General features: G+C 37.9%; 33 protein-coding genes, 3 non-coding genes and 2 pseudogenes across 45 annotated transcripts; 22 read left to right on the top strand and 16 right to left on the bottom strand.

Moving 5' to 3' along the window:
• The first annotated feature begins 10,124 nt into the window (after positions 1 to 10,124).
• Positions 10,125 to 13,249, top strand: LOC126783528 (protein NPGR1). Its single transcript, XM_050509011.1, has 6 exons — positions 10,125 to 10,245; positions 10,497 to 10,827; positions 10,902 to 11,163; positions 11,287 to 12,518; positions 12,592 to 12,739; positions 12,826 to 13,249. Exons 2-6 carry the CDS (start codon positions 10,627 to 10,629, stop codon positions 13,134 to 13,136), a joined length of 2,154 nt encoding a protein of 717 aa, XP_050364968.1. The 5' UTR covers positions 10,125 to 10,245; positions 10,497 to 10,626; the 3' UTR covers positions 13,137 to 13,249.
• A 240-nt stretch (positions 13,250 to 13,489) lies between these two features.
• Positions 13,490 to 15,158, bottom strand: LOC126782554 (uncharacterized). 3 transcript variants are annotated; one of them, XR_007670771.1, is made up of 4 exons: positions 15,016 to 15,158; positions 14,187 to 14,292; positions 13,865 to 13,939; positions 13,490 to 13,744 (listed from the first exon to the last, which is right to left on the bottom strand). XR_007670771.1 is itself a non-coding variant. In XM_050507817.1 (4 exons), the coding sequence occupies exons 1-3, from the start codon at positions 15,126 to 15,128 to the stop codon at positions 13,925 to 13,927; spliced, it is 234 nt and encodes a 77-aa protein (XP_050363774.1). In that variant the 5' UTR covers positions 15,129 to 15,158; the 3' UTR covers positions 13,490 to 13,744; positions 13,890 to 13,924. The 3 variants fall into 3 exon arrangements, 1 of the variants encoding a protein (XP_050363774.1); XR_007670772.1 differs by having other exon boundaries at positions 13,869 to 13,939; XM_050507817.1 differs by having other exon boundaries at positions 13,890 to 13,939.
• Positions 15,159 to 15,277: 119 nt separating this feature from the next.
• On the top strand, positions 15,278 to 17,401 carry LOC126782553 (uncharacterized). 2 transcript variants are annotated; one of them, XM_050507815.1, is made up of 5 exons: positions 15,279 to 15,904; positions 15,991 to 16,117; positions 16,434 to 16,605; positions 16,805 to 16,972; positions 17,157 to 17,401. In XM_050507815.1, exons 1-5 carry the CDS (start codon positions 15,382 to 15,384, stop codon positions 17,160 to 17,162), a joined length of 996 nt encoding a protein of 331 aa, XP_050363772.1. In that variant the 5' UTR covers positions 15,279 to 15,381; the 3' UTR covers positions 17,163 to 17,401. The 2 variants fall into 2 exon arrangements, with proteins under 2 accessions (XP_050363773.1, XP_050363772.1); XM_050507816.1 differs by lacking the exon at positions 17,157 to 17,401 and having other exon boundaries at positions 15,278 to 15,904; positions 16,434 to 16,674; positions 16,793 to 16,976.
• An 813-nt stretch (positions 17,402 to 18,214) lies between these two features.
• LOC126784398 (uncharacterized) lies at positions 18,215 to 19,251 on the bottom strand. Its single transcript, XM_050509864.1, has one exon. The coding sequence runs from the start codon at positions 19,196 to 19,198 to the stop codon at positions 18,410 to 18,412; it is 789 nt and encodes a 262-aa protein (XP_050365821.1). The 5' UTR covers positions 19,199 to 19,251; the 3' UTR covers positions 18,215 to 18,409.
• A 3,694-nt stretch (positions 19,252 to 22,945) lies between these two features.
• LOC126782860 (GPN-loop GTPase QQT1) lies at positions 22,946 to 26,576 on the bottom strand. 3 transcript variants are annotated; one of them, XM_050508192.1, is made up of 12 exons: positions 26,460 to 26,576; positions 25,805 to 25,941; positions 25,671 to 25,715; positions 25,502 to 25,581; positions 25,136 to 25,210; positions 24,559 to 24,662; positions 24,302 to 24,458; positions 24,101 to 24,188; positions 23,937 to 24,009; positions 23,724 to 23,854; positions 23,297 to 23,399; positions 22,946 to 23,171 (listed from the first exon to the last, which is right to left on the bottom strand). In XM_050508192.1, exons 2-11 carry the CDS (start codon positions 25,894 to 25,896, stop codon positions 23,339 to 23,341), a joined length of 906 nt encoding a protein of 301 aa, XP_050364149.1. In that variant the 5' UTR covers positions 25,897 to 25,941; positions 26,460 to 26,576; the 3' UTR covers positions 22,946 to 23,171; positions 23,297 to 23,338. The 3 variants fall into 3 exon arrangements, with proteins under 3 accessions (XP_050364149.1, XP_050364147.1, XP_050364146.1); XM_050508190.1 differs by having other exon boundaries at positions 25,805 to 25,935; positions 26,460 to 26,529; XM_050508189.1 differs by lacking the exon at positions 26,460 to 26,576 and having other exon boundaries at positions 25,805 to 26,412.
• Positions 26,577 to 26,820: 244 nt separating this feature from the next.
• On the top strand, positions 26,821 to 28,477 carry LOC126784262 (nucleosome assembly protein 1;4-like). The gene is made up of 8 exons (XM_050509740.1): positions 26,821 to 26,916; positions 26,980 to 27,034; positions 27,216 to 27,272; positions 27,391 to 27,507; positions 27,602 to 27,651; positions 27,757 to 27,941; positions 28,088 to 28,196; positions 28,397 to 28,477. The coding sequence occupies exons 1-8, from the start codon at positions 26,821 to 26,823 to the stop codon at positions 28,475 to 28,477; spliced, it is 750 nt and encodes a 249-aa protein (XP_050365697.1).
• A 196-nt stretch (positions 28,478 to 28,673) lies between these two features.
• On the bottom strand, positions 28,674 to 28,745 carry TRNAP-UGG (transfer RNA proline (anticodon UGG)). The gene has a single exon. It is a non-coding gene; the product is annotated as a tRNA-Pro (tRNA).
• A 1,308-nt stretch (positions 28,746 to 30,053) lies between these two features.
• LOC126805528 (LIM domain-containing protein WLIM1) lies at positions 30,054 to 32,025 on the top strand. Its single transcript, XM_050532312.1, has 5 exons — positions 30,054 to 30,300; positions 30,966 to 31,062; positions 31,160 to 31,200; positions 31,347 to 31,436; positions 31,534 to 32,025. The coding sequence occupies exons 1-5, from the start codon at positions 30,166 to 30,168 to the stop codon at positions 31,741 to 31,743; spliced, it is 573 nt and encodes a 190-aa protein (XP_050388269.1). The 5' UTR covers positions 30,054 to 30,165; the 3' UTR covers positions 31,744 to 32,025.
• A 203-nt stretch (positions 32,026 to 32,228) lies between these two features.
• Positions 32,229 to 34,384, bottom strand: LOC126783057 (F-box protein At3g12350). 2 transcript variants are annotated; one of them, XM_050508439.1, is made up of 2 exons: positions 33,368 to 34,383; positions 32,229 to 32,867 (listed from the first exon to the last, which is right to left on the bottom strand). In XM_050508439.1, exons 1-2 carry the CDS (start codon positions 34,205 to 34,207, stop codon positions 32,400 to 32,402), a joined length of 1,308 nt encoding a protein of 435 aa, XP_050364396.1. In that variant the 5' UTR covers positions 34,208 to 34,383; the 3' UTR covers positions 32,229 to 32,399. The 2 variants fall into 2 exon arrangements, with proteins under 2 accessions (XP_050364396.1, XP_050364397.1); XM_050508440.1 differs by having other exon boundaries at positions 32,778 to 32,918; positions 33,368 to 34,384.
• A 1,320-nt stretch (positions 34,385 to 35,704) lies between these two features.
• On the top strand, positions 35,705 to 37,040 carry LOC126783164 (NADH dehydrogenase [ubiquinone] iron-sulfur protein 4, mitochondrial-like). Of its 2 annotated transcripts, none has more exons than XM_050508577.1 (5): positions 35,705 to 35,894; positions 35,973 to 36,061; positions 36,364 to 36,493; positions 36,666 to 36,695; positions 36,850 to 37,040. In XM_050508577.1, exons 1-5 carry the CDS (start codon positions 35,739 to 35,741, stop codon positions 36,907 to 36,909), a joined length of 465 nt encoding a protein of 154 aa, XP_050364534.1. In that variant the 5' UTR covers positions 35,705 to 35,738; the 3' UTR covers positions 36,910 to 37,040. The 2 variants fall into 2 exon arrangements, with proteins under 2 accessions (XP_050364534.1, XP_050364535.1); XM_050508578.1 differs by having other exon boundaries at positions 36,364 to 36,515; positions 36,850 to 36,956.
• A 147-nt stretch (positions 37,041 to 37,187) lies between these two features.
• LOC126783163 (uncharacterized) lies at positions 37,188 to 38,775 on the bottom strand. Its single transcript, XM_050508576.1, has one exon. It carries the CDS (start codon positions 38,316 to 38,318, stop codon positions 37,188 to 37,190), a length of 1,131 nt encoding a protein of 376 aa, XP_050364533.1. The 5' UTR covers positions 38,319 to 38,775.
• A 4,128-nt stretch (positions 38,776 to 42,903) lies between these two features.
• LOC126784261 (uncharacterized) lies at positions 42,904 to 45,483 on the top strand. The gene is made up of 2 exons (XM_050509739.1): positions 42,904 to 44,467; positions 45,187 to 45,483. Exons 1-2 carry the CDS (start codon positions 43,063 to 43,065, stop codon positions 45,213 to 45,215), a joined length of 1,434 nt encoding a protein of 477 aa, XP_050365696.1. The 5' UTR covers positions 42,904 to 43,062; the 3' UTR covers positions 45,216 to 45,483.
• A 739-nt stretch (positions 45,484 to 46,222) lies between these two features.
• LOC126785264 (putative nucleobase-ascorbate transporter 10) lies at positions 46,223 to 49,278 on the top strand. The gene is made up of 14 exons (XM_050510892.1): positions 46,223 to 46,319; positions 46,405 to 46,502; positions 46,584 to 46,760; positions 46,858 to 46,958; positions 47,032 to 47,107; positions 47,340 to 47,399; positions 47,479 to 47,663; positions 47,773 to 47,869; positions 48,069 to 48,155; positions 48,242 to 48,300; positions 48,458 to 48,549; positions 48,655 to 48,732; positions 48,824 to 48,972; positions 49,060 to 49,278. The coding sequence occupies exons 1-14, from the start codon at positions 46,238 to 46,240 to the stop codon at positions 49,276 to 49,278; spliced, it is 1,560 nt and encodes a 519-aa protein (XP_050366849.1). The 5' UTR covers positions 46,223 to 46,237.
• A 5,004-nt stretch (positions 49,279 to 54,282) lies between these two features.
• LOC126784500 (protein SOB FIVE-LIKE 5-like) lies at positions 54,283 to 55,672 on the top strand (annotated as a pseudogene).
• Positions 55,673 to 57,528: 1,856 nt separating this feature from the next.
• Positions 57,529 to 62,745, bottom strand: LOC126782213 (WD repeat-containing protein PCN). Its single transcript, XM_050507422.1, has 11 exons — positions 62,442 to 62,745; positions 62,178 to 62,321; positions 61,737 to 62,013; positions 61,561 to 61,624; positions 61,357 to 61,470; positions 61,065 to 61,227; positions 60,298 to 60,448; positions 59,561 to 60,183; positions 58,871 to 59,052; positions 58,500 to 58,760; positions 57,529 to 58,059 (listed from the first exon to the last, which is right to left on the bottom strand). Exons 1-11 carry the CDS (start codon positions 62,601 to 62,603, stop codon positions 57,753 to 57,755), a joined length of 2,448 nt encoding a protein of 815 aa, XP_050363379.1. The 5' UTR covers positions 62,604 to 62,745; the 3' UTR covers positions 57,529 to 57,752.
• Positions 62,746 to 65,274: 2,529 nt separating this feature from the next.
• LOC126785049 (calcium-transporting ATPase 3, endoplasmic reticulum-type) lies at positions 65,275 to 78,146 on the top strand. Its single transcript, XM_050510627.1, has 34 exons — positions 65,275 to 65,397; positions 65,525 to 65,575; positions 65,676 to 65,709; positions 66,000 to 66,017; positions 66,411 to 66,547; positions 66,725 to 66,799; positions 67,194 to 67,239; positions 67,385 to 67,444; positions 67,559 to 67,639; positions 67,772 to 67,857; positions 68,011 to 68,112; positions 68,460 to 68,513; positions 68,793 to 68,894; positions 69,291 to 69,349; positions 69,990 to 70,134; positions 70,809 to 70,916; positions 71,280 to 71,432; positions 71,529 to 71,633; positions 72,144 to 72,340; positions 72,584 to 72,695; positions 72,859 to 72,957; positions 73,050 to 73,195; positions 73,334 to 73,391; positions 73,793 to 73,885; positions 74,426 to 74,476; positions 74,583 to 74,714; positions 74,838 to 74,939; positions 75,131 to 75,185; positions 75,799 to 75,884; positions 76,217 to 76,365; positions 76,713 to 76,818; positions 76,919 to 76,972; positions 77,510 to 77,558; positions 77,692 to 78,146. The coding sequence occupies exons 1-34, from the start codon at positions 65,365 to 65,367 to the stop codon at positions 77,757 to 77,759; spliced, it is 3,006 nt and encodes a 1,001-aa protein (XP_050366584.1). The 5' UTR covers positions 65,275 to 65,364; the 3' UTR covers positions 77,760 to 78,146.
• A 188-nt stretch (positions 78,147 to 78,334) lies between these two features.
• On the bottom strand, positions 78,335 to 80,924 carry LOC126784260 (serine carboxypeptidase-like 7). The gene is given in 16 exon segments (XM_050509738.1): positions 78,335 to 78,450; positions 78,508 to 78,521; positions 78,621 to 78,732; positions 78,794 to 78,834; positions 78,836 to 78,924; positions 78,983 to 79,054; positions 79,166 to 79,324; positions 79,421 to 79,513; positions 79,600 to 79,701; positions 79,798 to 79,835; positions 79,924 to 80,026; positions 80,114 to 80,239; positions 80,335 to 80,415; positions 80,519 to 80,583; positions 80,586 to 80,647; positions 80,791 to 80,924. Coding segments are annotated over 16 exon segments (1,407 nt in total).
• A 330-nt stretch (positions 80,925 to 81,254) lies between these two features.
• LOC126785050 (peptidyl-prolyl cis-trans isomerase FKBP62-like) lies at positions 81,255 to 84,725 on the bottom strand (annotated as a pseudogene).
• A 1,874-nt stretch (positions 84,726 to 86,599) lies between these two features.
• Positions 86,600 to 87,342, bottom strand: LOC126784232 (uncharacterized). Its single transcript, XM_050509713.1, has one exon. The coding sequence runs from the start codon at positions 87,252 to 87,254 to the stop codon at positions 86,754 to 86,756; it is 501 nt and encodes a 166-aa protein (XP_050365670.1). The 5' UTR covers positions 87,255 to 87,342; the 3' UTR covers positions 86,600 to 86,753.
• Positions 87,343 to 89,214: 1,872 nt separating this feature from the next.
• LOC126784630 (lecithin-cholesterol acyltransferase-like 1) lies at positions 89,215 to 90,869 on the top strand. The gene is made up of 2 exons (XM_050510108.1): positions 89,215 to 89,660; positions 89,860 to 90,869. The coding sequence occupies exons 1-2, from the start codon at positions 89,281 to 89,283 to the stop codon at positions 90,773 to 90,775; spliced, it is 1,296 nt and encodes a 431-aa protein (XP_050366065.1). The 5' UTR covers positions 89,215 to 89,280; the 3' UTR covers positions 90,776 to 90,869.
• A 17,516-nt stretch (positions 90,870 to 108,385) lies between these two features.
• Positions 108,386 to 110,804, top strand: LOC126782894 (U-box domain-containing protein 30-like). Its single transcript, XM_050508240.1, has one exon. The coding sequence runs from the start codon at positions 108,926 to 108,928 to the stop codon at positions 110,279 to 110,281; it is 1,356 nt and encodes a 451-aa protein (XP_050364197.1). The 5' UTR covers positions 108,386 to 108,925; the 3' UTR covers positions 110,282 to 110,804.
• A 2,192-nt stretch (positions 110,805 to 112,996) lies between these two features.
• LOC126783479 (uncharacterized) lies at positions 112,997 to 115,548 on the top strand. The gene is made up of 3 exons (XM_050508954.1): positions 112,997 to 113,548; positions 113,843 to 114,030; positions 114,637 to 115,548. The coding sequence occupies exons 1-3, from the start codon at positions 113,044 to 113,046 to the stop codon at positions 115,168 to 115,170; spliced, it is 1,227 nt and encodes a 408-aa protein (XP_050364911.1). The 5' UTR covers positions 112,997 to 113,043; the 3' UTR covers positions 115,171 to 115,548.
• Positions 115,549 to 118,398: 2,850 nt separating this feature from the next.
• On the top strand, positions 118,399 to 119,960 carry LOC126783504 (protein PHLOEM PROTEIN 2-LIKE A10-like). Its single transcript, XM_050508982.1, has one exon. It carries the CDS (start codon positions 118,610 to 118,612, stop codon positions 119,831 to 119,833), a length of 1,224 nt encoding a protein of 407 aa, XP_050364939.1. The 5' UTR covers positions 118,399 to 118,609; the 3' UTR covers positions 119,834 to 119,960.
• A 1,987-nt stretch (positions 119,961 to 121,947) lies between these two features.
• On the bottom strand, positions 121,948 to 122,538 carry LOC126784715 (phytosulfokines 3-like). Its single transcript, XM_050510204.1, has 2 exons — positions 122,381 to 122,538; positions 121,948 to 122,256 (listed from the first exon to the last, which is right to left on the bottom strand). The coding sequence occupies exons 1-2, from the start codon at positions 122,504 to 122,506 to the stop codon at positions 122,119 to 122,121; spliced, it is 264 nt and encodes an 87-aa protein (XP_050366161.1). The 5' UTR covers positions 122,507 to 122,538; the 3' UTR covers positions 121,948 to 122,118.
• Positions 122,539 to 132,466: 9,928 nt separating this feature from the next.
• TRNAD-GUC (transfer RNA aspartic acid (anticodon GUC)) lies at positions 132,467 to 132,538 on the bottom strand. Its single transcript has one exon. It is a non-coding gene; the product is annotated as a tRNA-Asp (tRNA).
• A 69-nt stretch (positions 132,539 to 132,607) lies between these two features.
• LOC126782970 (uncharacterized) lies at positions 132,608 to 137,630 on the top strand. The gene is made up of 12 exons (XM_050508335.1): positions 132,608 to 132,831; positions 132,921 to 133,101; positions 133,187 to 133,246; positions 133,352 to 133,458; positions 133,789 to 133,849; positions 134,129 to 134,188; positions 134,280 to 134,354; positions 134,663 to 134,815; positions 134,940 to 134,994; positions 136,434 to 136,556; positions 136,699 to 136,928; positions 137,165 to 137,630. The coding sequence occupies exons 1-12, from the start codon at positions 132,800 to 132,802 to the stop codon at positions 137,186 to 137,188; spliced, it is 1,161 nt and encodes a 386-aa protein (XP_050364292.1). The 5' UTR covers positions 132,608 to 132,799; the 3' UTR covers positions 137,189 to 137,630.
• Positions 137,631 to 140,070: 2,440 nt separating this feature from the next.
• On the top strand, positions 140,071 to 140,883 carry LOC126784491 (basic leucine zipper 4-like). The gene has a single exon (XM_050509955.1). It carries the CDS (start codon positions 140,104 to 140,106, stop codon positions 140,566 to 140,568), a length of 465 nt encoding a protein of 154 aa, XP_050365912.1. The 5' UTR covers positions 140,071 to 140,103; the 3' UTR covers positions 140,569 to 140,883.
• Positions 140,884 to 146,144: 5,261 nt separating this feature from the next.
• Positions 146,145 to 151,556, top strand: LOC126782349 (kinesin-like protein KIN-7N). Its single transcript, XM_050507575.1, has 18 exons — positions 146,145 to 146,334; positions 146,432 to 146,521; positions 146,614 to 146,732; positions 146,823 to 146,936; positions 147,019 to 147,100; positions 147,209 to 147,276; positions 147,369 to 147,431; positions 147,539 to 147,681; positions 147,757 to 147,859; positions 147,939 to 148,019; positions 148,105 to 148,173; positions 148,259 to 148,318; positions 148,407 to 148,520; positions 148,644 to 148,937; positions 149,492 to 149,578; positions 149,862 to 150,041; positions 150,109 to 150,339; positions 150,923 to 151,556. The coding sequence occupies exons 1-18, from the start codon at positions 146,190 to 146,192 to the stop codon at positions 151,358 to 151,360; spliced, it is 2,481 nt and encodes an 826-aa protein (XP_050363532.1). The 5' UTR covers positions 146,145 to 146,189; the 3' UTR covers positions 151,361 to 151,556.
• Positions 151,557 to 152,636: 1,080 nt separating this feature from the next.
• LOC126781977 (uncharacterized) lies at positions 152,637 to 154,258 on the top strand. 2 transcript variants are annotated; one of them, XR_007670720.1, is made up of 3 exons: positions 152,637 to 153,361; positions 153,481 to 153,594; positions 153,692 to 154,258. XR_007670720.1 is itself a non-coding variant. In XM_050507115.1 (3 exons), exons 1-3 carry the CDS (start codon positions 152,843 to 152,845, stop codon positions 154,159 to 154,161), a joined length of 1,086 nt encoding a protein of 361 aa, XP_050363072.1. In that variant the 5' UTR covers positions 152,637 to 152,842; the 3' UTR covers positions 154,162 to 154,258. The 2 variants fall into 2 exon arrangements, 1 of the variants encoding a protein (XP_050363072.1); XM_050507115.1 differs by having other exon boundaries at positions 153,498 to 153,594.
• A 225-nt stretch (positions 154,259 to 154,483) lies between these two features.
• LOC126781976 (pre-mRNA-processing protein 40A) lies at positions 154,484 to 164,614 on the bottom strand. Of its 2 annotated transcripts, none has more exons than XM_050507112.1 (28): positions 164,474 to 164,614; positions 164,139 to 164,198; positions 163,462 to 163,743; positions 163,146 to 163,343; positions 162,361 to 162,434; positions 162,070 to 162,139; positions 161,087 to 161,139; positions 160,848 to 160,905; positions 160,397 to 160,767; positions 160,225 to 160,294; positions 159,949 to 160,047; positions 159,789 to 159,857; positions 159,633 to 159,710; positions 159,359 to 159,445; positions 159,237 to 159,271; positions 159,016 to 159,121; positions 158,419 to 158,499; positions 158,235 to 158,327; positions 158,098 to 158,151; positions 157,908 to 158,024; positions 157,705 to 157,803; positions 157,054 to 157,101; positions 156,891 to 156,983; positions 156,248 to 156,355; positions 156,098 to 156,162; positions 155,874 to 155,976; positions 155,038 to 155,319; positions 154,484 to 154,947 (listed from the first exon to the last, which is right to left on the bottom strand). In XM_050507112.1, exons 2-28 carry the CDS (start codon positions 164,169 to 164,171, stop codon positions 154,810 to 154,812), a joined length of 2,964 nt encoding a protein of 987 aa, XP_050363069.1. In that variant the 5' UTR covers positions 164,172 to 164,198; positions 164,474 to 164,614; the 3' UTR covers positions 154,484 to 154,809. The 2 variants fall into 2 exon arrangements, with proteins under 2 accessions (XP_050363069.1, XP_050363071.1); XM_050507114.1 differs by having other exon boundaries at positions 163,146 to 163,292.
• Positions 164,615 to 184,627: 20,013 nt separating this feature from the next.
• Positions 184,628 to 184,717, top strand: LOC126785533 (small nucleolar RNA snoR8a). Its single transcript, XR_007671065.1, has one exon. It is a non-coding gene; the product is annotated as a small nucleolar RNA snoR8a (small nucleolar RNA).
• A 783-nt stretch (positions 184,718 to 185,500) lies between these two features.
• Positions 185,501 to 189,071, bottom strand: LOC126782783 (growth-regulating factor 6-like). The gene is made up of 4 exons (XM_050508096.1): positions 188,342 to 189,071; positions 187,412 to 187,636; positions 186,778 to 187,117; positions 185,501 to 186,437 (listed from the first exon to the last, which is right to left on the bottom strand). The coding sequence occupies exons 1-4, from the start codon at positions 188,706 to 188,708 to the stop codon at positions 185,621 to 185,623; spliced, it is 1,749 nt and encodes a 582-aa protein (XP_050364053.1). The 5' UTR covers positions 188,709 to 189,071; the 3' UTR covers positions 185,501 to 185,620.
• A 16,637-nt stretch (positions 189,072 to 205,708) lies between these two features.
• Positions 205,709 to 209,539, bottom strand: LOC126782784 (growth-regulating factor 6-like). Its single transcript, XM_050508097.1, has 4 exons — positions 208,988 to 209,539; positions 208,097 to 208,318; positions 207,462 to 207,801; positions 205,709 to 207,116 (listed from the first exon to the last, which is right to left on the bottom strand). Exons 1-4 carry the CDS (start codon positions 209,355 to 209,357, stop codon positions 206,300 to 206,302), a joined length of 1,749 nt encoding a protein of 582 aa, XP_050364054.1. The 5' UTR covers positions 209,358 to 209,539; the 3' UTR covers positions 205,709 to 206,299.
• Positions 209,540 to 225,315: 15,776 nt separating this feature from the next.
• On the top strand, positions 225,316 to 226,998 carry LOC126783762 (heterogeneous nuclear ribonucleoprotein 1-like). The gene is made up of 2 exons (XM_050509290.1): positions 225,316 to 225,652; positions 225,837 to 226,998. Exons 1-2 carry the CDS (start codon positions 225,431 to 225,433, stop codon positions 226,614 to 226,616), a joined length of 1,002 nt encoding a protein of 333 aa, XP_050365247.1. The 5' UTR covers positions 225,316 to 225,430; the 3' UTR covers positions 226,617 to 226,998.
• Positions 226,999 to 227,850: 852 nt separating this feature from the next.
• Positions 227,851 to 229,789, top strand: LOC126784467 (uncharacterized). Its single transcript, XM_050509928.1, has 5 exons — positions 227,851 to 228,247; positions 228,337 to 228,464; positions 228,554 to 228,666; positions 228,783 to 228,968; positions 229,478 to 229,789. The coding sequence occupies exons 1-5, from the start codon at positions 227,877 to 227,879 to the stop codon at positions 229,505 to 229,507; spliced, it is 828 nt and encodes a 275-aa protein (XP_050365885.1). The 5' UTR covers positions 227,851 to 227,876; the 3' UTR covers positions 229,508 to 229,789.
• A 6,372-nt stretch (positions 229,790 to 236,161) lies between these two features.
• Positions 236,162 to 239,886, top strand: LOC126782360 (AP2-like ethylene-responsive transcription factor ANT). Its single transcript, XM_050507589.1, has 9 exons — positions 236,162 to 236,730; positions 236,817 to 237,411; positions 237,552 to 237,634; positions 237,818 to 237,826; positions 237,913 to 238,001; positions 238,095 to 238,168; positions 238,260 to 238,310; positions 238,404 to 238,480; positions 238,801 to 239,886. Exons 1-9 carry the CDS (start codon positions 236,409 to 236,411, stop codon positions 239,481 to 239,483), a joined length of 1,983 nt encoding a protein of 660 aa, XP_050363546.1. The 5' UTR covers positions 236,162 to 236,408; the 3' UTR covers positions 239,484 to 239,886.
• Positions 239,887 to 248,715: 8,829 nt separating this feature from the next.
• On the top strand, positions 248,716 to 252,495 carry LOC126784373 (transcription factor bHLH74). The gene is made up of 8 exons (XM_050509834.1): positions 248,716 to 250,641; positions 250,773 to 251,006; positions 251,091 to 251,156; positions 251,237 to 251,305; positions 251,504 to 251,575; positions 251,693 to 251,836; positions 251,922 to 252,003; positions 252,089 to 252,495. The coding sequence occupies exons 1-8, from the start codon at positions 250,039 to 250,041 to the stop codon at positions 252,112 to 252,114; spliced, it is 1,296 nt and encodes a 431-aa protein (XP_050365791.1). The 5' UTR covers positions 248,716 to 250,038; the 3' UTR covers positions 252,115 to 252,495.
• A 707-nt stretch (positions 252,496 to 253,202) lies between these two features.
• LOC126784369 (probable xyloglucan glycosyltransferase 12) lies at positions 253,203 to 257,140 on the bottom strand. Its single transcript, XM_050509830.1, has 5 exons — positions 255,639 to 257,140; positions 255,213 to 255,521; positions 254,751 to 255,041; positions 254,533 to 254,646; positions 253,203 to 254,408 (listed from the first exon to the last, which is right to left on the bottom strand). Exons 1-5 carry the CDS (start codon positions 256,425 to 256,427, stop codon positions 253,785 to 253,787), a joined length of 2,127 nt encoding a protein of 708 aa, XP_050365787.1. The 5' UTR covers positions 256,428 to 257,140; the 3' UTR covers positions 253,203 to 253,784.
• Positions 257,141 to 267,307: the final 10,167 nt, after the last annotated feature.

Genomic DNA, 267,307 nt, shown 5'->3' with positions numbered 1-267,307 from the left:
TGGAGATCGGTGGCGTCAAGGAGAAGAACTTGCTGACGCCGGGGAGTACATCTCGGATTCTCAGGGAGTGGAGCTTTGCGGCAGTGCAGCGTCGGGGAGGGGAGCCAGGGATAGTGGAGATCAGGCAGGAGACTCAGCTTGAGAGCGATGGAGGCTGAGAGACTTTAGAGGCTAGCTAAAGACCCTTCCTTTCAGTTCTCCAGATCTGACCTCAAGAAAGTCCTCCGGATTTTAGAACCAACCCAAGTCCAGAAACCTGGATGTTTTTCCTTGGAGGGTGACAAAATTGAAGCTGTAGAACACATGAAAGTAACGCCCCTTCTACCTTTGTTCCGTCCTTATCCGGAAACCAGAGAGAAAGATAGATGATTAAGCGAGGCCCGGACACCGCGCCTTGGAATTCTCCAGATCTATTTTGACCGGTTAGAGATGGTCAGAGTTGTGTCTGCTCATTTTGAGTATGAACTATTTTGCTTGTATTAATTTAACAAGACATGTAACAAGATTTATAGATTATGTGGGGAAAGAGCAACTTGTAAAGCGAGCAGTGATGGAGAAATTCACTCTTGGATCCTCAGTTCCCATGATTTGAACGATCAAAGTTATATACCATAGATATAAAGAACCAAACGCAAGTTTGAAAGTCTTGTTATAAACCTTTTAACTATGAAACAAGAGGAAATGAGGATAAGGTTTATTGGCACTTCAAAGTTCAAAATAGTTCCCATGCTGCAATGATGCATGGATCATTCATCATTCACTAATAGCCTGCTAGGCCTCATCAAATAGCCCTTGGGTCCTATCCTGCCCTACCCGGTAGAGCCGAAACTCGGTCAGACCTTCCATTAGGGCGGGCCGGCCTGAGCCTCTTTCGAGTAGGGTATGGGAATGGTCGAGCAAATGAAACCCAGCTCTACTCTTCAGCCCGGGCCTATTGAGCCCTATAGGGCCAAGCCCGCCCCCCCTAAAAACCCGCCTTATTCAGCCCTTATAGGGCCTTTAAATAATCAAGTTTTAAAATATATTTATCAATATTATATACAATACACCTTATCATCTTTTGTAATTGATTTTACAAGCTTTATTCTTTTATGTCTTTTTGTTGTGAGAAATAGTATTTGATTTTAAGTGATTTAGAGAGTTAATATATAAATATAACCAATTAAACTTACATTTATAAAAGTAAAAAGTTGAATTTAATGTATGTATATATATATATATATGTGAAAAATATATGTAGACATTAAATTCAGGATAATGTCTTTCATTTAGATGATGCTTTGTTAGAGGAGACTCATGCTATTATTCAATATGTTCTCTATGAGGATAAGTGTGTTGGTGATTATGCAGCAAAACATCTAGGTTATATGCCCCCCCCCCCCCCCCGGTTGCAAAACTTTATTTCAATAAATCGAACCGGGCGTGAGGATGAGCCTCCCAGCTAGGCTGGGTTTCAAACCCCTTATGCAAAATATAAATAAAGAAAAGTCTTGTATTACATGTTTAAAAGTATAAACTAAATTATGAGGTACAAATCATATTAAAAATTTTTTGTCAAACAAAATAAGGCCATGCTCAACCTTTTTTTTGGCCTTATTAAGCCCTATTCGGAGGGCCGGTCTGACCCGCCCTTTTACCTCAATTGGAATGAGCTTTTAGGGCGGGTAAGAGTTTGTATATTAACTCGGCCCAATCCTACTCGACCCTAAAATTGGTTGATCAAAGTCAAATTCAACCTGACCCTACCCTAAACTCTAAAATTAGGGGCTAGGCCGGCCCGGGCCTGGTCCATGATGACCCCTATAGCCTGCATATCATCTCAGAATCAAGCATAAAATATATATATCAATATCTTAGATAACTTCAACCTCACAAGTCTTTGAACACTTGTGAAATGTTGAAATTTCTTCGTGTAATGCCTTAGCTTGCTCTCGTGTCAGTTGTACATAAGTCGAAATAGTAAATTTACTGAGAACTTCACCGTGCATAAGCAAATACTTCATCGCGTTCCACTCCTCCTCGTCTGCCATGAAAGTACTCCATGAAATAGTCTTGAGGTGTGACAACAAGCAATCAAGCACTATATGTGGTGGGATTGAACCGCGAAAATCCTTGAACATATACCCCATTAAGAAATCCTTGCATATAATCTGCATCCATCCATTTGGGTGACTAGTATCCAAGACAAGATACTCTAGATTAGGAGATTTCCTTAGAAACTCAGTCAACCAAACAAGGCTACTAAGATGAAACAGCTTCAGTTGCTTCAAATTTTCAAAATCAGGAAGACATCGTGCAACAAGATCACAAGGAACTGAAAAGACAGACATTGAGCACCTGGAATACTACTCATCAATGAACTTCCCTGGGGCTCAAATAATCTGCAAAAGGGAGATCAATGTCGGCTTTCACCAACGATGTTACATTCTACAAACATAGTTTGGCAAGTTTGTAGTTGGGCCCTGAATGACAAGGTTTTTGAGATTTGGAGCATCGACATAAATGGTGGATGGTTTCTCATCATCTCAGATGAATATTTATGTGGACAACATCTTCGATCAATTTAGGCATAGTCCGCATAGAGGATAGTTCATAGAAAAGATGTTCGCCAAAACTGCCATCTATATTCATGTGTTGTTCAAGTGCTGTAGAATTGAGGAATCTGAGTTCAAGATATACCATCAAGTGAGTGAGGGACTTGAGATCGACTATCAGGGAAACAGGCTGGAGCAAGATTGCATTTTGAAACCAAGTCTCGCACATGGCTTGTTTTATGGAAAAAGGTCTTCTGAGACAATATCAAATCTACTTTCCAACTAGGATGATTGGCAACAATGCAAAGGTCAAGTTCAAATACATCGCTCAGACCGATTGTATAGGGATCCAAAAGACAAAGAACCTTGTCTTCAGATCCAAAATAACAACACAAGAGATGGAATTTATCAATGTATGATGACTTGTGTATTGAAAGCACGCGATCTACAAATAGTTAAATTAATACAAGTTGAATTGTATATATTGCTATGTTTATTCATACACAGTTTGGCTCTATATATAATCTAACAACCACAAATTACTCATGTGATTCACGCTAACACTCCCCCTCAAGTTGGCGCATACACATCAACCATCCCAACTTGCTAAGTGAGTCATTAAAGGCCTTTTTAGACACTCATTTTGTGAGCATATCGGCAAGTTGCTCTTCTATATGAACAAAATAAAAACTAATGATCTTCGCGTCTAGCTTCTCTTTTATAAAGTGACAATCAACCTCCACATGTTTTGTACGATCATGTTGCACATGATTATGTGAAATATCAATAGCTGCCTTGTTATCACAGTACAGTTGCATAACACACTTAGGCTTAATACCCAAATCTTGTAGCAAATTTCTAAGCCATAACAATTCGCACACTCCCTGAACCATACCTCTGTATTCTGCTTTAACACTAGATCGAGCTATCAATTTTTGTTTCTTACTCTTCCATGTAACAAGATTACCCCCAACAAAGGTAAAGTACCATGATGTGGATCTCTGATATGTAATATTTCCAGCCCAGTCTGCATCTGTGAAGCCACAAACCTCAAGGATATTATTGTGATTAGAGAACATTACTCCTCTTCCTGGAGCTGACTTCAAGTACCTCAAAATCCTTACAACAACATCCATCTGGTCCACACTGGGATTATGCATGAACTGACTCACTACACTTACTGCATACGCAACATCTGGTCTGGTATGTGATAAATAAATTAGGTGCCCAACTAGCCTCTCATAACGAGGTTTTTCAGTTGGCGTTTGATCTGGATACTCTGCTAACCGATGGTTCTGCTCAATAGGAGTATCAATGGGAGTGCAATCCAACATACATGTCTCTGTTAGTAGATCAAGGATGTACTTCCTCTGACACAGATACATACCATCACTTTCCCGGGCTACCTCAATGCCCAATAAGTACTTGAGTGTACCTAGGTCCTTCATCTCAAACTATGTGGCTAGCTATTTCTGTAATCTATCCACCTCAACAGTATCATTTTTAGTAACTACTATATCATCAACATATATAATTAGGGTTGTTACCTTCCCTTGTTAATGTTTGAGAAATAATATGTGGTCTGAATTACTATGTCTGTAACCAATTTTCCTCATGAATTGTGAGAATCTTCCAAACCAAGCACAAGGTGATTATTTAAGACCATACAAAGACTTTCTCAATCTACATACAAAGTTACTTGGAGAAGCGGCCACATATTCAGGCGGAAGATCCATGTACACTTCCTCTGTAAGTTCTCCATGAAGGAATGCATTTTTAACATCAAACTGTTTAAGTGGCCAGTTTAAGCTAGCAGCAAAAAAGAATAATAACTGAATAGTGTTTATCTTTGCAACATGTGCAAATGTCTCATCATAGTCTATGTCATATGTCTGGGTGAACCCTTTTGCTACTAGGCGTGCTTTATACTGGCTCACTGACCCATCTGGATTATGTTTCACTGTAAACACCCAACGACATCCTACAGTCTTCTTGCCATATGGTGGAGATACAAACTCCCAAGTATTGTTCTTTTGTAATGCTTTCATATTTTCCTCCATTACTTTTCTCCATTTTGGATCTCCCAATGCATCATGCACTTTGTTAGGTACTGATACAGTAGATATTTGATTCACAAATGATTCATATGACTTAGACAATCTTTTGGTAGATATAAAATTTGCCACATGATACTTAGCTTTTGCTTGAAATGTATGTTCATATTTTTTGTTGGCTGACTCCGAGTAGACCTATTTGGCAAGACATATTGTATACTATTAGCCTCACTAGTATTAGCCCCAATAGAATGACTAACCTCATATGAGTGATCTTCCGTACCAGGAGAGCATTTGTCAGGTGTAGAAACAGTTGTACGGGAGACATGAGGGGCAGTTGTGTTGTCATCTTCTGGTACCTGAATCTCTGGAGTGACTACACCGGAATCATCCGATGGTGCATGTGTAGCTGACACATTGATAATCTCAATTGAGCCTGTCACCATATCTACTGGCTTACTTGTCTCCCCTTTCCATGATACAACTCTTCAAAATATGAATTCTCCCCCTGAAGAGCAGTATCAGAAGAGGGAAAATAGCTTATGTCCTCAAAGAAAGTAACATTCATAGTGACATAGTACTTCCTGGTAGGTGGATGATAGCACCGGTACCCTTTCTGATGTCAGTCATACTCAACAAACACATATTTAACTGCCCGGGCATCCAACTTAGACCTTTGATATGTTGGAAGATGGATAAAAGCAACACAACCGAAAACACGGGCAAGAAGATTATGAAAAGAGGGTAATGCGACATGAGATGCAAACACCTCATATGAAACTTTTCCCTGAAGGACACGAGAGGGAAGACGATTAATGAGGTGGGCGGAAGTTATGACAGCATCACCCCAAATGTACTTAGGCATATGGGTACTAAAAAGAATACACCGAGCCATATCAAGTGAATGATGATTTTTCCTTTCAGAAACTTCATTATGCTCAGGTGTGTAAGGACATGTTGTTTGATGAACAATTTCGTGTGTGTTAAAGAACTCCTGAAAGACATGATTCACATATTCCCCCCCATTATCAGAACGAATAACTATAATTGTGACATTATATTGTGTTTGGACAGTGGTATAGAAAGCTTGAAAAGCCGGAAAAACCTTATCTTTAGTTTTGAGGAGAACAATCCACGAAAGATGGGTGCAATCATCAATAAATGACACATAATACCGCATTACTGACACATTAGACTATTTGGAGGGTCCCCAAACATCAGAATGTGAATTAATTCAAAAGGAAGAATACGTTTATTAGAAGTACTAGGGGAATAAGTAGATCGATGACTCTATTGTGGGAGTAATACGAATTGACCATTTCCCTAATACGGGGAAGGCCTCACCATAAGCATTAGTAACATAGGGTACTAGTCGAGGAGACAATATGGTAAAATAAGATTTGTCATAAGTCATATGATCAGACGCACTAGAATCAATAATCGATGTATCAAAACCAACAAAGTTATAAATATTTAAAGCCATACTAATTTTACCACGACCAGCTATGGATGCGGTATGTATTACTCCTCATGCTGTATGATGATCATGTCTAATCACACCATAGATGTCTGGTTCTTGGACGAATTGAAAAGCTACTTTCGCCTTGGGACGATAATTAGGCCGCTTAGGCCTAATGTGTGGATATAGCTTCCAACAGGTTTCCCTAACATGGTTAGTATCATGACAATAAGAGCAAGGAGGGCGGGGCTGAATCATGAAGCCTAGTGGCGGTCCTCGCGGATTAAGTGGAGCTGAAGTTGCATGCTGAAGGGGTGGTGCCAGAGAGGTAGCACGAACAATAAGGCTGGAAACTTCAATTTGTGTCTGATGAAGACTCTCCTATTGAGATTCATCCTTATGGATATATTTGAAAGCTGTAATTAGACTAGGGGGTTCGGACTTTCGGAGCAATTCTCCTTTCGCACTGTTATGCTTTGCATCAAGACCTTTCAGGAAATGGTGAACTCGCTTAAGCTCCTTTTCTTGTTGGTACCAAATAATATTCCCCTGATTCTTTATCATGCAAGGACGTTACACATCAATCTCAGCCCAAATATTTTTTAGTTTGGTGAAATATTGCGCCACCGGTTGCCCATCATGTTGCATCGTCAAAGCTATGCACATTAACTCATGAACATGTATGAAATCAGAGTCATTAGTATATAAGCCTTCCAGTGTCTTCCATACTACATGCCTCCACCAGATCAACTATCTCGTCATTCATAGCTTTCCACAAGACTAACATTACACGACCATCATCGTCGTCCCACTTAGTGTAGGCACCAATATCATCGACACTAGGAGCCTTAGTTACTCCGGTTACATGCCTCATTTTGTTCATTCCTCGAAGATGAGCTGCTATAATTCTCTTCCATTTACGGAAATTGGTCCCATTGAGTTTGGTGCCCCCAAAGGAACCACTGTCAGAACTCTTAATAGATACTTCAAATGTCGGAACATCATTGATCTGAGAACTCTCAACTCCGTCTCCAGAACCCATTGAAAAACAAATTAAAAATCAGGAATTATACAACAGAAACACAAAAAAATGGATATGAACTTGTCTTGGGTGCACGTGCATTGTCGGTGAACTTGCACTGACAACCAAGACTATCAAATCTGGTCTGGGTCGGGTCGGGTTAAAGCTGGGTCGGGTCGGGTGAAGCTGGTTCAGGTCGGGTCGGGTCGGGTCGTGTCGAATTTGGAGCCCGAATTTGGGCCGGGGAGGTCGGGTCGGGAGAGTACCTGAAAGAACGGGAAAACGGGTCAGGAGAGTACCCGAAGATCTCTCAGCGCCGTTTCCAGTAGATGACGGCGACGTCAGAGGAGGGATGGCGACGTCGGAGGGCAGTGGTGACATTGGAGGAGTGCTACGGCGACTTCGGAGGGCAGCGGCAATGCGGAGGAGTGACGCCGACTTCGGAGGGCAGGTGGTGATGTCGAGGTTGCAGGAAGACCAGTGGAGGGCAGCGGCGATGTCGACACGCAAAACCGGAAAGCGGAGGGTAGCGGCGATGTAAATGTGGACGTCGGAAGACAACGGCAATCGTCAGAGGAGTGACGGCGACACGAAGACCGTCAGAGGGTAGCGGTGACTTAGATGCGCAGACCGGAGCCGGACGGGAGGAGACGGAGGGCAGCGGCGACCGACTATGAAGAAAAAAAAGGGAAACCTAGGAAAAACAGAGCAAGAAAGAAAGAGAGAAAAAATGGCTCTGATGCCAAATTAAATTAATACAAGTTTAATTGTATATATTGCTATGTTTATTCATACACTGATTGACTCTGTATATAATCTAACAACCACAAATTATTCCCGTGATTCATTCCTTGAATCACGCCCGTGATTTATTCCTTGAATCACGCCCATGATTCACGCTAACACAAATGTCCTAAATGCACGCCATCCTTGGTGTCCAGGAAAATCTGCTCGATCAAAGTTTAAGCTTGGAACAGAAATCCATAAGTTGCTCCATCTCATAGACAAAACAGCGGTACGTACCGCACATAAAGTTGGAAGGAACGAAAGTATATGACTATCAGATCCGGCAATTCACTTATCCTATCTTCTTCAAATCCCTCGACCTTCAAATCGCTCTTCTTTCTTCTCCATCTTGTTCTATGCTCTCGTCAAAAACTTGAGCAGGAATTGTTTTAGGGTTTCAATAGCCAATAGGAAGCTCCGAAGCTCAAAGCCTCAAACTGTAGTTATTATTAATTGGTTCCTAGATTAAATCGGAAAGGCCCAAGAAGCATTGGAGCCAGTGGTGTTCTTGTTTAAATGTTCAGCCTCTCTCTGTTTTTTTTTTCAGCCTCAGGAAAAAAAAACAAGAAGAAGAACCAAACTTAGAAGTTAGAACCATCAACCATGGCACCGTGCATTATGTTGATGATGATGATAGATTGATTAAATTCACTGAAACGCAGCTAACTACTTTTTTGTTTTTTGAAAGGACGCATCTAAGTGATCTAACTACATTAACAAAAATAGAAGATGCTGCTATCTGATTTGGAGGCCAAGGGAGCTGTTGGATCACTTGGATGGATTAATTATCAAGTCAACTATCAAGATTCAACAGCAGTTTACTATTTTGTTTAATACCTAACAAACCAGAATTAGGGTTGAAAAAGGACTCTCTTCAGCCTTGGGTTAACGATGGTGGTGTGACTGGTGTCAGAGGCCCATCTGCACAAAGAAACAAAACGACAAGCACAATTTCTCAGAACACCAGAATCTCTGGTGACATATGAGAGAAAAAGAAGAAGACCCTTCACGTGTTTCTCTTATGAAAAACAAACACAGGTAAAATTTGGTGAGTGGTAATTTGACTAATTTCTACAAGAAAAAAGTGGTCAGATTTTGATTTTGTATATAAGCAAATCTCGTAGCATGGAGTTCCCTGTAGAATATTGGGGGCATATAAACATTGGGGTCTGCTCGTTCTTCTTGAGCAACGTGCTTGTTTTGATGCTAAAGGATGATTTGAAACAAGAAGACAAGAAAGTATGTAATAATATAATTAGTCTAAGATACAGTTTTATCTCATCTGTAATCAATAAACTATTGATGATACCAAATGTAATCAGTAAACTATTGATGATACCATCACGTACTGTTTTTTTTTTAAATGAAAAAAAAAACAGTACCCCCATCAATAGTTATATACTAGGATTCCTATATACTAATCCATTCAAGTTCAAAATTGGCTGAGTATAGTAGTACATTTTCAAAGTTCCCATCTTGGGTAGTGGAATTGTGGTACGCCCACAAGCAGCTAGCAATGACTTATTTGAAATTTCAAACCAAATGACCTTATACACAAAAAGGAAAAGGTAAAAGTTACTGCAAAGCAACCCAGGTAAAAAAGAGGAAAAGAAAACCAATGCTGAAAACACCAACTCGTGTACTGAATTTTGTGATCAAATGATTCAAGTCATTCCATGTACTCATGGCCTTGGACATGTATCATCATTTCATGTGATGATAATTGAATAGGGAAGTAAATGAAAAGAAAAAAAAAACCAACCAGCCAAGACAAGTCAGCAAGCTTCAACTACTGAACATGAATTTTGCAGAAGCCAGCAGCCTATAACCCCTAGCCAGCTCCTTTGAAATCAAATTGTTTCCTACATTATAGTGATATGGGCACCTGTATTATTTCCCATTACTAATTCCTTTCTAATTTGGACACAGAGAGAAGAAAAACTAGCCTAAATATTTGAATTTTCAACCTAAAGCTATGTTCTTTACTTTATGCTGTTGCCCAAGGTTCCAAAATTAATCACAAATCTAACACCATTGCCATTCTATGAGTGCTCAATAAACATGACCATAACTGTCTAACCAACCCACCTATGACCTAAATGTGTCTTCAATCAGCTTTGCCTAGATTAGTAAAACTTTCTGTACCACCAGAAAGTCAGAAGATGAAAGTAAAAACTAAAGAGAAATACAAGCCCACATCATATTACTCTACTTGTTTTCCCACAATCATCACACACATACTTGGCATTGGGTCAGAACCTTGCAAAACCCCAAAGATTCCAAATTTCTGAAAACTCAAGGAAACCCCCCAGGCTAAAAAGACCAGAGAGATGAGTAGCTTTCACTCTTTCTTCATGTAGCTACAAATCAGTCTTGGTTTTTGTTTCTCGGGTAAGTTCAAACTCTCTCTGTTCGTCTCGCCCTTTTCAAATTTTCATTGTGTCTTTCTCTCTTTATAAAGACTTGGTCTTTTCATACAAATCTCCCAGCTTTAATTTTCAGCGTCTTTATGTGCGTTGTTTAGTCCTTATGACTTTGTTGGGTTGCTTTTAATATTGGCATTTCTCTTGTTCGTTACGGCCTATGCAGCTCACATTGTGGATCTTACATACTTGGGTTTGTGTGTTTTTTTTTTCTCATAGTAGAATCCGTACATTGCTAGCTTCAATGGCAGAGACGTGTTTGGCATGAAGCAAATCACTGAGACGTGAGTTTTGTTGGGTCATTTCTTGTGAAGTATTGGACTTGGGTGAGCTCTGTTTTTGGGAGAAGATGTTGTGTGCTTGTTCAGGAGAGCAGTTCAAATTTGAAGAGCCGCCGCAGTCGCCGGAGTCACTGGCCACCAGGGACTTCTCGGCGAGTGGCCTTTCTTCGAGGAACACTAGAGACTGGGACTTGGCCTCTAAATTTGAAGACATTCAAGTTGATGAGGCTGAGTCCACTCTCAAAGAAGCTCTCTCTTTGAATTATGAGGTGGGTTTCTACTTTTGTTATGTTTTACTGGAGAATGTAACTGAGTTTTGTTAATTGGTTTGTTGTGAATGCAGGAAGCTAGGGCCTTGTTGGGGCGGCTTGAGTTCCAGAGGGGGAATTATGATGCTGCTCTTCAGGTGTTTCAGGGTATTGATATAAGGAACTTGACCCCAAGAATGGCCAAGGCCATTGTTGAGAGAATTAGGCACCGAAAATCGCGTGCGAAAGGCGATAGCTATGTGATTCTCAATGTCATGTCCTTGCATTCTGTGAGCTTGTTGACTGAGGCAATATTGCTCAAGGCAAGATCATTGGGGGAGCTGGGAAGGTTCAGAGGTATTGTCTACTTCTCATTGTTAATGTGTTTGTTTTCGTAATTAATAGATATTATTTTCTTTAACAAGTGTGAGATTGGTTGGAACTGAGTAGTGAATGTTAATTTACTTGTGTAATCAACAGAGGCTGCAAAGGAGTGCAAGGTTATTCTTGATACAGTTGAACTGGCATTGCCTAATGGAATGCCTGAAGCAATAGGTGAGGACTGTAAATTGCAAGAGATGTTTCACAAAGCACTTGAGTTGCTCCCTATATTGTGGACCAAGGCAGGATATCTTGAAGATGCAATAACTGCATATCGTCGGGCTCTGATCAAGCCATGGAATTTGGACCCCGAGAGGTTGGCTGGTGTGCAGAAAAGTTTAGCTTGCACTTTACTCTATGGTGGTGTTGAAGCAAGCCTTCCACCTCAGTTGCAAGTATGGGGTCCAACTACACCCAGGAACAATACAGAAGAAGCAATCCTGTTATTGTTGATACTCATGAAAAAGGTGGCATCGAATCAAATAAAGTGGGATCCAGAAGTTATGGATCATCTGAGTTATGCACTTTCTGTTACTGGACAGTTTGAATTATTAGCTAATCATTTCGAGCAGGCCTTTCCAGGGTTGTATCGTAGAGCTGAGAGATGGTACTTGCTTGCACTTTGTTACAGTGCCTGTGGGAAAAATGAAGAAGCACTCAACCTCTTGGAAAAGGTTGCAGGCTTTTCCGAAGCAAAGAACAAGCCCCATTTCCTTTCTTTTCTCTTGGGAGCAAAGCTATGTTCCCTAGCTACGGTTCATGCTCATGAAGGGATAGAATTTTCGCGTAAAGCTATTGATTTGGTCAGTGATCAGTGCGAGCATTTCATGGGTCAAGCATACAAGTTTCTTGGTATTTGCTATAGCGGTGCTGCAAGAGCGTCTATATCTGAGTCTGAAAGAACGATGTTCCAGAGAGAGTCGTTGAACTCTCTAAATTATGCTGCTCTTAATGGGAAGGAGGATCCTGAAATAATGTTTAGTCTTGGCCTTGAAAATGCCTTGCAAAGGAATCTCGATGCAGCTTCCAGTCAAGCAATGAACTATTCAGATATGGTGGCTGGCAGCTCAGCACAGGGCTGGAAGCTATTAGCCCTCGTAGTTTCTGCAGAACAACGATTCAACGATGCTGAAGCCATTGTGGATTATGCTTTGGACGAAGCAGGAAGAAGTGATCAGTTAGAACTGCTCAGGCTTAAAGCGGTGCTTCAAGTTGCCCAGGAACATCCCAAGCAAGCAATAGAAACGTACAGAATGTTGCTAGCTTTTGTTCAAGCACAAAGGAATGCAGAGGCAAATAACTTCGAGGAAGGAAAGACCTTTGATTCTGAGGTTTGTATTCTTTAATTTCTCTGGTTCTGATTATACTTCATCTGTGTTAAGGTCTTCCTTGTTTGTTCTGCAGGCAATTTTGGAAAGAAATTTGGAAAAGGAAGCCTGGAGGGACTTGGCAGCCATTTACACAACACTAAATTTGTGGCCTGATGCAGAAATATGTATCAACAAAGCAAAAATGATTGAATTTTATTCTCCCCAAAGTTGGCATACAACAGGTACATTGGAACTCTCTTATCATCTTGTTGCTTATGTTGAGATGAAAAAAAGTTAATGTGGTCTAATCCAATATACACATTCGCAGGTATGATATTTGAAGGTCAATCCAAGCACAAGGAAGCCCTCATTTCGTTCTCAGTATCACTGTCAATAGAGCCAGATTATGTTCCAAGCATCGTTTCAACTGCAGAAGTATTGATGAAATTCGGTACTGGATCACTCCCTATTGCTAGAAGCTTTTTAATGGATGCTCTGCGATTAGAACCCACAAACCACGATGCCTGGTTGAACCTCGGTCTGCTGTCAAAAATGGAAGGCTCTTTGCAGCAAGCAGCAGAATTTTTCCAGGCTGCATACGAGCTTCAGCTGTCTGCTCCGGTTCAGAGCTTTGTGTAAACATTGGTTTCACAATTAGTCTTAAGCATACCACTTCCAGGGTAATAGACTTATTACGCATATCCTAAGTATTATAAATGTACAGCAACCTTGCTACTTTAGTCCATCTTATCAAAATCAAACGTAACTTACGATCAGTACATCTTAATGATTGTTTTAGTTCTTGTAATCGCCCGAGTAACTGCTTTACAAGTCTTGGGAAATATCAATGAATCGTTTGCTCTGTTCATTTTTTGGAGTATAAGTATCCAAGGATGGCCAAAAGAAACTCAAATAATTTAGAAATCTATAATTATGAGGTAGCACGGGATCCCTGTGTCTCTAGAATCCCATGATTTATCTGATAGTCAAAATTCAAAATGATGAGCGTAGCTGCAAATATTTCTAAAGATTACACAACAAATTGTTGCACAGTTTTCCGTGGCCAAAGCAAGATGCTGAAAAAGAGTATGCAACTCTAATTGTGTTCCTCAACATTCCATTTACAATAAACAAGCAAATTACAATGAACATTGAGGCGATTGAGCTATGGAGATATGGGATGTCCTATGCTGGCAGAAGAGAAATCGACAATCCACAGAATAAAGATGAATCTTCTATAATACAAACTGCAGCAAACAAACAGAAATAATTTGTGAGAAAGAATGAATTAATAGAAGATTTGGGGAGAAATTTTGATTAATTTTGCCAACAATTAGGTTTAGAGAATGACTGTAGAGATTACTGACTAACAACAGCCATTTGGTGACTCACAAAAACGCTAGTTGTTGGAGAGAGAGAAGGCTCCCTCATCCCATTGACCACTGCATCAGAGAAACCAACAAATCAGTCAAAAATATGAACTATCTGATTTCAGCAGAGTTGCACTATATAGAAATACAATGGTGAGTACAACATAAGAACAGGACATAATGACATCATTGTTGCTAGTATCTCCTCTGCACGATCTTAAAATATAACAGAAGCAAGAACGATTGGCCTTGTAATGTAACTTAAAAGTGAGGCTCACTCTAGCATCCATCTTTCAAGAATAATTCTGGAATACAGTACCTTTAACACTGGTTCGCCTTTGTTGGAGTTGGCAGCTTGCTTTGCAATCGCCTGTTGCTGTGCACGTGCAGCTCTACCAGCTGCAGACTTTTCGAATTCCTCTTGCCTGCAATAAACATACAGGGTAAGTAATTTTTTAACTACCAAACCATTTCCATCCCTGAAAAAAGGATTGCTTTCCGCTGATCAAAGTGTAACTATATATAACCCCTGAGAAGACTCGGAAGAGTCAAAATCTGCACCCTCGCGCGTTGTAATTATGGACCTATTAATAAGCAGCTGTTCATTCTGCATGCGTCTAATCTTATTTTACGTTACCAACAAACCAGGTTTCACTTCGATTCAACACACGTTGCTGACAGTTGGCTTCATATAGCAAATACTTGGATCAAAAAAGCGATGAGGCCGATAAATAAGATGATCATAATGCACATGATCAGCTACCAGGACACTAGGAAAAAGTTCCAAAACATGACATTACTTATCATTACATCAGAACGTCCGCGCAATCTATTCACATAGCAAACAAACAGAAACCAGGGCTCTACCAGCTATCAGGTTCCTGATTCACTCGACAAGCAGCTCTATTTTTCTGTACATAATTCCATAACTACGTCTGATCATGATATTTATTCACTAAATTTCTCCAAGCCATTTTCACAAAGTTTTGATTCTTTTTTCAATTTCCAGCCTTCACTATTTCATCCCCCACGCTCAAATCAAACACCAAGACAAACAGAAACCAGTAACAACAACACTATTTAAACCACTTTCAATCTCTAATCAATTCCAACATGATCCATCAGATAGACAAACAAAAAAAGCGAACCTTCGTTGGGCAGCTTCAGCCGCTTTGGCAACAACCTCGGCCGACGCCATCCTCTCTTGTTCCTTCTTCTGCTGAGCGCTATGGCCTCCATCGAAACAGCACATCAACCCCATTCCTCTCTCTCTCTCTCTCGTCTCTATCGCTTTCTCATTTGACTTCTCCTTCCAGACTCCTATTTATACTTTCCATTTTAACGCGTGCCACGTCATTAAATAACTATCATCCTCGTCATCTTAGTTGTCCCCCTACCAAAACGACGTCGTCCGCATCATAATTTAGATTTCAATCCTCTTCTCTCTTCTGAGCTTCTTCTTCTTCTCTCTACTCTGTCACTGTTCGATTCAGAACTCCAAACCCTAATTTGAGATGACCACGCTGAAGCTGGACTCGCTTTCGCCGACTGAAACCGTGGAGATAGAGAACGGACTATCGCTAACGCCGCGGATGAGGCTGAATATGACGGTGTATCCGTCGAGCCAAGTCGTGAGCAAGCCGATTGACGAGTGGAAGATGAAGCAAACCCTAATTGACTTCCTCAAAACCTCGCTTTCCGATCCGATCACAGTTCAGGAGGAGGACCTGAAGATTCGAAGAGTGAAGGACCTCAAGAAGCGGAAGAGGGACGACCCTGTGGCTTCTGGAACCATCTTCATCCGCGACCTAGGGTTTCTGAGGAAGAAGAGCAGGAAAGATGAGAAGGATGAGAGGAGCGTTGAGGAGGTGGAGAAGAAGTTTGGGGATTGGAGGAGGTACATTGTGGACAAGATGGATGGGATTGAGCTCAATTTGGAAGGGGTTCAGTTTAAGCTAAACGTCGCCGTTTTGGAGTCGGATGATTTCATTGTGATGAGGAAAGGCTGGGAGGAGTTTCAGGCTTTCGGAAATCGAGGTTTGAGGGTGAAAGTTTTGATTTTTTTTTATTTGAGATTTTTGAGTGTGGATTTGGTTAGAAGTGTCGGTGTGTGTTTTTGGCAGGGAAGCAAGAGACTGATACTATAATACTGAGGGGAGTTCCTTCAAGGTGGTTCGCAGAGCCGCGAGTTTCGTCAAAGCCTTCAATGCTGGTCACACATACCATTTTTTCTACATTTGGGAAGATAAGGCATGTCAAATGTGTTTGTTATCTTCTGTTTCTGTTGTTATGTCTTAGAAAAGCTGCCGAGGAAGTAATATGTGTTCTAATCTAGTGTAATGTGTTCAACTAGTTCTGAATGCCTGCTTTACTGCTTAAACCGGTATGGATAAGAGAAGAACTTGGAAAATGTAGTACTTTGACAGAATTATTATAAGTTTTGATTGCTTTTTTGGGAATAACTCGTGTGTCTTCTTGTTCGTGTCGGTGCTCCATAGTCTAAAGACATTAGCTAATCGTGCATAATTCTTGTTGCTGCTCCTTTTTTTTTATCTACAATCATTAGGAATCTTAATGTTGCTGAGGACGATGATCCAGGTAAGGATGCGAATGAGGATGGTGAGGAGTTGGTATCAGGTCTGCATTGTAAGATTGTGGTTCAGTTTGAAAAACATAAGGACTTCTACAATTGTTTCAAGGCGTTTTGTGGCCGCTCATTGCAGAAGCTAGGCAGTTTGGTTTTCTTCACTAGAGTTTAAGAGTGATAGTAGCAGTATCTTCAGTCATTATGTCAATAAGTCAATATGGTAGGTTCTTGATAGCTGGTGCTGTGGATACTTTTATTGAATTTTATATTGGATCATTGATTGGCCACTTTTTCTTGTTGGTTGTAAGTTTGTAACTAAATGTAGCACTATGTTGCAGGAAGGATCTCAGTTGAAGGCTGATTATGAGGTTGCATGGGACAAGGATGGATTTTTTCAAGATTTGAGAAATCAAATACAGCAAAACGGTAGTAGGACACGAGAAACTACAACATATCCGAGGCAACAGCAACACTTTTCTCGTTTTAGTGACAATGAAGCTCCCAGAAAGAGATTTAAGGTTTGAAACTCAATAACCAACTACAGAATTTGATGCTTAAACGGCTTACTGTTATAATATGTCTGCCAAAATTCAATCATGGTTTCCCTTTTTGCTTGAAGACATCTCAATCAGCTAGCACATGTTATATTCATGTGATAGTACCTCTGCTCTCTGCACAATAAATGCTTTTGTTCGAGTGCAGGATTAGAAAAGGCAGGGTCTGAGAATTCCTTGTAGAGCTGGGAGTTGAAGCTCATACAAGCCACTGTATGACAGGAAAGTGCTAAAGATTAGTCTTCATGCTAGATCAAATATGAAAGATTAGCCTTTCGTAAATGTAACGAGTACCATTAAGCCCCCAAATTTGTACCAACAATTTATATATGCGTTTTGTTGGGGATCAGTGATTAAACATTTAAACATTAACAGTTATGCTTCTTCATCCAATTCTCACTCCTCTGCATGCACTATTATATTCGATGCAGCTAATTCTAGTGTTTTAGTTCAGTGCAATACCCAATGTTGCTTAAATTGTTGTAAATGCCTACTATTATTGCGTTGTAGTCTGACCAACAGGCATGGTTGACCAATCATCCCTGCGTTGTGGCAAGACCTTTACCCTAAAAAACCAAGTCCTGAGAATGAGACTTTCTATTGGAATTTGGTGCTGAAGTATGGAGTCTTTTATTAAGATTAAGATGGAAGTCTTCTTATCTCCTTCTTCACTTAACGAATCTAGCGCCTTGGTCTATATTCTATAACAAAAACATGCTGAACCCCATTGTTAGGGTCACTGTATTCCATCCCCGTTATTACAAAACAAATGAAAATAAAAGAACATGGTTGGTTGTGGATCTTAAGAATTGCTGATAAAACTGTTTTTTTTTTTAAGAAGACGACCACCAAGTGTACCACATATATAACTACATGATCTTGTTCGATTTGAGCTATACTTGGTTCTCCTTATTAATAATGAACGTGTTGGGCAGCTAGTTAGGCAGAGGATGTGTATGCACATCAGAAGCCTCTAAAAATCGATAATTTAGAAGATAAACGTGAGTAAACGGGAAGATTAAAAAGCTAATTATGACTGTTTCAACTTTCAAGAGAGTCGGACGCCATTATATTTAAAATAGCTTCATCAAGATTACTTCTAGTTTTCTAGTCTACAAATATAAATCTCACAACTTTCAGTGTGGATGATAATTAAATCCCATATTATAATGGAATGGATTCTTCACGATGCATTTTCTGAAGGAATCAAATCGGAACACCATCATCCGGTTACTCGTAATTTACATTTATCAACATGTGGAAGACAGTTTGAAGCTAGGAACTTGTAACACAAATATTTGTACATGCACAGCTGCAAATTCTTGACCCAAAGAAAATAGGGAAAAGAAATAAAAATGAAAGAAGGAAGAAATGCAAGTCGATCAACAGCTTCATCATGCATCACCAACTTTTCCGGTGATCATGTTTCCGGGGATGGGGAGAGGAATTGCCTTCACTTTTCGGAGAAGACAATTCACTAGTACTAATTTTATTCTGGCTCGACCTTTTCACAAGTTTTTTTGGCTTAGAAGCTCTTCTTCTTCTCGCAGCAGTTTGTGAGCTCTGTTCTTTCAGTGTTGGAATCGCATACCAACCGATAGAGGTACACAAAATGGCCACCGACCGCCCAAACACGGCCAACAACACCAAAATCAACACCACAACCACCGGAAGATAAAACGACGGTCTCCTGAAGTTGATGTTCGACAAGAAGTCAAACATGTTGGTCTTAGGTTGTTGCTCGAGTACTACTTCTTTGGCGGGCACAACGGAGGGCTTAACGGTCAATTTATCTAACGCTTCTGCATGCTTTTCCTGATGATGAGGCTTCTTCTTCTGCTCTTCTTGCTTCTTGTCCTTCAACTTGAGCACAATCGGAACAGGAACGTTGTCGTTTGAGTCCTTGTACACGAATCGAACAAAGGTATCGTCCTCAGAGCCGGTTTGAGCATAGATCTGTTTACGTTTCTCTTCAAGATCAGCCATAAGTGCAGAGAACTTGTCTAGGCCTCGAGTCGAATAAGGGTTCTTGTTATCCTTGTTGCTGTGATGGATTCTATGGATGAGACCACCACTTCTTCTACATGATGATCTTCTTGGAGTGGAACAAGGACTGTCTGTGATGATGGATTCGTCGAACTCATCAGATGTTTCTGGATGGAAGAAGGCACAGCTAAAAGGGCTCAACATAGTTTGGGGTTTCAGATTGCTAAGGATTTTTAAGTGCGGTTTGATTAGGAAAGAAGATAGAGCTAGCCACATATATAAGTGGAAGTTTGAAATGCAATGGCGGATTTGAAACGCAAAGGGCTTAGTCAAGACTAAAGGTTTGAAAGGGAAAATCCAAACAGAAGGTTCTGCCCACATGGGATTGGTATTTGACTTCGTTGGGAAAGTACTGCTGCATCAATTATTCATTTGCAAACTAACTATATATTGATCTAGAAGAAAGTGTTGAACAAGTAGATGATGCTCATTATGCTTGGTGAAGGGGATTGAATTGGTCCAGGGTTCATACTTGAAATTGAAAACTAACATATGTTTCTTGGTGGGTAACGCGCATATCTTTATCAATGTCATAGACTAGCTAGTGAGTGTAACGTCATCTAGAAGGGGCATTTGGACAACGAGCGATTAAAAAGGCTGCCGATATTATTTGTAATAATCATAGATTAAAAAAATGAAGGCTGAATTTCAGTAATACGGCGTCCAGTAACTAACCTAATATTGATCTAACTAGAATGATATAGGGACTTGAAAATGACTGGCGAATATGATATATTTACGACATGACATAGATTATATTTATTATTCCTCTAAGGCTAATCCAATTTCATGAGTTCTTTCAGCTTATTCCATCCATTACCTGACTTGGTCTATTTTCACTGTAGTCTACCCCAAACCAGTCTATAGTCTCTACCAAACTAAAATCTAGAAGTCCTGGAACTATATAGTTCAATAATACAAGGGTAGTGAAATTTGCACACCCAAAATTACAATCCACACACCCCTACCTCACTTTTTACTAGTGAAATGTCAAAATTGTCCTCATATGAATAATTTGAAGAGAAAAAAATAAGAATAGTTTTAAAATTTCACTAGTAAAAAATGGAATAAGGTGTGTGAATTGTAATTTTGGGTGTGCAAATTTCACTACAAGGGTAACACTGTTCTCTTGAGAAGAAGGGGAAAAAGAAAACATGTAGTTTTTCCCAAGGTTCAAAATATCGGTATCGGGGGATATATCGTTTTTTTGAAAAAATGAGATATCGGATGTATCGGAGATATATCGGGGATATTGGAAAAAAAATATCGTTCCTCTTCCGAAATTATTTATTTATTTATTATTGAATTACATACAAACAAATACAATTATTAATTTTATCTAGTACTAGAAAGAAGCTCTAGGTGCTTGAAAAAATGCACGTTGGTCAACAAAACTACAATACTTTGCCCAAGACATACGAGTCATATAGTACGAATTGTAATGGTTAACATGATAGTTATATATCTCTTTTGAGCTACTAATAGTTTCTCCGAGAATGGGGTAGTAAGGATGAACCCAACTCGATAATTGATCATAAACGTCTTCAAACTGACCATAATTGTAAATATGATGACCATATTGATAGTTGACTTCATGTGATTCGTTTGACATCACACTGTGCTATGTGCCTAAACTGATAGAATCAAAACTTAAGGCAACTGAACTAACATCAGATGAAATATTTTGATCATCAATGACTCCTCTTGTCCTCTTTCTGCACCTATTTTTCTGTTGCGCACCATGACCGCCTGCTCTAGATCCATGATTCTCATCTTGGGTAGCATGATCAAAATTATTTTCACAAGTAAACTGCTCAAATTATCCACCTACATAAAATTGTCCATATTCAAATCTTGTATTTCTACCACCTTGTCGACTTGCACCACTACCATCACCATTACCACCATTACTACCACTACCATCGTCATCATCACTATCTGAACTATCTGGAGTTGCTACACCGCCCCACACACTAACATTATCAGAATCATCTCCCGGGTCTCCAACTTCATCAGATAATACCTTGTTTACATCAATTCCAAAATCAGTTGCCTTTTCTACGACATGTGGAGGAGGGTTGTCATTTTCATCATCGAGGTGTGCATGCATAATCCAATCATGAAGAGGATCAATGTCATTCTGAAGTGGTTCATAGCAACATGAAGTAAATCGATATAATTGTTTTCATTGATCACATTATCCTTTGCTCGTTTATCACGTAGTCGTAACTTTGTGTTATAGTAGTAGTATACGAATTTTTCCGACTTTTGATATGCAAGACGGTTCCATTTCTTTGTATGAATAAGAGCAAAAGTATTCAACTTTCTTTCACAAGCAAAAGAGGAAGCCGTTTGTGCTAAAATACGCATGTCAAATTTCAGTATTATCATCCTTCCATGATGGGTTCACAGGTTGCTAGCAATCTATGAAGGTATGAGGGAACTTCTAGGAGACAATGACTACAATGTGACTCATATTTTCTTACTTTCCCCAATAGTGCTCAAGGAGAACACTCCTTATCTAGATATCATTTGAGAGGACGTCAAGGAGATAAAGATTACTACTCTTCTATATTCCTCGAGGAGAACATTTGTTACAAAAATTCTGGATATTCTCTTATGATCGTCATGAGAGTGTGAGACTATGTTGTGACCCTTTATTTTGGATTCTCTCAAGGTCAATGAGAGCACTGGTCACTGATATAGCTTGACTTTTAAGAGTTAAGACTTGAACTTTCACTCCTATTCTCGATATCTTTTACGAAAAATTGAAAATTAGCCGATTGAAGGACTACTCTTATTTTTATATCCCTCGAGGTGATTAATTAATAAAAAAATCCAAGTCAAGGAGAGTCTGAGACATCCTCAAATTGAATTAAATTTTTTAAGTGAAAATTTTCAAATATTTCTCTAAAATATCGAAGATATATCGGATATATCGTAAATATCGGAGAAATATTAGAGATATTTTATGTTATCAGAGAAATATCGCAGATACAGGAAAAAATAAGATATTTACCCCTAAAATATATCGTTTTTTTTTTAATGGAGATATCGGAAATATCGGGGAGATTTTGTTCCTTGGTTTTTCCCATCATCATAATGTTGAACAAAACCCCGCCTCATCTTACATGTCCGTCAGTAGCGGTCCACTTCTATAAGATCGACACTATCAGAAGAAGAAAAAAATGGAACTTTCTAAAAGCCAAACTTCTTGCGGAGCACGCATACAGTACGTCTTATTAATCTCACATGTTGTGTAATTGCGTAACAAATTAAATGGTTGGACTTTGTTTCCCTTCCAGCAAGGAATGACGTCCCAGGGAGACGTTGTATCTAACACAATATCTAATGATAATGTTGGTTAAGCATTAATTTTGGATAACCAAATGTTGCATCAGGTCATATGTCATCGTGCAGTTCAATTACGTTGCACATTTACTCGTAGATAATATAGTGTCTACATGACATAGTCCTACTGCATACTTCACATGGTGGCGCACTCTTTTTTGCTTCTTATTTCTTAATTGACCATTAATTTTCTACAGGAGGATTTTAATATGGATGTTCACAACTACACTAGCTAAACTAAACTACTCGCTCCTTGTAATCTTCTTCGATCCCCTCTATAATTGTCAACGCAAACGACCTTGTACCAGTTCCATGCGGTTTATTCAGATTAAACATATCCAATGGAAGCAAAAGCAATCCATAATCTAACTAGTAAGATACAAAAAAAACCCCGACAGCTAAAATCAAGGACCGGTTGGAGTCATCTCCCTGGGACGTCATTTCTCAACAAGCATAAGCCCAGAAGAAGATTTCTACATCTTGATTACTGTATTAGAGTGAACGAATAGGAATGATTAAATGATTTAAATCTCTTACATTAATCAGCATCCATAACCCTCGCAGTCAAAACTCAAATCATTCTGCAAAACCTCTTCTAAACAGTTCATATGTGCAAGCTACATTTTCGTATACATGCATGACCAGAGCCTATTATACAACCTGATTATCTGAACACAAAACCCCTTACATATGGAACGCGTTTAAACTAACATGATAGTGGAGGGGAGAAACTGGTGAGTTATCCAGAATTCAGTTGATGAGATTCCTGGGAAAACATGGGACGGTAGGCACTAAAACTGTGAGCTTCTAGACTATGAATAAACAAATTTGCTCAAACACACAGATGGACGAATAGAATTACAGATAGAATTAAGATGGGAGTTTACTTACCAGTATCATCTTCTTCCATGACAAAGGCCATAAAGTTGCAAGCTATTCATTGTCATCAAAGTCTTCGTCAAACTTAATGTACTTCTCTTGCACTTCTCCAACTGTAAGCTATTTCGTTAAGCAAAATTTAAACATGGAATTTTTGGTTCAAATGTATTTTAGCCCAAATACAAAATACTTCTTTAGGAACCCATAACCGCCAGACCCAGTTCTTGGAACCCGGCCTCAAAACTCAGGTCTGACAGTCCTCACAAAATCTAACAAAAAAAACTATGATGGCACCAAGAAAGTTTGAAGTCCATACCAGATGGGAACAATTTTTTAATGTGGATAAAAGCCGGTGCCAAATATTTCATAAGCTTATGAGTATATCTACAGAAGGAAGGTAGATGAACAAAACTATTCGGGAATATAAAATAAAGGATATCTGTGGTAATCCCAATCAACGGGACCAATTGCAATTTTGCTGAATTCTACCGCACTTGTCTCAATGCTAGCAAAAATGTACCCATTGGTCTTGTCTATCAGCTTAACTAGTTTTCCCACGCTCTCTTTATCCTGAAAAATTATCTGACTGAGAATACATAGTATAAACAATGCATGACGTCAGTCAGGAGTAAATTGAAGAGGGGTGGCATGCCTGAATATCTAAGGTTGTAAAGCTGACAAGACTGTAGTCTTCTATGACTCCACAGAGCTCCTTGGTAAGCTTTCTACAATATTAACCACCAAAAAATTACTGTTAAAGTACACAGCTCCTCATAAGTTTGCTCTATAACCCTGAATTCCTAATATTAATCAGACCTGAATTTAGCTGAGCGAGGATCCTGATCAAGACTGTTCTGAAGATAAGATAAATCCTCAACATCAGTATAGAAATCAAGGTTGAAAGCTGCACAAATTAAGAAAATGCTAACTGTTAGAAAGGATGAGTGTCAGATAATTAGCATCAATGCAAGTCAAGTGTAAGAGAAGTAGATAAAGGAAAGGAAGTGCAGCCATTACCTAGCTCTCCGTAGTTCTGTATCAAATCAATCTTAGACAGGACATTTATGTGTGGGAGTTCCATATGTATCATGGTTGACAAAGAGAGAAGCAATGCACTGATATACTTTGCAGGGTCACTGCAAAGATGGGCGTCAACTAAATGCACTGCAACCAACTGCAGAAATGAAGAGAAGGCAAATCTATTATTTGTAGTCATGTGGTCAACACAACAAGGAAAAAAAAACAATACCAAAAGAAGAAGAACATGATCATACCCTGAGGTTCAACTTCTTAATGAGTTTCATAATAATATTCTTGGCGTTGGAATAAAGAAAGAAGAGTTCCACTTGGCCAGGAAAATCAAAGAGAAGATAGTGATCTGCAGTAACATTGATAGGGAGCAGAACGCAATTGTCAACTGTACCACTACAAATAATAAACTAGAAGATTGCTGACATTTCATGTCGTTTTCATAACTTTAAAATAAGCCTAATATATATGCCGGCATAATTTCTGAAAGCTTCATTAAAACATTGAATTTAAGAATTAATCGTTGAATCAGTAAAATTTTGAGCTACCATATGAAAGGCTCCAATTTGTACCCCTTCTTCATATTACAATGAAAATATCACATACTAGCCGATTAACAAATTTTCAGGGAAGCTGCAGAGTATATCCCTATCAGCCTATTATTAAGGAAAGAAAAGAAAGAACAAATAAAACTATTGCAACACTTAGTAGTCATGATGTATCATACGTCAACTACATATACAAATAACTTGAGGGAAGAAGATATTAATAAGGATAACAGAGTCTGATTATCATAAAAATGAAAAGCAAGGCAAAAGATACCTTTAAGAAGAGGTTTCAACTTAGCCTCCAACCAGTCAATATTTTTCTCTAGAAAATCCATGCAATATACAAGACCTGGATGAACATGACAACAGAAAGTTCAGAAGCTGCAGAATAAGATGTTTCATACTTCACAAGTATGTGTAGCACCAAATACATCAACAAAGCTTCAAGAGGACAGTTAAGCATCTTCCACTACATTTTAGATTACTCCAGAAAATAGATGAAGAGCTTTTAGCTCACAAGTGAGGGACGATAAGATCAGTCAATAATATGAACTGTACAATTTGCCTTCTTGTTTACAAATCCTAGGGGATGAATAAACTTTGTGTTAATGTGAGAAAAAGAGGGATGGTAGGCTCTGACCTCCATTTGGACCAAGAGTATGTTCCGCCATGACATCATTTAGTTTGATAAGATCAGCTATGTTCACAGCACATTCATACCTACACTTAAGTCAAGGTTTCACATACTAGAAACAAATGCAACACTGCAAATACATGAACTATAATGCTAAATAAATTGAAGAGGATACGGTAATGAATCGTTAGCCGGATCCAAATTGATCACTGCAACTTTCCTGCAGAAAAAAAAACGACATGACAGTATATACATCACACACTTTGAAGTATAATTCATCCCAAAACACAGAATCAAGAGAGCATTCACCTTCCAATGAGTTCGAGAAACTGTGACATGCCATTACAATAAGTGGACTTCCCTGAGCCAGGTGGACCAATTACAACTTGCCCGAACACCATCTTCACTTTCGTCAGTCACTCTTCTTGCTCCACTTGATCTTAGTTCTTATTTCGTATCAGAACCCAATTTTATTTACTTCTAACAATTAAGAAACTAGTAAAAAATAATAACACGTACATAAAGATTCACAACAAATAGAAAACAATAACATAGTGTTAGATACCCAAAGCAAACAACTCTGCACTGCAGTAACTGGAGCAACAAATCTTCCTATGTACGAAAATGTTCTCCATATTTGATATCAGAGAGTTTTGCAATTGATTAAACTAAATAGTGAACATGAGAATCAAATCGAACCTAAAACAAAAATGGCTTAGAATGTCATAGTCTACTATAAGCTCACAAATAAACCAATAATCGAAATCAGTAAGGAAGAACTCAAATCACAGCCCAAAATGATAACAACCCAGAAAGCATATGTTAATTTCTGACTAGTAAATTCAACGAAGGAAACAGACCCAGTTCAGAAATAAAAAAGAAACTGATGAATCCCAATCAAACCCAATTAAAGTTACAGGGAGAAAACAGCAAAGAAAGTAAATTTGCGGGTGGAGAAATTCACCTAATATTTCTTGCGCTTGTTCTTTTTGTTCTTGTTCCTGTTCCAAAGAAAGAGGCTGACCACCTGAAAGGGTTGGAATATTGGGTTGGTTCCGATTTAGGGGTTTAATTAGGGTTTAAAATTTAGGCGCGGTACTGTGTCTCGACTGGTCTAGTTCTCTCCTTGTATATGTTCGTGGTTAGTTGTTTTCTTTGAAGCCTGGCCGTTGATGTCTTGATGAGCATGAGCATCCTGCGGCTATGATATCGCAATATGAAATTGACATTAAGCTTGTTTCAATGTGGTATGAACTTTGGTATTGCTCGACGGTTTTAATCTTGTTTACGTAGGTCGACTATTCGGTTCTTTTCTTACAGGGTTTATGGGGGAGGCTCCGCAGACGACCCAAATATCTGCACATCCCTCCACTTTCCTCGAGAATGTCAGGGAGTGTGTTGAAAGTCTAAGATCGATCCAGGTACTATTGTCGTCTTAGATTTGTATTTGTTTTAGTTTCTTTATGGGATATTGTATTATTCAGTTTGATAGAGTTCCATACTCTTACAGTTGTGCTTTGATATGTGCATTCAGAATTGGTATGTTATGTTCTTTTGTTTATGGCAAATCCATCTACAGCTTTGTTCCATATTATATATACTTCTTGTGGTGTGCTTATTGCGGCTTCTTGATCATTTACCCTGATATTATTACATGATCGTTTGATATTATTACATGCAATTTAAAATACCTTGATGGTTTTTTTTTATCAACTTGAAGGAAAATATGAAGCTCTGAAATCAGAGTTTGACAAGGATAGAGCAGCAATTTATGCATGTAAAATTTTATGACTCTTGTCAAACATTGTATATGAACAGGTATATAGATCGTTTATACAATGTATCAATTTTTGTGTCATCTCTATCTCTATCTCTATCTTCTTTTAGTTTTAAAGATAAAGTTAATTCTCCACAGATATACAATATTGTAAATGGTGATGAAGCAGATGAAGATAGTCCTGAACCAGATGGAGTTAATAGTGACTCTGAAGAGGAAGCAACATTTGTCAATGGTAAACTTTTGATAGTTAGATGTATATCCATGAACTTTCTAGTAATTTGTTATTATTTCATGACTGTAACAAAAAATGTTATTTCTTCTGGCAGAGAAAGGGGTCCCTAACTTCTGGCTCTATGCATTGCAAAATAATGATGAGGTGGGTGTTGGTCATGCATAATGTTTCTCATTAATAATGTTTACATAGTTTTTTTTTTTTTGATACAATAATGTTTACATAGTTGTAACCATCTTCCGAAACTAGATTTGTTATCGTGATGAACAAGCTCTCGAGTATCTGAAAGACATCAGGTGGTCTCCCATAGATTACTACAAAGGCTTCAAACTTGAGTTCTTGTTTAAAACCAATCCTTTCTTTGCAAACTCTGTCTTGACCAAGACATATTTCATGGGTGATGAGGATAGATCCATTGTGAAAGATATTACCGGGTAAGTTAGGTCCCAACCTTCTAGCTGCTAAGGTCTCTGCAGTTGACTACTGACTAGTTGTTTGTACATATTGACAATAATTTGAAGGGCACCTGGGATTTTGTAGGACTGAGATTATATGGTATCCGACAAGATGCTTGACACAGATGCCCAAGGAAGAAAGCAAATTCGAGATCAAAGTATGCCAAGGCAATCGATACAACTGAAGCTTGTGACAGTTTCTTCAAATTTTTCAATGCACTTGAAGTAGATGATGTAAGCTGGTTATTCAACTTTTTTCTGGCGTCATATATGCTTCTCTTTCATAACAGAGTTATATACGTGCAATTCAGATGGACCATGATTTCTATATGGGGTGAGTTCATTATCTTGTTATTAGGATGATCGTTCGGTTTTTCGTTCTCAATTCCGCTATTGATTGTTGGTGCCTGAAAAATCTCTGTACTTAAATGTAGGTCAATTTATTCGGAATCAAATTATCCCCCATGCTGTTTCATGGTTTACCGGGGAGGCTGTTGAGAGAGATGAGTCGTTAGACAGCTAAAATTTCTGGAGTTGGACTAGTAAATCTGTTGGCTCCATATTTTGGAAAAAGTCTAAATCAAAACAGCTTATTGCTCATGTACAATCCCAAATTGATCTCATACAGATTACCATGAAAGACTAAAAACCTGTTGGAAGATAGGATTCAGTTGAGACTATATTGAGAAACATCTTACGACATCAAAAAAGGGGGCATTCCGAGAATCGAACTCGGGACCTCTCGCACCCAAAGCGAGAATCATACCACTAGACCAAATGCCCAGTTTGTTAACTTTCTTCATAATAATATTCATAATTGGTTAAGCTAGATCCTGTCTCTGATAAAAATTATGGAAGCAAAAGTCCAATGTGTGACAATACAATTATGCATCCTCCATGGAATCGAGCTGTCATGTCATGATCATGGAGTGTGGTCGAAGAATTGACGCCAGAGAATAAGAGATCACATTGCCACATGACATATTGCCAGACCTTCAAAAAATGAGCCATGACATTTGCATTTGCTGCAAACCGGTTCTTCTTAAATACAATTTTGTAATATATATTGTTTGCGCCTTATGTCTAATCTGATGCTAAATTTTGTTCAGGATTAAACATTTTGGGTAAGAGGATTATCAAATTATACTCTCTTTTTTTGACAAACAAATTATACTCTAAAATGCTGTTATTTGTTTTTTGAATTAAAAATTGTTTTAGATATGAGAATATGCAGAATTGTGGAATGAACCTTTCATTTAGAAAATTAGAATTAGATTACTTCTACTTTTTAGCTGTGAACTAATAATGGAATCCTAGGAGAAAGATATCTTTCATCTTTTAGAGTAGAAGCATGCAGAGCCAGGTAGATGAAATGCTGGCATTTGAACGACATGCAGCATCAAACTAAAGGGAGAAGAAAAAAAGAAATGATTGTTGCAATTCCTTCAAGCTCAATTTTACTAAAAGGTCTCTTTGATCAGATGTGTTACCCATTATTGCCACTCCTCATACAACATGTATCCCACTAATTACTGTTACACACCTAATTAACCATGAAATTTAATCAATAAAGCAATGGAATTATAAATAGCCATATTCTTTCTGAACAAACCTCATTTATACAACTATTGAACTAATTATTGAATGGGACATCTATAATATATATATATATATATATATATTAAATTCATGATGGGAGATCTAAATATTATTTTCATGATGAGGTGTTAATTTTCCAGCTAACACCTCATACGCTCATAATGCACAATGAAGGCAAATGCAAGGCTTTTTATGTATTTAGAGGACTGGGGAATTAAGGTTGAGACGGCAATTAGCTAGCTTTATGAAAATTTGCCTAACCTAATCCGTTACTTGATTTATGAAATGAAAAATGGTTTATTGTATGCAGTTATATACTTGTTTGATCAATCTTCACACTATTAAGCACATATATTTGCTGAAAATGAGCTTGTGGACAAAGGTTGAAGTTGTAGAAAAATATCTAACAGACTGTTAGGTGAGTGCTTAAAAATTGGGACCCCATGATTGTTTACAGCACCCTACTTTAATCTGTCTACACCCTTGTTGCTTTTGGTCCCAGCAAGTGAGCAAACCCCCATATTCTCTACTCTCTATCATTCATTTTCCTCAGCTCAATTAGAGTAGTAGTCAGTCTGAACAAGAAGAAGAAGAAGAAAAAAAAATGGCATTTGCAGGAACAACCCAGAAGTGCATGGCTTGTGACAAAACCGTGTATCTGGTGGATAAGCTCACAGCTGATAACAGAATCTTCCACAAAGCCTGCTTCAGATGCCACCACTGCAAAGGAACCCTCAAGGTAAATGTTTCTCAATATATATTAGTTTCAATGCAAAAGCAACTTCTACAATCATTGAAATGAGCTAGTATTATGTTTTTGTATTACATCAATCATCACAGTGATTTTGATATCAGAATAGGTTTCGTATGGCTTGTACTAGGCAGTAGAGTGATATTTTTGTTCAGTAAGACTATATTTCTTCAGATTTCCAGTTGTATGAATCAGCTGCTTGACTTGCTTGCTTCTTTCTGGTTTTGAACAGACCTCTGTTTATGTTGCTTGTCTTGAATACATGTTCTTTAAGCATTGAAGCTCTAAAGTTGTCAACTGCATCTTGATGTTATAGATTCATAGATCAGACCCCAAAGCTCAATCCCAAGAACTGAATAACATAAGAGATTTGTCAGACTTATCTATAAGTCTTGGTGAACAATTATTCACAAATTTGACACAATTTTCAATTCTAGATTTTTTTTCTGGACTTATCTATAACTCTGTGTGATCCCTATCACTATTTTAGAAACTGTTTCTGTTTTAGATCGTCTCCATCCGTTGGATGCTTCCAACTATTGGACTAACTTGCTAAATTGTATCTTAAATATTAGAAGTTAGAACAAACAGCCAATTACAACTTGCACAGCATAGAATTTGTAGTTTTCTTATGCTGCTCCATCAAATTGCAGCTCAGCAACTACAACTCTTTTGAGGGAGTACTTTACTGCAGGCCACACTTTGACCAAATCTTCAAAAGAACCGGCAGTCTTGACAAAAGCTTTGAAGGTTTTTCACATAGCATTTGCCCAAGTAACTAATATTTTATTTCTCTTAAGTGACTTACTTGGATCACTTTCCTATTGTACTTTGTTTTCCTTCTCAGGCACACCAAAAATTGTAAAACCAGAGAGACCTGATAATGAGGTATGTACTCCCCTGAAGTCAAGTGCTAGACTGCTAGCGTATGCATTATACTGAACTCCATAGTATCTATCCTTGTCGGAAAAACAAACTTCTTAGTATTTTTTCAGCATTGATCTTGAGTTCTTGACAGAGACTTGTTTTAACAGAAACCTGGCGCGGCTAAAGCTTCAAGTATGTTTGGAGGAACCAGAGAGAAATGCTTTGGTTGCAAGAATACTGTTTATCCAACAGAAAAGGTAACGCCAACTTCTAGCTGTAACTAATTACAATCATGTCATACAGTTTCAAGCAAGAATTACACTGACATTTCTTCAAAATTTGATCTATTAAAAGGTCTCGGTGAATGGTACTCCCTACCACAAGATGTGCTTCAAATGCACACATGGAGGGTGTACAATCAGCCCATCCAACTACATTGCGCACGAGGGCCGCCTCTACTGCAAGCACCACCACATTCAACTGATCAGGGAGAAAGGAAACTTGAGCCAGCTCGAGGGTGGTGGTGACCATGAGAAGGCCACACAAGTTGCTGCTGAAATATGAATCGAAACAAAGAATGGATGATAAACAGTAGTGATCCCTTTTTTCTCTGCCCTCTATCATGGAGATGTCCCTCATACTTTACCATTTCTTTGCAATCTAAATTGGTGGAATCCTATATAGAATTCAAGCGTGCTGTTCATTTATTGTTTTTGGGTTTTGCTGTGAGGTTATGAAGCATTTTCTCAGATGAGATGCAGAATGAGGCTTATTTGTACTCTCTATATTGTTCCTACTGAAATTCAATATATGTTGAGAGCTCCGGACACAGGAGCATTTCATAAATGACCCCACTTATTAACCAGTTAGTTTTTAGATAGAAGAAGCTTGGAACATAAATTCTACAAAGCTGAAACTGCAAGTCCAGTAGCGAGCTATATAGGCTGTTTTTCATGAGAAGAACCGAAAACTGAAGTACCAACCGGATATGAAGCTAGCCAATTTTCAAAATAATGAACTTGGAATAGAAATTCAATTGAGACAAGAGGTAATTGGAAAGATCACTGAATCGGTGATGCCAGAATTCTTATTATTGTGTCAACAAATATTGTACTGTGCCACCGAGCAGAGTGGCACACAGCTAAAGTTGGTGTCTGTACAAAAAAAATAACACCTTTCACAAAGTAGTGTGCATCAATAACACTACTACAATCTAAAGGCTACATAATATCAAGAAGATTACCATTCTTGGTGATATGCTTCAAGTCCCTGATAAAACTGTCTTGAAGAGACCCAAATCCAAATGTTCCATCCCCATACTGCCAAACCCTTCCCTGTGCATTCACTGGGTTTGAGGTAGTCCTTATCATGTATGGAATGGCCAGATCATAACTTAAGTTAATGCAAAGAATGCGAGAGACCACTTCAATTCCTGTGAGCTGGTGAATGTGATCTGCTGTGGCATTTGGTCGAAGATGTATACGACTATTGTATAAATTTTCTTCCTCTGGGAGAAATGGAGACTCGGAATAAGTAAGATCTGTTGTCCAAAAGACTGGGTGCTTACTCATAACCCGAACTCCCGTGCACACGTGACCAGACGAGTCGCAAACCTTTTGGCAGGAGATGCCCCCAATGTCATCATATGCAACAAGATAAAACCCCAAGTTCATATCATCATATATCCCCTGTAGACAGAGAAAATTGACCGGGATTCAATTGAGTCACACTTGACATCTCTTTTGAATCCACCATCGGTAATAAGAAATCAAGGGAAGCAAGAACTATAAAATACTTCAAGCACTAAATAAGTTTGGCTGATTATGTTCCTTGAAAATATTAATCCAAACTTTCCTAACAGACACTGGAATTTTACTGAAATAAGTCTCAGAAGGATAAGCATCAAATGTAAAACTCCGAGCACTATAAAAACTGAGGTAATGACTACGAAATTGTGGTCATGATATTGAAATAGATTACAGCCAATGTATGTAATCACCATTTAACTAGCAGATTTCATCTATTCTTCAAACAAGCAAACAAAACAGTTAGTCTAAGCAACCAATTTACCAAAGCTAAAATAACTAAATGAGGATCGAAAAGTTAACATGCTTATCTCTAACTAAACTGAAACGTCCAAAACTCCAAATTCAGCGGCAAAAATCAAGTCAGAGAGAGAAAAGGGAACCTTCCAGAGGCCCTGCAGAGGCCGAGCCGGCGTGGGCGAGCAATCCACAATCTTAACAAAATGCTGAGACTCCAACTTCCTCCTCAGCTGCTTCTCCTTCTCTCTCCTCCTCTGCCTCCTCGTCGCCCTCTCTCCCCCGGGGCTCGTCCGGTTCGCAAAGTACTGATATATCTCCGACGGCGACCCCGGCGACGTCCCGGGGGACCCACTATCATATCCAATCAAGTCCTCACCAATCGCACCTTCAATGATCACCGCACTCGAACCCGGCCGAGCTCCGGCCACATCCTCCTCCACTACAAAATGCGTGCTCCCCATCAGGCTCAGGCTCACCGGCACCAAATCCTTGTCGGAAAACTTGGTCTCCGGGTCGAGATAGTTGACAACTTCGCCCTCCGGCGAGAGGCTCATCCACAAGAAGGGCGCCTTCACGACGCCGTAGCTGCCGTCCTTGGCCGGAGAGACCCTGGACCCGGCGAGGAACGAGGGGCCCCACTCGAAGAAGATCAACGGCAGAGAAGTGGCCTGGCCGCCCTGGCGCCAGAATCCGATGAGGCTCTCCCACCGGCTGAGGGTCTGGTAGAGATTCCGGTAGGTGATATTGCCGTCACCCCATTTCTTGATCCGAGTCTTGGAGCCCCAGCGGCGGTCGCACATGGAGAACCAGAGCTTGGCGTCGTTCTTGCAGAGCGAGACGAAGCGTTTGGAGGTGGAGGCGAAGCTGGAGAGCTCCGGTGGGGTCAGGAAGGAGAGGATGCAGAGCTGGACGTCCTCAGGGAAATCGGAGAACGAAACGGCGCCGTTTGATTCCTCAATGTTGTTGAGTTTTGGGTCTTCCATGATTGCAATTTGAGGCTTTCTATTTTTCTTTTTCACGGCGGAGATTAAAGCTGGGTGGGAGATTTGGGAGGAGGGAGAGTTGTATAAGGAAGAGGTTCAGTGGTGGATTGAGCCTTTGGTAGATTCTTGGAGAAGAACGAATGATTCTTCGATGCGGTGAGGAATGATTCCTCGATGCGGTGAGAGCATAGAGCTAAGAACACAGTAAGGAAGTAAATGCAGGGAATCGCTAGGGGTACAAGTGTCATTCAGCAGAATGTGACTTATGGTAACTCAAATTTCTGGCCGCGATGTAAGGTGGATTCTACGGCACAAATTATGTAATGGTAATTTTATCCGCCAGATAATATTACAGTGTATATGGTTATTGTATTTGACACATTTTTCCATCTAAATTCTAATTTATGCCACAAAATTAGGTATATGGTAAGATATATTACATGGTCATTGTATTTGACACATATTCTTCCATCTAAATTCCACTTTAGTCTATAGATAATAAATTGTTATGTTGTAGGCAAATTGAATTCTTAATTTAATTTGACTATATTCTCATCTCAATTCGAACAAGTTAGTTGTTTGAGGTTCTTGAGAGTTTCGCAAAAACTTAAATCACTCTAGGGTATTAGGAAAATAAATTTAATGCCCTTTCGATTGCACATTCATTAACGCGGTTGTTGCACGAGAGTTATGGTGGGTCAGTTAGTGCCCTAGCATGGGAATTGTTGGTAGTGGATCGAGAGGGGATGGTGGTTCTATTTGCGGTAGGAGATGTCGTTCAAGTTCCGGTTTGCAAAGGTCATTTTCGGCACCGATGTTATGGTGTCGCTTTTGACTTGTTGGTCCGGTTTTCGTCAGGGGTATAGCCTCGAGTCTTTGGCATTTTGTTGCATGCCTCAAGTCTCTATTAAAAAGACCCAGGCTGCTGATTTGTGTTTATAACGAAATGTTATGTACATTAAAATAATTTTGAGAGGCTAAAGATATGTTACATACTAAGTCAACAAAAGTAAATCATCATCTTTTTCATTAGGAATTGTTGTATGCACCGCATGATTCAATTCTAATCGTCAATATAACTTGAGGACCAAGCATCTATTATCAATTTTAACAATTTCTATTAGATTGCTATATTCACTTGCCGTGCACTCAAAACTCTTTACATTTTTCGTCACGATTTGTTTATGAAATTGATTGACCGGTGGGCTTGATAAATTAGAATACCCGGACTTCTGAGTTCTGACGTTGTTTTTTTACCCGCCACCTGACTTATTAATTTAATATTATTGGTCTATATTTTTACTGTAATTAGTTTTAATTGGTTCATATAAATAAATTTTTGTGATCGCGTATATATTAATTATATCATGACGTAATATGTTTAGATAAATACACAAAATAACAGTGACACGTGCCGTGCGAATAGAGAGAATAATTACTTCATTCTCGGCCTTCTGGTGCGTCATCTACTGATTCCCGATTTTGCTTCGTTTAAACCAAAATCGTAGAAGTTGCCCCTCTCTAACCAAAAATGGCGAGCTCTCTACGACACGGGTTCACCAAATTCCGATCACCACTTTTCTCCGGGACCAGATTGATCTCGTCGGAATCTCACACGGTGGTGGAGACCACGATTCCCGATATCGGCATCGTCTCTGGAATCCCCGAACAGCATCTCAAAAGAAGGGTAACGCTCTTTTTATGATTAATCTTGGTTATTGTTAGAGTAATTTAATTTGAAGTATTTCAATTTGGGCATGCCCAGGTCGTAATATACTCTCCTGCTCGAACAGCATCACAACAAGGTTCTGGGAAAGTTGGGAAATGGAAAATTAATTTCCTTTCTACACAGAAGTACGTATGTTTTTTATTCCTAACAATTTTTGCAGGAAGATTTGGATTGATGGATCAGATTCTTCTATAGATTTTACAGTAGTATTTTTAGTTCATGAGCATTAGCCCCCAAATTGTTCTATCCCATTTCAGTTATCTGCTGCAATACATTTACATATGCTCTATTAGTGTTCAAGTACTTTAATTATTGGAGTATATGTAAGTTTGCTTCAAACTTCATTAGCTGCATTTGGCAATCTTCAATTTCATCACTGTGCATAGCATATACTAATTCATATTGTTTCTGGTTGACATTTTGACAGATGGGAAAATCCATTGATGGGTTGGACATCCACAGGTGATCCCTATGCCAATGTGGGTGATGCAGGACTGAGTTTTGAAAGTGAACAAGCTGCAAAGGAATTTGCTGAGAAACATGGCTGGGATTATACGGTTCGTTCGTACTCGAATTCTAGTGAATTTTGTAACCTAGATCATTTTTATTCCAGTTTTGTTGTGAGATGGTGTAGAACATAATTCACACAATGTACAATCTTTGTTGGCGTTTGATTTTAGTTCTTGCGGAATACATAGCTTAAGGATTCAATTTTTGACTGCTGTGCAGGTTAAGAAGCGTCACACTCCACTTCTAAGGGTACGAATCTTCTTGTACACACACTTGCACAGATGAATATATGGATTTTCCTTATAAATTTTCCTTTTAAGCTTCTGTTGATTATGTATGTGTAGTATGTGATTTGTTTTCAATGTCGTTCTATATTAACGTCACATATTCTGATCATGTTCAGGTCAAGACTTATGCAGACAACTTCAAGTGGAAGGGGCTACCAAAGAGCGAGGAGAAGTGAATTGTGTAATTATCAGATCCCAAAGCTCTGAGGCCTGTGGGTGATGAGCTTGATTTCTTGTTCCAATTTGGTTTTCCTAGACTCGTTTATATCTTGGTATGTTGTTGTCTATGATTTATCTGAAAATAACAATGCAATGAACAAGGTTATACCAAGTGCAATAACACATTTTAGATCCTACATGAAAGCCTGCTTACTATGTATATATTTCCTCTTAATATATGAGTACTAGATATATACTGCTCAGCTTCTACTAAGCTACATTACCTAGACTACATTTAGTTACAAGATGCAATTTCATTAGAACTGGACTGAGAAGCTTCTCTGCTGTGGGTGTGGAACCTCCAAGTGAAGAGGTAGTCCTTGGACTCGCAGGCTAGTTTCATCACATCACAGAAAGCATTGACAGCATGCTTGTCCATTTCATTTCCCCACTCAATCCTCACCCAGCATGAAAACCCATTTGATGAAGTTGGCACCCTTGTATCCGAAAGCTGTAGTGCAACCTCCCCACCGATCCTTTTGCACGAGGTCGCCACCATCGAATCGAGCCAGGAACACTCTGGCTGACCAACCATCTCCTTGTAAGCTGCATTTGCCATCCTCACCTTGTTGTGTGAATCTGAAATGATCGCCGGCAGTGCCTCCAACTCCACCTCCGACTCTACATCCTCTGGCTTCTTAGGAGCTTGCACAGCTTGGGCTAAGTTTGAGTCTGTGTTGATGCAGCCGACACTAATGCTCGAGCCCACAGGTCGAATTGGCTGAGGTGATATGACACTGGGGGTGGTAGGAGTAGTAGGGGATGGGATTCCTTGCAGTTGCTTCAGCAGATCCTTCTCCTCTGGAATTTCAGCTTCAGAGTTCAAATCTATGAGCTTCTCATCTCCTCCAGAAGGTCTCGGTAAATTGAGTTCAGCCGGCGGGGCTGCTTGGTTGGTCACCACAGCTTGGTTAGGGACAATGGAGAGTGAAGATGGGTAAGATAGAAGAGGCAGAGTCACCAGACTGGTGCTTTCTAGGCAGGTGCTGGCTGATCCAAGCTGGTTCGGCAATGCAAGCTGTGTGAGAGGATGAGTAAAACCATCCAAGGTTAGAGTTTTGACAGGGGAGGTGACATGGCAAGCAGGAGAGAGCCCAAAGACATGGTTTGTTCTCTGCCTTTTCAGGGTTGGTGGCGAAATTGCAGCTCGCCCTCTCTTCCTGGTTCTTGTGGGTCTTGCCTGCAATTGAGGCCAGAGGTTCCTAAGGTAAGGGGAGTCCCTGATCTTCTGGGACAGGGCAGGGCTCTCACCTGTGGGGGTGATCGGACTAGTCTCAGGCCTCGGTGCTATAGGCCTGTACCTGGACATAATCTCAGCGGTTTTTGCCGTGTTGGTGGAGTTGTAAGGATTCAGTGTCTTGATCATGGTTGCGAAATTCTCGAATCTCAGCTAGCTGCACAAAGCTCAAGTTCTGCAATGGCAAAAGCCTTAGAACGAGGAATGTAGAAGGCAGAGAGCTGTGAGGGATGGCAAGGGCAGAGGAAGATGGTAAGTGCTTTTGTGAAAGGGATGATGAAACGGTTGTTTTAAGGGAGGGAGGTGGCCTATAGGAGAAGGGCAGCATGGAGCAGAGAGGAAGGAGAGGGGGACACTTGGAATTGTAGAAACACGTACCCATTGTGGAACTAGCAATTACCACATGTGGGGTTTTACTCTGTAAGTGACTGTAATAGTGGGCCATTTCATTTTTTACTGTTTACATTAGCTCTCGACACCCAATCAAAAACCTGGCTTGCATGCCTCTCTCAGTTCGGAAGGGCCTCATCATAACGCGTGTGAGTGAGGCACATGCGTGTATACACCTATCACGATTGGTTTGGCCGTTTTTGTACCCCTAGTATGAATTTACGACACTGCCCCTGGGCCTCATGTCGGTCGCATTTGGACCTGTTCGACGTGTCGTCGCCGCGGCTTCCGGGGCATGCAAAGGATGAGGGAGAATGTGATTGGAGGGTGAGGCCTCGGGAGGTGGGAAATGTTTAATCTGACAGGCAGAGGGAGGGGAATGGGGTTAACACGTGGCCTGTGGCGGCGGAGGTGGTGGAGTTTGTGAGTCGGGGTAGGATAAAGCGACGCTTTTGCTCCTCCTAATTAGCGCGCCGTTGCGGTGGCTTGGCGGGTTGCCAAGTCACAAAGAGGTGGAGGGTTGCGTGGGAGGTGTGAAAGGAAACAGCCGATGTCGAGCTTGGACTGTTCCATTGGAGCGTTCACTGAGCCATGGGGCGGACTTGTTAGTCTTCTTCGACTGTGACGTCGTTTTGCCAACTGTTGGGTCATCTTCTCTTCTTTTCTTGGGTAATACCATTATACCTTGATTGATTAAGGAACAAGAGAAGAGGTTCATCTCTCCTTCTGAAATATGAAATATGGGGCATCTTCTATGTGGTTTGAAATTAGCTCATGCATAGTTCTTATTAGTTAGTTTTCTCATTATAAGTTTAATCACATTTATTGTGAGATCAACCAAATTATTGATCTGCTTGCTAAATTATGAATGGATACTCGAGGTTAGAGCGCATGTAACAGAGGTTGTTGGATAACTTACGTGAAATTATTAGATGTATATAGTTTCGAGAATGTAATATTATTTCTGTGTTTTGAGTGGTTTTGATTCTCATTATCCAAAATAAAAGGAATGTACTCATCTTCCTATACGATCTCAAGAATCAAAATAAGTGCCCGGAAGTATTTAGGATGGTCATGGAAGCCTTTAGAAGGGTCATAAATGTACGTGGGAGGTTATGAAAGTCTCCGAAAAGATTATGAAGTCTATAGATAACTCTAAGAGACTCAAGGTGGCTATGAACTCTTAAATATGTATAGAATTCTATATAATTATCTATACTTAAATATCTACAATTCTTTAGAAAACATAGATAAAATGAGGAGACAATGATAAATAGAGTGGTACCCCTCTCATTTGAGTCATCAAATGAGAAATCATTCAAACTAAAAATTTAATTTCTTCAACTTATTAGAGCAACTTCAACCATAATGTCAAATCAATATGACATTATTAACAGATAAAATAATTCTCATATCTACTTTACTTTCTTGCTTTCACACTCATAATTGGGAGACCAACGCTGGCATGGATTTTCAAAGGTCTGGAAAGGTTGAGCTGATGTTTGCTAAGGCTAACAACAAGTACAAGGCGTTTCTGGCCCAGATGAGGAAGCTATGAGAAATGTTATATAAAGTAAGGTGTATTGGTGAAATCACATGATGCTAGATAGAGTAGATTATATCGTCATCAGTGTATGTAATAAGAGCTAAGATTAAAATATTAGACGCTTTATGTGATTTCTCAGATCTGAAATGGATTGTACCCCTTTTTGCTATTATAATGAAAATACTGTTATAGAATTGTTTGGTTATATTATGATCGCGTTTGGCGGGACTTATAAGCTCCTTAGCTTATATTAATGTTACTTGAAGTCAATAAGAAAATAAAAGTTAAAATACTAATAAGGGGAAGTGATAGAAAAAAGAGAAAATTAAAAAGTTATATTGTATTTGCAAAGAAACAAGAGAGAAAATATATTCTTGGAAAAAAAAAACTTGAAATCATTTGATGTCTAAAATTGTCATTATACGAATACAAAGCATAAGTCAGCTTAAGTTTACCAAACACTATGGAAAGCTTATGTCACTAAATGTCACTAAAAGTCACTTATATTAAATCAGTTTACCAAACAGTCAGCTACTTAACTTATCAGTAACTTATTCTCATAAATAAATATAAGTCAGCTTATCTTATAAGTCACAGCTGCGTCAAACACAACCTATGTCGATATTACAAACCCACCGGTTCTCAAAAGTGGAGCTATGTTTATTGGAGTAGAAATTTGTCAAAAATGACAAAGACACCTCACATGTCGGTGACAATATCAAATGACCATTTATTAAGACATTTCTGCTCCTAATAGAAAGAAAAAAACACAAACAATACACCAAATCTTCCAACATAAAGAATATTCTCATATCATATGTTTACAAAACATATGTACATAAAGAAAAAAACACAAACAATACACCAAATCTTCCAACATAAATAATATTCTCATATCCTATGTTTACAAAACATATGTACATAATCTCTGTTCAAATGGCTTTAAGAGAAATCTAAGTTTCACACCTCAGGTCTAGTTACAACAAGCACAAATGCAAAAACATAAGCCATGGTGTGCACAAAAACATGTTTGATTACCTTGACATTTAGAAGTAACATAAGTCATTACAAAGAAACACTAACTAAAATCATACTTTTACCGAGAGGATATGTTGATTACCTTGATATTTAGAAGTAACAGAAGTCATTACAAAGAAGCACTAACTAAAACCATACTTTTACCAAGAGGACATGATCATCTCATTAATGTCTTACTGCTACTTTCGGAACACTGATCTTCTAGCACTCTTATATGCAAAGTCATATATTAAACTATCATGATCAAGAGGGGAATAGATTATAAATTGAGTGTTTTTTTTTTGGAAGAAAAGGTGAGGGATGAACAATTAAACAAAAATTGAGGGAAAAAAGTGAGTAAGGTGATTTGACTCTAATCACGTGGTTTTGGAAGACATGTGTTTTAACCAACTGACTCTTAGAGAATTTATTTTTGAGGCCCTCACATATTTGAGGCCTTGTGTTGTTGCACAATTTGCACAACCCATGGGCCGCTCATGGTTGGAGTTGCTTTAAGTTATTTTTTAATTTTTTTTCTCTTGTTATTCATTTAATCAAGCCAAAAAAATTTCGTGAGTAAGATTGACTTAGCATGAGAGAAGACTGCAACGAGTGACATATGAAAAAAATTAAGTTTGTGAGAATTTGCTCTCATGAGTCATGATACTGTTAACGAGTGACACCGCGATTACTTAATGTCACAAAGCATGAAGTCATAATTGTTCATTTATTGCCACAATAGTGGCACCGCATTTTTATTTCTAGATATGTACGTAACATCTTATCATCATTACAATATATACATGGACGACTTAGAACATCTCTAACGGATATGTCAAATTTCATCAAATTTTATCCGAATTTAATTAAATGACAATCTAAAACTCACTAATTTTGTTTCATATTATCCGCTCCTCTATACCAATTTGCCATGTCAACAGGATACAACAAATTCAAGTGAAAAATTCCTAGACCTAATTCCTAGTTCTCCCCGCAAGAAATGCAAAAGGTGAAAAGAAAACTTAGTCTCAACAACACATTTTCCTCTGGAATAACATTATGTGAGATTGTGAGATGTAGGGGTGGGCACGGGACAGGATGGGACGGGACGGGGCTCATCTCACGTCCCGTCCCACTCTTTTGAATCGAGACGGGATCGGGACGGGACGAGGGTTTTTAAGAATGCATCCCATTCGGGATTTATCATGGTTGGGACGGAACGGGATCGGGACGGGACGGGACAAATCCCACCTTCTTATAAAGTTAAATAAAAACCTATATTTTTACTTTTTCATTAACAAAATAACATTTAATAATGAAAATTTTAACCAAAAAATACATATTATGTTCAAAATATTATAATTTACCATTATTATTTGAATTGATATAATTTTGGAGTTATTAATAACATAAATTAGTTTCATTTTAATACAAATATATAAGAATTTTTAAGTTTTCATTAAAGGTGGAACGAGACGAAGCGGGATAGAAATTATTCGTCCCACGTCTCATCCCACTATTAGGAAATGGGACGGGACGAACGTTTTTAAATCTCCGTCCCGTTCCGTCCCTACAAATTTCGGGACAGGATCGAGATTTTCGTTTTTTATGCCCACCCCTAGTGAGATGTGAGAAACTTTTTCACCGACGATTTTCGTCTCTACGTGAAGTGGGCTTAGGATTGTAGTGGTTGGTGATGTTGCATCCACTCCCACATAGGCCCAGTTGTTTCCTGGGCATTAGTTGCGTCGTAAACTCACCTACTCATCACTCCTCGTCGTCGTTGAACACCCAATCACAGTGGTGCGATTGAAATCGTCCAGTACCAAATTAGGTCAGTCAAATTTTCAATCACCAGTCACGAGCTGCGAGCGCCTCTAAATCTCCTGTTCACTGATAATTAGTGACGCTTCGGTTCCAATGGAGGCTCTGCCTTCAAATTACGTCACTCTGCTCCAGCTGAAGGAGCGATACCTGAAAGAGAAGGAGGAGCAAGAGCAGAGGAAGAGGGAGGAGGAGGAGCGAGAACGAGAACGAGCGGAGAAGGAGAAGGAGAAGGAAGAGGAGCTCCCGCTGCAGCAGCTCAAAGAAGAGGAGGCGAAATTGCCTTCAAATTACGTCACTCTGCTCCAGCTGAAGGAGCGATACCTGAAGGAGAAGGAAGAGCGAGAGCAGAAGGAGGAGCAGGAGCGAGTGCAGAAGGAGGAGCAGGAGAAGGAAGAGGAGCTACGGCTGCAGAAGTTCAAAGAAGAAGAGGCGAAATTGCGGAAGCCGGCTGGCGTCGTTGTGGCGAAGAGTAGGGGGAGGATTAGTCGGCCGGTGGTTGACCGGAAAGAGTATCGGCTGGTGGTTGAACTGAAAGAGGTTGGGGCGGTGGCTGACCGGAGTGTTTCGGAGTGCGAGGGCGGGGAGGGAGAGGGGAAGAGCGAGGTGGTGGAGGAGGAGAAGAGATGGAAGAAGAAGGAGAAGAAGAAGAAGAAGAAGGAGAAGGAGAAGGAGAAGGAAGGTGAAGAGAGTAGCGAGAAGGCAAGTAATGGTTTGAGACGAAATGGAGGAGGGAAGAGGAGAGGTGGCGGTGAATTTAGGGTTAAGAGCAAAAATAGCAGCACTGTGGGTGCGAACGATGAGATTGAGCCGAAAGTTAGGGATTTAGAGAGGAATGGTGAGATGGAGAGAAGGAATGATAGGCAGAGGAGGCCGTATAGGAGGAATGTGGGAGACAAGGAAGAGATTGAGCCCAGAGGCAGGGAGTTTGAGACGCATGGTGAGACTGAAAGAGGGAGTGATAGGCGGAGTAGGCCAAATCACAGGAGTGGGGGTTCTAGAGAGGAGATTGAGCCAAAAGTAAGGGACAAAAGAGTGAGGAATGGTGAGACTGAAGGAGGGAGTGATAGGCTGATGGGGCACAAGAGTGAGGAGAGTGAGCCAAAAGTTAAGGATGCGTCGGAGAATGGTGAGACTGAAAGAGGTGATAGACTGAGGACGGCTAATAGCAAAGAGGAGAGTGAACCAAAAGCTACGGAATTGCCAATGACTGGTGAGAGTGAAGGAGGGAAAGGTAGATTGTGCAGGCCGAAGGGCAATAATGTGGATGGGAAGGATGAGAGTGGGAAGAAAGTTATGGACTCATCGGTGAAGGCAGATAGTAAAAGAGGACATAAAATGTTGAGGAGGCCAAGTAGGTTTGATTACCGTGGTAATGGAAAAGGTTGGGGTTACAAGAATGAGAAACCGAGACAGTCAGCTGGCCTGGCTTGGGTTAAGAAGGGAGAGGTTTCTGATGGCAATGTTGCTGGAGTTCACAGCTTGGAGCATTCTATTTCTGGTAAGAGTTCACTCCTAAACAATGTCTTGTTTCCTTATTAGTGTGTTTACTGTTTAGCTATGGATGTTGTAAAGATATGGATATATGAATACAGATTGTGCAATTAGGTAACAATTTTTATAAATGTAGCACATGGACTGTGAAGTGCAGTTTACTCGTATCAATATAAAAAACAATGAAACTCACAATGTAGACATTCCAAGTATTTAGGGCAATCTGAAACAAAATGTTAGATTTCGTATTCAGTAATATTAGAAACAATAGATATTGATCATATTGGTAGTCTGGAAGTGAATTTCCTATACAGAAGGTAATGTAATGTTTTGCGACAAATTTAGCTACTCTGATTATATTTGGTGACAGTGTTGTTTGTATAAGTTACCTTTAATCTATCCTGTCGGTCCAGAATGGCTGTTGTGATTTCATCAAGTGGTTATTTTTCACACTTAATCTCCTATAATGGTAACCAATTTAGGAGGACTGAGATGGTAATCATAATCTCATAATTGACTAAGTAGGATATGAGTTACTGCTGGAAAAATCTTAGACTAAAGATATTACACTTTTCTGTGCTAAAATCAACAAAATGTAATAATGACTAAAGAAGAAAATTGTACACTCTGTAGTCAAGTAGATTGTGCCCCTGCATTTGTAAGATTGGAGAATTCCTATCCTGTATTGGCAACAATAAAATTTGCTTTCCAACTTTCGGTTTACAGGTTCAACTAGAGAGTCTCTGAATGCATAATCGGCTGGCTCAAGGAGAGTGATTCAATAGAGGGAAGTGAAACGATTGCCGACTGATATTGTTGTGGTAATGCAGTGTTTATAGTTGAGTACTTGTAAATCCAGCGAAAAGAATTTCTGCTTTATGCTGGATGTAATCACTATTCCGGTACTTCTCAAAAAACAAAAAAATCTCTATTCAGGTACTTTTACTTGATGTAGTGAAGATGGACATGTACAAACGATGTTGATGCTCTAATATAGGCAACTCAATTCACATGGAGTGATATGCCCACATTGATACATCAGCTGAAACATCATCTGGCTAGATCTATTGTGTATCATTTGGATAGATAGTTTTTAACATTAGATACTATATGATTTGAGAATGGTTCTTCTTTTCTCACCAAATGCTTTCATGACACCTCTTTACCGCAGTATTTTTATCTCATCATTGTAAACTAGTCATTTAGAACGTGTTCCAATTACGGAATATAGAGATCTCTACAGAATCCTGTGACAAATTTTCAAAGAAAGAAAAATCCTAAAAAAATCTGTTCAAGATTTCAAATACTTAAAGTCATATATGTTCTACAGATACTGAATTCATGGCACATTTGAATTTCCAATGACCGCATGCAAATTTTGAATCTAAAATTTAATTTCCTGGCCTTGAAACAAAGGAACAGAATCGAACTGCGGCTATCAATGTTTGATTACCTAACAGAAATTACAAATCTTCAATTAATATGCGATTATTCAAATTACATAACGCTTCAGGGAAAACATTGAGGAAATAGTAACGGTCGACTTGCAAGTTACTTCCCGCGTACGCACAGAGCTAGTGTGCAATATGGGAGTCCTTACTTACTCTATTTCTTTCTCCTTCCTCTGTCAACCTCCCTGAGCTAAGAAGACATGGCTCACTGCTGTGGCGGCAACAACGACAAGAATAATGGCGGTGGCGATTGCGACAGTCACAAGAGTAACAACAAGGGTGGCAGTGGGAAAAATAAGAACAATGGGGATTGCAGCGGCGACAAAATGGCCGAGGAGTTGCTGCCGCATCCATTAAAAGAGCAGCTACCGGGCGTTCAGTACTGTGTTAACAGTCCTCCTCCTTGGAGTTTGTATTTTCACCATCTTTTTTCGGCTTTTAAACTCTTTATATATAACTGGAATTTATTTTATTTGAATCCATTGTTATGCAGTTGAAGCTATAGCGTTGGGCTTCCAGCACTACCTTTTAAATCTTGGTATCACTGTCTTAATTCCCAACATAATTGTCCCTCAAATGGGCGGAGGTGATGTGAGGACTTATTCTCTAAGTTGTCAATTTTTTTTTTATAGTTCCATGTAGTGTTGGACTAAATGTTGTACGCTTCCACAGGTTGAGAAGGCTAGGGTGGTACAAACCATGCTGTTTCTTTCAGGGATGAACACAATGTTGCAATCTCTATTTGGGACCAGACTCCCCTCAGTGGTCGTCGGATCATATGCTTATGTGCTCCCCACAACTTCAATAATCCTAGCTAACAGATACAAGGCATTCACAGATCCTCATGAGGTGACCAACTAGAAGCTTAGTTTATTTGTTTATATCAGTTATGGAATTAGTTTCCTAGATCTGCAACTCCATGATATTTGTGGATTTATCTTTCCAGAGGTTTTTACAAAGTATGAGAGGCATACAAGGAGCTCTAATTATCGCTGCCAGTTTTCAGATGATTGTGGGCTTCCTAGGCTTGTGGAGAAATGTCGTAAGGTAAAAGTTGAAGTACTAATACAATTAACTGTATATTGTAATGTGACCTGAATGTCTTAATTTTTGGATTTAGGTTTCTTAGCCCTCTTTCTATAGTGCCATACATAACCTTTGCTGGACTTGGTCTCTATCATCTTGGGTTCCCTATGGTATATACCTCTCTCTATCTTTCATTCTTTGCTCTTGGATTCATTTTAAGCATTAGCACTATTAATGTATCATAATGTGAGTATATTGTTTTCCCAAATTTTACTGTGTTCCTTGTCATTTTGAAAATCTGCAAGAATTTATGCAGAAGTAGTTTGATATCATTATGTTTATAGACAGCGTGTGTAATATGCACTATTAAACTCGTTTGTTCTCCTCTTCTTTTGCTTCTAGTTGGCAAGCTGTGTTGAACTTGGTCTTCCTGAGCTGATCATCGTGGTATTCATCTCACAGGTTAGTTTTGATCAGTCACTACTTGCCTGCATATTACTCTTCTCTTCTCTCCAAACTGACATAATTTCATGTCTTGCAGTATCTATCTCGTTTTATAAATACCAAGTGGCAGATATTTGACAGATTCGCAGTCATGTTTTCTGTTGGAATTGTATGGTTATTGGCACAACTTCTTACCTCAAGTGGTGTTTATGACAACAAACCTGCAAGCACTCAGATCAGTTGTCGCACTGACCGTTCTGGCCTTCTTGCTGCATCTCCTTGGTAAGACAGGTGTACGCACACTGTGATAGTAAATTCTTTGATACTGTATCTTGAATATATTTTACACTAGTTGATCTCCTTGTCTTTTGGTGCTGTCATAAACATGCAGGATATATATCCCATATCCTTTTCAATGGGGAAGCCCCACTTTTAATGCAGGAGAAGCTTTTGCGATGGTTGCTGCCTCTTTAGTTTCTCTCATAGAGGTGAATATTATACCCTTTTATATGTGATATGATTCAAAATGAGTCGATGATGGTAGCACATAATGTATCATATAATTGTAGCTGAATGCAATCCAATCTATGGACCTTTTTCTACTGGATTGAGAAATATTTTTCTAAAAATATCAATAAAATTAGTATACTCTCTATTTCAATTGATGATTCTCCTCCAATTCTGCAGTCATCTGGTACATTTTATGCAACAGCGAGATACGCGAGTGCCACACCTGTACCTCCTTCTGTTGTTGGTCGCGGTGTTGGCTGGCTAGTATGATGTCTTGGACTGATGTCTATATTTAAGTCATGAATCTTATTGTTCCGTTGCCAATTTGATTTTCTTATCTTAAATCTCAGGGTCTTGGAGTTTTTCTGAATGGGATGTTCGGTTCTCTTACTGGCACTACTGCATCCGTGTAAGGAACTTGAACTCATCATTTTTGTGTTCGAAATCTTTTCTTAAATATGTGTGACTTCTTTCAGATAGTATGTTCTTATTAACATGAAAAATGCGCAAGTTTCATTTTTACCAGATTTTTGCTTCTTATTACACTGCTTATTTTTGCTGCCTAGTGAAAATGCTGGTCTATTAGCATTGACAAGAGTTGGAAGCCGTAGAGTTATCCAAATTTCAGCTGGTTTCATGATTTTCTTCTCCATATTTGGTATGCCCCCAAATTCTCAGCAGAATTTCACATAAATCTCCATACTTGTCTGTTCATATTCTACATGCTATCTCAAAGTGCTGCCTAAAAAATCTTTTTTACCAGGAAAATTTGGAGCCCTTTTTGCATCTATTCCAATGCCAATCATTGCAGCTCTTCACTGCATCCTATATGGCTATGTTTGTATGTTTCTCCACCTCATTTTCATGACTGATCTTTTTTGTGTGGTGTTTGTATACATATCACACTAGTGTTTAATTGATGTCTCTCACAGCATCTGCTGGACTTGGGTTTCTGCAGTTCTGTAACTTAAACAGTTTCAGAACAAAATTTATACTGGGGTTCTCTTTCTTCATGGGAATTTCAGTACCACAATACTTCAGAGAATATAGGCTGGGGCATATTCACTATGGTCCTAGATGGGTGAGAGCATTAATTTGTGTCAAACAAAGCTTCTTTTTCAACTTTACACCCTTATTAGCCTGACTTAACTTGTTCATTGCTTTTCAGTTTAATGATGTTGTGACGGTGATCTTCATGTCTCACACATTAGTAGCTTCGCTGGTTGCTTTAATATTGGACTGCTCGCTTTCCCGAGAAGATGATGCATCTAGAAAAGACAGCGGCTTGAATTGGTGGGCGAAGTTCGGGGTATATGGTTCTGATGTTAGAAATGATGAGTTCTATGCATTACCATGCAATCTGGACAAGCTTTTCCCAGCTCATTAAATATCTGAAAGAAAATAAAGGGCATTGAAATATCTGCTCAATTAGTTTTTTAATATGCTTGTACACTTGTATTCATTCTTTGGATTCTCTAATGCAGTCTGGTACTACCATTCCATCTCTTCATTAAATATCCAGACAGACTTTTCTACATTTTCTCTCATATCTGTAATGTCCTATCGTGTTTGGATTGTGTTTGGAAATAATCAGTCTTTTCCTCTTAACTTATATGCACTTTGGGTAATATCTTTCATTCGCATTACCTTGCTTTTCTTGTGATTGATTGCAATGCCTCTATATTACACCACACATATCATATCACATTGTTAATGGCTAGATCCTCAGAGAACCTATGAAGGCTACAGCTCTGGACTAATTCTGACCACTGCAAACTACTTAAGAAGTAGATATTGAGTAGGGAATTGCATTCATATGACAGTTGTGTCCCCAGTACCTCTCCACTGATCATATTATGGTCCCTTGAAACATGGTTTTTGTTTTCTGGAAAATAATTTGGCTCACATTATTATTATTATTATTATTATTATTATTTTCAGTACTTCCCAACAGGATTTTGCTTCTCTTTAGTGGCCATTACAGCCTCATAAGTAGTAGTAGTGGTGGTGTGATCCCATGTGCCCTTAATATGTGGGATGTGACAAGTTTTCATCATATAGTTCCAAGTAGTTTTCATTCTGAGTAAAACAGCAAATAGAAGATCTTATTTATAATCAGCAAACTGAGCTCAAATGCTTGATCAGTGAGGCACCCATTAAGGCTAAAACACCCAAGAGATGGGTGATTTTTAACTTTTGGTTACCAAAGTGATATTGGAGACTCACTGTGGTGATGGGGACTTGAGACATAGTATAAGCCATGCAAGTTTCGACTTTGGAAGTAAATGCTCTAGCTTAGACTATCAATCTTGTTGTTGATCCCAATAACCAAACCTACTTCGGACCTATGATGCACGTATACGTTATAAAAGAGGAATGTATGTATCGTACCCGTATCAGATATGGGTACGGGCCTGATACGCTACATACATGTATTTCTGGCTGAAAATACGTACCCAAACTATGTAGTGAATAGTCAACTCTGCGGATATTGTCAGAGTACGTTTTGGATACGTATTGTGGATTAATTTTCAAGGATTCGTAGTGAGTTTAATTCAGAAATGGAATAGAGGTTACCGAAATTACCAAAGGGAAAGAGATTGGATCACCGGAGCTCCAGGAACACGCCAAGAAGCTCGCCGGCATTGTTGTCTTGATTCGATCTCGTCGGAACGTGGCTCGAATCCGACATGTAAGGACTGGGTTGTGTAGAGCTCGTCGAGAGAGATAGAATGGCGGTGGTGGCATGCCCTGACTTGGCCGGACGGCGGCGGCGCAGCCGGTCAAAGACTGCAAATGTGTTGCTGCGTCGGGATGAGAGAAGAGAAGCAGAAGGAAGAAGAAGAAGAGAAGAAAAAAGAAAAGAAGGAGAAGAAAAAAAATGAGAGAGGAAAAGGCTTGGATCATGGGTTTCTATGCCTAAAGATTAAAAACCAAAACTGAAAATTATTGTATATATATATTAAAAATTATTTTATAAAACATATCAAAAACACTATATTTTAGAAAAACACGTATCTCGTATCATGTCGTATATGTATCCCGTGTCATGTACCTGTACTTGTGCATCATAGCTTCGGACCACTTTATGTAATTCATTCACTTGTTTGACCATGTCCAGCCACACTTCACTTATAAGAGATAACAAGACGCTCGATGAATTGTCTTAGATGAAAAAGCAATACATAATACATATCGCTCTGAGAGTGAAACATTCTTAACTTGTCAATACTGGTTAATGGCTCTTGCTAAGGTCGCTGCATTACACTGATGAAGTAAAACTGAAGTATTTGAGGAAGAGATTACAAGCCATACAGCAAAGCCTGATCTCCAAAATAATATATACAGTTATTGGACATTAAATTGTGGAGGATATAAACTAGGTAAGGTCCACAAGCAATAAAAAGAAGCATGTGCTCATCAAGTTAGACAAAGATACACACATCAGCTCCCGTGATCCTTCTAAAGAGTCACAATCCATAATCATTGAGTTCATGCCACATTGTGGAGGGGTCTCTCTCTTCAAATAATTTCCCAGATTTCCTCAGACCCTAATTTTAACCTCGTAATTAAACTGGCATTGAAGCAGAGATTAACAATTCCAAGAACTTGGTTTTGAGAAGTCACATTTTTCAGGTGAAATATCCTTATAAAAGAAGCCAAAATTTACAGCATGCAGAATCACACCAGACAGACGTTCATGAAATGATGATCTAACCAAAAGTTGATGCCAGAGAGGAAATGGAAGAAGTACGTGGATGACATATCGTTTTCTGTTTTGTTCTGAAAATTTTATTTATTATTTTAAATTTCCTTTACACCTGGTACAAATATACAGAAGCAGTTGAACATTATCTGCATGGACCCAACATAGTATACATTGGAGGTATTCTAGCAGATTTCTGTGGTTTAATGAAAAAAGGGTTTTGGGCACCAAGCATTTTCAGCATATAAAGTCAAATTGGTACTATGCTATTTTGTACTTATTCTCCTGTGTTATTGATCATTGTATATTTTTCCATTTTTTCATCTCTGATTTAACTAGTCTGGCCTTTTCTATTGGTGAGATAATTCTATATATCCTGGAGAATTATTGCCAAGCACACCAGTGTCTTACTTAGTCTAAGAGTCTTTGAAGACCTAGTCTCCAAAAGAATTAATAATATATGTTTTATTGACTATTTGAAGTACCTTTATAAACACCAGGAAATGTCAAGTTTCAATCTCATTTCCTATACTAAATTGTCAAAGAAATGAGGGAGTTTCTTCTCTTAGCTAACTGCACTTTTAACTAAAGCCATTCAGTGACAGATAAAGTCCAGTTTACTTATCTTGTCTGGTATTACAAGCTTGGAAATTTGGAATCACCAACATCAAAATAGAGTTCATAACAACCCAACAAGAATAGTAAAGACCCTCTAACATATATTAAACTCATGAACACTCTTAGTTATTCAACCTCATATACTTGGCCTAAAGCCCTAAACTTAATTAGGACGGAGAAGCTTTAGGGTAAAGGTAGACTTGAGACAAGACCAGGCTTTGCATATCCCAAAATATCACCATCTATTACAGTGTGTTTGTGGAACTTTGGATAGCCTTAAATTCCCTAGAATTTAAATAAAAGTTGGTATTTCAGGATTCATTTCCTCAAGTTTTCTATACGGATCAAAATTCTGTGAAAATTGTAGTTCATGTGGAATATCCTTCTAAATAATCTTAATTTTTGTTATTTTAAAAGTTATACATTATGTAATCTAAACAATGAAATTCTCAATTAATAGAATTCAAATCTATTGAATTCTAATTCTCATGATTTTTTAATTTCTATGGAAACTGATGTGCTCATATAATCATGTATTTCTATGCACAATATCCTTGATATTTATGTTTAGTTCAGGTTGTTTTTGGTTCTTTTATGTTATTTTAGTGTTTTTGTAGGTTTGTGTAAAAGAGAAAAGAAGCTAAAATGAGCTAGCAAAAATTAAAAGACAATTTAATTTCAAATTTCAGAATTTGCTAGTGCATAAGGTCCAATTTTACCGAGCGACTAAGAGAGTTCCAGATCGAATTATACCATTAGAAAGATACAGAAGTCTACTTTATGTAAGACTTTAAGGATCTCAATTTTGATACTTTAAGATAAAGTTATGATCATTTAAGTGAAGAAATGTCACAACAGAAATTCTGCTCGGATTTGCTAACATTCATGGATTTTTCAAGTTATGTGGCACAAGATCATCAAATTCTAATGCTTCAAGGAAGTCGATTCAGATGTGGACTCAATGATGAGCTTATTCTTACTTCTACAAGCGATAATTTAAGGTTTTCTCATTTCATATCAAGAAATGAGTCTAAATCCAAGTCTTAGAAGGAAACTTGAAGTTAAAGATGACCAGGAATCTTGCCTATATAAGGGAGCACGAATTTCATATGAAGGGAGGTCTCCATAACACAATGTAGATGCCTAAGGGAGCAGAGACTGTCTATCTATCCATACATCTTTCCCTTCTATTCTTTTATATTTTTCCTATGTTTTCTTAGCTAGTATTTTTGTTAAGACCATAATGGACCCTTAGCATGATTATTTGATGTTTTTAGTTGAATGATTACTTGATTATTAGAGTGATGTTAAGTCTTTAATTTCTATGAGAATTGTTGCTTTGGTTTTGGTTTAAGCTATCTGATGCAAGAGTAGATAGAAGCCCATACTGAATCTTAAATGCTTCTTGTGATTAAAGACCACAAATTGGTAAAATAGACGTTATGTTTTATTTGGTTTGTGTGAGTCCTTTTGTTCTCATTGAACTTTATCGATCCTTAGAGTATACGTCATACTTCTGAGAGTAATTTGAGTACTATGTTCCGCCATAGGTAATATTCATACTTTGGAGAACTTATGTGTATAAGTACTCCACTGTAAGGCTTATATGACGGATTCTTTGATACCAGTTTGATAGTTAGTAATTAGAAGACTAGGAACCTGAATATGATTGTGACGGTGAAGCTAGAAGCCCTAGTTTTGTCCGTCGTTATTTTACAAACTCTTTCCAAAACTCTTTCTCCGATTTGTATTTAGTTATTTGCTCACTATTTGTGTTTATTTGATCAATAATTAAGTTGATTATCAATCCCTAGTTGGAACGACCTTATACTTGCATAAGCTATACTACGATTGATTCGTGCACTTACAAATTTTAATTAAAATTTCACAACAGAAACTTAAATTACAGTATTCAAACACATTGTTATTGTAATGTTTCCTAAGGGAAAAAGAAGCACTTGAAGAAAATAACACTCGTCCCTTATTATCACCACTATGATGAACTGTTGCCTTCTCTCTCTCTCCCCTCACATTCAAACGCCAACTGGCAATTTTGATTCATCCACAAAGAGATAGAAACAACTATGCCAAAAAGATATAGAGCAAAGGACAAATGTAGTCTAGGATTTGAATGTGATTTGTTTGGTTTTTTCTTTCATCCCTCTTAACTTGTATTATATAGAGAGCAACAACATACATAGAGGGATAGAGCAGAGTAGCTAATTGCAATTGCAGAATAATATTACTGTCACCCTCTTTCACTTCCATCATCAATGTTCGTCTTCTGAACCTAAATAAACACCAACCTTTTCTATACTGTGTAGTTAGGAGAGTTGTGTGGAGATGAACATATCACAATCACAGTACAATAGTGGGTGTGAATCTGGCTGGACACATTACCTAGATCAGTCCTATGTTTCTGGGAGCCATGGGATTCAGAGAAGTGATGATTTGTTCCTACATAAATCAGAATTCGAAGGGGAACAAGGGGAGGAGGATCTATCTATGGTGTCTGATGCTTCTTCTGGGCCTCCATATTACCAAGAATCATATGAAGATGGGTGTTCGTTTTCGGTTAATTCTCCAGCTACCAGATTAGGCAAGAAAAGCAAGAAGAAGAAGAGCAAAGATTGTAGAGGCAAAGAACAACAACACCATCTTGATGACACTGCTAGCTCCAGAGTCTTCAATTACCATTCCAAGGCAAAAATCAAATCTCATACAACATGCATTAATAATTATAAAGATTGGTGAGCATATTTCTAACTGGCCAATGATTAACATAATGCTTATTGTTGTTTTTTTTTGTTTCTCTACAGAAGATGAGTACTATTTCCAAGGATGAACCTTCAATGCAGAATGTACTGGATTACTCTGAGGGTTTCTCTGCAACACATATGAAGGTTAGTTTAGTTCACTCTTTAGCGTCATTCACTTCCATTAAGTATCAAGTCATTAACACAAATATAGTGACAATCTGAGTTCTTACAGGGAAGCTCTGCTTTGCTGCAGCACTTTGGTTACTTGAACTCCTCTCTAGCTTCACAAAAACCTGGTAAAATTCAGTCATCCTTTTTTATTTTTCATATTCAAGTTGTTAACATACAGGTTCAACCCCTTCCTGTGTTACAAAATTAAAGGGTCATGATTTGTTTGGCACAGGTGATTTTTAGGGAGGAAGCTGGGAGTGATGATCATCTATGACTATGATGGGAATGAATGGAACTGTTCCATCTGTTGTTGCAGTTGTGATTTTGTGAAGATAGAGATGTAGGGGGGAACAATGTAAAAGATAAAAGGCAACAGTTAGATCTCAAATAGATCTTGTTCCTCACTTTTTCTTTTTCTTTCTTTCACAATTCTTAGTCTCTTTATTTTTTATTTTTGCTTGTCAAGTGTCAACGCAGTGGGAAACAACCTGAGAGAACAAAAAATATTAATAAAGCTTCAATCCTTGATTTCATTTTGTCATCAACAAACAGTAGTTTGTGGGACTTCTTTCTAGGTCCGTCCTACAGGGGTCAATAAGCCACTGATTACCATCCCTTGTATTCTGCTACATGCCCTTATTATACCAAGCAGCAATCTAACTTCAGCTGCAGATACCCCTAAAAATGGGATAACCAAACACATTGCTTGAAATTGAAACAACTCGGTACAAAATATTGGCTTCTCCTTACTCTAATGTATTCATTGTATTGTATATAAGCATAGTTTTAAAAAGCGCGCCTAAGGTGAGCCTCAAGACGTAAGCTAAAAGGCCTTACCCTTAGTTGTCTAGGCGCTGAGACGCAAAAGGCGCACACTAAGGCACGGAAGGCGTTTTATGTGTATATAATATAAGCTCCAGTCACGCCGCTCTACCTACGCAAGTTTTCTGTCAAAGCTGGTTTTGCGAGCTTGTTCTGCCCATAGATTTGAGTAGCAGCGCTACTGGAGCTAATATACACATCAAGAGTTGTATTGTGGTTCTTTGAAGGGCAGAGAGTCTCTGCATTTGGAATTGATGAGCAGATAACACAACCAAAAGGTATGGAATGATTAAGCATTCCGAGGCCAAAGTGAAAACCAAGAGAGCAATGAATGGGCGGCTTTATTCTACTTGAGCTTGCCAGCGTTGCTTACAACTACTTTAGGTTGGAAAAATTTTGGGAATGAAAGGCAATCAATCTAGCCAAGGCTTGAAAAAAATGACAAGATTTCTTCTGGGAGAGGAAGGAACCAAAAGGTAAGCTTCATTTTCAACTAAAAATCCCCCCACCACCCTTTGATAGCAACACACTAATAAGCCTATCGTTCGTGAATAATATCGGTGTCTCAATTATTAATTTTCGTTTTTGGACACTACCCTTCAAAATCATTTCATTGATAGGTCGCCAATCCACCATCGTCAAATTTAACATATCATATCTTGGAAAGGGACTCCTGCAGCACCACTTGTTCATCAAATACAGATCTCTATTGCAATTATTCATAAACTCTCATAAGATTCATAGACGTCTCATAATGCACGGCAGACAATTGCAGAACATAGTGCGTGTTAGAAAGGTACAGTTTTCCTAGATAGGTCCTCTTCATAGATTCCACACAAATACTAAAGACTACATGTTAGATTCTCAGGTACATTATGTTTTACAAGTCATAAGCTACGAAGCTTCATATGCCAGAAAACGATTTAAACCACAAGCCACCAGTTTTGCACTATTATTGTGCACTATTATTGACCAGTTACTCCAAAAGGAGAATGTTGAGCAATTGAAAGAGATGGGACTTGGGGTTCAGTTAGAAAATAGAAACAGGCTCATGGTCCATACTTTCTCTAGTTTTATTTGTATGGCGTAGCAAAATGCTTTTCCCGTTCATTGATTAATGAAAAGACTTAATAGCCGATCTGCTACCCTAGGATTCACATTAGTGTCAATTTACTACCCTCCCTTTTATTTCTGCCAATTTGCTACTATATGTTTCCATAGTTAGTCAATTTGTTACCCAAAGTATTAATTTTGCCAATTTGCTACCCTATATTTCTAAAATTAACTAATTTTCTATCATTTTGTCATATCAATTTTTTAATTCTCCCTAATAAGTGACTTAATATGAAAATCCAAATAAACAAATTGGTCAATATTGAAAAGTCTATAGTAAATTTTGCTTAGAGTTAACAAATTGACAAATTTAATACTTAAGGTAGCAAATTGACAAGTTATGTAAAGCTAGGGTAGCAAATTGGCAGAAATAAAAACTAGGAGCAAATTGACACTAAGATGATTCCTAGGATAGCAAATTGTCAATTATGCCTAATGAGAAAATGAATATCATACTACCGCGAGGATTCAATTGAAGCACAGAACATACAGAAATATAAGTAGATTTTAGAAAAAATAGAAGACAAAAACTACTTTAAGGTGTTAACAAAATTTTTGAAGAATACAACATACTTCAGCCCTTCAGTGACCAAAGAGAAAAAAAACATGGCAACATAAGGAATTGACTGCCACATCTGATCCCCTCCAAGGCTAAATCTAATGGACATATACTTATGTCCCAAAAGTATGTTTGTCTACAGGTGCAGAGTCGAAATTCCTAACCACTTCCATCCATGGTTTGTATATTTTCAACACGGAACTTTTGGAAAGATGTCCTATAAATAAAACTGGATCTCCAAACGGAATAAATTCGAAATTCTTCCTACCAAAGAGTTTACTCTTAGTTTGACTGTCTGTCCACTTGCGTTTTAGTTTTCCGTTACTTTGCAAATTCATCAATGCTGGTTCCTGACCATTTACCATGTCACTTTCATCGTCTCGATCAACAGGCATCCCAAAGTCAATCAAGCACATGGCCCTATAATATAAATGAACCTAATATTAATATCATAAAATTATAAATAAAGCAAAAACCCATTAATCAACAGCATGTAACACGAGCTACAAAGGGCTTTACCATCATAACCTAACTTCTACACAGCAAAATATCCTTGTATTGGATTTGGCAACAGTAAGGCAGAAGACCTCCCATACCCAACAGAGGCATTTGCCTCAGCTTCCATGGTCTAGTACCTTTACCAAGGCATCCATGCTATAACAGCATGATAGACCACTCCTACAATAACTTATTGCAATACTCATCAAATGTAAAAGCTAGAGGCCCCAGCTGATCCACGTCTATAAGACTCAGCTTGCATTGCATATGACTATACAATTGGATATGGTGGCTATATTTCCCAATTACTTCAAGTCCTCTAAGCTATATAACATAATCCCAAATTATGGTCAGGGAAGTACCTGGCACTATAGACAATAACAGAAGTTGGACTTGGGGAAGGTGGGAAAGAGAGCCCAATAACTTCGCCTGGAAATTCTTGGAATCTCTTTGGGAGAACATATGTATGCTGCCTTGACCAGTCTCCCAATTTTCTCTCCTCGACATCCAATGCATACACCTGATTTGAAGATGTTGTGATTATCAGTACATTATTGTTTCTTGGAGAAAATCCTCCAGCTGTCACAGAGGCATTATCCAGTCTTGAAATGAACCAATGCTGCCTGTTTGCATGATCAGAAACAAAACAATTGCTTTTAGTCTCAGTAGATACATCATAACATAGTACAGATGCCAGTGCAAGATAATTAAAGAATCAGGTACAGTTTCATACCTCTGTATCTCCAGATTAAATACATACACATCTCCAAAGCAGTTAACGGCAGCCAACCACTGCCCATCAGAACTCGTAAACATTTTAGTTATGGGAGGCTCAGTAGGTGGTAATTCTTGATCATGCAAATCACGGCATGGGGAAAAGGTATGCACTAGCTGTGAGCTCTGTACATCCACAACCTGCAGTACAAAAATTATGTTAAGACATCCACATTATATATTCAGTTTATACAAGGGAAGTTTCACTGTCTCCAACTAATCACAACATTCAATCATGTCTTGATAATCTAAGTGATGACGAGAGACTACTTCATCAAGCTATTCAGATTGGTTTTATCTTTGAATTTAGGAAATGATGGTATAAACTCTTTCTTGGTAGAGAAAGAGGCATGTGTGTACACAATTTCTATGTAGCGCATACAGAAACAAGTACCAACATTGAAAACGATGCAAACAATACCGATGCTACCTCCAAAATGAGTTGCAAAAAATTCACATAATGTTCCCATACTCTAGTACAGAAAACAATAACCACAAAAAATTCAAATCATATCAAGAGTTTTTAGTGACCATAAAGATAGATTTATGTGATAAAAGTTATTGGCAACTCACTTGGCAAAAAATTTAGGGAGAAAGTATAAAGTAAAACAAAGGCGACATAGAGCAGCAAAGAAAGAAGGCAGCTTACATATATTTTTCTATCATGCCCTGCTATCATCAAGCGAGAAGAATCAAAAGTAAAAACCATTGAATGTGCAAATGGTAGTTTTCGAGGAAATTCTCTTTTATTAAGAGTCAATTCACTTTCGCCAACTTTACACTTCACTTCTTTTTTTCCCGATCGGATACACTTCTTCAACTCAAACAGACTAATTTTTGCATGGTCCGAATAAGCAAAAAACACCCCTGAGTTAGATATGGTGCTGCAAGTGATCTTTCGAGGTGACTTAATTTGAAACAGGCCATTCGTTGAGGCTAGACCCCCAGTAGGACAGCGACCCATATCAAAAAAGGCTCCTGGTTTTACTCGTACATGCAAGATATCCAATGAATCAGAACCTTGAACAAGAAGCAATGATGTCTGACTAAATTCTGTATTAGGTGCCAATTGAATGGATACTCTCTGAGGCGCGGGGCATATATCATGCGGAGAGAACTGTGTGAACTCCTTAACAGGGTAGGTAAAGAGCTTTGTGTCATCACCAGCAGAGATAAGCATAGGAACACCCAAATGTGCCCATTTAAGATAACTAAAATCAACAGGCTTTTCCTTACGGCGGGCTCTTTTTCTACCTTGATCCGGTAGGGGGTCTGTTAATTACAGAATAACTCCATCAAGAACTAGAAAACAGCTATAAAGGTATAGCGGAAAAACATGCCTACAGTTGGGCAAACCCAAAACAACAATGCAAGATATGGGCATACCTTCTCTGCTAATTGGTACAGCCACTGCTAAAGCCCTAACATCATGTGTATGAGCTCTGGTATAGCCAACATAGATCCATTTCTTCATTACAGTAGGAGCAGACCCAACAATAGATTCCACCGTCTCATTAGAGAGCTTATAAAGAATAACCTGCCAAGAAAATAGTGGCCAATGGAGTTATACGAGGCGGCCCAAAAAAGTTGGATAAGTAACAATTTAATGGTAAACTCAAATGAAAACAAGTGGGATTGGACTAAAACATAACATACACTTGTACATCACCATGAAATTCAATCGAGACAACTGAAACTTGGCTCATTGTGTCTACATGTTTCAAGTCTCTAATGTTCATCCACTTTCATATAATAGTTCAAGATGTTACAATAAAACAAGTACAAATGTTTGTTATTTACTAATTTTAAATGTTTAACCAGCACCAAGTACTAATTCATTACAAAACAATAAAACGAGATAAAGGAGGTCATGAAAGACAAAAGGAACCAGTTTCAGCTATCTGGCTAACCATTAGACACAATAAGATCAAACTTGTATATGAATTGCTGCGAAAAGTAAGGTAAGAACAGAGTTCACATAAGGAAAAGATTTTAAATACTGTAAAAACGTATCTTTCCTTCCATGAACTATTGAGGACAACTGATCTCATTAATTATTTCCTCACATTTTTTTAGCGACTAGCAAATTTTCACTTTCCAAGAACAGTGGCATGGGATAAATGTTTTTCATCTTACTATGAACAATCTTATACCTGACCATCAGAACCAGCAGAGAACACCCGATTATGGCTGGGAGCCGCTGCGAGAGCTTTCACATCCCCCTTGTGATATGAATGCACTTGCAGTAGAGTTCCATGCTGACTGTCCCAAAACTGAACACTTCCAGTACTGTCTGCACTTACTAGGGTCCCGCACCTGGTGTAAACCAATAACTCAATTTTTAGAAAGAGTATTTCGGTGGCTAAACCCCAATTGACACAGACAGAACTGAAAAATCAGTCTCGAAGACAGCAGGAAATTATAAAGAACCCGCCAGATGTTTACCTCAGAGAAAATAAAGCCCACACACAGAGTTCAGATCCGCTACCCAAACCTCCTAGTCCAACTGTAATCCTATGTTTTTCAATGCCTCCTCTGGCATCCCAGATCCTTATCATGCTGTGAAAGGAGATGGAGATTAGAGGCATAGTAAATTGGCATTAGTCTCAGCTCATAACAAGTGCAGCCAATCTACAGTTTCGTACTTACCCATCACTACTCCCTGCATATATAAACTTTGCATCGGGACTCCACGCCACACTCAAAACACGTCCTGAAAAATACAAGACCATGAGCTCTAAACAGAAACTAACATCGTAAGAAAAAAGAATATATCAAGAAAATAAAACATAACTCCAAGTGACAACAAAGAGCAGATATCTTACCACTGACCCTAGGCATCGATTTAGTGTATACAAACTCATCCGCGTCATTAATACTGTAAATTTGTAGAAAACCATCATCACCAGCTAACGCCACACGAGGGTTCACTAGAACTGCTGGTGCATTGTCATCATCTGAGTCGGAATCATCCTCGCTGTCACTGGTATCACTATCACTACTTTCTGGATCGTCCCCGTTATCGTTCACAGTCTCTGTATCATTAACAAAAGGTGCCACGGCCATATTAAAGATTGAGACCCCAACAGATTCCAAAATAGTCTGCATCAAACCAAACTTTAGTTACCAAGTCTAATAATTCATCGCAAACCACAACTACAACAATCAACTGCCAATGTTAACCTATACAGCTATATCAGTGCTGATCATTTTAGCTCGATTTTACTAAAGAACTTCTTACAGTCGGGAAATGTGGAGTAGCTTACCGTCTGCTTCAAATTGAAAAGATCCCAATGCGAAACCGAGCCGTCGAGGCTGGAAGAGAACAACCTACCACACGGCAAACCTTTCGAGCCGGCTCGGCACCAAATGAGCGACGAAACACTAGTGTTAGCGTCTCCATGAATCGTCTAAACATACAAAAGAACACTCAGTTAATCCAATTGATCAAAACTTGAAACCGTGAATCGATTCAAAACCTAGTTAACAGTAGTATCATTGGAAATAGTAAGTGAAATTGCACACAGTACCAGCTGGCAGTGCCATCCGACGGCGCCGGGGGAGACGAGCCAAATCTCGACGGAGCCGTCGGCGCGGGCGGCGGCGACCTGCGCGTCGTCGACGCTGGTGGCTAGGGCGACGACGGGCGACGGCTTCCAGTCGACGGAGCTGTTTCTGTAGACTTCGAGCATGGTCTCTGGTCTCTACTGTGGGATGAGAGAGTAGAGACTTGGGGGAGATGAAGGATTAGGGTTTGGTGCGAGTGAAGATTCTCAGATTCTGAGAGAAGGAAGAGTGGTGGTTGTGTGAGAGCATTGAGGAAAAGGAAAGCGATGTCGACGAGTGTATTAGGTTTTGAGGGTTTAAGCGCGGCTGCTCATAATACATGACGTCATGACCTATTGTTTGAACCGGGGGGGGGATTCTTGTGAACCGGGGACCGGGTTTTGTTCGTGGCCTTGGCAAAGCCCATTGGTGAGTGATCCACTGTGCAATGCACCGGCCCACCACTTTTAGAATTTCCGACCCGGTGACTTTATAAACACGTTTTGTTTCCCTTTTCATGGCAAAAGGAACAAAATCAAACGCGACGTTTTTAGTTCCATTGTTGTCGTGACATGAAAGAGTTGAACAACGAGATAATCATTCATGTTAGTTATTCTGGACACTACTACATTGGTACATTTTATTGAGACCTATACGACTTGTATATTTTATTTCTTGAGTTTAAAGTCATATGAACAATGACTCGTGTATTTAATTGATTTACGTCGCTGCTTATGGAGTAAAATTGTAACGTAGCTTTCAATTGAATTTTGCGAGGGTGAAGTTGTCTCGAGTATGACCAAACACAAGAAAAGAAGACATCGTGGGAGTTGGTATTTGAGAATGGGGATGAAAGGAAATAGAAGGGCTTCGACATCATGAGATATTAATCAGGTGCAGACCCATAAATTCAATATAAGGTGGACTTTTGTTAACAAAAAATTTCTTAATGGTGCAATAGAAAATTTTCCTAGTCAGTAGAGAGAGAGCTAATTCTGTTAGGCTCCCTTGCAAGGAAAAGAGGCAATAATGAGAGAGAGAGAGAGAGAGAGAGAGAGAGAGAGAGAGAGAGAGAGAGAGAGAGAGAGAGAGAGAGAGAGAGAGAGAGAATAGGGTTATTTTTTTTTCTAGTTACATAAAAACTTCTTAGATACTAGATTAAGTGGGTTGAGTTCCATAGATATTAGAAGCATGAATACAATAGCATAATCGATATTTGAGGACCCAAATCAAACGAAGCAATAGAGCACATATGATAGGGAACTAATCTATGCTCTCAAAGCAGTTGGCATGTTGCTTTGAAGCTGTGTTAGCATACATGTGCTGGTGTGCATGGACATTCTTGCTTCTGAAACAACTACTTTCCCTTGAGAAGACCAACATTTATAAGTATATAGTAGTAAGTTTTTCTTTTTCCCCCAAAAAATATGGGTGGACTTGAGTCCACCTTAGAATACATGTAGGTCCACCCTGATATTGATAGCATTGAGTAGGGCTGGCATTTTGTCCCGTAATTCAGATCTCATCCCTAAATTTGTCGGGACGAAACGAGATATGTGTTTTAAAAATGTATATTCCGCCATGTCTCGATTCTATTTTGAAATAACGGAATGAAATCGATATTAGCTTAATAAGACCAATTCAATCTTATCCCATCCCAAATTAATATGAAACTAAAATAACTAATACATAAAATGTGGTTTCATCTTAACTTTTAAATTAATTAAGAAATATTAGGTTAACAATAACTACAACCCCGTAATAATTTATTTTCTTCTATAAGCATTAATAAACCGTTGTTAATTAAGAAATATAGTCATTGATCTAAAGTTAATTAGCATGTAAAATTAAACTTGTAACATAGATATGGTAATTGATTAATTATCTATTTTTATCATGAGAAAATTATTGCATTGTTTGACAAGTCTCGTTTTGGTCATGATCCCGAATGAGATACCGGTGTGGCGGAATCACTTATATAACACACATAATTCTGACCCGTCACTTATTTTAAATTACGGGACGAGACTTGAATTAGGTGAATCCTAGCTCGTCCCGCCCCATGCCCAACCCTAGCATTGAGTTAAACGAGAGATGTTGGATGCAACAAAAGTTGTATGTAGCGGAGGTGAAGGGGTAAGTTATGTGATCCCTGTTTTAGGGGCTACAATGCAAGCTAAGCTTGAGGAAATGTCATGTGCTAGCAGGAGTAGCAGCTATGCAAATTTATCATATTATACTTAGAATATATGCAAGTGATGGTGTATGTTAGTTAATGAATTTGCATAATCTGCCTATATTCGAAAGTCACAGTACTTAGGCATTGACCGTATGTCTATATATCAATCATACCGAGCATGTCATTATTTTTTCATTTCACAAAGCATTGACCACTTTTTATGAACTAAACAAATATCATTAACAACTTAATGCGATAAAAGAAGGTCACTTACATTTACATATTATTGTATAAAAATTTTTTATTTATGATTCTTCCCGTTTAAATTTAGAAAATTAAGCTACCTCTACCAAGAATGATGAGGCAATTGGTAACTCGGTTATTCAATTTCCATTGCAGTTTATGATCAATATTTAGTCTGATTAAATGAGATTCAATAATTCATTACGAAATTAAAGAAGATGCTAGAAAAAGGCCTTTTCGCCCTTAATATTTGGGCCGGACAGAGCGTTACTTCAGCCTAACGTGACCGTGCTTGCTTCCATAGCAGTAATAGTGACTCCGTTTCCTCATTCTCACTTTGATTTAGATCTTAATCCAAAGCGCTCACCAACTTATACATGTATACACACAAAATAGTAGTCTGAAAGGAGCACACAACAAAGAGCGAAGAAGAAGAAGCAGGAGGAGGAGTTCCCCAAGCTCTGATCCAAACCGTTCGTTCCTCAATGGAGGACGCCTACGCCAGATCCGCCTCCGAGGTAAATCCGCGCCTCCTTATCACATTTCCCGCCGGAAAACAGTAATTTGGCCTATCGATTTTTACCGCTCTCCGAATTCGAGCATCTCGTCTGTCGTTGATTCGTTCTTGATCGTTTTGGTGATTAGGTGCTGGATTTCTTTGGCGTGGACCCGAAAAGAGGTCTCACTGATGCTCAGGTATTGCGGAGCTCACTTTTTCTTCAGCTAGTTTCGTCGTCACTTAGTTTAATTTCAGCTACTTATGCTCAGTGTTTGAATCGCTATTTTCTTTGTGCAGGTTTCGGAACATGCTAGACTCTATGGCCAAAACGGTGCGTTTCCACTTCTCAGTGTTCATCATTTTCGTTTATGCATCTGTCAAACACTCAAACTAGCTCGTTTGAGCTACGCTGCATTAATTAGACTTTGATTTTGATGAAATGCTCGTCTTCTTTGACAATTTGGTGCTACTTATAGTTTCGTAATGATCTACATGAAGTGAGATCATTGAGTTTGTTTGCTGATGTAGTGGTGGTGTAGAAATGCGGTGCTATGTTCTTATATTGCTTTAATTCTAATGGCGATTTCCTATTTGGTTGCATGCTTTGATCGCGGTCCGCAGTTCTTCCCGAAGAGAAAAGTAAGTACATCATATGCTTGTTTACCTTTCTGGTTTAATTTATTTAATTCCCACAGAGCAAGTTCGTAGGAAAACTCAGATGTTGATAGCTTTCCTGATACTCCAAATAGCAATGTACCAAGGATAATTGTTTAATACATATCTTTAGAAACCACAAAGACTTCTATTGTTGTCATCTTCGAAGAGATGGATGGATATAGGGGGTTTGATGGGAACTAAAGATTTAATGAGTTGGTCTCCTCGACTAAGGAGTCTGCATTCTAGTTGCTTTGTTGGAAGTCTGGAGCCATCTCTTGTTGTTTGATCCAACATTCTGATAAAACTGTACATTTTGCAATTCAGTACCACTACTTATATATCATATCTACTAATAGAGGTATATTTCATATGCAGGGGCTTCGTTCTGGAAACTGGTCCTGAAACAGTTTGATGATTTGCTTGTTAAGATATTGATCGTTGCAGCAATCATTTCATTTTTTCTGGCTCTAATCAATGGAGATACAGGATTGACAGCATTTTTGGAACCTTCTGTAAGTGGTTTATATGAATATATCTAATATATTGTTGGTTTGGTTATGAAGTCTCTATATTTTCAATGCTGTCTTTTTGTTGAATTTTAATACTCTGTAACCTTTGCAATTTAAGCTCCATGTGCCAATTCTCATGTCACCTATTTTCTATCAGTTTCTGAATCATTGCATTCACAGGTTATCCTAATGATATTGGCTGCAAATGCTGCAGTAGGAGTGATTACAGAAACTAATGCCGAAAAGGCTCTTGAGGTAAATCTTGAATTTATAGTTATTCTGATATCAGATCAACAAGAAAACATCATCAGAGGTTTATCAATACTTTCTTTATCTGTGAATATTTACTTGTGAGGGTAAGATTTGTGGGTCAGTTTTAAAATTTAACTATGGTGGTCTAGAATGGGAAATAACTTATTTTCTCAGATAAAATGCAATTGTTGAAACATTTTCTCCTATCAGCTTTCTGATATTGAGATTACACTTGTCTTTCATCCATAATCACATTGTGGTCTTATTCTTTTGTTTTGAATTGTTAAAGAAAAAATACACGAATTTATACATGTAATTCTCCTGTAGTTGTTGGGAATTTTATAAGTTAATTTAGTTTCAGCTCATTTTGGTTCTTTGTTTTACGTTTGTTATGTAGGAGCTACGTGCATACCAAGCTGATAATGCCACTGTTCTGCGCAATGGTAAAGCATTTTAAGAAGAAAATGCCTATGCTAGAGTTACTTGTATTGTTATACCAATGCCATTTGAACTTCTTTGAAGCTTTTATTTTATCACAGTTATGTTATCTGTAATTAACTCAGACTCATGTAAAAGCAACTCTGGCAGGTTGCTTCTCAATACTTCCAGCAACAGAGCTCGTCCCTGGGGATATAGTTGAAGTGGCTGGTAAGTTGCTCATGTACTTTCCAAATTTAGTTTGGTCATAGACTGCAGCCAGGTTGTTCCTTAGGTGGATCATTGATTCTGACTTGTTTGTTTCATGCCTTGTAATTTGTGTAGTGGGATGCAAAATTCCAGCTGATATGAGAACAATTGAGATGCTCAGTAATCAATTACGTGTTGATCAGGCAATTCTTACAGGTTGCTTGACCTACTGCATATAGTACTTAGTAAATCTGAAATCTGATTTTTATCTCCTTCAGTTTTTTGCATCAAGATTGGGCACCTGGTGGATCAAATTTTTCTGAAATTTTGTTCGTGTGTTGATGTTAGGTGAGAGTTGCTCTGTGGAGAAAGATCTTGAATCCACCATTGCAACAAATGCTGTATATCAAGACAAGACAAATATTCTTTTCTCAGTACGAAATCATGTTGCTCAAAGCCTAATTTAAATCATGGTTTTCTGGTGATCTTCTAGTGTAATGGGAGATGACCCTTTATAGTTAAGTGTTTAATTTCTGCAATTAAGACTTCTAAGAAATGATCAATTTCAAGCATATCTTAATGCCCAGGGTACAGTCGTTGTGGCTGGTAGGGCTAGAGCTGTTGTAGTGGGAGTTGGAAGTCAGACTGCAATGGGTGGCATACGAGACTCAATGTTGCAAACAGAAGATGTAAGCACTGTAAATTCAGATTCCTTTGGTAATTTATCTTAAAAACCTGTGCACAGAAACCTGTTCTCTTGCTTTAAATTTGCCCCTTGTATGTTTTGTATTCTGGCAATCCCTTTGTGTATCTCAAATTCTCAATCGTATTGCTTAAATCTTGAGTTCCTGGATAGTATATTTACGGCTATCCTCACTTCTATTTACAACATTGAGATTCCTATGTTTTTTTTTTTGGTGTGAATTACCCATGATTTTTTTCAGAAATATGACAAGGGGGAAATTCAAATTAAAGAATCTTTCATGTATTTCTGTTGTGTACATGAATTACCAATGTGTATTTGATGGGTTTTCAGGAAGTGACACCATTGAAGAAGAAGCTGGACGAATTTGGTACCTTTTTGGCGAAGGTAAACTTTCTTAGTTTTAAATTTGGACAATAAATTTCTTCTACAAGGTTGTGTTATTGTTAGTATTATGCTTGTGCTTCCAGATATTGCTTTGACAGGGCCCTCATGAACTATCATATCAAGCAGATAATATATTTGACTTCTGCCATTTTTGGTGTATATGTAATTTGTTGCTTTACAAATTAATTTTATATCATTCATCCACATCCATATAGTTACTTGCCACACAGCTAAACTCTTTACTTTATAAGCATTTCTAAACATTTATTGCATTGTTAGGTTATTGCTGGGATATGTGTCCTCGTATGGATTGTGAATATAGGTCACTTTCGTGACCCTGCTCACGGTGGATTCTTACGTGGTGCGATTCATTACTTTAAGGTATTATCACGTTGATATCATAGTGGAGTTTTTACTGGCTTAATGGGAGCAGCATCTATAAACAATGGTCAATGTGTGTGATAGTTCAGAAAATTTTTGTTCAAATTGGGTGGGTATCCTGGATATCAATGTGTTTGTTGTTTAACGTCCCAATTTCATTCCCATGCATTTACCTCCAGTGGATCTGCCTCATTGTTGATAATGTTAGGGTCTTATAAGTATCTTGTGTATGTAGTGTTGTAGTTTAAAGTATGACTAGTTTAGAGACGACATCTTTTGTTTGTTCTATTTATTTCTTTTACTTCACTTGTTGGAACTTGGAACATCTCTGTCTCAATATTTTATTTGCATGGCATATGTGTCACCTATCCTGATTATTTTCTTGTTCGCACCAAGATTGCAGTTGCCCTTGCAGTTGCAGCAATCCCTGAAGGCCTTCCAGCTGTTGTTACAACGTAAGTACTTGAATTTATCACTTGGTGAACAGAAAATGTGACAAGAAGTTATGGTATTGTGAGCTACATAGTTCTTGGAAAAGGCACTAAATTGGAAAACAAATATCTTCAATATGGATTTGATTGTTTCGTTGTCTATAAACAAATAGCGTGGGATAAGTAGCCGGATGAAATATGTTATAGCATAAAATGGTGCACCAATCTGTATGATGAGGATATAATTATGTGTAGAAGGCTCTTGAAACCTTCCCATGATAATATGGTTTTATGCATTTATTGGTGAAGTATAGAAGTAGCTTTTTAACTTATTTAAGATATCATTCATATAAAGTTAGATTGGGGAATGTCTTTGAAGTTGTATTACCATGTATGCGTAAATACCCTTGTAATGATCTTGTATATTGGCCATATACTTGCCGTGTTGGGTTTTGAGGTTGTGTACATTTTGCATGATATACACTATGACACTTGACTTTTCTGCCGTCTATTGAATTTTAAACTACATAACGTTATATTGGATCCCTCCCTGAAGTTTGGTTATGATACTAGTCTCTTATGCTTGTCATCTTTCATATCTAATTTCAATATCTCATAAACTGATGCTTTTCTACACCCTGATTAATTTGTGTTGTTGCTCTAGTTGTTTGGCTCTTGGGACAAGACGAATGGCTCGGTTGAATGCCATTGTAAGGTCATTGCCATCAGTTGAGACCTTAGGCTGCACTACAGTAATTTGTAGTGACAAAACTGGGACTCTGACTACCAATATGATGTCTGCCTCTAAGGTGATTATCACAAACTCATCATATGAAACAATTGCTATTATCGTGAGTTACCTTCCTCAATTTCTTGTACATCCTGATACGTATTCTCTCGGGTTGGGTCCTAAAATGTACTTATAAGACCAGTTCTGGAATGGAAGTCAACAAGCCAAAATTACAAAATTAATTTGCATGTTTGTCATACCTGATTGATTTTGTATGTATAATACTGTAACATTGAGCTTTGAGGTGTCTTTATTTTTCCTGAATAGTCTTCTTTCATATATTATGCATGTATGTGGATTACACACATTCATGTGCTGATCCAAACAGACGAGTAACACACTATACACTCATGCATGCTATATTATTGATTCCATCAAGGACTAGGACTTTAACAGATACATTACATGGACGAGATCCTGGGCTCTCTTGATGCTTGAAGTCATTTGATTTGTGAAATGCTATCTGTTATTACACGTCACTAGTACAATCTTATAAAGTTTCTTTACTTTGCTCTAGGTTTCACAAATATTTATTATGCAATAGCTTGGGCCTAATATTTTGAAACGTTATCTGAGAGTCTGAGACCCTGGATTGTTAATTCCAGAATTTCCCAACAAAACTGACCTTAGTAGTTTGACCAACAGATATTAACATTAAATGAAGTTTCACCCTTGCTACTTTCTTCTCTCTAGGTTTGTGTGCTTCACACTGTACAGCACATTCCTGTTATCTCAGAATACAGTGTCAGCGGTACTACATATGCACCTGAAGGCACTATTTTTGACACTGTTGGCAATCAGGTAGTTGAAGTTGTAAGCTCTGTAAGGCTGAAGCTAGTACATGGAGTATAAATTTTGCTCTCTTTTACTTTCTTTGAATATGGGTAAGCAAAGCATATGGGTTACACATGAGACCATGGCACTCTGAAAACTTTGATTTATACTGAAATTTATTTGATTTCTTGTAAAAATTTACTGGCCGTCTTCTAAAAACATGTGACTGGTGATTGCTGCCTGTAATGAAAAACATATTATTTACTTATGTTTCAATCAGAAAAGTTAATGGACATAATATTTTTTGTTTCTGTAAATGAACTCTAGTTTTAGCACTTTGTTCGGGTTTTTCTATATAGTACCAAATGGTTTGATCGATCCATTTTGCAGCTTGATTTTCCAGCTCAATTGCCTTGTCTTCTCCATATAGCAATGTCTTCTGCCCTTTGCAATGAATCTGTCTTGCAATATAATCCAGACAAGGGGAGCTATGAAAAAATTGGCGAGTCAACTGAAGTAGCTCTCCGTGTCCTTGCAGAGAAGGTCCATTTCTGTACTTGTAATGTTTACTAAAGTCTCTGGAGCAGCTAATGAGTATATCTTTCAATTCAATTGATTAATTTTTGTCCCTTCTTGCAGATTGGTCTTCCTGGCTATGATTCTATGCCATCATCTCTAAATTTGTTAAGCAAGCATGAACGTGCATCATATTGTAACCACTATTGGGAGAATCATTTTAAAAAGGTTTGCCTTTTGACCCCAAATCCTGTCCTAAATGATTTGCCTGCTGAGTTTTCACCTAGCTTAAAAGATTGGAATATTATGTTGCTTCTCCTTGCTGCCTGGATTTCTTCTGCACTACTGGTTTGCTGTATGAAGAATTGACCGTCTTCTGATTGTTAGCTGCTAAACCATTTATTATTTCTATGAGTTTAGCCCTAGAGATTACAAAACAGTGAAGTTTCCACTTTGAGATGGATATTTTTTTATTTGAGAATGACTCAATTCCTTTGATTATTAATATGGGAATGTTCATTCATGGTGAGTGGTCAAATATTGAGATGATTTCATTCCGCCCAAACCAAAAAACATTGAACTAGGTTACTAATTGTGTGAATTTGGGTCAGATCACTGTAGAATTGCTTAAATCTTCTGAAGCAATTGGACTGCTTTACTTGTGAATGTATCCTGACCTGACATTGCTGTTTTTCATTGAAGTTTGGTTTGCTTTGTGATTAATATATACTTTGATAGATTTCTGTTGCAGATTTTACTCGTGATCGAAAAATGATGAGTGTCCTTTGTAGCCGAGATCAATTGCAGATTATATTCTGCAAAGGTGCTCCAGAGAGCATTATTTCTAGATGCACAAATATTCTGTGCAATAATGATGGCTCCACTATACCATTGACTGCTAATATCCGAGCTGAGTTGGAATCAAGGTTTCACAGGTGAGGGTTAATTTTTTCCCATTGTTCATGCCGTACATAATACAATATTGCTGATAACTCTAACTTCTTGGAATCAAGGTTTCGCAGGTGAGGGTTACTTTGATTTCACAATAGTAGTGGTTAGAGCTATAAAGAAGTTTGTTCCTGCATTGAACAAAAAATACGCTGATATCAGTCAAACTAGTCTGATTTTTTCTACTGGCATTTCATGATATAAATATAGGGTTTCTTTCTTTGGGGCAGTTTTGCAGGAAAAGAAACCTTAAGATGCTTGGCTCTTGCTTTCAAGCGGATGCCCATGGATGTACCCACTCTCTCCCACAATGATGAGAATGATCTTACATTCATTGGGTTGGTATGCTTTCTTTTCAAAATAGAATGTCAGAGTTATCTGGTGTCTGTACCAAGTTCTTAACATTGTTCTTAGTAACTGAAATTTTGCAAGATCAGGCAATCCCCCTTTCTGCATGCCACCACCATATATTTATTGATGCTGTATATTCTTGTCTCTTTTGAAGGTCGGAATGCTTGATCCACCAAGAGAGGAAGTGAAAAAAGCTATGCTTTCATGCATGACTGCTGGCATACGGGTTATAGTTGTCACTGGGGATAACAAAGTAAGTCTGTCCTTAAATGCATGGATGTATACTTCCACTTGCAGATGTCTTAGATAGTTAGAATGGCCTTGCTGATCTAAATCCCATTTCAGTCCACGGCCGAATCCCTATGCCGCAAAATAGGTGCTTTTGATCACTTTGTAGATCTTGCTGGGCACTCTTACACCGCAGCTGAGTTTGAAGAGTTACCTGCTTTGCAGAAAACGATAGCATTGCAACGGATGGCATTATTCACCAGGTATTGTGGCCTTGTGGGTACATCTGTTTTGTATCAAGCATTTTCATATAAGTTTAGGACTTTATTTATGTAACATGTGGTTTTTTTAATCTTAATCAGCTTTCCAGCGATATTAACTATGCATGATATCTGTAACAGGGTCGAGCCTTCTCACAAGAGGATGCTGGTTGAGGCGTTACAACACCAGAATGAAGTGGTACACCTGTCTATAACTTTAAACTGGATAGTAAATATTTGTAAGGCCAGGATACATGCCTTTGTCCCTGATATCTTAAACGAAATTGGTCACTTTCAATGAAATCACAGTCCATCGATGTCAGATATCTGACTCCAGAAGTTCACCTCTTTTGACAAAAATAACATGTGTGAAAAAATGGAAAAAGTTTTGTGAGTAGAGTTGTGGAGTGTAGCCAGGGAAAATATACCATATTACGCTTTCGTGGCATTTACAAATAATCATCTATAGATATTTGATGTGACACCAAAGAGGAGTATTCATCTCTATTATTGTGTGCCTACATTGATGTATATTTGTTGTGAATGCTTGTGTTTAGATCTTCTTGAGATTTTAAGCTGCTCAGTGTGTTTCCTTTTTAGGTTGCAATGACTGGTGATGGTGTTAATGATGCACCTGCACTAAAGAAGGCAGATATTGGAATCGCCATGGGTTCAGGAACAGCTGTTGCCAAGGTATGTATGTCTATTACTTTTAACTAATAAATCGGTTTCTTGTTTTGGTAAGAAGCTTATAATTGACGCGATAGATGAGTGCCAACCTAAGATCATGATAATGACCAATGACCAGTCTTTGAACTGTAGCTTCTATGTAATATAATTTACCATCAAATTTGCTGAGTGGCCTCTTGCATATAGTTTAGCTCAATTCCATATCATCTAGGATTAATGATAGCAATTTCAGGACGTAACTTAACATGTTGAAAGAGAAAAAAAGAAAAGAGAAAAAGATGTTTCAGAGTTTAATCCATGCGATGAAAATCCCTTTCCATATAGTACACAAACGGACACGGTTTTATCAATGGGATTCCAAAACCAACCTCATACTCCTTGTTCTAAGCAAGGCTACCCTAATTTTGTGGTCGCTTGTATTCCTAGTGAGCTGATAAAGCACGTATTTCTGAAATGACCGCTTTTGGAATTATGGTATTCTCATTTCTCAACCTTCATGTTGTGTCTGCGCTTTCCTCATCATAGTTATACTTGAATTTTCAGAGTGCTTCTGATATGGTTTTGGCTGATGACAATTTTGCTACAATTGTTGCGGTAAGCATGTCTATTTTATTTTCATTGTAATCTTGGCAAGTATTATTTTTCGAGCACGTTCTTAAGCAATCTTGAAAGGAAAGTTATTTGACTTTATTCAATGCAGGCTGTTGCAGAGGGAAGGGCAATTTACAATAACACAAAACAATTCATCAGATATATGATCTCTTCGAATATTGGTGAAGTTGTTTGTATATTTGTCGCAGCTGTTCTTGGTATACCTGATACACTGGCCCCTGTGAGTTTATTTATCGTACAGATTTTGATGTTCCATTTTCCAACTCTTTCCTGTTTCTTCTACATTTTAGCAGGCGATCTACTTTTGATTTTCATATGTATGAAAACATGAAACATGTTTCAGGTCCAGCTGCTCTGGGTCAACCTAGTTACTGATGGGTTGCCTGCTACAGCTATTGGTTTTAATAAGCAAGATTCTGATGTGATGAAGGCTAAACCTCGTAAGGTATTGCTTTAATTGAGGATCTTATTTTTCTGACACTTGGCATTGCTTTAATTTGGTAATCTTATTTTTCTTGGACTTTAATATTTGATGGATTGGAAAGCATTTAGATAAATTGAATCTTGTTGTTTGTTCCGGTGGGTGTTTTTTTATCTGGTGATATTGTTTAGTCACTTTTAGTATTATTTTGGCAGGTTAGCGAAGCAGTTGTTAGTGGATGGTTGTTTTTTCGTTATTTGGTGATTGGAGGTATGCACAGTAATTACCTGATGCATATGTTGCTTTGTTTTTATTGGATGCCCTTTCAGTATCAATAATTATTTTATGGCTTTTAGAAAGTTTAAAGCAGTATTATATTTCTCTTCTACATTTTGTCACCTAACGGCTAAACATTAACTCACATTTCTCCAAGGTTTTTAACAAATTGTTGAAGAGTACATAGTCTGGGACATTAGAATTCTGCAATTGTCACGTGCATAATTCAACATATTAACAGAAAATTACTATCGGTTACTCAATATATATACTTTCTTTCCCCACATTTCTCACAGTTGAATTGGCTTCTGAATTGATGCAAATTATAACTGGCTTGTGTTTTGGGTCTTGTATTTCATATTTCTTTGGTGCACTGCCCAGATTAAAGGCTAGTAGCTAGGATTTAACACCCAAACATGGCAGTTATAAATTTATCTGCAAGCCATCTTGACTTGAGCTTCTAAATTTCAATTTATTCTCTATGAACTTTTATTAGGATGCTTTTACTTGTTATAGGCTTTTTTTGTTCACTGCATGGTTTCAGTTTACTGTAAATGACATTCATACATCTTGCAATTTAACTAATAACTAATTGTACGCATTGCAGCTTATGTCGGGCTTGCCACAGTTGCGGGGTTTATTTGGTGGTTTCTTTACTCTGATACCGGTCCTAAACTGCCATATACTGAACTGGTAAGATTATAACCCTGTATGACTTGATTGTGTATACTGGTTTCCAGGCTGTCAGTGTTACACTCTGAACATCAGTATTTGGGCTTAGTTTTTTGTGTTCTCATGGAGGGATGAGAAAATAAGCTATGATGCCTCATGCATTGGGCTGAACTAATGTAGATTTTACAGTTTTTCATTTGAAATTTCAATTTTCTCAAAACTAGTGTTGGTCCCTTTACTGAAGAGCAACAGAAAACAGGGAGCTCGTTAGATTGATTACTTGTTTCTTTAGTTTGTATTACTCCACAAGTATATTTACATATTTTGGTCTTCATTTGTGTTTTTTCTATCAGATTAATTTTGACACATGTGGCACAAGGGAGACGACTTATCCGTGCAGTATATTTGATGATCGCCATCCATCAACTGTCTCCATGACTGTTCTTGTGGTTGTTGAAATGTTCAATGCTTTGAATAATCTCAGTGAAAACCAATCGCTTCTGTAAGTATTTAAATTGCTCTGGACCCAAATTGTAAGGTCTTATAATTTGAATTTTTTTAAAAAAATCACCTTCGTAAAAGTCTAAATTATTCTAGTCCTGACTATTTTCTAATGTTAAAAAAATGCGGGAGTTTTGAATTTTGGGATAATTTTTCTTTAGTAGCCTTTTTTTATATCAAAGAGACTTGGCAAAACTTGTTTGCTTTTGGAAATTTCTAAAAAGTTCCTTTTTTTTTTGAATCCAGAACCTTTTGTCTTGCAATCATATATAGTTATATACAAACCAATTGATTTTGTGAATTTGGAAGGTAGATTTGCTTTAGCATCTGACATAATGTGTGTTTCAGTGTTATCCCTCCCTGGAGTAACTTATGGCTTGTTGGTTCAATAATCATTACAATGATCCTTCACGTACTAATATTATACGTGCATCCCCTCTCAGTTCTTTTCTCCGTAAGTTATTTCCCATACCTTTGCATATGACAGACAATTTCTTTTGTCATTTGTTGCAAATAAATATAAATGTATGACCCCATAATATTTTGTGCTGCAGGTAACGCCATTATCTTGGGCCGAGTGGACTGTTGTGCTGTACCTATCATTTCCAGTAAGTAGTTTACTTTTCAGGGGGTCCTATTTTTTGGTTTCTCTTTCCTTTTATGGGTTTGTTATTAACTAGATGACTTGAACTATTAGTTTATAAATCTGGAAAATATCTTTATGCCAGATATTGAGATATCATAGTAACCTTTGATAATGATGGCCTATATCATGCACGCACTATAATTATAGCTCTGCTCCTTGCCATGGTTAACGGAAGCCCAAAGCCCCAAACTAGGTCTGAGAATAGTCGTGTTTTACTAGGAAGACTAATAATTTACTGGTCTTAAGCATATTGAGATTGTATCAAACATGGATTTGGTTTAAAAGGGAAGAAAGGGGGGAATGTGATCCAACTTGTTTTTAAAAGCAGTGAGAGTTTGTCTCTAATTGCACATGAAGCATGATGGAAAATCTGAATGTGTTAATCTTTCTTGTAATGATTCACTAGTTATCTATTCAAGGATTGATGAGTTTTGAGTTGTGACTGTACATAGCAGATGTCTTTATCAGCACTCAAGCCTTCACTTCTTATTTGATGTAGGTTATTATCATCGATGAAGTGCTAAAGTTCTTCTCAAGAAGTTCCGGTGGTAAATAATCATCCATTTTCACTACTCTGTCCTTTTGCAACAATCAAAGTTCACTAGTCTCCCCTTTGTCTCTTTGTCATAACCTATAAACTTCTACCCCGAGTCTTCTTATAAATTTTAATGGTTATTGCAGGTGTGAGGTTAAATTTCCATTTAAGGAGGCGTGATCGACTGCCAAGAAAGGACTTGCATGATAAGTAGATGATGCTTTTTTTGACAAAGTTTTGAGTACACCTTCTATACTGGAAAAATACACCCCAAAAACTTCTTCGACAGATCGAAGGAACCACACAGTTGTCAAGGTGACTCACGTATTCATATGCTTCCCCAATATAAGAAGAGTAACCTTGCACAAGTTATCTGTATCAGATCTTGTATATCATATAAGCACTGACACAGTCACACACACTTGGCACTTCCGAAAGCTATGTTGTAAACCAATGACTGGCCGAAAAGTCATTGGCTGGCAAAAAATAGCCTACTGATCCTCGTGTCTTTACCCCAGGGTAGTTAGTCGTCTAAGATTTATTCAGGAACTCCACATTGTGTAGTTAAAATTGATGAAAAGTAAATTTTGCTGGTATGCTACTCTTCACTGTTGTCACTTGTGTACTTCAGAAATTAGAACCAAAAGATTTGCATATGAGACGTGGATCAACTTTGCCAGGTTCATTTTACAGTGATATCACACTATCACTAAGCTGAGCTCCATGGAGAATGATGTAAAGGCTGTCAGACCAAAACGAGGTTGGTATGGGAGATTTATAGCAGATCCATTACAATGGTTCCCCAAATATCCACCTTGTAAACATATTAAAACACTCTTCTCCCTTGTACTCTGGAGCTGTGTGTCCTGCTCCCTGCGTTCATAAGTAACAAAGATCATTAGAATCTGAATGAAACTGTCGAGAGATGAAACAAAGATTAGCAAATGTCATCCGATTCGCACAAGTCCTTATGTAACTACGTCCCAATGTAAACATCCAGGTCCCATTATTAAAAATTAAGCTCGAACACAAATGTAATTGGAAGCTGAGTATTAAATTTGAGGCAAAAATATACCCTGCAATTTGGTCATGGACAAACCATGGTCTCCAGTCATCAACAATGTTGTAATTCGTAAGTCTTATCCATGCTTGTGTAGCCAAAAATGGCACCAACATATCATTAAGTACTGTAAGAAATAAACGTCATTGCTGACATAGAGGTTAATCAGGTTATGCTGATATAAATGCACCTGTATATCAAAGAAGGATATCCTTTGGTACTGAAGGTTGTTGCCGCGAAGGTCTGCAACATAAGGCATTTCATAGTCGCATCGCTGCCAAACCCCTATGCTTCGCTGCATGACAAATTTTATGTGATCCTCCATCTCTGTCTAAATTCTCCCATTTCCAATCTACTGAACATCAAAGAACTCGTACCTTCCGTATGTTAAGAACTTTGTGGACAAAAGGATCGTTGGCCCAATAGTGAGAAAGCAAATATCCATTAGTCTATGACACAGGAAAGCAAAAGGAAAAACCAAAGGTACTCACTCAGCTACCGGAGTCTAAAAACATATGAATAGCTTATCATAAAACTAACTAGTAGATAGAGGATGGAACGCGACAGCCTAATGCAGGAAGAGGTGATCTGAAATGGTGGTGCATGTCGTTGTTGTCATTGAGAACTCTTCTTTTACCAAGCATGGTTTGCAGCTTTGGGGAGATAAGACCGTCGCAATGGCGTTCCAAAATGTGTGCAAAATTGATTTCTGAAGTACACTGCAGCATGCATGTAGTAGATGAAACATATGAAAACACCTATATTAACTTCAAGAAGTGAGAAGTAAGGACTTAGTGTCAGTCAGGGTTGCCAACCTCATCATAAGCCTGTACATGTTTCACACGTACACACTCAACATTACTAGGATCAACATTTTGATATTCACCTTTGCAACTTCTTGTCAAGGACTGAACAAAAGTGAAGTATAACTAATTAGATTTTGTTCTAATATTCTTGCTTTTAGTTAACTTGAGGGAGTATGATATCATATCACCTGGTACAGTTAATCAGAAATAAGTCCCATTCCATGAGCAAATAATATTTCTGAATTGAGTTCATCTTGTCGCACTGTTACTGGGTTCCCTAGTATGTAGCCCTGTATAGTATGGAAAACCATTCAACTGATCTTTACATAAGGAAAACAAAACAAAAATGTATAGGATATTCTCTAGTAGTGCTTATAGTCTTAAACCTGAAGATTTATTATGGGCCTGACACCTGCTTCATTGCCTGCATTACCAAATGGTGCATAATGAGGAGCCATTTATCATAATTTTGATTTGAACATGTAAAATTTCCCTTTGATATGCATACGAACCATTTGCGATTTGGTCAGCAAGAACAGGGACAGGAATTCCAGAATATGAAGCCCCTCCAATGTAGACAGGATTTGACATAAAACTTGGGTGGTCAACCAGCCACTACAGAGTGCAATGATTCATAAGAAGTGAAATTTATAAAACATAAACTAATGATACAAGCAACTATATGTATGAAAGTTTCCCTACCTTCCTTAAAAACTGAAGGGCATGTTGCACTTGTTCCAAATCCCCTGGCTGAGAAGCAGATGAAGTTGTTCTTGCATACGAAAATCCTGTGCCCACGGGGGTATCTATGAATATTATGCTAGATGCCTATCCTTCAATCAAACACTATCCAAACTTATAATGCTGTTTGAAATGAAACTATACTTGAGTTTGATTTGGCTGAATTTCATTCAGTTCAGTACCGTTGTCCAAGAGTGTGGATTTAGCACTAATGTAGGTAAACTCCCATTGTACTGCTCTACATTAAACTTTAAAGGACCTGCACAACACAGAGAGAGAGAGAGAGAGAGAGAGAGAGAGGTTAATGATTGGTGTGATTTAAGCTCCATTTCCGACATATTAAACATGCAACTCATATGGTTAGGTTTCAAAGAAAAGGGCAGTGACGACAGAGCAACCCGGACCACCAGTAAGCCAAAGCATTAGGGGGTCCTTTTCGATTTGACGAAGTAGTAGAATAACTGAACCTCCTCTGATTCCCCGACTCCAATGTACCTGCAAACACTTGAGCTCGTTGAATGTCGGTATATCTACATCATACTTGTTCGTATACGTCTCAGTCTATGCATGAGAAGTTTAAGAACTTGAAAACTAAAGGGTGGTATGAGATATCAGTTGGCGTATATATATTGACATACCCAGTTTCAAGTACAAAAGGTAGAGGTCCTTCGAGTCCAGGAAGAAACTTAACCAGCTGGGAGCTCTGATCGAGAGTGCAAGCAGCTGTGAAGCAAGTACTAAAACTTGGACTAGGGCCAGCACATGATGGCATATAGAACTTGGCGACTTGGCGTTGCCATTTCTATCTTTGGCACTAGTCATTTGTCTGTTTAAACATTACCTTATACGGCTCTATTCATATTGTTGAATACGGGCTGGACCGCTGGACTAGTAGGGATAAGACGATACGAAGACGAGAAGAAGGGAACATGCGGTCATCTTGTGAATACTTGCGTAAATAAATGCGGATGTGAATGCAATTCCATACATGCAGATGATGATGTTGTTGTCAAACTGTCAAAGAGCTTGACTATTGGCCACATGACATGTTTTGTATTTTTGATGTGTTTGGGAAGATTGTCCAAATGTTTGGGAAGAAAGGTCCAAAATTAACTGTATTGTAAAATACATGAACATAAGCAAGCTAGTCAAGGACCAATTACATTAGTTGGTACGTTGTTTGCCTTCCTATACAAGCGGTGCAATTAAGGAGGTATGTTGTTTGCAATCACTCCACTCATGTGCAGAAATTGATCTACATGTCTAATGACGATGGGATATTTTGACAAGAACCACCATTCACTGAACTTTCCGGAGCAGCCAGAGTATTAGCAGCAGCTATTTCCATCACCACAGCATCGTTTTGTTTCTCGTTCTCCACTTTCTCAACTTTCAATTTCTGCAACCATTCAAGTAAAGCTAAGCTCAGTCAAGATGAATGTTGATGGCCAAGTCACTGGACTGGACTTTTAAGGGACGATGAGATAAAATAAACAAAAACAACCTTTTACCTTTGCAAAGATGTTTGTGTAGAGCTTCGCATCCCTCTCATTGCTTTCAGCTTCAAGTTGTTTCAGTTTCTTCTCAAGCAACTTGATCTCCCTGGAGAATGGCAAACATTATCAAGCATGCTGTGTGTAGAGCTTTAAACAGATTATCAAGAACGCCTTAGAAAGAAAACTGTTAACAAAATTAGCTTTTAACTTACCTGTTCTGGGGATCAATCTCCAGAGCTTTTTTAATGTCTATTTCGGCCGAGAACAAATCTGAAATTTCCATATGTGCTTGTGCCCGTCTGTACAACGCTTTTATATTGTGAAATTCAACGTCTAGAACCTGTAGAATATCACGAGTTAGGTTATATGATGAGGTCTGGCCTATCATCAATCATGAAACCCCATGAACATTAGAACCGGAAACTTCGTTCTGCAGTCATTACCTTTGAACATAGTTGTACTGCTTCCTGAAAGTCATTTAGTTTCTGCACCATTCAACCAGCAAGACACTCTTAATGGTTTAGCTAGCTTTAACTCATCATCCCCAAAGATAACATCTTCACTGACATAATCAGCAGCCTGCGAAAGAGAAATAAATGTGTTGGAAGTTAATCCTCAAATTAGTCTAAAGTTATATTAGTAATATTATTACAATAAGACCTTCTCCAAATCACCTTATCGTATTTCTTTCCTGCACGATGGTACTTCCCCTCTTTAAAGAGGAGGTTGCCTTCCTCTTTCTTCCTTCCTGCTGCCTCAATTTTCTCATGATTGCTCAATTCCCATGGTTCTCTTTCCTGATCATCAAAATAACAGGAAATAATGACACTAAGGTATAAAAGTATCATCATGAATATAAGCAACCACTACAGAAGTATACATAGCATTTGCTTCAATATTACAGATCAGGTAAAACATCTACCGTGAGCTACTACAAATATATAAAAATGCAGAGTTCATACTGTTGGTGTATATTGTTTTTGGTACATCTTATACATACATATGATGTCAAAAAACCGACCTTACCCATCTTCATTTCAAACCCTCAAATTGGCAAATACATGAAAATGTATGTACCTTAATGAAATCTAGCATTTCAACCTCAAAAAGTAAGCTTGAAAATGGTGGAACTACAGCCAGGTCCCTCCTTGCTGCAACACTTCCAAATCCAAAATCAGGGTGTATAGTCACAATTGCCTGCTCTCCCTTTTTCATCGTAGCAGCTGCTCGGTCAAAACCAGCAATCACTTGTTCTACAGACAGTAAAATGCAAAATTAGCAGAACTACTTTTGAGCTTCCTTTTGATGCAAGTAAACATAAGATGATCCATAATAATTTTCGATTAACTGACCTTCATCTGTGATAAACTTCAAAGTCTGCACCCCATCTCTTCCTCTCTTCTCAAATGCAGTTCCATCTTCAAGCCTAGCTATATAACTAACTGCAGCAGTTGAAGAGTATAAATAAAGTAACAAGTAGCATCATGTAATGTCAAGAATTTATTATGTGTTTAAACGTCCAAACTTCCGACTTTGGCATTTTCCAGTTATACAGAATTTCTTTACTCAAACATGTGGTAGTACTGCTAAAAGTATGTATTGCAATCGACTTACCAGTCACAGTTGCACCCTCATGAGCGCTGGTTGTACTCTCCCCTTCTTTCAAAATTTTCTTTAATACCTTGCCGTCACCAGTAACATCAATTACAGGCTTGAAAGACACCAATTCAATATCAATGTTCAGCACAGAAGCTGGAGGGATAGCCTGAAACCCATTGTTTGCATCCCTCCCTTCCCTCCTGAAGGCATCTGCAATTTTATATACAACAATCTGCGTTAGCACATTTGTCTCATTTTTGCTAAGACTGGTAATGCAAAACATGATCAGAATGTGATCACATACATTGTGGTTGAACAATTAACCTGGCCTTCTCTCCCCTTTTCATTGTCCTGATAGATTTTGGCAATGCTGGACAAAAATGACCTGAAGAGCAAGACTTCACATTACTAAATTATCGCATGAGTAGCACAATGCCAATTGAATCATTCTGACTTTCAAACAATAACATACAAAACACCAGATTAAACCAACAGAGGAAAAATACCATCTTTTACGTAGAATTCAATTCCTTCTTCTGGTGTTTCTGCAACAACAGCGCCATCAGCCAACGCTGCGCGATACTTGACTGCATAAAACAACAATAAAATTCTCATACATCAGTTGCTCTACAGTTTAAAACAGCACTTTCGCCATTGCAATTGAGCTTGACAAAACTCACATCTACTAAAAAAATCTAATGCACAAGAAATATCATCAAAATGATTACATAATGAGTCATCAGAGTACCAAGAACTTGATCCAAATCACCAGGACTCTCACTCCTCTTCCCCTTCTCCAAAATCTTCTTCACAATCCCACCATCTTTGCTCAAATCCACCACCCTAATCCACGAAATCAGCTCAACTTCAAACTGCACAGCCGCATTCGGCGGCACATCGCCGCCAAGGCCACCAACACCGTAAGCCAGCTCAGCAGGCACGGTAAACAACGCAATCTCCCCCTTCTTCATAGTAACCAAGCCATGCTCCATCCCCTTCACCACTTCACCCTCACCGATCTTAACCCTCACCGCCTCCTCCCTCTCTCTAGTAGACTCGAACTTGGTTCCATCAATCAGAGCTCCAACATAGTGCACTGAGGATTCAAATTTCCACAGTCAAATCTCACTACTCTAGTAAATTAAACAGTAAAGTGAAATTTACATAGTGAGGTCGTCTAGGTCAGCAATTAGGACTCACCGGTGGCTTCGTCGCCGAACTCGGGGCTTTCCAAGCCGGTACCGGACTTGAGGAGCTTCTTCTTGAGGCCGTAGGTGGCGAATTCTCTCTCCTCGCCGACTTTGAGAGGCGGCGCCGATTCGATCACCTCGCCGGGCTCCTCGTCGAGGTCGTCCTCTCCTTCGATGGCTGACACGTCAGTGGCTTTGTCTTCCACGGCCATCGTGAAACCAAGAGCGGCGGTGGCACGGAGGCTCTGCTTTCTTTTTTGGGTGGTGAGATTATGTGGCGGGACGGGAAAGTTGGTTGGTAGATTCTGATTCCGTTGGCAACTGGAAGGGTGGTTTGGTCATTTCCGGCACCAGGTCGACAGTGGGACCCAAACTTGCGGGTTGAGGCCCATAAATTTCATCCTTTTGTTTTTGGTTGCATGAATTATATGAGTTTATTTTGTCGTGCCCATAGATTTGTATTGGTTTGTTCAAACTTCAAAGTTTGGCACGTGAGGGGTTATTGACTTCAAAAATGGACAGCACAAGAAAGCTCCAGATCGACCATTAATTTTGGTGGGGGACTACGGCCAAACTTCTGCCAAAGTAAGATAAACTATAGCTGGCCCGCTCTTAATTACATAACTAATCTACATGCATTGGAGGCAACACCATTTTGTAGATTCAATTGAACATACAACCAATGTTGTGATATCAAAACTAGTTTAGATACATATCATGGTTATGTTTCACTATCATACTTAAGTAAGGTGCATATATGAATAAATTAGTTTAGATCCCATTTAAAAATTAATTAAAAACTCATTTTTCATATTTCTTATATAAATTATGACATAAGTTAAAATAAAAAAAATTAGTAAAACAAAACTAATTAATTAATTAATGTAAAAATATCCAAAATATCCTTATTTTCGTGAAAATTACCAAATGTCACTCCTAGATTTAATAAATTTCTCTCTCCTCATTTTTTAGTTTTTTTTCCGGCAAATTTAAGTTTTCCGGCCAAAGCACCGGCAATTTAGAAGTGAGCCAATATATAAAGTTATTTTTTATGTCATGGGCTTTCATTTAAGTACCATATTACATATATTTTGAGAAATTTTGAAATTTTGAATTTTACTCGCCTGTTGTAGCAGTTAGTTTCTCAGTCGACAGTAGCAGCAATAGTAACATGTACATTCCAAGTTGACAGTAGCATGTACCTTCTAAGTCGACGGTATCAACTAGTTTTTAACTCGACAGTAGTAGTTAGTTTTTATAGCCGACAGTAGCAGTTAATTTTTATAATCGACAGTAGCAGATAACATTTCTATTGATATTAGCAAATACTATGGGTCAAAGAATGATAAAAAGTAAAATATTTTATGACATGTGACAACTTGACATCATTTGATTTTTATTTATAAATTTTAGTCTATATTTATTTTATTAAATTAAATAGTTAGTTATTTTTAAACTAAATTATTATCCGGTATTTTTGAGTAATTTGTTATTTAATTTTAGCGAGCACTTATGTTTTCTAACACATATCGAACAACGATTTGTGAAAATAAATAATTAATATTGAATCTATTAATCAGTATATATGAGTTTGCATGTTCTTGGATCTGGTTCACTACCAAGTGCTACTAATCATTTCATTTTCAATCTCTAACACTCGAGAGAAAAGCAGCATATATACCAGCATTAGTTAAGTATTCCAAATGAGGCTCATGCTAGCAGTGGGAACTTGAAGATAAATTCATATATTGACAACTAGGGGAACATAACCATGTTTCGGCACCAATTACCTTACGAAGCATATTAGAAATACCACCACCATTCTGTTATCATTTCATTAGGCAGCTGTTCTTATCCTCACCCTTTTAAAATGCTAAGCGTAACAAATTGAAAGATAGAAGAATCCAGTACTCTGTACTCATCCCACAATAAAAATTAACAGACCCAGTTTCATGATAATATATGAAACGTCAACTTCCAAACAGGGTTTTTTAGCCTCCATGATTGAAATCAAAGCCATTAGATTATTAGAATACACATGACATGAATTTATTTGTTTTTTTTTTGTATTCAACATGTACTTTTGCTTGTATCTGCAACAAACTTGTTCATGGTGTTACTAATTTATATAATTAAACTCCCCAGAAAATAAGCGACACCGATAAAAACAAATCACTCCGGCCATGCCATTTCTCAAATATTAGAAACCTTATATGTACAGCACTTTGAAAATTTCAATCACAGAGAACCAATCTAGCTGAACTAATAACAACACTTGCAGAGTTGCAGAGACTAACAGAGTTTTGAAAACGATAACTAAACAAACGCAATGCTTCTCTTTCCGACGGCATAGCTTCTGCTTCTGGGATACAAGTCCTTCTTGACATCACCTTCCTCCTCGAAATCACAAGGAGCATCCTCGTCAATTCTTCCCATGGCCACGCTGCCACACTTGGGCAACACTTGCCTCGACCCCATCGCCGTCGTCGTCGCCGACCTCTTCAGCTGCTCCTGAAGTAACTTGTCCACGTCGATACGAGTCCCGTAGCTCCTGGCCGACGCAGCCCTCACCAGCTCGGAGAAGTCATCGGTGCCCTGGGTGGTCCTCGATGATGATCTCGTGCTAAAGCTTTTGGGTAAACCATTGGAGAATTGCCCGCCGGGGCCGGACATGGTGCTACCTCCGTAGCTGAACTTGTCGCCGACGTCCGTCATGCTTCTGACGTAAAAGTCCTTGGCCTTGCCAAGTGCTCTGATGGGGACTGTGATAATTCTGAGGAATCGGCTCTGGTTGTGCGCCTGCTTGGTGCTTCTCATCTTGGTCTCTCTTTCTTGTTTTGGAAAAATGAATTTGGGTAGTCTTTGGTGAGGAAGAAGAAGAGAAGGCGTGAGGCATTATATATAGTGGCTCTCTCAAATCTCAATGTTCTAAAATGAGAATGCTCATATTTGTCTTCTAAGAATTCTGTTTTGGTCAGACAAGTTTACCATTACTGAAGGTAGGTTCGTGACTAGCTACCGTATGAAATAAGATATCAATTAATTACTAGCTAGAGTTTAATTAGTTTTCTGATTATTTTCGTATTAGTTTCCAAAAAAGTTGTTTGTGTTGTTAATACCTTCTGTATTCTTAATTAAAGAAATTTTAATTGACAGAGTCGTAGGTTCCATCAATTTTCTAAATTGTATGTTTATTATCTTAATGTAGTGTTACCGATTGCGTGATACACTATGTTACACATTTTGGGTAATAAAATAGAAAAAAGACACGCTTAACATAAAGGCGCTAAGAACTGGCTCGGTCATTTATTCAAAGTCACTTAATTATTAAATTTTAATTAACAAATATTCATTCTTATATATGTATCACCCTAATCTCATCAATAAATAAATTCTAACATATATACATGCATGACTAGATAGTTATTAACGTGACAATATATATAATAACATGGGGTCATATCCAACTCCATTAATTTTCACAATGTATATGTATAGTGTCCCAATCACTAATTTATGAAATCAAATATAATAAATCTAAATTAATCAAATTAGTATGTAAGCCTATATAACTGATTGATATAACCTTGATATAATATAGCTCATGAAAATTATGGATTTTGAAACATGTGAGTATAAAATTTTGAATACTATAACTTGTGGGTTTATTTCAAATGTTTATGGCACATGGTTTTGATTATAGGGACCAAGAGACAACATAGTTGAGTAAAGTATGAACAACTTGGTGGCGGATTTAGACTTTTCAAAACCCACAGGATTAAACAAAGGCCGGATGAGATAAGAACATCACCGGGGTCCAGGGGTGAGGTGACTGAGGTCTGAGGGTGTGCTAAAAATCAAGCTTTGATTAAGAATTAATAAAGTAGGCCAAAATTGAAAACACAGTTTAAGCTGACTAACGATAAGTGTGTGAATATTCCACTTATGACCTGAATTTTATTTACCTTCAGTGGCGGTCGATCTCATCCATTTGACGAGTCGTCTGGTGGCTCGTATGGTCAGGGTTCAAATCCAACAACTTCTAGTGCCCTCTTTCTTGTCAAAGGGACTAGCTTGTCATGAGAATCATGTATCTAATCAGATAAAACGAAGGATGAATTCTAATTGAATCTACTCATCAGTCAACTGTAGCAACTGTTAATTTGTTATCACTTGCTGCTGAGTTACTGTTTTTACTAATGGCTTTGACTGATTTAGTAATACAATAATGTGTTAGCAAGTTTAACTATAATGCGTCTAAACTCTAAAGTCCAGACATGTAAAACGAGTTAGATTTTGATCGCTCTTGATCCCCTATCGATCGTTTTCTACTTACACAATAAGTTTACACACATAGAAATAAACTTTTCTCTTGCGTACCTGTACAAGAAATTAATATTTCAGGAAAAGGAAATGATCGAAGGATAGAATCAGACGAGGCTTTGGATATTTGGATGTGTTGAAGATATGCATGAGGCTTTGGCCACGGTAATACGGTATCGTTTTGCGGTTTTTCTTTGCGCCGCCCACCGTAAGCATGACCCCCAAACCAACTTCTACTTGCTCATTAGAGCACTTTCAGGCTTTCAGCAAGAATAGAATGGCCCGAAGAAATGTGGGCTAGGCCTGAATGGTTTCTGCAGTTTTGGGCCCATAAAACTGTCAGTTTATGATAGTATCAAAAGATACGTATTTCGTTCTGCGCCACTCCTTTTCAGCTTGCAAGTCTCTGCAAGTGTACAATCCGATTGAAGAAAAAGAAGAGAAAGATGAGAACTAATGCGGCAGAGACAGCTCATTCAGACAAGCCCAGAACGCCTGCAAAGACGAAGAGGAGGAGCAAATGAAGAAGGAGCTAGGATTAGTACTGGTTACGACGGCCATGATGATATACACGTGCCAAGCAGTTAGCAACCTCCACCCTCTGATCCTAATACCTGGAAATGGCGGGAATCAGTTGGAAGCGAGACTAACCAAAGATTACAAGCCCACTAGTTTGTTATGTAATCGTTGGTACCCGATTGAGAGGAACAAGGAGGGTTGGTTCCGCCTCTGGTTCGACCCGACTGTTCTGTTAGCTCCCTTCACTACTTGTTTTGCTCAGAGGATGACGCTCTATTATGACAAGGATCAGGATGATTACTGCAATGCTCCTGGGGTTGAAACTAGAGTGCCACACTTCGGCTCCACTCAGTCCCTTCTCTTCCTTGACCCCAATCTCAAGTAAGCTTTCATATTATATATAACTGTGACTGGTTGATTTGATTTGAAACGATATATGTTATGTTGTTACATTGATCTATTCCATCGTTTTTAATTTCATTTGTGTACATTACTACAATACAATTGAGAGTAGTGTGATACTAGGCCTTGCTATTCAAAGTGACTTCATACTCTACTGATGGTCGCTACATATATATAGGAAGATCACGACATACATGGCAACCCTAGTGGAATCGTTGGAAAATATTGGCTATGTCGACGGCAAAACCATGTTCGGAGCGCCGTACGATTTTCGATATGGTTTAGCACCCAAAGACCACCCATGCCATGTTGGTTCTAAGTTCCTGAAAGACCTAAAAGATCTAGTGGAAAAGGCCAGCAATTATAATGGAGGAAAGCCGGTGATACTTGTCTCCCACAGCTTAGGAGGCCTCTTTACTCTTCAGCTTTTGAATCGTAACGAGCCCTCTTGGAGGCAAAAGTTCATCAAACACTTTGTTGCACTCTCTGCACCTTGGGGCGGCACTGTGGATGAAATGCTCACCTTTGCTTCAGGGAACACCCTAGGAGTGCCACTAGTGAATCCATTGCTAGTAAGAGAGGAGCAGAGAAGCTCAGAAAGCAATCTATGGCTCATGCCGAATCCTAAGGTGTTCAGGAATGAAAAACCAATAGTGATCACTCCAAATGCTACGTATTCAGCTCATAACATGCTGCAATTCCTCAATGACATTGGATTTCCCGATGGAATTTATCCATACAAAACACGCACGTCGGTCTTGATGGATCAGCTGGAAGCTCCAGGAGTGCCTCTTACTTGTGTTATTGGGACCGGTGTGGATACAGCAGAGACTTTGTACTATGACAGAAGAGGCTTTGATGAACAACCGGAGATTGTGTGTGGGGACGGAGACGGAACTGTTAACATGGTGAGCTTGTTAGGACATGAGTCACTGTGGTCTAATGCGAAGAATCAAACTTTGAAAACGATTAGAATTCCTGGGGTGACTCATACTGATATACTCAAAGATGATGCTGCACTTGGTGAAATAGTTAAAGAAATATCTGGAATTAATTCTCAGTTCTTGTCTGTTGAGAAAGTAAATGTGCAATGAACTAACCAGTGGTACAAAAGCACAAGAGGATGGTAAAGATTTATATCTTAAGCCTTCTCAAATCCAAAGGGCTATTTGTAGCTCATGTGCTACATTGCGGTATGCTAAAAATCGATATTATGCATCGATTTGGCATTAATTATCTCAAACTCAAATGTGTTACAATGTAGCTATTTAATATATTTTAAATGTATTTTTACCTTTTCATTTCTATATTATCATTTAATTACAATATTACTCTAAGAAATTATAAATTTAATAAATGTATTATTGTTCCGGAAGAATTACTATTATATCATTGTGTGTCTTAGCCCTCTTATGTTTCATGTTAGAGATAGATTCGTATCTCTGTAATAGGTTAGGACTCTGAATCATACGAGATTGTGGTTATGTAATGCTTATATATAAGCCCTTATATCATTCAATAAAGACAGTTATTCAACATGCACCACATTATCACGCACTTTGTCCTAAAACCCTGAACTTTTAGAGCCCTAGAAAACCCTTTTTTTTCCCGCCGACCGCCCTTATCTACGGCCTCTGGCACCTTTTCCGTCGAAGCTCCTCATCGGCGACAACCTTGCACGGCCCCGCATCTCCGGCAGCCCCCTGCAATCCCTGCAGACCCCCCACAGCTCCGCAGGGCCTCCTACGCATTCGCCCCGCAAAATCAACTTTTTTCCCTGCAAGACCCTGCATCAAAACATTCAAAATTGCTCATCTGGCATATTCACGTAAGCAACATGAACTTAGCAAGCAACATCTTCGCTTAAGAGAAACTACTCTCGTCTTCTCTACACCTTCAAAGGTAATTTTTAATTAACATTCCCGCTTTTGAATGTTAGATATATTATATCGGGTAATATTCACATTACTTCAATCTCTTTTCGTTCTTATACCGCAGATGAGGCCAAACGAGGGAACTCACCACTCTTCTCTTTGGTCGATGTTTTTTGTGTGACGGTCTTGAGGGAGTTACGATTATTTTGAAATGGAAGTTAATCGATTTCGTGTGGTCGTCTGAGTGCACAGCTGTTTTGGGTGCGATCGTGAGTATCGCCATTTGCATCGATTTTTCTTGTGACCATATACGTCACCCCTTCTAATTCCTGTTATACTTGAATCTAATAGATTTCGTATTTGTAGATGTTGTCGCCATCGCGACCGGAATTTGGCCTTCTTGATCTTGAAGGCAAGGAATACCACTCCTAGGTCTTTTGAGAGCCGAGGGATTCAAGGTATGTTTGCCGACCCTCTTGCTATTTTCCCACCTATGACCAAAACTCAAGCTCTCATATTCATGAGACGTCACATCCATGCAACCGTCAAAAGACAATACTTGAATGAAAAAGATCCTAAAGAATTATAGGACAAACTTCGATGGCAGTATAACAACACTCATGATAACATCTGTCAATTGGACTATAAGAGAGTGGATGACTTCAATCAGGATATGCTATGCTTGCAATCCGACCGTGGCACCGTTGGTGTCATCAAGACCGACCTAGATCTTCTCATTAAGACATTGAACACGTTTCCAATCAACTATGAGGTTCAAGCTCATGCGTATAACACTCATGTAGAGGAAGGGAAGATCCAGACTTTCGCCGACTTAATGACGCTCTTGGAAAATAAGGAGAGACATTCTGAGATCCTCCTCAATAATAACAATAGACTTGTTGGCACTAAAAATATTGATACGCCACAGTCTAACTATGGGAAAACTCCTAAGCAAAAGTATCAATCCATGAACATTCCATACCAGCAACAAAGCAACATTTCTCGTTGTGGGAGGCAATAGACCGTTCTTGGCCCAACACTTGGACATGTGATGGTGGCGGCGCCGCACCCTCAAGGGGAGTTTGTTCTCATCCCAAACCTCAAAGAGGCCTTGTGCCTCCTCATGCCTCCAATTCCGGTAATGACAAGTCTGCATGCATCAAATGTGGCTTCTTCAAGCACTTTAATCGCGATTGTCGAGCTAGTAAGGAGATGATCAAGGCATATTCCGCCTACAAGAAGTTTCTACAACCCGAATCAAACCATGTGGATGAAGAATCTAAGATCGAGACTCACCATATCTCCATGAAGCCCGAGCCCCTTGCTTCTAAGGCTAAGACTCTGGTCCCTATAATGGACACTCCAGACTTTGATTAGTCGTTTTAAGCTTATTCTAGCTTTATGATTTCAAGTATTGTTATGGCCAATCGCCATTGTTATTTTCGTTGAATTTATAATAGTCTTTTGATTTTGTAATTAGAAGTTCGTGTGTGATGTATTAAAAATTGGCATTCAATAAAATTTATCAATTCTTTGTTTACAAGTCGATCTCTTTGAGAGTTTTATTTACCTTACACTTAGCATGATGGTTAACGTTTACAACTCGTTGTGGTTCTTAAATTGATCTTTTTGGGTTACATGGGACCCCAATAGTACTACATTGTGAATTTGACACTTAACATTTGGAAAACGAACATCGGAATGTCAAAATTTTACATCTTTATGATCTCTGTTGTTTCCAGCACGTTTTCGAAACATTTTGCCGACACTTCCGGCCGTTTTGGCCACCTTCTGGCCTATTTCCGGCATTTCCATACCTGTTTCTGCTGGCGATTCCTATCGGATATGAAGTATGGCCTCCTAACCGGCCAGATTCCAGCCGCCAGCAGCGGATTTTTCGGTCATCGGCGCCACATGTTTTCTAACGAGTTTTTCGGCGATTCTTTGCAATTTTCTTGTTGTCTTCTGGCATATTTCCAACATTTTTTGTTGACGCGTTTTCCGGCCAAAATTTCATTTGGTTTTGAGCATATGTTGATGATAGAAGCACTTTGTGCGACGTTCTTAACATGTTTTTACCTCAATTTGTACTTTGCTTAGCCCTTATTGTTGTACTATTGAGTCATTTAGTCGTAGTAAGAGTCTTAGGCGGTATTAGATGCATTTTTGTGCTTACATGAGTTAAAAACGCATAATTGGTCTAGAGTCCTAGTTTGACTAGGAATCCTTGTTAGGTTTCGAAACTAATTATCTTTTACTTATGATTTTATTTTCTTATTTTCAGATTGGATTGAAGAGATAATTAAAGAAAAAGAGATGAAGCTAAGTCATGCAACAATTAAATAAAAGATGATCATTAAAGGCATAAAACATGGCATGATATAGGGCATAAAACATGACATGATTTAGGACATAAAATATGACATGATTTAGGGCATAAAACATGGCATGATTTAAGGAATAAAACATGGCATGATTTAGGAAATAAAACATGACATGATTTAGGGAGATAAAGCATGACATTATTATAGGAAGAAATAGGCAAGTTCAAACCCTCCATCTTTCCTCTATATATACATGGCTTAACCTCTCAAATAAGATGACTTCCCCTTTACATTCAAAAGCCAAACCTTTGCCAAAATACTACCTCAAACATCATTCACCAAAACAGCAAGTCATTCCCCCTCATATACAAGTTCCATCTCCACCTAAATCACCATTGAAGACACACCTCCAAGGTTCTTACAACGTGTGATTCTCGCAATTCTTCTTCATGGGTTTGTTCGTTTTTGATTTTTTACAATACTTTGTCTATGAAGATTGTAATATGATTTTTGTGTGGGATTATTGTTTTGTATTAAGAATCGAAATTTTTAGATTATTTTATTGGATTTTTAGATCTTAGCCGAATTGATGGTTTCCTATAATTATTGAGTTTGTATTTCTATTGTTGTGTTCAAATCATCTTTCTCATACTTTTAGATAATTTTCAGATATGTGCATATGAATTTAGTGGTTGGATGCAGTCCCTAAGATTGTGTTTGAGTACTAGATTCATCGACCATATTGACACAAATCAAATCATGTCCTAAGTAGGTTCGGTTTGTGTTGATTAAAAGTGGTAAAAATTCTGGAAATTTGCATGTGAAACCATGGTGGGTGACATCATACATGAAACATGTCTCCAACAAAGATCTGGTGCTTAAATGTAATCTTGTTTGATTTCTATCCTAAGTGTTGTTAAACTTGATTGTATGCAATTTAGGTGAGGCCCTAAGTCAACCTAAACGTCAATCGAAATCTTGCATGATTAGATGTTCCCATGATGCTCTAATTGTATTAGTGTCTAAAAGTATGTAATCAAATGAATTAGAATGTATGATAGAACCAAACTTGTAATTATGTGGTGCATTGGTGAATTTGGTTTAAGTTTGTTAAAGAGAAGTCGATCATGTAAATAGTAATTTAGGATTTATTTTCATTAGTAGTTAATAATCAATCTCAAACCCCCCATTATTTGTTAACACTAAAAGTTTAGAGTTCCTTTCAATTATCCGGAAAGAACGATCCCTGCTTATTCTATACTTACGATGATGTTTTACAGGGTTTATTATAAACATTTTAATTAACGCTCTATCAGTTGACATGGTTTTCCGGTTATCTTTTTTGGTTTTCTCCAAGTCGTTTCATAGCTCAAACGATTTTACTATTATTGGTGACCATCCACACCAATTGGATGGTTTTAACCACCCTAATTGTTTGGTATTCAACTGCTCTAATACCATGTTTTTCAAACTCTCAAGTGATATATTCGATAGGATTGTACTATTTGTTTTCAATCCTCTTTCTTACAATGTCCTACGGGGTATTGCTTGGAATTGTTCCTCGTGTCGCTGACATTCTGAATTTATTTTTATGATGTCTCACGGTGAAATCGAGTGTCTTGCTGATTTCCTAACCACCCACACTATTCTATGAGACATGTAGTTGTTTTACGGATCATGTGCGGAGATTGTGTTTTATATATTTGTGTCTTGTTAAGTTTTAAAAGGCCATACATGCCAATGATAAATTTCCATCTTGATACTTGTGTTGAGAATTGAAAGGAATATCTTTGTGTTATCTCTGAGAAAGCAGGCTAGCACCGCATCTTAGAGAATATGAAGAGTCTCGGGAATGGTTTAGATCTTACTTCCATTCAAATTTTTGAATCTATGCGATTGAACGCCACTTTTGTGATTCAGGATCTTATATGCTTTGGCATGCCCGTCTTGGGCATCATGGATGTGATATGATGATTAGAATTCTTAAGAATTCACATCGTCATCCATTTTTCAAGTCCCGAAAGCGATTAGAGGACCACCTCACCCGTACTCCACACGGTGAGGCCGTGCCGAGCCTGCCCCTCTCGGTAGCTCCATGACATTTAGGCCGTCGGTGGCGACATCCCCTTCTTCATATGAGCTTATAATGCCTCCCGTGTTTTTTTAATGCCTCCATGACAATCTTTGATATCCATCGCTCGTTTTGCAAAGCTTGTTCTCTTGTTAAATTTCAAGTACGTCCTTCATTTGCTAAGGCTTCAATTGAGAACATTTCATTCTTACAACGTATTTAAGGTGACATTAGTAGACCATATCCAACCGAATGCAGATATTTTTCGGTATTTGTATGGTATAGGATAAGAACATCGACGCGTTGGTCACACGTCGCTTTGTTATCCACCCTCCTCATCCACTCTAATCTTTTTGATTGGATACTGTTGGAGACTTCACCTTCAAGACTTTTGATGATTTTGTTTTGCATGTCTACTGAGATCGTCGTTGAACATATAATTCCTCATGTTCATTCACAGTACGATCCAACAGAGATCGAACTTGATTAAGGGTACTAACCTACCAGTCTTTGCATAGGGATATGTAATGTTGTTGTATGCAACGACACTTATTCGTTTCAGACCCACAACTCACCAAGCGTTTAGTGCGTACTAGATGGTTACTGGATATGACCCAACGTTCTTTTCAATAACGCCTATTTAGTTAAATTGTTTATGTGCCTCTATTATAGTAATCTCAATGTGTCTACTTAAAACGCTTAAGTATTTTAGTTGGTTATAAATCACCAACACTGGTCCGCTATTTCCAATCTACAACTGTGGATCTCTATCCTGCGATATTAGCAGACAGTCACTTTGATGAGACATACGTCTGATCGTTAAGGGGAGATATGAAATGCTCCCATTTCGGTTTTAACGCCAGGAATTGACGTAGTGTGACACTATGTCTCATTAAGATTCCGCACTACTCAAAGTGAGCAAAAGTGTAACGCATTATCGACCTCCAGAAAGTCAAAGATTTGATGCTTAATGACTTTACCAATATTGTGAAAGTGATGAGATCGCACATAAATGATGTGATGTACCGATAAGGTTGGAACTCCTAGAACATGGTATAATTTCATATGACCTAGTCTTAGCACCGTTGGCACCATCCCTAACAGTGGGAAGGAAGTCGGCGATGGCACCATTGTATGTTGTGGTGTTGTCGGCGTCCGTGGTATTGCACCACAAAACAAAGGCGGCAAACATGTTCCCTAAATTTTAATTAAGACTATGAAAACTAAAATTAATTAAAATTAAAATTACATGACAACTTAACTATTTTAAATTTCATAAATTATATTTAATGGTTAACGATACTAGTACTTATGATTATTCAATGTATCAGTCAATATTCGAGTAATAGTCATTTGTATGTATTTTTATTTATACTTATTTTTAGAAACAAAGTTGGAAATTATTCATTCTATTTTAAACGATTATTATTTATCGTTTTTATTTATAATTTAGTTATTAGTTTTAATAAGTGATTTTTTTGTTCATTAAAAATTATTTATTTTATATCGGTAATATTGTACATTTAAGGAGTTATTATATTAAAAAATACCAGTTTAATTCGAGTTTAGTTTTGTGATATATTATTTCAACAAAGAAAATAAAACCGTTTTCTTTTTCAAATAAAGAAATATATATTTACTAAATAATGTTGATATGTATTTATGAAATTATTCACCAAAATAATAATAAATAATAATTTATAAAGTGTGACTCACGTGTGCTAGTGTGTTAGAAATAGTCCAAAATGGTTATTTTTTGTACACTTTTGTAGCACACTAACCCATAGGTTGGAGACTAAGTGTGCCACAATGTGGGAATTATGACACAATAACCCATGGGTTAGAGATGGCCTTACAAACTGTAATTTTTTTATTTCATTTCTTCATTTGGATGAAGGGGTAGATGGAGCTAATTGAACATAATTTATATTCCTTGTCCACTTGGAAAATGTTTTACACACCATGCATTTTCACCGGGCGTACCTTGTAAGGAAAACATTAATAATTAAATTTTGTAAGCTTTTTAGATATATAATTATTCGACCAAAGTCCAAATACATTAGTCAATATCACATTCTCTGCATGTGCAAATTATATGATTTTTTTAAAGTAAAAAAGATAAAAATGTGATTAGTTTTTTTTTAAGGGGAAATATGAAATATGATTGGTTTTGCAGAACAAGTTGGTTATTACATAATGGGAGAGAAAATAGGAGTCATGGATGACTTAACTAAATTTTCATAATTCAAATATACATTACAATTGTCTAAAATGTCCCTATAATTTAATCTATTTACTAAGTTTTTAAGTCTTTCATGGAGTTTTTGGTAAAAGAATTTTATTTGAGTTAGCAAGACTTGTTTGGATTATAAAAGTATAGATGAGCACTCACATGCATTATAAATCGTTTTTTTCCTTCATCAATTAAAAGTAGTGGCAGCGTGATTTTTTACTTTGGAGTTGAGATGTACATTAGAGATGAGATTTTGTAGATGATGATCGATATTCTATTGTTAGGAGAATAGCTCGAGTGATTATATGAATTTTTATTATTTTGATATTATTGTATGAGAATTTCTCTCTGTAATCTTATGGTGTATCTTGTCCTAATTAGTATAAGTTAGTCTAGATAAGGAATGATATATAATCCCTTATACAACGGGATACTCAATATAATGCCTATATATCATGTCTCCTTATCAATGAATAAAGATGATGCTTCTCCATATTTGATGCGTATTACATCTTATTTAACATGTTATCAGCACGTAGTTCTAACCATGAGTTCCTAGGTTTAGAACCCTAATTTCTGGAAAAAAAAAATTACTTCCGTCATATAAACAATTCGACAGGAGAAGACGCGAAATTTCTTCTGTCATGAAACAAATTCGATAGAAGAAGAAGAAAATTTTCTGCTGAAAAAAAAAATCTGTTTTGACCTAGGGTACCCAGAAATTCGCTTTGGGCACCCTACTCCCTCCTCCGATCTGCGTTGATCGGATTTTGTACTTGCTCACAGTCGTCTCAGCCCAGCGCCCATCTTCAAGGCAGCGACGCCGCTGCCGCTGCAGACCAAGTCCCGCCGACGTCCGCCTTGTAGCCAGAAAAACGACGACATCATCTGGACAACCCTTACTTCCCGAAGACAACAAACCTCGTCGATCCCCTGAGACGTCCTCCTCTTGATGATAGTGCGTTACGTTTCTGAAGCCGACGACCCCCTATCGAGTCGACCCGAACGTTAGCTGCCGACGCCCTCTCGATGACGCCAACGTTGTAGCAACCGCAACTTCTTCGACTCTTGCCTGGAGAGATCGACACAGCTCACGGACGACGCTATGGAGATCTTCTCTATAAAATGACACAATGCTGCTGCTACTCTGACTCAAATCATGGCCCGATCCGATTCATCGACCCAACCTAGTTGGTTTTCTAGGATCCGACCCGACTCGATAAGAGAGGTTTTCACCTCTCGGTAAATGGTAAAATGGTAATAAGGGCATGAGTTACTTCGTGACGTATATTCATGGATTCAAGCATGATCATGGAATCAAGCAATATTAACACTTATACGTTGTTTATTTGGCAAATAACCAAGTATGTTTTATTTAACGTTGCTGCATTCATGCAAATTTAAATTCCTCTGAATTTTGTCTTTCATCGGGGACTTTCAACCTCGCTTTTATTTTCAACCTGATTCTTTCGCTTCTCAGGTGGTATACAAGGATATGATTCTCCTGGTGCCGAGTTTTAGGAGCGGCTGGGAATGCCGCTGTTACCATATGTAACCGTTGTGTGTAGCTACATGTTTGAAAAAATATGGGACAAACATCGGTTTGCGACGGAAATTGTCGCTTATATCATTGGTTTGTAACGGAAATTGTCCTTATACCATTGTGACGGAATTTGTCACGGTTTATTGAATTGAGTTACCATACTTTGGGACTTGACCTACAATTTAGTACTTGGAAGTTGTATCAAATTTTGATACTAATGAATCTTCCCTCTTGTTGATCGCAATAGGCGCCTGAAATTTGGTTTTTTTATGTTGGATGTGTTATGCACCTAGTCCGGATTAATTTCCTTTGGTGCAACATCGTTTCATTGAAAGACAGAAACATTATGGTCAAAATATACAAGAGTTAGATATGAGAAGTCCTTGCAACAAGACACTCATTATATGGAAGAACATGAGAAGATCTTATCACTATTACAAATTTCAAAGCAATTATACATTGTGGTTATATAATGAAAATAATGAAGCATAAATGCTTCGTTTAATAGTCTGAATGACTACAAATCCGTGTATTTTCCCAAGTTTTTTTAAATGTATTCATCGCACAAGGATGACTATAGTTACTTAGTCATTACACTTTGAATTGATTTCATGGTCAAGATCTCAATACAACTGTGTTGGCTATAAAATTCTCATGTAGTTCCTGTAAACGAACATGCGAGAATATCTCGATGCATTTATGTTTTCATTACCAAAAGCAATATGTTAATGCAATATAACACATTACATACTACATGACATTACCTACATAAGCCCACGGTTTTAATTGTGGCATAAGTCAGGCTTACACGATCTTTATGTGGCGCAATGCACACTTATATGATCTTTGATGTTGTTATTATACATCTATTTCGGTTCTCCATAATCTTTGGCGAGTTAGGTCATCATCTATTGATTTTGATCAAAACTTTGCAAACTAGCATTGCAAAACGTCGAAGGACTCTGATCCATGAGCATTTGCTCTCAGCTTTATTTCGAACCGACAATGCTTGTTGTAGCATATTTATGGCTCGTTGGCATGATGAAGCCTTGATTGATGTCTTGTTATGACATGTGTACACCTTGTTTCGGTGATGATTTGTAGTGTTACATGTCATGTAATGCACTTTTATATCCAATTGTTTTAAAATATGGTGATGTTTTCAAAAAGTTTGAATTAAACTACGCTCATTAAAATTAGGAAAGTGACAAACTATAACAAGTTCGCGAGTTACGGTCTTGGCAGTATCATCAAGATGTTTCGCCCGCTGCCCGATTTTACCGCTAATGACCTCAAAAATTGGGCTCGGCCCCTAGGCAACTGGCAGCCCCATGTGTGACCCCATGCATGCCCATGTACCCCCCCCCCCCCTCCCCCCCCCCCCCCCCCCCCCCCCCCCCGCACACAAACTCTTAGTCTTTTGGCTATATTTTTTGACACCGGAAATGCTTTTTTGGTATGCCTAAGCAATACCGATCCTTGTATTTTGGATATATGGTGTATATGCATGATATTTGCATGTCAAAATCACTCGTGAATGACGTTTGAGGGTCTAAACCCTTAAGTAATGTTAAACGGTCATTCATGACTATATCAATGCACTTGCCGAGCTTTATATTATGATGTTTATATGTCTTGACCTAAGACTACTTGTCTCTATATTCTTGTTTATGAATATGTTAAAGAGACGTTGAGTGCATAGCTAAATGAAAGCTATTAATGGATTTAGTTTTTAATCCATTATGACTACGATGACTATGTCATTACATTGAATCAAAGAGTGGTTTATGCTCAAGTTTATATGTCTTATGGCGTTATGATTCAAGTCACATGTTTTAATGCATAAAGAGAGCAATAGAACCTATGAAATTTTTTTTGTTATATTAGTTGTTGAATTAACAACGAAACCATAAATAAAATTGGTGAGACGATAAATTACTTGAAGGCAATACTTATGCCAACATGTATCACCTATAAACTCATTGTGAAAGAGTTCTTATGTATCGCTTCTAATGATGTAGCACATCTCCGAGTCAAAATAATGTGAATTGTATTCTTTCACGATATTATGATTCGAAATAATGAATCGATGACTCATTTAGGCTATTCTTTTGAGCAAAAAAGTTTAATAGATCAAAAAAATTCCTCCAAATTAATGGAGATGTAATCTATGCGTTAACAAGAGCATAAATCCCCTATATGATCCTTCATTGACTATGCTCAATCTCTAAACCTATTCCTTAGCAAAATTTAGGAGTGACATACACCCTCCTACCCTAAAAAGAATGAGACATAAGATGGAAGCCTAGATCGGCTTATCATGATTCACTTTTAGGATAAAATATATTGTGGTGATACATATATCATGGTTAAACTCAAACCATAAAACTTAGATGTTATGGAGCACCCAAACAACGACAAAAGTTGAAAAAGCCTAAAATTTCAGGATTTACATACTGCGCACTTGTCATTGTGAGGATCGGTTCACCTATATTTCAGTGGGCTATTGAGGTGCTAATTGCGGTCACTGATTCCTAACATCCAAGGCTACATACTCAAAAAAAAAAGTTAAACCCATTTGGAGACCTGGAAAATGTTGAACCGCTCAACACAATTGGTCACTGACCTCCGGCGAGTATTCCGGCCGGTTCAGTATCTTTCTAACCGGTTACGGGAGTGAAGCCGGTGGCATTGGATTCCTAACACCCATGCTTCTAAAATTTCGTAGCATTCGAAGTTCAGAAAGTCATTGAATCATTCAAGGAAGTGTAAAACAGAAGTCTGGTATTGGTCGTTAATGTGCCCAAGCTTCCAACAAATAAACAATTCGAATCATAAGTTACGACTTGTAGCGTGTTTTGTTTTACGGTATCCATCTATACCACCGGATGTTACGGTTGTAACGATTCGCATGTTAGTGTTCCAAATCTAACAATATTCATGTTTGTTAACTGATTATGTTAATGGTTTATCGTCCACATAGTTTATGTACCAAATTGTGAGCCTCCACAAGCGCATAATGATGGGTTATTTGATGTTAATTTTATCTTTTAATAAGACATAAACTTCCAATCTATGTCCGCTTATATAAAGACCTTAACATGTGATCTCGTTTAATCACTTTTGATGAACAAATCTCCCCGTCGTTAGAGGGAGAGAAGAACAAGTTTGTTCAGGTTCAACGACTTGGTTTGTCCCACTGTGCCTCATCATGTTCCTAATAGTCCTAAAAATGGAAGTGATGAGATAAGAGATACATACTGCAACTATGCCGATAAGGATTGATGTCCGAAAGATGGACATATAGTCACTATTTGTTGGTGATGTGGTGACCCCACAAATGTGGTAGTTAGTGTCATTAGGTCGTGGCTCTTACGAAAGTGTAGAGAGATTACTTAGTTCGATAATACTTGTTGAATGCGAGTTATGGCACAACTTGATTTATGATCAATGATACTCACTCATATGTTTTCTTGGATGATGGTAATCATTGAGGGACGCCTCAATGTCAATACTAATCCAAATGAGAGATCTTGAAGAATAACGATGTTGAATGAGTTTGATGTCGAATTATATATACTATGTTGAAGCAAAATTCCAACATTGATGATTGGCCTACATGGAAAGTGCTATCCGTCAGAGATTGATGGTGATGATCGACCCATGTCACCGCCACAGCCTCTTGAAAAGCCGTAGGATCTAGTTTTAACAAAGAAATAGGTCATTGGTCAGATAATGTCAACACTGCAAATGTAAATTCTATCGGTTATACTTTTGTTAGGCGTAGTGAAAAAGAGAAGAATTTAGACCACCTTATGGCGCAAACTCTCTAGCAAAACTCCATGGAATGAAATATGAGAAGGCTTGTTCTCATATTACCTTGTTAGTTAGGTCGTTTCCAAAACAACTGAATTTACAGCTTGTGGTCAAGATTATCTCTGTTGGGACTAAGTTAAGAGATGTAGATAAAGATCCTGCATGGATTGGTTTTAAGCTAATTCAAGTCCATCTAGACCACGAAGTACGATAACTTGATTAAGGTAGGAATACTAAAATGAAGTGTGATGGATTCTTGATGAACCAAGAGCCAAATGCTGCTTTCTGAAGCTCTTTGCTCAAAACTCAAGGCTCACCACCCTGACAATACAAGAGAATTCACTTCAAAGACTTTTTATTGCATAGCTGGGATTGGACATCCTTGTAACCTCATGTTAATTATGCATGAATGGATGAGCATGAGCGACAATTAAGCAATTAAAACTTATAGCTAGGGCCCTGTTATGCGTAAGTAATTTACCCATAACTATCTGGGGATATGCAATATTGCATGAAGATGTACTCAGAATGAAAAGATCTTGAGAATACTAGGTCTCGAAAGTGATGACTGTTATTAATGATGTTATTCATCGGTTGGTTAAAAGCAGTAATGACGTTAAACTATGCCTACAAGTATTCATGAATCAGTCGAAATCAGGAGAAGACGTGTTTCCGCCATTTGAGCGATAATAAGTCTTAATATATGAAACTCTCCATATTTAACTGCGATATGTGTATGCATGTACTTGTTGTAATATATTTGACTCGACATTTCATTCGGTTTAAACTCGTAAGGCCAAGATGATGGTCGAATGCACCCACACATATGTTAATGCTTGATCACAGCACGTTATGACATCAAATACTATATCCCAAAACAAAAGACACTTTAATGAAACGATGTCATAATCTGCTCAAATTCGCAGGTCAACTTCCACGGGACCTATATGGCATCTCACTTGTTGGAAAATTGTGAATTTGGTACCGTTAGAAAGCTCGTTGTGTCTAATTTCAAGGGACACCAACCATTGGATCATATCTATTATATTGAGTGAGTTATATATGTTTTAGTAAAATATGACAGATCTTTTCGGAAACTGCAGTTCAGTGAAATTCGACCGAGCTTTGTGATCAACTTAGAACGGACTAGGTTGTGAACCATATATCATTGGAAAATTACTAATGTCTACTTTTCAGAACTTTTAACGGTTTGTTTATACCACACGTGAATCTATTTTAATTGGAAACTCTTGTTTTGAGTTTTTATGCAATTCTTTTTCTTTTGATTCATGTACAGATAAGTGTACATGTTTGATTGAAGAATATTTGGCGAGATTTGATATTCAAATCATTGACTCATTGCTACTTTTGAAGAATGTGAAAAGCATTTGTATACGTTATTTATCTAAACTCTAAGATTGAGTTACCGATCATGACTTCATGAGGAGTTGTTTTGCAGACTTCAGGAGGAGTCTATACCATATGTTATCTGCAATTGTAATTAGTGTGTTGTGTTTTTTTCCCTTCGACTAAACTTTTTATTTTACCTAAGAGGTTTTTGTTTTGTTTGGCAAGATTTTTACCGAGGCAACGGTTATGCACCATGACACATTAGGATCGCGATACAAGAGGAGTGTTGTAAGAGAATTACTCTCCGTAATTTTCCGGTGTATCTTGTCTTAATTAGTATAAGTTAGTCTAGATAAAGAATAATATATATAATCTTTTATTCAATGGGATACTCAATGTAATGCATATATATATATAAAGCCTCATTATCACTTAATAAAGATGATATTTCTTCTTATTAGATGCGTATTACGTTTTTTTTGTAAGTTGTTGTATTATTTATGAATTTTCGGTTTTATTTTCGTGGGGACACGATATGAAGAGGCCCAGATGGATAAAGACCGACAGAGTGGCCCAAGGATTACGACCCGTGATTAGTGAGATTAGCCACTTGATTGATTTGGATAATTAATGGTGAAATGATAAGGGCAAAAGAGTAAAGTAAGTAGTATAGTAAAAAAGACGGAGAAGACTGAGAAGCCCGTGGGGGAGGACCCGCCAAAGAGCGTGGCTTTCACAAAAAGGGGCCCTACAAATGTCCACTCGGAAGTTTGACCATTCCGATTTATGGGTCTAAAGATTCGTAAAAAATAGTTTAAACGCTTGGATCGGGCAATACAGGCCTTGCCAGTAGCCGGTGAGACCACTTTGGTTTCCTTTTTTTGTTTTTTGTTTTTAATTCTCTGGTCTCTGATGATGCAATTACACACACAGAACAGAGATGGGAACCGTGCGTCTCAGAGACTCAGACACTTTATCATTCATTGAATTAATTAAATGCTAATTAAAATGGTTAAAAGGGAATCTGAAAGTGAGAGCTTGGGAAGTAGGGATTTGACTAATAATTAAGCAAAGGAGAGAAAAAAGAAGTGTGGTCTCGCTCACTGGCATAGTAACACTGGGTGGGTGTGAGGTGTGACATTGCATTATGAAACAGTAGGTATTGCTGTAGTAGTGGTTTAGTGGGTTTCTCCCCAACTGCTTCCGCCTATGACAGGTTGGGTGTTCCGACTTACCCACTCACCCGTGACCCGTACCTATATAATGATGCATGTCGATGATCACTCGTGTCTTGTTTTGTTCTTGGTCTTCTTCTTTTTTTTAAAAAAAGTTTGTTCCTGGTCTTTGATCAACATCTAATCCATCCCTCTCAAAGGTCGGCAATCCATGCATTCTCTATACAATGGTCATCGCCGGTTTTTTTTGAAAGAATGGTCATCGCCGGCTAATCGTGTTAGAATGCTGCTAAGTAGTAAAGGAGGTCTATGGTTAGAACCGAGATTGTGAAAAATTCTTCTTGAAGGGACACCACGACATTTAAAAGACTAAACATTGTGATTACTCGTTATTTAAAATCCGATTGGCCAAAAAGCCTATTATGCGCATTATTTGCCCACGATGATAGTTTTATAATCTTACTGATCACACCATTTGCATCTTTAAATAGCTCTCTCCTCTCCACAAAAAAAAGTAAGCCTCTACACTTCCACTCACATCATTTCTCATATCTAACTCTACATGTCTATCTTTGTAACTGACTTAGGCATCAAAACGTTGAAGGTTGACCAGCCCGATCTTCACCCCGTAACGCCGTGTGTTTGTGATTTACAGGTGATCGGAGAGCTTTATCGGTTCGCCGGAGCTCCCCCGCCGAAATCTCGATGTAACACATATTTATATTGCTTAACAGTCCCAGAGTAATAACTCACTCGACCACTATTTTTGGATCCAAAAACAAACAAAAGAGTCTCTGATATGGTATACAACCTTACATATATGAAAACTATGTTTGTAAGGGAAAATTGTAATATGGCAATAGTGAAGACGTGTATTCAAGGGCAGAAAGAAAGAAACAAAAATAGAGACTAGCATTTAGCTACTGATATTATGCATGGAAGTACTTTGATTAGTAATTTAATCAGTTGGGAGGGAGAGAAATTATGTTGGACCGTGTGGAATGAAGAACGTGCAAAGTGGATTGCCACATCCCACATGCTATTTCGTGCACTCTTGCATTTGGATTGCATTGGCAACGTCATTTCCCCCCCTTTTGATTATTGACTGAGGTTGCGTCTCCAAGTCAAGTCCTGTCCATTTGCGTAGTCACTCTCATTTGAGTCATTTCCATATTTTCTCACACAAAACCATATTTTACTCAATGTGAAGAAGAAATAATCAAAATGAAAAAGAGTTTTCTTTTATATAAGAAAAAAAAGGAGTTCGAAAGTGAAACTAAATGATTTGTTGTTTACATGAGATTTTATTATTATATATATTTATTTACCAAGGCAAACATAACCAGAGATACAGATTACTTCATGTGCTAGTATTATGATTAGCTACAAAAGAAATCACAAAAACAAGACTATAAAAACAACATCTAAGACTATGTCATTGAGGCGTTAGACAACATTAATAGAGTTGAAGAACTACTAAAAACTTACGTCACTTGTACAGTATTGTTACAAGTACATCTTAGTACGTGAAATCAACTATCTCATGAAATATTTAATAATAAAAAATAACTCTAAAAATAAGATATTTTATATTATTTGAGCCGATAAAACCTAGAAATTACACCGTTAGACTCAGACAACAGTTTTGATATTACTTCTAATTAAATTAGATTAATTGATTTACAAGACTAATATCTTATGTAAAATTTAAATTAGTATTCAATATTCAGATTACTCAAAGAAATTTAAATCCTCCATCTTCAGATCTTGTACACAACTACAAAATATTTCAGTCAAAGAAAAAGCAAATCATACACAAAAAATTAAATTCAGTCAAAAGCAACCTTTAGCATAACCTGTCATTGGTTGCACAATATTTCTTAATTATCTCTGCCTCTCTGGAATCTGCTCCTTTATTTTATAGCAAGCAAAATAACAAAGAACAAAACCCACTAAATTTTAATTTTCTCTGCAGTCAGAAAATGTATGATTCCAATAACACATCCAAATAAAAAATAAAAAATAAAAGAAAGGGTGTCTCTGGTAGGACTGCACCGTCTGCACGTGTGGTGCACAGTCCCACTGCTCAAGATTTTTGAAACTGGTCCCCGCTGGCTATCACCGGTCACAACCCTCTCCGATTTATTCACCCAATTTTTTTAAAAAATAATATCTAATTTTCTGGTTTTGGGGTTATCGTCACTGCCCCCACAAGAAAGACCAGCACAGAGTGGAGATGAGAGACTGAGAAGAAATAAGATTAGTCTTTTATTTTTTTGGTTGGGGTTTTTCTTCTGCTTTTCCTCTGCCCTCTTCTTTCTTCGTTCTTCCTTCTTCTTACTCACACAGATGGGTATGGCTCTCTGACCACTCTCGCTCTCACATGCCTTTGTTCTTGTGTGGGTGGTGTATTGAGTGGTATGAGCCAAGTTTGAACCTTTTGGTCTGCTTTTGATTTTCTCTCTCCGATCCGGGGTGTGTATGATTTACACCTTTTTGGTTGAGCTTGAAGAGGAAGTTGAGATTGAGGAGGAAGATTGCAACTTCATCATGGGCTTTGATTTGGTGATGATAGCGATGGTGGTGTAGTGCTAGTGGTGGTGGCGAACTGGAAGAACAAAGGGTGGGCCTTTTTTGACCGTGGAAAAACAAAAGGGGAGGTTTAGCTGCGGATAAAGCAAAAGAGTGAGAAAAGATAACCAATTTGCTTGTAATTGTCAAATATGGACTCTCTTTTTTTGTTGTTGCTGCCCCAATCCTTTATGGGACTCATTGCTCTTGTTCAGCTAGATTTTTAGTTATTGAGCTTGTGTCAGGATTTTGGGTGTCTCCCTTGTTTGATTTAGCTTGGTTAGAAAATGCCGATGTATCAGCCCAACGGTCCGAGAAGGGCGGCGGATCTGAAGTTCGATGTGGGCGGAGGCGGGCAGGTTCTGGATCTGGAGACAGCTGTGAAAGATGGGATTCTCGGCGGCGGAGGTGGGTTGGTCTGCGGCGGCGTTGGGGCGGAGAAGTTGGATCTGAAGAAGATGATAGAAGAGCTGGAGTCGATTGAGATACCCTCGGTGTTCATTTGCCCAATCTCTTTGGAGCCAATGCAAGACCCTGTGACGCTTTGCACGGGCCAGACGTATGAGAGATCCAACATTCTCAAATGGTTCAGCTTGGGGCATTATACTTGTCCCACCACAATGCAGGAGCTTTGGGATTACTCGGTTACACCCAACAAGACCCTGCACCAGCTGATCCACAGCTGGTTTTCGCAGAAGTACTCGGCGATGAAGAAGAGGTCCGAGGATGTGCAGGGGAGGGCTCTGGAGATTTTGGAGACATTGAAGAAGGTGAAGGGGCAGGCTAGAGTGCAAGCCCTTAAGGAGCTGAGGCAGGTAGTGACGGCTCATTCTTCGGCTAAGAACACGGTTGTGGACAATGGAGGCACTGCTTTGATTTCTTCTTTGTTGGGCCCTTTTACTTCGCACGCTGTTGGGTCCGAAGCGATTGGGACCCTTGTGCATTTGGAGCTCAGTTCTGAGTCCAAGACGTGTCTGATGCAACCGGCAAAGATTTCGTTGATGGTTGATATGTTGAATGAGGGGTCTATTGAAACCAAGATCAATTGTACGAGATTGATTGATGTATTGATGGAGGGTAGGGATTTGGAGTCAGAAATCGCATCGAGTTTGAGTCTTGTTGTTGGATTGTTGAGGCTAGTGAGAGATAAGAGGCATACGAAAGGGGTGTTGCCCGGACTCAGTTTGTTGAAGACAATTTGTTCTCACGAGTCTGTCAGGAGCTCGGTTGTGAGTGTTGGGACAGTTCCTCAGTTGGTTGAGCTGTTGCCGAGCTTGAATCACGAGTGTTTGGAGATAGCGCTTCACATCCTAGAAGTTTTGTCTACTGTTGAAGAAGGAACAGAGGCTTTGAGATGTTGCGCCAAGACGATCCCAAGTGTGGTGGGACTATTGATGAAGGTTTCGGAGACATGTACGCAGCTTGCATTGTCGATTTTGTGGGCTGTTTGCAAGCTCGCTCCAGAGGAATGCGCCTCCGTCGCAGTTGAAGCAGGTCTAGCAGCGAAACTGCTTCTCGTGATTCAGAGTGGATGCAATCCTACACTTAAGCAAAGGGCTGCCGAGCTTTTGAAGTTGTGTAGTCTAAATTACACCACCACTACATTCATTTCCAAATGCAAGCTTACCAGAACAATACAGTGAAGTGAAAAAAAAATTGGTGCACCGCCACTTTGTTAATATACTTCATTCTCACAATTTTGCTTTTTACCAACGGATAAAGAAGCCAAAGAGCTTATGGGATCCAAGAAAATTCAAGACTAAAAGCCAATTGGTGTTTCTGAGGTACCCTTCTTTCCTGTGTATACTAGAAATCTTTGATTGTATTGGAACAATTGTAACCACCACCAAAAAAGAATCACAATTTCATAACGTGGATGGATAAATTGGGCACCCTATTGCAGTTTTCATTATTACAATTCCACTGTGTATAAGCTTTTCACTTTGCAGTTTTGTGTATCCATCAGTCTCTCTGCCATTGTGGAGATTTCCTTCTCTTTCTGAATTGGAAATTTTCTCCATTGTAGAGTTGGCAGTTTCAGTTAATTGGGTATTAATGATGGATACTGTATAGGCTCATTTGCATCGTGTCATTTCAGAGATGACAAGTCGAGAAAGATAGGGTTGCTTGTTTTTCTTTTTAAGACCTACATTGACTGGTGGTGTAGTACAATATTTACTCTTTGGAGAAAAGCTGTGATGTTCATACTCAAATAGTGATCAATAGTGATCAAAAGGAGAAGAAACTGACTGGACTTGAAAGCTTTATAATTCAGCACAACCATACATGATCAACCATTCAACCCTGTACAAATGGTCATTCTTGACTCGAAATGACAGCTTATTCTGAGTCGATAATCACATACGAACAACGTACTTATGTCTTTGATCAAATTGTTACGTTGTCATTAGATCAAATGGTTACCTATTCAAAATAATCACCCACAAAACTAAGTAAATAGTTCAAATGGTGGTGAGTGGTGACCTTTTGCTTCCAACATTTAACTGAAAAATCCAGTCTTATCCTATCAATTAATCATCAATCCTCCATTCATGAACCAGATTTGGCTATAGAGCTTTTTGGATTCCCAAAGTTTCAATGATTTTAATTTTAATTTGTTGTGGGATTTGTTAATTAAAGAAAATTATGTAGTACTTTCAAAATTAAGGGCCCTCATATCCACTTTTGTTGTCACGAATGGGCGCACATAAGCACATGGATGGCTCCCAAAGCAATGAAAAGAGATATTTGTACCAAAAGAGAGAGAGATCATTGAAACCTTGTCTACCTGAAAAGGAGAGAGGACAATGACCAAAAAATTCTTTGGTTAGCAACCATGGCATCTATGAATGGAATTAGTGAGCCTAATTTTCTTTTTTTTAATACAGATAATGTCGATGCTCTCGCAAGGGTTGGAGTAAAACGACGTAGTTGTCCCTTGAGAATGGTACAATAGCTAAGTTTTAGGGACTCGTCCTACGTAATTGCTATTATGTCACGCTTTGTTAAATAAAACGATGTACTAAAAACTATGAGTGACCCTCTTATGGTGCAGCTATCATGTGATTGTAACATAAACTACCGTGTGGAAATTGAAACTGCATGCCTAGTGCTCATAGTATGTAAAAAAATGAAACCTTTTTTATGGTCTATGGAAGTAACAAGTTTCAACTTCATGAGCAGTTGAGCTCAATGTAATGCAGAACTATCGGATAATTCATGATTGAACCATTTAAACCCAGTAACATGGACTCATGTGCGTTCGTCCAATAGCAAAAAACTAATGGGCTCTAAATTTCCTTTTTTGCTTTAAATTGTTAAAATTCCAATCTTTAGCAGGCCCAATAACTTTGGCCTAGTAAGATGGACTGGTACACCCAGCATCAAAGTACTCACTACCCACCACCCAAGAGCGTAAGAATAGCCAAAAACCCGAAATAAAGATAAGCAGTGACCGATTATATATATATATATATATATATATATATATATATATATATGTTGTTATGATAATAACGGTTGAGTGAGATACCATTTCAGAATCGGGACTAAAGTCCTTCATGATGATGTTTTTTACAAATTTGATTTCGATTAGAGAACTTATATTAATAAGAGTCTCTGTAGCGTCCGCCCAATGCATTAGTTTTAAGTTGAACCCATGGATTTCATCGTGAATACTTCGCTTGCCCCAAAATAAGCTTACCTAATAGAAGATCAAATCACAAAATGGTCATCAGCCTGATCGATCCATAAGAAAATGAGCCAAACTAATAGATACATGTCACATATACTATAGTTTAATTTGATTTGGATACTCTAATACAACATTAATTGAGCTAGTTGAAATTCATTTGTCATATGTTACTTTACTTATAAGTTTCAATTTAAATAGCATTCTAAATCGAGACGCAAGTAACCTAATGTACCGCATCTCTTTTATGGATGCATTATTGACTGACCTTCATATTTGTAGAAGACTCGAAAAATGGTGAGGTATGCTCGAGCGTGACGAAACTTGCAGCTATACTACACAAAAAGAAAACTCAAAATGCTAGAGGCAGGGGTGCAATGTCCAACCCCTCATTTTAAACTTTCAAAAATAAGGCACTCACGATCTCGAGCAGTTTCGACCAAAAAAGAAAAAAGATATCGAGCAGTGCCGGACGACGAGAATGATTGGATGTGTAGTAATTTTTTTGTCTTCTTCGGGTGTATAATACACAGATGGCATGAGTTGATAGGCTCCACCATCTTGGACAGGTGGGTTCATAAACCAGTAGATTACCCGCACTTTTCACTGCGCCCGTACACTTTTTGAAACCTCCACATTTCCAATCCGTCACTTTCTTGAGTTTCTTCTCTCCAAATCCCAACTCCCCTAAAAAAAAAAAATACAAAACAAAAAATGTCATGGCTCGCCCACTCGCTCTCTAAATCCCTCCGGCTCGACTCCGACGACGTCGTCCGGCCCCACCCCAACAACAACGACGAAGCTCCCGTCCCACCCTCCTCCACCAAACCCCAACAACACAATGAAATTGAATCCGATGCCAACGAAGCATTCGACGCCCAAACGCGTGGCGTCAAAGACGACCTATCGGAATTCCAGCAAACCCTAACCCGCCAATTCTGGGGCGTCGCCTCCTTCCTCGCGCCTCCACCTCCACCGCCACCACCCCCTCCGCCTTCTCATCGTTTAGCTGATCCGCCTGATTGCGATCGATCCGAGCCGCCCGATCACCGACCCGGTCAATCTCCGATCGCTTCTAATGGTTATGATGACGAGGCGGAGGAGGAGGAGGAGTACGCCGTCGGTGTCACTGAGGAGGTCTTGAACTTCGCTAGAAACATCGCGATGCATCCAGAGACCTGGTTGGACTTTCCTCTTGATGAAGAAGAAGACTTAGGAGGTATGTATCAATGTATATATGTATGAATGTGTGTCTCAGTTTTCGTTAATTCATTGTTGACCTTGAAATTTGAATGCATTTAAAATTTGTAGGGGGATTAGATTCGATGATCCGTTTAATGTAGTTGACAATAGTTGTGGAATTTGAAGTTTAGTGAATATATGAAGTGGAAATGTAGTACATTGGGATTGATTGTAAGGTTTTTTCGTTTTTTTTTGGTTGATCAAGGATGTGCGTTTTGGAGTGATGCAGTTCTGTAATTGGTGCCTAATATATGCACATTTCTTATTCTAGATTTTGAAATGTCTGATGCCCAGCAAGAGCATACTACGATGATTGAACATCTTGCCCCGAGGTTAGCTGCTTTGAGAATCGAGCTTTGTCCGTGCCATATGAGCGAGAGTTACTTCTGGAAAGTGTATTTTGTTCTTCTGCATTCAAGGCTCAACAAGCAGGATGCCGAGATTTTGTCCACACCTCAGGTAAGCTGTTCGTTTGTGTTATTAATTTCTGTGTCTGTTTTTCGAAGGATTCAATTCAATGCTGTTTTAAACATAAACCTCAAAACATTGAGTGTGAGATACGACTATGCAATGTATCCGAGTGTAAACTGTTGCTTCATGCCAATCCTTGACTTTCAAGATTCCATTTATTTATACTTATGCAAGACTACTTTTGAGTATATCAAATATACACAAAGTGTCGGTGATGTTGAGTGCAAGTAATTGCTTGAACTCCTCTATGGGATTTTTGAGGGATGGCCTTTGAAAGTTGTAAATGTATATCTATGCACATCTGTTACTCATTGTTGGGTATAGTTCAACTTCAGTATTTTTCTAGGTTTCAGCTGGTCTTGCTAAGTTTATTGAAGAGACAGGAAAAGGAGAAAAGGCAGCAATAGTCCTTAATTGCATTTGTTATGTATGCACGAATTTAAATCTATGCATACGCACATACATATGTATCTGTTTTTTGTGTCCTGCAGAAGTTAGGTATAACTGGAAAGATGATTCCAAATATTATATGAACAATTTATTTTAATTATTGCCAATTTTAAGCCGAAATCATTTTGCTGGTAAAATCTGCAGGTAATGGAAGCCCGAGCGATGTGGATGCAGGAGCTACAATGCCAGACTCCTTCATCAAATTCTAAAGTGTCAGAACATGAATGGTTTGGCAGAAGCTCTTCACAATTAAAAGGGAGTTCAAATACTTTACATGAAGATTATGAGGATTATTCTCCAGTCTCATCACATACTCCTCATTATGAGGATACACTTCATAGGACATTCCCCTTTGAATCAACCTGGCCCTCCACAGCCTATGAGACTGAGAAGCACCCAGTTGAGAGTAGTGATACGCTTTTCATTGATAAGTCAGTTATCGAAGAAAAGCCTTCCATTTTGACTGAGGATGAGAATGCCACAGTTGGTCCATCCTCTCAGATACTACTCAATACCTATGATGACAATGATGACGATGACTGGCCAGAAGATGATGATGAATTGTATGGTTGCAGTGGAACAGCTATTGCTTTGATAAATGAAGAAGACATATCTTTTAGTGATCTTGAGGATGATGATTTCCAGGCGCCTTCCAAATTAAAGTTCGTCCCGGAGTAAGAGATATCAAGAACAATACATGTAAATGACAGCATGGGCTCTGCTCATTGGAGAAAAGATGGACCTTTAAGTCATCTGATGAACTGTAGGGGCGAGGAATTTTAGATAACTTGCAAACTCCCTACTCAGGAGCCCTACTTGCAGTCTCTTCTAAATTACGTGCTGAATTGTCCGACTGAATAGTCCTGCCCTGGCATGAAAGCCTGTGTTTCTGCTACTGTTCTAAACCAAATTGTACATGATTTTGTTCAACTAGCAATTCAAGTCTTTACAGAAAAGTTTATGTTTGATTGATTGATTGGTTTGGATAGGAGTTGTAATTACAATATATGGTGGTTCACTGATGGAAAGAAGAATTTGCCTCAAAATTTTGGTGGTTGAAAGATGTGTATGCTGAATGTCTGATCTTGGAATGATTGGATTGAATAAAAACTTTTGTCTTTCTTGTTGTGCATCGTCTGTATATTTCTCTTTGCTGATCATCGTTGTTTAGTTGATGCGACGCAAGTTCACCTGATGTTTTCATGAGTTTCTACTTTCTGAACTAGCTGCATCCAGTCCACTGCTGAGTCTCTGTTTGTCATGGAGATATCAAGAGTCTTGCGACCTGGTAGATATATAAACCGTACATGTGGTATTTTACTTCCCTTTTCGGGTATATTTATGCATCGTTGCCATTTATGTGATGAATAATGTAGACTTCATTGCGAACTTGACTTGACATCGTTTTAGTAGAGCAAAACTAGTCTTGGATGTTAATATTGATCAACACGGGTCACGGGCAATGGTCTAAATATCGTTTTCGGCATCGTATCGGTCGAGAGGTAAAACGATATATCGGGGGATATATCGGTTTTATCGGGGATATATCGGTTTTATCGTATTTGCTTATTTTCAATAAAATTTATAAAATTATACTTCAATATGTACCAAATAAATTAAAAAAACGGTACTGAGTAAACTAAAGAAAATAAATACTTGATTTAATGACAATTAAAGTACACGAACGACATCTAATAATAAAAATAGGTATTTAAGAATGATTATTTAGACTTGAAATTCATCATATATATTTAAAATTTATATAAATTAAAAATATATATGAAAAAATGAAAAAAAATATAAGTTTTTTTTAAAAAGAGGAAATAAATATTAAAAAATTAAACAAAAATTGAAAAAATAATGAAAAAATCAAAGTTTGACCGATATTTGACCGTTGACCATCATTTTTGCATTGACCGATAAATTTTGACCGATATGCTCTTATCGTATCAGATTCGAAATATCAGCGATATATCGGCGATATATCGGGGATATATCGGCCATATCGCCGATATTTCGAATTTCGAACAGAGGTCCCGGGGGACTCAGATGCAAAGCTGTGTACAGTATCAGAGTTAGATAACTTGGTAACAGAGGATCTGGAGATGAGAGAATGCAGTGGAAAAGCTAACATGTGTGTAGAGAAAAGATAAGGATAATTAAATTTTCCAGTGCGGAATGATTAAAGAGTAGAATCAAACAATACAGAAACTGAGTGTCTCGTATATCTATCTATTGAGATTTGAGTAGATCTTAGATGCTTAACCAATCAACAGTAAACATTGACTAGAACATCCCTCCATATCTTCTTATATTCAGTTTAGTTTGGGAGGGTTTGTAAGACAAAGTAGTTATCAACGAAAGTTTCAATTTTCTTATCCTCTACAACTAATTTAATATATCACAAGTGCAGTGTGGGAACTAAGAGATCGGCAGTCCTATGAGACAAATTGTCTTTATCAATAAAAATAGGTAAGAGTAATTCAATCAAATTTTACAAGGATGGAGCAAAATACTCACTCCAAAAACTATAATCGTCCTTTAATTTACTCTAATATCTCAAGTGCAATTGAGACTCCAAACAAGATCAAAGTTATATAATTAATTCCTAATTATTAGTGTAGAACACAAAAATTTGTTATCCTAAAAATGTAGTATGAACATTTCAGAGTTACAGGGCCGGTCCATTATATTTGGAGGTCTAGTGCGAAATTTATTTTAAGACTTAATGTTTGTTACGCAATTTTATCGAGTGTTTAAATAAAAAATAATACTATCGCTCTATTTAAATATATATTATGACAATATGAGAGAGAAGATGAATTGTGGCCACAAAATAACATAAACCGATCAAATATTAAAGAAAGTATCACATAAAAAAGAGATAGCAGACATCACAATTAAAAATGTGAACGGTAAGAGTTGAACCTCATACGTCAAGAAACTTATAAAACATACACTTTTAGTTTGCCAACTTAACAATACAATAATGGGTAAATTCCTCCTATGGTACCTGATGTTTGGCTACTTGGACAATTTGGTACCTGATGTATGAAAACAGACAATTTGGTACCTAAAGTTCTCAAATTTAGGCCATTTTGGTACTTATGTCAATTTTGACTATATTTTCAAGGTTATTTCCGTCATCTTATCTCTACTTTACTTTATTTTTTCATAATACCTCCAAATTATCACTAAAAATTTGATAATTCATCCACTTAGTATCTGTGATGATTTACGCAAGGTTCAAATGTTATCGAAGATATTTTATGTTATCGGAAAAAATAAGATATTTACCCTTAAGATATATCGTTTTTTTTAAATAGAGATATCAGAGGATATATCGGAAATATCGGTGAGATTTTGTATCTTAGATTTACGTATATAAGTTTTCATAATGTAGGTATCAATCTAAATTAATTTTAATTATAAGTAATTTAAAAAATATATTTTAATAAAAATTACAATTGCATAAAGACAATTTATTTCCTTTGCAGAAAATAATTATGATACAATAAGTATATTAAGAAAAAAATGTATTTTCGATATATGCGAAGTGGAGTAGATATATCAATTTAATTATCTCCAAAGAGAGGTAATTATAAGAAGAAATGAAGAAAAATGTGAATTTAATGAGTTTAGGGCTTACAAATGGCTTACAAATGAGAACTTCAGGTACTAAATTGTCCAAGTAGCCATACTTTAAGTACCATAGGAAGAATTAACCCTACGATAATTTATGTTTAAGCAGCGATGACAAAAATATAAAAATAATAAAAGAAAATAATTATCATGACAGGCTTTTCAACCGTAAAGGCCCACTTTCTTGGGTTTTATTTAATAGATGGAGCATACGGCCCGTTATAACTTATTTAATAAAGTCTGCAGAGCCAAGTGGACAACGACTTCCGGCGTCTCCTCCCTCACAAATTGTCCATTGACAAGTCATACTTCCTCCCTCCTCAGCCCCCTCTCATTTTAATTTCGTTTCCCCCAATCTTTCACCATTCTATTCCAACTCCGTTCTACTCATCGATCCCAAACCTACCCATCAATATTTATTTATACACATTCCATAATCTCTACCCTCTCCCAAATCCTCTTCCTTCGTTTCGATATGGAACCCGGGCTCGTCACCAGGGCCTTGCGCCGAAAGAAATGGCTTCTCATACTCGCGGCCCTCGGCGCGTCAACTTACGGCGCTTATAGGCTCTACAGTTCCCCCTCTGTCGTCCGAAAGCGGAACCGACTCATCAAACTCGTCCGTGCCCTAATTTCCGCGGCCGAGATGGTCTCGGGCTCCGCCGAGACGGTCAGCATTGTCTCCAACGACTTGAAGGAGTTTCTGAGCTCCGACTCCGACGAAATCCCCACAAGTCTGAAGCAGGTTTCCAAGATTGCGACGTCGGATGAGTTCTCTGCCTCCTTGCAGGGGTTTGCGGAGGCCGCGACGGTCGGAATCTACCGAGGGTTAGAGGCTCCGACGAGGAATGGTGTTGCATCGGAGAAGAAGCGTGGTAGCTTTTCTGATAAAGTAATGGAGAAGGTTTTGTCTAAAGCCGGAACCGGGTTTGTTTCGGTCGTGGTTGGAAGCTTCGCCAGGAATTTGGTTATGGGTTTTTACGACAGTTCAGATCGGAATTTGAGCTGCTCAGATGAAAGTTCGGGTTCTTCTTCGGATAGATGGGTTGATGTGGTTTGTAGTGATGGAAGTAAGGAGGTGATAGCGAATTGCATACAGGTTTTCGTGTCGACTGCGGTTGCGGCTTACTTGGAGAAGACCAAGGATGTTAATGTTTGTGATGACTTGTTTGGTGGCATGACGAATCCCAAGCATGAGGACAAGGTCAGGGAGCTCCTGGTTTCTGTTTGCAATGGTGCTGTGGAGACTCTTGTGAAGACTTCTCATCAAGTTTTGACGAGTTCTGGTAGCTCAAATTTGGGTTCTTGGTCAGTTGTTGGTCGTGATGGAGCTGTGAGTAGAGCTAGGGATGAGTGCCTTGAGCAAGAAGGATGTTCGATGGGGCCGGAGGAGGGTATTGAGAATAGCGGGTGGATTGGGAAGGTTTCGTCTACACTGGCAGTGCCGCGGAATAGGAAGTTTGTTCTTGATGTGACTGGGAGGGTGACATTGGAGACCGTAAGAACTTTTCTTGAGTTTATGATGTGGATACTAATAGAGGGTTTGAAAAGAACTGTTAATGCGGTTCATGGGGAGATTGTGGGTAGGGGGTTGCAGGTTGTTAGATTTTTTGGTGCAAAGTCTTCGGCTATTGTTACCATATGTCTTGCATTGCATTTTTATGTGCTGGGTGGTACTAGAGTTCTCTTGACTGCTTAGTTTGCTGGTTTAGACGACCATCCCTTGTAGGAAGCTCTAGTCAGGTAGATAGTGCTTCTTTTGGCAAAGGTTCTGTATGTAAATCTTTGACTCTTATGACATATATGGATGCATAATATTAGTTTCAGGAGAACTTACGTAATCTTGTATGTATGTTGCCGGTATACAGAGGTTTTGAAAACCCTTCCTTCCACGGCAATGTTATCGTCTAGAACAATACAACATTGAATGATATTTTGTGTTGTGTGCCGTTTAATGTTTAACAGCAACAACATGCCTCAGCATACCAATTGCTCAATCAGAACTACTCTGATGTGAAAGAAGATCGATGATTAACGGCCTGACCTCCACGAATACGAAGTTCCTTTTTATGGCTATTGCTATTTTCTCGTTTTTCTAGAAACTTGTTCCAATTTATGTTCATTCTGATACATTAAGCTGTGATCATAAGAGCTGCTCATTCTGCAGCACAGATGGGCTTTCCAGGTGGAAGGGCTAATGGTGATTAATGGCTATGCCTTTTCCTGATCATATGTTTTCACGATTTGATCTTTCTATATTGATTAGTGAACTATGTTTCCTTATTAACTAATCTATAGAGTTGATTAGAGAGATCGCATGAACTTTTGCTATATGCCTTATAATCACTGAAATCCTCACGGGTAATGTGCTACAGAATGTGATCGTAGAAGATGACACAAGGACGTTTCGCTTGACTTCCTACTTTCAAACTCAATGTATATCATCATTCTGATTAGAATGTGAAGGTGATTACTCAAGACCTTTTAGTGGAGACTTCAAAAATAGTCTCTCAAGAGAATGAAAATAGCTTACTGCAGCAGTTATGTCGCAGCAAAGAATAGACTTATCTGAAACCTGCAGATATAATCGAAGTGGTCAAGTAAAGCAGAGATATTGATGTATAAATGGAAGTGGAATTGGGTTGTGCATCCACGCCAGTTCATTGATAAAAGATCAGAGCCATTGACTCACAATGCGAAGATGTGGTGCTAGTGATCTTTCATATCTGTTTTTGGTTCTTGCATCGTTGGATGATGGAGTGTGATCGGGCATTAGTTCAATAAACTCGTAATGGATTTTGAGCGATTGTGAATCTGTGATCACCTCATTTGCTGGGGTGTAGTAATATGGCGTCATGTCTCTAGTTGCAGCTGACCGAGGACAACTGAAGGAGAAGATTAATGTGGATTACAAAATTTCTTGTTTGATTAATCATGATTAGGTCAGATTCATGCACTAAAGGTGGTTGTTACGAATTCACGATGATGATGATGATGATGATGATGATGTTGGCATTTTATATATAAGCAAAGTCGTTTCATATTGGAGTTCTCCATATGTGATCATGGAGTATTCTTTATTTCAGATTTCCCAATCGAGACACAACCGTGTTTGACACTCACCCTGCAGCCTAACCATTTTTCTGCTTCTCTATCCAATGATCAATGTCTACCCCATTATCTACGTCAAAGTCTGAATAAGAAAATTGTGGTTGCTTTCACTAGTTGACCACAATCATCAACAGGGTCGTGATTCTTTTATCACCCTCTAGAATCCACCAAGTTCGAATATCACCTACAGTCGAGCTATACTGATTAACTTGTTCATATCTTGAATATTCTGCATCGTGTATCTGTAATATTTTTTTTATTATGGCGTGTAAAATGTGGTCAAATAATGGTGATCAACTTTCACGAATGTGAAGCAAAAAAAATCAGAGTACTGGTAAGTTTAGAAATTAACTTTGAACCAAGATCAGTGCATTTTCTTCACTTCCAAATAATACGGGCGAGTTGGAGACTTAAAGATAACAGATTCGAATCACTGAGCCGCCAATCAGGTACTTACCGGACTTACCGCCTCTCCGGCGGCCACTGATTCTAATAACACTATTACAGTGTGTGATTTAGCTACGATCCTTTCTATTTCAGAATCTTTATGTTGTCTAGCTAATAGTTACATTTTGTTGACAATCTTCTCCAAATGAAAATAAATCATCAAACAGATTCGGACGTACGTATCCATTTCTTGTCTAAAGCAGGTCTAAAGAATGCACAAATGTAACAAAAAACTAACAATCCATTATTATTATTATTATTAACTACCACCATGGAAATGTAATTTTTGACAATAAAGTTTTCTTTCTATGTTTTTGCCTGGCTTAAATTTGGTCAGATATAAATACGAAACATGTATAACACTAAGAAGCTAGCGAGCATCTTGAAGATACAACTAGCTGGTAATAATTGGATTATTTCAAATTCTCAAGGCTTGTGTTTCTGAGTATATATGTAATCGACATGAGCAACCAGGGTTCTTCTCATCATGCACTCCTCCTCGTTAACTCCTTCACAGCTAACCTCGCCATCCTCGAGATTAATGTTCTGATCTCCTCCTACATTCTGGACATTGAGAGTGAAATTCATTAGAACCAATTTGATAACAAAATCAAAATCGATCTTAACTGGCATATGCAAAAGAAAACAGACTGATTTCCTACAGCGAAAATTTAAAACGTTTACGTACTTGGTATCGGGTAGTTTTGAGAACGGTGTTGGTGAAAGCAGGCTCCGGGCGAACTGCAGAAGTCAGCTCAGAGCTGAGGAGGAGGAGCATGGCAGCGATAGTGAATAGGGTGGTGAACCTTGCCATTTTTGGCTTTTGCTGTTCTTCTTTTCTTTGTATACGAGGGATTGAGGGAATGAGAATATGAATGAGACTGGAATACAGGGAAGTATATATTTATAGTGGCATTGAGGGACAAGAGGTGACTTGGGTGGTAGGTTTGGATTGGAGGATATGGTCATATGGAAACAAAGCCAATCGTCAGTTCTTATTTTAGATCATTTTGTTAGTGCACTCACAATATTCTAGATCAACCCGAATCTGTACTTTGCGACATCCTAATCTATCTAAACACAGCATGCGGACGTGAACCAAATTTGTCAAAATTTTCTTTAGCTGGCAAATCCTCTAACGGGGATTTGGTTAATTATAAGTAATAACAAGAATCCGATGCGGGGAGAACTATAAAAGGAATAATCAAAAACTAAAAACCAATGCGATTTCGTTACGAGTTAGAACTAGCTAGCTAGCTTATAATCCTTATAATTCAGCACGCGGTTTCCTTATGAAATGTGATGCTGTTATGTGTGTGTGTGTGTGTGTGTGTGTGTGTGTGTGTTATTGCAGATGATGAATTGATGATACAAGCTAGGGCCGAGAAAATTTGATGACGTCTGACTTGACTTGCTACTGACGAACTCGATCATTATGATGTATATATATCAGCAATTGGATCAGCATACTAGAAGTCCAAAACATTGTGATCATGATTGCTCTGGAAGGGAAAATGGATTGTTGAAACAGTCACGTTACAGAAAAGGGAAGTGCAGCTGAGATGTCGTATAAATGGAAGGGCTGTGCCGTAAACGCTAGTTTCATTGATAAGAGATCAAAGAGCTATTTCCGGTGTCCTACAATTTAGTGACTAACTATAAATGCGAAGATGTGGTTCTACTGTGCTAGTGATCGATCTTCACTGTGCTCATTATCAAACCATTCTATTCAGTGCTGCGTTTTTGCTTCTTGAATCGGTGGACATAAATGAGAAGTTTAATCACAATTCAGGTCATTAATGCAATAATTCTTAATGCATCCTGAGGGATTATGAATCTGTAATTACATCAGTATCCGTGGGAGGACTAATAATCGAGAACACATGTGGCATTGTGTATTAAGGAATTTCTTGTGTGATTAGCTATCATCAGATCAGATGCATGCACGTACGTCCTAAATGGTGGTTGTTACGAATTCATGATGATGATCGATGGTGTTGGAATTCTATAACCAAACTTTGTTTCAATTTGAGAAATTTAGTGATAGTGAAGCATTCTTTATTCCAATTCCCACTGGAAAGTGGAAACACAACCGTGTTTGACATTCATTCTGCAGCTTAACCATATTTCTGCTTTGCGCCTTTACCTATCTAATTTTGTTTCTGATTATCCACCACATTACTTACGTCGAAGTGTGAAATTAAGCATTGTGATCGCTTTCAGTCATTGACCAAATTAATCAACAGGGTCGTACTGATATTATTTCCGGAAGACTAGAATGCAACAAGTTTCAATATCATTAACAGTTGAGCTCTGCCGACTAACTTGTTTGTCTGTTTAATATTTTGCATCGTTTTCTCTACAATATTGTATAATATGGTGTGTAAAACGTGATCAATGCGAGATTACTGGTAACATTAGAAAACTTGCACCCAGATCATCTCGACTTCCGAATTATACAACCGAGATGGAAAAAATTAAGCAGAGATTCAGATCGCTGAGCCGCCAATCAGGTACTGGCCGCCTCTCCGGCGGCCACTAATTCTTTAACATAGTGTGTGAGATGGCTAAATCCCCTTTTATTTCAGAATCTTTATGTTGCATGTCTTACTTGTCTAATCACTCTAATGGTTAAGTTAGTTGACAAATTAACTTCTGCAAATGGAAACATATATATCCTCAACCGGATTTTGAAGCATTCATTTCTTGTATGTCTAAAGCAAATTCAAAAAAATACACAATTACACATACTGTTAGTTGTCACGATGGGCAGCGTAATGCAAGTAATTCGACGACAAAGTTTTCTTTCTATGTTATTGCATGGCTCAAATTTCTCGCTAAGAAGCTAGCTAGCATGTTCGCTATGAAACTAGCTAGTTATTGGATCTTAAAATTTTCAAGGTTTGTTGTGCTTCTGAGTATATATGTAATCCACATGAGCAACCAGAGTTCTTCTCATCAAGCACTCCTCCTCGTTCAATTCATCACAGCTAACTTCGCCTTCCTCGAGATTGATGTTCTCATCTGCTCGCACGTCCTGAACACACGCATTGAGGGTAAGTTTCATCAAACCAATGTGATAAACAAAAAAACCAAGATATATACAGACTGATTTGCTTACTGAAAATAACGTACGTACTTGGTGTTGGAGTAGAATAAACTGAATGCTTGTATATTGGATGATTAATTCTTACATTGAAATGTTCTATAAATAAGCTAACAAGAGTACAGCTACCATAAATCACTCTCTAATTGGCTCACCTTGATCACGCCTTAATTGGCTCCTTGAATCACGCTAACACTCCCCCTCAAGTTGGCGCATATACATCAATCATGCCCAATTTGCTAAGTGAGTCATAAAAGACCTTCTTAGACACTCATTTTGTGAGCATATCGGCAATTTGTTCTTCTGTAGAAACAAAAGGAAAACTAATGATTTTAGCGTCTACCTTCTCCTTTATAAAGTGACGATCAACATCCACATGTTTTGTACGATCATGTTGCACAAGATTATGTGAAATATCAATAGCTACCTTGTTGTCATAATACAGTTGCCATAGCACACTTAGACTTAATGCCTAAATCTTGTAGTAAATTTCTAAGCCATAACAATTCGCACGCTCCCTGAGCCATACCTCTATACTCTGCTTCAACACTAGATCGAGCTACAACTTTTTGTTTCTTACTCTTCCACGTAACAAGATTACCCCCAACAAAGGTAAAGTACCCTGATGTGGATCTCCGATATGTAATATTTCCAGCCCAATCTGCATATGTGAAGCCACAAAACTTAAGGATATTATTGTGATTAGAAAACATTACTCCTCTCCCTAGAGCTGACTTCAAGTACCTCAAAATCCATACAACAACATCCATGTGGTCCACACTGAGATTATGCATGAACTGGCTCACTACACTTACTGCATACGCAACATCTGGTCTGGTATCTGATAAATAAATCAGGCGTCCAACTAGCCTCTGATAACGAGTTTTTTCAGTAGGCACTTGATCTGGATACTCTGCTAACTGATGGTTCTGGTCAATAGGTGTATCAATGGGAGTGCAATCCAACATACATGTCTATGTTAGTAGATCAAATATGTACTTACTCTGACACATATAGATAACATCACTTCCCCGGGCTACCTCAATGCCCAAGAAGTACTTGAGTGTACCTAGGTCCTTCATCTCAAACTATGTGGCTAACTGTTTCTGTAATCTATCCACCTCAACAATATCATTCCCAGTAACTACCATATCATCAACATATATAATTAGGGTTGTTACGTTCCCTTATTGATGTCTGAGAAATAATGTGTGGTCTGAATTACTTTGTCTGTAGCCAATTTTCCTCATGAATTGTTAAAATCTTCCAAACCAAGCATGAGGTGACTGTTTAAGACCATACAAAGATTTTCTCAATCTGCATACAAAGTTACTTGGAGAAACGGCTACATATCCAAGCGGAAGATCTATGTATACTTCCTCTGTAAGTTTTCCATGAATGAATGCATTCTTAACATCAAACTGTCTAAGTGGCCAGTTTAAGCTAGCAGCAAAAGAGAGCAATACCCGAATAGTGTTTATCTTTGCAACATGTGCAAATGTCTCATCATAGTCTATGCCATATGTCTAGGTGAACCCCTTTGCTACTAGGCGTGCTTTATACCGGCTCACTGACCCATCTGGATTATGCTTTACTATAAACACCCAACGATATCCCACAACCTTCTTTCCATGTGGTGTAGATACAAGCTCCCAAGTATTGTTCTTTTGTAATGCTTTCATCTCTTCTTCCATTACTTTTCTCCATTTTGGATCTCCCAATGCATCTTGCACTTTGTTAGGTACTGATACAATATATATTTGATTCACAAATGATTCATATGACTTAACAAATCTTTTGGTAGACATAAAATTTGCCACAAGATACTTAGCTTTAGCCTGAAGAGTAGGTTCATTTTTTTAAATGCATTTAAACTTGAGCATTTAATCCGCTGTGATTTTATGTGATGATCTAGTCATCGTAGTCATAATAGATTAAAAACTAAATCCATTAATAGTTTTAAGTTCTTCTAACTATGCACTCAATGTCTCTTGAACATATTCATAAATAAGAATATAGAGCCAAATATGTTAAGACATATAGATATCACAAATTAAAGCTCGGCAAGTGCACTAAAATAGTTTCAAATGGCCGTTTAACGTTACTTAAGGGTTTTAGACCCTCAAACGTCATTCACGAGTAATTTTGACATGCAAATATCATACATATACACTATAAATTCAAATACAAAGATCGGTATTGCCTAGGCATACCCAAAAAAGGTTGTCGGCGTCAATAAAAATAGAGCCAAAAAAGTTAGGAGTTTGTGAAGAGGTCGTGCGGGGGAGGCTGCAGAGACCGTGCAGGGGCTGCTGGGGGCTACAGGGTAGGAGGGGGGCTTGCAGTGGCTGCTGGATGCCTAGGAGCCGAGATAAGAGATCTGCCAATTTTTGATGTCACAGCGGACGGAACATCTTGGCGTTATTGCCAATGCTGTAACTCGCGAACCTGTTATAGTTTGTCACTCCCATAATATGTACGAGCGTTAGTTCAATTCGAATTTTGTGAAAAACATCACCATATTTTGAAATGGTGGGATATAAAGTGCATTACATGACGTGTAATACTACAAATCATCACCAAAACAAGGTGGAAACATGTCATAACAAGACATCAATCAAGGCTTCATCTTGCCAATGAGGCATAAATATGCTACAACAAGCATTGTCGATTCGAAATAAAGCCGAGAGCATACGCTCATGGCTCAAAGTCCTTCGGCGTTTTACAATGCTAGTTTGCAAAGTGTTGATCAAAATCAATAGATGATGACCTAATCCGTCAAAAATTATGGAGAACTGAAACAAATATATAATAGTAACATCAAAGATCATATAAGTGTGCATTGTGCTACACAAAGATCGGGTAAGCCTGACTTATGCTGCAATTAAAGCCATGGGCTTATATAGGTAGTGTCATATAGTATGTAATGCGTTACATTGCATTAACATATTGCTTTTGGTAATGAAACCATAAATGCATCGAGACATTCTCATATGTTCGTTTACTTGAACTACATGAGAATTTTATAACCAACAATTGGATTGAGATCTTGACCATGAAATCAATTCAAAGTGTAATGACTAAGTAACTATAATCACACTTGTGTGGTGAATACATTCATAAAAACTTGAGAAAATACATGAATTTGTAGTCATTCAGAGTATTAACCGAAGCATTTATACTTCATTATTTTCATTTTATAACCGCAACGTATAATTGTTTTTGTAATCCGTGTAATAGTGAGAAGATATTCTTATGTTCTTCCATATAATGAGTGTCTTGTTTCAAGAACTTTTCATATCTAACTCTTGTATATTTTGACCATAATGTTTCTGTCTTTTAATGAATCGATATTGCACCAAAAGAAATTAATCTGGACTATGTGCATGTTTCATCCAACATGATTATGTCAAATTTCAGGCGCATGTTGCGGTCAACAAGAGTGAAGATTCATTAGTATCAAAATCCGATACAACTTCCAAGTACTGAAGTAGGTTAAGTCCCAAATTATGGTAACTCAATTCAATAAATCATGACAAATTCTGTCACAATGGTATAAGTGACAATTTCCGTCGCAAACTGATGTTTGTCCTTTTTTTCAAACATGTAGCTACACACAACGGCTACGAATGGTAACAGCGACACTCCTACCTGCTCCAAAAACTCGGTACCATGGGAATCATATCCCTGGATACCACCCGAGAAGCGAAATAATCTGGTTGAAAAGAAACGGGAGGTTGAAAGTCTCCGATGAAAGACAAAATTCAGAGAAATTTTAAATTGCATGAAAGCAGCAATGTTAATTAAAACATATTTGGTTGTCTGCCAAATAAAAAGTGTAATAGTTGCTCTTGCTTTATTCCACAGTCATGCTTGAATCCACAAATATACGTCGTGAAATTATCTCACCATTCGATTTCGTATTGCCATTTGATAAATTTCACCAAAATGAAAACATACGGTTAGTTTAAATTCACCACATAAGAAATCCATAAAATCAAATATGAAATTAATATAGTAAATATATATGTTTTACCGTAGGTTAAAACAAATTTACCTGGGGGCAAATTTCCATGCCCCTTTACCAGTTTACTCGAGAGGTAAATTCCTCTCTTTGTTGTGGTCGGTGGGTCTCAGAAGACCGTCGTTGGTTGGACCCGTGAATCCTAGTCGGGTTCGTTGTGTTTACAGTCGTGGAGATCGGCGCTAGGGCGTGCGAAGGCTACGCCTAAGGCTGCTTGCTGTCGTTGGAAGAGAGTAACGCCAGGGCTGAAGCATGAGCAGCGTTGCCAGTCTTAGAGTTTAGTGCTGGCGTGGAGTCGTTCGTCAGAGCTCTGGGCTCCGACACCCAATGCAGGAGCACGCGCGGCCAAATTCGGGCAGAAAAAGGTGTGCCACCGCTACGTAGGGCTGGGATTCCAAGTCCCAATCTGGTGCTGGGGCGACAGGAGTCGCGCTACCGATGTCGACCTCTAGGGGTCGGAGGAGAACGAGGGTGCCCATAGCAAAATTCTTGGTGCCCTAGTTGATTTCGATTTTCTATTTTTTTGTCTTTTTGCAATTTTTTTTTCCAACATAAGAATTTTTTTTCAGTCATCTTTTGCTGAATTTTTCATGCCAGAATAAATATTTTCGTCTTCTTCTGCCGAATTATTTTCAAGGATTTGGATTAGGATTTGGATCTAGAAACTCAGTGTTAGAATTACGTGCTAATAACGTGTTACAGAAGAATGTAATATACATCATAATAGGGAGAAACATCATCTTTATTCATTGATAATGATACCTTATATATAAACATTACATTGAGTATCCTGTTGAATAAGAGATTATATATCATTCATTATTTAGATTAACATATACTAATTAAGACAAGATACGACTAGAAAATTACGGAGATAATTCTACTACAACATATTCATTATTTATGTATATCATTTTCATCCTTACACATGAACGTCATATCAATAATTTCATGAATTTGTTTGGAATCGTGCCACACGATTTTTAATTAGAATATCATGTCTTTATTTTCAGGCAAGCATTTCTTCACACACTTAATATACCGAATCTTTAACAGATCCATCTTAAACACCGTACCTATTCATCTATGCATTTTGTTCTTTATCATGTTATGCTTAAAAAAACTCGCGTTGCATATTTTTTTTTGTGATACGCTTGCATATCTTTTCTTTCGTGCATTTGGGTTATTGACGATTAAAACCAAAAAATTGAATTACCTTCTTAATTACCAGCTGGGATGCGCACGTTCAACACGGCACACATAAATGTATAACAAAAATACATAATGAAATGGGGTGGATCATGATTCATGTACACGATGAAACGCAATTTGATAATAATTATCACATTTGATCGAGTCTAGCTGTCTAGGTCATCATTGATTCCCCCTCCATTTGTTAATATAATCTCATGCGATTCAACTCTGATTCTTTTGGAAAAACAATACCCCTATATATTCATCATGAAACCCGCTTCTTGCTCTTGATCATACTCATATGAGTTATATCGTTATCTACACGATTAAGTATACAACTATTTATATAAGTTTTTCATGATAGCTCGCTCTAGCTAGTCCGAAATTGTGGATGCCCTTACGGTCCTACAGCTCCTATCTAGCTTTATGCTGCACAAATTCAGAATGATTGCCGAAAATCAATTGATCTAGTAGTGTAGTGTCAACATTGTAACTAGGAGGTTGTGGGTTGGAGTAATGAAAGACTAGTTATAGCGCATCTGCGCATATAAATCATAAATGAAACCAAATCTCACTTGTGAAACTAAGTTTAAAGTTTTTCACACAAAATTCTCATCTATAATCAATTATACACCAAACTTTTTTTTATATATGTAAGTTGTACTGTGTACAGTGTACCTTACGTGAGTTACGTCCACTACGTGTTTGAAATTTTAAGACATATGATATGCAGGTGAGAAGTATCAATCTGATAATCTCCGGTACATATACTAATGTCAAACCGAGACACTTTTAAAATCATAAATTCATAATGGTAGATTTATATCTTGGAGAAGAAACTGTATATATAACTGTACATAACTACATATGCAGTAAGCTACTATTTAGACGGCTCAACAGTCCAACAACCACAAAGGACACCAATGCCAATCAATTTTGTATATGTCTTTTTTTTTTTGGTTAATCATCAATTTTGTATATGTCAATACCAAGACATAATCGTAATTCCAGAACCTCCATAGGTCCTATTTCGGAAACTCATCTTATAATCATCATTGCAAACCCTTAATATAGGTCCCCTTACGAATGCTTAATATTCTCAACCTCTCCAGCTCTCTCTGTCTCACTATGTGATTTCTACATCCATGGCGGTCACTACCTCCTCCTCCAACTGCTCTAACTTCTTCAACTTCCGATCAAGTACTACGGACAAGGTCCGACCCTCTTCATCGAGCCAAAGCTGTCGTGGCAGAGTTGATGGGGTTGGCATGTGGCTCATCAACAGTGTCTCGGCTGCTTTCTTTGCTTCCTTGGAGCGATGCTCTTGCATCCGCATCGCCACTCACGACGATGCCACTGACGACTGCAACGACTTGCCCTTGATCTTTCACGATGGGAATCTTGAACGGCATTATAAAGGCGTCGACGGCGCCGCTAGCCGGAGGAGAACGGCCGGCAAAGGGAAGAAGGGTATTACTATAAGTTAAACTATAACAGTACTATTTCCTTAAAGCTGTCATGGAAGTTTGTTAAATCTTATGGCTTTGGAAGTTCGAAGAGGACGTGCTTAAATATCTCATGTTTATTGCTTTCTGATTGCGCGATTATATCAATGAATTGTACGTACAAGTTATACAGCTTTTTCTGAATCAGCTTGCTTCAGAAAAAGTTGTATGTTTTCTGCTCTGAATTTAACATATATATTCTTGATTATATACGTGATCTTGTCATTCTTGTGCATGCTCTCAAAACTGGCAGGATTTTCCAGTTTCTACTGTAATATTTCGCAGAAAAAAACTGTAGATGTTTATTTGGAAATTAAGTAAAAGTGGCAAAGGGCCAAAGGCACTTGTATTCTAAAATGCTTTATCGACATGCATGATTGATCATGCTGTCATTTTGTATCTAATCATGAAGATGAACAATGATGTTGTTTCATAGGAAAAAGGCAAAAGCTTCTTTTACTTGTTCATGTTTTCTCTTTAATAATCAAGTTGGAGGGATCCAACTCAACTCGAATGCAACAACTAATAATTCTATTTCAATTACAATCGATCCACTGATACGTGTAACCTATATCATTGCCATTAATTCTACAAGATTTAGCTATATCGAGTAAGAGTAACCTACGGCCAATTGATAGTATGAGAAAAAAAGAGAATTATCGTAATCCACACTGTTAATGGTGGAAGGTCACGTCTAACGGCATCATTAGTGTCGCTTATGGTAATAGGGTTCTACTGTGTACTCTTCTATTTACACTGAACCACCCAAACAAAAGATTTAGCCACTGACTGAAATCCTATCCATTCAAACCTGGCAATAAACCAAATTATAAATTCCTGGTTTGTTTGCTTCGACTCCAATGTTTCCCCATACATAAGAATGGGCCTACAACACAATATAGGCCGGCCCAAAAGAAAGTAGAATCCACCTCAAGGCCAAAAAAGCGCCGTTGCCGGGGATCGAACCCGGGTCACCCGCGTGACAGGCGGGAATACTTACCACTATACTACAACGACTTGGTTGGCGGTTTCTTGTAGTGACAGATATTGTAGTTTAGTCATAAAAAATGTCAAAGCATTGGAAGATGACCTCTCTCGGTGTCCCACACGGTTGCTCCCTCCCAGATGGAGCACAACAGTGATTCTGTTACAGAGCCGCAGATCGCCGACTGAAGAACCACCCTCTCACTCGCCGACTCACACCTCCCTAAACCCTAACTCTCTCTCTCTCTCTCTCTCTCATTTCTCTTTACAAAAACTGAGAAAACGAAATCCAAAATGCTCCGAGATGGTCAAGAAACCCCCTCCAGGTACGTCACCCACTCCCACTCTTTCACTCCTCCCTCAATTTCTCCCAATTCCAATCCAATGCGGCGTCGTTTTGGTCCCCCCTCTGCAGATACGAACTCCTCAGCATGGTCAAGAAGCACTCCACCTTGTTGGGCAAAACAGTCGTCGACGCCTCCGATGTCGAAATGGACCCCCGATTCTGGCACGACGTCTTGGACCTGTACTTCGTCCGCGGCAAAGACTCCCGCCGCCGCCAGGACGATGATCTCGTCTTCTTCGTCAGGAAACTGGTACCTTGTGCTTCTCTCTCTCTCTCTCTCTCTCTCGATTTCACTCTCCAATTACTACTTTGAATCGCATTGTGCTGTTTTGCAGAGCTTGCAGGGCTTCAACGACGACGTTCCGCCTTACTTTGTACGCAGGTGGGCGCCTAAGGTATCAAGCCTGCTTCGAATTTGCTTTGGTTTTTTAGTCGTGTGTGATCAATTTTCGAAAGCTGAAGAGCTGACTGAATCCGGTTTCTTGTTTTAATTTGAACAGTTGGATGACTTGATGGGTGACAAGTCTTTAGAGGTGGATTGGAGGCGCTCGTTTCACTTGAATTTGATTGCTCATACTACATTTACTGTAACTGTCGCTATTTGCAGGTAAATTTGCATGAATTGCATTGTGTTTTTGTCGTGTAATCTGCACACATTATGATACCTAGTGTATCGTGTGTGTTCGTGTATATTTTGTAAATGTAATTGTGATTGAGTGCATGTAGAAGTATGAATATGTTGTCATTGGACTGATAAAGTATAGAACTGCTCAGATGTTCAGTGATTTTGATCTGGAGTCTGGATTATTCTGTAATATTAGGAGAAGGAATGAGTGAATTTTTATAAGCGTATCATTCTAGTGCAGTATTCATGTCGCATTTTCTTTTCACCAGAGCTAAGCAATGGTAGAGGTTAAAATTAAGTCTTGGTTTTTAGTCATCAGGACCTTCGGAACCACCAAGCTGAGCAAGATAAACCATTATCTCCGATATACAAGGTTTGCACACTTGTCTTATTCATCGGCTTTACCTAATTTGTTGATGGAACTCCGAATTATGGTTTTTATGAAGATATGAAAGGATGGGATGTGTTTCCCATAAATTAGGACTTGAGGATCTTCTCATGTAAACTAGAAGTCTGCTGCAGAAACCATTCAATTGAAAGAAAACAAGTCCTTTCATCCTCTTCATAGATAACATAATTTGGTTCTTCAGAAGCACACAACATTTAATATTATGTAGGATTTTAGAATCTGCCTCATGAAGTTCTAATACAGGTTGTTAAGACTGTTTATGCATCTCCCAGCCGAGTCAACTTTCATTTGGACTCGCAAAAGGCAAGTTTAGCTACTTTCTGATTAATCTGATATCACTGAACCATGCTATATCTTCCACTTCATTCTCATACTATTGCTGACACTTATATAGGAAGTGGAGACAACACCTGCCTATCCAGATATTTGTTTTGCTGTCGATGACTTTGACTCCACTTTTGATGCTGTGGTAAGAAGATTCCTCTGTTGATTGTGTTGTGGCCATTAGATCATTTAGACTTGTGATGCCAAAATTCACTAGCCATATAATGTTGTTACCAGACTGACCAATGTCGTATTCTTCAGTCGTACTTCTTCTGGTCACTTTGCTGTAATCAGTCATTCTTAAGAAACTGCCTGTTTGACTACTTTTGTCTTCTTCTTTTTTTTCTTTAAATCTCTCTGTCATAATATTAGCACCTGTTTTTTCAGTTGTTTTGTTGTGCGGTATATCTAAAATGTAAGCTGCAGGAAGTGAGATTCTTTTCTGATTTTCAGGTATTGACTGAAACAGACCATTGTTATTGTGTGATACTTAATGCACATGATGGGGCAGCATTTCCTATGGCAAAGGAGCCTGATGATTGTAGTTCTAGTGATACTTCCTCTCTAAAGGTTGACACTAGTTCTGCAAAGGCGAAAAGTTCTAAGGTTCTTCTCTAATTTACGTTCAAATAACAGATTTATTATTAGATCGTTGAATGCCACACACATCCTGTTAGTTGAAAAAACTACTCATTTTAGACCTTCTGATTTATGATGCTTATAATTGCAGCTAACTCTTTTTTCGGGATTTGTCAGCTATCAAATGGTACGAGATGCTTATGATGGTATGTTTTCCACAGATAACTTCATGATATATGCATTTGGCTCGCACTGCTGTCCTTGAGACGGCCTTTTTGTTTTTGTTTTTGTAATAATCAATTTTTCTTTTTCTTTTTTTCCTACAATTGTTGGATCGATTCTTATTCAAGTTCTATGATCCCATAAGTGATTTGACTTTTACTTGTTATGCTGATAAATTTCAAATGGGTATCATCTGTACCTTACGTAAGGTACGGATTCGCCGATTCCGGTGACGGCAGGCCGTAACGGCGGGGCAGACCATGATAGTTGCACTCCCCACCTCCCGGCGGTCCCATTGTGCCGGTTGAAGCTCCATCAACGACCCACGGCGGCCGGAATCGCGAAATCGCCAGAATCTGCCAAGAAACTTGATTTTTGCAGATTCCGGCCGCCGTGGGTAGCTCCGGCCGGCACAAACGTGATCGCCGGGAGGTGGGTAGTGCGGATGTGCTAGTCCGCCGCGCTGTTGTGGCCTGCCGTCGCCGGAATCGGGACGTCCGCCCATGAAACGCCCGATATATATATATATATATATATATATATATATATGAACTCACTCGCTTATGTTGTTACATTTGGTGATTTCTTCTTAACATATTATGAATCTGAATACTCAATTTAACATATGGGTTACACCTAATAATCTCTGTTTAGCTCAATGTTCCAAAAAACGGTCTAGGTGGCCGCCTAGGCACTAGGAGGTCACCCACCGCCACGCTCTTTGCCTCGGCGGTCATCTGTGGAGTTTTGTGAATTAGGCGGCCGCCTAGGCGGTCCTTGGCGGTTCTAGGCGGTCTTAGGCGGTTATGAGCGGTGTTAGGCAGCCCTATTTAGTCCTAGGCGGTCTAATTGACTCTATTTAGTCCTAGTCGGTCAACCATTATTTGATATTAAAAAAAAACTAAAAGAGGCCGCAGCTCTCACTCTTTGTCTATTTTCTGAAAACTGAATCTCATCAACAGAAGAAGAGGAAATAAATATGAATATTAAATTTGAGTCCGATACTGAATGAGTTAGGAAATAATTTGGAGAGAAATAAATTGAGATTTAGTATTATTGCATTTGTTTCATTATTTATCTTTTCTTCAAATATTTTTATGGACTTTCTACTTAAGTTATGTGAATTTAGACTATTTTAAGTATTTTTAAAATTAATATTAAACATCATTATATATTTTTAATCATTAAAATAGTTTAAATATATTTATAAAAATAAATAAATATTTAATAATTTAAAACCGCCTAACCGTCTTAGCGCTAGAAGGTGGCTGTCCGCCTGCATACCGCCTAGCGCTTTTTAGAACCTTGGTTTAGCTTGATTTGTGTTATAGCCTTATAGGTATGTTGGATACCTCATTATTATCATGTTGCATTGTTCCCCTAATTATTGGATGTCTTCTAACTCATGTATCTGATAACACAGCCGGAAAGTCTCGATTTGGGAACCTTTTGTCACTTGCTCACTCCCCTGGCAAACAAGATAGACTGTACATGAAAGGTCCTGGAGGCCGTGGGGAAGTTGAAGTGGCTGTTTCTGGTGTTGTAGGTATGAAATTTACTCCTGTGGCAGTTGGAAAATGAATCTAGTTTTATGATTCCATGTTTTGTGACAAGTTAAATATGGTAATTGAGTTCATCAAATAATATAAACACTCATGTCATATGCTGAAAGTGTATTATATTATCAGATCAGAGCCAGCAAGATGCAGGCCCGTTTTCACCTGTGACATCCAAGAAAGGATTCGGAATCGGCTTTATGGTTTGTAAAGCAGCTTCTGTTGCATCTGTTGCAGCAAAGAATGCCTATGCAGCTGCTGCTTCTAGCCATAGTTTTGATGAGGAGATGATCCCTCTCAAATGCTGCTTGATGTCCATTTCATTACCGTGGGAACACATTGCATATGATCTTCTTTTTAAGGTCAGTTTATTTCCAGTGCCTAATGGATGGCACAATGCACTTCTGGTAATTAATTATTTCTTGTTCGGAAACTCTTTACTCTCTGATTTAATCATTAACACAGCTGTTGCGTTCTTTTTCTTTCTTCATTCATTTGGTAATGAACAAATTGTAATCATGCAATCTAGTATACATTTAGTTGATTACTCTATACTGTGCCTGTGAAGAGTGCTAAAATTTCAGGTTTCTAAATTCAGGGGACTCCTCCAGTGAACTTGTAAGCGGCATATTACGTACATTCTCGCTGGCAATGAATATTAAAGATGATAATGTACCTCCAAGAAGAAAACAAGTGATGAGTGGAGATGTTCACCTCCCCTGCGATAAAAGTAAAGATTGGAAATCAGACTGCGCAAAGGGCCTCTGTAGAACACTTTTATGCTTCATACATACAGAACCAAGCAACATGTTACTTTCATTTGAGGTTTAGGGAACACTAAAGTCCTACATTTGTATATATTTTGGTGAGTGGAAGCACTTTGTATTACCCTGTTATGGTACTCGTAGGCTGATAGCTCTCCTGTTTCTTTTATGCCTAATGCGCTATGTGATTTGTGGCCATAAAAGGAAAGCAAATCCTGACCACTGAAACAGAACATGATCTCTTTCTATCCAAAAGTGTGGATGATATTATCTCCATTTTCTAATTGGAAATGCTGCATTTTCTACTATCTTAAACAAACGCCTCATGGTGCGGTCGGTTTCAGTTTATAGGACAGATCTGTCGTCCGCAATCACTGTAGCATTTCATTAGTGCTCAATCGAATGGAACAATGTGTTTAAAGTGTTGGCATTATGCAGGTGGTTTCTAGAGGAAGAAGACGACTAGCAAGGCATTTTCTATTAAGGACAATCTTGTTGAAGACTTTTTTTATTCGCCTACTTTTCGATTTTATATTCATATATTAACCGTTTAGTTTGTATAAATATATATATGAATATATTATCTATGTAAATTTCTTAACTCAATTTAGCTAAATTTAAAGTTAGTACATTTTAGCTATTCTGCTGGAGACAAAAATTAGCAAAAATGTAGCGAGATTTCAAAATATGTTTGAAATAGCTAGTCTCTTTGAGATGCCTAGTACGTTATTCTGTATTCATAAAAGAAATACACTAACTTGTAAAGATAGACAAAAACTCACATTGTTATTGTAATATAAGAATTTGGCAACTCGGACGGAGTTAACATTATTTTGAATGTTCAACTCAAATTTTCTACCTTATCTTTTCAACTGCGTGCTCTAGTCTCTAGATGACACCGGCGCGCAGTCCCTCACCGTTAAATTTTTTTCTTAATTTATCATTAGATCAACTATTTATGAACTTTTAACGTTTTTTGTTTACTTCCAATTCCAGTTCCAATATATTTCCTATGTGGGGCCCGAAAGAAAATTCAGCGGAGGAAAACCCCAAAATGTTCAACGGCGGTACACCGTTGCATACCGAAGCGGATGGGCCAGTCTAGAAACCGGGCATCAGGGTATCCCCATAGCTGAAGGTAATTCCTCAAACATAAGACTAATCACTGACGGGGTCCATGTGAAATCGTTCTAACCCTGTAGAACATAAACCGGGTGTCATAGCCACAGTAATGTTCTGGCATAAATGCCGATTTGCACCCCAAACTTGGCTGAAATTGTCAATTTGCACCCTGAACTTGCATTTGAGTCAATTTACCTCCTAAATTTGGTAAAAATTGCCGATTTACACCCCGAACTTGTATTTGAGTCAATTTACCTCCTAAACTTGGTAAAAATTGCCGATTTGCACCACATCCGTTAAATTTAACTGTTTTTATCCAATTTTGCGTCACATGTCATGCACATGAGGGGTAATGTTGTCATTTTATATTTATATTTTTCTTAAAAACAAATAAAAATATTCTTTAAAATGAGGATTATTTTGTTAATCAAATTATTTATTTACATCTTTTTTTTTCTATCTACTTAACCCTACTTTGAATTATATATTCAATATACCCACCCATTCAAATATAGTGTGTTGTGTATAAATATATTTTTATATGTACACATTGTTGGAGGATGAACAAAAAGAGAATAATAACGACGTAATAGAACATAACGTAACCGTTTATTGATTGATAATGAGGTCAATATATAGGCATTACATAACCACAATCCCATAGGATTCGGAGTCCTAATCTATTACAAAGATGTGAATCTATCTCTAACAGGAAAGCAAGACACACACAATGGTAGAATAATAATTCTCCCAGAACACACATTTATTTTTAATTTTCAATGTATTTATTTATATTTTTCTAATATCTTTTAACATACTATATCATGTAAAATAATAAATATATAAATCAATAACATGTTTCGAAAAAACAAACATTATAGCAAGTGTTCCTCTTAAGTAATTTTATTAATTTATTTCATTATTCAATATGAATAAATATATAATGACAATACTATCCCTTAAATGCATGACATGTGACGCAAAATTGGATAGAAACAGTTAAATTTATCGGATCGGGTGCAAATCGGCAATTTTTACCAAGTTTAGGAGGTAAATTGACTCAAATGCAAGTTCGGGGTGCAAATTGACAATTTCAGCTAAATTTGGGGTGCAAATCGACATTTATGCCTAATGTTCTCAATGTCCTAACTCACACCCATTTTAGCCCGGTTAGAAACAAAGAGGTGTGTAATGTCTCCGCTAACTATCGAACTCATGACCAATGTCACGTCTAAACTCTTGTTAAAGAATTGACGCGGTCAAATAATTGTTGTTTTATACAATTTTGTTTGATTCTTCGTGACTAAGCTAAGCTAATCCCACTGTGGGTTCCCACCTGAGCTAAAACAAAACGACTTGTCCCACCACCATTAGCACACCAACCTTTGCAAACAAAGTTGCACGTAATGCACTACACCAACCAAAACCATCATTATTTAACTAATTAACCATCATTAGCTTACTATTATTTTCCTAAAGTGGGTGCTTAGGTTAATTTAGTTTGACCATTTTACCCTCTCCCTTCCATAACTTTTGCCCTAGTGGACCCCCGGTGTCTCATCCCCTTCAACGATAAATACTCGTCCCCTCCACTCTCCTCCTTCCCTTTTCTCCTTCTTCCCTTTTCCCCCATTCTTCAATTGTGATCATCATGATGAGTGCATGTACTTCCTCGCCGATGTTCTTCACCGGTGCCCAGCCACCGGTCGAGTTGCAATGTCCTCTCCAAGAGACTGAGCTGATAGAGGAACTCCTGTCCCTGCAGCAAGAAGGGAACTCGAACTCGGGGAGTCCGAATTCCGGTTCGGATGGCTCGAACCGTGGAGTCTACTCGGTGGATGAGAGAAAGAGGAGGCGCATGACTTCAAATCGGGAGTCAGCCAGGCGATCCAGGTGGAGAAAGAAGAGGCATTTGGAGGACTTGACGGAGGAGGCAAGCAGATTGAAAATGGAGAACCGGGAGCTGAAGAACCGTTTGGGGTTTGTTACTCAGAAGTGTCACATAACGTGGAGAGAAAATGAGCGGTTGGTATCCGAATCCCTAGCTTTGCGAGCTAGGCTTTCGGATCTGAACCGGGTTTTAGTTGCCATGCAGACGATGCAGTCACAATATTAAACAGTTATATTGATCTAAAAGTCTAAAATGGCAACTAAAATTAACGAAACGAGGATCAACTTGGGCAGTCTCTCGTGCATTAATTTAAGTATAGCTAGACCAGCATTACAGACTTGGTTAATTACTGGGGTACAGATTTGGCTGCTCAACAAAACTAGTTAGCTAGTTAATCATATGGCATATAATCTAGGGTTTAAAGGTCGATCATCTGCTAGCTACAGCTGGGAGGATGTGTTTGATGTGCTCATTCGTGTAAATAGTTTCATGAAGGAATACTAATGCAGTGGAAATGAATGATTTAGTTTTTACTTTGTACTATTCAGTTACCACCGATCATCATCATTAATCAGCGAACTTTCGATCGCGATCTCTATATCTCAAATTATATATTACCTACAAAGGTTTTGCTGCTGCATGTTTGTTTCACGTTGTTGGTCTGTGTAAAGATTCGAGCGTCAGCAGCTAATTAACTGGCTTTTTGGTCGTGCATGCTGAACAAGTAACTCTTTTTATTAAAATAATGAAACTTTCAAATTGTAATGTCCGATTCCAGTTAAATTAATGACTTATAAGCTTATAGCTAGGTCATGATCGATCACCACGTTTATCTGTTTCAAAGTTCAGCTCTGTTATATTGGCTATCTGTTTATGGTATACACAATTGTGTGTTAATTGTGTGTGGTGATAGAGAATTGTCATATATATGTGTACGTGGGATGTGGGCGGTATTGGATACTGTGCGGAGGAAAATGCTACTATATGTTATGCAGCAGCAGCGCGGAATAAAATTTTCCTGTTATACTAATCTTCTTTTCTTGGTTTGAGAGAAAACTGTGTGATACTAATCTTGGTCTGTCGGACCCGCAAATCATCAACAAATTCCAGCTGCATGCTACTTATATATTACCTAATTGACAAACAAACAATTCATGTGTTTGCATGAACTTCCACTCCCGATTTTATGTGTATAATCGCGACAAATGTACACTACTTATTACTTAGCCTCAAGTCCATAACATTGTCCTTCATTCATATACTAATCAATAGTTCACGTGTATCACATTTGGATTAGTTCAATAAGTGAGAATGATTTGAGATCTAGCTGCGATTGATAGTTAACATCGATTGTTTAACAAGTAATTAAAGAACCCAATTAACAAACATGATTCAAGCATATGAATATATGCATGCATGCATGTCTATATATGCCCGCTCACACGCACATGCAACACTAATAATACATGATTAATTTCGCGCGTACGTAGTGTACCAAACGTACATACTACTTGGGGAAAACTGATCTATCGAAACGTAAATAGATTCTTGTGCTTGTTACGGATGTCGTATTCATCGACTTAAATACTTATACGTATTGTATTGTTTACCGACTAAGTGAAAAGTCTGATAAGTACCATCAACTGGATATGGGACTCACTGGCACATGAACTTAAAGCCTTAAAGGTTATTGTCACAGTACGTAGCTAGCTAAAACTCTTTATCTGCGTATATGCTAGCTGTAAAGCTTGCTAGCTTGATCAAGTTAGCTTTTAGAACGATGGTGGTGGCAATGTTCTAAAAATCTCCGTCTAGGTGTCCGGAGATCCTTAGCCGTCTAGATTTTAGGTTGATTAATCCCCGATTAATCCTCTGGGCGCTGGTTTTTAGCTGTATGTCCGATTAACGCCTAGCGTTTTTTATAACATTGGGTGGTGGTAGTTGGTTCTTAGCGATTGGTATCATATCGATCAGCAGAGCAACCACCACATCAAACTTTACTCGACGCGCGTCCATTTAAAAAAAAAAGCAGTCTAGCATTAAGGGATCAAATATATTCCACCAAAGGAAGCTTAGACTAATTCCATCCAAGAACAGGGATGGAAGATTCTCAGTTCTTCACGTACGTACATCCCTGTAATCTATATGTGCATGCATATATACCTTCCATATCTCTTTTGACCACTGCTTTTGTGTACACATTGTCCCACTGCTGGGATCCAAGAATTGTTATCCAAGTGTCAAGTGGTTTGGGGTTACTAATCTTTTTAATTTGCATAAGAAATTAGTCGTATAGGACTAGCTATAGAATATGCTAGTCATCAAGCTAGGTTTAGGTTCTTAATTTTTATTATATGTACGTAGAGTTCAAGCAAACGACCGACAGTACTACTAGCTACAGCTAAAATTAATCAAGAAATACATGCGTGCATGCAGTTTGCATACATTATAATCATTAGCCAGGTTATAATTTAGGCTAGCGAACACGATTTATCACGATTTATTTATTGGATAGGAGCAATTAGAAATCGCATATGGGACTAGTTTCGAACTTTCAATATGCATCAGAATTAGCAAGTGGAAGAATAAGGGCCATGGGGCTTTTACGATCAATCCAGATGCACGGAATGAATTTGAATTTTGGATCCGTAGCCCCCATCAGATCACCAAAGCTAAGAGAAAATTGGAAAAGAAATAGCAAAGCAAAAGAGAAAGATAGGGAAAGACTTATATATATCTATCGGATATCATATTATCATTGATATTATTCAACCATGAACCATGCATAGAGTAAGAAAAAGAAAAAAAAAGGGAAAGTAAAACAGATTACGATATATGGAGATATCAGACAGAGTATGTAGGAATCAATCAAGCACTGGAAGTGTCTAATACTTGGGAATATTACTTACTACTGTTTTTGACTCTAACGTACTTAGCTATCAGATCGAGTACCGTACACTGTTATGTCGACCTCTTTACTTTGTTCTTTTCTTTCTTGATATTTTTAAGAGATACGTATCGGAAATAAAAGAAGAATGATAGTGCTGAAAATAGTTCTTAGATGCAGGAGTTAATTGTCGGTAACTGAGTTACACAAAATGAAAAGATATAAGCTATTTAAAGTGACGTTGATTTTTCTTTTCGACTATATATAATGGATAGAGTTTATCTTCACATCATACTCAGAAAAGGTTATACTAATGTATTTCTTTGCCGCCTTCTTCTTAAAGCACAAACCTAAATTTTTACTTGACCTTACTTAGTTGGTCAAAATAAAAGGCAGCTAGAGAAGACGTAGAGCAGACCTAATAAACAGCATATATGATCATCCATGTGATTCATGCTAGTGGAAATGTATTTGTTCAGCTCGGGATGATATAGAGCAAAAGTAAAGTTGGTTTTTATATATTTCTGTGCAACTTCTTTTATATATAGTTTCAATGTAACTCCTCCCTTTCAAGATAGATTACAATTTAATATTTATTAACACAAATAAATGAACAGAGTCAACCGACTAACCATTGCTCCGTTACGTTCATTAATTACTTGGAGAAATTCGTAGCTACCCTCAATGTTTTTTTGGTCAATACCCTCCTTAATGTTAAAAGTATGAATTGCATTCTCAACGTGAAGCTAACTTCCTTACAGATGTGCCTTAGTCAAACTTACTAATTCCTCTGAAGCATTGTGCTTATTTAGGTTCGACATGCTTTTCTGTTCAAGTATCAATCTAGGATGTTTGTTTTATGTGTTGTAAACTTGTAATGTACCTTTAAAAAAAAAACTTGTACTGTTTTGGGCTTCTCATAAAAAAAAAGTCACTGACATATTTGGAAATTATTTAGAAATTATAAAAAAGTCATCAACTATTTGGAAATTATAAAAATGCAATCTTTTAAAAACTCTTATAGCGTTACCCTTAAATATCATGAAATTTACGAAATACCACTGACATATTTCTTTCTATCCTTTTTTTTAATCTAGATCTCCAACACAACTTTTTGTTTCCACCAAAAATCATTTTGCGTTGACGACGTCCAAAGCATGGTGACGGGCCATGGTCAAAGACGCGAGGACAGGCCAAGGTCGGAGGCACATGGACAACGTCAGCGGGAGATGCTAAGGTCGGAGGCGTGGGACGAGCCATGGTCGGAGGCGCAGGGACATGCCAAAAGCAGAGGCACGGGGACGGCGTCGGCCAGAGTTGCTAAGGTCGGAGTCTCGGGGACGGCTTAGGAGGTGCGTTGCTGAGGACAAGCCAAGGTCAACGGTGCAAGGTTAACGATCTGGAGGTGGTGGTGGCGACGGCTAGTGGACAACGACGAAGATCTAAAGGCGATGACGACGTTGTGGAGAGGAGAAGATGACGATGTTGCTGCTGCTGATGCAGCTTGCCAGAAAAAATGTTGGCCCTTGCGGTGTCGATGAGTTGTGATCAGAGATGTTGACATGGGTGCCCAGAGTAGTTATCTGGGTGCCAAGTCAAAATTTATGTTTTTCTTTTTGGTTTCTCCATTTTCCACCTATTACATTATTTGTCACACTACCAGTCTCAACTACAAGTATAATCACACTACCCATCACAGAACAATGTTTGTGTGACTGATACTGTAGCTGAGGAATGTTTTGTGTGACATGTAGTATGACTAATGGTGTGACACTATGACGAGTAGTGTATGTGACATGCCGAGATAAAAAAATGTTCGTTATTTCTAGTCATTCTTTTATTATTATTATTATTATTATCATTACATAGTCACATAAAACGGTGTGATAGGTAGTGTGACTGATGATGTGACATATAGTGTGATAACTAGTGAGATAGGTAGTGTGACGTCATGCTGTGAGAAATAAATGTTTGTTATTTATAGTCATTTTCTTATTCTTCTTCTTCTTATTTTTATCACAACATAGTCACAAAAAAATAGTATGACAAGCAGTGTGACAGACAGTATGACTGGTGGTGTGACTGATAGTGTGATAGAGAGTGTAACAATTAATGTGACGGGTGGTGTGACATACCAAGAGAAATGTCTAAATATACGAAACTATGCTAAAATTCAAAGAAGATTGGTATGAGTATTCTCAAATTAATAGAATAATTAAATTAAAGAACCTTGAACTCTGGTTTCGTTGGAATTGCTTGGAGCACCACGATGAACGATGACAGTCCCTTGCAAGGGTTTATGCGCCTTGTACGATGGTTGGTTCGGAGTGTGTATGGTATCAAATGAAAGAGGGAAGAGAAATATTTCCAACAATACCAACCATGTTCAAATCGATAGTCGAACAACAAAGTTATGGCTTGGCCGGAATTAGAAGAATAAACAAAATGAGAAAGAGAATGAGGGTGAGAAAAGACAAAACAGTCAAAAAAATAAAAAAAAGTGATTAAAATTTAATTTTATTGATTTTTTTTCTAATTTTCATTTAACTAAAATGACCATCTTATAATTATATTTTTTTCATTAATTTTTTTATAATTTAAAATTAAATTTGATACTAAATAATAACTTGAACCGATGATTTTCCTTGTTTTTTTTATCCATCGAAAAAAATTTATTGCTGCCGCATATAGGCCCATAGAAAAAAGGGAGAGCCATTATAGGCCCATATCCCAAAATTCGCTAGGCTGAGGCGCAAAAAGTGCCAGGTTCGCCCTTGCCTCCTCGCAATTTGAAATTGAAACTTCGAATCTGGGAAGGGCGGGCATTTCCGTAATCTCGCACACATTCAAATCAGGAAGTTTATCAAATCCAGTGCCTACCGACCACTCGAGACCGTTGCTATAACTCAGAGAGAGAGAGAGAGAGAGAGAGAGAGAGAGTCGAACGAACAAGTCATCAATGGAGAAGATCTGCGTCGCCGTTCGCCTGAGACCTCCGGCGAGTCAAGAATCTCCCGGCGGAACCTTCTGGAAGGTCGACGAGAACCGCGTCTCTCTCCACAAGCTTCACGGAACTCCAATCTCCGGAGTCTCTTACGCTTTCGGTAAATCTCCAAATCCCTAGTTGAAATCACAGACGCGTCACTTCTATGCTTACGTGTAGCCGTGGAAGTCTAATTCTGTGTGGTTTTGATTTCGCAGATCATGTGTTCGATGAAATGTGCAGCAATTCTAGGGTTTACGATCTTCTCACCAAGGACATAATCCATGCCGTAGTAGAAGGTTTCAATGGTAATTACGAAATGCAATTGTTATCTTCTAATTGATTGTCATTCAATTTGATTCGAGTTGTTGATGAATGATGATGGAATTGGTGTGTATAGGAACTGCATTTGCGTATGGGCAGACCAGCAGTGGCAAGACTTTCACTATGAACGGTTCCGAAAATGATCCTGGAATCATTCACCGAGCGGTTAGGGATGTGTTTGAGAGAATTCACATGGTATTGAGCTCTGTAGTGTTGCTTATTGTGCTTTAGGCCTGATGATATTGGTTAGTGTGTTGAAATTTGATGGTGATTTTGTACTCTCAGATGTCAAACCGGGAGTTTCTGATCCGAGTTTCGTACATGGAGATATATAATGAAGAGATTAATGACCTTTTGGCTGTGGAGAACCAGAAATTGCAGATTCATGAGAGTTTGGAGGTAGGTTGCTAGAACACTCTTTGGAGTTTACATTTAGGTAGTTTTTTCAAGTTCACTGATATCAGTTTCTTGTCTTGTCTAGCGTGGAATATTTGTAGCTGGCCTCAGAGAGGAAATTGTCAGTAATGCTGAACATGTGCTGAAGCTCCTTGAATCTGGAGAAGGTTTGCCCCTTGAAACCGGAACATGACTGTTATGGCCTTTTGTTCTTTGTAATGTGTGTTACTTGAATATTATTGCTTATATATGTCGGTGAAATTGTTTGGTTGCAGTTAATAGACACTTTGGAGAAACAAATATGAATGCTCGGAGTAGTAGATCTCACACAATATTCAGAATGGTGCGTTATACTGAAATCTTGCCTGTAGAGCTTCAACTAAATACTGGAGTTGCTTCTAATTGATATTATATACTAATATTGTTTGCTTCTAGGTAATTGAAAGCAAAGAGAAGGACATTAACGCAAGTGCTGATGTTGTTCGCGTCTCAGTCTTGGTTTGTATTCTTCAATCATGCCCTTTTTGTGTGTGTGAAAAGTTGACACAGAGTTGCGTTTATATTGTACTTTTTGATATTCGTTAATAACTGCTGCGTGTATGTAGAATTTGGTAGATTTAGCTGGTTCTGAACGAATTGCTAAAACTGGAGCTGGGGGCGTACGTTTGAAGGAGGGAAAACATATAAACAAGAGCTTAATGAGTCTTGGTAATGTGATTAACAAACTAAGTGATGGTGCCAAAAACAGGTATATTACCCTGTTTCAGTAAATCATCTTCAATTGGTCATAAGATTATTGATCTAATAATGACTTTTATTGCAGGGGCCATATTCCTTATCGTGATAGTAAGCTAACCCGTATACTTCAACCTGCCCTGGGTGGTAATGCAAAAACTTCAATAATATGCACTATAGCACCAGAAGAGGTAGTCTATTATACCTTGCTGAGATACATTATATCGTTCTTCTACATTTTGATGGTTAATGAATTATGGATGATTTTAGGTACATATTGAGGAAACAAAGGGAACCCTTCAGTTTGCTAGCAGAGCTAAGCGCATAACTAACTGCGCTCAAGTAAACGAGGTTTGTATCTCACTAGATTGTTTTTTTTTTACATTGAATATAAGAGTGACATTAAATCATTATCAAATATTAAAATTTCTCTCAGATCTTGACAGAAGCAGCCTTACTGAAGAGGCAAAAACAAGAGATAGAAGAGCTTCGTAAGAAGCTTCAGGTGAAAATTATCTCATTTTATCTTACAAAACATACACTGAAAAAAAAACTAAGTAACTAACACAATATGCTCTTGAAATGTATAGGGATCCCATGCTGAAGTATTGGAGCAGCAGATATTGAAATTGAGAAATGACTTGCTTCAGGTTTCATCTCTCTCTCTCTCAAGTTGCTGAATTTTCAGTATCATCTCTTTTACCTTCATATGTGTATGTTAAATTTTTTATGGTTCAGAATGAACTTGAGCGTGAGAAGCTGGAAACAGAATTGGAAGAGGAGAGGAAATCAAAATTGAACAAGTTGGGTAGTCTAGATACTTCTTCAGACATTGGCGGAAGTTCTTGCCAGGTAAAACTTGTATGGATTGTTATATGTTATGTAATCAATACTATATTTTCATGTTTGACTTGGTTTAGGGTCAATATTTTTTTGAGTTTGTATTGTGATGATTTATAATGTTTCTATGTATAGCCGGAAGATTCTGGGAGACACAGTCTCAAGGAAGAATTTAATGACAGCATAAGTAAATCCGGAGGAAATCTCTTTACCACCCCCTCTAGCAAGGCAGTTCCCAATGCTTTTGTTGCCAAGCGATCAAATTATTCACCATTGCCTGGCTTTAGCCCCCTTCCAGATGCCTTTAGCAATGTGGTTGATGAAGACACATGGATGAAGATGAACAAAGGTTACATAGCTGATCTTGACTCCATTCAAATGACTCCTGCAAGAAAAGTTCAATCCTTTCCGCCATGTGATGCAACTCCCGTGAGTTTTCTTATGACCTGAACCTGTTAGTTTTAATTTCTACTTGTTTCAATGAGCGAAAGAAAAAATAGCAACAATCATCATCGTCAAGCATAAATGTTTGTTTAGACTCATATATTTCTATGGTGAAGTTTCCTGTGCTGCATCTTGAAAGAAAGAATAGCATCAATGATCATTGTCAAGCGTAAATGTTTGTTTAGACTCATGTAAACTGTTTCTACAGTGATGTTTTCTGCATCTTGTAAGTTTTTTTACCAAAAGAATATTGAAATTTGGTCGTTTTCATTTCCTTTCAGACCCCATTGGAAAAGAAAAAAGGTTGCTTCAACTTGTTTACATTAAATTTTCCTTTTATATTGGAACTGCATTCCAGCTCTATTACAATGTCACTGCATACTGTAATTTCATTTTAGGTCAGGTATATCTTCAAGTGTTTATGTAACTCTCTTGATTCGTGGCTAACTGCAGTAATTCTCTGATCATGTTTCTGTACTTTATCAAGTGCTGGTGTAAGGTTTAATGAGTTGCTTTGTTTCCTGAAAAACAAAATATAGGGAAGTTCAAATGAGAATCACAAGCAGGAGGTCCAAGATTTGAAGAGGCAATTAGAACTTGCTATTGAAGAAAGAGATGATCTTAAGGTCAGTGTCTAACCATCTATAGGGGATCACTAGGTTGAGGATAAGCTACCTTTTTCAAATTTAGCATGACTAAGCTTCGTTTATAATGACTCAAATTTGGGCCAACTGAAATGTACATTTGATACCTAAGTTCAAACTTTGATTATTTATCACATCTTATGGTTGCATGTTATCTGTTTTAGGTGTACTTCATAAATTCTCAATTGCTCTCTAAAAGTGTTTTCTAGATTCCATTTCCTATTGGTTTCTGCTCCTGCTTACTTCAATTGATTTAAATGTACAGAGGAAGCATGAGGAACAAGTTAGGAAACATGAGGAACAAGTTTTACTGAACAATCAATTAGTGTCAGAGATATCTGAGCTCCAAGAAGAAGCACAGCTGATTCGAGAAATCCCGCAAAAGCTTGGTGAATGTGCGGCAACTTGCAAAGATATATACGTGGATGTTTTATCAACAACTCAGGTATGTCATTTTTAGGCTCTATTAACCAGTGTTGTTACAATTTACTAACCTTTTGATGTTTTGGCAGAGTTATATATGTGATGAAAAATCTTCTGTTGCAAAATTGCTTTCAAGTATAACTGACATTGGCACAAGCCTGTTTGCAACACTAGAAGCTGATTTCTCAGTGCCAATTGCTGACCAAAAATCTCAAATCCAAGAACAGCACAAAGTGCTCTCTGAGAGGTTGAGCAGCGCAGTTAAAATACTGGTATCATCAGAAACACTAAATATTGATGGACAAGCAAGGAAGTCACAGGTATCTGCCTGGTCAAAATTAACAAGATATCACTCATTAGTTATAATATTATTCATTGCTCTATTGTTAAGGATATTATGTATGTCATAAACTTTAACGTAGTAGTTACAGGCAACAAAAGTCACTAAATGTTACCTTTCTACAGAATTGTAATACATTATTATTAATGATCAACTAATGAAAGGGCCTAAAAGTTACTCAAGTTACATATGAAGTCGGCACATTTGCATTTCAGAGTCCTTGTTTTTCAATACCATATCATATATTGACATATTGTGCATGTTCAAGTTTTCAATACCTTTACTTTATTGTTCTCTGCTTTCTATTTATGCACAAGCATTTAGTTAAGTCTGTTGATAATGTAATCAAACTGCAAATAGTTCACTCTGTTATTCACATTCTAGTACTAATTGATTTGATTTCAAGAGCTTGTGTCATTAGTGTCTGGGGATGTATGCTCGGAAATGCCAGGTTTGGCTGATCCCATAGAATTTTTTATTTAATAAATTTAGCTACTGGGAAAATAAGAGAGCAATATAGGGTGTTTTTATTTTGTCTTTAAGATATAGTTGTTGTGATAAAGGAATGCGCAATGGGAGGAGACGCTGCTTCTTGGAGGGAAAAGTTGAGCAATGAGCTGACCACCATTAAGGAAAGACACCATTACCTGGTGAAAGACCTAGATTATCATAACCAGCTTCTGAAGAAATCTAAAGAAAGATATGAGACCTTGGAAACTGAGTTTCAGCTGTTGAAGGAAGAACGGGATTCTTTGCACAAAACTGTATCTGAATCATCTGAAAGACTATTACTAGTTACTAGCCAGAAGGAAAATATTGTGAGGTATATGAAAGAAGAGTTGCAGAGGAGGAAAGATCTTGAAGAAAAAATTAAGCAGTTCAGTGTTGCCTTTTGCAATAGGAAGACATCACTTGTGTCTTTTCACAATGAGTTCAAGTCTAAACTCGAGAGTTTGAAAGCCGAAAATGTAGTTTCAGTACCAAAAACTGTTGGGTGCTGAGAGTATCTAGTGGTGCTTCACTAGTAATGTGGTAGGCTCCAATGTCTTCTTCTCAAAGTTTGTTTCTTCCACATCTCTTTTCAACTTGTTATTTATTTGTATGCCATGTAGTTTAAGACAAACTCTGTACGCTCTCTTATTAACATTCTGTATGAACAAAACTCTATTTATAAATGCAAAGAGGCAGATCTCTCTGTTGATTTGATCGAGTTGTCTTCACAACTCTTTGCATGCATTATAAAATTCGGGCAGGTTGTGATTGTTCACTATAGTCCATCTACATGGTCTACATCAGTTCTATATCACACAGTTCACCGTCAGAAGAAATTTTGATTGTGTCAATGGTCAGAAATACTAATAATGCTTGAAGCGCAAGTCCTAGAAATCGCACTTATGATTATAGGGGCTTTTAGAAAGTGCAAACTACTACAAACCACATAAAATTGAAGTGCAAGTCCCAGAAATCGCACGTATGAAGCTTGAACCCCGAGAAAGTGAAGGAACTAATAATGCTTTGATGAGTTGATTCACTTGATTGTAATAGAATTCGAGGTCGATAAACGATCGCATCAGGGCGATGACGATTTTGAAATTCATAACGTAAAACCCCACAGATTATAAAGTAGATTATAACATTTCCATTTGCAATATTTAGTAGTTGAGGATGTGTTAGGTACAACAGCACAGATTTCCACTCCGTAATTTAAGCACTAATCAAGGAACAAAGACGAACCAGATTATGAACGATCTATAACTAGCCACACATAGTTGGTCCAAATTATTGTTGGACAAGTTTATATATACAATAATATTTGGTTATTTCCTTATTGGAACATAAACAAATCGAAGAAATTAAAAGATAATGGACATGATCGCTTCCAAAAGAGGCAAGTTCAATGATGATGCATCATGCATGTGTTTATGTAATATACCATAGTTTTGCATATATATTATATTTTGGAGTTGGTCAAGCAAACTCTTGTTTGAAGTTTGTATTAGAAATATAACCAATTAATCAACAACTTGAGAGTAAATAAGATATATGTAAAGTGTAGGAGTTGAATTTATGACGGACAAAGTATTCACTATCCAGAAGTAAATCACGTCCAATTTGCCTCTATCATCTGCATGATATGGTCACCCAATAAATGGGACAAGAAATTGTAGGACCAATTTGTCAAATTTCTACATTTATGTTGGATAATGAAATGAGAAAGAATAAAGACAGCTAGCTACTGATTTAAACATAAGATTGAGATAAAACCTAGCCGGCTCTTCAAGTTTGAACTGTTAGGTCATATAGGACCTAGACATTGATCAAAGGGCCCTCTTTTTCCTCTATGCTTCTGTCCAGTCCCAAAACTGACAGGTATGATTTGTCTGTCTCATTTAATTCACCAGAAACATTCATTCATCATCTTTCCAGTTTCCAACTACTCTATGTTTTCCATCCTGGCCTCTGCTGCAACATAGAGTTTTCTAATGGCTTCCACAACTACAAAACCAGTTAGACTAGGAGAGCTTCTCCAAGAGCAGCAAGAACCCTTTGTCCTGGACGTTTACCTATTCGAAAGAGGGTATCTGGGAAAGAGCTCGAGCTCGAGCTCAAGCAAAAGCATTAATTCAAGTAAGAGTTTACAGAGATCATGTAGTTGGGGACAAAATAAGAGCAAAAAGGGTATTTCTAGCCTCTCCAAGATACTGAGATCAGTCTATAACAAGCTTGTTTCCAAAAATAGTGGCTTTAGAGCTAAGAGTTCCAAAGGAGAAGGAGGAAAGTTAGATGCGGACACTAAGATTACTCCTCCAAGAGATTGCATTGAAGATTCAGATGGATTTTCTTCTTCTAGTAGCAGAACACAGTACGAGTCATGCTGTGATAGTGACAAAGATGATGAAGCTGTTGCCACAGTTTCGTTGCAGAACGAAGATCAAGCCTCGCTTGCGGTAGAAGGCACTTCTCAAATATCAAATCTCAGCAATATGCAAGAAGAGAGAAAGGTAGAAACACCATTTTGCTCATAAGCCATAACCCTATCATATCTTCTCATCTACTGAACATGAAGCCAAGTTTCAATCTTTACAAAATTGTTGATAAATTGATTCGATTGCTAACAAAGCCAGCAGGTTGGTACAGATAGCAGTGCTCAACGGGGACTCATCGAAGAAGAAGAAGCAGCAGTATAAGCAACACACCTCAATATCTGTACTAGAAAATAGACCTTCTCATGCAGGTTCAGCTCTTCAGTAATTTGTGACAACTGAGAACTTAATAGTAAGCTGTTCTTCTATGTTAACTTGGTCAATTTTCTCTTCTGGATAACTAAACAGCACCCGACAAGGTTTTGGAGGACTCAACGCTATCAGCTTCTCTTTGGGAACTACTTTTCTATCCTCCATTGGAAAAGCCAAAAGGTATTTCTGGAGTTCCAAAAACGGTAGAACCGGTGATCAGATCAAATCCTTCTCCACAAAAATCAAAAAGGATGTTGCAGCAGACAAGGCAGCTTCTGTTCGATTGTGTAAGAGAGATGACAGAATCCCATGCAAAGAAAATGAAAGCGCAAAAAAGCACAAACTTTTTGGGAGCAGTAGAAGTGGGAAAGCTGATCTCTGAGAAATTGTTGGTCTGGGATAGACAGGATGGAGATGAAAGTAACGTAGATTTTTTGCTGGATTCAGACTTCCTGAGTTCAGCTGAAGAATGGAATTCTAATGAACAAGAAGAAAGAGAGATTTGCTACGAAATTGGGGATACAATTTTAGAAGAGATCATCGAAGATATTGTTGCTCTCCCATGAAAGTTTGGGAAATATGTTCATCCTCTGATTTGTAATTTGTATAGTTTACGGTGCCTCTACTGGCATCAAATTTGCTCACCAATGTTTTTCACCTTAATTGGGGTACAATTATTTTGGCCATGATACCTACCCATTGTTTAGGTACTGTATAACGACCAAGGCAATGTATGCCCAAAATCTTATTCGGCCTCACTTCCCTACTACATTTGTTAAAGTGAAACAAATGTCACTTGGCCGAGAAAAGGAACAAAAATAACTAATCTTGGTAATGAATAGACAAGAAAGCAGAACGAACACAGCATGTCAGCAATCCAGTGGTCTCTGAAGGTTAACTTACTACATAACAATCTTTCACTTCTTTTTGGGGAATACCTCGCCCTCGGCCTCTCGTTCCCAAAATATATGAACATAACTTCACTCGTACAAAGAACTCCGGCTAATCCACGCACTTCAATTCAAATAGACTGCAGTGGAAGTTGCACCCAAAATCCTAGAAATTCATTCGTTTTAAGTACATTAATCTTCTCCCGCACGTATAACCATGAGAGTTGCTTTACAAAAAAAAAAAGGTTTGATCTGCAACACCTAATCGTGAAATGCAAAGATTTCACACAGCCACAAAACAGATGTAACGATAGAACAGCAGGGCTACTGAATTTCTCCATCTTCACCGACCTCTCCGTCTTCAAGTTCCTCATACCCACCATTTCTGCGGGAACTGTCTCGATGTTCTTTCTTATGTCTTCTATGTCGATTTTCGCTATCAGATTCAGGTGTATATGCACGCTACAATGGAACATCAGGAAATTAAAATTACTTTTTCATGAATAGCGAAAACTTCTAAACCAGATATATCACAAATGAAAATACACATACTTTTCTTGATTTTTTGCGGTCACTACTATGTCTGTGTTTCTTCGAGTCCTCTTTCTCATCCTTATCAGAACCCACATCATCAGTGGAACTTTGATGCCGCTTCCGGTGCTTCCTATCTTTGTCTTTGTCCCTTTTCGTATCTTCTTTATGTTCATGACTATCAGTCATGTCAATAGTTTCACTATCTGTTTCATCCTTCTTAGATCGTTCCTTCCTCTCCTTCTCTTTTCTCTCCTTATCCTTCCTCTTATCTTTCTCCTCTCTTTCCTTCTCCTTTTTCACCTGAACAGGATAAGACCGACACAAGAATGTCAAATTCCTGATATTAGTATAAATCAATGACCCACCCTGATTAAATTCTACCAGCAAGGAAGATACACGAAAGGATGGTCAACATTTCCACACCATATCAGGCAGGGGAACCATCTTCGTAGTGGATCTAGAACAGCGAATTTATTAATGTCACAGAGAAACCATGATCATGGGAAAAGGGCTCCAAACTTGTAGGGAAGTAGCAATAATTTATCTTACCCACAAACCATATGTAACCCCTTCATTCACCCAATTGCCGAATGATCTGCTTCACATTTTTAGTTATGGAATCTAACCAAATACAAATTATGTGGGTACCTTAATTGGGAACTAGGAACTTCTTAAGAGTAGCATACTGGTTAGTCATGAAAACAACCAAATTATAAATCACAAAAGCATTGTTTAAGTCAGCGTGAATCAATAATTCAATCATAAACATTTTAACCCAGACTTAATCATCGAATCAATTTTTAAAATACCCCGTGGCTTGATGTCATAGCTACTAATTAAGTATAAAAGCCAACCTTTTCCTCTTCACGCTTCCGTTCTTTCTCTTTAGCCTTCTCGTGTAAACTTGTAATATATTCCTCAAAAAGCTCCTTTCCATAGTCCTCATCCCCAACTGATCTGAAATTAATACAGGCACACAAAAAAATATTATAAAAAGTAATAATAGAATGCAAAAATCCATTTAAAGTTTTAAATAATAAAAACCAAAACACAGAATCCATGGTGTGATAAAAAAGACCTGTATTCTTGGGTCTCTTCAAAAAGATTTTTGCAATCTTCCCAACTAGAAGAAACAGTTATTTCCTACAAGGCAAAAACAAATAAGGTGATTCAGTGATTGACATCTCACATAACTTAACAGCATTTGTCCATTAGGGTGCCACCAGACCTTGAACGTGTGCAAAAGCTTATGGAAGTCATCAGCAATTCGTTGACGCTTCTTTGCTTCTTTCTCCTCTTTCTCCTTGGCTCTCTCTAATATTTCCTCATAGGCAAGCTTCAAGTAGTAAAAGTATTAGTAGACTGTCAGCGTGCACAGTATGTAGAAAGTGCAGGTCATACTAGTAGATTTTAAAAGCCATAAGAATGGAATGAAGCGTCACCAAACATAGTTGGTATTAACAGATGTAAAGACCAAAACAAGGTTCATCTTTTCATCCATGAATTGAGCATAACACAGATGACAGCATTGCCATGTATTCAATGTGCCAAATGAGAAGAAGATAATGACGCACTTCTATCAATTACTGTCAGTCTGTCATCTTTCAGATCATTCAGCATTCAGCCTCTAAGAATGAGGAAGCAATAACTCATGTGAAAATCAATAAAATCCAAAGATATCAATAAAATGCAAAGTATCAGGTTTATTTCCTTAAATTGAGATAAAGATATGTCTCGATCTAGTTTATTACTAAAATCAAGCTTTACGAAACTTCCGATTTCACATATGCAAATGATAATAATTTGTTTAGATTAACTCAGCAAAAGAACATATTGGATAGGATGGAACACGTGAAAATTAGGATGGTTACCTTTAAGTTAAGCTCGGGAATCGATGGGGAGCCAATATCATTTTCAACAGCAGCCTTAAATTCTTCAAATGTCCATGATGAAACCATTGTAATCTGTGGGGGGAAATTGCACCAGATAAATGACATGCTTATAAAGATGCCAAGCAAATTCATAACATCTTACCTGCCCTTGCTTCATTGCATCCTTTACCCGTGCTTTATCTACCAAAAACTGTCAAGGAGTAAATGTAAAATGTCACTTAAAATCATTGGTGGAGCCAATATAGGACGAGTGATGGCCTGTGCCCTCACTGAGTTTATGAGTTTGGTCTGTTTTGACGCAAGTGTGCCCCCAAAGATTAAGAATTTTACCTATAGTTGTATTAACTATGTGATTTTACCCTTGTAAATAGTTATAACACGTACAGCATAACAATATAGCTTCTTGTGTACTCTACCCATTATACAATCAAAATCCCAATTATCTAAGAGTATTTCACGCCTTCTCCTTCAGCATTCTAAGAAAACCTGATCTTGTGCCCCCAAACACATATGTTTCTCCCTCCGCCACTGCTTAAAATGTGATGCCAACTGACGTTCTAGTTGAAGTTGAACTTATACCTATCATAATAAGATTCCTAGTCTAGGGCCTAAATAAAACAAATCCAGTATTTCAGTCAATAATTTTCCAACAAATGAGAAGTCTTAATGTGTTTATGGTCCGAAGGGCTTCTCTGTTTAGTATTTTTTAAAGCTTGAACCAAAAAAAAAAAAGAAGAAGAAGATAATCACATCAGATAAATCAGAATTTGGTGTAAAATGACTAGCAAAATACCTGTTTCTCTAGATCTTCAGCAACATCCTCAAACAAATCTTTTGGTGTTGAACCAGATGTGTTTAATGCAACAGCTTCATACTGTGGCAACTCTTTGACCTACAATCAATACAAAGACATCAAGTATTAAATGGGCTTCTAATGCACTAGCATTATAAATTAATCTATAGCTCTCCACATATTAACTATTTAAAGTGTTGCACCTTGATACAGTAATCGCGCCAATGAGTTTTTGCTGTAAGAGTACCGTCAGCGGCATGTTCTTCCAAAATCTTGCGAAACTCATCTCGGTTTTTCCTCTCAATCCGCCTCAATTGTTCCTGAAATTTAGTGCATCCCAAGTATAAGAAGAAAAAAAGCATAAAAATTAATATGCCTTCGTGCAAATCAAACCTTTTGTATCTTCTTTTGCTCTTCTTCCTCCTTCTCAAGGTCACGAATATAGTCCTGCCAAAGATCATGATACAGTTTTAGCATACAATTAATCCTCTCAACGACACAGATAATGAATCATATATTATGTAATCTACCTGGAATATAAGCAAGCGGTCAAGCTTATCAAGACGCAAGCATCTCTCATCATCTTCTAAGCGATCTTGAACTTTGCGCCACTGGCTGTTCACCTACAAGTGCAAAGCAATCATGGAAAAGGATATCTATAAAGCAATCACAACATATACACATATCCATTTTGATTAGTATTACAAAGATTACCTTAATAAAGTCACAGGACTCCAGAAATTCCCTGTACTCAGATATATTCCTCCTATGCTCTGCAGCAGCGATTTCTTTCTCCTGCAATCAAAAATTGCAACTTAAGCAGAAGAATGACAACCTTGATTGCATACAACTACCTAAATCAGCTGTCCAGTTGGGAAAGGGACAATGTGATGCACGTGTATGGCAATCAATTCACTATATAGCTCGTAGTCCAACTGCTTATATCCACTATGATCTAGCAAGCACCAAAATGTAATATAATCCATGGAAATGTTCTTGGTAAAGCTATTTGATTTTCAGTAGCAGTTATCAAGGTTAGAGATGCGGATAAATAGTACTATATTACACTTGATATGTAGTTACAAAACCTAAACTTTCAAATCCACATATAGCTCCAATTAGGAAGACAGTGCAACATTAATCAGTAAGGCAATACCGCAATATGTAGCGGCCCTAGTTAAATAGAGTAAAACTGGAAAAAGACTAATTAAAAACAAAATTCAAAGATTGATCCTCATATTTTCAGTATAATCTCTACATCAGAATGTGTGCATGACTTAAATATATAAAAATGCAAGTAAAAACGGTTACCTTCCTCTCAAGTTCTACAATGTAGCTCTCATAGAGATCTTCCCGATCTCTAGCTCGTTCAACAGCCTTGAATCGTTCATCATTTTCAAACATAGTTACAGCTTTGCTGATCATGCAAAAAACATCCATCAGAACATGCCCGATATTTCATCTTATTTAGTTAGATATTAACATGTAAAAAGGACCCAATCATATATTCATGACAGAGGGAAGGAGTAAACCTCCATCTAATTGTGGATGTCAGTTCCTTGGACTCCTATAAAAAAGACCAAAGATGAATATGTTGTTCTTATCATAAATTCAACAAAATGTAATAATCAAGTACGACTTGTATGCAATATACTTCCAGCATTTTTGTAAATTCTTCACGAGCCCTTTTCTGCCTTATGCGTCTCTCTTCATTCTCCAGCTTTTTCCTTTGGCCCAGATACTATAAATTAATAAATTGATTAGTTTTAGATCATAATCTCATGGGAAGTAATCTTGATGCAAAGCCTGTATGTCAAGCAGTCATTTGAACCAGCTCTCATATAACTGAGCTATCCATACCCAGCACACATTAACACAAGAAATATTGTGCAAACCCTCTCAAGTAGTTATAACCATTACAAACTTACCTCATTAAATGCTTGCTTCCGCTCACCTAGTGTTCTTAAAGCGCCATATATTTTGTCATTAATGATCTCTCTCATTGCCTGACATAAAATCTCATGTGTCAAAAGCTTCTTTTACAATATACTCTGGTGATCATACGAACAGCAAAATCATGCTACCTGCTCCCAGGTCCAATCAGAGAGGACATTTGCAGATTCCAGGAGTGATTTGAATGCATTTTTTGCCTCCTAACAGAATGCAGAAGTACTCTTTTCATATTAGAGAGAGAAAGAGAAATAAAAGCACATAAGACAAAGGCGTAAAATCAAATATCAGTACCTGCTTACTGGCATACACCAATGGCTCATCATCAATTGATTTCTCTTCTGAAGGAGTCTCATTCACTTTTCCAGCAACTGCCATTCCCTTTTTTGCCTCCTGCAAGAAAGAACCTCAGAAACGAAACTATGCATACTATCCTGTTAATACATTTTCACAGATGCAAGCAAGCAAGTGCATTGCATCACACACTAGCTAGATTAAACTGGTTGCATTCTTCACATGCAAGCTCTGTAGAGAATGAAATATTTCAAAAGCCATTTAGAAGAGCATTACCTCAATATCTTGAGTAAAAGCTCCATCAATTGAACCTGCTATATCTTGAGATGCTTGAGTTTCATTACCTCTGTCATTTTTGTTACCATGCAATACCAATTTGAATTAGAAACCATGATACAACTCCTACAAAGATAAATATACAGAGAAAAAGATGGAAATAAATCCATACACTGATTTGGTATTGGTATTGATCATAGTAGAGGAAAGGCCAGTACTCCCCACATTAGAAGCAGGCAGTGGGGACACATTTACCACAGCAGGTTGAACTCCAATAGGACCAGTTGCCACGGAAGACTGTACACCCGAAGCAACTGATGATCCTGAAGGCATCATAGGAGAAGGATTTGAGAAGGCAGAGATGGGTGTCACTGCAACTGGACTCGAGACTGTCCCATGTTGGGCTGAAGAAGTGCTGGGCCCAACTGAACTAGCTCCAGCGTGTATTTCAGCTGAAGCAGTAGTGGGAGGGGCATGAGTAGTCAAAGTTGTTTCTGATTGTGTTCCCTGAGCAAGTTCTCTTTGAGCTTGTTCACGAGCCAGCTGGAAGCAAGTATAGTTCAAAGTGAGAACATAAACAAGAATTGGAAAAACTATATACCTAACAGGCCATGAGAAGAAACCTTTAACTCCTCTGGAATTGTCCATTTAGATTCCCTTGTAACCTTGTTGTAGTAATACCTGCAAAAGCCATTTGCACATTAACACCAAGTATAAAGGAGTATCATTAGCCCACATGCTAAGGGAAAATCATCTTATATGGAAAAATCATCATTACCATGGGAAAACATCATTATTATATTATGTGTACTTTTATTACAGTCAATATATATATATAAAAACAAAAATAACCATAACGTACTTTTTCCCATCTGTAGAAGTGTACTCTTTCCAAACAGTTGACGCATCAGCTCTCTATTACAGTGACAACAATGATTAAGTGAACACTAGCAGCCAAGAAAATTATATACTTAAGAACATGATTTTATATTTATGGCAAAGAGCAGTGAACAGAGAAAATGAGCAAGTAAACTAAACACAAACACATACAAGCTTCTTCATTGAAGGTCAACATTTTCAGGAAGAACATTAAAGGACAAAACAATTCGAAATAAATATGTTGTCCTTCTCATCATGATGATGAGATGCATGTCTGTAAGCAGAGTATCCAGCCCTGCTGCGGCCAATTACCCACCAGACATGTGAATCATGAGTAGATGAATAACTTCAAATTGCAGGTATGAATTGGAAAGAAAAGCAGACGTAGAAAGATTTCAGCCAATCCCATATACATACTGTGTGCTTGCACACACAAGAACGCATGTGCACAGGTTAACATGCAAATACACAGACAGACTCATCTATATCTGTTATTGTCTTTATGTTATATAAGAACCATAACATACCCCACAGAAACCTTAAACTGCACACATAACAGATGATAATAGCCTCATTCTAAAACTCCACCAAGGAGAATGCATAATACAGGGGAAGGCAACAATCACTGCTTGGCATCTTCTAAACACATCCAACTAAAAGATAAATAAAACATAAATAGCAATTATTGCCTGCCTTGTGAAACTGAAACCCCGTCTTCAAAGTGAGCTTATAGAGCAGTCGAAAAATTTCTCCAGATTTGCCATGACATCTACAAACCAGTTGAAGCACATGCATATAAAAGGGCAATTCACGAAAAACAATTGTGATCAACCTAAAACTCTAAACATACATAATGGCAACAATTATTCATATGATACTAAAAATATCATGAATGCATGTTCAGAAATGCGCAATGCTACTAACTATGAGAATTCTAGCAGTTAGTTAGTCAGCAATACGACTCACCTCCAGTGGAGTCATCAATTCTAAAGGTTTCTCCCAACTAGATTGTCTAGTACTTTTATTGAAGTAATACCTGCATTGAAAAATTGAAGGAAAGGATAATTGATTGAAGAGAAACATAAGAAATTGATAATTTAGATTGGAAGTTAACTAAGACATAATAAACCACTACAACATCCTGTAGGTCTAACATATCTTGACAATATATTTTGTGAATCATATCAAGGAGAAAAGCATAATCTAATCCCTGATAAACTATAGATTCATGACAAAAATGAAAAGAACATAGATTACCTTCTCCCATCAGATGCCATATGCTCTTGCCAATCGGAAGGGGATGGTTGTGTTAGATTGGGAGCATTTACTGTCTGATTATAAAAGAGTAGACATTACATTATTAGTAAATATATCTATTCATTATTCACTATACTGTAATACACTGCCACTTAATACATAACCAGAATTTAGAAACAAAAAGTCAGAAAAGTAAACTACACCAAAAATTTCCTATTTACTATTTCATTGGTTTTAAAAATAAAAAATATACTCGCAGCTGATGCCTATATAAGGATACAACAGGCTAACACGTACAAGATCTATCAAAAACATCCTATTTGCTACCACCAACTTTCAAGTCCGTCTCCTTCTATCACAAGAAGCCAAATTATAACAACTAAGTACGTAGGTTTTAAGTAAATAAAAACGAAATATGTTTCCAAAAACCATTTCATCACACCATTGGGTTGACCTGTTTACTTATTCTCATCAGAAAAGATCATGTGGCCATAATACTAAATTGTTACTCTAGCAATAAATGGGTCATTTCCAAACTTGGAGGAGCAAAAGTTTAACATGTTTTATGGAGGAATGTCGTTTGCATATCTGTGATCAATATAATAGAGAATGATTGGCAAAGACTTTTGTATGGCATAAGAAAACCAAATGGTTTCATGCTTTGGAATAAACTGTGACTTTAATTTTAAACCAGATGGTCACATCCATAGTTATAAAACTGTGACTTTAATTTTAACGGTATTGAGCAAATGAGCATAAATAATTACAGTAAACAAATTACTTACAGGATCTGGGAAAGAAGTACTAGTAGGTTGCTGAACTGGATGCTGTTGTGGCGGAACAACTGCTGCAGCCTGGTGATTACTGGAGGGCATCCAAGGTTGTCCAGCAGCCGGTACAGCATGTGGTTGCTCTTGAGACATTGGCTGAAACTGTGATGAAGAATTGACATTATTCTGTGGCTGGACAAAAGGCGGTGCATACTGAAACAATTCAGAGGCAAGTAAACATGTGAAAGGCTGAGAGAATACATTATATACATAATTTGGAGACATTTCGCCAAATAAATCACATAGAAAATTAACAATAGTGAGGTCATACCATATATGTTGAAGCATAGGGCATTCCAGGCATTTGATTATTATAGGGTGGGGCAGGTTGCTGAGAGTGTGGCGGGACAGATGCAACTGGCCTCGGCTGATAATATTGCATCGGTAAAGCCTGTGATGAAGGTTGAGCATGACCAGGCTGACCTGGTCTGAGAGGATACGGCTGCATTTGTTGAGAATATTGCAATGGCTGACCTTGTCCCACAGGCTGAAACTGTTGGGAGCCTTGTGGAATAAAGTGTTGTCCTTGTTGTGCTGGTATCATCGGTCGATACTGCACCAAATGCCATTTCTAGTTACAGCCCTTAATAACAGTAAAAACAAAAGCTAGACACAAAAATTCACCAAACATCAACCCGAGAAGAATACAAAGAGGAGGGCATATCAAATCCACAGTGAAGTACAGTGAAGAGAATTGAAATTCAAAATCAATAGTATATCACATACAGCTCAAAGGAAAACACTGCAGAAAACAGAATTACAAAAATGCACAGGATTGACAACACGGATGTCGAAAACAAAGTTCATTAGTCACTTAAAGCCAATATGTACAGGTACAGTAACATCATAACCGACTATTTGTGCCACAATGTGAAGGATTATAACAAATTTGATCTAATTTAGCACATGTAAGACTGCTTAGCCAAGATGAGGATCGAGATTCGGTACCTGAGCAGCTGACGACTGAGGGTTATTCGCCATTTCAGAGCATAGGCAAACCTAATTCAACTGCGAAAAGCCGAAAACAATCAACAAGTAGCTCAAATTGAGTAAAGCATCAGCTTCTGGAGAAAATCAAGGTTCGAATTGACCTAATGCGCTAACGTTATGCGCACATTCATTATAATAAGTTCGAATTCAACAGCTATGTATATATAATTCATATCATGAAGGTTAACGTAATTGAGCTCTGCGCTTGGAGCTAAGCTAAACGATGAACTAATGGAGGAGGAAGAAGAAGGATAGAGGAGGAGAGAGTGAGGATTTGGAGTTTTGATACTTACAGAGGATAAGGCGAGTGAGCAATTAGTGGTGAGAAGGTTAGACGGCGCCAAGGAGGAGAGATCTCTGAGTCGTCTACTTGAGCGCTCTGGTATTGTAGGGTTTTAAGGATTTTGGTTACGAAGAAGAAGAAGAATCATCGGAGAATTGGGTATATAAACGGCGGTAAATTTCGCGATGATAACAGGGTTAATCTTCTAAATTACACTACAGGCTGGTCTAGTAAAACCCGCGACCCCTGGAATACAGTAATTGATTACGGTTTTTAACTTATTTTTTGTATTTATTGAATAGAAAATTTGATTAAACTTGTCGAAATTGATTTTTCTGGTCATATTGGAACTAAATTGAAGATGGCAACTCTATCATATATAGAAGATGTGCCTTAGAATATTGATGGATGAAACTATAAGTCTCCGTCTCTAAACTTACGCGAATTAATTAGATGAAGAAAAAAAGATTGTATTGGTATGTATGTCATCATTTTCAAAATAAATTAGTACGTTATGATCATTTTAATCTTCTATTAGAGGAGAAACATCAATTTTTAGCTCCAACATCTTCTCTAAATCATTATCTATAATAGAGAAAGTGGGAAAAGATATAAATAAAATCTCTAAATTTGTATAATTTTTAAAATTTGTATAATCTTCAAAACAATCTCTTAATTTTATTTCTTATCAAAACAAATTCACTATTTATCCTAAAAATAACAAAAAAAATATGATTTATCATTCATTTTCTAGTCTTGGTATAAATTATGACATTATGAGATTCAATTTGATTTTTATTTAATTATACACATTTGTATTTAATTTTATACAATATAATATATAAGCTGTTAGAATTGAAGTTTTTTTTTTTTAGAGATTTGGTGTTTTCATCCTCTATAATAGAGAATTTTTAAGATTGACGGTTAGAGATACTCTTAGACTCTGAAAGATATAACTATGTAGCTCATATAATTTATTGGTATATATACAAATCATAAAGGAAAGAGGATAGTATCAAATCAATGATCCTTTAAGTTTTCCTTAATCATCAACATGATGTCCATAATTGATGGATTATGTTGGAAGATCATGATTATAAGATCGACTTGGTCCCTTATTTCGTTTCTCTTGGCTTCATGGAGCCATAGACATGACCGGGTATGTCCTCTTCTCGATCGCTCATTTTCTAGTTGGGGAAGATAAATTCGGCACAAAATTTTCCAGTTTGATAAAAAATACGTCAATATGATTAATACTAGTTTTGATATTTTGTTAAATTGACATTTATTTAAGTCGTTGATTTGAACTTTTAATAACAGTCAATTGTCATTAACAAGTCAGAATACTGATATTTTGAGCATGTAATATCTAGTACTTAACGTTAATATATAGACAAATAAGACAATACCAGAACAGCTAGCTTGATATCGAATCTTATACAGAAACATTTGAGTACGTGACAAGCAAAAGAAAATTAAGTACTTGAAATTTAGATAGAAAACAAGATGCAGACTATATACATATAGATTGATCGATCCCATCTGAAATTCTGAATTAATTAATAATTGATAAACATTTGAGTACGTGACAAGCAAAAGAAAATTAAGTACTTGAAATTTAGATAGAAAACAAGATGCAGACTATATACATATAGATTGATCGATCCCATCTGAAATTCTGAATTAATTAATAATTGATAAGTACTGTATCTCTCTGATATGGAACCCGAGAGACCTTAACCAAACTATCATCCCTTACACTGCTGGAGCGTTTACACGATAAGGACCCCAACAGACTCTTGATTCCAGATCCAAAACCACTGTAATGTTTCAGCGTCCACGATGATGAAGTAGTTTTCATTTTACCTTTGGTAGCAACATCCTCATTACGATCATTGCAGCCACTATTGTGGATCGACTTGGTGCACTCAAAAATGGCCACCTGAAAAGGATCTTCGGTTTCGGCTTTGTTATTGATCAATCCCTTCATGGATGAGCTTCTAGAAATGGGGGCGTGGAAGGTGCAGGGAGGAGGAAGAGGGAGCTGGTAGTCGCCCTGAAAAGGAACCCTAGGCGGTGGTGGGAGTTTGTAATCGTCCTCTTTGATGTAGTAATCCGTTTTCGACTCGGGTTTAGTACGTGACAGCTTGGAGACTCCGGGCTTCTTTTCCCAAGAGAAGGGAACAGTGCCTCTGGAGTGGAACTGGAGTTTGTTATTGCTGCGAGTGCGAGTGGTAGCCATGGTTTCTTTGCTGGTTGCCTTGGGTCTTTGGTCTGTGTGAGATGGCCGGATCAGAGTTTATGGAGGATTGATGGAGGACGTACTGGAAGAGGTGATATATATACGAAGTCAAGAGGACGATGATGGAAACAGATCGATCGAGAGCTTGTTGTGATATCTTTTTATATCAAAGGCGGCAGGAGTCATATAGGGCCAAGTGAATAAAACGTGAAGGGGATCTTTCAGTTTTTCTAGCTAAATAACAGTACTGATCGAGTCATGGAGTTAGGAATTTCTCGGTTTGATGCTTTCATACGACAGATCAGTAATTTATAATAATAAGGGTTGTGTTTAGGGTTAACAGTGAATCTAAATGGTACATGAAGTAATTATTCTGTATACCCGGAACACCACGTGACACTGTCATGTGGTGTATTCAGTCAATCATATTACTACATGGTGTGTTAAACATTTACGCGGTAAAAATGAAAAAAAATTATTTAAATATGAGTAACCAATCAGAAATAAGAAAAATTATTATATATACTCATCACATATCCCACGTGGTGTACTCCCTTAATGTTATTGGTCCATTTTTTGCTGTGATTGTTTCTGATTGGTTCTTATATGTAAATAAACTTTTATCATTTTCACCGCATGCATGTTAATTATACCATGACGTAATATAATTAGTTGTGGGGGTACACATAATAATTATTCCAAAAACAAATATAGTAAAAAATGAACAAATAATATTAAATGGCTACACCACGTAGACTATGTACTGAGTACATATAATACTTTTTCTGGTATATGAGATCTACGTGTGCACTACACTGTTTTACGTTGTTGCACTTCATGCAAGTGCATATTTACAACTATTAATGATCTATGTTTTTTTAATTATTTTGACACGACCCACTCCAAATGTTAACCTAATATTTAGGATAAGTCGTGTGGGGACTACTGATAAATGAGGCATATCAAAATTTCAGCATAGTTTTATTTGAAAGTAGCCAACCCAACTTGCAAAAAAACTGCACTTCTAATAATGTCCAACTATATCAAACTTCAACATCAAATATTTCAATCTTAGTTACACAACTTAAATCTAAACTCTTAAACATCATAAAATCATCCAATAAATAGTCAGAGTATCAGAGCAACTAAACTGGCATAAAGGAAAAACGACTTGTAGGCTAAGCAGGTAACCTATAATATGGTACTCGGCGGTAGATAACGCTGCCTCACTGTAGCTACAGGGAATCTGTAAGCCTGCGAACTTAGCATTTAAAAACAAAGGGCCCAGGGAAAAGCATTTAAAATGTTAGAGTGAGTGGACAAAGACGATATCAGAAACAATAAAATTTAAAAGCTACTTCCCCAATTTATCTTTTATATAACAGAAACTCGATGCATGCACGTTTTATTAAAAGACGTTCATAACCATAAATACTCACATAAAAATCGGACTAGACCCTGCTAGTCAAATAATATCCAAGGGGATACTGATAGAAAGTCGACCAGCCCCGCTAGCCGATGAATATTACAAAAAAAATATAAAAATTGACTAGTCCTGCTAGTAAAAAAGAATAAATAGATACTGATAGTAACTGGACTAGCCCCGCTAGTCAAAAGATGAAATAAAAAGTGTCATACCATATGTCCTAGGGCAAGTATGTGTGTGTATATATATATATATATAATCTCAAGTTCTCAATACCGTCACATCACGTTCACGAAGAGGGTATTGGTTCATCATGTCATCGTCGGCTATGTAACATCGCATCCCAAGCGGAAAAGTGATATAGTATGCTAGCATAATCATTTTCAAAGTGTATGGCCTCAAAAGATAATAAGTGAACTAGCCCCGCTAGTCATAATAAGATCAATGGAAAAATCATAGAAATTAGACAACATTCTTATCTGTTGATCGTGCCCCTTTTTTATTGCTAAGGAGAGGATACCATAAAGAATGAGATATAATTTCGTTGATTGTGTCCCCTTTATAGGATTAAAGGAGAGGATATCGGAATAAAATAGAAAATCATTCTTATCCGTTGATCGTGCCCCCTTTATATAGTTAAAAGAGAGGATACCGGATTAAAAATAGATCAACCGAGTACGGTTCCCAACCGTACATATAAATCTCAAATATATTCAGTAACAACTTTGAGAATCCCATTCCCGAATAATTAATCAATAATTTTTAAAAATCAAATAAGACGTTATATATATTTCTCATATTTATTTCCACGACAACTAAATAGAAATATCATTATAAATAAATAAGAAAAATAATTAAATTCATATAACGCCAAAATCAATTAATTCCAAATATTCATGCATGCATTATATTTCAAAAGAAAAGTCCACTCACAGTAACCGAGCTACGCCGAGGGTCGGTCCAAAGTTTCCTCAACTCGAGTCTCCCCACCTCTTGTTGCAGAGACATATAGAATTAATTACCGCAACCCGATTATATTTAATAAGGAGAACAATAACCACTCTCACTCATCCAAAACCGTTACCACTTCTACCAAAAATTATTCAACTTCTCTAATAACCTCTGTACACTCTCCAAAATATTTTAACACCATGAATCCCCAATTTGTGGATCAAAACTACAATTCTTTACTATTTAAATACGGAAAATAATCGCATAAACTATCCCCAAAAAATCTTTGAATATTCCTACACTCTCTTCAACCATCACATAGCTTAAAAATGCCTTCGAAAAATCTCCGGCACAGCGGCAGCCGCTGGAAGTGGCGGTCAGCCGGCCGTATTCTGACTACCATCAATGACCACTAAATTTCACCACCACGATCCAAATGACATTCCTAACAACTTTATAGCTCACAACAACAACCAATTTTAACTCTAACTAGTCCAATTTCACCATTTCAAAAAAATCCCAAATTCAAAACCCTAGAATTCGAAATCATCGATTCGATCACTTACCCTTTAAATTGGTTCAATTCCTTCGGTGAAATTGTAGCACGGAACGAGACCTTCAAAACACACCAAGCATCCCGCCCTATGGTGGCAGGAGGAATGAGTTTCGGCGAGAGGAGGCGTTGTGGCAGGCGGAGCTTCTAGGCGACACTGCTTCCTTATGGCTGCGAGACAAGGCCAGCCACCAACCCAGATAGGAAGGGTTTCCTCCAAACTTCTGAATGACACCGATGCGGCGGCCTGGAGTGGCCGAAAGGCGGAGGTCTGACGACGAGAAAATGGCGCATATGGGAGGTCGAGCTCGGGGAAAAAATCCGACTTTTCCCCCTTTTTTTTTCTTCCTTTCCTAAAATGGAAATTTACCCATATATATAAAATCTCCACCATAAATAGTAACTTACCAAATGGTCATTTCTCCGACAAAACTCATTTACAACTACCCAATGCCAAAATACTAAATTCAGATTTCATTTACGGAGATAACTTAAACTTGGATGATAATACTATTTAACAAAATAAAAGATTAGGGTCGTATCATACTTAATTTATAGTGGAAGTTGTATTATTGTAACTTATAAATTCCATACGTACACGTAAATAAGAATAAGCTAATATGTTCTAATAATTATAGTGGAGGGACAAAACAATGTCATAAGAGCATGGGTAGATCCAACCCAAGCAAGCCTCGGGCTAGAGCCCATGCAGAAATTTGAAGCTCAAAATATTTTGTACATGTATGCTAGCTCAAGAAAAAAGAAGAAGATCTAGTATGTGTTTGCGAGTTGCACACAGAAGAAGAAGAAGAAGAGGTATGAATGTGCGATATGCCGATCTCCACTGCTGATCGCCTACTCTAGTCCTCCGGTCCTCCCACCCTCACATATCATAGTCTCCACTGCTGCTCGTCTACTCCAGTCCTCTGTCACACTCCTCCGGTCCTCCCATCCTCACATATCATAGTCTCCAGTACTGATCCAGTCCCCTCCGCCACACTCTTCCGGTGCTCCCATCCTCACAGTCACAGATGAAGTTGCAACACCAACACATAATAAGATGCCCGAGATGGTGAATGTTTTTTTGGCTTAGGAAACTAGGGTGATTCGCCTTCTTCACCTAATCATCTTCCCTCAACTTTACAATCATTTTAGATACTATCTAATTGACCGATTATTCGTCGATTTCACATGAATTAGTTCTCTTATTTCAATTCACATTGTCAAAAAATATTTTTTTGCCTTTGGCTAAATTTGAAATTCTCCCTAGAATCCAATCATAGATCCACCCATGCATGAGAGTTAATCTAGTATGAATTGATCTCATGCTCTTCGCGTAAAACATTAACACAAAGTTGCAATTATGGACGATGTGATATAAGGAGCCACATAATATTTTACGTGATCTCCGACTTCTTATATTTTTTATCTAGATATGAGTGAAGCCGTGAAAGATTGGAAGGAAACGACAACGGGATTGAGAAATAGACATAAAAACAAAAATTAAGTGGAGAAAGAAAGAAGAATGAGTTATCGCGGGGCAAGCCTAGCTCAATATTTAACTACGGGAATGAATAAGTTCCAAGTAACCATAAGACAAAAGTTGGAGTTTTGACTCGATCAGTTCAAGTTTAACCAACGAGTGCAAAAATACATATGCTGAACACTTGTCGATCTTGTTCAATTCTAAAAACAAGACTTGAAAAATCTGTTTGTTCTTTCATTCCAAAAGAGTGTAAGATAGTTGATCGAGTCTAAGTATTTATCTTTTCGCTAATTAAAGTTTGCATTAACATTCGACGGCAGAATTACTGTCTTAATTACCGTCATCGTAATCAGGACGTGCAATCGTCTAGTATACTCAAGTTTCACACATGCATAATTACATGATTTGCATCAATATGAATTGGTATGTGCATGAAACAACGATGTGAAACAAAAGAAAATTAGAAAATGGAATTATCTATCTAAATATTTGAACCACGATTCCACGAAATATGAATAAAGCTTCTACCCATCAATGTTAATTATAACATGCATACAACGGTAGTAATTTCGTGATTCTTTATAAAATCAAATTATCATACACAAACATCTGATATTACATATATTGTACCTAGCTACCAGCTAGCATTAGATCGATCCATGCAGGTTTCTATCTTGAAGATTTGCGTGCCATTGTTACTACAATATCGTCGTCCCTAATAACGGAGTATTTACATGAGAAACTACTAGTAAACATTACGAACCGTATGTTTTTTGTTAGGATGATATTTGTACAATTAGTCTACGGGCCACGTTTATCGCTATTTAATGTGATATTAAAGCGGGTCTCTCTCCAGTCGCGCCTCTAATCTGTTGTGGGCCCGACTTTGTTGTCATTTTGTCATGGGTCCAAAATGGATGTTATTTGTTAGCATGAGTTATGGTATAGTATTAAGAATGTGAATATTGTAACTTAATACTTACCAATTGTAGAGTAGACGTAGGTCAATTATATTCTTATAGTCTTATATATATATATATAGTCTCTATTGTGAGAAGAATAATACATCAAAAATTCATCCTATTATATTTAACTTGACATCAGAGCAGGCAAAAATTGAAAGGACTTTGTCATTGTTTCTTTTCCTCGGGGCGTGGAACTGCTGCAACCCACCACAGTCAGCGTCATCTCTGTTCGACATTCATGCGGCATTGTTAGGGTACACCACAGTCGGCCGACATCATCTTTGTCCGGCGTGCAGATCTTGCCAGACGTGACCGCCACCTTCTCTAGTATGGTTCTGCCTAAGCGACATTTGTTCTCTCCATTCCAGGTCGTCGGGCGTTCTGTCCCATTGTTTCTCTTCAACTGGTCATGCGGCCGCGTCATCCTCCGCGTCGCTCTCCTTGTAGATCTCTGGCATCGTTATTTGCTTGACCCGTTTCAAGGATCGGTCTGACCCATCTCTATTTGGTCCGAACCGGTTTCTGTTATTTTTGTCTATATGTGCAAGTTCACCGCAGTGCAAGTGCACCCGAGGCATGTTTATATAAGTTTTTTGTTTGTTTCCGCTACATAACTATTGATTTATGATTTGATTTACCATGGGTTATGGAAAAGATGAAGAAATTATTAGGTCAATGATGTTCAGAGGTTTGAAGTCTCTGTCAAGTATTCTGAAAGTAGTTTCTTTGGGGGAGCCAAACTCAATGGAACTAATTTCCGTAAATGGAAGATAATTATGACAACGCATCTCTGAGGAATGCATAAGATGGGGCATGCAACTGTGGTAATTAAGGCCCCTAGTGAAGATGATGTTGATGTCTACTAAGTGGGAAGATGATGATGGCCTTGTAATGTCAGTATTATACAAAGCCATGAATGGACATATAGTTGACCTAGTGGTGGCATGTGATACTGCGCAGGCAATATGAAAGACATTGAAAGATCTATATACTAATGAATCTGATTTCATATAAGTTCATGAGTTAATGTGCATAGCTTCAGCTATGTAACAGAATGGACAACAAATGGCGTAATATTTCACTAAGCTAAATAATATCTAGGTTGAGATTGATATGAAATGTCCTTTCAAGATAAAAAAATCATGAGGATATTGTCTGGTACCAAAAGGAAAAGGAGTTTGAGCGAGTCCACCATTTTATGAGAGGTCTTGATGCAATACATAACAATGTGAAAGGAGAGCTGCTCAGAATAACCGAACCCCCTAGCCTTACCATAGCTTTCACATATATATGTAAGGATGAGTCTCAGCATGCAAGTCTTAATCAGACACATGTTGAAGTTTCTAGCCTTACTGTTCAGGCAAGATCTCCAACACCACTCTTTCAGCAAATAAATTAAGTTCCACTTTATAACCAAGGACCACCACCAGGCTTTGGGAATCAGCCATGTCTTCCTTGCTCTTATTGCCATGTTATTGGCCATACTCGTGAGACTTGTTAGAAGTTTTATCCACATATTAGGCCTAATAAGCCTATTTTTTGTTCTAAGGCAGTTATTCAATTGGTTCATGAGCCATATATTTATGGTGTGGTCGGACAAGATCATCATACAGTAGGAGGAGCCACACCCACAACATCAATAGCTGGTCGTGGTAAGATTGGTATGGCTTTAAATATTTTTAGCTTTGTTGGTTCTAATACATAGATTATTGATCTTGGTGTTTTAGATCATATGACTTATGACAAATCTTATTTTATTATATTGTCCTCTCCACATGTACCCTATGTTACTAATGCTAATGGTGAGACATTCCCTGTGTTAGGAAAATGGTCAGTTCATATTACTCCCACAATAGAACTTCATAATGTGTTATATGTACCTGCTTTATCTCATCATTTGATATATGTTCCACAGTTGAATACTGAAGTTAAGTGCGCTGTGACTTTTTTCCTATGTATGTGATATTTCAAGATCTTCTCACTGGGAAGTTAATTGGTCGGTGGTATCTAAGGGGCATATTGTTTCATCTAGATCAAACATACACATGGGAGAAATTTGGAGCACAGTCCCAGACCGCTTTAATCTCCACTTCTGACAAGCTAAGTGAAGTTTGATTATGACATCGTTTCTTAGGACATCCATCTTTTAGTGTTATGAAAAAATCTATGTCTACTTTGTTTATTGATGTGGATGAGTCAATTTTACGTTGTGAGACATGTGTTTGGGCAAGAGTCCTAATAAAAGTGTTATTCCTTTTGAGTAATTCATTCTGATGTTTGGGGACATTCGAAAGAGCATACTGTGTCGGGTATGCAGTACTATGTGTCATTCATTGATGATTGCACACGTCTTTCATGGATTGTACTTCTTAAAACCAAAGATGAGGTTTTTTCGGCTTTTTATGCCTTTTATACCCATTTTCAAACACAATATAATGCTACAATTAACAATGTGTTCTTACACACATGAACATAATAGGGTATCTCAAAGGAAGAATCGTCATTTACTTAATATAGTTCGTTGTCTTCTCTTTAGTGCTCATATGCATAAATATATTTGGGGTGATGCTGTCATAGCTTATGCTCACCTCATTAATCATCTTCCATCTAGTGTCCTCAAAGGCAAAGTTCTATATGAGGTGCTTGCATCTTATGTCTCCTTACCCTCATTTAATAATCTCTTTGCTCGTATTTTTGGTTGTGTTGCTTTTGTCCATCTTCCAAAAATTCAGCTGTCAAAGTTGGATGCCCGAACAATTAAATATGTGTTTGTTGGTTATGGGGGACATCATAAAGGGTACATGTGCTATCATCCAGCCTACCAGAAAGTACTATGTCACAATGGATGTTACTTTCTTTGAGGACATGAACTATTTTACCTTATCTAATACTGCTCTTCAGTGGGAGAATTCATAGTTTGAAGAGATGTATCATGGAGAGGGGGAGACAAGTCGGTCATGAGATATGGTGACAGGTTCAGTTGAGATCACCCCATCATCAACTACACATGCACCACCAGATGATTCAGGTGTAGTTACTCAAGAGATTTCGGTACCAGAAGTTGATAGCGCAACTGCCGCTCATACCTCCCATACTTTTGTTTATACCCATGATCCATGTCTCCCTGGTACATAAGATCACTCACATCAGTCACATGATGCTAATCATTCTATTAGGGTTAATACGAGTGGGGCTAATAGTGGACAACATGCATTGCCGAATAGGTCTACTCGGGGGCAGACAACAAAAAAGTATGAACCTACCCTTCAAGTTAAAGCTAAGTATCTTGTAGCAAATTTTATGTCCACTAAAAGATTGTCCAAGTCATATGAATCATTTGTGAATTAGATACATGATGTATCAGTACCTAATAAAGTGCATGATGCATTGGGAGACCCAAAATGGAGGAGAGCAATGGAGGAAGAGATAGAAGCATTACAAAATAACAATACTTGAGAACTTGTATCTCCCCCACATGGCAAGAAGGTCGTGGAATGTCGTTGGGTGTTTACAGTGAAGCATAATCCAGATGGGTCAGTGAGTTGGTATAAAAGCACGCCTAGTAGCAAATGAATTCACCCAGACATATGACATAGACTATGATGAGACATTTTCACTTGTTGCAAAGATGAACACTATTCGAGTACTTTTTTCTTTTGCTGCTAGTTTAAACTGGCCACTTAGACAGTTTGATGTCAATAATGCATTCATTCATGTAGTACTTACAGAGGAAGTGCATATGGATCTTTTGCCTGGATATGTAGATGCTTGTCCAGGTAACTTTGTATGCAGATTGAGAAAGTCTTTGTATGATCTAAAACAAACCTCGTGCTTGGTTTGGAAGATTTTCACAATTCATGAGGAAAATTGACTACAAACAGAGTAATTTAAACCACGTTGTTTCTCATACATCAACAAGGGAAGATAACAGCCTTAATTATATATGTTGATGATATGGTAGTTACTGGTAATGATACTATTGAGATTGATATATTACAGAAGTAGCTAGCCATAGAGTTTGAAATGAAAGACCTAGGTACACTTATATACTTCTTGGGCATTGAGGTAGCCAGAGGGAGTGAAGGTATCTATTTGTGTCAGAGAAAGTACATTCTCGATCTACTAACATAAACATGTATGTTGGATTGTACTCCGATTGATACACCTATTGAGCAGAACCATCGATTAACAGAGTATCCAGATCATGTGCTTACTGACAAAACTAGTTATCAGAGGATAGTTGGACGCCTAATTTCATACCAGACCAGATGTTGCATATGCAGTAAGTGTAGTGAGTCAATTCATGCATAATCCAAGTATGGACCACATAGATGTCGTTATAAGGATTTTGATGTACTTGAAGTCAACTCTGGAAAGAGGAGTAATGTTTTCTAATCATAATAATATCCTTGAAGTCTGTAGCTTCATAGATGAAGATTGAGTTTTGAAATATTACATATCAGAGGTCCACATCAGAGAATTTTACCTTTGTACGGGGTAATATTGTTACGTGGAAGAGTAAGAAACAAAATGTGGTAGCTCGATCTAGTGCTGAGGCAGAATATAAAAGTATGGCTCATGGAGTGTGCGAGTTGTTGTGGCTTAAAAATTTGCTACGAGATTTGAGTGTTAAGCTCAAATGTGCTATGCAGTTGTACTGTGACAACAAGACAGCTATTGATATTTCACATAATCATGTGCATCATGATTGTATGAAATATGTGGAAGTTGATCGTCATTTTTATAAAAGAGAAACTAGATGCTAAGATCATTAGTTTTCATTTTGTCCATGCAGAAGAACAACTTGCCGATATACTCATAAAAGAAGTATGTAAGAAGGCCAATTATGACTTACTTAGCAAGTTAGGTATGGTTAATGTGTATGCGCCAACTTGAGGGGGAGTATTAGCGTGAGTCAGGGTATAGTATTATGAATGTGAATATTGTAACTTAATACTTACCAATTGTAGAGTGGAGACGTACGTCAATTGCATTCTTTTAGTCTTCTATATATAGCATCTATTGTGAGAAGAATAATACATCAGAAAATTTATCCTATTATATTTAACTCAATTATCATGTCATCGTATGATTTCCGATTGGATAGTCACCAAATGTTGTTGGTTACTAGACTTTGGTTTATTTCGTCCTATTGTGTGGGTTGTTAATCTGTCACGTGAAGACCTACAAATTAGGTTGCACATGAGGGGAGCATGTTGAAGATGAGAGATCTCATATCTATAAAATGAAAAATAAAATAGAGATTATAAGTGAGTGGATAATACCTAAATTGTACCTTTGTAATTAAAACTTAACACCTGTGAGATGGCTGAGTTGAGACATTATCGGTACAGTTGGTCCGCGGACCATGATTGTCGATGTTTAATATGATATCAGAGTGGGTCTCTCTCCATTCGTACCTCTAATCTGTCGTGAGTCCGAGTTTGGTGTCACTTTATCATGAGCATGAGTTGAGTTCCATTATCATGTCATCAGAGGGTTTTCTATTGGATGGTCACTAAGTGTCGTTGGTTACTGAATCTTGGTTTATTTCGTCTCAGTGTGTGGGATGTTAATCTGTCACGTGCAAACCTAAAAATTAGGTTGCACGTGAGGGGGCGTGTTGTAAAGGAGAAATCCAACATCTAAGAAGTGACAAATGAAATAAATCTTATAAGTGAGTGAATAATACCCAATTGTACCGAGGTATTTTGTAATTAAAACTCAACACATGTGAGGTGACTAAGTTATAGCAGTATCAATACAGTTGATTCACGGGCCACGTTTGTCGATGTTTAACATTTTTCTTCCAGATAGAAAACCTAGCTGATGCATCATGTTTAGCATCAACTACATACCTTCTCCCACCGTTATTGATTCTGGAGCTGTGCATCTGGGTGCATTTGAAAAAAAGGTGCAAGAAATGGATCTTCCCGGAGATGAATATTTTTAGCAGTAGTAGGACTGGCACCACTAGTTGATCTGAATGAGTTTCGCGATCGGAGCGTGGAAACAAATGGTTGAACATCAACATTGGAGCATAGATAAGGACCGCCGCGACTTTGCCTGTGACAAGCAGTACGATTGCTGATAGAAAGTTGCGGCGAATGATGAGCTGGAGGAGGAATATGGTTTGAGCTTGGGCGTCCCTGGCTTCCTCTCCCGAGAATGGGACAGTCGCCTGGAGGGACCCCGACTTTATCTCATCGGTTGATTTTCTCGGCCGGAACATGGCGTGTGTGTGCGTTGATCAAAACTGCATTGACGTACACATGCAGAATGAGTTGGTTAGGAACAGATTAGCTCCTTATATATAAGGAATCGCTAGCTAAGTAAGTAGAGTTTGTTATATTCAATCAGTTAGCTTGATGAATAGCTTTCAAATATATTGTAGAATTAACGAGACAAACCAATAATTAATATAAGGGGAAGATGAAAAGTTCCTATCCAGTTGAAGTAATCAGAAACGTAGAAAGTTGCGCATGTTTTAATTTATTAAAGATTTAAAGATGGAGCTAGGTCTAGCAAACCAAGCCTCTAATCTATTGTATTCGATTTGATGGCTATAATTGTAGAAAAACATAGCACAGATGGAGCAATATTTCCTCTCTTAGTTGTATTGATCGGTTTGAACTTACAAGTGTGGGAATATATATGAAACCGGTATAACACAGTGGATAAAACTGAAGCCATGCTGCAGCATGGAATGCAGCAAGCAACCTAATCACAGATCCATAAATCTAGCAATAGAAGATTACATACACAATCTCATTTGTCACCAAATCACCTCAATAGATTTAGTACCATACTTATCACCATGCTTCAATACTCCCCCTCAAGCTGGATCTAGGAGATTACGAGATTCAAGCTTGCCAAGAATCAGTTGAAACTGAGCAGAAGGAAGAAATTTGGTGAAAATATCAGCAAGCTGGTCGGCACTGCGAGTATATTTGGTTACAATGATTTGAGCTTGCACTTGGTTTCTCACATAATGGCAATCGACCTCAATGTGTTTAGTACGCTCATGAAACACAGGATTAGAGGCAATATGCATGGCAGCTTGATTGTCACAGTGTAGAGAAATAGGTACCTGACTATGAAATCCTAGGTCAGCTAGGAGACCTTTAAGCCAAATTAATTCGCAGGCTGCAGATGCCATAGCCCTGTACTCGGCCTCTGCACTGGATCTTGCCACAACATTCTGCTTCTTGCTTCTCCATGTCACCAAATTTCCACCAACCAAAGTACAAAAACCAGTCATACTTTTTCGATCAAGAGAGTTCCCTGCCCAATCCGCATCAGTAAATCCAACAATATCAATGTGACCATTGCTGCAAAAAACAAGACCTCTACCAATTGAACCCTTTAAGTACCTCAAAATTCGCTTGACAATACTCAAATGGAATGAGGTAGGCGCATGCATAAACTGGCTAACAATACTGACTGCATATGATATGTCAGGTCTAGTAATTGTTAGATAAATCAATTTACCTACCAGCCTTTGATAAGAAGTTGGATTTGAGAGAAGTTCACCACCAGTATCAATATGAAATTTGCTTCCAAGTGGAGTGCGTGCAGGCTTGCAATCAAGAACTCCAGTCTCTGCAAGAAGATCTAAGATGTATTTTCTTTGACTGAGAAATAAACCATTGTGTGAAGCAGCAATTTCAATCCCAAGAAAATATTTTAGTTGTCCGAGATCCTTCATTGCAAATCTAGCCTGAAGAGAGTTTTTTAGTGCCATAATCTCATCAGCATGATCACCAGTAATAATCAGATCATCCACATAGATTAAAACTGCAAGTTTTCCATGATCACCATTTCTCACAAATAGTGATGAATCAGCATTGCTCCTGCAAAAACCAACTTCTTCAAGAACTGAGCTTAGCTTGGCATACCAGGCTCTAGGAGATTGTTTCAGACCATAAATGGCCTTGTGCAGTCTGCAAACAAGGTCACTACCTGCAGCTTGAGGATGACCTGGTGGAAGCTTCATATACACTTCTTCCTGTAAATCACCATGCAAAAAGGCATTCTTTACATCCATCTGATGTAAAGACCAATTTTGATTCACTGCAACAGAAAGCAACACCCTTACAGTGTTCATCTTTGCCACTGGAGCAAAAGTTTCTTTGTAATCAACTCCATAAGTCTGTGTGAAACCTCTGGCTACAAGTCTAGCCTTGTGTCTCTCAAGAGTACCATCAGCATGAAGCTTGTTTTTGAATATCCATCGACTTCCAACAGCCTTTTTTCCTTTAGGTAACTTGACAATGCTCCAAGTTTTGTTATCCTCGAGAGCACGCAGCTCAGCTTCCATGGCTTGCCTCCAATTTTCATACATATTTGCATCTTCAAAGGTCTGAGGCTCATGCAGACCATCAATAGTGCTAAGATATGTTTTATAGCCCGAAGACAACTTTTCATAGCTTACAAAATCTTGAATTGGATACCTGGATGTGTAAGCAACATAGTCTTTGTGTCTTACAGGAGGATGCCTAACTCGAGCAGGATTCCTTCTTGGTTGAACTGGATGTGTAGGCTCAGCAGGTTCATCATGACTACTAATTACTTCCTGACTCACTTGCACTTCTGGTTCAGCATGTGTAGGATCAGCAGTATTAGAAATAGTTTCAACAATTTCATGATCACTGGAATATGTGCCTCTTGATGCAGGTTCTGCATAATCCACATTTTCAGTGATTATAGATGGCTGAGGAAATAGATCATCATAAAACTCCCCCTGTCCATTAGCACCAAGTTTTTCACAGAAATAATTTGACGACTCATCAAACTTAACATCTCTGGAAACAATCATTTTCTTGGTAGTAGGGTTGTAGCAGCAATACCCTTTTTGAGTGCTAGAATATCCCAGAAATAAACATTTTACAGCTCTAGGATCAAGCTTGTCTCTCTGGTTGGACTGAATGTGGACATAGCACACACAGCCAAAAATTTTCAAATGTGACAGGTCAATTTTTCTGCCTTTCAGAACTTCCAAGGGTGATTTAGAATTCAAAACTCTACTTGGAAGTCGATTTATGAGATATGCAGCTGTTAGAACAGCTTGGGACCAATATTTTTTTGGAACATTGGCATGAAACATCAAGGCTCTGGTTTTTTCTAGCAGATCTCTATTCTTTCTCTCAGCAATTCCATTTTGCTGAGGTGTGCCGACACAACTTGTCTGATGAACTATACCATTTAAGTTCAGAAAATGAGACATTTTATTGGACATGTATTCTGAGCCATTATCAGATCTGAGAATTTTAATTTTTGATGAGAACTGAGTGTGAACAAACTCATTGAAATTCTTAAAAACATTAAAAACTTCACTCTTGTGTTTCAAAAGATAAACCCATGTAATCCTTGTAAAATCATCAACAAAGGTTACAAAATACTTAAATCCATCAAATGAGGCTAAGACAGGTCCCCAAATATCAGAGTGGATGATTTCAAACGGATTACAAGCCCTGGAGACAGACAAATTGAAAGGTAATCTAGAAAATTTAGACAGATGACAGACTTCACAATGCTTGATTTCTTGATTGGAGTTGGGAAACAAAATAGACAGCACTTTTTCAGAAGGATGGGCTAGACGCTGATGCCAAAGGAGGTGGTCTGCAGCACTGCATGAACTAGCTTGAAAGGCAAAAAACTTCTTTGACACATAGTACAGCCCATTTAGATAAAACCCTTCACCAATCATCTTCTTGGTGATGATATCCTGAAAGACAACATTGTAGGGAGAAAAAGTGACTAAGCAGTGCAGGGTTCTTATGATTTTTCCCACAGACATCAATTTAAATGGAAAGGATGGGACATAGAGGGCATCTGAACTGATATGATTAGAGAAAAAATGAATTTTACCCTTCCCCAGAACTGCTGCACCTTTACCATTAGCTACAGACACATGAGAAGACAGTTTCTCAAAATCATGTAAATTTTGATAATTATTTGTCATGTGATCTGTGGCTCCAGAATCTATTACCCAATAATCATGCTCATTACTCACATTAAGTGTAGTTTGAAAAGCTTTCAGAATACCTGAGATATCACACTCCTTCATATGATTAGATTCAGCCAAAAAACCAGCAAATTTTCCAATGAGAGCTGTGTGAGATCCATTTCCAGAAGTTGAAGCTGTAGCAGACTGCTTTTGTTGCAAGTAACTAGCAAACTCATTTATCAGGGCTGTATGATTGGTGGTGAAGTCAAATAGGCAGTCAGATGGAGGAGATGAAATTTCAGTAGCAGCAAGATTTGCTTTCTGAGAACTATTCCACCCTTTCTGATTTTTCTTGCTTTCTCTTTCCTTTATGAACTTGACCTTTAGTTCTGGATGCAAGATCCAGCAAGTGTCTCTAACATGATTAGTGGCATTACAGTGTGTGCATTTTAAATTTCCACGCTTACCCTTGTAAGGCCTCATCTCAGAAGCTTCATGAATAGCTGCATAAGCTCTCGAGTGTGCATTATTGGAGTAGACATCTGAACTCATCACCTTCTTTCAAAGTTCTTCTCTTTGCACAGTAGCACACACATTTTTGAATGAAGGTAAGTCAGCATTCATGAGAATGTGACTTCTCAGATCTTCAAAGTCTGAACTGAGATTGGCCAAGAGTTGAAAAATTTTGTCCTCTTCAGCCCTTTTAGCCAAAGTGACAAAATCGGTGGTATGTGGACGATATAGTTCCAGTTCATTCCACATAGCAGTGAGGCTGCCAAGGTACTGCACAAAAGGAAGATCTTCTTGCTGCAAGTTGGAAATGTCCTTCTTGAGTTGAAAAACTCTCACTGAATTGTTTTGATGACCATACAACTCCTTGACATTGTCCCAGATATCCTTGGCCGATCCAGAATAATTGAAAATCTGAGCCAGCCTTGGCTCCATAGAGTTCAGCAACCATGACTGCACATGTTGGTCCTTGCTCACCCATGCATCATAACCATTTGTACCAACTTCTGGCATTGGTATATTACCATTAACAAAGCCAAGCCTAGATCTGCCACCAATAGCTAAAGTGACAGCCCTAGACCAATTAAGATAGTTATGCTCAGAAAGAAGAGTTGAGCATAACTTAAGATTGTGATTTGAATCTGCATCTGAAACACTAACCATATTGGAGTTAGTGTTTCCAGCGGATGAAAAAGGATTCTCATCAACAAAAGAGCTACTTCCAGACATTTTAAAAACTGGAAGAAAGAAAATGAACAATCACACAAGAGAGCAAGATCGGAGGAAAGATAAGCAGAAGCAGGACACTAAAGTTCCTGCTCTGATACCATGTAGAAAAACATAGCACAGATGGAGCAATATTTTCTCTCTTAGTTGTATTGATCGGTTTGAACTTACAAGTGTGGGAATATATATGAAACCGGTATAACACAGTGGATAAAACTGAAGCCATGCTGCAGCATGGAATGCAGCAAGCAACCTAATCACAGATCCATAAATCTAGCAATAGAAGATTACATACACAATCTCATTTGTCACCAAATCACCTCAATAGATTTAGTACCATACTTATCACCATGCTTCAATAATAATTGTGTCTCATATGAATGTTATGCATGACATTTTAATTGTACCGATGAACTATTTGAAAGCTGTGGCAATGCCTTTCTATATTATTATATCACTAAAGTCAGTTGAGTTGTAGCCTAGTTGGTTAGGCAGTCTAGCTGACATCCACCGTTGAGGTCATACGTAAGTTTAATCTTCACCGATATATGTAAGAGTTTGATAAGTTCAAGATTAATACCTTTGTATATATACATTAACGGAAAACACATATATACTTAATTTTCATGGTCAGGTGATATGAGAAATATCAATTACCATGCATGTGGTACCCAGAAAATGATATTCCATCCATGTTTGTCACACCCTGGCTATTTTATATCATGTTCCTAGCTATTTCATTTCTATCTATACTTCTACTCGATTTTATACAGAGTTGGATGCTTTTTACTAAGGTCAGTAAGGTGTGTGAATCACTCAATAATAAGATGTAAAACTAAGGTTTTCTTTTGACTAAAAGATGTGGAAGAACATTAATTTCATTATCCTTCAAATATAAGCCATGATAGTTTAATATACCGCATAAAATGATAACAAAATCCAACGCGAACTGATGAAAGTTTGAAGTCGAAAGAATAGTTTCCTATCGAGCTAGGAGAGATGTCTTGCGGTCTTGCCAAGCAGATCGACCAAAAAGATAGAATCAGATGATCATAAGGACCAAGAGAAAAACTGCTTCAAAAAGTTGACCCTAAAACTCTTTTCCATAATTGGTATAAGAAAGCCCAAACTGTAGTACTGAAAGCAAAGGTGAAATGAAAAGCCCAACCCAATACGGTGGCGCTACAAAAGTAGGGTTTCCTCCCAACTCTATAAAACAGAGAGACATCGGCAGATTAACAGCGGCGCTCAGCTTCTCTTCCATGTTTCAATGCTCTCATTTCCTTTCCCTCTGTTTTATTCTTCTTTCTCGTTAGTTGTTGTTCTTGTGGATTAGACTGATAGAATAGGGTCGTTGTTGTTGCAGTGATTATAAAAAATTCCTCGTACTGATCTGCTATAGCCATAGCATGACAGACACTTTACACCCATAGAATCTGAGCAACACAACACCAACCCTTTTCAATCTAGTTGTTCATTTCTTTGGTATCTGATTTTCTTCGAGTCGTACGTTTCAGTAAGAAGTCATAGGTTCTTTTTTAACTTCTTTCTTCTGCTTCGCTGTCTCTGTTTTCTGTGTTTGAGCCTGATGGGATCAACTAGTCAATGTTTTTGTATTTGTAGAAACTGATCTACACAAAAACGTATAGGAGTTGACTATTGTAATCATGGAGCATCTGATTATGGTGCTTGGTGTTTAGCAACTCCTGAAAGTGATACCATGGTGGTACATAAAGCCCTAACTGACTAATTATCCAGAGTTTCGGGTTACGCTTGCCTCCACATTTTCCTTCTATGCCATTTTACTCTACTGCTTTGTAGATGTTTAAAGAACCCAGGAAACTGAAGTATCGCCCAAATAATTTACACAAACATGACTAGCCCACCAAAGATTATAACAGTCCGTAAACTTTGCTGGATTCAAGAAAAAATGTCTGTAAGTTTGGCATGAGTATGTTCAATAGGTAAGAAATAGTCGATCTTGATAAAATAAGAACCGCCGGACAATATGAAGTGATGAACTGATTAGATAAGTTGTGGTGGAACCATTGCTGTTTGGAGGTTTAAACCAAGAAAAAATCCTGTAGTTTGGAGATTTGAACGGATTCAGCATTAAATGTTCTGGAAAACAGCCTAAAGTTCATTATGATGATAACAGTGAGCAATAACAAATTCATGATCAAATACCATTCCTCTAGTGCATTTCTCAAAGTTTGCAACTTCAGTTCAAGAAAACAAGTCACCTGCCAGAAGGTTGGGAGAGAGTGACTATTATCGATGGCGGTACACATTTAAACAAGCACACAAGATCACTCATCCGTTCTTGAGTTTCTTCATATGGTTACAAGCTTACAAGCCAGGAAATACCAGAAGCTCATTGCAATGGCTTGCCCCTTCATGAGTATTCCTATTCTCTGCTCTCGGACTACTTCCTGCACTGCTAGACACAGACCCAAATGCAGTCCTCTGCAAGACCCCGGTAGGAGAAGACCCTAAAGATGAAGGACTGTTGTTATCCCAGCCCTCGGTCATGAGGTTAAGCACCGAAGACTGCTTGCATTCCGCTGCATTGATGTTTGTATGGTGCAGAACCTCTCCCAGAGGACCGCCAACTGAATGCTCCCATGTGATCGGAATCCAGTTTGGTTGTTTCTTGTGTTGCTCCATATTGCTGCTCACTCCAAAACTCATTTGGACTGAATCGAGCTGACCAGACACCCTGAGCGATGAGAGAGTGAGCTTCCCATTGTTCGTAGAGGAAGTCAATGGTATGAAGTCTGAGGAAGCTGCTGCCTTAGGGATTGAAATGGATAACTGAGTCCTGTCTGATTGCACATCAAGTTGGTCAGGCCAGGCAACAACAGCTGCACTTTCAGTCGGGTTCTTAGGCCAGTCATCAATGAAGTGGCGGAGGGGATGTTGTGACTCTGTCTCTTGGACAGTAAGGTTCTGTGAGGCAATATCAAAGTTTCCGCAGCTCATCATTGAATTTGAGGATCTTTTCTGTGAAGGGTTGAGGAGAGCATCAGAGGTGACCAGCCCAAATGAGGATTCTTCAAACCCAAGTTGCTGTTTCTGACTCAAGAATGTGTTTTCCTTGGACAACATGGAGAGGTCTGGAGAGTGTTGCATTCTATCACTCACATCATCTTTGTTCATGAACATCCTGTACATAAATCAATTTTATCAGAAACAGCTATTAGTACCAAGATTATGTATATATACATGCTAGCTAGACGGAAAGAAGAAATGGATTTTCTTTTAGCAAAACCACAATTAGGACCACCAATGCAATGAACATTGCCCAAAGTGAAGAAGAGTGAAGTCAACTCAGCTAGTGATAGACCAGTCACTATCAGCAGTGCAAAGATAATAATGGATTCTACACAAGGAGTGAAGGAAATGGTGAAAATAATGTATGGGACTACTACTCCATAATGCCAATGTAGATGTTACGAAACCTCAGAGCAAATTGATGCTAAAAAGTTACAAGGAGGACCATTCACCTGCTCATCTGAGTGGGTGCGGAAGAATTAGATGCAGCAGTCGCAGGCTGCAAGCTCTTGAGCTGTTGGTTGGATATAGTGAGGCTACTAGTTCCACCTCCACCAGGCATAAGCTGCTTTGAGAGGGCAGCGGTGGCGGTAACAGCAACGGACTGGCCAGTTTGACCTTCCACAGGCTTTCTTGAACGATGACGGCCTCTGTTGATGTGCCGCTCACAATATTTTTGGTCAGGGACTGCGTCTCTCCTGCACCGCCATTTCTTCCCATCTGTCCTACGACACCTCCCCGGCTCAGGATCGGTGCTATTGGCGTATCCCAAATGGATAGAACCCCATCCAACTGCACAATTTGCACCCCCCACATAATGACTAAGTTTATAATGCAAGAAAGACATCACCAAATTAGAGACTTGGGGAATGTAGACTAAATTCACTCTTGTGTTAGACCAGGTCATGCTCAGATAACACACATATTCAGATTTAGATACAAGAAATAGTACCAATTAGGATTTTTTATTTCTAAAGTTACTGCACTAAAAAAGTTAAAATGCACATTGTACTCACATTTAGATAGGAAGATAAGCATGAATGTTGCAAAATCACCCTTCTATACTTTTAGCAGGGAAGAACTTACATGCATTGGATCTGAGGAGTCCTGGTGAAAATAATCCAGAAGAATCCAGGGCCTTCTTTATGGGGATGAGCAGATTGGATGGTATAGGCACATTTGCAGTGATATATTTGTAGATCAAGGCCTGGTGTTCTAGCTCCATCCATTGTGAAGGAGTAAATGGTCCTTTGCCTCCTGCTATAGACCATTGTACTGTAGCTCCATTATAGCTCCCACTATTGTTGTTGCCTGAAACAAAACAGGTAAGAACTAAGAACACCAGAAGAGTAGTAGAACTCACAGCTCATTTCATGAAAATATATAGAAAAATAAAAAAACTTGCTAGTGTAGGAAATAAAGAAGTTCAGAAAAAGAAGAATCAAAAGATTACAACTTTGCTATATTTGCTGCAGCATTTATGGCTGCCTCAATAATGAATTTCTTGTTGATCTTTTTTGGCAGAACTCAAGATTAAAAGGAGAGAAAGAGGGTTCAGAACCCATCAAAGAACATGTCTTTGCTTGCTCTTATTTCTCCTCCAATCTTGAGTCATAAATTTTTCTTGTTTTGGCTCCCCATACGTGCTGAAATTTTACCAAAACAAATCATATTCCCCCTAAAACAGGATGACAAAGATTTTCAGATAGGGAGAGAAACATTTCCACTTTTTAATTGCTTTGACAAGACAAAACAAATACAACATATTTTCCTTGAAAAGACACTCACTAGTTCCCAACTCAATTCCCTGGGAGCACAAAAGTCTACTCAAATTTTATCCATAAAAACCATACAGCAAACATTTACCAGAACCTAAAACCCACCTCAATGACCTCATTAGATAAAACTCACATGCAACTGATGCAAGAGTCCACATTTTAGAAATTCCAACTTAAAATGCTTCACATCCCCCAACCTGAAAAAAAGATCCTATCTTGAAACAGAGTATTCAAGTACCTGAATTTCTATGGTAAGCAGACACAGCTTGTTGAAAGTAGCCAGGCAATGAGGCATTTTGAGCTTCTGATTTGGGCGAGTTAGAGAAGCTCAGTAACTGCTGCCCATCAAAGCTGGTGGAATTAGTCCTCATCAAACCAGTGTTCAGCCGCAGCATTTTCTTCGGCGCTGAAGAAAAATCATCACTAGCCTTGGTCTGTGTTGAGCTCCAACAATGTTCTTCATCAATGGCCACAGATCTCTCCTGCTTCTGGAACCCAGATCCGTACCGCTTGTTCTTTCCCTCCTGATCTGAACTAGCAACAAAGCCAAAGCCAATGTCTGAACCCCCACCAAACCCATCATAACCCACAGCCCCAAAATCCATAAGGAAAAAACCCCACTTAAACTTAGATCTTGATGACCACTATGTGAAACATTTGAGTGAAAAAGACTTGGGATTGGGATTTGAGAAGTGGGGATGGAGCATTATAAAGCTAAAACAGAGCTGAAACTGAAACTGAGAACTGAAACTAAAACACTGAAATGGTTTTGTATTTTGATATAATTTCGAGTGAAGGATAGAATAATTGGAGAGAGAGAGAGAGAGAGAGAGAGAGAGAGAGAGAGCGGGAGCTGGGGGATGAAACTGACTACTGCGCAAGGATTGTACAAAGGAGAACGAACCATGTAGGTTTGTACTACAGCTTCGTCATAACTCTCTCGATTTATTATGGCATCTTCGTCTTCTTCTTCTTCTACCGCGCATCGACCAGTATTTTTGTTTCTTCTCGACTTCTCGTACTTGTTGGAGTCTCTATTTAAATATCAGCATATAAAATGTAATTTAGAAATTTAATTATTATGTATTATTATATATTTATTTTATATATGGTGGTACGTAATACGTAGGACTATACTATTATGTAGTTATTACTTATTTATTTTGTATATAGTAGTACGCCATACGTAGTATGAATGACTATAGTACAATATATTCTCTATATGTAGTCTTTTTGTGAGACCAATAGATATTAAAAAATTCATTCACTAAATTAAGTCATATTTAACTTGGTATCAGAGCAATGATCTCAAATGACTTTATCTCTTTGTTTTTCCGTTGCAATTGATTTACAGAATTAAACCTCATCGTTAGGTTTTTTCCTCTCTTTTTGTCATCATCAAGTTCGTTGTCTTGTTCAGTTTCGTCAAGAAATTCACTTTGGGCATCCAACATTTTCTTTGGGCATCCAATCAGTTTAATTCTTTAGATTGTCGCCACATTCCGCATCTTCAGATCAAGCCCCTAAAAGATCGAGTTCTCCTCCAGCATTTTTAGTATGGCAACGACAATCAAGTTCTGACTCGGCTTCGACCCACAGGTCAGTCCGAACCTCCGTCACCACATCTCTTCTCCAACGTTAGTCTGTCGTCACATCAGTATTGACAGTCTAGTCCGGCGCCATCAAATCACATATCGGCAATCAATCCCGACCTGCTTCGGACTCGCTACTCCAAATCAATGTTGTCTGCAGTGTTTAGTCTGTCCCATATTCCAACTCGGATCCTCTCTGTCCGACCCGTTTCATCAGGCCTAATCCATCTTAGCCTGATTACTTCACACACCCAGAGATCTTATCAGTACACCAAAAAAATGTCTCGTGTATATGTTGGCAATCTGGATTCTTGGGTTTCAGAAAAGGAGCTTGAAATTGAGTTCCGTAATTTCAGAATAATTAGAAGAATTTGGGTTCACAGAGACCATCTGGTTATGTTTTCATCGATTTCGTGCATAGTAGAGTTGCCGAGAATGCTATTTGTGAATTAGATGGCAAGAATGGTTGGGGAGTTGAGTTCTCACACAACTCTAGACATGCTGTGGGGCAATTATGCACTAATGGTAATATCTTTGCGACTACAAAACCTTGAGTAAGTGGTGAGATCAGTATGGCTTTAAAGGTTTTAAGTTTTGTTGGTTCTAATACTTGAATTATTGATTATGGTGCCTTTGATCATATGATTTATGATAAATCTTACTTTATTACCGAGTTGTCTTCTCCACAAGTGTCTTATGTCACCAATGCTGATGGTGAGGCTTTTATTGTATTAGGGAGGGGGTCAGTTCGTGTCACTCATATTTTAGAGCTTCATAATGTTCTATATATATCTGACATGTCACATCACCTAATATATGTTCCCCAATTGAATATCGAGATCTTATCAACTTCACCCATCTACAGTCCCGAGTTTGAGGTATTATGAGTCTTTTATTGATGATTGCACTAGGTCGTCAAGCACAGTACTTCATAATAGTACCATTAGGATTTTTTGTCCTGATAATGGGGGAGGGGGAGTATGTCAATCATGTTTTCAACAATTTTTCAAAGATCATGTCATTATTCACCAAACCACATGTCCACGAATATGGCTCGTCAACGGGCCGGGCTGGGTTTTATTGCGTTTGTTAAAAATAGCGGGTCGGGTCGGGCTTTTACAAAAGGTTTAGGATCCAAGTCGACATGTATAAAGCAGGCCTTGCGAGCTTTTACCAGCCGGACCGAAGAGCCCACCATAGATTTGGGCGAGCCGGACATTGTTTATAAATACATTTTTTATCGTACAAATTTGTTTTTTGACAACTCCAGTTCGAAATATGGTCGATCGACACCAGTAAATATGATCGGTATATATATTAAGGGACCCCGTAAAAATTTTGTCCGTTTTGTACATGATTTGACCGTCCGTACCTACGATCAACAAAAAATAGACGTTTTAACATATTAAAACCTCATTGACTAAGGCTTTCTCAAATAGGTTTCCTTGTTGCAACCGTGCATGATCGGTGACAAAAATTAGGTGATTTCAGATATGTAAACGGCTTTCGGTAATTGCATTTTGGTAATGGATCCTCCCTCAGGGCATATTAATGATGTTTTTAGTTTATCGGAAATTCCGACGGTTAAATGAGTTCTGAATTGGATGAAATTTTTACATGTTCACTAAATATATATACCAATCACATCAGCTGGTGTCGATCGACCCCGATAAGTTTTCTTCATATAGTCGCTTCATGATGTGAAAGTTTTATTCTAAACTTAATATAAAGGTTATGATACATTAAAGAACACTTCGGCGATCGACAATTCTAGCTAGAAATATGGTCGATCGACACCAGAAAATGTGATCAGTATATATATTTAGGGACTCCATAAAAATTTCGTCTATTTTAGACATAGTTTGACAATCCGTACATACGGTTAACAAAAATATATGCGTTTTGACATATTAAAACCCCATTCACCGGAGCTTTGCCAAATGGGTTTACTCGGGTGCGACCGCACACGATCAGTGATAAAAAATAGGTGATTTCAGATATGTAAACGGTTTTCGGCATTCACATCTCGGTAATTGGTCTTCTCTTAGGGAAAATTAGTGGTGTTTTTGGTTTACCGTAAACTTCGACGATTAAACGGGGTCCAAATTGGATAAAATTTTTACAGGGTCACTAAATATATATACCGATCACATGCGATAGTTTTATTCTAAACCTAATATAAAGGTTTTGATACATTAGTGGACATTTCGGCGATCGACAACTCTAGTTCGAAATATGGTTGATCGACACTTACATATGTGATCTGTATATATATATATATATATATATATATATATATATATATATATAGAGTCCCTGTAAAAATTTCATCCGTTTTGGACATTATTTGACCGTACGTATCGATAGTAAAAAAAAACGTTTTGACACATTAAAACCCCATTGAGAAAAATGGACTATAATCAATAGTGACTACTGTAAATTTGTATGTATTCCAAATACGCATCAGTTACATACGGCACTACTTTGAAATTTGTATTTTTACTTTTTTTCTCTCTTTTAATTACGGGAAATTTACTTGATTAATATAGATATGTACTGATATTTATTGTAGCAGTATTATTTGTATATATAAATATTTATTATTCAACATATTGGCATAATATATAATGATATTATTTGTATATAAGTAATATAACTATGTATTATATATTTGCGGGCTTTTGAGGGCCGAGCTCGGCGGGCTTTTAGCGGGCTACGACTATGGTCGGGCCGGGTTTCTCACCCATAAACCAAGCCCGACCCTCTATCCACTGGGCGCGACCTATAACAAGCTTTTATGTGGGCCGGGCTTTAGGCCCATGGATTTGTGGGCCTCTATCGGCCAACTTTATCTGCGAGGTTAATAATGAGGCCTATCCATGAACACCAGAGTAAAATGGGGTGTCCGAAAGGAAAAAAAGTCATCTCCATGATATGCTTCATTCCATTCTTTTTAGTGCTCATATGCCTAAGTATCAATGATATGATGTTGTAGCAGATTCAACTCATCTTATCAATCATCTTTTCACAATATACATGTCCCTATTTTTGGTTGTGTGTCTTTTATTCATGTTCCTAAAAGCCAAAGAAAGTCAAAGTTGGATTCCCGGGTGATCGAGTGTGTGTTTGTTGGATATGAAAGTAGTCAGAAGGGATACAAGTGTTATCATACACCTACTAGGAAGTATTATGTCACTATGGATGTTATTTTATTTAAGGACATGCGTTATTTTATCTCTTCTGATATAACTCTTCAAATGAAGTATTAATATTTCGAAGAGTTGTAATGGTGAGGGGGAAGAACCAAAAAGAGTTATTGTCAGAGATACTTTAACTCTAGTAATAGAAGCTCATTCAGAGGTAGAAACTTTAGATAACCATATTCTAGCAGTATTAGAAGCTCCATAAGAGGTAGAAACATCAGAAACCTAGGTTCCAGAATGATAACCAATAATTGAGAGCCATTTGCCCCTCATACCATCACTCATGCCCCTCACCAACAACTTCCTAGTGCATAAGATCACTTATTTAAGGTATGTCCATCCACTGGTACTAGTAGTGAGTTTGATAGTAGGCAATATGACATACTTGTCTATGTTAACAAATTAAGCAAGCACTTCCTCTAACACAACAACATCCATATGACTCACTTGGATTATACATGAACTGACTCACTATACTCATTGAATATGCAATGTCTGGTCTAGTATTTGTCAGATAAATCAAACACCCAACTAACCTTTGATAGCGAGCTTGATCATTAGGTGTCCGATCTAGATACTTTGCTAGACGATGGTTTTGCTCAATATGGGTGTCGATAGGTGCGCAATCTAGCATACATGTCTCTATCAACAAATCGAGTATGTACTTCCTCTGACATAAGTATATCTTGTCTCTCCCCCTTGTTACCTCAATCCCTAAGAAATACTTGAGATCACCTAAGTCTTTCATCTCAAACTCAGAATACAACTGTCTCTGCAGCTGATCCATCTCTACAGTATCATTACCAATAATCACCATATCATCAATATATATAATCAAAGATACTACATTCCCTTATTGGTGCTTGAGAAACAGGGTATGATTTGAATTACTCTATTTGTAGCCAATTTTCCGCATGAACTGTGAGAACCTCTCAAACTAGGCACAAGATGATTGTTTGAGACCATATAGAGACTTCCTCAGTTTGTACACAAAATCACCAGAAAAGGTAGTTACATATCTTAGAAGAAGACTCATATTGAAAGAAGAACTCGGATATTGTTCATCTTCATAACATGAGCAAAAGTCTCATCATAATTAATAATATGTTTGAGTAAACCCATTCGCAACAAGACGTGCTTTATATCGGCTTATTGATCCATCTGCATTATGCTTCATAGTGAACACCCAACGACAGCCTACTATCGTTATTCTACAATGCTTCCATCTCTTCTAGATGTCGCAAACATGCCGGTCCGGCCCTGCCTGGCCCGACTCATTTTAAGCAGGCCAAAACGGTACCCGTGCCGTTCTCGGGCCGGCCTATTTATTTTTCGTGCCGGATTCGGGCCAGTCTATTTGCTTAAATATGAAGCCCGACTCGACCTAGCCAACGACCTAAGCCCATGTCGAACCGAACTCGGGCCCGCGTCAGGCCAAGAAGCGGGCCAGCCCAGCTCATTAGCATTATAAGACACAATTAACATAAAAAAATTTATTTAATTAGAATATTTGTTTTATATAACTATTTATAATAATAAAGGAAATAAAATAGTACAATACATTTGATAATTTTATTTCTAAAATGTTTCATATGACAAAACTATAACTTTTTATCTTTATTTTGATCATATTTGTGACATAATGTAATTAAAATAATGAAATAATCAAGAGGTTTATATTTAAAAGGTATAATATCCAATTATCATTATTATAAATTTTAAAATATTTATATAAATTATATAAAATTATGTGTTTACGGGCCGACCCATGAATTTATCGTGCATAGGCCGTGCTGGGCTGGAGCCATGGCTAAAATATCTAGGCGCATCCCAGCTCTTTACAATAATGGGCTTGGTTCGGGCCGAGCCGCTAACGAGCTTGAGCTGATTTTTAACGGGCCGGGCTCGGAATTTTCGGCCCACTTGCCACCTCTAATCTCTTATTTCATTGCATTCCTCCACTTTGGATTCCTCAATGCATCATGCACTTTGTTAGATACTGATACAACATATAATTGATTCATAAAAGATTCATGACTTTTATAATCTCCTAGTTGACATATAGTTGGCTACTATATATTTAGATTTGACTTTTAAACATGCTTCATATGTTTTAGGGGGCTGACGTCTAGTATACTTGTTTGGTAACACATTGCCCACTATCAGACTCACTACTAGTACCAATGGATGGACATACCTCAGGTGTGTGATCTTCTATACTAGGAAGTTTTTAGTCAGGGGTATGAGTGATGTCAGGAGGGGCAAATGTGCTCAAAGCTATTGGTTATCCTTCTAAACATAACAACATTCTTGAGATTAGTGTCTTTACATATGCAGATTGGGTCGAAAACATTACAAGCAAGAGGTCGACATCATATTACTTTAATTTTGTGGGGGTAATTTAGTCACATGGAATAGTATGCAGCAAAAAGTTGTGACCTGATCGAGTGTTGACGTCGAGTATAGAGGTATGACTCGTGAAGTGTGTGAATTATTGTGGCTGATAAATCTACTACATAAGTTTGGTGTTAAGTTGAAAAGTGTTGTGCAATTGTATTGTGACAACAAAACGACAATTGACACATATCACATAATCCAGTACAACATGATCATACTAAACACGTGGAGGTGAATCGTCACTTCATAAAAGAGAAACTATATGCAAGAATTATTAGCTTCCTTTTTGTTCCGATTGAAAAGAAGCTTGTAGATATACTCAATATATGAGTTCTTAAGAAGGCGTTTTATGACTCACTAAGCAAGTTGTACATGGTTGATGTGTATGAGCCAACTTGAGGGGTAGTGTCAGCGTGAGTCATATGATGTAATTTAGGAATGTAAATCATGTAGTTAGTACTTACGTTATGTATATGATAGTACGTAGTACGTAAGGTTGTAGTACTATGTATTATCTATATATATGTAGCGTACAGTGTGAGATGAATAGATATAAAAAAAATTCATTCTCCAAATGATGTCATATTTGACTGTATCTCTATTGGTCTAGAGCTTTACTTATATAACTCATATTTCCAAGTAAACTTCTCAAAAATTCTATTAGAGCTTGGTCCTTGTAAATGTGTACTCCTCCTTCTAGCTTCAGACTAGCTGGAGCTGCACTTTCTTGTTTGAATATTAAATATGGAAGTTACGCAAGGTGTTCCATTGAAAGAAAAGAAATAGAGCTTATTCTTCAATTAAAAGAAAGGAAATTCACATTTATTAAAGATAATTCGGCCTCCAAGGTTAGTACTGTTCACAAGAGTTTTCTGTTTATTTTCAAAAATGGCCCTACGTTGAGTTGGACTGTTGGGCTCTCGGGTTGGTTTTTGTTGTATTCGTTATTTTTCTTAGATTCGGGGCTGCAAGAGAGAGAGAGAGAGAGAGAGAGAGAGAGAGAGAGAGAGAGAGAGAGAGAGAGAGAGAGAGAGAGAGAGAGAGAGAGAGATAGTTTTTTTTTGTGGTTGCATTCATTTTTTGGTTATTAGGTTGCCATATGTTGTTGTGTGAAGAAAGAAAGGAGAGGTGTTGTCGGAATGTGAAGTCAATTGAGTTTTGAGGTATGCATTTGATGTTCATTTTGTGATAAATTGGAGAAGATTGAGTTGGATTTTTCTAATAGACTGGGAAAGATTTGGTTGAGGTGTTGCAGGTTTGTATTCTTTTCATGTTTTCTTTTATGTGCTTCGATTTCTTTGTTGGTTTTTATTTGGTGGTTGTTTGGTTTATATTGTTGTTGTTGTTTGATTTAGTGGGCCGGTTTGCTATGATTTCTTTCGCCTGTTTTGGTTTTGTGGATTTTGTTTGTTTCCATTGTTTTGGTTTCTTGGCCGTTTTATGTTGTAGTGTTGTTTGCTTTTTGGGGTTTTTGTGTTTGGTTGCCTATGTTAATTTTATAATTGTGATTTGTTATTTTGTATGTATTGGTTGATGTTGGTATAATTGATGGTGGTAAAGAGTTTTAGAAACGAGTGTGATGGAATATATTTTGAACGGTGTTGTGGGTTTGGAGTTTATTGAAGCATTTGCTCATCTATAATGAAGCTCACACAATCAATGGTTGCGAGATTCTAAAGTTGATAACATATATAGTAGAGTTTCCAGAAATCAATGAACTGCCTATAAATTAAAATCTGGTATGGAGCACAATCAGTGCGCGCGCGCACACACACATATATGCAATTAAACTTGAATGACCATAAAACTTAACACGTTCTTCTGTGTGGCATGTGGCTCTTCAGGATATGAAAGAGCTGAGCTTAGTTATATGACATATATATCGTTCTTATGGCGTCATTCCTTTATGAGTTGGTCATCATCCTTTCAACTTATTTGTTACATGTTTTAGTTGAAAACATGTTATTGTTGTTTGTATGCTCCTATTTTGAAGAGACACTTACAAAGTAAGTAGCTATTCTATTTAAATTATAACTACCTATTTTGAAGTTTATTTATGTGTACATTAATATCTTTTTCTATGATCAACAAGTATGATGTTATGGTTGAGCTTAAAGACATTTCAAGCAACATAAGAGTGTCTTTGACAAAAACTCTGCTAAATCTTAATTTGGAATGAGTTGTGAGCTATGTAGCACAGACACGGACACGAGTGTCCGTATTGGACACGATTCGAAACGTAGACACGGCATATAGAATATTTTTTGGACACGAACACGTGGTGGACATGTCAATTAAAATTATTTTAATATATATATATATTTATTTATTTATTAAAAAAATAATTTAAAATTTTGAAAGTATTTATATGTATATATATTAAAGTGTGCATAAATATAACAAAAACTGAAACTGTTGGAATGGTTGAGGATTTGTTGGATCATTTGGATGAACAAGGTTCGAATCACACCACAAGTATTCTTATTTTATTAATGAGTTTCTCTCCTTATATATATATTAAAGTATGCATAAATATAACAAAAACTGAATCGGTTGGAATGGTTGAGGAGTTGTTGGGTGCCTTGGATGACCAAGGTTCGATTCTCACTATAAACATTTTCACTTTTATTATGAGTTGGTGCGTGTCCACGTGTCCAATTCGGACACTCGCGTGTCCAATTCCGACACTCGCGAGTCCGGGTCGTGTCCAAATTGAGTTCGCGTGTCCGAGTGTGTCCAAGCGTGTCAGAGCATGTCTGTGTCCGTGTCCGTGTCGGACACGCAATACGACTAATCATACACGACTCCCACAAGTTATTGATGACCGAGCTGTGTATCCAAATATTGAGAGAGCAATTGAAGCAAATGGTCTAGCATTGCCAATGGCAACAACTGAAGATAATCGATAAATTATGGTTCTTTCAGCTGAGCCTACATTTTTACAAAATCTTCTGAGATTACAATGTCAAAAAATGTCAAAGAAGTGGTGGCTTTTAAGGAGAAGATGATGATCTACATACCAACCAAAACAAGTTCAGGAGGTAAGGTGTTTATAACTGTACACTTTATATGAAAATTTGATCATTATAACTTAATTAAATTTTGTTTGATCTCGTAGAATATATTGAATGTTATTATTCAAATGTTAGTAGAGTTATAGAAATATTTGCAATGACATTTATATATTACTCATTATTTTGCTGCACAATTCTGTTAATAGTAATCCGAACGTCATTGTGTTGTTGTTTAGGTTGTCTTTCAACTAAAATAGTTAAACTTGGGTGGTCTATATTGAGAATAAAATGTCATAATGACCAATTGCATATTTGAAAAAGGATCGGCATCAAGTTCTGTAAATAAAGCCCTGCATCAAGATCATTGAATCATGAATCTTATTGAAAAAAATTAAGCAATGGTGTTTTCTCTTATTTTCTCTGGGCTTGACAAGTTTGATGCAAACACACTTTTGCATGGTGATGTTTTGAGATGTGCGGTATATATATTATTGAAGAGTCAAGTAAGAGACACCTGTGTTTAGATCTACTGAAGCAAAGTGCTGGAATGATGTTGGAGATACAACCATCCTTTTTTTTTTAAACAAATTTCTCTAATGTATGCGCTTCATTAGTTATTTACCCATTCTTTTTGGAACTGGCAATTATAATGATATTTGCCATAATTAGAAGCAACATACCTATTTTCAATCTCCAAAATGGTATAAACTTCTTTATATTTCATGTTAGTTTAATGCCAACCATTGATGTGGTTGTGTCTGTAAAATAACAATGCTTATTAATTAATATATGAATATTTATGTGCATGTACATTATCTTATAGATCTACATTATACTGAATTTAGTTTTAGATTAGACAACAATCTTCATATAAAATAAAATTGAAAATAAGCGGCTTACTTTTTATCTGTTTGTTTACTTTTCGTTTGGTTCCAATTTCTTAATCTATATGATCTGCATGATTCTTTTGTTTTTTTATTTTTAATTTACTGGCTATACAGTCTTCAATATAATGCCTACCAGACCAAAAAGAAATAGTAAGAATGATAATTTATAATATGGAGTCTCCATAATTCATTTCATTTAAAACAATTCATACTTATATAAAATTCAGATCTTTTCCTTTGTTGAATAAGAACAGAAAGCCTCGACTTAGTTCTTCTATCACTTCATCTTTTTCATGTAGAAGGTTTTCTTTTTCATGGTAGGGATGCTGAAAGAAATATAATAAATTCATGTTTCATGCCAGAGATATTGGAACAATGACAATTCATTATTGAATTCTACAACTAAATATGATTTCCAATTTCATAACAAGCATACTAGAAGAAAAATACTTTTGAGCTATTTCATAAAATGTGTTTTGGAAGAAGGATAATCGATGCTTTTATTCCTGCAATGAAACTAGAAGAGATATAGTCAGTTCCTTTTTATGTCAATTATAATGGAAACTCAATAATTGTGCCATTTATAGTGGTGTACATATTATACAAGCATGGTTGATTCAATCTCTTTCATGGCAGCGTCTTCTTCCTAACCTTCTTTCTTTGAAACGAACTGATAGTTTCTTCACAATTTTTAAGGATCTCATATAAGTAACACATAAAGATGCTCACATTGGAATTGAAAATATATTTACTATTGAAAGAAACACTCGCCCATACTAGAAAGACACTCAGAAATCAAAACACACTCGCATTCAAAAACAACGTAGAAAAATACTCAAACGAGAATTGAAAAGATACTCAAATAGGAATTGAAAAGATATTCAAAATAAAAAGATACTCACTTTGAAAGAAACACACTCCTACACTGGAATGACACTCATAAATCAAAGGACACTGGCACCAGAAAGTAACAAATAAACATACTCACATTAGAATTGAAAAGATACTCATTATTGAAAGAAACACTCCCCACACAAAAAAGACACTCAGAAATCAGAAGATTCCATCTGAAATTCGGAATTAATTAATAATTGATAAGTACTATATCTCTTTGATATGGAACCCGAGAGACCTTAACCAAACTATCATCCCTTACACTGCTGGAGCGTTTACACAATAAGGACCCCAACAAACTCCTGATGCCTCATTCAAATCCACTGTAATTTTTCAGCGTCAACGATGATGAAGTAGTATTCATCTTACCTTTGGTAGCAACATCCTCATTACGATCATTGCCGCCACTATTGTTGATCGACTTGGTGCACTAAAAAATGGCCACTTGAAAAGGATCTTCGTTTTCGTCTTTGTTGATGATCAATCCCTTCATGGATGAGCTTCTAGAAATGGGGGTGTGGAAAGTGCAGGGAGAGGAAGATGGAGCTAGTAGTCGCCCTGAAAAGGAACCTGAGGTGGTGGCGGGAGTTTGTAATCGTCGTCTCTGATAAAGTAGTAATTCGTTTTCGCCTCGGGTTTAGTACGTGACAACTTGGAGGCTACAGGCTTCTTTTCCCATGAGAAGGGAACAATGCCTCTGGAATGGAACTAGAGTTTGTTATTGTTGCGAGTGCGAGTTATAGCCATGGCTTCTTTACTGGTAGCCTTGGTCTGTGTGAGATAGATCAAAGTTTATGGAAGATGGGTGGAGGAGGTGATATAAATATACGAGGACGATGATAGAAACAAATCAAGAGTTTGTTGTGATATCTTTTTATATCAAAGGTGGAATGAGTCATATAGAGTCAAGTGACTTGTTACGAGTGCTAAATCCGGAGGACCTAACTCCTTGTAGCCTTATATTTTGATATGTCAGTTCAGTGGACCTGCACATAACATGTGTCAAGTCAAAAGGGCTAGCGGTGTGCCGGCCTTTGACCCTCCAAAACTTAAGTTAGTATCCATAATGAAATTTAAGTTCGAGAGTTTAGGACTTAAGAATACGTTACCCTTTTCTGATGGTCTATGTGGACCATTTATAGGCCATTGGGAGAATTGTTGTGTTCTACCTTCAATGTGGGAATGTGGACCAGCACAAGATGCATTTATTGTTCGGGCATGCCACCTTGGCTGGCGTCAATGGAGAGGTTCAGATTGGAGATATTTCTATCTTACTAGCTGTCATGACTCTCGACATTACCAGGTTACTGGTCATCGGTTTGGCGACCGGAATTGGGGGAGATTTGGTTGAGAATTACCCCGTTCAGGGGGGAGGTGTTAACAAGTCCCCAAGTCCCCAGTCGATGACACTTCACACATGTTGTGTGCAGGTCCCACTGACCTAACATATCGAAATATAAGGCTACGAGGAGTTAGAGACTTAGAGATACGTTACCTTTTTTTTGGTAGTCTACGTGGACCATTTATAGGCACATTGGGAGAAGTGTTGGGTTATTCCTTCAATGTGGGAATGTGGACCAGCACAATATGCATTTATTCTTCAGGCGTGCCACCTTGGGTGGCGTTAATGCAAAGGTTCAGATATGAGATATTTCTACCTTGCTAGCTATCATGACTCCCGACGTTACCAGGTTACCGGTCACCGGTCCGACGACCAGAAAATATTTCTAGTCATTCTTCTTCTTCTTTTTGTCACAACATAGTCACATAAAATAATGTGACAACGGGTGTGACAGTTAGTGTAATAGGTAGTGTAACAACAAGTGTGAGAGGTAGTGTGACAGAGGGTATGACAGTTAGTGTAAAAGGTAGTGTGACATGGGGTGTGATAGGGGTGTGACAGATAGTATGATAGGTAGTGTGACAGATATTGTGACAGTTAGTGTGATAGGTTGTGTGACAACATGTGTGATAGCGGGTGTGATATGTTAAAATTAAAAAAATATTGGTATGAAGATGCTCATAATGTAGATAATAACAAGAATTAAGGAGCTTTAAGCTCCGATTTCACCGAAATTACATGGAGCACCATCATTGATGGCAGTAGCCCCTTTGTGAGGGTTGTGTGCCTTATACGGTAATCGGTTCAGAGTTGGTAGGGTATCAAATAAAAGAGGGAAGATAGATATTTCTAACAGTACCAACCACTCTCAAATATATCGTCGAATGACAAAATTATGGTCGAAATTAGAAGATAAAGGAAAAGTAAGATGATGATGATGATGATGAATAGTGTAAGAAATGATAAAATAGTCTGAAAAAAAAAAATATTTAAAGTGACTATTTTTAAATTTTGTCTTAAGCTTGTTGACTATTTTCTAATTTCTACTAAATTAGGATGACATTTTTATAATTAGAAAATAAGTTGTGACATTTTTATAATTTATGATAGAAAATGATACCATTTTATAATTTGCCCATAATTTATAGAAGTTCATTACAAGAAATATATTTCATGGCAAGAAGAAATCTCGTTCTGTTTTTCCCATATGAATCTCCAAGCATGGGGATCCACATCACCATCAACTATCTAATTTATGTCTATATATACTTATATACGTCTAAAGTGCTCGTGCCTAGAGTTGCACCAACCTATGTATATCCTTTGCATCGTGTATCCTCCCTTGTAGCCATTGCAATATGAGAAACCTTGAGCAAACTCCTGTGTATCTGTGATAAAATTAGACCTATTAAATTCCATTATAGATACAAGAAGAAAAAGTGTGACAATCGTGCTAGTCAAGCAAATTCACAGCAAGCTCTTGACTACAAACTAACTTCTCATGTAATCAATAGAATGAAATAATAAATGACCAGCTAGATTATGCACTTGCGCATGATATTTTTAGTTTCAAAGTGAGCACTACTACAGAGCATAATACAAAAGAACTGAATGAAACAAGTTCTAAACATCAAGTTTCTAATGATCACAACAAGGTATCTTTTTGAGTTGATACAATCTATTTAGGAATTTAGTGAGAGACAAAGAAGATCATAAACAATGATGCATTCATTCTTATTAAAAGATATTGGTCAATTGCTAACAATCCATTTTCAAACATAATAGAATTACCAATTAACTAGAACCCAGTCACTTTTCACATTCAAAATATCTGCATATATGTTGCAGTACCTTCCACTAATCATCTAATTAGGATTATCACTTTTTCACATTCAAAATATTTGCATATATGTTGCCCTCCACTGATCAATAATAGAAGCCAAATAACCATCTTATTCATTACCAATAATATAAGCCAAACACAAGCAAATATTGAGAGAGAGAAAAAGAGAGAGGTCGCTCTATCTAAGTCGGAGTTGAGAATACCAAACCCTAAGGTTTCTGGTGCAGGCGGCGCAAGGCTTCTGCCTCTTGCTGCGGGATCCTCTGTGCGTCGTCGACGTGCGAGGGTCGTTTAGGAGCGCGGGGTCAAGCTCCGTGCAAGGGGAGGTATCCATCAGTAGTAGATTTCTCATTCGGAAGGCATCGATTTGAGGTGTGGTGCCTCCGGGATGGCTCTCCTTCGTGAGCCGGTGCTTTGGGGTTGCGCAACGAACAATGTTTACAGACTCCTTGATCGAAATCGAGGTGTGCAATCTGTCCTCCAACCTTAATTCCCTAGCGGCGGCTCAATCGTTCTTGGAGGGGATGGCATCGAGTTTCTTTCTTAGCCTCACTATGGCTTCAAAGCTAGGCAGGCCACCAGACTAAGGTGGTGGAGAACACCATGTCGTCGGAGCTGGCCGAAGCTATTGTGGGAGATGGAGTTTTTGGGCTTTTGGGCGTTAGTCTGTTGGGGTGGCTCAGTCCAAATCTCTTTCTTCCCATGTGGATTTGGTTTGTTTTCGGCTCATGGGAAAAATCCTCCTCAATCTCTAGGTTTTCGACCATTCTTCTGTTATGGTAAGCAAATTGATGCCTTAGGCCCAAATTAGTTGATGGAGTCATCTATACTTGCTCTGCATTTTCCATTCTTAGATGTCCGCTTATTTTGGACTTTTTCAAATTTTGGTTTAGTTAATAAGCACGTTTTGCGCATTTATTTGTTTTCTTAGTTGTTAGCGTATATGAGAGATGACATGTCATCTCTTGTATTTGATCCCTGTGGTCGTAGAAGCACTTATGCCTAATGAAGTTTATTCATTCCCCTAAAAAAAAATATAAGCCAAACACGATGACCATACTAATGTAATATGTAAATAACAAGGAACAATAATTTCATACAAAACAAGACACTGAGTTGCATGATATGTAAATTACCTGACTTGATGATCTGGAAATTTATTCATGTAAATTTCCAGGCTTGATGTTTGATACACATCTAAAATATACACAAAATACATATGAACACCATAAACATGGAAACTCAGAAACAATCACACTTTGTTCAAGATTCAATCCTTCAAAATATTTCTAACTATCTCATTCCCACAAAGAATTTTAAATCTTTTGCAATTCTCAAACCTGATCTAATAACCTGAGCAATCCAACGAGATTATATACCCCAAAAATTTATCGAACCCGTATCAAAATTTGTCAAACCAGACAAGTTGAACTACACAAGTAGGATGAAATTGTATAAAAAAATTACTATAATCAACAACAAAACTAAGGAGATGGAATAAACATTGAAAAGTGCAGTATCATAACTATCTCATCGATACCCAAAACAATGACTTCAAAATGCAATCTGATTCAGGTAGGAATTGAGATTTAGTGGTCTAGGGAGAGAGTAAAGATGGGGGCGAGCAGATATATACTCCCAAATCTCTTGTTTAAGGTTTATGAGTTCTCCAAAAAGTGTTTTCTCTAAAACCAAAAGGTTTGAAAATGAAGACCGAACGAACCACAAGAGGAGATTGAGGAGAGAAAGACGATTACCTAGGATTGATCGAAGTATCCTTAGATGATGAGCTTCCTTTGATACATGTTTGACGGCAGAGAGCGAAATTGAGAAGAGAGTATTCGACTATTCGTAATAAGAAAAAATAAGGACAGAATTGGAAGCTTTTAGAAACGAATGAGGACAAGGATGGAAGTTTGACAAATTTCATTTAAATGATACTGTAGCAGCTCCGTGTTTTTCCAAAATCAGTTTTGAAAAGCTACCCGTGAGATGCTTCTCAATATCTGCTGTGAGGAGAAGCGGAAGTCTATAAAAGCAGCTCAGGAATACCTGACGAACTGGGTCTTCCTCTCCCACGAGAATGGTACAATCGCCTGGATGGTAGCTAGAAATAGTATTTAGGTGGGTCAAAAAAATTAAGAGGGTTAAAATCATTTAAATACATATAGTGACAAAAACTAGCAAAAATTTAGTAAGTAACTAATCCGTTAGTTATAATTTTCTAGAAACGATTGTTGTATCTTAAAATATTTTCATGATAGATTTATAATCCTTATTTGAAGTGTTTAGTGTTTACCATTCATTCCCTTCATTGCCGGTGAATAAAATGTAATAAAGTTGAATTTATCTAAATTTTAGGCTTGTGGATGAATGAAACAGAGTATTTATACATAATTATTGAGTTTCATTTTATTTCAGAATGGTCAATCATGGTATTTTATATGATAAAAAGAATGCAATTGTAGATTTGTCATCCGACCAAATAAGAACACCTAGAAATTGAGATGGGTCAATTGCCCTTCCAGCCCTAATGTGGCTACGCCCATGCCTGGATGGACCCCGACTTTACCTCATCGCTTGAATTCCTCGGCCGGAACATGGCGTGTGTGCGTTGATCAAAACTGCATTGACACATGCAGAATGAGTTGGGCAGGAACAGATTAGCTCCTTATATATAAGGAATCGCTAGCTAAGTAAGTAGAGTTTGTTATATTCAATCAGTTAGCTTACAAGAATAAATCTCAAGTTTGGAGTTTTGGACCAAATATACACACTTTCAGCAAATAATGTTGTGGAAATCAGCCTAAAGTTCATGATGATGAGAGACCCGGTGAGCAATAACAAATTCATGATCAAATACTATTCCTCTAGCGTATTTGTCAAAGTTTGCAACTTCAGTTCAAGAAAACAAGTTAACTACCAGAAGGCTGGGAGCCAGTGACTATTATGGATGGCAGTACACATTTAAAAAAGCACACAGATCACTCATCCGTTCTTGAGTTTCTTCATATGGTTACAAGCTTACAAGGCAGGAAATACAAGTAGCTCATTGCAACGGCTGGCCCCTTCAAGAGTATTCCTATTCTCTGCTCTTGGACTACTCCCTGCACTGCTAGACACGGACCCGAATGCAGTACTCTGCAAGACCCCGGTTGGAGAAGACCCTAATGATGAAGGGCTGTTGTTATCGCAGCCCTCGGTCATGAGATTAAGCACTGAAGACTTCTTGCATTCCGCTGAATTGATATTGGTATGGTGCAGAACCTCTCCCAGAGGACCGCCAACTGAATGCTCCCATGTGATCGGAATCCAGTTTGGTTGTTTCTTGTGTTGCTCCATATTGCTGCTCACTCCTAAACTCACTGGGACTGAATCGAGCTCACGAGACACCCTGAGCGGTGAGAGAGTGAGCTTCTCATTGTTCGTAGAGGAAGTCAATGGTATGAAGTCTGAGGAAGCTAATGCCTTAGGGATTGAAATGGATAACTGAGTCCTGTCTGATTGCATATCAAGGTGGTCAGGCCAGGCAACAACAGCTGCACTTTCAGTCGGGTTCTCAGGCCAGTCATCAATGAAGTGGCGGAGGGGATGTTGCGACTCTGTCTCTTGGACAGTAAGGTTCTGTGAGGTAATATCAAAGTTTCCGCAGCTCATCATTGAATTTGAGGACCTTTTTTGTGAAGGGTTGAGGAGAGCATCAGAGGTGACAAGCCCAAATGAGGATTCCTCAAACCCAAGTTGCTGTTTCTGACTCAAGAATATGTTTTCCTTGGACAACATGGAGAGGTCTGGAGAGTGTTGCATTCTATCACTCACACCATCTTTGTTCATGAACATCCTGTACATAAATCAATTTTATCAGAAACAGCTATTAGTACCGTGTTAATGTAAATATATACACGTGCTAGCTAGACAGAAAGAAGAAATGGATTTTCTTTTAGCAAAACCACAATTAGGACCACCAATGCAATGAACATTGCCCAAAGTGAAGAAGAGTGAAGTAAACTCAGCTAGTGATAGACCAGTCACTATCAGCAGTAAAAATAATAATAATGGATTCCACACAAGGAGTGAAGGAGATAGTGAAAATAATGTATGGGACTACTACTCCATAATGCCAATGTAGATGTTACGAAACCTCAGAGCAAATTGAAGCTGAAAAGATAAAAGGAGGACCATTCACCTGCTCATCTGAGTGGGTGTGGAAGAATTAGATGCAGCAGTAGCAGGCTGCAAGCTCTTGAGCTGTTGGTTGGCTATAGTGAGGCTACTAGCTCCACCTCCACCAGGCATAAGCTGCTTTGAGGGGGCAGTGGTGGCGGTAACAGCAACGGACTGGCCAGTTTGACCTTCCACAGGCTTTCTTGAACGATGGCGGCCTCTGTTGATGTGCCGCTCACAATATTTTTGGTCAGGGACTGCGTCTCTCCAGCACCGCCATTTCTTCCCATCGGTCCTACGACACCTCCCCGGCTCAGGATCGGTGCTATTGGCGTATCCCAAATGGATAGAACCCCATCCAACTGCACATTTTCATACCCCCACACAAAATGACTAAGTTTATAACACAAAAAAGACATCACCAAATTAGAGACTTGGGGAATGTAGACTAAATTCACTCTTGTGTTAGACCAGGTCATGCTCAGATCACATACATTTTCAGAATTAGATACAAGAAATAGTACCAACTAGGATTTTTATTTCTTAAGTTACTGCACTAAAAAAGTTAAAATGCACATTGTACTCACATTTAGATAGGAAGATAAGCATGAATGTTGCAAAATCACCCTTCTATAATTTTAGCAGGGAAGAACTTACATGCATTGGATCTGAGGAGTCCTGGTGAAAATAACCCAGAAGAATCCAGGGCCTTCTTTATGGGGATGAGCAGATTGGATGGTATAGGCACATTTGCAGTGATATATTTGTAGATCAAGGCCTGGTGTTCTAGCTCCATCCATTGTGAAGGAGTAAATGGTCCTCTGCCTCCTGCTACAGATTGTACTGTAGCTCCATTATAGCTCCCACTATTGTTGTTGCCTGAAACAAAACAGGTAAGAACTAAGAACACCAGAAGAGTAGTAGAACTCACAGCTCATTTCATGAAAATATATAGAAAAAAAAAAACTTGCTAGTGTGGAAAATAAAGAATTTCAGAAAAAGAAGAATCAAAAGTTTACAACTTTGCTATCTTTGCTGCAGCATTTATGGCTGCTTCAATCATGAATTTCTTGTTGATCTTTTTTGGGTGGCAGAACTCAAGATTAAAAGGAGAGAAAGAGGAATCAGAACCCATCAAAGAACATGTCTTTGCTTGCTCTTATTTCTCCTCCAATCTTGAGTCATAAATTTTCTTGTTTTGGCTCCCCATACGTGCTGAAATTTTACCAAAACAAATCATATTCCCCCTAAAACAGGATGACAAAGATTTTCAGATAGCGAGAGAAACATTTCCACTTTTCAATTGCTTTGACAAGACAAAAAAAGACAACATATTTTCTTGAAAAGACACTCAATAGTTCCCAACTCAATTCTCTTGGAGCACAAAAGTCTACTAAAATTTTTTCCATAAAAACCATACGGCAAACATTTACCAGAAACTCACATGCAACTGATGCAAGAGTCCACATTTTAGAAATTCCAACTTAAAATGCTTCATATCCCCCAACCTGAAAAAAGATCCCATCTTGAAACAGAGTATTCAAGTACCTGAATTTCTATGGTAAGTAGACACAGCTTGTTGAAAGTAGCTAGGCAATGAGTCCAATGAGGCATTTTGAGCTTCTGATTTGGGCGAGTTAGAGAAGCTCAGTAACTGCTGCCCATCAAAGCTGGTGGAATTAGTCCTCATCAAACCAGTGTTCAGCTGCAGCATTTTTTTGGGCGCTGAAGAAAAATCATCACTAGCCTTGGTCTGTTTTGAGCTCCTCCAATGTTCTTCATCAACGGCCACAGATCTCTCCTGCTTCTGGAGCCCAGATCCGTACCGCTTGTTCTTTCCCTCCTGATCTGAACTAGTAACAAAGCCAATGTCTGAACCCCCACCAAACCCATCATAACCCACAGCCCCAAAATCCATAAGGAAAAAACCCCACTAAAACTTAGAGCTTGATGACCACTATTTTAAACATTTGAGTGAAAAAGACTTGGGATTGGGATTTGAGAATGGGGGATGGAGCATTATAAAGCTAAAACAGAGCGGAAACTGAAATTGAGAACTGAAACTAAAACACTGAAATGGTTTTGTATTTTGATATAATTTCGAGTGAAGGATAGAATAATTGGAGAGAGAGAGAGAGAGAGAGACTACTGCGCAAGGTTTGTACAAAGGGGAACGAACAATGTAGAGGAAAGAAAAGCCTTCGTCATAACTCTCGATTTATTATTGCATCTTCTTCTTCTTCTTCTATCCTCGCATCGACAAGTATTTTTGTTTCTTCTTGTACTGGTCGGAGTCTATTTAAATATTGGGAGTTATGGAATGTAATTTAGTAACGTAAATTATGTAATTATTATTTACATATTTTGTATGTGTTAGTACGTATGGTTGTAGTATGTTGCTACGTACTTACGTAAGATTGTAATACAGTGTATTCTTTATATATAACCTCTAGTGTTAGATGAATAGATATTAGAAAATTCATTCTCCAACTTGTGTCATATTTAACTTGGTATCCGAGGAAAGATCCGAAAAGACTTTATCTCTTTATTTTTCTGCTGCACTTGATTTGTGGAATTAAACCTCATCGTTATGGTTTTTTCTTCTCTTTTGGTCATCGTCAAGTTCGTCGTCTTCTTCAACTTCGTCAAGAAATTCACTTTGGGCACCCAATCAGTTCAATTCTTCATACAGTTGCCACATTCCGCATCTTCAGATCGAGTCCTCCTCCAACATCTTCAGTCCGGCATCGGCAGTCAAGTTCTGACCCGACTTCGACCCATAAATCAGTTCGAACCTCCGTCACCACATCTCCTCTCTAACGTCAGTATATTGCCACATCTCCTCTCCGACGTTAGTCTGTCAGTATTGTCAGTCTAGTCCGTCATCAACCCACAAATTTGTCCAGCGTCGTTGAATCCCAAATCGACAGTTCAATCCCGACCTGCATCGGACTCTCGGACTCGCTACTCCATATTAGTGTTGTCTGCAGTGTTTAGTCCATCTCGAATTCCAACCCATATCCTCTCTATCCAACCCGTTCTATCATGCTTAATCTATCTTAGCATGATTACTTCACACACCCAAAGATCTTATCAAAATCCCCCATCTACACTCACGGGCATGAGGTATTATGTGTTTTTTATTTAATTGCACTAGGTCATCATGAGTTATTCTTTTTCAAACCAGGGATGAGGTATTCCCTTCTTTTCAAGCTTTTCATACTCATGTACCATTAGGATTCTTCGTCCTGATGAGGAGGGAGGGAGTATGTCAATCATGTTTTTCAACATTTTTTCAAAGATCATAGGATTATTCACCAAACCACATGTCCACGAACACCATAGCAAAATGAGGTGTCTGAAAGGAAAAAAACGGCATCTCCTTGATATTCCTCATTCTCTTATTTTTAGTGCTCATATGCCTAAGTATCAATGGGGGTGATGTTGTAGTAGCTTCAACTCATCTTATCAATCGTATTCCATCTAGTGTCCTTCAGGGACAAGTTCATCTTAGGTTCTTGCATCTCATGTCTTAATTCCCCCTTTTCACAATATACATGCCCGTGTTTTTTGTTATGTGCTTTTGTTCATGTCCCTCAAAGCCAAATAAAGTCAAAGTTGGATCCCTGGACGATCAAGTGTGTGTTTATTGGATATGAAAGTAGTCAGAAAGGATACAAGTGTTATCATCCACCTATTAGGAAGTATTATGTCATTATGGATGTTACTTTCTTTAGGGACATGAGTTATTTTACCTCTTCTGATACAACTCTTCAAGGGGAGCATTAATATTTTCGAAGAGTTATATCATGGAGAGGGGAGGAATTAGAAAGAGTTATTGCCCGAAATACTTTAACTCCAGTAGTAAAAGCTCATTATGAGGTATAAACTTTAGATAACCAGGTTCTAGTAATATCATAAGCTCTATCAAAGGTAAAAGCATCAAACGCATAAATTCAAGAAGGAGAATCAATAATTGAGAGCGCATCTGCCCCTCCTAGCATCACTCATACCTATAACCAACAACTTCATGATGCATAAGATCACTTATTTGAGGTATGTCCATCCACTAGTACTAGTAGTGAGCCTGATAGTGGGCAATATGACATACATGTCTTTGTTGTCAACAAATCAAGTATAAACTTCCTCTAGCACAATGACATATATGTGACTCTCATTTGGATTATACATGAATTGACTCACTACAGTCACTGCATATGTAATTTCTGGTCTAGTATGAATCAAATAAATCAAGCACCCAACTAACCTCTGATAGCGAGCTTGATCAGTAGGTGTTTGGTCTGGATACTCTGCTAGACGATGGTTTGCTCAAAATGGGTGTCGATAGGTGTGCAATTAGCATACATGTCTCGGTCAACAAATCAAGTATATACTTCCTCTGACACAAGTAGATCTCGTCTCTCCCCCTTACTACCTCAATCCCTTTGAAATACTTGAGATCAGTTAAGTCTTTCATCTCAAACTCATAAGACAACTGTCCCTGCAACCGATCCATCTCTATAATACCATTACTAGTAATCACCATATCATCAACATATATAATCAAAGATACTACCTTCACTTGCTGGTGCTTGAGAAACAAGGTATGATTTGAATTACTTTGTTTATAGCCAATCTTCTGCATGAACTGTGAGAACCTCCCAAACCAGGCACGAGGTGATTGTTTGAGACTATGTAGAGACTTTCTCAGTTTGCACACAAAATCACCAGAAGAGGTAGTTACATACCCTGGAGGAAGACTCATATACATTTCTTCAACTAACTCACCATGAAGAAATGCATTATTAACATCAAACAGTCGAAGTGGCCAGTTGAAACTAGCAGCGAACAAAAGAATAACTCAGATATTGTTCATCTTCGTAACATGAGCAAAAGTGTTAACATAATCAATGTCATATGTCTAAGTAAACCCCTTCGCAACAAGACATGTTTTATACCGGCTTATTGATCCATATGCATTATGCTTCACAATGAACACCCGATGACACCCTACAACTTTCTTACCATATGGTGGAGACACAAGTTTCCATGTATTGTTCTTCTACAATGCCTCCATCTCTTCTTTAATTGCTTTCCTCCACTTTGGATCCCTCAATGTCTCATGTACTTTGTTAGGTACTCATACAACAGATAATTGATTCACAAAAGATTCATATGACTTTTATAATCTCCTAGTGGATATATAGTTGACTACTGGTTTTTTAGATTTGGCTTGTAAACTGGGTTCATATCTTTTGGGGGGCTGACCTCTAGTATACCTGTTTGGTAACACATATTGCCCATTATCAGACTCACTACTAGTACTAGTGGATGGACAAGACATACCTCAGATGAGTGATCTTCTATACCAGGACGTTGTTGGTCAAGGGTATGAGTGATGGTATGGGGGGCAAATGTGCTCTCAACTATTGATTCTCCTTCTAAACATAACAACATTGTTGAGATTAATGTCTTTACATATGCAGATTAGGCTGGAAATATTACAGACATGAGGTTGACATCATGTTACTTTACCTTTGTGGGGAGTAATTTGGTCACATGAAATAGTCAGAAGCATAAAATCGTGGCCCGATCGAGTGTTGAGACCGAGTATATAGGTATGACTCATGGAGTGTGTGAATTATTGTGTCTAAGAAATTTGCTACATAATTTGGGTGTTAAATTGAAAAAATGATATGTAATTGTATTGTGACAACAAAGCGGCAACTAACATGTCACATAATCCAGTAGAACAAGATCATACTAAACACGTGGAGGTGAATTGTCACTTCATAAAAGAGAAGCTAGATGCAAGAATTATTAGCTTCCATTTTGTTCCTATTGAAAAGCAGTTTACAGATATACTCACTATAAGAGTTTATAAGAAGACATGTTATGACTCACTAAGCAAGTTGTATATGGATGATGTGTAATCGTTAGTCATATGATGTAATTTTGGGATGCAAATCGTGTAGTTAGTACTTACTTATTATGTATATGATAGTACGTAGTACGTAAGATTGTAGTATAATATATTATATATAACCTACAGTGTGAGATGAATATATATAAGAAAATTCATTCTACAAGTCGTGTCTATTTGACTGTATCTCTGTTGGTCTAGAGCTTTACTTATTTGACTCATATTTCCACATAAACTTCTCAAAAATTATATTAGAGCTTGGTCCTTGTAAAATGTGTACTCCTCCTTCTAGCTTCGAAGTTCGAACTAGCTAGAGCTGCACTTTCTTGTTTGAATATTAAATATGGAAGTTAGACAAGGTGTTCAATTGAAAGAAATGAAATAGAGCTTATGCTTTGGGGTGACATTTCTTAAATTAAAAGAAAGAAAATTCATATAGTTTCAATTTTAGGTAAATGCATCTTCATTCTACAAACAGTTAATAGTTTGTAATCATCAACCCAACTTCTTGAACAAAAAAATAAATGTTTTCCAATGCAAAATTTGTAAATTTATTCATCATTTATTGTATAAAATTATTGAAACTTAGCTCATATAAATTAATCATGTAGTATCGTAACGTTCTACGCTCTACAACAAATGTCTAGTAACTATCTTTGTACCCTACATAACTTTAAATACTCCAAAAGCGACTTCAATTTGTATATCATTTGAAACATACTATACATTCATGATTCATGTTCGTACTCGATCGTGGATATATGTATGTATGGTATGTTAAATCTTCCATGAATTAAACACTAGTACTAACTATGAGTTTTTGCTTTGTGATTAGTTGAGTTTGTTGCCTAAAAAGTTAGAACCTCAAATGTTAAACCAGCGGCGCGCTTCCTGAACAAATATGCCAAACATACACATCTTCCTCTAAAGTAGTAAAAATACCACTACTTTTACTTGACTACATGTAACCTGTTTTCTTTTCGCTTTACGCCCTGTGTGTTTGGTGCATTTCATATACGTATGCCCAAAATAACTTGCAGCCATGAACTCATATTCCGGAAATTTTAAATCTGAATTTGACAACAAAAAAATACAATTTTGTTTAGAAGCGAAAAAGAACAGATTTTTGAAATTTCGATACTCTGAAAATCTGAAATAGTGTCTGAGTTCATCTCGGTTCGTGATTGACAGTGGTTGCTAATTTGGTGAAGTCCACCGTTAATGCTATAATTCTTCCTCACCGACTTAATTACTTGATAATTTATTGCTCATTCAAGGTTGAGTGTTCCAACCTTATATTTTAGGGTCGAAGATCAAGCTTGTTTGATATATGGATTAGTGTTCAATAATATTCCTCACTAGCCGTTGTGTTACTTGTAATTAGTATATAAACATTAACAACTTGGTCTGCATGTTGCTCTAAATCCTGTTTGTTCTTCTAACAACTTGATGATATCTAAATATATTATTCTGCCCGATCTTCTTCTCTAATATCTTTATGTGATCATGGCCTCGTGCACATGCTTGAGAAGTTTAAAGAGGAAAACCGTATAGGCAAAATTGGCTACTTAATGTTTTAAATCGTGCATATCATGATTCTTAATTTGTTTGCAGTTATTCTAGAGTACTCTTAGCCCTGCTTCCACATTCTATTCAATTCACCTAATACGGAGCAAGTTAATTTCTACATATACAATGATGAATGATATAGAATATGTGTTTTATATATAACCTCTTCAATGTCCAATGTACGGTGGAAATTGGTGTATAAGTTTATTGTACCTTAGAACTCGATCATTCATTCACTTAATTCACAAAGTAGATTCTAAGGATAATCATCGGTATTTTTCTTGACATATATCATATATGAGTCATATGAAACACGCGCGAGCTAGATTGGCATTCATGCATGTTACTTCACTTGCCCGTCCAGTCGTCCTATGGAAAACTATTCATCCACCGGTAGCTGGTGCAGTTTAGCATTGATTGTAATTTAAGCAACAACATCAAGGTACGAACTAGGGGGCCAACGACTCCATTGATGATTTGAGTAAATCTCAGTTGTGTACGTATGAGAGTACAAACGAGATCGATATAGAGCTTAGCCAGGGCGACTCCTTGCTTGATGCATCATTTTCAGTTTTGAAAATTGAGGTAGCTAGCTGCTCAATTATTCTCTGCGATAGTTATCCCATCATCACACTCCAATGAATATGTACAACATTATAACTATTGGTCTCTTGCCTACGCTATAGGCCAAATGTTTTCATTCTTCTTCTTTCGATCTGTTGGTAAAATCTAAGGAGGAGCTTGTAAACATGTCAAACGAGCTATCGATCTGGTCTGAAATTTACTTTGCAAACATATCAAAGACCCGATTAATTTCGTTTGTAAATTCATACTTCCTTGGCGTGGAGTTTGAATTTTTATATGTTTAATTATTGTTATGCTTTTTAACTTCCGTAATTTCTAAGTTCATTTGTCTAAAGAATTAGAAGACATCCAAATTTATTAGATATAATTTTAAAAAATGCAGGAAGACACATAATAAATCTTCTATCGTATCATATGGAAAAAGATTACAAGAAAATGGAGGGAGAAAACGGAGAAAACAAATTTATCGCACATCATACATACGATCTATATTTCATGTTTATTCACAAATAAATATAAAGTGTTTTTTATAATAATTTTGTTGAGAAAAAGTTATTGGTTAGAAATAGTTATAATGGGCCGACACATTTATTTTCTTCGAAAATGGGAGAGAGTGGGTTTACTGTGATGTTGACGTGTCAATAGAAGCGTGGCGGTAAAGGTAACACGTGGACGGTCCCCATCCCTACCCTAATAGAATAGTGCTGTAGAAGACAAGTGGTATGTTCGAGTCAGTACGACAGGTCGACAGCACTCGCCCCATTATATTTATACCAAAACAAAAGTCGTTGCATATTCCATACGACGGTGATTTTAAAGTCGTATTCGGGGCCAACACCAAGTTCGCCTCCTCTTTGCCGACACATTCCTCGATGCCTCTATCCAATTTGCCTCACCTTCCCTTTCTTACATATTTATCCCCGGGCTTTTACCCAACCCACGAAAATTGGTCCAAGAAATGATATTTTCGGACGAGCTACACCTCCATACGCTCAACCTCATGCGCTTAAGGTATGACCTCTTCATGTTCATCTTTGGAAAAACAAGCTTCCCTTCACGTTATGAAACGTTTAGGTGTACAAGGGAATTTTAATCATCTAGAAGACTAGAACATAACAATGTGTATTGTGTAGAGAGAAGCAAATTGTAGGAGTGTATCTAAAGGCGATGAGAAATCAAGATGGTTGTGCGTAAATAATATCTTCGTATGTTTAAAGAAGATATATGAAGAAAGAGCATTTGTTATGCAACTCTGAATGTAATTTCAAAGCAAAGTTATTCAACGAGCAAAGAAAATAATAGTGTGCCTTTTTATTCTTTAGAGCTTCTATGTATTTACGCGCATAAAATTATGTATTTATAGTACATTTCTTAAAACATGTACGTGCTTTTAAATGGGTGAGTTGGAATAACATGCATGTCGTATAAGAATAAGCTTAAGTTGTGATATGAAATTCCATTTAAAAGGTATTAAATTTAACAAAATCAAACCTAATATGAAAAAATAACTTGGCATTTTATTGATGACCAGCTCAAAGTTTTAGAAAACAAGTAGCTAGGGCTGTAAGTATGCTCGAGTCGCTCATGTTCGGCCCGTTTTTAGCTCATTCGGCTCGAGCTCGTAAAGTTAAATGAGTCAAGTTTGAGCTCAATATTAAGCCCGATCTTGAAAATGAGCCGACCTTAAACAATATGTATTCGGCTCGTTCGACTCTTTAGCTCACGAGCTAGCTTGAGATTTTTAAAAGCTCAACTTATTTATTAATTAAGCTTGACTGATTAAATTTTATAGTATATATAAAATATAATTTTTATATGAGAAATAATATTTAAAATATTATATTTGTTCGAAATAGTTAAAATACTTATTTCTATAATAATTAGTTAAAGACTTTAAGTTAAATAACGATTTTGATTTATTATTTTAGTTTATTACAAATAAAAAAGATTTTTGTGTGATACTATGACATTAAATTTTCTTTTTAATTTTTAAATTTTAATTTTTTTAATTCATATGATTTAAGTCGGCTCGATTCGAGTTCGACCTCACCTAATAAAATGAGTCGGCCTGAGTCTAGCTCGAGCTTTTTAAAGTCGAACCGAGCTTGAACATAAAACACAAAAATTAAATTTTAACCCGGCTCGAATTCAATCAAATGAAAATAATACAAACATAAACAACCTATGATTCATTTACACCCTCATAAGTAAATTAGTAGTGTAGTGTGGTTTTCAATACAAAGTGTAGGAGGATGCATTGGAAAGTAGTACAAACTACAAAGACGTATAAAATAGACAGAGATCGGGTTAGTTATAGTTAGAATTTTGATAGTGGGTCACAAATGTCTTACATAGGGAAAGCTCCCTCCATATATCATTTCATTCATTTCTTTTCTTGATGGGAGAGTTACTATATTCATCGGCTTCCGGGACAACAATAATACACCTACGGCTTTCGATTCAATGCCAGGGCATAAAGAAACAAAACCCTATTTTATCTCTAGGCCTTGCCAAGTCCAAGTCCAAAGGGTGCGTGTAACCCCTAAGTTTGAGGCATGCGTTTGTAAGCAAAGGTCTCCTATATAGATAGGAAGAAACTAGGTATTCCATTTCCCAGGCGTTATCTTTCTCAATTTTCAAAGACCATTGAATATCAAAATTTATTCAAAGCACCAAGTTGCTACTGAACCAACCGTCTGATTGTACACGTGTCATAATTTGAACCATTTACTTGATCGAACCGTTAGTTAAGCCTTACTTCTCTTAACAGTCAATGTCAAGTAATTTTAAAAACAAAAACATTAGTCAATATGGTAGAAACTGAGTTGGGGGTTGAATTTTCATTAAAGCCCAGGTAAGAATTAGGTGAACGATGGGGTTTAGAGGTCTGTCGCTTTTCTGAGTTTGATCTACGATTCATAGAGCAAAGGAGCTTCATGTAAGATCACTAAACCAACGTTCGCTCCACGAAAATTATGTAGCCGCTGTCCACCTAATGCAAAAGACAACGGAGTAGACGACGGTGATGTAAGCGGGTTCCGGTCGTCAACCTCCGATGATTAGATTCGGGTTCGACCCGAAACTCACCCCGCCGTGGATCACGATTAATTTCATGTTTAGGATCTAGAGCTTGAAGAGGATGAGTGGCCGATATAATCAGTTGGAGAAATTGTCCAGCTATATCAATGGTTGAACGAAACCAGTAGCCATAAATTCATGAATTTTTCCTTTGGAAACACGAGACTTTCATAGAAGACAAGGGTACGTACATGGGTTGTTCATTTATGATGTCTAATTGGTAAGATTGGGTGATTTTGATATAGTTGATGATAGAGAATCAAAGGAGGTGGTGAGAGAGCCATATAAATCAAATAGTATATACTTATGTTTTTATTACATTCTAATTACACATATCAACTCTATATATAACTTAATAATTTATTCTCACAAATCACGTTCGTGATTTCTACCGTAAATCACGCTAACACTCCCCTTGAAGTTGACACATACACATCAATCATGCCAAACTTGCTAAGTGAGTCATAAAATACATTCTTAGACACTCATTTTGTAAGCATATCGGCAAGTTGCTCTTCTGTAAGAACAAAAAGAAAACTAATAATCTTTGCGTTTAGCTTCTCCTTTATAAAGTGACGATCAACCTCCACATGTTTTGTACGATCATGTTGCACATGATTTTGTTAGATATCAATAGTTGCCTTGTTATCACAGTATATCTTCATAGCACACTTAGGCTTAATACCCAAGTCTTGTAGCAAATTTCTAAGCCATAACAATTCGCACACTCCCTAAGTCATACTTATGTATTCTGATTCAGCACTAGATCGAGCTACTACTTTTTGTTTCTTACTCTTCCATGTCACAAGATTACCCCCAACAAAGGTAAAGTACCCTGATGTGGATCTCCGATCTGTAATATTGCCAGCCTAGTATGCATCTGTGAAGTCACAAACCTCAAAGATATTATTGTGATTAGAGAATATTACTCCTCTCCCAGGAGCTCACTTCAAGTACATCAAAATCCTTACAACAACATCCATGTGGTTCACACTGAGATTATGCATGAACTGACTCACTACACTTACTGCATACGCAACATATGGTATGATATGTGATAAATAAATTAGGCGTCCAACTAGCCTCTGATAACGAGGTTTTCCAGTAGACATTTGATCTTGATACTCTGCTAATCGATGGTTATGCTCAATAAGAGTATCAATGAGAGTGCAATTCAACATACATATCTCTGTTACTAGATCAAGGATGTACTTTCTCTGACACAGATATATACCATCACTTCCACGGGCTACCTCAATGCCTAAGAAGTACTTGAGTGTACCTAGGTCATTCATCTCAAACTCAGTGGCTAGCTGTTTCTGTAATATATCCACCTCAACAGTATCATTCCCAGTAACTATCATATCATCAACATATATAATTAGGGCTGTTACCTTCTCTTGTTGATGTTTGAGAAATAACGTGTGGTCTGAATTACTCTGTCTGTAGCCAATTTTTCTCATGAATTGTGAGAATCTTCCAAACCAAGCACGAGATGACTGTTTAATACCATACACAGACTTTCTCAATCTGCATACAAAGTGACTTGGAGAAGCAGCCACATATCCAGGCGGAAGATCCATGTACACTTCCTCTATTAGTTCTCCATGAAGGAATGCATTCTTAACATCAAACTGTCTAAGTGGCCAGTTTAAGCAGTAAAAAAGAGCAATACCCGAATAGTGTTTATGTTGGCAACATGTGCAAATGTCTCATCATAGTCTATGCCATATGTCTGGGTAAACCCTTTTGCTACTAGGCGTGCTTTATACCGGCTCACTGACCCATCTGGATTATGCTTCACTGTAAACACCCAACGACATCCCACAACCTTCTTGCCATGTGGTGGAGATACAAGCTCCCAAGTATCGTTCTTATGTAATGCTTTCATCTCTTCCTCCATTGTTTTCCTCCATTTTGGATCTCCCAATGCATCATGCACTTTGTTAGGTACTGATACAGTAGATATTTAATTCACAAATGACTCATGACTTAGACAATCTTTTGGTAGATATAAAATTTTCCACATGATACTTTGCTTTAGCCTGAAGGGTAGGTTCATATTTTTTTGTTGGCTGACCCCGAGTAGACCTATTTGGCAAGACATATTGTCTACTATGAGCCTCACTAGTATTTGTCCCAATAGAATGACTAACCTCAGATAAGTGATCTTCTGTACTAGAAGAGCATTGGTTAGGTGGATAAACAACAGTACGGGAGACATGAGGGGCAGTTGTGTTGTCATCTTCTGGGTCCTGATTCTCCGAAGTAACTATACCGGAATCATCCGGTGGTGCATGTGTAGCTGACACATTGGTAATCTCAACGGAACCTGTCACCATATGTACTGGCTCACTTGTCTCTCCCTCTCCATGATACAGCTTTTCAAAATATGAATTCTCCCCATGAAAAGCAGTATTAGAAGAGGTAAAATAGCTCATGTCCTAAAAAAATGTAACATCCATAGTGACATAATACTTCCTGGTAGGTAGATGATATCACCGATACCCTTTCTGATGTCCTCCATATCCAACAAACACACATTTAATTGCCCGGGCATCCAACTTAGATCTCTGATGTTGTGGAAGATGGACAAAAACAACACAATCGAAAACACGGGCAAGAAGAGTAAGAAAATAGGGTAATGAGACATGAGATGCAAGCACCTCATATGGAACTTTTCCTTGAAGGACACGAGATGAAAGACAATTAATGAGGTAGGCGGAAGTTATGACAACATCACCCCAAAGGTATTTAGGCATATGGGCACTAAAAAGAATACACCGAGCCATATCAAGTAAATGACGATTTTTCCTTTCAGAAAAGCCATTATGCTTAGGTGCATAAGGACATGTTGTTTGATGAACAATTCCGTATGTGGTAAAGAACGCTTGAAAGACATGATTCACATATTCCCCCCCCCCCATTATCAGAACGAATAACTCTAATTATGACATTATATTGGGTTTGGACAGTGGTATAGAAGGCTTGAAAAGCCGAAAAAACCTCATCTTTGGTTTTAAGTAGAACAATCCATGAAAGGCGTGTGCAATCATCAATAAAGGACACATAATACCACATTCCGGACACAGTAGACTCTTTGGAGGGTCCCAAAACATCAGAATTAATTAATTCAAATGGAATAGTACTTTTATTAGAAGTACTAGAAGAATAAGTAGACCGATGACTATTTCCCAAAACACATGTCTCACAACGTAAAGAAGACTCATCCACACTAAAAAAAAAGTAGGCATAAATTTCTTCATAACACTAAAAGATGGATGCCCTAAGCGACGATGTCATAACCAAACTTCACTTAGCTTGTCAGAAATGGAGATTAAAGCGGTCCAAGACTGGGGCTTTGGTTTATCCCCCGCATATGTCTGATCTAGATGAAACAACCTGCCCCTCAGATACCCCCGACCAATGAACTCTCCGGTGAGAAGATCTTGAAATATCACATACATAGGAAAAAATGTTACTGAACACTTAGCGTCAGTGTCCAATTGTGGGACAGAGAGCAAATGATGAGATAAAACAGGTACATATATCACATTGTGAAGCTCTATTGTGCGAGTAATACGAACTGATCATGTCCTTAACACATGGAAGACCTCACCATTAGCATTAGTAACATAGGTTACTAGTGGAAGAGACAATATGGTAAAATAAAATTTGTCATAAGTCATATGATCATACGCACCATAATCAATAATCCATGTATCAAAACCAACAAAGTTAGAAATGTGTAAAGCCATACCAATTTTACCACGACCAGCTATGGATGCGGTATGTGTTGCTCCTCCTACTGCATGATAATCATGTCTAACTTCACCATATATATCTGGTTCCTGGATGAATTGAATAGCTGCTTTCGCCTTGGGACGATAGTTAGGTCTTTTAGGCCTAAGGTGTGGATACAACTTTCAACAGGTCGTACGAGCATGGTTAGTATCATGACAATAAGAGCAAGGAGGGCGGGGTTGATTCCCGAAGCCTGGTGGTGGGCCTTGCTGATGAAGTGGAGCCGAAGTGGCTAACGGAAGGGATGGTGCTGGAGATCTAGCATGAACAGTAAGGCTGAAAACTATAACTTGTGCTTGATGAAGACTCTCCTGTTGAGACTCATCCTTACAGATATATGTGACAACGGTGATTAGGCTAGGGGGTTCGATTTTTCTGAGCAATTCTCCTTTCGCACTGTTATGCTTGGCATAAAGACCTCTCAGGAAATGGTGAACTCGCTAAAGCTCCTTCTCTTTTTGGTACCAAACAATATCCTCCTGATGCTTGATCATGTAAGGACGTTTTATATCAATCTCAGCCCAAATATTTTTCAGTTTGGTGAAATATTGCTCAACTGGTTGCACATCCTGTTGTATCGCCAAAGCTGTGCACATTAACTCATGAACCTGTATGAAATCAGAGTCATTAGTATATAATCCTTCCAATGTTTGTCATATTGCATGCGCAGTGGTACATGCCTCGACCAGATCAACGATCTCGTCATTTATAGCTTTCCACAAGACTGACATGACAAGACCATCATCGTCGTCCCACTTAGTGTAGGCAACAATATCATTTTTACTAGGAACCGTAGTTACTCCAGTTACATGCCCCATCTTATGCATGCCTCGAAGATGAGCGGCCATAATTCTCTTCCATTTACGGAAATTGATCTTGTTGAGTTTGGCGCCCTCAAAGGAACCACTTTCAGAATTATTGACAGATACTTGAACATTATTAATTTGAGAACTTTCTGTGTCGTCTCCAGAACCCATTGAAAATCGGAAAAAATCAAGATTGATGTAGTGGAAACACACAAAAAAATGGTTTTGAACCTGTCTTGGGTGCACCTGCACTGTCGGTGAACCTACACTGACAACCAAGATCACATAATTCGTGTCGGACCAGGTCGGGTCGAATTCGGGTTGTGTCGAACGCGGGCCGGGTCGGGTTGAACGCGAGCCGAGTCGGGTTGAAAGCGTCCGTGATTTTTGCCGTAAATCACGCTAACAATATATGCATTCCTCGGCCGTACAGATTTCGACGGAAACCTTTCCCAAACCTCAACGATCTTCTTGGGAGCGAAGGAAATTCCAGCACTGGTCGAATATCGTTGGTCTCTTCAAGACTGGATGTGGGGAGATGAAGGGGGAGCGACGGTTTTTTTTGGGTTTTCTCATATTTTTACTGCATTCAAAATTTTTTTAACACTAACCAATGTTATATGATATGTTAGGTCACATGACTTGCACATGGGTGTGCAACTGGACAAGAGAATGTGTAGAACCATTACATCATTGACCAAAAAATCCTAGTTATGGTTAGTTTTGTACAATGATCTAAATCAAAAGGGCCTGAATTCCTAAACTTTTTACGACTATATAATTCAACATTAGAGTAGAATGAAGGAAAAGTAGCATCATCTTTCATCGTCGTCCATATATTGAAGATGGATGCCATGTTCTAGGGCCCGAAGACCACATGCCTCAAGATCATCACTAGTTCACCACGCCATATATACCAGTCTCGAGCCATGTGGGTTGGTGGTGAAGCTAAGCGAAAACCAAATCGTGGATCAAACCCCAACAATGAAGTTGGAATATGTTAATATGTTTTAGGCACTTGTTTCATCGACTTGGATTAGTTTACTAGACCGGAATCTGGGTACCATGTACTCATGGCATCCACCATCAATTTTAATACGAACCAGAACCCTAGGGTTAGCATTGATTAAAGAAATAGTTAGCTCGAAGATTGGGAGGTTTTATGAAGAAAGAACGAGCTTTGGGTATCATATGTCTTGTTTTCGGCAACGACAAGAAGACAAAGATGACCTAAAGCCAAATGCATGAGGCTACTAAGCAAGGTCGTCTATTTCTTAATTGAGATCGATGCAAGCTTCTCACGTCATCGATCACTTTGTTTAAACCCAACTTTGAACTAATCCTTTTGTTCGTGCCTTCACTCTTATCGACCTTTCATCATGTTAAGGGTTACTACTTACTACTTACCTTCATGATAATTTAGGAGTATGTTCCTCACTATTTTGTACGTGTACTCGATCTTGGAAGTCCCTTTGAGTTTTTGCAGTCTCAAGCCTCATGGTATTTTGAAGAGAGAGATGCCTATATTATTTTATGTTCACATACAAATTTAGTTCAAATGAACTTCTTCACACGATTGATTTTGAGTGGCTTCCTAACGGCTTACTATAATGGGCTCCTCCATCACTGGAACCCCAATTAGTCCATTAAAAAGATTCATGCAATAATATATCGTCTATTAATCATCATAAGTTGTTCAGAAAATCTTATATGCATAACTCGTACAATACACGACCCAATCTTAACTCTTGAAAAATACTTCATATTCAAAGTCCACCGTAAATATATAATTCTCTCTGCTGTTCACATTATAGTTGTTTGATTGCTCTGTTCAATTGTGTTGTGCAAACACCATAGTAGCATTTTGCCATTTTGTGTTCGAGCCAAACAGAATGAAAGAGAGCCAAGACTCGCGTCACTACATTAAAATAGTACAAAAACATACTCATCAAAATCGCAGCCCAACATTAGATGCTAAGATATTGGGTCAGTACAGCCCATGAAAGACCCGATAGGCCCTAATCCTATCCGAAGATATAAGAAAAGGTAATTTCCCTGATCATTAAAAATTCCTGCAACGCTTTCAGGTCAGTTTCTTTTTTTTGTTTTTTTAATCTTCGTTTATCTCACTTCACTTTTCCCCTGTATTGGGATTTTGCTTCAATTTTAGGGTTTTAGGTTTTCAACTGTCCAGGGCTTCCTTGTTAATTGCTCCGATTCTCCTTGATGGACTCTGACCAAGCCAAGCTCTTCGTCGGCGGTTTATCTCTGGACACCACCGAAGCTACACTGCAAGATCACTTCGGCCAGTACGGCGTCGTTTTGGGCTCGACGGTTACCAGGGACCGCGGCACTAACACTCCTCGTGGGTTTGGTTTCGTCTGGTTCTCTGATCCGTTTTCGGCTGACAAAGCCCTCGCTGACTCTCATGTCATTCTCGGAAGAAAGGTACTCCATTCTCAATTTCGACTTCAATGTCGATCTTCTTGTAATCTTGTTTAGGTAAGTAATTATTATCCTTGAAAAAAAAGGAAAATTGGTTTCAATGTAATAAATGGAAGCGGAATTGGAATATTAACCAAGTTAAAACTGTTACATTGAATTTATGGAGTGCATAATTTATGGTTGATAGGTAGATGTGAAGAAAGCAAAACCCAGAAGAGGCTGGGGGTACAACAGAAACCAAGAACCACTGTCACCGCAACAATCTCAGAGTATTAGTTTTGAGACTGGCAACAATATGTTTAGGACTAGGAAGATTTTTGTAGGGGGCTTGTCGCAGAATGTGACCGAATTGGAGTTTAGGAGGTATTTTGAGAAGTTTGGTAGAGTGACTGATGTAGTTGTGATGATGGACGGTGCGACTCAACGCCCTAGGGGGTTTGGTTTTATTACTTTTGGTTCGGAGGAGTCTGTGGAGAATGTGATGCAGAAAAGCTTTCATGAGTTGGGTGGCAAGTTTGTGGAGGTCAAGAGGGCTGTGCCGAGGGAGGAGAGTTACCGTGACAATGACAGGGGCTATCAGTCGGGAGGCAGTCGTACTCGTTATACTGGTGGTACTAACACGTATGGAGTTCTTCCTACTCCTGCACCTAATACTGGTATGGTGGGAGGATTTACTGGTGGAACAGGTGTTTATGGCGGTTGGTACCCTGCAGGTGGATTTACTGGAATTTCTTATGGAATTGCCCCAATTGTTCCTCAGGCATGGATGTTTCCATACGGCAATGCCTTTTACCCTCCTGCCTACATGAGTGGCGGGGGATGGGTGGTGGCTGCAGGTGGGCATGACTTGTATAACAGAGTGTCTGAGCCAGCACATCAGCGTGCTTTTATCACTGAGCATGCACCAGCTGATGTGAAGTCATCGAGGGTTGAAGGGGAGAAACTTAATGTTGATGGTGCTGCTTGACAAGGAGTAACAAACTAGATCTGGACAGAAGACTTTAGCCTAACCAATTAATCCGTACAGGATGACCTTTTGTAATATAATTGAGTTTATGATTTAGACAGTTAAACTTTGGAGCTTAAGCAGTTGCAGGATCGGTTTCATCTGTGAAAATGATAGTATTTTTTCTTCTATCTGTGTTGAAAATGTAGATATCTTTTACTTTGTTTTTAGAAACGCTTTCCTTTTGCAATTGACATCAGGTGCGCAGTTCTTTGCACTTGTACAAAGGGCAGATGGATTGAGATTTGAGATTATGCATCTGGGTACATGACCGGATGTGCTGCTGCCGCTGTAACATGAATCACTAGAGCAATTTGCAGGATTGGTTCATTTGTAGAAGTGATTAGTCCCATTTGGGAATCACTATTCTATCTGTCTGCTCGCAAATGTATTATATATATATATATATATATTCTTGCTGGCAAACCTTTATTGTTAAAGATTGGCCTAACCCAACCATACATTGCTCCTCCCCAAATGGATTGGAACTACTAATCTGGGTACTTGTCTAGGTGAAATGAGCTTCACTTGTTATTCTTAACCATAGTCTCGCTCACATGGACAACATTTAACAATCAAAGTAGAAGTTATCGGAGAATTGTTGAGCTTATAACGAAAGTGATTCTGTTAAAAAAGCTGCAATCCATCTTGACAAGAACCCATATTCTGAGGTTGCAATGTCAACTGCTCGAATCCCTTTCCTGGTTTCAAAGCCATTAAGATCGTAAGATGATGTTGCACCTCTGTTCAGATCATTGCAACTCCTCCATATTAAATGGCAGAGTCGAGATTGTCATGAAGATTATGGTTATGGGCTACTATATTTAACATGAACCAGGAAAATTAGAGATTTTTCTCGTCTAAATTAGGCCGCACGTGCAGTGCATGTGTTCTGATACGCCTAAAAACAAGTGGTCCTCGAAAGTTTCACATAGCCAAGCTGTAAAATGAGAAAACTCATAGGGCTAAAATTGTCTTTGTTGGAGTGTAGCCGAACTCTTCCGACCCATGTCCGGGAACATCCGACGCATATCCAACAAGTCTTACAGTGCGTGATAACACTGGACACGCGGATACGTTCGGAAACGCGCCGGATATGACCGGATCCGGAGCGCAAACGTTACAAATACGTTCGGATTCGTTACCAATAAGACAGTTATACCCCTCCATAAAAAATCATTATCTGGTGGGAGATTGAGGCGAAACCGCGAAAGCGCAAGAATGCTAATTCTGAGCCAAGCTCCCACCGGAGCCCTATCGGCCACCTGCTCCCGCAAGCCCCCTCTCAAATTCACCAACCCGAACCCGCCTATCTTCTCCACCCGAAAGTCCAGGCTCGTCCCCACACCCAACCAACCCTCCAAGTCTCTCAACCTCACCCTCGCTAAAGCCGTCGACGGAAGCCTCGATTCCACCTCCTCCGCCGCTGCCGTCAATTCCAAACCCCCACTCCCCAATCCCTCCACAACTCCCCCTCCGCCGCCGTTAAACAATGACGATCAGCCCGTCTTCGTCGGCGGCGAGAGTATGCCCTTGGAAGGTGTCATTCAGTTCGACAAGCCCTCCTCCTCTGCTCGTATCAGAAAATGGGGGTAAACGTATTCATATCAATTCAGAAAAACCCTAGTTTTCTTGAAATTTTGTGTTGATTTTTATTAATTATGGGAATGCTGTGATTCAGTAAGGTGGGGTTGCTCGCCGGTGGAGATGTTCTGGCTTTGCTGACGTTTGCTGCTATTGGGAGATTCAGTCACGGCTTCCCTGTTTTCGACTTTGAAACCCTACGCACGGCTGACCCTTTTATTGCTGGTACTGTTCTCCATTGTAGCTTGTTTCCCAAGTTTCGAATGCGAAAATGTTTGTCATGTTGATGGAAAATGGGAAATGCGGTTGAGCAGGTTGGTTTCTGAGTGCTTATTTCCTCGGGGGCTTTGGGGAAGACGGTCGTGGGGAGAATGGTCTGTCCAAGGCTGTTGCTGCTTCTGCTAAGTCATGGGCCCTTGGAATTCCTGTAAGTTTCATCATTTTGTATCCTACATCTGGATTTCATTTTGTATAGCTTTGTGTATTTTGTGCACGTTTTGTTTAGGACGCTGAAACTTGAACTTCCTTTTTGCTTTTTGGCAGCTCGGGATAGTCATTAGGGCATCTACAGCAGGTCGCATTCCCTCGATTAGCTTTGTGCTGGTGTCAATGGGGAGCACTGCTGTTCTACTTTTGGGATGGAGGACGTTATTGTATAAACTCCTTCCTGATGATAAGAGCAAGAAGAGTGATGTATATCGTCGCGGTAGTCCGTTCGAATTATTTGAGGTACGATACTATTCTGTATTTGAATGGTTGTTTGAGGTAGCTGCTCATCGTAGGATAAGTCTTTAGTGTAACACTGCATGGGAAAATTTTGAGTTGATATTTCAGAACTTACTATTCAAGTTTTGATCATTGTTGATGAGTAAAATTTTACGACCTAGAGATTAGTGTAGTTGAAATTGGCACCTGTAATCTTTTTAACCCCTCAATTGATCTTCTGTAATCGTGGAGGATACGTAGAAGCAATTAAGTTATGATAAACCTTTAGCATGAAAATTTCAGTATTGTCTCAGTAGTGTATAACCTGTGCTTTGTAATTTAAATATAATCTTATGTTCTGTTTATACTTTATAGATACATGTACTTGAACCAGACTTCAACTTAAATGAGTATGCTAAGTGAAACCAATCAAAATGAACCTGTCTTGTAGTTCTTTTATCACTCTTTGGATATTTTCTTAAAAACTGTTCTGTCATACTTTTCTAATCAACGACTCTTTTTTATTGCTACAGTTGCTCACATCTCTAGTCCGAAGATGGTGATGATATCGGTTATTGAATGGCCGTGGTGGATACTGATTCCGACATCAGCTGTTCTCATACTTAAGAAGCCGTATGCAAAGCTAAGAGAATAGGTTTACTCTGTAAGAATCTGCTTTCGTGCACTCTTTGGTTGACTGTTAACAGACTGTCAACTAATGTGTTCGTAGTCATTCTTTGTATTCCATATAATTTGACTGAGAAGGTGGCTTATGAAAGTGGATCTTTTGCTTTGTTGCATTCTTACAAATATTAGGTATATAAGTCACAGAATCACATTTGTTGTGTGCTGTGCTTGAGTAGTGTTTTGAATCCTCATACATTTTTTAGAGTGGGAATATATATTAGGTTGAACTTTGATCTGCCACTGAGGTTATCACAACTTACTGTCTGCTACTGATGAGTAAAGCAGTAGAGCCTTATGGACAGGCTGAACTGAAGAATATCCCATGAAATGGGCCAGACTTATTAATAAGATATGAGGAACTGGGCTAATTCTGGATTTGGTTTTGATGGCATTCTATCGGGCAAGCTTCTCATAGGCCTGTAAAGTTGAGATCTTTTACATGAAAATTTTAGAGTTTGCCTTATAAAGACGGTGGTGGCCTAAAATGCAAAAGTTGCAAAACCCTCTGTGCTTTAATTCTCTAAAGTCCCGAGTTTAATTGTTTAATAACAATGCAATGTCCACTAATTCAACTAGGGTTAAAAGTGGTTGAATAACTATGAAGTCGCAATGGAAGAAGGTAAACAAAGAAGATTTGACATGTCAATGTGTGTCACAAAAGGCATAGCTAGCTGGGAGTACCAAAACTAGACTGTAATTTGTGTAGTGCTAGATAGAGGAGGAGGCTGCTGTAGCCGTTCTCTTGTAATAAATAGTTCTCGCTGCCTAAGAGGCTAAGATGTCCCATCCCCCAGAATCTGCCAATTCTTGATCCACTACCCTTTCTCTTAACCCACTACCCTTTCTCTTAACCCTTTTCATCTAATTTTCTTTCTTTCTGTTATTGCTTATTCCAATGGACTAATGCTGACTTCGGATATATCATGCCATTATGATTAGAAGAATGCCAGCAATTGTTTTTTTTTTTTCTGGTTTGATCTTGGGATTGATTTAGATATATTGTATCATCAAAATGCACATGGAATCAAACTTGGGAAGTATGGAAATTTTTTTATTACAATTCTTACGAAGAACAGATTCTTTTTCAACATAACATCACATTCAAAATTCGTAATGTATAAAATGAAAGCCCCAATTAAATAGTTGAATAGAATTTTTAGGGCCATTGCATATTTATTGTAGAAGGCGTGGGAGGGCTTTCATTTTCACCAAATTCTTGGCGGTAGAGTGAGTGATAGGCATGGGTATTGGGGTGGAGAGTCAGAAAATGTTTGAATGATATAAAATCCCCACAATTACCATAAAAAGAAACATGCTTTCTTCATCGCATACTTGTTCTATTTAACAAGCAAAACGAAATCACAGGAAAAATCATCCATCAATGAACTTATGAACCCATCCCATCTCTCATTCATTTCCCAGAAAATGTAGCATCAAACATTAAAGCCAAGCCAGACACAGATCTCCACCGTACATTACATACATATGGGTCTGTGTGTGTTTCTTAGAGACTGGGGTTCATAACTATTGAAGGAACCTTTACCCATCTGCCTCCTCTATCTAATGCAAGTGAAAATTTTACAAATCCCTAGCTAGTTACGAAAGTAAATATTATTGGTACAACACTCTTATCTGTTAACCCATCTGTATTTTTACTTTTTTTAGTATATCTCAATTATTTGAGAATTTAAATCACAGAGATGAGCCTAAAATTTTCTTTGTGAAGGAAAAAAAAGCTAGAAAATGTTCTTATTATCTTCTTCTCGATTTTGGTTATTACAGAGTTTATGTATAAAGACTATAAGAGAAGGCTGGAGAATGAAATAGATGGAGTAGTTATGGAGAAGGTAGCATTTGCTGGAAGAGAATCTAAGGGTCAAAAAGGGTGACTGTGACATGACATGTAGCCTTAGATTTTGACAAGTCATGAATATTGCTGCTGCTAGGTAGCTGCATGCAAAATGCAAACGCAAAATTTCTGTCTGAGGGGAAGGGAGACTGATAGCAGCTGCATGCTACGCATTTTTGAACAGATAAAATGATATCGAACTTATGAGAGACAGACTAGAGCTACAGCTAGTCTATAGTAGGGCTGAGATCAATGTTGGTCTAGATCTATGAAGTTGTCCTTGTCCTGGTGTAGAGAGAGAGAGAGAGAGAGAATCCAATACAAAATCTAAGCAAAGATCATCCCAGGGAGGCCACATCATATAAGCCAATAGTAGATGAACTGGGATTATGAGATCACTGGACTCCCCTTCCTCTCTGGACTACACTGGACCAGTGAACTCTCTATCTCTATCTCTCAAGTCTCAATATGTCTCACGTGATTCTCATTAAGTCCCTTCTATCTGACCTCACAGCTTCACCTGTGTGGTATAGTTTTTAGAGCTCCAAGCTTAATTGCAGTTCAAAAACACAATGGACCGCAAATGCAATGGAGGCTAGTTCCTGTCATCTCAACAAAACTCCATAGTACTACTACTACATTGTTTCATATCAAGGTGGCACCCAGAATATATATGATTTGTAATTTTGATCATGTAGAGTCAACATTGTGGAGTAGTCATTACTTTCATGCATACTTGTATTGGGACTTATAACCCTGTAGAGTACACGTCAATCTGAGATTCTGAGGATAATGTGAATTGCTTCCTCATTCTAAGTTTCTAACCCTAGTTAATTCGACGATGTTTGGTCGGTTGGTGGCTATTTGTTTTGTGTAATGTTAAGTTCAAATTAGGCTGGAAGTTATGAAGGTTACTGTAGTTGTGGTGTTGCTCATTGTTACTCGTCTGATTCGAAATATTATTGTTGCGATCTGTTTGAAGTATACGCTAAAATCAGACATAACCCAACTAAACATCTCATCGTGCCACCCCTAAAACATGTGACAGATACTCAAAACTCAGCAGCATTTTTGTTCATTTAGCTATGTATATAGATGTTTGATAGTGTGTACAGCTGCATTTAACAGTTTTCCACCATTTGATTTAAGGTCTATAGGCCCACATTTCTGACTAATTGAAACCAACCAAAATACAAATAGCAAATCTTGTCTGTTTTACGTTTTCTCTGACATCCCTCTTTCCCGGCATTTTCTCCCTAATGCTCAAAATCAACGATAATGACATTAGTCATATTACTAAACATACTCTAATTCTGGTTCTAGAATGCTTGGCCATTTTGAGTTAGCACTTAGCAGAGACAAAACTACAATATTAATCAATAATTTGCGGCTAATTTCAAACCTACCATCAGTACCATGCACCTTTGCTTAATTTTTCACTGAACAGAGGTTAGTAAAAGTAAAAACTAGAGCATGAAAGTGATTCAAGTTTCCCTCCAAAACAAAAAAACTGGGTTAAAATTAGGGCTGATATGGTACGGTTACCAACATTTTTTTATCATTATCAATTACCAACCAATTATAATTGTTAAACAAAATTTTATTATCATTACCAACCACCAAAGTCGGTATACCGACATGTTGGTACGGTACGGTTGAGCCTTTATCAACATTAAATTTGGCCAATTTTTTTTCATGAAAAAAATAGTCAACAAAGAGCTATAAAACCAACTTAACAAGGTTCATACAAGTAAATCATACAACCACAAAGTTACAAACACAGTTCAAAACTTCAAATTGTTCAATAACACATTAACAAATCACAAACATAGTTGAGAACAAGCTGCTGGACTGCTGCAAGGCTGCAATGTTGCTAGTCTGCCTAGATGCCTAGTCATCCAACCATCCCTTGTAGTTCACTAGTTCTTGAGTTCTTTTGCCATTAACAAACAAGAAAACACAAAAATGAGAGAAATGTATAGTATGAAGCATGCCAACAACCTATAGTATGCAGCAATGCAATAATTTGGCAGTTAATTAACACCCAGAGAGGTGAGACTTGAGAGGGCTGAGAGACAGGGAGAGTGAGAGGCGTTGAAGCTGCGAATGAGGTATGAGGAAATGAGGAATATATTTAGCCTTTTAGGAGGTTAGTGTTAGGAATTGACGGCTAAGATTACATGATATTCATTCAACGGCTATGATTAATACAATTTAATATAAACAAAAATAAACTGTTGGTACGGTAATTACCGTGGTAATGAAAATCTATTACCGTACCGTACCGCAAAGTATATAATTGGTACGATAACCAACCGCAAAAGTCAATAACCGACTATGTCAGTTACCAATTTAATTGGCTCGATTGATTTTGCGGTAATCGTGGTAAATTCTCATACTATGTCAGCCCTAGTTAAAATTGCTCAAGGTTCAAACCAAAATCATTTCCATTTGAAAATCTGTCTCTCCATGAAAAACTTTTTGATCCATCTAACACAACATTCCCCACTCAAAAAGAAAAACCCTCCATCACTAAAAAAAGATATATATTAGTGGACAACTCCCTGCCATTTTCAGCGGAAGAAAGTAAGAAAAAAAGAGAGAAAAATTTGACCCATTTCAGTAAAAATTAAATAATCTGTCAAATTATATATGCATCATGCATGTGATGAAACAGATAATTGGTACGAATTTTATCCATGGTTGAAGAGCAGGACAGAAACTAAACAGAGAATCAAACCTAAAAGATGATCTAATAAGAATTTCTAAATGCAATTTTAGGAAAAAGAGTAGCTTTAGGGGGGGGGGGGCTTTACAATCATTTCAGAACAATTTAAGACTCGACTGTTTTTCTTTGTCCAGAAGCAGGTGTTGACTAAGCACTTGATTTTTTACGTTAAAGCAACTGGTTAATTGGGTTTCTGTTCTTATAACAAACAAGGAACTGGCATGATAATGGTGGCAGATATGCTTTAATAAGGGTAATAGTCAATCTTCGTCATGTCGTGTTTCCTGTTAAACCTAACATTGTTCAAGACTTCAAGTGAACGATACACTTGATATTCAACCGATAGAATCACTCACTCTTTTAGTAATAAAATCTTTTATTTATGTTTATACCAAAGTTACAGTACATTGAAACTAAGATTATCACAATTTAAGTCACGCCACTCGGAGTGAATCCTAGTATTCATCAAGATCATCACTTTAAACCGTTAATTTAAGTTTAGAACAAAGTTATAATACACTTCAACTAAGACTGAAATACATTGCATGAGGTTTTCTCCCAGATTTTAGCTTCATTCACACATAGAACTGATAGAAGAAGGATTGAAGTGGATCATGTAGTGTGTCCAGATGAAGTATCATCATGGTAAAAAAAACAAACAATTTAACCAAGTTCGTTCTTTCCAAGAAACATGTCAAATGCAGTGCAGTTATCATCTTTTAGTTTCCAATCATAAGAGCATTATGTTATCTATGCCAGGCCAAAATGAACTAATAAACATTAGAAATCTAGCTTGGATCCGATTCTGATGACCAATTAGTCAATGACGCTCAGACCATTTCAGAAAAAGTATTGAATAAAGTCCAAGGTTAGCTGATTTCACACCGTCTGATTAAATGTGACCACACAATTTACTCCAATCTTTATCAAATCATACCTTCCCATTAACCAACATTTTATTTTTATCCGTTGTTTAACATTTTCAGTTCTTTTCTAAATAATTAGTTTTACTTCCATTTCAAGTACTCCTGGAATCGGTGAGCTGCGTAAGCACTAGAGAGTAGAGAGGATGATAAAAGAAGACATGGAGCTACTTATTGGATTTCATAAGTGTCTTTCGGTTGGAATTTTAAAACGTTACGATTTGTTTATACAAGAAATGTAAACATACATATCTTTAGCAAATGCTTCCGGTTAACACTTTAAGTCCTAACAAGCATCTTCTTGCGGAAGCACTTCACTTACCTTAGGCAAAAGAGAAGAATACATTTTTCATTTCTGAATATTTGAGTCTTCACTGTTGTGAACTTGTGATCAATTGGTAAGGCGTGAACTTTGTCACTGAAATAGTAGATAAACAAAGAAAAAGGTAAAAAAAAATAAAAGAACGGAAGGGTGTGAACCAATTAGGGGAGCAGTTTTCAAAGTATTCTGAAAATTGAATTGAAGATACTCTTGAGGGGAACAAAAGCTGTACCAGTGTGTAGTGAAGTGACTGGATGGACAGATGTCCTGCTCATCAAATCTATCTTAGGCTCTGTGACTGTAAAAAAAATAAAGCAATTTCATACCCAGTTTTGGATATCTGACCCCTCCCCCTCTCACCCCATTGGCTCTTTCACACCCACTAGATTCAACTCTGTTTCTGACCACTGTCAATGAATGAATGAATGGAACAAGAAGGGATAGTACAATTTTCACCAAATTAATAATCTTCTGGGTTATGGGTAAGATGAGGAATTAAAGATTTGATCTTGGGGTTTAGCAGGGTTTAAGAAAAAACAAAATGAAAACTAAAGTTGGGGTCTTTCTCACATACACGGATCCCTATGGGATATATGCTGGGGGTGCTCTCCAGCATCGCTTGTTTACTTGCTTGGTATCATCATATTATGTGTATGTATATATATATTCATTCTTTTTGTTTAGGTTTAAAGAGACCACAGGCTTTGTTGTCCTCAGAGATTGAGGGAGAGAGAGAATTAAGAGAGAGTGGTGTAGGTATTCTTCAGAAGCTAGACAACAACAAAAAACAAGCCCAAGGTTTGTTCGTTCTTTCATGTAGGAGATGATTAGTTCATTTGCTCTCAATGATTGAGTTGCTGCCCTGCAAATACTAACCTTAGAAGTTGGTATAAGTGTGAGTAATTAGCGGAGTTCAGAAAAGGTAAAGAGAGGAAACAAGAAGAAGAAGTAGAAGATGAAGCCTATGAATGATCATAATCATAACAACAATGGAAGCCATAATAACAATTACAACAACTGGTTGGGGTTTTCACTCTCAGCTCCCCATATGAAAATGGAGGTCACTTCTTCTCCTTCTTCTGACCCTAATTACCACTACAATCATCATCAAGCTCAGCAGGCCTCCTCTGCTTCAGCTCAGCTTCCTAGTAGCTTTTACAATCTTTCCCCACTCTGCTATGAAAATGGTGGCTTCCAGTCTCCTTTGACTGTAATGCCACTCAAGTCAGATGGCTCTCTTTGCATCATGGAAGCTCTCACTCGCTCACAAGCTGAAGGTACCTTATGTCTTCATCAAAACCTGCACCCATTTTTTTTATCTTCTGTGCTTCAATTTTTGAATGTTTCTTTTCCTTGAGAACAGGAATGGTGCCGAACTCGTCACCAAAACTTGAGGACTTCCTAGGAGGAGCAAGCATGGGAGCTCATGACTATGGAAACCAACAAAGAGAGGTTGCAATGGCGCTCAGCTTAGACAGCTTGTACTACAATGAAAATGCAGAGGCAGAGCAACACTACTACTCTGGTATCCCTTTCCCTGGAGCTTACCAAGCTCAAATGGTGGAAGACTCGTCTAAGCAAGCCCACATTGTAGGCTCTGATAGTCACCAAATGACCCAGAACTGGGTGACTAGGCAGTACTCTGCTGCTGCTCCTCATGGTTTGAGTCAGCAACAAATGAGTAGCAACAACAGCATGGAGAATGGTGGAGGTTCTGGGTCTGTTAATGGTTGGATTCAGTGTGGGGATTTACAGTCTCTTACTTTGTCCATGAGCCCTGGATCTCAGTCCAGTTGTGTCGCAGCTCCAAGGCAGATTTCACCAACTGAAACAGAGTGTCTAGCCATGGAAACCAAGAAGAGAGGTTCTGGTAAAATTAGCCAAACAAAGCAGCCAGTGCACAGAAAGTCCATAGACACATTTGGGCAAAGAACTTCACAGTATAGAGGAGTCACAAGGTTTGAATTTTTCCTTAAATCCATAATTCTTTCAATTTTAATATGTTGGTAAAAAAATTATTTGTTTGTTATTTTTTTGTTATTTTTTGTTTCGGTTCTGAATGTTTGTGTGACCCTTTGTTAATTATGACTCAAACCAGGCATAGATGGACGGGTAGATATGAAGCTCATCTATGGGACAACAGTTGCAAGAAGGAGGGGCAAACCAGAAAAGGAAGGCAAGGTGGGTCAATCAAAGACATGAAAATAGATAGTATTTATGTTTAGAAGTATTTTTTTTTGTTTTGTTTAGTTTTACTGAAATTTTTGGTCCCTACTGTGTCTGTGGTGATCTGACTTGTGCTATTTAATTCTTACCTGTCGTGTTTATGCTGCTGGTGGATGCCATTCCAATCAAATAATGCAGTTTATCTTGGTAAGGCTTTTGTTCTTAAAAGTGAAGAATTTGGTCTTAATTAGCACGTTTTGTTATTCTAAATTTTTCATTTGAACTAATCACAGGTGGATATGATATGGAAGAGAAAGCTGCAAGGGCTTATGATCTTGCTGCTCTTAAGTACTGGGGCTCTTCAACCCACATAAACTTCCCAGTATGTAAATGTGGTTCAACTCTTTGAACTTATTATCACTTTGTGAAAGATTTTTATTTGCTGATATATGCTCATGGTGATCTCTCTTTGCAGTTGGATGATTACACAACACAGATTGAAGAAATGAAGAATATGAATCGGCAAGAATACGTTGCGCATCTTAGGAGGTAGAGCTTATGATTTCTCGTATGGATTTGCTTCTTGTGAGTTGATTTGAAAGAATAGTATTCATGAGCTTTTTCACATATAAATTTTCAGGAAGAGCAGTGGATTTTCAAGGGGTGCTTCGATTTACCGAGGAGTTACAAGGTTTTGCTTCTTTTTCATTCTCATTGAAACACGATCACAGTATTTGAGATGGATAATTTTTCTTAGACTAAATATCCTGTTGGCATTGTGCAGACATCACCAGCATGGGAGATGGCAAGCTCGAATTGGCAGGGTTGCAGGAAACAAGGACCTATATCTTGGTACATTTGGTAAGTTCTTACATGCTAAAGCTTCTTCATCTCTTTGTATATTTTCTATAGTTTTTTTTTTCCATAAGGGCTCTTCTGATCAATCACTTTTTCAAAGTTTAAAGGATTTTTTTTTATGGCGCCTATGTTCCCACACACTTTTCTTAAGGCTGACGTATTTTGCTTTGGCAGTGTAAAAATGAGCCTTTCTCAGAGTGAGTAGATAATAAAGAGGAACAAAAAACACTTCCTAGCTAAAAATGAAATACAATTTTGATGACAGATCTTTAAAACATGCAGTTTCAAACAAATGCTCACTGAAAAAGAAATTGAACTTTCAGGCACCCAAGAGGAAGCAGCTGAAGCTTATGATATAGCTGCAATCAAGTTCCGTGGCGTAAGTGCGGTCACCAACTTTGACATTACCAGATATGATGTTGAGAAAATCATGGCTAGCAACACCTTGCTTGCTGGGGAATTCGCTAGGCGTAACAAGGAAGTTGAACCTAAAAATCTAGTTGTTGAGTACAGCTCGCCAGCACAGAACAATGTGGAAGCTAGTCCACCTGAAAGTAGCCATGGGAATAGTTCAGATTGGAAAATGGCTTTGTACCAAGCTGCACAGCAACAAGCAACTGCTGCTACTTGTGTTCAAACACTTGATCAAAAATCAATGGCTTCAGGAAATTACAGAAGTCCTCCATCTTTCTCAATGGCATTGCAGGACCTAATTCGCATTGAATCAGTGAACTCTAGCCAGCAATTGATGGATGAATCAGCTAAAGCCGGTGCTCAGTTTTCAAATCCTTCGTCATTGGTTACCAGTCTGAGCAGCTCCAGAGAAGATAGCCCTGACAAAGCAAGCACTACAATGCTGTTTGCAAAACCTCCAATGGCATCAAAGTTCATAAGTCCAAGCAGTGCTGCTGCTATTAGCTCTTGGTTCCCATCAGCTCAGTTGAGGCCTGCAGCTGCCATCTCCATGTCTCACTTGCCTCTCTTTGCTGCTTGGAGTGACACCTAGAAAACTTGGGTTGCAATGTCTCAATGCTTTTGCATGAACAAGGGAAAAAGGAAGAAATTGGTGGATTTTAGTGTTTAATGGGGAAAAAAAAGAGTTAGGAAATGGGATGTTGATCTTTATGTTATATCAAGAGTTTAGTGGAGGAAGTAGGAATTAATCAAAAGAAAAAGGTCGGTTCCAGTTATCTGTCTGAGAGTAACAAACTTTCTGACAACAAACCTTTCTGGCTCATATCAGCAGAATATTATGTGCAATTTGGAGGGAATTAAAAGGAAGGCCCTAATGATCAAGTTTCCATGAAATGATGTTTTGGCTATTATTATAGAAGAGTGGCCCTTCCATAATTGAAATTGCTTTTCAAACTTTTTATAGGTCCTGTCCTATGTACAAAACCAGCTCAATGTTTCCCAATAATGCAAAAGCCTAAAGGGTACCATGCAATGCAATACAACTCTTTGTTTTGACCAATCTCACTCATGCTCCACAATCTGCATTGCAAACCATCATTGCAAATCCTATTCCTTCCCCTTTCTTGTTTCAGCTTTCCTCAAAGGAACAAACATTCATTCTTTCCCTCCCACTTAGTCATTCAACTGAGAGAAATAGAGTAATTAAGATTTTGGTTGCTTAATTTTTGTTCATCACTATTAAGTATTAACAGGCACTTTGTCAGCAGTGATTAAAAATTTCTTTTGCTTTTTCTTAATTCTAATCCAAAGAGATATGGTTGTCCTCAAAAGCTATTCCATGTCGTGGTGTGGATTGCTTAAGAAAATTTTGTTCAGCTGAAATCATTCACTATCTTACATCTAAGTGCTTGCCTTTCACGTGTGAGCTCGAGTGCAATATTGACCTATTAAGTGCTTATGTGAAGAGGACAGTGAGGAATTTGTGCCGGGAAAGCTGGGAAAGGTATGCAACAATTACCTCATTTTCCATTATCTATGAGAGAGTGTCGTTCATCTAATCCATAATGCATTCACATTTCCTCTAAAACAATTGATTATATTACCTCCATGTTGTTCTCCAATATCTTATTGAAACCATTACGTTGCAAAATTTGCACCATTTCTTACATATAAATCCAGTGAAGGATGATTCTAACAAGCTGCATCTTATAAGGGAAGCATTTTGTTGCATCCTGGATCCCTTTTACAAAGTTTCTCCAACATCTTTGCTTCTCTTTATATTCACAATACTCTACTACTTAATTTTCATTGTAAATCTTCCTATTGTAAATGAACTTCTGAAAACAGTGGAAATTATACCAAATTTTCATTGAAGGTGAGAAATTCATGACAGAACATATAGACAGAGAGGCATATATTTGAAGAGGGATACAACCCACAGCAGCATATATGGAGTTGACAGAAATGACAACATGGTCAAAAAAATTACAATTTGCAAAGCATTTGGTACCTCTTATAATAAAGTTTTAACAAAAGAAAATAAAGTATTATATCACATTTATTCAACTCTCTTGGAGGATAGTAAACAATTATTGTTATCATGCTGGTTGTGTACAGGTTGGAAGAGCTGAAAACCTAGCCCAAGCCACAAAATCATTTAGATCATCAACAATCTGACATGGTACACATGTACCAGGTTCAACATTAAACTTCCCTGTCTACTATATGGCTAAAATCAACTCCAATAATTTCACAATATCTAGTAGAATCAATATTGTTCTAGGATGAAATGGATTGACTCGACACTTAGCATCGCACAACCCAAAAAAAAACCCATCTCTTTGAAAACGCTCTCTCCCTGTCGAAAGAGCCGGCACAACAACAATTGCCATAGTCCTCCCGTCCAGTGGTGCTCCGCGCCGGTGAGGCTTGCCTCATCATCACTATGAGGCCTCCGGACGGGTGTTGTTAGTTTAGAGTCATTTGGCTTTGCAGATCGGTGATGCCCGAGGCTTTGCTGGCTTGATTCGGTTTGTGTTTTCACTGCTTCTTCGAGTGTGCATCATAAGATTGGTTCCGGGTGTGGCGCAAGAGGATGCTTGCTTCTTGATGGCGGCGGAGGCTTTGTCTTCTTCATCAAGGTGGTGGTGATACTCCTGGGACGCTAGACTTCTCTCTTTGGAGTGTTTTGGTGCTCTTGGAGTCTCTTATTCTCTTTCGGGTGGGGAGGCATGCGTCCATGGCCGGTCCTGTGTGCATGGAGGCTCAAGGCAAGAAAATAAATAAATTTGGAGGCTCTAAAATAAATGCTAAAAAAAAAGAAAAACTCTAATTGTTCATAATTTATTGTTGAAAGTTGAAGCATGGACAAATGACAAATCTAAAATCCGTACAAACAAAGACGAAACAAACTTATTATTATAAACATATAAATGGCTCAGAAGTCCTACGTTTTCAATTAATTACGATAATAATTTTTTATCTCAACTGAAAAAAAAGGGAAAAAATCAAAAATACAAAATAAAAAGGTTCAAAAATCTTACGTCTTATGCATTGGATTGAGAAAAAAAAAACATGAATTGAGAATGTTTTTATGCCTTAATTTGATTAAAGGAAAAAATTGTAATAAGAAATAGAGTGATATTATCAATGAATATTGGATAACTCATGCATTGTAATAAGTAATATATATATATATATATATATACCGTCTTTATCAAGAGTGAAGCTTCACTCTGAAATTACAGAGTGAAGTTCCAATTTTGGCACACTTTTCGGTCAAATTTTTTCACCATAAGAGATTCAATATTTAGGTATGTTATTCAAGATCATCTCTACAAAGTTTCATCCAATTTGACAATGGTTTGAGCTTTCAAAATTGATATTTACACGAACGGTTCACGTTGAACAGTTTTAATTCATTCATTGATTTAATCTAATTTCAATACATTAACGATATTCGAATTAGATGAAATTTTGTAGAGATGATCTTGAATAGCATACCTAAATATTGAATCGCTTATGGTGAAAAAATTTGACCGAAAAGTGTGCCAAAATTGGAACTTCACTCTGAAATTTCAGAATGAAGCGTCACTCTAAATAGAGACTGTATATACATACAATTTTCACTCATATATAATTAAGAAGAATATTGCACTCATATATAATTAAGAAGAATTTTCTTCTTGATTTTTCTTTAAATACAATTTTTTTATTGAGGCCCCCAAAAATTGAGGCCCTAGACTGGTGCCTACTCTGCCTTGCCCCAGGGTCGGCAGTGCATGCGTCTTGATCTCTTGAATGGGCAGCTTCTTCTGGTCAGTTGGAGTCTTGGACCGGTGCGGCAGTGGTGCGGCGACGAGATTGTGTTCAGAGAAGTTAAGTTGGGAACAAGGCTGGGTTTTGTTGTTTTTGTGGGCTTGTTGATTTTATTTTATGTTACTCCCTAGTTTTATTTTTCTCTAATAATATTCCTCCCTTCGAATGAGTAACAGGTCTCGACCATGTATTTCGTTTAGTTTCGTTTTATTCTGTCTAGTAGATAGTGCCTCCTAAGGGACCCTTTGCATGATCCTTGTGATCGTAGAGCCTTGTTGCTCGTATTAGATTGATGCCTAATGAATTCATTTCATTCCCGTAAAAAAAAAATTGTTCTAGGATGCAACCAGTGAAAGGGACAGACTGAAGAAATTCAACCTATAGTACACTAGTACTGCAAAACCACATAGCAAGCTTATCAATAATCACCCTATCCCTTCTAACTTTCCTCATACCTGTCATTGCAACTTGGTAGAAAGACATTTATTCCTCAGCATTGAGCATTCAAGTTTCTAACAGCTGGACTTGGTGAAACTCAAAAACGCAGTACTAATTTTCCAGCACACTTGCTAGCAAATTTAATTGATCACAAAACTTACTTGCTAGACAAGTTAAGTTGGCCTTAATTTGTATCCAGTAATTGTTCTTGTTGTTTTTGCTTTTCAGAATTGAAACTGGTATAGTTATATATCTAAAGTATAAACACAGAGATGAAATCCAAGACAAGGGTGGGTGAGATCCCCAACTTGTAGCTTTTGGAAAGGTTTGTTATTCATCATCTAATAACCAAAGCAAATAGAACCAAGAAAATGGTCCCAAAATCCTTTAGCTGGTGAAAGAGTTGCTGTGAATGGTATCAAACTGCATATTATTCAGGTTTTACAGCTCAATGAGATGGTGACCCATCTCAGGTGCCGTGATTATTCATCTAATAAGACACATTGGGTACACACTGAAGGAAAGAAAGGACCCCTCTTAATGTTAAAACTAGCTTTGCTCAAATAATTGACATGGGATAAAAATAGCCAATACTCACTCCCATTGCTCCCTATGCAGGACTCCTGTTTCTCCCAAGGAGACCTACAAAAGAGGGAAAAAATATTAAACCACCCTCAATTTTGATTTGGACCACACTCTTCCCTCTATGATTTGTTTGTCTCTATCAAATTTGCACCTCATGTGACCCTCCCTTAGTCCTGCGCTTTTGGATATGAAACTCTTTTACTTGGCTGTAATGTTGCTGTGGAATTGAGGATTTCAAACTCAGTTCTCTTTACTTTCTGTGAATCAAATTTAAGAGAGCAGATGAATGCTTCAGCCTTATCTTCATCTTGGCCCCAACTGTTACAGAGCCTCCCAGGCTTTTGAAACATACCCATCAAATTTCATAAATGTCACTAACCACAAAACCACATTACTGTAATTTTACCTCCTTGAGCCATCTGGCTTTTCCTTTTATTTATAATTTTGTTTAGCTTCTAATAGTAATTCATCAAGTTGTACCAGTATCCAAAAGAGGCTACCACTTTTTCCTTTAAAATATATATATATATATATATATTATCTTTCAAGCTAGACTGACACAGAGAAATCAATTGGCAAGTTTATAGGGATCCTGTGTTTTAAAGTCAGACCATTCATATAGAGAAGCAGACAGGTACAATGCTGGTTCACAGGGACCCAAGAAATTTAATGGTTGCTATTGTCACTGTCAAAAAATATCTACACAATCACTTACCTTATGGTATGTTTGATTGAATTTGTTTTGTCCCTTGGCCTTCTCTTTTCTGTCTCTGAGTTACTGAAAGCCTGCATGGACTTTTTACTTGTTCACCAAACAAGCCTTTTGCTCTCACATATCCATCATCTGATATTCTGCTAAACCTTTATCTTACCAGTTTGTTCTGTTCTTATCTTTTACATCATATTCCTTTTCGTCTCCAAGTTTAATCCATGGTCTATTGGTATTCATATCACAAGCCCAAGTTGATGTCATAGTCCCCTGAGAATGTGCCACAGCCCACTTTAATGGGCAGTATTCCTCACTAATATGTTTTTCTTATTTGGGTCTGATATTGGAAGTCCATTGAACATCAACCTCCAGTGTTATGGAAGGCAACAGACCCAACAGAACCATCACGTTTATTCGGATATTGGCCCATTTTAGAATATGCTTTGTCACCTGGTTATAAAGCATAACTAGTTCTTTTGTTGCAGAATTGATTCAGTTTGTCACATGAATCTTTGGCTTTTCGTGGGGAGTGCTTTGGATGTTTAGGCTGCTCTTATGGATAAGTAGAAATCTTGGCTAATACTGGTGGGTTGCGTCCAGGGGCGGATTTAGGATCCGAACGTTGGGTGGGCTTGAAGTTGGTCAAAGGCAAAAAAAATTTTTGCCAATACAAATATATAATCATGCAAACTGTAGACATCGGTGAGTATTTAAAAGTGAAAATAAGTGTAAATGAATGTAGAACAATATTCTTTAAATCAATGACAAATTAAAATACTCCAACAAATATTGTTCGCAAAATGAATAGATTGAAACGTACGATTTTATACTTGCAATTTCAAATTTAATATATAGAGTAACAACTAACAAGAATATTATAAGAGTTATACTTAAAAAAATTCAATAATTTAAGAAGAAGAATAAGGTCATGTAGGAGAAATGCATATTAAAAATCCAATTCTATACATATATAAATAATTTTTTTGACTAACACTAATATACATGTAGTAAACAATTTGGGATGAAAAATCTTGCATGGGCTGGATCCGCCCTTGGTTGCGCCTGGCTTTTCATGCATAATGTCCTTCTATTATGCTTAAATTTGATGTTGAGGACAATCAACAATGAACCAGTCATCCAAAAAGTATCGGATGCCATGGAAAATCTTCAACATAGTGGTCATTCATTTGAAGTTCATAAAAGAAAAGACCCTTAGTAGCTAGTAATAAAGTAATTTGGAGTTCACATCCAAAATCAATTGGTAATGGATTGAGTGATTCAAACCTTTATAAACCCATAGGCTAGGTCATAATTCTCAATATGTGATGTATATTCTCAACACACATCTACACGCATACAACATTTTTTTGTGTCGTGGAGTCTGTGTGATTATTTGCACTTCACACGTGAATGTGGGTAACCCGCTCTAATACTATGATAAAGTGATATGTGATTCATATCCAAAACCAATTAGCAATTGATGACCCAAATTCTTATAAACTCACAAGCTAGATTTCAATTTCCAGTGTAAATGTATATTCTCAACAATTAGGGCATATCTAGCAATTCGACAAGCAAAAAAAGATAGTTGTCTGTGTTACTTGTGGTGGATTGAATTATGACACTTTGGGAATGAGATTGAAGATGTCTAGACGTACAAGGCTCTACTGATAGATCCATAATATGAATCATGTTTCTATGGACTATGCTGTGAGCCTGTGATTTTGAATTTTGATAAACCTCTATCTAGAGGTCACTATTTTCATTTAGGCAAGAATAAAATCTGATCATCTATAGCTTATGTACGGACCTGTAATATATTCTCATCTTAGTTTCTAACTAGTCATCATTATTATAAATACACAAACCTAAGATCCTTTTCTGCTCCTGGATTTTCTTTTCTCTATTCAGCTTAAAGAAATGAGAGATAGAGAGAAACGACCTATCTTTAGCTAGATAATTAACCAAAATGATTGTTAGGGTCCGTCGTCATGGGTTTCGATGAGTTGCATCATATCTAAATCAGGATGATCATTACCTCTCTTCAGCTCTTTTGCGCATGCTTTGCTTCTAATATATGTTTCAAAGAAAAAAATGAGCTAATTATTTGTACTCATAATGCTGCTTCCCTAATTTGTTTAATGTGTTCTACATAATGAATTGTACTTGTACTGTGTTCTAATATGATAATAATGCAGAAGCTGGTGTTTTTGGGTTCTCATCATCTCATGTATGGAAGAAGAATGAATTAATGAAGTGCCTTCTGGTTTTGCTTCTGTAAAAACTAGAAGAAAAGGAAGGGCAAGGCAACTTTTTTGTAAAGAAGGGAAGAGCTTTTTTTTGAAAGTATAAATCTTTGAGGCCAAAAAGAGAAGAAGCATGGGTTGTGAACTAAGTAAAGCAAAGATTAGTAATATTTATATGCAGATAATTTGGGGGTTTAGAGAGTTGTTAATTATATAATTGGGGGCTAAATCTTGTGAGATTCGTCTTCTCTTACTCTTAGGTATCAATCCCATCATTGCTCATCAGATTTGGACCACATATCTGTGGATTGTGGACCATCTGGATTAGTTTTAAGAACAAATGCCCTCCTGAACCTCAATGCATGCCCTCAGGCGTGATCAAGTCTCTCTCTTTTGGTTCTGGCGCTGTAGCTTAAACATCATGTAATTACTAATTACTATCATTTTATTATCATGTAAGCAAATATCTGCTGCTGTTTGCATCACTGATGTTCAACACATGCAACATTGGTCGAGTTTGGTCGAATTTTATGAGTGTCCCTGGTTTGCTCATAGCTTGAATGAATCTGTGTACAATAATGAATAATCTAATACAATGTATGTGTTCTAATCGGAATCAGATATTGTAATCCCCATCTGTTCTTGCATATGAATGTGACAACTCCACTTGAATTATTGTGATCATAATATTTGTGGGGTTTCGGGATTCAAAGAATTTTCAAGAAGAACTTGCCTAAAATCTTTCATTGCCTAAACACACGTAGAAGAGAGATCGTGAACTAAATCATTTAGATTGTCGTAAAATTAAGTACATCTGAGTTTGTATGGCCTTAACTAAAATTAGTGGCACTACCCACTAGTATACATTTAATCCGACGCGCTATACTCATTGTCTCTATTTTTAGTGCATTCATCATTAAATTAAGTAAAATATTGAAAATTTTGGACTTTTAGGTATAACTTAATTAGCGAGCGAACATTAGACGGATTCAAACCCCTTCAATATACCCAAGAATTGATTCTGCCTCTTTACTTGCTTGCTTGAACTCACAAGTCAATTTTGAGTGTAACTAATCACTTCATATATCAACCAAATCTCCTTATGAAAAGAAGAAAAATGATAATGAAGAACAAGATCTTGCTATTCTACCAAACCCCACCTTGACAAGGAACTGAAAGGTGTGCTTCAGTGTGAGTTCCCACATAGATCAGTTAGGTATACCATCCCTCTCATTGTATTTCCCAATTTTAATTTGCTTATTGAGGTCCCTCCTTTCTTAGAAAACCCTAAAATCACAGTCCATATTACTTGTTAAACATTACTCGACGACTCATTTCTAGATTTACGTGCGTCCCACCGGATCACGACCACCGGGGGAAGAAATTAGCCCGATATTATCGGAATAATTATAGGTTAAATGGTCACAGAGCCAGCAAGATCACAACCAGGCCAGAGAGAGTTGACCAGATAATTTGGTTTGACCGGGTTGGTTGGCTTCGAGCTGGAAAACCCGTACCAGGACAAGGAGGTAAATTGATGATTAGATTCCATTATTCCTTGTGTTCCTCTCCAAAGTAAAAAGAAAAAGACTCCAGGTACTACCCCATTACTATTCTATTACCTTAAATCAGTTAAATAGAACCAACCCTACTCCTCCCTGCTCTGCAGGCACACATTACCCTCCTGCACCCCCTCAGAGATGCATACACATGTCATGTGGGGGGCTCTTGAGTGGAGATCAAGGGTGGAGATGGGGGAGGGGGGCAATGTGCAGAGGGGGATGATGGAGGTTAGGAGCATAATGAGTTTTTTCTTAAAAGAAATGAAAGGGAGAGGGGGTTAGTTGGCACTGAGAAAAATGAGTGTGTAACAGCAAAGAGAGGTCTGTTAGAATAGTTGGCGAGTGTGTCAGTAAAAAAAAAAAAAACAAACAAACAAAGAAAGCTATGTCAAATATGGAAGCAAGCAAGCTTGGTCTTGAAGAGAAGCACATATCCAATTTTGAATGACAGAATGGATCATATAATAACTTCAAAAATTGTTGTGAAAGAAAGTTCAAAGGGGAAAAGAGGGTAAAGCTGTGGAAGGGGAAAGAGAGATTATTATTAGGTTGTGTAATAATTTTTCCCAACAAGAGCAGTTGGCAGTAGTTAGTCTTCTCTTTCTCTCTGTTTTAAAATCATTACCATGTCATCTGATAACTTGGGCAGGTAAGCAAAGTCTCACTCCTTCCATGTCTCTTTCTAGCTCTCTATATCTCCCCTACATTGTCTGTGATCTATAAAACTTGCAAATTTTGATGCTTTCTGTGTTGTTTAAGCAAAACAGCAAAAATGCCTAATTGGTGAAATTGGGCTTTTCCTCTGGCATTTTTATCCAAGCAAGCATTTGGTTCTTTTCATGTTATAATCAAATGCCCAAGTAGGGGGACTGTACTAAAACCCTGTCCCATTTTCATTTGTTGCACAATTCTAGTAGAATTTGATGCCTTTGAGTCTTTCCTGGACAACCAATCCGAGCATATTTCTAAAGGTTCTCTGTAACTTTCCTTTTTTCTTGTTTCTGGGTGTTTATTGGGTTTTGATTCAAGACTTGCACTTAGTTGGAAACCCCATCCCCCCATTTTCATTGTAGTATTGATTGCTTGCAGCTGGGAGTGATTCTCCCCAATTGTGGTCATAGTTGAAGAGATTCAATTCAAACCCCTTTGGCCCTTTCCGTCAATCAGATTGATGTTTGATTGAGTTGTGGATGTGTAAACTTAGCTCTCCTCTCTCTCTCTCTCTCTCTCTCTCTCTCTCTCTCTTGTTTAAAGAGTAAAAGGGAATCTGCTTTCTTTTGTTTTCATAGTCTCTGGTGAGCTGTTACTTAGCTAATGTCATTGTGTTTGTCCATGTCTACTTTATGCTCTGAAAGGTTCACTTTTCTTGTCTGTGGGTAGCATTTTCCTTTTTCTTTTTTCTTCACTGCATTTGAGTTAAGCTTGATCCTAGGGTTTTTTTTTTTTTTTGAGAGGAAGAGAGTTCAGTGTAGCTGGTGCCATATCAGATTTTATGCCTTGTGCACAGTATCTATCCTTTAGCTTTGTGTCCATGGGATGCTGCAACCAGAGGCATCTCTTGCTTTAACACCCTCTCAGGTCTATAAAGCTGCAGAGGTTGCTTGTTCCTTGTTGAGTCTGCAAGATATCACCAGTCAATTTTGGTCAAAGCCACAAGCTTTTGCCTTTACCTTCATTTATTTCTTAACTTCCATTTTCTAGTTAAAGTCCTGCTCTTTATTTCAAGTCTTGAGTCTTTGAGTAGCTGAACTCCAGAGCTTGGGAGATTTAAGCTATTGAATTTCCAAAATGGGTAGTAATGAAAATGAGGATATGGAGTTCCAACATAGGAATGAGGGTAGTCTGAATTGTCCCTCTTCAGGGATGAGCACCAATCCACTGCCTGATAAGGTTTCAAGAATGACAATGAGTTCAGGTTCAATGTTTAAGCCTTCAAATGCACCTGACCATTTCTTTGGTTCTGGTTGGGATCCACTTGTCTCATTGAGCCAAAGTGATAACTTTGGAGGTTCCTCAGTTGCTTCTCAGAGTGATTTTACCAATCCTCGTTACCCTCCTATAGCCATGGAAACTCAGGGGATGAGTAGCACATCCCACCTTGTTCAATATCCATCTGATTCGAGTTATGTTGAGATGGTTCCAAAGCTTCCATGTTTCGGAAGTGGGAGCTTCTCAGAAATGGTGGGTTCTTTTGGCCTGCCTGAGTGTGCTGGCATTTCTAACCCTGGGTGTGTTGCAAACTATAACCCAAACAGGGATGGGGGCATTGATAGGACTTCAACAATGGGTGCTCAATCGAATGATGATCGCCAGATTTCGGAAGAGGGTGTTTTAGGATCTTCACCTAATGGCAAGCGAAGGAAGCGAGTTCCTGAATCCAGTCCAATTAAGGTAAATTGAGCTATTCTGTGTTAATGTCAGACTTCTAGTTTGGACTGTAGGATATGGTTGGTTCTGTTTCTCTTTAGGAAAGTGATACATTGATGTTTATTGCGTTGAATTTATTTTATCTCTGTATATAGAATGCTGAAGGGGAAAGTAATAAGGATATGTCTGGGGAGAGCTCTGATTATCTGAAAGAACAAGATGAGAAGAAAACCAAACTTGAAGAAAACACAGCTGCAAATTTGCGTGGCAAGCAGGCGGGCAAACAGACTAAAGACACTTCTCAAAGTGGAGATGCTGGAAAAGATAGTTACATTCATGTAAGAGCTCGAAGGGGCCAGGCAACAAATAGTCATAGCCTTGCAGAAAGGGTATGTTCTCCTTACTATGTCTTATAATTCAAGCAATTTTAATATTTGTTAATTTGTAGAGGGAATAAACGTTTCTGCGTCCAGGTAAGAAGAGAAAAGATAAGTGAGAGGATGAGATTGCTTCAAGAACTTGTCCCAGGATGCAATAAGGTATAAACATTTTGATAGTGAATGTTCTGTGGGATCATTTTAATTGGTAGAAGATGCTTATGGATATAGTATTGGTTTAGATTACTGGGAAGGCTGTAATGCTTGATGAGATCATCAACTATGTGCAATCTCTACAACAGCAAGTTGAGGTATGCCGTTCTTCAGACTCAGATAAGGAATTGGTTTTATGTTTTGTAATGGAATATATTCCTGCAAGTTTGTACGGACTCATAGCAAATTCTGTTAAATATGTGGAATAAGTAAAACTGAATTTAGACCAAGTGCATGCTTTTTAGCTTCTGATGTTCTATGATTTAGTGATAGTTTGCTTTTAATCTATGTTTCAGTTTTTGTCAATGAAACTCGCAACAGTAAATCCAGAAGTGAACATTGATATAGAACGGATTCTATCGAAAGATGTAAGTTTGACATTGTGCTTAATTGAATTGATTAGATCATTCTTCATTACCATTAACTGAACTCATCTTGGTTATTCACCAAATAAAGTACTCACCTTGATTTTGCCTTCTGTGTAGATTATGAATTCAAGGAACGGCGGTGGAGCTATTTTTGGGTTTAGTGCTGGTATGAACTCTCCTCACCCATACCCTCACGGAATTTTCCAGGGAACTTTGCCGACTATGCCAAATACAGCTCAACAATTTCCTTCGTTGCCTCAGGTAATTTAAGATTCTTCCCAAATTAATGCTTCATTCAAACTTTTCCTCGTCGAGAACATTAATCTGAGGTATGTAAATGTTGCAGACAGTAATGGACAATGAGCTCCAAGGTCTTTTCCATATGGGTTTTGATTCGAGTTCGAATATTGATAGCTTGGGACAAACTAGTAAGCGGCAACAAATCTCATGTTTGCAACCACTTTAGAGTTGTGTAAGGGATTCTTCTAACATTGAGATCCTTTTCATCTGCAGCAAGTCTCTTGAAACCGGCGTTATAATCTCTGGAGCAGATATTGGGGGTGTACTCCCTCCCAGCAAGGATTTGAATTTTCATTAACTGTATTTGACTCAGTTAGAGAAAAGAAAGGGATGTTTCTTCAGTTGTATAGGGTCTCAGTTCCTAATTGTTTGTTCTTCGAAATTTTAGCAGAAGAAGGTGACTTGTTATATCCTGCACTGTGTATAATCAGGCAAGAAAGCAAGTGTTTGGTCGGTGAAGAAGACGATTGTTTTGTTGTTGGTGTTGTAGATTTGGACTATGCATGAGAGCTTTTGGGGGAAACTTTGGGAGAATTGTTTTTGTAGAGTGAACCATGATAAGCCAATAGATGGAGTGAACATATTGATTTGATATTCATGTAAGAAATTTCTCCATACTATTACGATAGATTATGATTTGTTTTTCTCCATTGCTGATTCTTTTTTTCTTTATAAAAACTTGTCGATTTGGTTAAAAAAAATCTTTAGTATCACAGAAGTTTGAAGTTAAATGCACTGGCAGATTTGTATTTTTGCATTATATGAGAAATTAGTAGGTTTCCATAAATAAGAACAGAGCTTCAAAAGAAAATTGACGTGCAATTTGGCCTCTTCTTTTTGCTGTCCAAACTCAACCGCCTTAGTAGATGAATACAAGGCGATTACACAGAATAGAAAAGACTTGTATCATAATAAGCAAAACCATCTTCTTTAGTTGAAACCTACAGTGTTCTTCTCTGCAGTCAGAAAAGATAGAAAGGATACAAATTCTGCGCTATATTATGGTGTCCTCTAAGTAGTTACTGAAGCAGCAATCATCTCAGCTCTCATGTGGTAAGAACGTTGAAGATTATTATTCGAATGTTGAAGATTTATCATTTTGTGTATCAAGATTGAGTTTGATCCACAAGTTTCCATGTTAACCAGTTATCCCCCAAATTAGGCTTCTCTATATATATCTTTTGGATTCATTTTCTCCAGCTCAATCCCAGATGGATAGATAATAAAGACAGATCCTTTTTTTTTTTCACGAGAAGAAAGATCCTACATCAGTTTAGAAATCTATTTGTAACCTTCTGTAGAATGAGAACAAAGAGAACAATCAAAGTATACATCAGGTCATCAACTTTCCATTCAATAATTAGATGTTTTATCATAGGAAAAAGAACATCGGATCATCTATTCATCTTTGGTTGTGTAACCAGTTTGGGTTAGTATGAACTTTGATCTCTGAAAGCAGTTGTTGAAATGTGAAGATGGTAGAGAGCTTTAGGGCATCCTTGTAAAAGCATCATTACATGACTGCCTCAAAAAGATTAACAAATTGTGTTTATAGAATTTGAAGGACAAATTTTCTTACAAAAGAATTGCTACAAGCAAAAGAATTTAAGACAACATCAAAAAAAGATTGAACCGCATCCCCTACATCGTACCCTATACTTCTCCAAGATGACAACCTTTTTTTCCAATTAGCACAGGTATTTTGTTTCTTTTGGGTTGAATCTAATGGGGAGCCCTGGAGATTCGTTCTCCCCTCTACAATCTTCTCCCCCGTGCTCTGTTCTTTTTCGAGTTCCTGCTGCTTAAATATTCGTGGTTGTTCATCCTTCTTGCCTGTGGTAACAGTGTTTAGATCAATATCCACACATCTCTACAAAGACTTTACTATGCACTTTCTTCTAGTCTTCACTCACTCAACCTGCTCGCCAATTAAATCTAAGCCAACCAGCAGGAACGATATTCCCTGAAACAACAGGAAGTAGAAATGGATGCCTTGAGCAGACAGCAGGCTTCGAGCTGAAGCCGTTAGAAGAAGGAAAGCCAATGCCAGCTCCTTTGTGTATATTCTGTTATGCTTCTTTTTCTTAGCTTTTTGCTCCTGCTGTCGAATTTCTTCTTTCATTTCGGCAAGGTCTGGAACGGATACCCCCCTGTGATGCTTTGGCTCTTTCTCGACTAAAGAGACGAGATCACCCTCAGAGGAACGCCCAGACTTCTTGGTGACCACCCACTCATATGCACTCCCAAGCTGAAATAGGCCGGATATCATAGCATTGAACTTGGTCACTGACATGGTGTTTTCAAAGAGAAGGTATGGAACAATGAAAGGGAAGGCTTTCGGGGCCGGGAGGATATTGAGGAATGACATAGTTGCAGGGATGTAGCACACAACCCATGCTGGGAGCTCAGCTTCGGGGATGAACATTGTCATGGGGAGAATTATGCAAAATAGAGTGAACGAATAGAAGGGCAATATCAACTTTCGGAGCAGAAAGAAGAGGAATATCAAATTGAATTTCTTCCAAATGCCGATCTGTATGTTACAGACAAATACATGGGAATGTTTTAGTGAACTATAATCCACCATAAATCATTAAACAAGGTGAAACTCAGCCAATTTCAACAAATAGAAAACAAGTAGTGCAGAAAGTATGTACCTTGGATTTGATGATATCGGGTAAACATAGGCGAAACAACTGCATAGGTCCTGAGTGCCATCTGTGTTGTTGCTTCCGATAAGCTTCATAAGATTCAGGTACTTCACACTGGCACTGAGGCACATATAGAAAAGAAGCAATAACCATTAGTTCACAACTACAACAAAGTACTGCAGACTTTTTTACTTCGACCACAGATGACTTCAAAGAATATTTACCTCAACATCATTAAGGAAGATGAATTTCCAGCCATGAAGATGAGCACGGACAGCAATATCCATGTCCTCAACAGTGGTCCTCTCCAACCACCCACCAGAGTCCTCAAGAGCCTTTATCCTCCACACCCCAGCTGTCCCGTTAAACCCAAAGAAATTAATGAACACACTATTTACTTGCTGTTCGACCTCAAAGTGGAATGTCAAATTAATGTTCTGCAACCTTGTGAGTAAGTTTTCATCCCTGTTTACAAAGGACCACCTAGCTTGCACCAGCGCAAGTTCATCATTGTCCTGCAAGTGTCACCAAAAGTTACAACCTTAATCACCTCTCCCTAGTCATGTGATCATTATTGTTATTTTTACAAATGTATATAGATTAAAACCAGTGTTGGTCTTCAAGATAAATGTATATAGATTATACCACAGCAGAGACTAGTATCAGTAGCAATGGCAATTTAGTACCTGGAAGTGAGGGACTGTTCTCTTGAGGAAATCCGGAGCAGGCTGAAAATCGGCGTCAAAAATCGCAACAAACTCATAGTCTTTCACATAGCTACAATTCATTGCAGACTTGAGATTTCCAGCCTTGTATCCATCTCTAATCACTCTATGCCGATACAAAATGTTGGCCCCCTCCTTCTGCCATTTTTGGACCTCCTCCTTGATCATAAACTGCGTAGTCGGGTCATCCGAATCATCAAGAACTTGAACCAACAACTTCGACTTCGGCCAATCTAAATTACACACAGCACCAATTGACTGCTGATAAACCTGAAATTCCAAACACACACACACACACACACACACACACATTCAGTTAAAAACCAACTCTCTACGGTGAACACACTAAAAAAAGCAACACCAAATTGAACTCAGCTCCAAAATTACCTCTTTCTCATTGCACATGGGGATCTGAACAAGGACCATAGGGAAGTAGCCATTGTCTGATGATTCAAGATCCAAAGGCCCGCCTTTCGGCACCGGCTTAATCTTCTTGAACCGGATCCAGAAACACCCCAAACACAGAATCAGCCTATCCAAGCTCTGAACCATGAACAGCACAATACAAGCATTGGCCAGAAACTGAAGGGGCGGAGCCAAATAGTCGACCCGAATCAAAACCCACTTGGAATAGACCCAATCGAAAGCACCCTTCACTCCATCAAACTCCATCTCCCACAAGTACTGAAGCTGCAAGTGTGGAGCCCCCAAGTGCCACCCCTTAAAATACGCCGCCACCTCAAACCCAAGCAGAACTAACGAGAAGAACAGGAACAGCTTGATGCAGAGATAGAATCTCGACTTCACTGCCGGGTTCTCGTGCCCTCTTCCTCCGCCGCCACGTGTCCCGCTGTCGGTGTCTTCGTCAGGGTCAGTGTCGGTACGTCCGGAGGCGACGCGGCGGCGAATGGCGGAGGCGAGGCCGAGCATTGCGGAGCCGAGGGAGGTGAGGCAGCCGGCGGCGCGGTGGGCCCTGAGGAGGAGGACCCACGTGAATTGCTTGGCGTTCTTGCCGCGGCCTTTGTCTCGGCCCCGGCCGGGAGACGACTCCGACAATAGGAAATCCTCGTCGGTGGGGCCCTCCAGCTCGACCATGGACCAGTTGGGATTCTCCATCTTCACCACCACCGGCGTGCCACGGTGGCTCTCCTCCTTCGACCACCAGAACGGCGCCATTCCCGGCTCGGATCTCGGGGGAAGCCAATCAGGGTGTTGTATTGTTTTGTGTTTGTTTGAGAAATGAAACAACAACAACAACAACAAAGGAACAAGAGAGAAAGAGAGAGAAGAAGCTAACACTTTGATCTCATTGTCAGAGAGAGAGAAAATGGACGCGTGGTGAGATATTCGAGACAAGAGTCTAAGAGAGAGAAACAAAGAAGAAGAAGAAGAAGAAGAAGAAGAAGGGTTATGACTTTGTGTTGGAAGCTGAGGCCTAATGTGCTACACCATTCGATTACAGCTTGCAAATGAGGCCCCAAAGGAAGCAATAACAAAGAAGAAGACGAACAATGTCACACAAAACCCAAAAAAAATTATCGAGTTTCACTACTTCTATTACCTGATCACACCCGGATGCCTAACAAACAAAAGAAAGAAAAAACGAATGATGATTTGGTGAAAGAGATGGTAACAGCTCAACACGTCTTCGGTTTTTGATTCGGAATTTAAACACAGCAGCTTCTGAATTTGATATATTTATTTTTTTACCATGAAAACACCACCGGTATTTACAACACAGGATCGCAGATTAGGCGCGGATATTGGGTTTCCATTAAAAACCCAATTAAGATCATTTCACCTACTCGTTTGAAAACACAATAAATCCAGCAACAACCAATAAACGTAAGCCCTAGCTCAGCTGTACCCTTTTACATTTTCTTCCCAAGTACAAAAGAAGCATTTTGATTTTACCTCTCTGTGGGTAACAATGAAGATTTTACAACAGGGTGCGAGAAATTTACATGGATTTTGCGCGTGGTGGAAACCGGAAGCTTCCGTCGTCGTTCAAAATCCATCTGGGTCTGGGTGGGCTGCTCCGCGTGACCGCGTGTGTGAAATCAATTCAAACCTCATAATTGGACAAGGAAAGGACTTTTTACCATTTCTTCTTCCTCTTTAAAAAAAAAAAACTGTTTCATTCTTTTTCAATAAGAATAAAAATAAGAATATTGGTTCAAAAGGGAGGTCAATGGTGACGATCTAACAACCACCAAATGCGTCTTGACGCGACAAAAAGTGAAACGAAAGGTGTTTTGGGTCTTGTTTTTATTATTTATTTTCACTTTCTGCACTTGTATTTTTCAAATTATTTCAATTCACTAGATATTAATAATTTACTTGGTCAAGAACAAAAAAGGGAAAATAAAGCGCTATGAGTTCAGATTTTGACTACGTCCCCACATTTAAATGACTTATCAATTATTCATTGTTTCATGAGTACATTACAATTAAGATGTGTTTTATTTCAAATCAACAAGAAAGAAACAAGAATCAAATGAATTCAAAATCTTATATCCAGCTGATTGTAAATAAAACATTAGAAATGATTAGTGGAATGTAATGAAATTAAACAGCCAGACCGAGATAAAAATGGACATAATCAGCTAAATAATCGGCTATTACTAACATAATTAGATAAATGGGCACTCACTCACATCAATTAGATGGCGAGTATACTATTTAAGGTGGCCGAGTTCTCTTTGTGATTACATTTTAATTCCTATTATATGTTAAATGAAATTTAAAGTGGCATCAACAAAGAATGTCATGTTTGGTGTATCTTCATTATTTAGATATTTAAGATAATATTTTATTATTTTATATTAACATGGTAATAGTAGGTCAATAGTATTTAATACTAGTTATATGCCCGCGCTTTGCCGCGGTATTTGTGGTTGGAGATCACAGGGGAAATACATAACATTCAACTATATTATACAAATATACATACATGGAGCTATTCTGTTCAAAATAAGAAATGCTCCAATCGCCTTAGTTTTAATTTTACAAAACAGAGGTCCATAAAGGTGGCGATTATACAAAACATTGCTCACATTAGCATATTCACTGCTAGCAAACAAAAATGCAGTGAAATGTGGACCTACATAAGTTAGATAGGTATATTCACATTTGGTTCTTTTTCTTTTGGTTCTGGTTTTTGCTTGTTAAAGATGAAGTTCCTTCATTCACTTGCATGTTACATAGATATGAGACAAAATGACTGTAGTGTAAAAAGAAATCAAAATGTATATCTAAGTATGTGAGTGGTAGACAATATGAGCTTCTAAGAACGATAAATATATTAATAAGAAGTGCATTTACCTTTCAAGTTTTTTCATTGGTTGTGAGGTGAATAATGTTGTTGCACTTGCATCCATTACTCTTTTCCTCTCATTCATCTTCTCTGGTGTTGCCATGATTGGACATTGTTCTCCTTTTGATTTTGAAATTTGTTCTTTTGAGAGGATGCGTTTCACAGTCGGGTCACCAAATCTATTGATTTTTATTTCAAATACATGTTCTTGACCAATGGTGTCCTCAATTGCTTTTGGTAAAGTTTGTTGTGCCTCAGGTGATAATTTGTTCACCAATTCTTCACAGGTGCAACCAAAGAGTTGTTCTGCTTGCTTCCCCATTAATGTAATAGTTGTTTCATCACTACCATCATCAATCATCATGGATACTCGGTAACTGTTTGATAAATGTGAAATAAAATTGAGATGAGGAAGCAATATATGGATAATTTGATATACATAGTGATTTGAACTTGTATATACTGCTTACTGTAATAATAGAAAACACACATGGTTTTTTAATGTTTTTTATTTAAAAAATGGTAGATATTAGTAAAGCTTTAACAAATTTTAAAGATACAGTATGAATTTAAAATGAGATTGGTTACTAATAATGAGATTTAATTAACAGTTTATAAACAAATGAATTCAATATAAGAATGAAATGTGCAACTAAAATTAAGTGTAACCTTACCAAGGTAGATATTTATCTCCAGTGTCAGTGTCATGCTCAATGCAAGCCAATTCATTATTGTCATTTTTCTTGAGAATTTTGAAACAGTTTGGCGATGTACAACCTTTGTACCACCAACCATTTTGAATTAGAAATCCAACAATTGACGCTTTGCAATAGATTGCATCATCCTGTATTAGTGATATATTATAAGTTAGGATTATTGATTTAAAGTATGGTTCCAATTCAGTTAAAATTATATTAAAATATTAGTTTATTATTTAGTTACATACCTTGCAAGACTCTAGATTTAATTCATATAGTTGAGACACTGTTTTGGTGTTGTTTTCGTTCGGTTTCTCTGATACATTTGGTTTGACTATCTCCACTTTATCTTCGACTTCAGAGAACCTGCAATAATTTTCTAAGCTATGGCATCAATGTTTTCAAATATGAGAATTAATGTATAATGCATTAACTCGTGAGAAACTCTACTTTGCTTTGTATTCTTCTTTCTCATCAATGTCGGGATTCAAAATGATGCATGTATGATCACCACCTGATGCAATCAGCTCATCTGCCAATTAGAAAACTAAAGAGTTAAGAGAAATTTTTTGTTATAATAGTGCAATTTTTTTTATTGGGATTGGTCCTTACTCTTATACATTGTTATTCTCAAGCTAGTGATTACAGCAAATACTGGTTGTGGCATTTCCTGAATAGCTTTGCAATCAAAATTCTTTGCAGGATCACCCCAAAGGGACACTTTGAGCACTTCTCTCCTGTATTTAATATATATAAATTTTTTTTCAGACTTGGCTATATATATAACATATGTCTGTGTATTGGGGTCTGTTAATGTCTTACCTCAAGTTTACAATCTTTATTTTGCGCACTGTCTGCATTTTCTCTGTCCATTTCACATTAACTTCATAATCCAGTGATACGCTTTTGATACAACCATAAAGATCTTTCATATTACAAAAGGAAAGCATTATTAGTTTGACAACATAATTCCTTTTATTTTTAACAGAAAAAGTAATGCAGAAACTGAAAAAAAAATATTGAAAAAGTACGTGCAAGAACATTTTGTTTGTCAAGCTGGGCAATGAATTCATGAAATTGAAGAAGATGAAATCCATATCTTGGAGGTGAATGAGTTGTCTCATTGATAGGCACAAAATTGGTGTATCTATTGAAGAGCAGTTGTGCTTGATGATTGAGCAATTTGACTCCCGTTGGTGCGTAATTTTTCCTGCTATGAAACTTGTATATATCATAGATTTGTCCTTCTTCTATTTTTGCAGACATAGCTTGACAGTACTGCTCTTCAAGGATGCCCTCAATTCTATCCCCCTGCAATTGATAGAAGACATTAAGTAATCATGTTTATGGTTACAAAATGCAATGTAGTTATTTCTGTGTTTATTTATCACACCTGTTACAACGGCATTGTATATTGTCTCTCCAAGTTCTAGTTCAACAGCATGGTCATTTGTAAAAGTATGTTCTTGGAAGAATTTCATTCTTGCAGATTGTTGTTTTCTAGGAGCCATACCTGTGACCCAAAGATATGGTATGATAAAAAACTGAGATTTCATTAAGACCAAAGAAAAAATAGAAAGAAACAACCAAAATTGAAAATAAAAAATCAGTATTAGTATAGACTAAAAATTAAGTATTAGCATAGACTAAAAATTAAGTATTAGCATTATTGACCAAGAGTCCATTGAAAAAAAAAACCTAATGTACAAATAAGAATGATACCATCATATGTCTTACATTTTTTAAAAGTGCATCAAGTTATTGAACAAAGGATAAAAGGAGTACTAACTTCTAATATTTTTCTTACATTATTATTCTGATTTATACATCTTTATAAAATATAGAGTATAAAGATATTTTTCATATAATAATGTAATTAGATATTTATTTAATTCTAGCTTAATCATTTTCTTGTCCCATTTTCCTGTACATGTTTGGTAATTCTTATTAAAAGTTGTTTAATGAAAGTGAGGAGAGTGGTTGTACACACTGAAACGAAAGTTTTTTATCACCTAACATTGCTATCAAAGAGCAATTATAGTTAATACTTAAATTTATAGGAGATGGGTTATGAGTTATGCATTAGAGTTCACATGAACATGGAGATCAAACAGTGTACCTTATTTCTGAGCAACAATCTAAATAACATGAGCAAATAAAACTCAAAAGCAGAGAATTTGTTATGGGTCTCTGTATGTTGTGGGATCACAAACAATTTTCAATACCTACTCATAGATTAAAAATTTGTCAATACTATTCAATATAAATAGTCATTAAACCTCATAGAACAGTTTGCAATTTCCTATCACAAACTGTACATGTTTGGGTGATAGAAAATCAAGTCAAATAGAAAGTAAAATGCAATAACACACTAAGTCTTCCTACCAATATTGACTGAGTTGGTAAACAATTCATAAAAAAAACACAATTGCAAAAAACAAATACAAATCCAAATTTGCAAACTCTTCTTACAAAAGAGTCAAACCAGACTGCATATGATTATGTCCAAAAATTAAAATATATATGTACTATTGTTTTTCCTATTTCACTGCCTTCTTTTTGATTAATATACTTGGGTTTTGGTTATGCCAATCTAATTGAAAGAAGATAACTTATATTGATTTCTAGTTCTGCAAATCTAATTGAAACCCATAAATCAGATACGATTTCTCAATGTATATGCTCTTTATAATGATTATCATGTCTTCATCTGTTTTGACCAAATCCTATTAAACCCAAACATCTAAAGTTGCAAAAAATCCAACACCTAAGTATATGCTCCATCATCACAGCAAGAGCCAAATCCTATTAATTTCTTACTTGAGCAAGAAAAAAGGCTGTCGCATGATCATTGAAATAGAGTTCAATTTGCAGAAACCCAGAAATCAGATACGATTTCTCAATGTATATGCTCTTTATAATGATTTCTCATGTCTTCATCTGTTTTGACCAAATCCTATTAAACCCAAACATCTAAAGTCGCAAAAAATCCAACACCCAAGTATATGCTCCATCATCACAGCAAGAGCCAAATCCTATTAACTTCTTACTTGAGCAAGAAAAAAGGCTGCCGCATGATCATTGAAATAGAGTTCAATAGTCAATGCCCAAACATCTAAAATCGCAAAAAATCCAAGACCCAAGTATATGCTCAATCATCACAGCAAGGAAAAACTTCGAACAAAAATTGAACCAAGTACCAGAATCAATTAACATACCCAGAGAGAGATCGTTTCTTCTATCGCCCTTTGACCTCGATCTTTGTCTCTATATCCCTAACGGAATACCAGAATATGAGGAAGATTTCCAATGAACTGGATAAAGGAGGAACCAACCGATGGAGGCTGCTATAGAAGCCTCAGGAATGAGGAGAACGACGCGAGGATGTGGGAGTTATAAGAAAATGACGATCGTGGACTCTTCCACAGACGCAAATGGCAAGAGTGCAGTTATAAGCAGACAGAGGGCAAAACCGTAATTTCCTCGCGAGCTGGGAACAGTGCTTAACTACAGTGCACCGACCAACTCAAAAATAGTATATAGTAAATTACAAGAGTAACATTTTTTTTATTACTATTATAAGAGTAACATGAAATTTGTATAAAAATGAAATGACTTGCTTTGTATGGTATCTTCGATGTGACTGATGTGCTCTTAAGAACTACTACAAATTAAGCATTTTTGGAGTCGTGGGTGAGCGCGCGTCTAGGTGGCAATGACGATATGTTCAGTATCTATTAGAAATTGTTTTTACTACCATACATGTATCGAGTTTAGTTGTTACGTCACTTATGTGTGTGGTTATCAAATGGATCCTAGGACAAGTTGATTATAGGGAGGAATAACTCATATAATTCTATGTCAACATGTACAAAATTTTATCGAGAAAATAATTACATGTAATTCATAAGTGGAAGTATATGATATATATTTAGAAATTATATAAATCCGAAAATTTTATTTTTAATTGACGTGTTTCATGTCATAATTATAGTAACACATAAATATTACGTCATTAAATCAGGTGTAAATTAATGACATTTTTTGGATAGAATTTGGAATTCTGGACTGATCCGAAGCTTCTCTGATCACGTTAAATTTCTGAATTTACACACGTGAACAGAACTAAGGTGAGGGAGACGCGCGACTATTGACGCCGTGTCAAAAATTAAAATTATATACAAATACGAATACGAATGGTCTAAAATAACCTGAGACTCTGGTTTTTTAAATTTCCACCGACAAGAGTCATAGTCTATGAACAGGGATAATATGGGTATATTCTGTGGAGTACTAGGTTGGTACGAGCGTGGGTGGTCCGGTGGTCGCGACCACGGTAAAGTCCATGCTGATGAGCCGCACACTAACATGAAGAGCGGAAAAAGCCCGCATTTTCAAAATTCAAAACTATTTATATTTAAAAAAAAGGCAAAAAGACACTGTTGCCAGAGGATGACTGAGAGGACTCGAATAAAAGCACAAAGCGTATTCCTTCTGGATAAGGGCTATAGCCGACATTTCCAAACAACTTTCCGAAACCGCACACAGTAAAAATGCAGCTGCCGCCGTTCGTTTGTCGGAGAGCTTAACTGAGCCGTTGGATCAAGTACGTTAGCCACGTGAAGCAGGTTTTTTTATTAATAAAGAGTTGGGCCACGGTGAAAGCAGAAAGCGACGCGTGAAGCGGCGGTGGTCATTTTGGATGTGACTGACAGGCTGCCAAGCACGGCCGGCAGTGATGTGGCGAGCTCAGAGCATCCTGTCCGTGATTTCAGGCTCACCGGCGTGTCATGTTACTCTCCGCTTCTCATGAAAAACGTTGGCTGTTGTTTCCCTCCGATATAAGGAAAACGACATGTCATTTGAAGACGAAGCAGTGAGCCTTCCTTTTTTTAGTTTTTGTACACATGATTTTTGTAAAAAAAAAAATGCGAGTTCTACCATAATCGAGCAGACATGGTCAATGAGATGCACATATCACTAGTACAGCAGTGCCTTGCCAATTGACTCTGCTGTCAACTTGTGTGGATCTGCTCTCGTATGAGTTAAATGTTTCATAAATAGGGATTATATGGTACATTTATTTTGAACGATCATATTATTTGCGTCTAATAAACACGTTTTTCGTTGGTTTTAGCATGTATTTTTCTGTTTGTTTGATAGAGTTATAGCAAACAATGTGCTTAATTATTTCATTTTCGAACTCTATATAAGAATGATCCCATCTTATATCAAAAAGTATCATCCTAATACGAATTACGTTTATGTATGGTTGGTGCTAACTATCACATCAAACAAAAATCACCAATAGCGTATGTAAGTCTCGTGATGTTTAAGATCTTGTTAAGTGTTACTTAAAGTGCCGGGCTACTAATATATATGTCAGGGAGGGAGCCATCAACCTTGTTTCGTAAGAGAGGAAACCATTCAAACATTGACATATGAAACTTGCCATCAGAATGGCACAATGATTTCCTCATCAACAACGATGAAGATATTGATAATTTAGAAAGATCCTAGAACATGTAATTGAGCATGACACTGAGGCTAGATTTCGGAATCATTAGTAACAATCATAATCGAGACATTTCATATGAGATTTCACATTGTATATTCCAATATGGTCAATTTAGCAACACCAATTACAAATCATAATCAACAACTTTGTACGTGGATGACAGCTCTCCCTAATTCCTAATTAGTGCATTTGATCATGATATAACCTTTTCTTTTTCCCACCTGAAAACACATAATTTAGAATCCATACAGGTCCCTTAATCCCAGCTTAGCAACTAAACAGAGTTTTTAACACATAAAAGCTGCATGTTTTCAACTTGTTTAAATATGTAGGCCCTTAATGGAGGGTTAGGTGATGGGTGCGATCAAAGAGCTAGCACTCTCCGCTTAACCCGTAAACAAGATTTAGGGACACTCACTAACGAGCAAGTGTACGGTTCATTGCACATTTCAGATACTATATGATATATAATTCATTGCAACTATTCATCTTGATTACAAGTTATGTCACAATGATATATGTGTAACTTGTGACTTGTGACTAGTGACCCTAATGTTTCACATCATGTACGTGGGGGTGTCTAGGTTATATGACACAAAACCGACAGTACTAACTTTATGAAATTTCTAATCACGACACGAAGGGTAAATTAGCTCAATGATTTGTAGCGCTATTTATTATAAAGCCATTAGTTTAGAATGTTAAAGTTGGGACGCTTTCAATGATTCGCAAGAAATAGAGAAAAATAAACTACCTAGTTTAATATATAATTTGTTTATCTATATGGTCTTACATTAACAACGTTTCATATGTGATCCGGACAAACTCATTTTAAGGTATAAAGGGTAAGAATTATATTAACTCGTTTGTTCTTTCTTTTTAAATATGTGTTAAATATGACACGTTCGGAGAAACTAACTAATCCTCTCTTGTCGGTTTGTAAGTCGTCATTTTCATAAGCAATTGGCAAATGGTAAATGACAAATGATGCCTTGTATAAGTCAAATTTTTTTTTTGAGATATATATTCAATGGAAATTATCAAATAATAAAGTCTGAAGCTGACTCGTTAAAATCAAAATAAAAATCAGAATTAGAAGAAGAGGCCTCTAAATAAATTGCATCAATTGATGAAATATGCATAATTGCATATAGGATGATATGACAGACGAAAGAAAAGTGGGGATAGGTCTACGTGAAAATAAAATTGGGGTTGCATTGAGAAAATGGGAGTTGGTAATGGCCATCAACAATTGACAAGTAATGACAATGTCTTTGTAGTTGGCTCAAACTAATTAAACCAATTGTGAACTTCAAACCTGACGATGCTCTTTTAGGGTTTGTATTCTTCTCTGTTATTTACTTATTGTTCTGTTCCTCCTTTGATTTGTGACTTTTGAGTATGTTCAAACCGTCTAACTTCACTGTCCTCACCGTTGTAGTTTTGTATATGGATTTTTTGACTAGCTATACGTACGTCTATACATGCATATATCTTCATTTCAATTTTCAACTCTTTAATTGAACATTTTAGAAAAAGGGTTCTTTAATTGATTCTTATGAAGGAATTTTTCAATTGTATCCTATAATTTGTTTTCATTTGATTCTTATAGTTGATTTTCTCAATATATATTGATAGCTTTAATTAATAGAACTTCTTATAAAAAAATCATTTTTGACACCATAAATTAGAAAAAAATCAACTAAATTTTCCTAAATATAAAAAAGTCAAACGGTTAGAAATTTTTAAGCGTACCCATTATATTGATAATATTTATGACTGTGCCATTGATCCTAAATTAAACAACAATTTGAAGTTTTCGTCTGCAATTTAGGAACCGAGACGGAGATGAAGTATGAGGCGCAATCGGTGACGGAGCCCCAAGCTAGCAGCGAGGATTTAGGCTCTGGTTCAGGTCAATTAAGCCTTGATCCAAGTTGCTGAGCATGGAGCTCCAAGACGAGAGTCGGAGCTGTTGAGGAAGGAATGGATCGACGGGAGTAGCGGCGGCGTTGGGTCATCACTGAAGCTTGTAGCGGCGACTCAAAAGGTTGTCTTGGAGCACGCTAGGGTGGCGCCGATTAGATGAGGAAGTGTGATGTTGGGTTGCTCCAAAGTGTTTGCCGATGTGGGCATCAAAGGTTGTCGACGAGAATCTTCTTGATTTCAGTTTAAAAACTTATGTATCTTCTTCAAGTAGATAGATTTCAGTCGACATCGGCTTTTTGCTAGCTCCGATATGCTCTGACGCCTCGCGGATCCCTGGAGTCACTTCACCAATAGGTTGTCCAACTCCCTCAGCGCCATCTTCTCCACCTTCGACCACCTTACGAGACCATCGTCATCTGAATTGTGAAATTTTCAGATTTCTAAATTTCCACAACCTCACATATGTGTTTATGAGATTAGCCAAAGCTTTTCCATTCTGTTTTGGTTTTAATTCGGTGGAATTTTGGGTTGTTGAAGTTTGAGTCTAAATTGTGAGATGATTAGGATGCAATGTGTATTTACTGGTTGAATATGT

This window comes from Argentina anserina, chromosome 2 (assembly GCF_933775445.1).
Source record: "Argentina anserina chromosome 2, drPotAnse1.1, whole genome shotgun sequence".
Taxonomy (NCBI): Eukaryota; Viridiplantae; Streptophyta; class Magnoliopsida; order Rosales; family Rosaceae; genus Argentina; species Argentina anserina.
This window is presented reverse-complemented; position numbering and strand designations above follow the sequence as displayed.

Coding starts and splice junctions, on each gene's coding strand:
- LOC126783528 (XM_050509011.1), top strand. CDS start 10,627: ATGTTGTGTGCTTGTTCAGGAGAGCAGTTCAAATTTGAAGAGCCGCCG. Junction 10,828..10,901: donor CTCTCTCTTTGAATTATGAG/GTGGGTTTCTAC, acceptor TTGTGAATGCAG/GAAGCTAGGGCCTTGTTGGG. Junction 12,519..12,591: donor GAAAGACCTTTGATTCTGAG/GTTTGTATTCTT, acceptor TTTGTTCTGCAG/GCAATTTTGGAAAGAAATTT.
- LOC126782554 (XM_050507817.1), bottom strand. CDS start 15,128: ATGGGGTTGATGTGCTGTTTCGATGGAGGCCATAGCGCTCAGCAGAAG. Junction 14,293..15,015: donor GCTGAAGCTGCCCAACGAAG/GTTCGCTTTTTT, acceptor TGTTTATTGCAG/GCAAGAGGAATTCGAAAAGT.
- LOC126782553 (XM_050507815.1), top strand. CDS start 15,382: ATGACCACGCTGAAGCTGGACTCGCTTTCGCCGACTGAAACCGTGGAG. Junction 16,118..16,433: donor TCTACATTTGGGAAGATAAG/GCATGTCAAATG, acceptor TACAATCATTAG/GAATCTTAATGTTGCTGAGG. Junction 16,606..16,804: donor TGCAGAAGCTAGGCAGTTTG/GTTTTCTTCACT, acceptor GAAGGATCTCAG/TTGAAGGCTGATTATGAGGT.
- LOC126784398 (XM_050509864.1), bottom strand. CDS start 19,198: ATGTTGAGCCCTTTTAGCTGTGCCTTCTTCCATCCAGAAACATCTGAT.
- LOC126782860 (XM_050508192.1), bottom strand. CDS start 25,896: ATGGTGTTCGGGCAAGTTGTAATTGGTCCACCTGGCTCAGGGAAGTCC. Junction 25,716..25,804: donor TTTCTCGAACTCATTGGAAG/GTGAATGCTCTC, acceptor TTTTTTCTGCAG/GAAAGTTGCAGTGATCAATT. Junction 24,663..25,135: donor GTTGAAACCTCTTCTTAAAG/GTATCTTTTGCC, acceptor ATGTTACTGCAG/ATCACTATCTTCTCTTTGAT.
- LOC126784262 (XM_050509740.1), top strand. CDS start 26,821: ATGGGGGAGGCTCCGCAGACGACCCAAATATCTGCACATCCCTCCACT. Junction 27,035..27,215: donor GATATGTGCATTCAGAATTG/GTATGTTATGTT, acceptor ATCAACTTGAAG/GAAAATATGAAGCTCTGAAA. Junction 27,273..27,390: donor TAGAGCAGCAATTTATGCAT/GTAAAATTTTAT, acceptor TTAGTTTTAAAG/ATAAAGTTAATTCTCCACAG.
- LOC126805528 (XM_050532312.1), top strand. CDS start 30,166: ATGGCATTTGCAGGAACAACCCAGAAGTGCATGGCTTGTGACAAAACC. Junction 30,301..30,965: donor ACTGCAAAGGAACCCTCAAG/GTAAATGTTTCT, acceptor ATCAAATTGCAG/CTCAGCAACTACAACTCTTT. Junction 31,063..31,159: donor TCTTGACAAAAGCTTTGAAG/GTTTTTCACATA, acceptor TTTCCTTCTCAG/GCACACCAAAAATTGTAAAA.
- LOC126783057 (XM_050508439.1), bottom strand. CDS start 34,207: ATGGAAGACCCAAAACTCAACAACATTGAGGAATCAAACGGCGCCGTT. Junction 32,868..33,367: donor CTCTGCAGGGCCTCTGGAAG/GTTCCCTTTTCT, acceptor CTCTGTCTACAG/GGGATATATGATGATATGAA.
- LOC126783164 (XM_050508577.1), top strand. CDS start 35,739: ATGGCGAGCTCTCTACGACACGGGTTCACCAAATTCCGATCACCACTT. Junction 36,062..36,363: donor AATTTCCTTTCTACACAGAA/GTACGTATGTTT, acceptor ACATTTTGACAG/ATGGGAAAATCCATTGATGG. Junction 36,696..36,849: donor GTCACACTCCACTTCTAAGG/GTACGAATCTTC, acceptor GATCATGTTCAG/GTCAAGACTTATGCAGACAA.
- LOC126783163 (XM_050508576.1), bottom strand. CDS start 38,318: ATGATCAAGACACTGAATCCTTACAACTCCACCAACACGGCAAAAACC.
- LOC126784261 (XM_050509739.1), top strand. CDS start 43,063: ATGGAGGCTCTGCCTTCAAATTACGTCACTCTGCTCCAGCTGAAGGAG. Junction 44,468..45,186: donor CTTGGAGCATTCTATTTCTG/GTAAGAGTTCAC, acceptor TTCGGTTTACAG/GTTCAACTAGAGAGTCTCTG.
- LOC126785264 (XM_050510892.1), top strand. CDS start 46,238: ATGGCCGAGGAGTTGCTGCCGCATCCATTAAAAGAGCAGCTACCGGGC. Junction 46,959..47,031: donor TTGTGGAGAAATGTCGTAAG/GTAAAAGTTGAA, acceptor TTTTGGATTTAG/GTTTCTTAGCCCTCTTTCTA. Junction 48,156..48,241: donor GTCGCGGTGTTGGCTGGCTA/GTATGATGTCTT, acceptor CTTAAATCTCAG/GGTCTTGGAGTTTTTCTGAA.
- LOC126782213 (XM_050507422.1), bottom strand. CDS start 62,603: ATGCTCGAAGTCTACAGAAACAGCTCCGTCGACTGGAAGCCGTCGCCC. Junction 61,625..61,736: donor ATCGATGCCTAGGGTCAGTG/GTAAGATATCTG, acceptor TGTATTTTTCAG/GACGTGTTTTGAGTGTGGCG. Junction 61,228..61,356: donor TGGGCTTTATTTTCTCTGAG/GTAAACATCTGG, acceptor GGTTTACACCAG/GTGCGGGACCCTAGTAAGTG.
- LOC126785049 (XM_050510627.1), top strand. CDS start 65,365: ATGGAGGACGCCTACGCCAGATCCGCCTCCGAG. Junction 65,576..65,675: donor GAGGTCTCACTGATGCTCAG/GTATTGCGGAGC, acceptor TTCTTTGTGCAG/GTTTCGGAACATGCTAGACT. Junction 70,917..71,279: donor TTGACACTGTTGGCAATCAG/GTAGTTGAAGTT, acceptor TCCATTTTGCAG/CTTGATTTTCCAGCTCAATT.
- LOC126784232 (XM_050509713.1), bottom strand. CDS start 87,254: ATGAGAAGCACCAAGCAGGCGCACAACCAGAGCCGATTCCTCAGAATT.
- LOC126784630 (XM_050510108.1), top strand. CDS start 89,281: ATGAAGAAGGAGCTAGGATTAGTACTGGTTACGACGGCCATGATGATA. Junction 89,661..89,859: donor TTCCTTGACCCCAATCTCAA/GTAAGCTTTCAT, acceptor ACATATATATAG/GAAGATCACGACATACATGG.
- LOC126782894 (XM_050508240.1), top strand. CDS start 108,926: ATGCCGATGTATCAGCCCAACGGTCCGAGAAGGGCGGCGGATCTGAAG.
- LOC126783479 (XM_050508954.1), top strand. CDS start 113,044: ATGTCATGGCTCGCCCACTCGCTCTCTAAATCCCTCCGGCTCGACTCC. Junction 113,549..113,842: donor TGAAGAAGAAGACTTAGGAG/GTATGTATCAAT, acceptor TTCTTATTCTAG/ATTTTGAAATGTCTGATGCC. Junction 114,031..114,636: donor AGATTTTGTCCACACCTCAG/GTAAGCTGTTCG, acceptor TAAAATCTGCAG/GTAATGGAAGCCCGAGCGAT.
- LOC126783504 (XM_050508982.1), top strand. CDS start 118,610: ATGGAACCCGGGCTCGTCACCAGGGCCTTGCGCCGAAAGAAATGGCTT.
- LOC126784715 (XM_050510204.1), bottom strand. CDS start 122,506: ATGGCAAGGTTCACCACCCTATTCACTATCGCTGCCATGCTCCTCCTC. Junction 122,257..122,380: donor TCAAAACTACCCGATACCAA/GTACGTAAACGT, acceptor CTCAATGTCCAG/AATGTAGGAGGAGATCAGAA.
- LOC126782970 (XM_050508335.1), top strand. CDS start 132,800: ATGCTCCGAGATGGTCAAGAAACCCCCTCCAG. Junction 134,355..134,662: donor ACTCCACTTTTGATGCTGTG/GTAAGAAGATTC, acceptor TCTGATTTTCAG/GTATTGACTGAAACAGACCA. Junction 136,557..136,698: donor GGCTGTTTCTGGTGTTGTAG/GTATGAAATTTA, acceptor TTATATTATCAG/ATCAGAGCCAGCAAGATGCA.
- LOC126784491 (XM_050509955.1), top strand. CDS start 140,104: ATGATGAGTGCATGTACTTCCTCGCCGATGTTCTTCACCGGTGCCCAG.
- LOC126782349 (XM_050507575.1), top strand. CDS start 146,190: ATGGAGAAGATCTGCGTCGCCGTTCGCCTGAGACCTCCGGCGAGTCAA. Junction 147,860..147,938: donor GCACTATAGCACCAGAAGAG/GTAGTCTATTAT, acceptor GGATGATTTTAG/GTACATATTGAGGAAACAAA. Junction 148,319..148,406: donor TGAGAAATGACTTGCTTCAG/GTTTCATCTCTC, acceptor TTTATGGTTCAG/AATGAACTTGAGCGTGAGAA.
- LOC126781977 (XM_050507115.1), top strand. CDS start 152,843: ATGGCTTCCACAACTACAAAACCAGTTAGACTAGGAGAGCTTCTCCAA. Junction 153,362..153,497: donor ATATGCAAGAAGAGAGAAAG/GTAGAAACACCA, acceptor AGGTTGGTACAG/ATAGCAGTGCTCAACGGGGA. Junction 153,595..153,691: donor AAATAGACCTTCTCATGCAG/GTTCAGCTCTTC, acceptor ATAACTAAACAG/CACCCGACAAGGTTTTGGAG.
- LOC126781976 (XM_050507112.1), bottom strand. CDS start 164,171: ATGGCGAATAACCCTCAGTCGTCAGCTGCTCAG. Junction 161,140..162,069: donor AATTGATGACTCCACTGGAG/GTGAGTCGTATT, acceptor TCACTGTAATAG/AGAGCTGATGCGTCAACTGT. Junction 159,858..159,948: donor TGGTGTATGCCAGTAAGCAG/GTACTGATATTT, acceptor GCATTCTGTTAG/GAGGCAAAAAATGCATTCAA.
- LOC126782783 (XM_050508096.1), bottom strand. CDS start 188,708: ATGGATTTTGGGGCTGTGGGTTATGATGGGTTTGGTGGGGGTTCAGAC. Junction 187,637..188,341: donor TGCTTACCATAGAAATTCAG/GTACTTGAATAC, acceptor GTTTTGTTTCAG/GCAACAACAATAGTGGGAGC. Junction 186,438..186,777: donor GCACCCACTCAGATGAGCAG/GTGAATGGTCCT, acceptor ATTTATGTACAG/GATGTTCATGAACAAAGATG.
- LOC126782784 (XM_050508097.1), bottom strand. CDS start 209,357: ATGGATTTTGGGGCTGTGGGTTATGATGGGTTTGGTGGGGGTTCAGAC. Junction 208,319..208,987: donor TACTTACCATAGAAATTCAG/GTACTTGAATAC, acceptor GTTTTGTTTCAG/GCAACAACAATAGTGGGAGC. Junction 207,117..207,461: donor ACACCCACTCAGATGAGCAG/GTGAATGGTCCT, acceptor ATTTATGTACAG/GATGTTCATGAACAAAGATG.
- LOC126783762 (XM_050509290.1), top strand. CDS start 225,431: ATGGACTCTGACCAAGCCAAGCTCTTCGTCGGCGGTTTATCTCTGGAC. Junction 225,653..225,836: donor ATGTCATTCTCGGAAGAAAG/GTACTCCATTCT, acceptor TATGGTTGATAG/GTAGATGTGAAGAAAGCAAA.
- LOC126784467 (XM_050509928.1), top strand. CDS start 227,877: ATGCTAATTCTGAGCCAAGCTCCCACCGGAGCCCTATCGGCCACCTGC. Junction 228,667..228,782: donor CATGGGCCCTTGGAATTCCT/GTAAGTTTCATC, acceptor GCTTTTTGGCAG/CTCGGGATAGTCATTAGGGC. Junction 228,969..229,477: donor GTCCGTTCGAATTATTTGAG/GTACGATACTAT, acceptor TTATTGCTACAG/TTGCTCACATCTCTAGTCCG.
- LOC126782360 (XM_050507589.1), top strand. CDS start 236,409: ATGAAGCCTATGAATGATCATAATCATAACAACAATGGAAGCCATAAT. Junction 238,002..238,094: donor CAACCCACATAAACTTCCCA/GTATGTAAATGT, acceptor CTCTCTTTGCAG/TTGGATGATTACACAACACA. Junction 238,169..238,259: donor TACGTTGCGCATCTTAGGAG/GTAGAGCTTATG, acceptor ATAAATTTTCAG/GAAGAGCAGTGGATTTTCAA.
- LOC126784373 (XM_050509834.1), top strand. CDS start 250,039: ATGGGTAGTAATGAAAATGAGGATATGGAGTTCCAACATAGGAATGAG. Junction 250,642..250,772: donor CTGAATCCAGTCCAATTAAG/GTAAATTGAGCT, acceptor CTCTGTATATAG/AATGCTGAAGGGGAAAGTAA. Junction 251,306..251,503: donor CTCTACAACAGCAAGTTGAG/GTATGCCGTTCT, acceptor TCTATGTTTCAG/TTTTTGTCAATGAAACTCGC.
- LOC126784369 (XM_050509830.1), bottom strand. CDS start 256,427: ATGGCGCCGTTCTGGTGGTCGAAGGAGGAGAGCCACCGTGGCACGCCG. Junction 255,522..255,638: donor CCATGTGCAATGAGAAAGAG/GTAATTTTGGAG, acceptor TTGGAATTTCAG/GTTTATCAGCAGTCAATTGG. Junction 255,042..255,212: donor GAACAGTCCCTCACTTCCAG/GTACTAAATTGC, acceptor TGACACTTGCAG/GACAATGATGAACTTGCGCT.